This window comes from Trachinotus anak, unplaced genomic scaffold, assembly GCF_046630095.1.
Source record: "Trachinotus anak isolate AG129_WGS33_773 ecotype Australia unplaced genomic scaffold, CSIRO_AGI_Tana_v1 ptg000015l, whole genome shotgun sequence".
NCBI classification, from domain to species: Eukaryota; Metazoa; Chordata; class Actinopteri; order Carangiformes; family Carangidae; genus Trachinotus; species Trachinotus anak.
In genome coordinates this window covers 8,870,630-9,102,434 of record NW_027273866.1, presented here as the reverse complement: position 1 = coordinate 9,102,434, position 231,805 = coordinate 8,870,630, and the positions used below count along the sequence as shown (strand labels likewise).

The 231,805-nt window shown below is 41.0% G+C and overlaps 19 protein-coding genes across 28 annotated transcripts; 7 read left to right on the top strand and 12 right to left on the bottom strand.

The window, feature by feature from the left end:
- Positions 1-2,521: 2,521 nt before the first annotated feature.
- gng7 (guanine nucleotide binding protein (G protein), gamma 7) lies at positions 2,522-13,967 on the top strand. Of its 3 annotated transcripts, none has more exons than XM_071497954.1 (4): positions 2,522-2,638; positions 5,959-6,109; positions 7,772-7,887; positions 8,182-13,967. In XM_071497954.1, exons 3-4 carry the CDS (start codon positions 7,807-7,809, stop codon positions 8,305-8,307), a joined length of 207 nt encoding a protein of 68 aa, XP_071354055.1. In that variant the 5' UTR covers positions 2,522-2,638; positions 5,959-6,109; positions 7,772-7,806; the 3' UTR covers positions 8,308-13,967. The 3 variants fall into 3 exon arrangements, with proteins under 3 accessions (XP_071354055.1, XP_071354058.1, XP_071354057.1); XM_071497956.1 differs by lacking the exon at positions 2,522-2,638 and adding an exon at positions 2,654-2,825; XM_071497957.1 differs by lacking the exon at positions 5,959-6,109 and having other exon boundaries at positions 2,526-2,638.
- A 1,742-nt stretch (positions 13,968-15,709) lies between these two features.
- LOC139632767 (growth arrest and DNA damage-inducible protein GADD45 beta-like) lies at positions 15,710-18,193 on the bottom strand. The gene is made up of 4 exons (XM_071497953.1): positions 18,049-18,193; positions 17,403-17,504; positions 17,060-17,276; positions 15,710-16,793 (listed from the first exon to the last, which is right to left on the bottom strand). Exons 1-4 carry the CDS (start codon positions 18,084-18,086, stop codon positions 16,689-16,691), a joined length of 462 nt encoding a protein of 153 aa, XP_071354054.1. The 5' UTR covers positions 18,087-18,193; the 3' UTR covers positions 15,710-16,688.
- A 117-nt stretch (positions 18,194-18,310) lies between these two features.
- LOC139632766 (interferon-induced protein 44-like) lies at positions 18,311-23,234 on the bottom strand. Of its 2 annotated transcripts, XM_071497952.1 has the most exons (9): positions 23,077-23,234; positions 21,810-22,316; positions 21,494-21,545; positions 20,521-20,716; positions 20,115-20,267; positions 19,832-20,003; positions 19,526-19,626; positions 19,254-19,430; positions 18,311-19,026 (listed from the first exon to the last, which is right to left on the bottom strand). In XM_071497952.1, exons 2-9 carry the CDS (start codon positions 22,288-22,290, stop codon positions 19,012-19,014), a joined length of 1,347 nt encoding a protein of 448 aa, XP_071354053.1. In that variant the 5' UTR covers positions 22,291-22,316; positions 23,077-23,234; the 3' UTR covers positions 18,311-19,011. The 2 variants fall into 2 exon arrangements, with proteins under 2 accessions (XP_071354053.1, XP_071354052.1); XM_071497951.1 differs by having other exon boundaries at positions 18,311-19,430.
- A 293-nt stretch (positions 23,235-23,527) lies between these two features.
- Positions 23,528-35,606, bottom strand: LOC139633096 (microtubule-associated protein 1S-like). The gene is made up of 10 exons (XM_071498509.1): positions 35,424-35,606; positions 33,973-34,068; positions 32,498-32,580; positions 31,623-31,760; positions 30,677-31,178; positions 30,439-30,525; positions 27,342-29,845; positions 26,688-26,829; positions 26,339-26,556; positions 23,528-26,156 (listed from the first exon to the last, which is right to left on the bottom strand). The coding sequence occupies exons 1-10, from the start codon at positions 35,584-35,586 to the stop codon at positions 26,001-26,003; spliced, it is 4,089 nt and encodes a 1,362-aa protein (XP_071354610.1). The 5' UTR covers positions 35,587-35,606; the 3' UTR covers positions 23,528-26,000.
- A 373-nt stretch (positions 35,607-35,979) lies between these two features.
- LOC139633076 (cocaine- and amphetamine-regulated transcript protein-like) lies at positions 35,980-37,334 on the bottom strand. The gene is made up of 3 exons (XM_071498476.1): positions 37,118-37,334; positions 36,857-36,937; positions 35,980-36,499 (listed from the first exon to the last, which is right to left on the bottom strand). Exons 1-3 carry the CDS (start codon positions 37,250-37,252, stop codon positions 36,392-36,394), a joined length of 324 nt encoding a protein of 107 aa, XP_071354577.1. The 5' UTR covers positions 37,253-37,334; the 3' UTR covers positions 35,980-36,391.
- Positions 37,335-38,941: 1,607 nt separating this feature from the next.
- On the top strand, positions 38,942-43,882 carry yju2 (YJU2 splicing factor homolog). Its single transcript, XM_071498169.1, has 8 exons — positions 38,942-39,099; positions 39,371-39,471; positions 40,676-40,820; positions 40,984-41,118; positions 41,209-41,390; positions 41,589-41,748; positions 42,463-42,634; positions 42,902-43,882. Exons 1-8 carry the CDS (start codon positions 39,076-39,078, stop codon positions 43,024-43,026), a joined length of 1,044 nt encoding a protein of 347 aa, XP_071354270.1. The 5' UTR covers positions 38,942-39,075; the 3' UTR covers positions 43,027-43,882.
- A 218-nt stretch (positions 43,883-44,100) lies between these two features.
- LOC139632898 (SH2 domain-containing adapter protein F-like) lies at positions 44,101-51,518 on the top strand. Its single transcript, XM_071498168.1, has 8 exons — positions 44,101-44,533; positions 45,443-45,692; positions 45,897-45,998; positions 46,180-46,342; positions 46,638-46,895; positions 46,993-47,167; positions 48,247-48,366; positions 50,092-51,518. The coding sequence occupies exons 2-8, from the start codon at positions 45,447-45,449 to the stop codon at positions 50,276-50,278; spliced, it is 1,251 nt and encodes a 416-aa protein (XP_071354269.1). The 5' UTR covers positions 44,101-44,533; positions 45,443-45,446; the 3' UTR covers positions 50,279-51,518.
- A 741-nt stretch (positions 51,519-52,259) lies between these two features.
- spmap2 (sperm microtubule associated protein 2) lies at positions 52,260-57,268 on the top strand. 2 transcript variants are annotated; one of them, XM_071498721.1, is made up of 7 exons: positions 52,260-52,398; positions 53,560-53,635; positions 53,743-53,804; positions 53,891-53,948; positions 54,871-54,997; positions 55,683-55,842; positions 56,320-57,268. In XM_071498721.1, exons 2-7 carry the CDS (start codon positions 53,574-53,576, stop codon positions 56,559-56,561), a joined length of 711 nt encoding a protein of 236 aa, XP_071354822.1. In that variant the 5' UTR covers positions 52,260-52,398; positions 53,560-53,573; the 3' UTR covers positions 56,562-57,268. The 2 variants fall into 2 exon arrangements, with proteins under 2 accessions (XP_071354822.1, XP_071354823.1); XM_071498722.1 differs by having other exon boundaries at positions 52,331-52,371.
- A 170-nt stretch (positions 57,269-57,438) lies between these two features.
- LOC139633196 (interleukin-31 receptor subunit alpha-like) lies at positions 57,439-75,167 on the top strand. Of its 3 annotated transcripts, XM_071498718.1 has the most exons (15): positions 57,439-57,571; positions 59,381-59,501; positions 61,412-61,571; positions 63,910-64,091; positions 64,177-64,340; positions 64,733-64,898; positions 65,993-66,075; positions 66,430-66,661; positions 68,098-68,286; positions 68,443-68,547; positions 71,051-71,197; positions 71,569-71,700; positions 71,811-71,907; positions 72,041-72,122; positions 73,267-75,167. In XM_071498718.1, exons 2-15 carry the CDS (start codon positions 59,444-59,446, stop codon positions 73,996-73,998), a joined length of 2,529 nt encoding a protein of 842 aa, XP_071354819.1. In that variant the 5' UTR covers positions 57,439-57,571; positions 59,381-59,443; the 3' UTR covers positions 73,999-75,167. The 3 variants fall into 3 exon arrangements, with proteins under 3 accessions (XP_071354819.1, XP_071354821.1, XP_071354820.1); XM_071498719.1 differs by lacking the exon at positions 57,439-57,571 and having other exon boundaries at positions 59,458-59,569; XM_071498720.1 differs by lacking the exons at positions 65,993-66,075; positions 66,430-66,661.
- Positions 75,168-76,402: 1,235 nt separating this feature from the next.
- Positions 76,403-95,579, top strand: plpp2a (phospholipid phosphatase 2a). The gene is made up of 6 exons (XM_071497686.1): positions 76,403-76,807; positions 90,171-90,322; positions 90,413-90,675; positions 91,221-91,278; positions 92,026-92,202; positions 93,340-95,579. The coding sequence occupies exons 1-6, from the start codon at positions 76,747-76,749 to the stop codon at positions 93,487-93,489; spliced, it is 861 nt and encodes a 286-aa protein (XP_071353787.1). The 5' UTR covers positions 76,403-76,746; the 3' UTR covers positions 93,490-95,579.
- Positions 95,580-96,259: 680 nt separating this feature from the next.
- On the bottom strand, positions 96,260-105,088 carry LOC139632633 (TLE family member 5-like). Its single transcript, XM_071497687.1, has 7 exons — positions 104,658-105,088; positions 102,432-102,529; positions 102,087-102,150; positions 101,606-101,650; positions 101,445-101,507; positions 101,272-101,346; positions 96,260-100,301 (listed from the first exon to the last, which is right to left on the bottom strand). Exons 1-7 carry the CDS (start codon positions 104,682-104,684, stop codon positions 100,062-100,064), a joined length of 612 nt encoding a protein of 203 aa, XP_071353788.1. The 5' UTR covers positions 104,685-105,088; the 3' UTR covers positions 96,260-100,061.
- An 8,888-nt stretch (positions 105,089-113,976) lies between these two features.
- Positions 113,977-136,264, bottom strand: gna11b (guanine nucleotide binding protein (G protein), alpha 11b (Gq class)). 2 transcript variants are annotated; one of them, XM_071498729.1, is made up of 7 exons: positions 135,450-136,264; positions 125,092-125,276; positions 122,977-123,131; positions 120,027-120,155; positions 117,672-117,801; positions 117,410-117,563; positions 113,977-116,590 (listed from the first exon to the last, which is right to left on the bottom strand). In XM_071498729.1, exons 1-7 carry the CDS (start codon positions 135,583-135,585, stop codon positions 116,400-116,402), a joined length of 1,080 nt encoding a protein of 359 aa, XP_071354830.1. In that variant the 5' UTR covers positions 135,586-136,264; the 3' UTR covers positions 113,977-116,399. The 2 variants fall into 2 exon arrangements, with proteins under 2 accessions (XP_071354830.1, XP_071354831.1); XM_071498730.1 differs by lacking the exon at positions 120,027-120,155 and adding an exon at positions 121,160-121,288 and having other exon boundaries at positions 116,256-116,590; positions 135,450-135,730.
- An 881-nt stretch (positions 136,265-137,145) lies between these two features.
- LOC139633201 (uncharacterized) lies at positions 137,146-140,355 on the bottom strand. The gene is made up of 4 exons (XM_071498726.1): positions 140,045-140,355; positions 138,761-139,309; positions 138,497-138,657; positions 137,146-137,927 (listed from the first exon to the last, which is right to left on the bottom strand). Exons 1-4 carry the CDS (start codon positions 140,207-140,209, stop codon positions 137,495-137,497), a joined length of 1,308 nt encoding a protein of 435 aa, XP_071354827.1. The 5' UTR covers positions 140,210-140,355; the 3' UTR covers positions 137,146-137,494.
- Positions 140,356-141,447: 1,092 nt separating this feature from the next.
- Positions 141,448-143,952, bottom strand: tpgs1 (tubulin polyglutamylase complex subunit 1). Its single transcript, XM_071498728.1, has 2 exons — positions 143,546-143,952; positions 141,448-142,896 (listed from the first exon to the last, which is right to left on the bottom strand). The coding sequence occupies exons 1-2, from the start codon at positions 143,881-143,883 to the stop codon at positions 142,224-142,226; spliced, it is 1,011 nt and encodes a 336-aa protein (XP_071354829.1). The 5' UTR covers positions 143,884-143,952; the 3' UTR covers positions 141,448-142,223.
- A 979-nt stretch (positions 143,953-144,931) lies between these two features.
- On the bottom strand, positions 144,932-152,509 carry LOC139633198 (inositol-3-phosphate synthase 1-A-like). 2 transcript variants are annotated; one of them, XM_071498723.1, is made up of 11 exons: positions 152,369-152,509; positions 151,872-151,996; positions 151,611-151,772; positions 150,825-150,954; positions 149,783-149,976; positions 149,531-149,680; positions 148,655-148,873; positions 147,769-147,933; positions 147,568-147,681; positions 146,105-146,322; positions 144,932-145,926 (listed from the first exon to the last, which is right to left on the bottom strand). In XM_071498723.1, exons 2-11 carry the CDS (start codon positions 151,983-151,985, stop codon positions 145,731-145,733), a joined length of 1,662 nt encoding a protein of 553 aa, XP_071354824.1. In that variant the 5' UTR covers positions 151,986-151,996; positions 152,369-152,509; the 3' UTR covers positions 144,932-145,730. The 2 variants fall into 2 exon arrangements, with proteins under 2 accessions (XP_071354824.1, XP_071354825.1); XM_071498724.1 differs by having other exon boundaries at positions 152,333-152,508.
- Positions 152,510-155,963: 3,454 nt separating this feature from the next.
- LOC139633200 (programmed cell death protein 10) lies at positions 155,964-166,156 on the top strand. The gene is made up of 8 exons (XM_071498725.1): positions 155,964-156,102; positions 157,450-157,670; positions 158,371-158,424; positions 161,636-161,753; positions 162,356-162,482; positions 163,877-163,955; positions 164,078-164,160; positions 165,291-166,156. Exons 2-8 carry the CDS (start codon positions 157,581-157,583, stop codon positions 165,370-165,372), a joined length of 633 nt encoding a protein of 210 aa, XP_071354826.1. The 5' UTR covers positions 155,964-156,102; positions 157,450-157,580; the 3' UTR covers positions 165,373-166,156.
- A 1,923-nt stretch (positions 166,157-168,079) lies between these two features.
- LOC139633108 (uncharacterized) lies at positions 168,080-178,052 on the bottom strand. The gene is made up of 5 exons (XM_071498534.1): positions 177,772-178,052; positions 171,734-172,372; positions 170,665-170,986; positions 170,364-170,539; positions 168,080-170,048 (listed from the first exon to the last, which is right to left on the bottom strand). The coding sequence occupies exons 2-5, from the start codon at positions 172,342-172,344 to the stop codon at positions 169,817-169,819; spliced, it is 1,341 nt and encodes a 446-aa protein (XP_071354635.1). The 5' UTR covers positions 172,345-172,372; positions 177,772-178,052; the 3' UTR covers positions 168,080-169,816.
- Positions 178,053-180,700: 2,648 nt separating this feature from the next.
- Positions 180,701-185,992, bottom strand: LOC139633217 (uncharacterized). Of its 2 annotated transcripts, XM_071498752.1 has the most exons (7): positions 185,572-185,992; positions 185,116-185,365; positions 184,431-184,574; positions 183,140-183,778; positions 181,876-182,206; positions 181,588-181,757; positions 180,701-181,419 (listed from the first exon to the last, which is right to left on the bottom strand). In XM_071498752.1, the coding sequence occupies exons 4-7, from the start codon at positions 183,748-183,750 to the stop codon at positions 181,194-181,196; spliced, it is 1,338 nt and encodes a 445-aa protein (XP_071354853.1). In that variant the 5' UTR covers positions 183,751-183,778; positions 184,431-184,574; positions 185,116-185,365; positions 185,572-185,992; the 3' UTR covers positions 180,701-181,193. The 2 variants fall into 2 exon arrangements, with proteins under 2 accessions (XP_071354853.1, XP_071354854.1); XM_071498753.1 differs by lacking the exon at positions 185,572-185,992 and having other exon boundaries at positions 185,116-185,489.
- A 995-nt stretch (positions 185,993-186,987) lies between these two features.
- On the bottom strand, positions 186,988-191,659 carry LOC139633216 (beta-1,4-galactosyltransferase galt-1-like). Its single transcript, XM_071498750.1, has 6 exons — positions 191,502-191,659; positions 189,340-189,971; positions 188,366-188,696; positions 188,057-188,235; positions 187,699-187,961; positions 186,988-187,136 (listed from the first exon to the last, which is right to left on the bottom strand). The coding sequence occupies exons 2-5, from the start codon at positions 189,948-189,950 to the stop codon at positions 187,745-187,747; spliced, it is 1,338 nt and encodes a 445-aa protein (XP_071354851.1). The 5' UTR covers positions 189,951-189,971; positions 191,502-191,659; the 3' UTR covers positions 186,988-187,136; positions 187,699-187,744.
- Between the last annotated feature and the right edge of the window lie 40,146 nt (positions 191,660-231,805).

Below are 231,805 nucleotides of genomic sequence, written 5' to 3'. Positions count from 1 at the left end.
GCAGAGGTCTCCCCGGCTGCTGCTGCTGCTGCTGATGCTGATGCTGCTGGGGTGTATAAAGCAGAAAGAAGTAAAACTCCCACCCCCAAGGTCAGTGTGGCACCCCCTCAACTGGATCTTAATGAGACCCACACACACGCACAGGCATACAAGTGTCTCTAGACATCCAGGGAGAACTATGTATTAAGTCAAAGGGCAAGCATGGCCGGATTAACCTCTTGGGGGGGCAGTTAGAAATCAGTTGTTGGGGCCCTCCTGACCTCCAGGCAGCCAGAAATCCATCAGTAGGCTACTATAAAGCTGAAATTATTAGCTGGTCAATCAATTAGTCAACTGACAGAAAATTAACAGCAATAATTTTGACAATTGATTAATAATTTTTATTCACTGGTACCAGTTTTTCAAATATGACTATTTTCTAGTTTCTGTGTTTCCCATGATTTGGGAGGGTTTGATTGTTGGTCAAACAGACCTGGGGCATTTGGGACCCCCCTGAGGTGCGGGGCTTCTGGGTAGTTGCCCGCTTCGCCTGGTTAGTAATCCATCCTTCAGAGCAGGGAAACTAAAAACGTGCGTATGTGGATTCAGGCACCACCTTTTTTCAGCCTGGGAGCATCCTTAAAGTCGTGACTCATGGGGTTCCACCACTTATTTCTTCGAAAATGAAGAGCCCTGCTGTAATCCACTGTAACCCGCTGCCTCCTCAACAACACACACAAGAGGGAGGGAGGCAGAGGGAGGGGGGAGACACAGAGAGAAATGCAGGGAGGAAGTGAAGCAGATGAGGGAGGGAGAGAGAAAAACAGTGGAGGGAGATGGAGACAGAGGGAGCTAAAAGCTGAGGAAATGTAAGAGAAATGTATAGGCATCAGCATAATTTCACACGTCAGTGGAAATGAGGCCAATGCGGTGCTGTGTGTGAGTTATAAATAGCTCTCCTGTGGTTATAAAAAGCAGCTTGAAACGGTTCCCAAACAGAGGACATGGAAGTGTGTGTGCATGAAAGCAGCACTGTTTTAAGCCTGGACGTCCCCATATGTCTCCATCTCTGTCAGCATCACCTGGCGTTAAAGCCCCACACAAAGATTATACGTGCAAATAAGATTTTATCCTACACATCAGACCTTTGTCCCCTCCAGTGCAGAGCAAACAGTCCTAATCCAGCCAATAACCATGCAGCAGATGCAGCACTTTCAGCTCCGTGTGGAGGAGTGGACCTGCAGCTCGGTGGAGACGAACGACGCGTGTTTGCGCTGGGCCTGCCAGGAAGAGAAGGAGCGGCCCACACCTCCCTGGAGGAGACGGAGCCACGGCTGAGCCAATGGCGCCACCGTGTTGCAGAACAGCGCAATGGACTCGCAATGTTGGAAAGAGTCGTTTTCATCGTGTGGCACACAGATCCAGATGTGCATGTCAGAGGAAACAAATGACATCTCGCAGGTTGGACTGATAGGGAACAAAGGTCATAGCCGAGCTGTGATGTGGGTTGTTGATATGTCAAACTGGCATGGGTGAGAAATGGAGAGTCCAGAGCACTTTGTTTGAGCACTAACCCTCCTCCAGAAGTACAGTTAGTGCAGAAAATATATAAGGGTCAGTGCGCCACAGTCTTCAAGGGATATTGAGGTATTATTTTTGATTTCCACTAAAATCATGCACGAAAAGAGAATTATGAAGAGCAGCTTTGTGTTTAGGGTAGGCTATACTATACTATACTATGATCCCATGTTATAATTAGATTGGCAAATAGATATAACTTTGTGTATAGGCCTTTTTTCATATTTTGATTATGTTCAAATGTCTCTGACATATTATTTTCAATAGATTATACAGTATTTTGAATAAGGAAGGAAAAAAGGAAAGGAAAACGTTTGGTTTTTTTTTTTTTTTTGGTTTTTTTTTTGTAGTTGATTTTAATATGAAATGAAAATAATCAGGCAAATTTTGTGGTAGCCCGTCTGATAAGTTGCCTGGGATCTGAGCCAACAGCTACAGTTTACAATAGATTAAAAAAAAAATTAGAGATTAGATCTGTTGTTGGGAAGAAAATGTCATTCAGCCTCTAAGCCAGTGTCCCACAGATCAAGGCTCCAAAAAAAAAAAGGAGGAAAATGGGAGATTTATAGGAGATACAGCAAGATGTATTTTAAACATCTCAAATAAAATAATGTTAAATAAAGGTTTACACACGGATAGGACGTAGAGGATGACATTTTCTATATTTATTTTGAATGGGGTTGCCCTGTATACACTTTAAAAGGTCCAGATTTACAAGTCTGTAGGAGTTCTGACTCTAAGGATTTTTTCCCCCTTCTTTATTAGAATATAATTGCAACATGTACTCAGTCAAAATCATCTTGTTTGGAAGAAGCGTTTTAGATCTGTGTGAATGTCTGGAAATGTTTGTTTGGGAGCCCCTGGGTTAAAGCTGCTGCCACCGGATCGGATGGAGGGAGGGAGGGAGAAGGAGAGAGGGAGGAAGGGAGGAAGAGAGGAGGGGGTGTGTGTAGAGGAGTGGACAGACACTGGTATCGGAGGGGGAGGCGTTTGGCTCGGTGAAGACGGGGAGTGAACGAGCAGAGAGGGTGAGAAACCAGCGGATCTGGCCCTTTAAATCACCAATACAGCGCATTCGGAGGTGAGTTTGGAGATATTCGGGTATTTTTCTCCCCGTGTATGATAATCGTATCGCGTCCGTGCGCCTCTGCAACCCCGGCTTCCCGTCACCGAGGGCGGCTGCAGCGGAGAGGGGCTCCATCAGTGTCACGAATCCGGATTTCCCCAGCCCTTTGCCGGCAGAGAGGGTGGGGAGGACCGGGGACAGGGTCAGTGGAAGATTTCCTACAGCTCGGCTGGACTCTGAGGACGCACAAGCCACTGTATCCAAAAAAAAAAAAAAAAAACGAAAAAAAAAAAAAAAAACCTCTGGATGTAATATGCTGAAGTAGGCCGTATGGCGATCAATTTGCATAATAGCGGAACATAAAGGCGCTCCAGCCTTGTGCCCATTGTCGCTGGATGGGTTTATATTGGCTCCTGGAGCCTGCCTCCCTCAAAACATGTCACCACCCTGCTCCCACGGCTAACAATCAGGGCCTTTTTTTTTTTCTTTTTTTTTTTTTGCAGACCTGAAGCGGTCTAGTCTGGTCTTCACTTTGGAAAATATCTCTGGCTTTGATATGTGCACAAGGTCTGCCTGTGACTGCGCGCCTGTGCGTATGCGTGTGTATGTATGTATCCGTGTATGTGTGTGTGTGTGTGTGTGGATAGCCATGGGAGAGAGAGGACATGCTGTTCTATCCATCAAAATGCCCGCATTGTGTTTTCACACGGTGGAGCAGCGAGCGGGGCCTATAGTGGAGGACATGGCTTCGTACTGTAGGCCCGATCACCGCTCAGGAGCTGCTAGGATCAATAAGGATTGATGCATTTTTGCGCGTCTTGAGAGCGGCCGTGGGCTCGCTGCTGGCCGCGGCCTGTCCAGCTCTGGTGATGTTATTAGTCCAGGCCAAGACAAATGACCAGCTTACTGTATAGGCTTTGCTTCTGTGCTCCGGCTTTTCAAGATAACGTTTTCGATTTGGAGGCGCAGGAGAGGAGAGATGTGGCTATGGAGGGGCAAGGAATTCGTGTTTGTGCTGGTTTGGAGGCTACAGCTTCCCTCCCTCGGCACGGAATGCGCCATAGCAGAAAGTTTGAAAAATCAACAGGCTGAAGAAATCAAAGTACGAGGCTTATAATGTCTCGAAAGTGTTAAAAAAAAAAAAAAAAAAGAAAAGAATAGTGATCCAGGTCATTTACCTCTTAAAGGTGTGTCACTGCGACTTCCCACGTTTCTCGGTAATATGCACACTTAAAACCATCAGCTGCATTTGAATGCTCACTTTTAAAAACACAAAACCTCCTCATGTGAAAGTTGCAGCAGTTTGCAATCGAAGAGGAGGCGAGTGTTGTCACATCGTTTCAACATGATCCCAGTTTCTGTTTGTAGGAGATGGTGTCACTTTGAGCCTACAGCAGGTATAGACACTCCAAATAAGAGCATGTTGCAGCATATGGCACTGAACAACTAGCTTGTGGTGTTCACATTGTTCATCCCACTCTGTGTTGATTATGGAGGCTGTGGTGTGTGTGGTGTTGCTGGATGTTAAAGTAGTCGCTGTTATTTCTGTGTGTCTCTTCAGTAGATACTTTCATCTGTTGGCTGTCAGTGGTGCAGCTATGGGCTGATGTCAGGACACTCCTTAAACCCTGACAGAAACTGACCAGCATGCGGTTTATTGTGATGGGAAAAGTGCGTGAAACACATTTTAGGGGCATAAATCTGTTCACACAGTCACAATATGGGGACACATACCTCCCGTTAGGGGACAGGAGGCAAACCATTACCTTTTAGGGTTAAAACTTGCTTTATTTAATTATTATTTGGTTTTTCTTAGTGCTTTTTGTTACGATTAGGTTTATATTCAGCTCAGTGGTCAGGGACGCAGTGGTTAGGTTAAAGGTAGGGTAAATTTCCAACAGGGCTGGTGGATACATCCCTGAAAGGGCCCGAATCACCACTAACAAAACCAACAGCTAAACATTTCACCAGTGGAGTGACTAATGTAAGGAGAGCCACGTGCTATGTGTCACTATGATATGGTAACTACTTAACTGCATCCCTGCTAACAAAGAGCAACAAACGTCCATGTGCCCAGAACATGATGTAATCTAACACTAATTTGGAGGGGACTTCTTCCTCCTGTTGTTCTGTTTGTTCATGGGTTTTTTTGTTTTTTTGTATCAGTTATAGTGACGCTAGTATTGATCCTCAAAGCAAGACGTATCATCGGAATCCATACATCCACCCTTAACATTCAATGAAGTCATTTCATTCAATGTAATGTCCTCATAAGTATCAAAAACAAGTCAGCAAACAAAGTTCATGTGAAAAGACAAGGGCACAAAGAAAAGGGGAAACCCGCTGAAGGGCGTTTTGGCATTTTGCCACTAAGGGTCTTGTTGACATTAGAATTTGGACTCAGGGTTAAAGCCAGGATTAGGATACGAAGTAGGGGTAGGCTGCAGGACAGTCACTGAGTGTCCTCACAAGTATAATAATGCAAATGAGTGTGCAGAGATAGAAAGAGAGAGAATTATCAGCTGTTATAATACAAGTCTATTGACTCCCTCATTTCTTCCTCTCTCTCTCTCTCTCTCTCTCTCTCTCTCTCTGTCTTTCTCTCTCACACACACACATACACACACACACACACACGAAAAAAGCCTAATTACAGACATGAATCTCTGAGCTACTCCACAGTAGGAGTAATTAAAGCAGGACTCTCTCCCCGGGAAGGAGGGTGACAGACTGAGCGACAGACTGAGAGACACAGTCGTAACACACTCATAGTGATGTATGTGGAGAGCGAGGTGTGTTTTGATCGTATGTACTGGTTCTTTCAACTACGCTGTGTAGAGGAAAGAAACTGCAGGTTTTTAGGAGTCTTTAATAAGATTTGTCAACCAAAGGGTATGAAAAAACTTGAAAGGGAAAGCGGGAATGTCCCACCATCTGATCAGTGAAGTGCTATTACTGGCGCTTTTGTGAAGAAAGATGAAGTTGTGATGACGGATGTTGTTACATGGACGATAAAGCTGATGATGCCAGTTTGGCATTGGGGCAAATTCCACCCTCAGGATCTGAAAATGTTAGTGGTTCATTATTGAAAATGTGCAGTTTCATTCACCTCTGGTTGTATAACGTGGTTCCACCAGATCCTAAGTAAAATGAGGGATAGTTTGAGAGCTCTCTAACTGGTGTAATTGATGAACTTAATTCACCTCCCCAGGTATGCACAACAGCATATGGAAACTAACATTTTGAAATGTGTAAAATATAAGTTAGCTTTATCTTAGTTTTATAACCTTGAAGCCAGATCACCTGTTCATGTCACCTGTTCTCCTTCTACTCAGAGTCAAGCCAATGTGAGCTCAGCCATCCCCCGGCTCTGTCGTTTTGACTTGGCAACTGTTTTACGGCCGTCCCTGCGCCTCTCAGATCGAACCTCTCCATCCAGTCACAGTTAGTGTTCAGAGAGAGTCCTGTCTGCGAACCACCAGTCAGGTAATACTCTTATTTGTTCACTCAGTCCGTAAAATTAGTTCCACTGATCTTAATCCAGCTTCCTTGTGAATTAACACGGCCTGATCACAATTCCTGGAGACAGGGAAAACAATGAATGAGGGTTTATTTTAATGTTTCGTTCACAAAACAACAGCAGGTGTTTTTATCCAGAAGGTTCATCTCAGCCTGGATGTACTGTCCCTATTTCCACACGAGCTGTTAAATATTCACTGATCTGTGTGTTTTTGCCTGTATTTACAGTATGTGTTGTAAAGTCTCAGCATAAATGATGAACGTTGTTCCAATAATGCTTAAGTGCTTAAGGAAGAATCTGCCATGTTTCCATATTTTCTCAATTACTGGTGTTGCACCACCATGGATTCGCCTCACAGTGGTGCTATAAATCTACAACTGAGGCCCCACAGTCCCCTGGACGGAGCTATTGATGAGTTAAATGGTGATTCGCTTAATCAATCAATACGATATCGATGCAATGTTCAGAATGCTACTAAACACAGAGGCTACTGTAAATCATAATGTTATTGTTTCATTAATAAAAAATATATAGGTTGTTTGTTGCATAAAGAAACGTTTGGAGAAAACTCAAAATTAGCGTCACAATGTCAAAACAATCAATTACTAAGGTCCTATGTGGCGGCACAGTGATGCAGTGGTTAGCACTGTCACTGTCCTGCATTTAAAATCTTTCGTAACTAAAAGTACAGAAGTGTCATCACCAAAATCTAGTTAAAGTATCAAAAGTAGAAGTACTTGTAATGCAGAAGAAATGGCCCCTGTGAGAGTATTTCATAAAGAATTGCATTATTTGATCATTAATCCTGATGCAGCGACGGGTAAGCATCGTGTTAGTGTAGTTTAATCTATGACCATGGTTAATCCATGATATTTTATCATCTGATCATATGAAATAGTATAATCTGCACAGTAATTAGTTATCATATCTATCAGATAAATGTAATGTAGAAAAAGTACAATATATTCCTCTGAGATGTGGTGAAGTAGGAGTTACACCACCACTAGCATTATCTATAACATGAGTGGCCACAACAAATTTATCTTTTATGTGACATATTTTTACATGTACAGGTGTACGTATACATGTGCACGTATGTATGTTAGAAATTCCACCTATTCAGTATTCATAAGCATAAGTGCATAGACGGTTATAACACACTACAGTGTAGCTGTCAGCAGATATACGTGGAGGCTGGTGTATTAGCAGACAATAAATGACATAACATGGCAAAACATAGATGTAATAATAAAAAATATGTCTTCATCTTTGGAATTACCATTGAATATTGCTTACAGCTATATTAGTCACAAAGCATTTATTAAATGTTCAAATACTAAAAGGAACTTAAAGCAAAGTGTTTCTGTATGTTTGCAATTTCAATGTAAAACCACAACTCACCTATAGGTTACTGGGATAATCCACTGTTCTGGTTACATACGGATCAACACAAAGCGAGAGCACGTCAGGGTGTGCACATGCAAAACTATGATCCAAAGTGGAGTTTTTGTGATCTCCACCTAGGGCGTGCCATCATATTTGATGAAATTATCCATCATAGTCTGCATAGTGAACATTTTTTCAGCTCACTTTCTCTCTCTCTCTCTCTCTCTCTCGCCCTCATTCAGTTTTCTCCTGTGTTGGTGTATTCTGATGGATCAGTATGTCTACCACTAATAATATCGCCCAGGCCAGGAAACTGGTGGAACAGCTGAGGATTGAGGCAGGGATTGAACGCATCAAGGTAGGACGATTGTTTACTGCCACATGTGTGTTTGTTTGTGTGTACTCAGCCCATCACATCTGACCATACTCTTTACCCCCCTCCCTCTTTCCTCCCTCATTCTCCCGTTTCACCTTTTTATCCTCTTCTTCCTCCTGTTTCTTCTGTTTTATCCTCTGTTCTCAACTTCTTTTTCTACTGTCCTCAATCATCTGCCATCATCTTTTTCTTTTCCCCACACTCGCCCAATTTGTCCTCTCACCCTCTTCTCTCCTCCCCTCTGGCCTTCCCTCACCTCCTCCTCTTTCTCGTCAGGTGTCCAAAGCAGCAGCAGACCTAATGAGTTACTGTGAGCAGCACGCTCGTAGCGACCCTCTGCTGGTTGGGGTTCCCACCTCCGAAAACCCTTTCAAGGACAAGAAACCCTGCATCATCCTATAGCTGCGCTCCTCTCCTCCTGCCCTCACACACACACAGACACACACACACACACACACACACACACACATACATATACACTCATGCACACACACTCACACATAAATGTACACATTCAGTACCTAAATTGATCCCCAGACTTCCCCAGACACACACATGCAAATACACAACTTCAAGCAGCCCTGTCCAGTCTTATAGATACAGGGCTGTATCTAGTACACACAGACACACACTCACACACATAGGAACACAAACTCCCAAAATAGCCACTCTGGAAAAGCGCCATACCCCAAAGCCACAGCTAAGGGGCAGGTATCATGTGCTCACAGTGGCTGAGATCAGTATATCACTGAGTATGATCCAAGGTGCTTTGGTAATATTCATATATGCTGGTAAATTAACTACAAGTGTCAGCTTAACTTGAAAAGGGATTTGGACATTAATAATCAGTAGGAAAACGGGATTTTTTCTTTTTCCTTCTTTTGTCATGAAATGAGGGGCCGGGTGAAGGATGGACAGCTGTGCCATAGGCAGGGAGTGGGAGGATGCATGTGGGCAACAGAAACAGGAGGTAGGCGCTTCTGCAAACCGTGCCAAACACGACCTGGTGTCCCATTAAAAGCTCAATAAATGCTTCTTTTTTTAATGTGGGAGTTAAAAAGGTCCGAGAGCTTTGTCCTCAGACTTGCCTGAGCTAAATCATGGCGGGGCCTTTTTGGAGCAAGTGGCTAAAGCCTTTGCCTTTATCGGGCTATAGCATGTTCCCACCCAAACCTGTATCAGCAGACCTTCTCTGCCTGTGGCCTCAATATGGCCGTCTGCAGCCTTTAGCCAAACCTCCAGCTGTGCCAACCTGTACAGAAAGTCGTCTCTAGATGCTGATCTGCTGTCACGGATCCCACAGCAGTTTATGGTGGCTGCTGTTGGCTAAAATTGATGTCTAACCTGACCTCAGATCTGCACCTATGAGGGAAACACAGCTCGACACAGAACTCAAGCTATTAACCCCGGACGTTTACTGCATTTTTCTTAAGAAATACTTGTTTGTGAACTCAATGTAATGTTTGATATTTTGTTGAAGCATTACTTAACAGATAATACTGTACTTTTTTTTGATTGTTTTGCTTTTACATGGGTGTTGCCCCTGGCTGATCAGGTTTCTTTTCCTGCTAGTATTAGTGAAACAACAGGAGCTCTGATTGTAAGCCAGAGGTAACATCTAACCAGGTACCTGCTAGAATCTTAAACAAGGGTTTCTACTGTACATCAAGCCTCCCTGTGCTTTACCCTGAGAGAGGGCGAGGTCGCAGACTGACCACACTCGAGAATCAGTCTGGAAGGACTGCAAGGCTGGGGGAGAAAGTCCTAACTTAAAAACTAAAAATGAAGCTGTCCCAAAAAGTAAAAACAAAGCTTTCCATTTCCTACCTTGTCCGCTCATGTTGGATTCTTTTCACTGGCAGTTTTTTTTTTAAGATAAAAGGAAAGAAAAAGAAGAGATAGATTGCATTGGATAGTGCAAAGATGTGTCTTTTATTTGCCTCCCCTGTAGAGACGGGCGGTGTTGTTTTAATGCATAATAATCCTGGCTATAAATTAGGTAGAATAAATACTGCCTGGCTTTACCCGTCTTTTACCCGTCAGTTTCCAGTCTCCCCAGTATAACAGCTCGCTTTAATGTGAGCTCACACTGGTCAGGGTCTGGATCAGTAAGAGCCGGCGGTCCCCTCTTAGTTCCTCCTCTCCTCCACAACGCTCGTCCTCTCTGAAAAACCAAACTTGATTGTAAAAACTGAAGATGGAGTGGGAAAAAAATGAAGTTAAGAGAAACAAACTAAGTGTATAAACTTTCTTTCAGACATGTGCAGAAGTGATAAGTTGAAGAGTAGATGTTTTGGGTTTATGTTTGAGTTTTCTTCTTTCTATGGAGTCCATGGAACCTGGTCAGTTGAGTATTATCCTGTACAGTGTTTGTAAGATACAAAATCTAAACACAGAATCCCCCTCTGTGGATGTTGGATTTTTTTAGTACTACTTATTCTGTTCTGTCAGTCAGGATCTCGTCTGTCTTCATTTATTTTTTTATTTGTTTTTGTCATTCAGGGTTTAGAGGCTTGCGATAGCGGAGGTTGGTTTTAACCACAGATACAAATACAACCACCTGATGAGGCTTAAATAAATGTAAGCTAGAAACGCAAGCCCTGTTACGTTTAGGATTATGTCCTGTTAGAGGATGAATCAACATCGGACCTCATTCCAGTGGCAAAAACCAACCTCCTGATCTATCCTGTAACACCAGAGCAGCCCACAGATTTTATGTTTTTTCTCAAGTGTTGGTTATGGTGGGTGACCAGACAACGAGGACAACGCGCACATACACATAACACACACACCTACACCCTCTCTTGCAGTTGCTTGTTAGGCCTGTGGGATGATTGTCAGAGGTCAAAAGTTAAAGGAGCTGTGAGGGCTTGGCACCGAGAGGTTGTTTTTGACAGTTAATTGCTGAAAGAAGAGAGCTTTGTGCCATCCTATTTACACTTTAGCATTTGGCTTTTGTCAGGAGTTACATAGGCTACAGTGACAGAGCAGGGCGGGGTCACTTAAAGAGGACTTACCGCTGGTGATAGACTGTCATGGGGGTTGAGCCCACTGCTTTTCTGTTCTCTAATCACTAGGTCAATATGACCCACCTGTTCCACTTGCCTTTGGGAGTCAGGAGCTTTCCTGGAAGTGGTGAGAGGTGAGGAGTTGTTTATGTGTTAATGGGTCCGCACCTACTCATCTGAGAGGGTGCGTGTTAAAGGGACAACCACCAGGGACACCTTAAAAAGTAATTTAGTCTTGCATTTAGCCCTAAAGTGCTCTGAATCTTGAAATAAGGTACCTTTTGGCAAGCTTGTCTGTAGAGTAATAGTTCAATATTTTTGTATCTTTGCACGTATTTTGCCTTCTTGCTGAGCGTTAGAGAAGAAGATTGATGCCACTCTTGTGTGGGTAGGGTGAATATGAAGCTATCTTGAGCAGTCAGTTAGCATAGCTTAGCATAAAGACTTGAAACAGGGGGAAACAGCTGGCCTGTCTCTGTCCAAAGCTAATGTAATATGCCAGCCAACATCACTGAAACTTGCTAATTTAGGCACAATGTTAAATTCATGTAATTGGAAAAAAAATACATGTTTCACTTTTTCAGCTATAGGGGTGCTAGTAGGCTGATTTGATCACAGCCAAGCTAGCTGTTTTTCCCCTGTTTACAATCTTTATGCTAAGCTAAGCTAATCAGCTGCTGACTGTATCTTAGATTTTTAACGTACAGACATGAGAGTGGTATAAATTCTCTCATCTAAATCTCAGCAAAAAACATATTTCCCCCAAATGTTAAACTAATCCTTTAAAAAGTGCAACTTGATGAAACAATACAAGGTTGAATCTCTTATTAGCATCCCTGTTAATCAGATCCTGATATAAAGCCCTGCTTCATCCTTCATTTGCCTTTGTTCCTAACACAAAGAGCAGGTCGTTCCCAAAGTAGAGAGAGAGAGAGCAGGAGCTGGAGAAAGGCCATAGTGGAGGCTGTGGGTATCTGTGTTTGTGTGCAATTCTGTGTGTGTGGGGGGGTGTGTGTTGGATGCTAGTGTTTGGTAGCTGAAAAAATGATTTGGCAGAGCAGTAGGCAGAGAAGAGAAAATAGAGGTGTGTGTGTGTGTGTGTGTGTGTGTGCGTGCATTTGTTTATTTGCAAGCAAGACTCTTGTGCAAAGAACATGCAGGGCCTTTAGTGCTGCGCAGTGTCATCATAATGTTACAGTACTGCAGCCCTGCAATTCCAGGTCAGAGTGATTCTGACCAGAGGAGTGTGATCACGTGACCCTGTGTGAGTCAGAACAGCACGTACAGCCTCCACTTGCTCTTTTCATCGGCCAGTGCGCACATTTTGGAGCGGCTTTAAATTGGATGCTGTCACATGCTAAAATTATTCAGTTGACGTGTGGGAAGTAATTTTTTTATGTGATGACCAATAATAACTAGAATAATAGATGACAAATCCACTTATTTAAATACTTTATTTTTTACTGAAGCTATATTAAATTAGCTGCAGTCTATTTCACCACTTATTTAAGCCTTAGTAACTTTAAGGAATGGTATAACATTTTGGGAAGTTTGCTTATTTGATTTCTTGCAGAGAGTTAGGTTATAAGATTGATCCCATTTTCATGTGGGTTTGTTAAATATGATGCCACAGTAAGCAGCCTGTTAGCTTATCTTAGCATAAAGACTGGAAATGGGGAGGTGCAGCTAGTTTTGGCTCCGTCCAGAGGGAACAAAATCTGCCAGCCAGCACCTCTAAAGGTCACTAATTAACTTGTTGTATCTTATTGAGTCTTGTTGTAGTCATTAAGTTGTGGAGACTCCACTACATCATTGCACCCAACCAAGAAATAATCCAGCTCATAAAACCCTGTGAAAACCGCAGCATGACTTTTTACACTTTGTTTTCTTTACAAATTAAACAAATGAGATACAATGTGTTATATAGTGAGCTTTAGAGGTGTTGGTGGGCTGATTTTGTTAGCTTCATACAAAGCTAGGCTAGCTGTTTCCCCCTGGTCTCCTGTCTTTATGCTAAGCTAAGCTAACCAGCTGCTGGCTGTTGCTTTATATTTAGCAAATGCACACGGAAGAGTCTGTTCTTCGAGTCTAACCCTCAGCAAGACAGCAAACAAGTGTACTTCTCAAGATGTCAAACTGTTCATTTGAATTAAATAAATTCTTTTATCTTATCTGTGGAGATAATTAAAGAGGAAAAGGAACCAGCAGAAGAAATATAATAACTAAACAGGTAGGAAGTTACTCCAAATTACTAATCTAGGTTAAATTGATTTTCCCTGACCATGATCTATTGTAAGATTTAGGAGATGACAGAATCATTCTAAGTATTTCCGAAAGGAAATAAAGCTCCTCGTTATTTTTTTACATCTAAACTCAAAGAGAATTACAACTGCAGAGGACTTACATGATAAAACATGCATGCATATCGTATCAGCACACACACATACATACACTGATGTTGTCCTGATGGTGTCTGACAGATGCTGTTTTTTTTTTTTATCATCATTGTTTTTCAATCATTCCATTGCTGGTTGGGCTTACAATCAGAGATAGCCAGCCTAAACTGATGGTTCGGCTGACAGTTTTTACTGATTGGTTGGTTGTCAGTTTGCCTTATAGTGGCGTATATTGTGTTAATGCTGGTGTTGGGGTTATCAGATCAACAGAATGAACCGTCTTAAAGTAGAACACACGGCTCGAGATGGAAATCCACTGGTGCCGTGACACAAACCCAGAGCACGGTGAGATTTATAACTGGTCAGGTGGGGAGAGTTGAGGCTCCTCGCTGTTGGACTTTCATATCAAACATCACAGAATCAGCTCTGAGCCCTTCCCGAGACTCATCTTTTGTGTTCTGATCTCCTGTGTATGCATACAGTATATGTATCTTTTTGCCTTGATTGATTATGAAGAAAATATATCTATTTTTTGTAACTGTTCTCTGATGTGCCATAACTCATGTTTTCTTGCACACTGTTAATATTTTGTGGATATTGCTGTTAAAAAAGACGATATTGAGAAGTAGATAACATTAATAAAAAGATGATATAATAACACGTGCCTTTGTGTACGTTTTATTTTTAGCTAAGGGATGCTAATTTCAATCTCTCGGTTGATCGGTTCCCCACTTTGGTCCAGACTGAAACATCTCAACAACTACTGGAAATTTTGTACAAACATTTATGGTCCCCAGGGGATGAATCCTGATGACTTTGGAAATCCCCTATCTTTTCCTTTAACACCACCAGCAGTTCAGAGTACACCTGTCCTGTGAAATATCTCAGCATCTACTTGATTGATTGACACAAAATTTGTCACAGACATCTGGGACATTCAAGGTTCCCAGAAGATGCATTTGTCTCTCTTTGATGATCCCCCTGCTTTCCCTTTAGCACCACCATGAGGTTGACATTTGTGGTTGCAAGTGAAATGTCTCAACAACTATTGGCTGGATTGTCATAAAATGTAATGCTCCTTCAGAATTAATTTTATTAACTTAGTTATCAGCTAACTTTATCATGTCAAAATTTATGGCCAGTTGTCTGAGACTGCTGGCATTCCCATCAGCCTAAGCTGTATTTTGTCTTTAGTGCTAAAATTAGCAAATTTTAGCTTGCTAAGATGCTAAACTTAGATGGTGAACATTGCAAACATTACCCCTGCTAAACATCAGCATTTTAGTGCTGGTATTAGGCATCAGCATTTAGCTGAAAGCACAGGGCATTACAAAGTCTTGTTAATTATTAGCTGCAGTTTATTGAATTTCAGTTTTTTCCTTTTGCCCTGTGCAAGTAGGGGAGGTCTGACTTTTTCTCACACTGACTGTAAAGATACATAATTGCACATGCACACACATGCTCCTTGGCCCAGTGGCTACTTTGTGTGCAGAAAACTAAACACAGTCAACAAAGAGCCTGACTAGGTAAAGCCTCCCAGTTGGGTCATTTCACAGGAATGCATTGTAACAAGTCCTCTGTCTCAGGGCATCTGTGTACCCTTTGAAGCTGTGCTTCAACAGTCACGAGTCTCCTCCAAGTTTCAAACCATACTTCCCCCAGATCCCTCTGCAAGCCAAAGCCAATCGGATTGAGGGTGGATGAACCACAGCCAATCAGAAGTTAGTCCACCCTCGCCAGTCACTCCCCTGTCCAGCGGATAGTAAACAAATGGGAGTTCCATGTGCCTGAACGTTCCCTTTCCCCTCTGCTGTGCAGCCAGAGCTGTGACCAGACATGTGAGAGCGGAGGGTGGAGCAGGGGAGCACAACAGAGTGAAAGGAGGGCAGAGCAGAGGACAAACCACTAATGCTGTGTTGCAGGAACATCCTGATACCTGATCATGAGTAGATACTGTGGAATGGGTGGGGTTACACCAAAAGTAATTTGCACATGCTTTTGGCTTCAGCCCTTTGAAACGTGCGTCTGCATGTTTAGTCACTCATATGATGGAAAACATGCACACAAGCAGGGAAGACCGCAAATGACATCCAAGAAGTCAAATCTTAAGTCCTGACTGGCAACTTGCATATTTCCTGCAAATTCTTCTCCCCGCTTCTTGGCTTGTAGGCACAGTAGGTCTGCATCTGCTTGTTTTGTTTGTTCCAATACAATGAGTTTCTGCCTCCGCCCCAGTTTCTCTCTGTAACCGACAACAGGGAAGCCTGGCAGCAAATTTATACAAGTCTGTTAATGACAAAGACTTTGCCCCCCAGTGCACGTTTTTTTTCCCCATTACTTCAACTCAAATGTAAACTGTAGTTGCATGATGCACACTTTGTTATGAAAATTGATAAAGCATTGAATTATGAACATAATAATTTATTGACTTAGTTAACAAAGCAAAAAATCATACAATAAATAGCTACTCCAACAACTGATACAATCAATAAATTAATTATTAATAACAGTGTAGCTCTCCCTGTTGAAGGCACAAAGATATAGGCTGGTTTCTTTTTCTGTACAATTACAATTTGAAGCAAACTTGTTCATCAGCACAGTTCAATCTGTGTCCTCCTCTGACCAAAATTCATTATGTTCTGAGCCATTTTTTGCAGTTTTTTTTTTCAGTCCTGCAACACCAATAAATCCTGTGTGACTTTAACTCCAACATCATTTTCATCTCAGTTTCCATGGCGACGGTTCCTCCACAGGTTCAGCTGTTCATTTCAGGAACGCACACGCTGCACGCCCAGTCTTTTCTAAAGAAAGACTCAAGCATTTTACACGCATACCACACATTCACACACATTCACACACACACACACACACACACACACACACACCTTCTCTCCATGGACCTCTCCCATGTTAGAATACACAGGAATGCCGGGCATAGTTTCACCTCTACAGCATTCCTGTGCTGTCCATAGTAATACGCAGATGCTCCAGGAACAAGTTTGGGTGTGGAAGTTTTGTTTTCAAAGCTACTACTCCTCTGGTGATTAATGTCCCACCCTGTAAACAGAGTGCTACTCACGGTGTATGCAAAGCAGAAGCGCAAAGTAGAAGCTCAGATTTTGTTTTACTGCCAAGGTAAAAACAGTGTGGCCTGGGTGGGAATCTGCTTTTTCTTTCTGTATCTTTTGCACAAAACTGATCATAGACCCAGTCTCCACTCTGACTGTGTCACTGAGTCATTGGTTCCGGCTCGTCCTCATCCAGGACGGCCCGTCTCAGTCCCCCCCTGGACATCTCCGCTTGATGTGCATCAGTTCCTTCAGTTAATCAGTATCTGAACCCAGAAAGTGTTTCCTGGTGTATTTGGGTGCCAGACCCTTCAGCGTTCTTGCAGGACCAGTTCAGGCACCCACTGGTTGAGGCGTCGGCTCTCCTGGCAGTAGGTTCCCACCTCTTGTAGCCTGCAGTGGTCAGCCTGGGGGTTCTGCACAGGAAACATACAACATCAAATTCATGATCATACTTTCAGGAGAATGTGGTCTGAAGATGGCATTTGAAACTCACAAAGAGGAATAAAATCCCAAGGAAATGATAGATAAACAGCTGACAGATTCCAGAAAGTGCAATAACCTTTTGTTCACTTACTGGAAAGAGTATGAAGCAACATTTGAGCTACTACACGAAAGTGATCTGTGATACATTTCCACTTTCAGTTACATAAGAGCCAACTGTTGTGCTGAGTCAACGCACCGTAACCAGCATGCAGTGAAGGTCTCCGTGATCTTCCTGGTTTTGGTTGGCATCCACCGCTCCCAGCAGCTGCCGGAGCCTCTGAAGGCCGGAGACTCGCAGGATGGTGATGCCGCTGTCGCAGCAGAACGACTGCAGCAGGGTGAAGTGGATCTGCAGCGCCACATCGTCTTCATTGTCGGCTGCCAGGACACACAGGACCACACTGTCTGGATCTCTGAGGAGGAAGGAAAGAGAGAGAAACTCGTGAGTTTTGGGCAGACACTCACATGCCTGGGACGGTTAGGTTAAAAAGAAAGAGAAGCACATGCTTGTGAAGCCAAAGTAAATAGTTCCAACTCACGCATTAAGAAGTTTGGCTGATTCGTAGATGCCAATGGTAAGGCAGTCTTGTTTCTGAGCCGTTACCAGCAACTCCTCCAGAGCCAGACCGACTGACTGCATCCTGCAGGGGGGGGGGGGGGGGGGGGGGGTAATAGAGCAGTTAGCCTTTTGTATTCTGTATTCTGCAATAAAACAAAACTCTGGTCAACTCAATCACTTTTTGTAGTTCTTCTTTTCCAAATCGGACCCATCACTTCATCAGCGTAATTAACTGTTACTACTAAAAATCAATGACAAGTCATCTCGACTTCAGCAGCTATGCTGAACGCTGATGACCGGGACACATTACAGAGGTACTCACATTTTAAGTCTAAGTTGTACGGCGCACACATGCACCTAACTGAGCGTGGCGCAACATGCATGCACAAGACTTTATGAACTCAAATATTATTCATGCATCAAATTTTTAAGTGAAGCTTTTATGTTCTCAAACCTTAATAGGTTAAAAAAGATATATGGTGATATGGTCATAGTTCTGACACTGCGATATGTCCAGCCAGCCTCCGACGCAAGGGTCAAAGGACGATGACTGTCCGGCGCATGATTTCCATCCACATGGCTCAGACTGACGCTGAGCGCAGAGACCCCCGAGCAAAACACCTCACCTGTTCTCGATGGATCCAAAGCTTTCCTCGGGAATCATGTTTTTAAAGATCAAAGATTAATCCCAGTGAGGAAAAAGCGTGAAAGTAGTCCGGTTATTTGAATACTCCCTCGGTATGCCCGGTCCGCGTAAGAGGAGCGTTTGTTGTTGGCAACGTTGCGACACCCTCTTTATACCGGGGCTGAGAAGAGGGCGGCACCGACATTACCCGAGTTTTGCAATTGGCTCAAAAAAAAAACAAAAAAAAAAAAAAAAAACAAAACTTCTTTTTGTCATGCGGGTTTATTTGTTTGGTTACATGAGTGATGACTTTTCACAACACGCAAGTTCATTTGCTTTGTCATTCTGACTTCGTGGTGTGTGTGACATTACAGGGAAAAAAAAAAAACAAACAACACATGATTCTCACGAAATTCATCATTACAAATCAAATGATATAAAAAAAGACTTGTTGAATGTGTGGGAAACAGTTGTGCAACAAGATCCTCCTGTTTTCATAACGTCCCAAGTTTCCATAACTAAACACCAGTGATTATGAAACAATGACTGACATCTAGTGGCTAACTGAGGGAAAGAAAGGTCTGCGTAATCGTCCTACTGTAATACTAAAAGTCACAGGAATTTGAAGTCGTACAGTCCGGACCTTAAGTATTTTGACAGTTACATTGTTTCAAAATGAAAACAGTGTTCACATGTGATTAAAAAAAAAAAAAAACCTCCTTTGATCTTCTCCAAAGCAAAAAAAAAAAGACTGAAATCACATCAACACAAAAGGTTTTTAAGGTCCAGCTCACCCAAATACCCAAAAAAAAAAAAAACTGTTCAGTTTGCTAATGTCTCTGATATCTGAAATTGAAAGTTGACAAAATAATCTCACCCCAAGTCCATTTAACATCTTGTTTTCTTTTAATCTAAGTTGTCTTAGAAGTGGAGTCACTGTTGACTGTCACAATTCTTTTTTTCTTTAGTTGTTGTTATGCTGCAGGCAAAGAAAAACAAACACATAAAAATTGATTTCATTTTCACACAACCTTGCATTTGATTAAATATTATATGGAATTTGATAGACAGATTCATTAGCTTGAATGAATAAGGTGTGGATAAATGACAATACTCTGTGTTTCAGACGATATTTTGTTCAGTGCGTTGTGCAAAGACAGTGCGTGGATAATCGTTGGATCTGTAGAGCTCCATTCGATCATTCACCTCGTGATCGTCAATATCCTGGTTCTCAAAGAAGCTGTCTGCGAAGTTCAACATCTGCTCCACAGCAGAAAAGAGCAATATGTCGGTGTCCTGGTCCAGCTCCAGCTCCTCACTGTAGTTCTTCACCGGCAGCACGCAGGACAAGGGGATGCCCAGAGACTCACTCAGCTCCCGTGCCTGGGAGGCAGCCAGACAAATGCACATGGATTAAGTTACCAACACCAGAACAACGAGTTGCCACCTAATTCTATATTTGACTGTAAAAGTGTTACCTTCCTCTGGATGTAAACACTGCTATAAACATTCTTCAAGTCTTCTGCCACTAGTGGACAGGCCTCGTCTACTTTGGTCATCAGGAGGATCTGAGGAATACCTGCAAGAGATCAGGAGAGGAATCGAATCAGAACAAAATAATAGGTGAGGAGAAGATACATTCAAAATTTACTGACCCCTTAGAGCAAACAGCAAAGGAAATATACATGTGCAGGGTTAATACCAATAGATCACACAAATGAAACTATGGTTATAAATTGCATTTTGTTATAAAAATGTCTCATATTTATTATTCAACTGCTAACCCAGCTGGTTGGTCTTTTTACGGATGGTAGCAAACTTGTCCAGCATTTTCTGGGTAAGGAGAGAGACTTTGCAGGTGTCAACCACATAAACCACACAGTGAATCATGTCATTGATAGTGACATGCTTCTTGAAGCCAGGAGCGCTCTCCAGGAGAGGAGCAGAGGGACTAAACTGAAAGAGAAATAAAAAAAATAAAAAATCTGTTATTAATCACTCAATAGCCTGCAGTTTCAACATTAAATCAGTTACATAAAGCTGGAGGCAAGTAGTTATATGGGAGACCTGGTAGCGATCCTTCACATGCCCCTTGTAGATGTTGACTAAGTCCTCAATGTCCAGACCAACATCAGCATTTTCCTCCAGCCCCATTGTGTCGCACAGGATCAGAGGAACAACCTCACCACCTTTCCCTGCCTTGATGGTGTAGGTGCGAAACTACGGACGTGAAACATAATTCAATGGGACATGCTGTGCAGTTTAGAGCATGTGGAGACAGTTTTTGCATTCGTATTACAAGCAGTTCAGGAACTGAAACCCCTGATATGACCTACATTATGCAGCAGTTTTGCAGGTATTTTCATAATTCTTGATTCGTGAATTAATGGTCAGGTTCTTGTGAGCAAAAAGGAGAAATATCTGCTTTGATACATCAGCAGAGTAGTACAACAAATAAAACTCTTTCCAGTACCTGAGTGGTCACGCTCTGCCCTGCTGTACCAGCGATGGCCTGGGACGTCATGTTTCCTCGAAACGCCGAGTTGATGGAGTTGAAGAAGCTGGACTTGCCAGCCCCGACTGGACCCACCAACAACACCCGGGCTTCATGAACTGTCTTGATGCAAGACTTGTAGTTCTGGATGACCTTCATCAACTGCTGCCTTCTCCTAGAGGAAACAGAAATGATACAGACCACATTTACGGATCTAGGTCTACATCACTGCGGCAAGGTAAAAACTTTCAAGATTAAAATAAAATGTACTTTTCAAATTAAATTGAGGTAAAATGACGAACAAAATGGCATCAAGTTTAAAAGGCAACATTTGCGTTAACAGCTGTTTACTTACCAGTCTTGAGGAAACGTTGTGACATCAGCATCGAACTTCATTCCTTTACTCACCAAGTGTTGCCTCCAGTGATGGAGAGCAACCCCTTTGTTTTGCATCTATTTAAATCACTTATTTTCCTCTACTTAAGTCAGCACGCTAACTAGCTATCCCCGGCCCAGTTGGCCTGTGTCGTCACTCTCTGATACAGAGTCACTGTAGAGTCCAGTCTGCCCTGAAGAAGTAGCTGCTCAGAGGATGTACAGTGCATCCGGAGAGTATCCACAGCGCTTCACTTTTTCCACATTCTGTTATGTTACAGCCTTATTCTAAAATGGATTCATTTTTTACCTAAAAATTCTACACACAATACCCCATAATCTACCCCATAATCTACCCCACAAAATCTATTTGAGATTCAAGAAGAAAAAAATGCTTTTCAAATGTTTTATGATGGAAGGAAATGAATTCAACGTGTTTGTCAAAATTTAAGAATTAAGGATAAAGATAGTGTGTTTTGGTGTCAAACACTGAATTGATCACAACTTTGTATATTTTACAAAACACATCCACAGGATACCTCTCATAATGGCAAAGTTATCAAAGGTTTTTACATACTCTGCAGTCCACTGGATCTTCCTCCAGGGTTTAGGCAGGAGATCTCCCAAACCTGCAGGAAATCAATTCATTGTTGGCTTATTTCATTCAAATCATCAATATTCATTCACTCCAATTAACTTTACTGAGACAACGCAATTCTTATTCTGTATTTACTTTCATATTCTTCTCGTCTTTGTCTAATTCAATGTAAAAAGATCAATCATGTTCATTAGACTTGTGAAATAATTCAGGGGTCAAGTGTGAAAAGATTGTCTCTTTCTGAGAGTATAACCCTGTGTAACAAGGTCACCTTCCATATCTTATTGTCACCCACCTTCAACTCGATACACTTCAAACTCAGTCAGTGCTAAGTCATTTCCGTGCATCGCTGCTGCCTGAAAGACGAAGCCCGTCCCTGGGTTGGACTGGAGCACAGGTTTGTCCTCATGCAGGAACACCAAAGCACCATAATTTGGACCAGTGGGCACATCTGTGAAAGCACACTGTCCACTAATACCCGCCACCCTGAGCGGCTTTTTTCCCTCTCCCCTGAGGCTATAGAGGAAAGCCTGCTCGTCATTGATGCCCTGTCCACACTGGGTGTAGTCTTTAGAAGTGTAAGCTCCAAAAACGAACCCAGTGGCGTTGTAGGCGACAATGACAGTGGGTCCCTGTTTGTCACAGCGGCCGTGGAAATCAGCAGCTGTGAAGCCGTGGACGCTGGCTTTGTAGAGCAGGTGGAGTCTGACATGACCGAGGAGAGAGTGCAGCCTCTTCTGCTGATCCTTGGACAGGCCGGATGTGACCACAGACATGATGGAGGGTAGATGTCTAAACACAACTGAGGATGCAGCACAATGATTAGATCTGATGGTAGAGTTCTTTTACAGTAAAATCTTAAGTCATTTAACTAATTAAGCTTCGGCTTTGAGTTTATCCGACGCAGAATTTTTACCTCTGTTAACGTATTACAACTTATCAGTGAACAACTGAGAATTTTGAAAGTTAAATTAATTCAGTTATACTACACTCACCTGAATTTTTGGTTTATCAATGAGCACGGTTTCCCATTTTTAATGACTTAATGTGTCAAGCTTTATCTTTACACTGTTCTGCCATGTCCACAATATGCCTCAACTACTTTAAATGCTGATATTAAAAAAAAAATAATAATAAAATAAAATCTATGGCCAAAGAATCTAAGTTGCGGTTTTTACAGTGTGCACTTTCTGGGTGTAGTAGGCAGTAAATCACTGATAAAAGGTTTGCCTTGTCATCGTGTGACACAGTTAAGGTGGTAGATAAGGAGGTATTTGCAGTTTTACCTCGATTAATAAATGTTTCCAAAGCTAAAGGAGAAACTTTTTTTTCTTGCTGCAAACGAACTCACAGCCGTGTTAGGTGCCTGAAAACACACACGGGTGGCGTATCGTCGTGGAAAAAAACCAGAATCCTCAGACAGAAAGCGAAAGTAATAGCCTACGTGATTCCAAATGTCCAACAAAAAATCTAAACTGCAAATCGCTAAAGTGATTCAACAAATCCGAGCTGCGCCACAGCCCCGTCGTACCTGAGCGTTAGAGGTCAGAAGTCAAACTCACCTGCAGCAGGGGGGACTGGTGCGGGGAAGACGCGGCAGACCGCTGTGCTTCAGTAAACGTGTCTCAAGCAGAAGTGAAACTGGGTCTTGTCTCTGTGTGCTGGGAAACCTGTGGGGGTTTCCAGCCGGTGGAAATGTAGGATTCAGCCCATAAAGAAAAAATAAAAAATAAAAAAATAAAACCGAGGCCAGGACGATGCTTAAAGATCCTGTAAAGCGAATTCACAGATTTGTTTATAAAATCAATATATATGTTGGAGCAAGATTGCTTTAAGAATTGGTTTGTAAACTGATGATATGATTTAGGTTTTTTTTGTTTGTTTGTTTTGGGTTTTTTTTTCACATTTTTTATTGTGTCCAGCAGCAAATTTAACAGAAGTGCCCCCCCCCCCAAATTGCAGACATCTTTTGATTAATACCAAATCTTAAAAAACAAAACTAGCAATAATAAATAGACTGCAGTACATTCATATTTTATTCAATATCCACATGGCTGCACTGAAGAATCTGCATTTTCGTTTGACACTCAACAGACATTTTTGAACAGTGATGCACATTCTTTATTCATACATTACTCCCAGCCCCACAACCCCACACATTTTGACATTGTATGTACTTACAAACAATTACAAAGTGATTAATCCAACACCCCTCTTTGCCTCTGCCTTCCCACAGTGCTTTGCTCTCTGTCTTCATGAATATCATGAATGGAACAACATACAGTACATACAGGATTCTATACATGCGGGACACATACATATAGTTACAATTCACTTGGCTACAGTGGGGTCCAGGTAATTGTTGGCCATGATTACAGATCTGGTTCAACTTTCCGATCACAATAAATCATTGTTTCTGCATTAAAGTGGGCGTGTAAAATGTGTGGGGAATCAATAGAGTGGATTTGGGAACATAATGTGAAAAGCCATACACCAATTTTTTTTTTTTTTTTTTTTTAAAGTAAGTTGATTGCACAAAATAAAATTAATTTGTATTATTCTCAAGGATAATACAAGTTCATGATAAAAGTTAAACAGTGCATTTATATAATCACAAAATATCTTTCATACAATATTGAATGAAAATGAGATTTTTTGTATTTGGAGGCAGCATTCAGATGGAGAGGAAAATGGTCAGTGGTGTCTTTTTGATCTCATGCTTTGGTATTGAGGACACTCTGTATGCCACATTCACGTTTGTCTTATCCTTTCAAAGGCCAAAGACAACAGAGTTAATCGTAGTTTAAATAGTGATTCTTACACATCCAACCATTCTTGGACATCCAGACTGGGATGAAAGGATAGAGGAAGGCAATCAGACAGACAGGTCTAGAGAGGTTAACATGTAATCCACCACATTATAGATTTCCAATTACTCACTTGAAATTTTATTTAAAATATACTGGGTCTAAATCTATGAAATTTGGTACAAACTACAGAGAATGTAGAGTGTAGTTGGTTTAGTTTGTGTATAAGGAGTTATATATTTTCAGAGGAACTTCTTTTGCTCTACTTAAGCCCAAATGAATATTCATTTATTATTAAATAAAATACTCTTTATATCTGTTAAATTGTATGCCTGTGTGTACACAAATCTGACATTTTTGCATGTCGAAATTATGCTAACAATTAATTGGAACTGTATCAACTCAACAGTGTCTCTTGAGAATTTATTAGGAAATTATGTACAGATGAAATTAAGTGTTACGTGTCCAACTTTAAGTTTCACTTTCACGATTACCCCACCTCTAATTATAAATGTTTTTTTGTTTTTTGTTTATTCTTATATACAGACTACAACTTGGAAAGCTCTCATTACCACCCACTGTAACTAAACCTTGATTTAATGCTGTGCAAAACTTTTGTCTACAATATAATGCATGATCATATCCATTATATTCACAATCAATATACATGTCATTACTTTTAATGTTTTTTCTGAGTTAGATTATAAAAGCATTTGCAGTCTGATTCCTGATTAGTATGATTATAAGCACTTGTAATGGATCACAATTACAGTACCATTCTTAAGAAGACGTTTGCTGTAATGCTATTAAATTTAGTCTGGTGCTCTAATCCCTCCTGACAGATTTGTTTTTGCACATTCACACGATTATCACTCTGACAGCGCACGCATCAGCATCTGTTTTCACGGGCAGCTGCAGCCACAGTGGCGCAAAACGTTTTTAAAGCAGCTACGACACACAGCACAGCTCACCTCATGTCTGCTCACAGTGCTTACAACAAACACCTGGCCTGACACTGTGAATTTTAGTAAATAAACAACATAGAATGCAAACGCTTTACAACGAATAGAAGTTTGCACACTCTTGCCATTCGGGAACATCTTGAGCTGTTTGGTTAGCTGAACGATAGCATTAAAAGCAGCTAAATGGACCCAGACACATAGCACAGGCTGCTGTCACATGTCAGTGCTTCACACACAGAGGAAACAGTCCAAAACGTGGTGCCTTTAACCCCATGTGTGCTTACTATTTTGACTAATCTACAACATCAGCTTTCACGCGGATCTATACGTTTGCAGCCCGACATGCTTCTCTCGCTGCCAGCGTGATCTCCTCTCCTGTTTGGCACAGGGTCACTGGTTGAAAAAAATCATGCAGAACTCCCCACAGGTGTGTTCTCCACGGATGGAGAGAAATAAGGGCTCTTTGATGCAAAAGAAGCCCACAAAGAAGTGAAAACCTGGAGGGGGTCGGGTGAATGCTCCATTTAATTAACCTTTTAGTCATTTTCATTCAGTAAGAGGTCCCATAGTTCCTTTTTCTCCACATAATCTCTGTTTCTAATTCTTTATTTTATTTTCAGAACTTCTGTCACTCCAGACTCTTCCTATCTCTCTCACACACATTTCCATCCTTAAGCTCATATTCACCCTCCAACCTCTGCATCTGAAGTGCATGCCTCAGAACTCGATCTTGCAGGCAGGAAAGGTTTCGTCCTGCATGGCAACAGTGCTGTTGGATCCCAGCACGGTGATGCCCAGCTCCCTCTGTGTGTCCAGGGTCTGCTGGTACCACTCCTGCATCGACACAGACTCAAAGGTCGGGATCACTGTCACCTGGACAGACAGAGAAAAGGAAAGATGAATAAGCAGTTGCTCACATTTAACCTCCTGCCCTTCCAGTCATTCGTCGATATCTTTGGCTGCTGTTTCCGGGTCGCTGAGTTTGGATTTGCTTCATCTCATGCATGTCATATTTGTTGTAAAGGGCATGAATCTAATTGTATGTGTTTGTCTACCTGCATGGTGTCAGGCCAGGAGATCTTTGCATCCACCAGGGCATCCAGTGTTTGCCTCATGAGTTCCTCCCTCTCTGGACTGTCGCCGCTGATGATGTAGCAGGAGGAGCGAACACACCTGAAGAAGTCCACACTGACTGTTGTAGAGGAGGCTCCAGAGGGGATATAGGCCAGGTCCACGAACACGCTGACTTCACCAGTGGAGGTAGACTTAGAGCCTGTGACAGAGGGGAGAGGGGAAACTGCTGTATGACCATGGTGACACCAAATGGAAAGAGTCAGTGGACACACTGAGGTCTGCAAAGTTACTATTTGGGGACAGAAAAAAGAGAAGAAAGAGAAGAAGTACCTGGGTTGGGTGAGGATTTTGCTGGTGCTGAGCGGCTGCTGGAGGAAGGCATGCGAGTGGAAGAAACGCTGCCTTTTGTGATTCCACTTTGGCTCCCTGCCCTGCTTTTCCCTGAGCCTGATTTTTGGGAGCTCTCAATAATCTGGTAAAATATAAAAAAATAGCCACAGCCTGACACAGGGTTTTATGCTGATAATCATAATCATAATACCTTAGCAATTATGTGACTCCAAATTCTTTCTAAAGTATGCATTATATTAAAAAGTGTTCATGTAGAGGTGCTGTTTGTAGAGGAAAACTGTATTGAAATGCAAAAATCAATTCAATTCAATTCAAACATCAATTGAAAAGTGGTAACACACCATTATTTTCTTTTTAAATTTCTTTTGGAAAATAACAATGAAAGGAATAACATTACCTGCCTGGACCAGATGAAAACTGTTATGTGTCTTTAACTGTGTCAAAGTGTTGTAACGTCATACCCCTGATTATCATTAGCTTCATTAGTTTATTGGTTAGTTTAGCACAAAGGCTGGAAACAGGGGGAACATTCATCTAACCTACCTCTAAAACTTGCTAACATATTATATCATGTTTATTTAATCTGTAAAAAGAAAAAAAAAAAAGCTAAATATGCTAATAAGACAAACTCACCCCTGGCATTTTTTTCCCTCGCATGGTGCCAGCTTTAGCTCTCTTGCCTTGGGCATCAGAGTCAGACTGAGGAACAGGCATGGAGGCATCAGGATGTGGGGGCAGAGGCGGACTGTCCCTGAGAGGGGCTGGAAGAGGGTCTGAGGGCAGAGCCTGACTGGTGCAGAGGTCATGGGGGGAGTTAGTCGGCTCACTACACGACTCATCGTCATCTGAGTCCAGAGCTCCATCTGCTGTGGTGGACGGACAGTCCTCTGTACAAACAGGGGCGTTTGAATCGCTGGGTGACGTGTCCTTAGGGTTGTTGTTATTGTTGCCGTGATGATGTGGAACAAAGGCTCCTCTGGAGGGTTCACTGGCACCTGAGCTGGAGTCAGGAGGTTTGAAATGCTTGAACTCACAAGGAGAAACCAGACAAAGATCCACATCGTGAGGTGACGCCTCAAAATGAAGTGTGTTAGGAGCTGAAGGTCGCCCCATCTCTGAACCTTGACCTAAAGATCTGGGAGGCTTCTTCATTGGTAAAGACATCCCCACAAAATGCCCTCCGTTGGAGTGGGAGTGAAGAACACTGTCCTCCCCTTCTCTCTGGCTCACGTTGGTTGGTCCCTGCTCAAAGGACATGGACAGTGATTCATCTACTTCTGTGGACTGAGGTGAGCTCACCTCTGCTGGCATAGAGTGTGTAGTGGTGGTGGTGGCCACGGAGGGAGAGGGGTCGGAAGATCCCTCTTTAAATGTCCCCAAAGAAAGGAAACTTAGATGCTTCTCCCTGGGATTCGTGTGGCTCTCTGGAGTGTTTTTGGGCTGGCATAGCTGCCCCTCGCTTTGTCTGGAAGATCCACTTGGCTGGTTGACATCAGTGGACTCTAAGTTACCCATCTGGGCCTGTAACCTGCTGAGAGTGGCCCTGTTGCACCACACATCATCTGGGGAGAGACAGTAAGGGGTGTGGCCTGCACTGTTGGGACGTGAGTCAGGGGAGCCCGGCTCTACGGTCTCCTCGTCAGGGCTGACAGGGGCCTGGTTCTCTGGAGAGGATCTTGAGGGTGGGCTGTGTCTCAAAGCTCCATCTAGCAGAGTGTACTCAGTCGGGGTTAAGTCTAACTGGACTGTGCGCTCATTCTTTGGCGTCTTGTTCAAGGGAGATGGAAATCCAACAACCTTTGCTGGTTTGGTAGCATTTCCAGACTGGTCTTCTGACCCTTTTTGCATGTCTATGTCAGCTTTCTCTCCAGTCCCAGCCTTATCTTGCACTTCATTATCACCACTCTCTCCTCCCATTATCCCTGCGCCACCTGCTGCTTCTTCCCCTGGTCCATCAGCAGCTTCATTACTTGTCTCTTTGCTCAGACCTCCGAGGCTCTTTTCATTTCCTGACTCACTGCATTTCCGCTTTCCTTCATCTGCTGTTTCCACCTGCGCCTCTTCTCCTTCAGCTCCCTCCCGCAGCCTGAGGAAATCAGCAGTCATATCCTCAGGGGTAGACATTTTGGAGCCACAGGGTTTCTCTTCATGTTCTTTCTCCAGTTTTTGGTTCTGCTGCTCTGTTTCTAATGCAGTCCCAGCATCAGGTTTTGTTGAGTTCTTATTTGGCAGTTCGGAGTTTACATGTGTCTTCTTGCTATCATTTGCCTCCTTTCCTGATGGTTTTCTTGTTTTCTTTGCCCCTGTTTTAGAGTCATTTTTTGCTTCCTTTTTGAGCTTAGTTTTATTGTCATTCTTTGGTTTGGAAGGGAGACCATCCTTCTTCACCTGATCATTCTTCATAACACTGTTCTCCTCTTTATTGCCAGTCTTCTCCTCCTTTTTCCCATCCTTCCCTCCTCTCTTTGACAAATTCTTCTCTGATGATTTTTGCTTTACACCTACCTCTTTGATTTTGGTTTTATCATCATCTCTTGCTACAAGTCCATTTAATCCTTTTCCCTTTTCCTTCACTGAAGCCTCTTTAGTCTCTTCTTTCACCCCTCTTTCTTTTCCATGTTTTGATGTTGTTTCCTTCCCTTGAGACCTGCCACTATCCTGGCTTTCTGTCCTCTTGGTCTTCCTGTTTTCCCCCAGCTTCTCCAGGTCACCAGTTGTTACTGTGGGTTTTTGGAGGAAGGCCAGGCCCTTCATCTTCTCTAGCCCCTGCAGCAGTTTCGCTTGTGGGGTAATACCAGGGAACAGCACCCTGACCACCTTCTCTTGAGGGCATGCTGGATGCCACACAAGCAGGGCAGACACAGAGGCCAGGGCAGTGAGAGGGAGGGTTTGGGTTTTGGACGCTGATGACACTTCATCAGGCCAGTTTTGCATTAGTGTCTGGTACTCCTGGCTGTTTTTGCTAGGATTGAGGATGTACAAATCCAGCTGTCCCACTCCCATCTTCTGGAACAGGGTTAGTGGCTCAATGGGGACTCCTTGTGGTCGAAACATTGGCTGCGGTCTGATGTCTAACTTCTTTAACAACTGTAGGGTTAGGGCCGCCTGGTGTGTGCTCTTCAGCACATTGTCCACACCTGACAGGAGAAGAATGACATCTGTAAGCCCACTTAATAGTTGTTACTCACATTACTTTGTTTTGAATTTAGAAATCCAGTAGGGGTCCTTACATTGGTGATCATTTCCACGTGATGCTAATGGGTTAATGAATTGTAGGTACTCTGTTAAGTTTTTCTCCTCATATTTTATAGTATTTTGATAAGAAGGTCCCTGTTTTCTTTACATCTCATGTTCTACTGGAAAGGATGCACATGCATGCACGTAGGTATGTACATCACTGATGGTACATACACTCCTGCCAACTATGGAGTAAAGTAATGCATATTAATGGTTAGTTAGTGGTTATGCAGATGTTTGTTGGTAAATTGTGTACATATTTGACGACTGATTCAAGTAAACGCTCTCACTGAGGAAACATCACCCTGTCTCTCCAGTGATTCTCTGCGGTGTAACATACACACAATGTGTTTTGGTGAGAAACATTGACCATTTGTTTACAAGAACATTCTGAGGAGAACATTAACTCTGGAAAAGGCAACACTGAGTAGTTACATCTTATTCACGTCTACACTACTTTATATATTACAGTGGGTTTTAATTCATCACTCACAAAGCGGTTGCTCCACCTGCAACCTGCTGGGGGCGTTGAAGAACACAACTCCAAGCTCTGGGGAGATCAACCTCTTAGACAAGTCGTCTGTTCAAATAAAAGACAGAGAAACACACAAACACTGAGAAATTTGAACATGACACAGGCATAGAGGACAATAGAGAAATCTCAGTATCTAAGCAACATTTCCTCAGTGCGTCATCTTCCTTCAGGATCATAGACAACATTAATATCTTGCCTTTGACATCGGAGCTCAGCTCCAGTTCTGCCACCTTCCTCTCCAGGAAGGTGTTGACCCCTGGTAGGTTCTCTGTCCCAATGTGTGTCAACAGAACTGCATCAACACGGTCGAGGTGGCGGACCAGCTTCCAGAAACAGGCCTGAGTATCCGAGCCGCCATCCACCAGCACCGTAAACCCATTAACAGCAAAGAAGCCACAGTCACCACGGCCGGCAGGGAACACATAGCAGCAGGGACGGGACAGCTTGAGGAAACCGACAGTGGTGGGAGGAGGCAGGAGGTCAAAGGTGGATGGAGGGCATAGGGTACCAGAGATGAGGGAGGTGAATTCCCCCAGGGCATCCATGGCAGGCAGCACCTCTGGGGGATTGATGTGAAGCGTGAAAGGACCCTGCAGAGGCTGGTTCCCCAAGAGAGTCTTCCTCCACTCGCCGATGTTGGGACAACTTAGGGTCAGGCTGAGCTTGCAGGGGGAAGCAGAGCTCTCTTGATCTATGAACTGAAGACAGAGACAACATCCAATGTTTCATATTGCCAGGGACAGATATAATGGTATTGGGATTGGAAAATATTGGTCAGTTGATCAGTTGGCTGATGGACAAATAATCAAATAATTACAACAGTTTTTAAGTGATTTTCTAAGAAATTTTGCCAAATAATTGGTTTTTCAGCTTCTCACAATGTGAGATGTTGCTTCTTTTGTCTCTTTCAGATCACTGTAAATGAAATGTCTGTGGGTTGTGTACTGTTGGTCAGACAAAACAAGCAATCTGTCCCATTGGGCTCTGGGAAATGTGATGGACTTGTTTTGCTCTCTATTTTCATAGACCAAACCAGTGAAAAAGTAAACCGCAGATGAATTGATAGGGGAGATTTTATCAAACAACTGACTTGACAATATTATATAAAATATGTTTATAGTGTGTAAGGAATATGGTGTTACCTGCTCTGTTAGTATTTGTTTAAGTTGCTTTGGCGAGAACAGTCCTCTGTGAAACAGCAGGTCTCCACTCTCCTCCACGCTCTGGCCAGCCAAGATCAACAGCTTATAGGCGGATTCCCTCGACAGCAGAGCAAATACCTGACAAGGCCAGAGAGGTGGTAAGATGTGTCGTTTTGTAATGCTACTTCACCCACTTTCATAATCAAGAGTCAAAGAACAGCAGTAGAGCAAGATAAAAGAGTATAGGGGAGAAAAAAATCAAAGAGTAACAGAGTTTACCTCAAAACCTAACTGGCTTTTTTTTATATACAGCTCATGTATTTTAGAGCTGAAATGAGAAGAAACTATTTATTGAATACTCACATATTTGAATACATTGTCAAGCAAAAATACCAACAATCTGCTGGTGTCAGCTTCTTAAATGTCAGCATTTTCTGCTCTCACTGTTTTACACCACATTCATTTGAATCAATTTTGGTCAAACAAAATAAGCAATTTCAAGATGTCACCTTTGGCTTTGGCTCCGTAATTGTTTTTAGACAAACAGTTTTTTTTATCATTTAGGGAAAGAGTTGAAAGAATTAATTATAATGGTTTTAAGTAGTGCATCAATTACATCAAGTTCCTGTTTGAAATGCATTAAAACAGAAAGTACAAGAAACCTACCAACCAATAATAAATGTGCAAAAAGAATAATGTTCCCTGCTTTGTTTCAGATCCCATTGGAAAATGAGTTTTTATCATTTAAAAAAATGTTTCATAAATTAGTCAAAATCAGAATAATTGCACAGCTGTGTCATTATACTACATGTTTAACTTGGTCGACTATCTCCCAAGAAGCTGTTGTGATAAGGAGCCAGGATTTTTCCCCTCACCTCTGAATGAGCCTGTTCCTGAGGTGGACTGACCAGCACCTGAGTGTCCAACACCCTGGTGCTGTGGCGCAGACACTTTTGCCCTGAGGAGGCAGAGAGAAAAACAAAACATAAAAAGAGGACAGACTGGCAGACAACCCAGGGGGAGCAAACAAGGGTCACAGTGAAGGGGGTTCGCCAACAAGCTGAAGGATCTGAGCAGCGAGCAAGAGGCCATGAGCAGGGAGGGGGCTCAAAGGAGTCAAAAAGAAAGTGAAGTGGGATAACTGGGCGGGTGATCGACTCACTGACTGAAAAAAAGAGGAAGGAAGAAGAGTGGAACAGCTGAGTCAGAGGGTCTGAGGATGAGATGCCAAGTTTACTCTGTCTGCAGTGAACATCCAGTCTGAGAGGGACTGGAGGCGAACACAGCCAACTGGAAAGTAATGACCCAAATATGAACAAGAGTTTCTTTGTTTGTATTTCATGTTAGAAACAAAGAGAGGCAAAAACAAATGATTCTTGCACTGAGTAACTCTTTTCACACTTTTATGCCTCACAGTTTTAGCCTGGTGAAACTGAAAAAAACTTAAATGTGAAACATCTTTGTGATTCAATTTTTTTAAAAATAGCTTGAAATTTTGTCAAATACATTTGTTTTGTTGCTAAGACTTAGGTGAGAAGATCGATACCTCTCATGTCTGTGCATATCTAAATATGAAGGTACAGCACAAAGCCTGTAAACGGGGAAACGGTTAACCTCGCCTGTAACAAAATGAAAACTAGTATCTCTAAAGCTCATTAATGAAGACATTATACCTTGTTTATTTTTTTTATTTTTTCATGTTTCTCCCAGTCTTCATTTTAAGCTAAGCAAACAAGCTGATTGCTACAGTTACATGTCTACAATATTTTCTGTAACAGTATTGATTTCCTCATCTGTCTCTTAGCAAGAAAGCAAAGAAGCAAATTCACCCAAATGTCAAACTCTTCCCATAAGTCACTTCTCTTTTTCGCTCCTTCCATTTTACAAGACCCTAACACCAAAATATGCATGTAAACTGTAGCTCTACCCCACATCCACTACAGTAGTATTAACTACATACAGCAGAGGTAACCGTCTTGGCTTTTGTTGTGCCCTCCCTACAAAGAGATCTGTCCGTTCTTGTCTGTGTTTGTCACCGTACTCCGCAGCTCAGCTGTAACGTGACTGCCTGACTCTGATGTTTGTCTGCCTTTTCACTGTTTCCCTGTTTGTCCTTGGCTCTGCACAGGCTACTACAAGGCTGTAGAGAGAGAGAGAGGTGGCACAGCTTGGATGCAGTTCTCTATTGTTTTCTGTCCTAAGGTCCCACCCACGTTTAACAATCATGAGACTGCTCCTCCACTTTCCTTCCTTCCTTCCTGGTTGACCCCCAACCCGCCAAGCTGGCGGGTTACCACGGAGCTGGGGCTTTCTGTGAGCTTGGGCATCAAATTAACACAGAGTTTCTTACCTGCACCCTTGAATGATGCCGTGTGATGGGACAGGAATTCTTGGAGATAGAGGTTCAGATTACAGGACTTTAAGTCAATGTCCCATGACCGAATACCTGGACACACAAGGGGCATTTGGTCACATGTTGCAATTGGTTTTACTCTGTCATACATAGACATAATTGTCCAAATATTCACAAAACAGAAGTTGTAATATGCACATCTACTTGTTGTAGGTATTATTCAATATATATAAATACCAAATATACTCATCCAACTGTCTTAATCAACTGTCTTATATCAAATATATCACCTGCTGCCTGTCCATGTAGTTTATACGCATGATTTGTTGCTAAAAACTTCACACTATTAGTAATGTTTAACCATTTTAATGATTTTAGATGTCATATTCTTGAGTGGGTTCTTGTATTGTGATTTAAAAAAAAGTGTCATATTTTACGCTATTTTTTTTTATATTTTGCAAATACAGGTTTAAGTGTGTGTGTGTGTGTTTTTTTTCTTTGAATGCAGCATTAGCCATCTCTGCAAAGACAACTGTATGACACAACTTAAGAATAATGAAAATGACAATTAGAAACATGAACATTGTGAAATTTGATGATTTAGAATTTTACAGATAATCTGGAGAATTCAGTGTTTCTTTTATAAGAGAGTTAAGTCATTATTATATATATATATATATATATATATATATATATATATATATATATATATATAGTTAAATAAAACATTTAAAAGCCTATTTGATTACCTAAAAAGTGCACAGTGACAAAGCTGAAAACTGACTCTTAGCTCATGAAAAGTTGATGTTATCAGATGGTGATGAAATATTATTTTTTGGCCTGTGCTAATGATGAATATCTTCATGTCTCTCAGTATCTGCTCTCATGTTTCCGTTTCTGTCTTTCTATCTACAGCCTTTTTTACATAGTAAATTATGCACTCAAATGTCCCTGCCTGATACACGTTTATGGCTGTACTCACACAGTAAAACACAGACTGTATGGCTTTATTATAACTGCCAACTACACACAGTTCCTCTGTATCCACAGTGACTGCTGTACGTAAACACACGCAGGTTAATGGCACATCGTCTACAAGTGGCTATGTGTTGACTGAATACCCGCCCTGCATCATTTCCCCCCCGAAGCTTCTCCTTACATAACGACAAAGGCGAAAGACAAACCACCAGCTCCAGAATGATTTTAATTATAACCTGCCCAGAGGAATGAGGTGATGCTGATGGTGGAGCGTCGCCAGATGACGCATCCTCGGTCAGTAGGGTGTATGAAATTACATAAACACCGCAATAGGGTCAGTGTAACATCTCCGGCTATGATTTATGCGCCGAGAACTTGCAGGCATATGAATTTTTATCCGAATATAACGCATAGAGAAAAGCAAAAATGACATACAGTAGCTGTAAGGGGCGGGTGGGAAATACACGTACCTCGTTCAATCTCCCTGCTGATGTGTCCCGTGTGTTTGAGGTGAGCGGTCCCTCCGATAATGATGAGCAGGGAGTATTTGTGGGGGCAGAAGTCGAGGTTTGCGGTCGCGGCGCGCCTCGGCTCCTCCTGGACCTCCCTCTCCGGCACCCGGCTGGACGCCATGTTGGAAACTTGCGCTTGGATGTGATGTCATTGGGAAAAAAAAAAAAGCACTGACAGCGCCTTTTATTATGGAGATGCGACAGCTGATGCGCTGGAATGCAGCCGTGCATTAGTGAAAGTGTAGGAAGAGGCTGAATTATTGATGACACAGGGAGAAAGGAATCAATGTCTTTTTCTTTACTGGTGTCCTTTAAATGATTAAGAGTTATTATTTTTAATCAAAAGCAATTTGCCAACAAGTGGTGTTGTTGGGACATGAAAAAAATCAGCTTCCAACCATATGAAGTATAAGAAATACTGCGTAAAATCATCTTTTTCTTTTTTTTCCATAATACTGCTTATTTGCAATGTCTCTTTCTCATACACGGGCAAAGACACACACAGACTTTTGAATTCAAAAGTTAATTTATTGATCTCATCATCTTACAAATGTTTTCAGAAACAATTGACTATCTTCTTCCATAAACAGAAACGACCAAAACAAAAATCTGAAAATCTCACAAAAAGTAACTTCCCCTGATCATTAACACTGACAAAAAGAGAGACGCACACAGACCACAGAAACTATTCAAGACATATTCTAACATATTCCAGCCCGAGTTTGTAAAAGAAAAAATCTCTTCATTAATAACATATCACACTCCATTTTATTTTTTTATTTTTTTTATCACAAAGAGAATGACAACAGAAGCAGCCCTCCCTGCCATATCTCACATTAAGGAGAGGACATATTCTTGTCACTCCAAATCCCTGAACTCTCTCCTGCACCTTTCTCTCTCTCTCTCTCTCTTTTGTTTTTATTCTTTCACAAACATTTGAGAACATAAAAGTTACAGGAAGTCCCCCGTGGGCAGCTGCACAGCGTGCCAATTCGTGCGCCTTTACGCACGGCGCACGGCTCTCCTGCATCACACTGAAAAGATTAAAAAAAAAGAAAAAGAAAAGAAAGAAAACCATCAATTCATGAAATTGCAGGAATAGGCTGTAGACTTATTTTATTGATCAGACCTGACGAGAAGAATTAACGATGTTTCCAAGTCATGTTTACATAACTAAATCCAACATAGAACAAAGACATTTACGCGCATGCCTGGATTTCCAAAGACAAATTCCATCTCCAAAAATTGTTCTAGCCTGGCCTATTTCCAGATAACATGACTAATATTAAGAAAATCAGAGAAGGGGAAGAAGAAAATGTAGCCCATTCACTGATCTGCAAATGCAAATACCTTTTAGAGCTGTTCTATAATTTATAATTTTGTTCACTTACCGAAGGCAACCAGCCAAGCTTTTTCTCTAAGGGCATCTCTTTGCTCCTCAGCTTCTCCAGAACTTCTTGCAACGCGTCAATCTGCAAAGGGAAAAAAATGCTTTTAAATCAAAAGTAAAGCCTTTAAAGCTTGACGTGTCCATTATGGGGAAAAAATCATTAGACTGCTTGGAATTAAAAAAAAACTCGACATCTCACTGCATTTCATCCTTTCAAATCCTTTCAAATCCATTATATATATATAAAAAGAAAAGCTCTCACCAGGTCCTTCTCCTGTTGGCTTTTCAGCGGGAAGTCCAGGGAGCGCGCCTCCAGCGAGGACTCTTCTGCACGAGCGAGCCACAGGTGCGCGCAACAGCAGGTGGCCACGAGGAGCAGAGCCCGTGCGCTGACCATGGTGCTGAAATACAAACTGAGAGGGGGGGGGGGTCCTTTCCTTCAGCGGGTGGGATGTCTAGAGGGGTTTGGAGGTGTCCCGTACAGAGAACCCTCCTTCTTTATAGCCACATGACATCAGCCGGCCTCTGAAATATTCATGGGAACTTTGGCTTTGGGTGACACCGCTCAGCACCTTTGTATCTCTAGCAAAATGACATCAAGGATGGTTAAAGGTGAATTTACATTTCATAAAACCTATTTGATGAAGTAATCATCTTTTCGGGGTAAGCTCCTGGTCTATTTCAGTTGTGTCATAGGTCCCTTTGAAAGAAACATGAAGCATGAAAGGGGAAAGCTGCAAAATCTGCAAAACTTTCTTATGTTTTATCTATAGCCTGTTATATACAAAATAAGCCTTTCAGTTAAATATGTATAAAGACTCACCGGTGAATGGTATACAAAAATCATAATAAAACAGAGAATCTGAAACTGTCAGATCTTAAACATAATCTTAAACATACCCCCCCCCCCCCCCCACCCCCCCCACCCCCACCCCCCTTAATGTTTTGCTGCTAATCTCATCTGCCCATCTTCTTATGTCACCACTGTTCAATAAAGCTGAGATCACACCTCAGGTTAACCCTTGCTGACACCAATCTGCAATCAGGATCCAATTTCCTTGTGTTGAAATAACCTTAACCACCCCCTAAGGAACATGTGTGTGTGGCTGGCAAGCTTATGTTTACACACCAACAGACCAATTCACGTTACCCTTGAGCGGGCCAGTTCCTCCACCATGTTAATCATGATCGTCGAAGACCATCATCATCAAACATATTTCTACATATTCATCCACTTGAAGATATATGGATATTATGAAATGCATGTGTGTTTGTGTGACTTACAGCACAACACATCACACCGTGATAAGAGATGCATTTGGACCTCATCATAGCACTATAGTAGGCTGATCAATCATTCAGTCCTTTACATGGAGGTGTGACAATAAGAGGTAGACAACAAACAACTGTGATTGAGTAAACTGTAAAAAATCGTGTAGAGAAGTGATGTTATGAATGTGGATAATTGGTTTTTATAATTGTAGATTTAAATGTATAATTTGTTATTTCATTTTGAAGGTAGGTGAGCTTTTCAATTTTATAAAAGGAATATGAGGTTTCCAGTGGTTCATGGTTTAAAATTAGCAGTAACTGCCATTATCTGTCAGAATCAACATAAAGGAACAGTTACAAAGGTGACAGGCATAAGAATAACTAAAACAGTTCATATGTTCAACTACAAATGAATATAATGCAAATTTAAATGCATATTATCTGTAATGACTTTGAGAAAGCTGGTTAGATTATTCTCTTGGTTTAGGGAAGCACTAATTGATCAATATTAGCCTTTGATGTGTCAATCATCCTCCCAAATATTTATCAGAGAAGAGAAAATCAAAAGAGTAGCAAATCTGTATTGAATTAAACCTGCTGACGTAAAGATGCACGCAGAAAAACACATATTAATGATGATGATGATGATGATGATGATGGTGATGACACATAGGTTTGACTTATGCCCTCGGAATAATGCTATAACAAAGGGTAAAATGATGTTTTTATTTAAATCTTTGCAGTTGTTGCGAGTGATCGCCCATCCTACAGGGGCGCAACAGCGCACTTTAAAACACTTTGTAGACCGGAAGCGAAAAAGGGACAACCGGAAGTGAAAAAGGGACAACCGGAAGTTTACCTACAGTCCATTAGCTGTCCTGAACACATCCATATGAACTACTCCTAGACCCATTTCCTCGTTTCGTTGGATTTGCAGCTAAAGCAACAATGTCCGAAAGAAAAGTATTAAACGTAAGTACATGACCGCCGACGGTGTGCCTCTTTTTGGAAAGTTTTAGTCGTAGTTTAATAGTTAGCTATAGCGTATGAGCCGCTAATGTTAGCTCTGAGGCTAAATGCGGTGGGTGTAGCTAACAGTAATGCATATTGCTCATATCATACCAAAGTTCATTATGTGTTAATATAAAAGTTCATAAATCAAACTACATTGGCCAGCGGGTTGGGTTGTTGCTGATTTTGTCAGGCGTTTCAGTATTTCACATGTGTGCTTTGTTTTCCTCAGAAATACTACCCGCCGGATTTCGACCCGTCCAAAATCCCAAAGCTCAAGCTCCCCAAAGATCGACAGTATGTGGTGAGATTGATGGCTCCATTCAATATGAGGTATGTCTGTCTCAAACACGAGTGTGAGTGTGTGTATCCTATTGCTCATCTTTACAACATGCCAAACATGCCACAGCTGGTGTGGCAGAGGATGGAGTTTCAATAGAGGGTTAAAGATGACATAAACAGCACAATTGTAAGAAGCCAGTATAGTGAAGCTGTCACATTTACATTTGGGATCTCAGGGCAGGAGTCCAGCTGTCCGCTCTGCATGTTTAGCAGCATTTGGTAATTAAATATGAAAGGGAGAAAAGAAGAAGGGCACAGGGTTGAAGAGAAGAAAAATAAAATGGTCTCCTCCTCTCCCCAGGGGTCCGTCTTCTTCTCATAAAGCAGGTGTTAAGATGGTGAGCTGGATGGGGAAGTTGCTTGATATTTACAGTAATTGTGTACTTTCCAGTCTCCACCCATTTTTATTGTTAAAATCCCTCCTGGGAACATGACAAGCCACATCTCGAGGTTCTGAAAGTGTTTCCACGTGGAACGGTATAGACCCCTGCTAATACTTTATTACTGAGTTTTTAAGGCCAGTTCCATTATTTAAGAATTGTGTGTTTTTTAGAAAATCTGATACCAATATAGACACTGACAACCACATGATATAAACAAACATTTTTGATAAGGAATTCCTAAAACTTGTTTATTGAAAGATCTGTCACCAATAATAAATCAGTTCTTACCAGTGGACAAACTATGTGATGAGGGCACTACTTTTAAATCAGCTCCAACATGTTTTTTGCATTTTTGTACTGCAATTTCATCATCAGCCAACATGCACAGAGATGCTGGACATGGGTCACTAATATCTTCTATGCTAATATATTTTTCTGGCTGAATTCTGGATGTAGTTTTAAGAACCTAGTAGAGTGAAAGGAGGTTGCAACTGGTAATTTTTCTCCACTTCTTTTGACATTTTTTCTTACATATTTACATATACTCTATGTTTTGTTACTCCTATATATCACACTAGCGTGGACCCTTTTGAACTTTCTTTGTGAATGTAGACAATGTTTTTTATAGATATACAAAGACACACCAGTTCAAGAGCTAACATGTTAAAGTGAGAACATTTATTTCCAACATTGTCCCAGGATGTTAAAAGAATAATCCAGTCTCAATATTGCTTGCTAGGCACATGCTTTAAAGATGTTGCTGAGTCCTGTGACTGTAGTGTCATCAGCATTGCCTCTGTGGTTGTTTGCAGGTGTAAAACATGTGGCGAGTACATCTACAAGGGGAAGAAGTTCAATGCACGCAAAGAGACTGTTCAGAATGAGCTGTACATGGGACTGCCCATCTTCCGTTTCTACATCAAATGTACTCGGTGTCTTGCTGAGATTACATTTAAGGTGAGAGGATTTAATTATCACAGATTTATTTTCTGAAATGAGACAAACAAGTGCTCTTAAGGTAAATATGGAGCAGTGTCAGTAGTGTCTTCTGGCAGAAACATCTGCAGAATAATGAGTGAAATCATTTCTTGCATTTTCATATCTCACGTTGTGATCATAGACCGACCCAGAGAACACAGACTACGCAATGGAGCACGGTGCAACACGAAACTTCCAGGCAGAGAAACTAATTGAGGAGGAGGAGAAGAGAATCCAGCAGGAGAGAGAAGAGGAAGAACTGAACAACCCTATGAAGGTCAGTGTGTAAACGTCAGCCCTTGTTGTTATTAAGTGGTTTCTGGGCATTGGGCATGAGGTGTTAAATGATTTTCCAATCCTCTACCAGGTGTTGGAGAACCGCACAAAGGATTCTAAGATGGAGATGGAGGTTTTGGAGAACCTCCAGGAGCTGAAGGAGCTGAACCAGAGGCAGGCGCAGGTGGACTTCGAGGGAATGATCGAGCAGTACAGAGAGTTGGAGAAGAGAGAGAGGGAACGGGAGAAAGAAGAGGATGAGCGGGAAACAAAGTGAGTAAGGTTTAAATAGACAAAGGGCAGCAAAGCAAATGTAAAACTGTATTGCACCATTGACTAAAAATAATTAGTTTGCCAGCCTTCAAAGGACTGCATATCTACTACATGTGTCTTACTAAGCCTTGTCTTATAATCAGTGTAGACTCTGAGCAAAAAACCCAGTGAAAAGTGAATTTTGAAATTGTTTCACAGGGAGATGTTGGAGCGTGCCCTCGTGAAAAGACTAAGAGACTCGGACTCTGACTCTGACTCAGAGAAAGAGGAGGAGAGCAGCAGCTCACAGTCAGACAAGCCCATCACAGACAAACCAACAGACATCCTCACCACTAGCAAAGCCACAGAGACTCAACAGGTACGTCTGACCACTCACATTCAAGAAAGTGTGTGCTCTGAATTCAGTTATTTGAAACTGATGATGATGATGATGATGACTTGATACTGGTTTAAATGAATCTACCAATATTTGTAAATGTCATTTCACTTTACTTAAATGTCTGTGTTTGTTTTGACTGTTGGTTTTCTAGATAGAAATCTGTTAGCATCTCCAAAGCTGCACCGGATGTATGGATCAAATGTCTAAGAATAATGTTAAAGGAGTTGCTTTTAGTGACTAACTCACAGAATGTTTTCACCCAGTTCTCCTGCTCCTCAGGTCTGTGAAGCTTCTTTGTTTTTGCTTCTTTATCAGCTCATTGTTGTGTTTTTTATTTTCTGTTTTGGTTCACTCGCATCGCTCTTTTAAACCATGGCCACAGCAGCTAGTTTGTTGTTTCAAACTACCTGCGGTGTTGTCTTCATTGTTTCCAATGAAAGAGTTTGGATAAACCTACTGTATGCTACCTGCCAACAAAAATGACGGAGCAGTTAGCTCCATAGGGGAGCATTTAGCTGCTAAAAGCGTGTATGTTTCTTTAATAAGTTTTTCCTAAATGTAATTCAGTGTTTTAAAAAAAATGTCTTTAAAGCTGACAAATTGAAACTTGGAGATAGCCTGTACGTGTATGCAAAGGCAAATACAAATACTACACTGTAAAAGACTGGATTGGCTTTTGCTGTGTTTCTACAGGCAGCCACAGTCGGAGGAGGGAAGAGGGCCAAGATGGAGAGCTGGGAGAGGAGTGTGGGGACACTGGGTGGTGGAGGATTACTAGGGTCCCTGGTGGTACGAAAGAAACCAACAGCAGCTGTCAACAAACCCAGTCCAGTGGCAGCCACTGCTGCTCCCACTTCACAAACAGGTAACAGATCAGTATCTCCTACAGGTCATGACTTCATGGGTTTATGGTTGACCTGATTTGTCTGAAATCTTAGACATTAGTTTATTTATTTGATTTATTTCCTCACAAGACATTTTGCCAGTGGTGTTCCAATAAGCACAGACATGTATGTGATTTTTTGTATGTTTTGTTTTTTGTAGGTTTAGGGTTTCTAGTTTTTAAGACAAATGGTTATCTTTTGCTGCCTGTGATTTGGAAGGCATAGTCATTGTGCGTCTTGTTTTGCAGATTCAAAGACATCAGAGACAGCTGACTCCACAAATGCTGCGAAGCCACCCACTGCAAAAAATGTGTCATCGTCTCTCAGCCTGCTGGGGGCGTATTCAGACAGCGACAGCAATGACAGCGAATGAGAGGAAGACGCTTTCAGTGATGGAGACACAATTGTATGAATGATGCAAAAGGAATATATTGGTGTGGGCTTTTTTGTAATGCTTTGCTGAAAAATCGTCAAAAATCGTGTGTGAACCAGTTTGTGAGTCTACCCTATGAAAACCTTTCTGTAAAGAAATGACTGATAACAAGTCGTTGTATTGGTGGGCAGCTGTTAAGAGGAATTGTATTGTCTGCTGTTCAAATCCAAAAATAATCTCCCTCAGCAGATCCACTGGTTCATGGACCTGTTGTTTAACCCAGAAAAAATGTAATGTTTTCAGTTTTTGTGAGATAAATCTGCCCTGTTATAGTGTTTAATGACATCTGTTTAACTTTAACTCATTGTTTTTGAAATACAACGTCTTTCAACACGACTCAACATTCTTACTCTCCTACATGTTAATGTGAAATCATAATGTTAAGGTCTTAAGGTTCTGCACTTCCCAGTGTGTCTCTGCCCCTCAAAGATAAGAATTTATGTAGATCATAAAAGCAAGAATACGAGCTAGTGTTAACCACAAACTTATCTGGGTACTGAAAGGGGTGAAACAAGGTTATGTTAAAACGCTGGCAGTGTCATATTTTATATAGTTAATGCTAATTCATGTAATTCAACATTTGTTTGGACAATAAACATTGATGAGATTTGTAAGCCCTGAAGACAAGGTGTTTTTAATGAGATGATGCCCTGTTTATTTTAGAGTTGGAGAATATCCAGGTATTTTTGTAAAAGTCAAATCAAGTCAGCTTAATTTTTGTAGGCCTGAAATTTGCCTCAAGGTGCTTTACAATATGTGGATATGTGGGATTTTGGTGATTAAAATCTTTTGATCATGTTGCAGTCTTCATCAGATCAGTGCAGTCTGCTTTGTTGTCATGGAGCTGCAAGTGTTTGATTGGTGCATTAGTAATTTGAATATATTGAATTAAATTAAAGCAATTAAATATTGCTACTTAAGCAATCTGAATGTATGGGGTCTAATCGTGGAAATTCAGTACCCCCCCCCCCCTCTTTGACCACAAGAGGACGCTATAGTCTTCAAGGTAAGAGAAGAGCCCATAAAAAAGTAACTTCAACAGTGGGCATGGTTATGATAGTGTACAAATAATGGCATTGTTCACATTACTGCATGCGTGAGACAAAAGGCTTGCATCGGTGGATTTGGCAGCAGTCATTGGGCCTACCACATATCTGAAGCTTTAATGTCGACCCACCGCAAATAGCTCACTACTCCCCTTTAAGCCGCTCCGCCGTGTCAGCCAGTGCGGTGTTGTGTCGGAGACGGTCTGCCCCACGGTCTGCCCTGGTCTGGTCCGGCTAACGCTAGCTGACTGACCTGCCTGCCTGCCTGCCTGCCTCGAAAGCAGGACGGATTTCACGGGTATCATGTTTTATTATTAGGCCTAATAACGCTGAAGAGAGACGCCGGATGGTAGCCAGACGTACATAACTGGAACCGGGAACCGTCAATGCAAAGAAAGAGGGTGAGCTTTAAGAAGTAACGTTAGCGGGTAACGGTTAAGACGCTTCGACGTTAGCTGGACTTGGCTAACTTAGCTTTGGCATATTTACAGATTGGTGATAATCACTTATACGATTTATATGACTTGAAACGCTATTTCATCAGTTAATGGCATAACAGAAAGATTAGTGAACTGTCAAACGGACAGGTATGGACAATTTGGAAGTTAACGTTATCTTTAATTCACTGGTATGAATAAGTAATTGATTGAAACCTACTGATTTACCCCTAATGCTAACTAGCAATTGTCTGTGATTTGCTCACTTAGTTAGCTTAGCCGTGCAGTAGTTGTCAAAAATACACTCTCTGCTTTACCCCAGGGGAAGAGTTGTCAGAGGTGAGCATATGAGGGTATTTTCACTGGACCTGTTGATTATTTAACAACTCAGTCAGCAAATAAAAACGTCAAACTGACTACAGCTCCCGGGTAGAGTTGTACCAATAAGCTAGTGAACTACCTCAGAAAACTAGCTTATATATCTTAATAGCTTATAGCTTACATAGGACGCCAGTCTAGCTTTATGCCTTCCGATTGTCCTGATAGACCTTGCCTGTTAAGGATCTCGATTAATGTGGCATTTTATTGACTAAAATATCAAAATTGATCACAAATGGCAGTCACAAGTTACCAATTGCTGTCTTTGTCTGACTTAGTCCCATTATACCTGAGGTATACAATTTGAATGTGTCTTATTTTACCCTTATGAAGCTGAAACAGTAAATATTTAGCATTATATACCATAAATGGCTTTAATATTGATAAGTTATGATTGAATAAAAAATTAAATTAATTAGGCAGCTTTTTGTTGTTGTGTCCACAGTATGTTGTCCAAAATTATTCAGTGCAGTCTGTTTAACATATCATCTCCAGATCCATGGCAAAGTGGCTGAAGGACTACCTGAACTTTGGCAGCAGGCGTGACCCTCCACAGCCCCCGAGGCCAGATTACAGTGAGAGTGAGATATTGAGGGCTTACAGAGCTCAGAAAGAGCTAGATTTCGAGGACCCATACCAACACTCTGATAAAGAGCACCAGAATGGCGGATTCAGCTCCTGTAGTGCTACAGTGAGCCTTCCCTCTTTCCCTGCGTTTGGTTCAGTGCTGCCTACTGGTGTGGAGGTATGACAGGCTTTCACAGTCATTTGCATGACTTCAATGAGTTGTGTTCCTTTTACCATGTGGCCCTAGATAAATCTGCTTTTGGATTATAAATATTGAGTTTGCATTGACCTCTGCTAGGGCTCAGATGTTTCAGAAGATCAGCATTGAGTTGTTGATTGCATTATTATTGAAAGTGTTTTGTTTCCATATGTTACGTTACAGGTGAAAGTTGTGTCTCCCAAACACAGACTAATTAAAGTGGACTCTCAGGAGTTTGGCCGCTGTAAGATCCCCTTGAGTCCTGTGACTGTTCAAGAAGAACCAGTAAGCATTGTTTTTGTCTTCTGCTTAATTTTAGTTGCCCTTTTATTTTTTTCCTTGTATCATCTCATTCTCTGACCTGTTATTTAATTGTTATATTTCCAGCTCTTCCCCTGGGGAAAAAAAAATCTATCATATTGTCCCATTGAATTGTTAGATGCCATTTGTGTCTCTCCCTCCCAAGGTGGTTCCCTCTGCCCCAGCAGCGTCGGACACCGACACAGACTATTCTGACCCATTTGATGCCCGTCCAGACCCAAGAGCCAGACCAAGCTGGGAACCCAAACCTGCCCCTACAGACTGCTGCAGCTACATGGAGCCATTCGAGGCCCAGCGGATCATCTCAGGTTTATTATAAGATCTATGTCTCTCACTAGTCGGCTGTGCTGTAAATGTAAAGGTATTATAAAGAGTTAAACAGTAACATAATGTGCTCTGAACATTTATTGTTCTGTAAAAGTACTGTAATGAGAATGGCATTTCACTGCATGCAACAAAACAGATTACAGGATCTAAAACACTCATGCAGCATATTTTCATTGTTGGGCACATGTTTTCCAGGATAGTTGCAGTTGCACTGTTTTCCTGCTTGTGGCTTAAAATGGAACAGACAGCCATTTACTCTGTGTCTTTTCTTTGAAGAACTGCAGCACAGCATGATGGCTAACAGGTCTGGGAGTGGAGACCCCGGCCAATTATATGATAACCCGTACGAGGAAAGGACTCGTCACCACCACCGAACTGCTCCACCAGCACAACAGCAAACTCAAAAGGTTGAGGGCGCGCTTAGCCCAATTGACAGCAGAGAGAGCAGGCTCCCACAGGATGATGAGAGGCCAGCTGATGAATACGACCAGCCGTGGGAATGGAAGAAGGACAACATCTCCAAAGCTCTAGCAGGTAAATTGTCTGTCTTGATGTAAATGTTTTTGTACCAAATGTGTCTTAGACTCATTTTTTTTAAACTAACGCGCTGTGTATCATTATCCGCCCATAGTTCAGTTTGAAGGTGCAGAGAGAGAGCGCTCACGAGCACAGACAGAGCAGACCAGACTCACCAAGACAGGCACCACATCTACCACAGCGGATTCAACTACTCTGCGTTTGGTTGGCGACACTCCTCCTTTACTGGGAGAAAGAGTCGATCCATCTCTGCCTCTGGAGAGACAAGTGTAAGTGGACATCTGTGTTCCATATGGTGGTGGTCTTGATTTTTTTCCAGTGTGTTTTGGTTTTTTTGCTAGGCTGTGTGTGCAAACTAAGAAAATGTGGCAAGATGTTTTTCATCCCCATTGGGACACACTGGATTTTATTGGTTTTACCTGTTGACATTTGAGCGTGCAAAGGAAATGACATTATTGCGATATTGATCAAACCAAAGTATCAGGCTTGTTTTTATGGGATTGCTCTTATGAAGGCAGTGCCTCATTTGTTTTATTTCTTCTAACATCTAAATCTGTGTGTATCCTGGCTCTAGTCTGTTTTATTACAATGACTCCTCATGGTTTTGCTTAAAAGTAGAGATAAAGTGTTGGCAGTTAACATTTAGGCCACCACCCTTATTTACTGTTCATAAAGGTTATTAAACTGTTTCCATCACTATAGAAAATGACTTTAAGCATTATTGACATGAAAGTAAGCTGACTGTTTGCAATGACAGCAGTCTCAGATGAAAAACTTGCATCATAGAGGAAAAAGATAAAAAGATTTCATTATTTTACTAAATCCCCTCCACGCCTGGAGGGAATTTCATTACATCTGCCACAAACACCCACCTAGATGGCCAGTGTCACTGTGATCTTGCAAAACATGGTTTTGTCCATAACTCAGGAATTCAGACACTAGTTATGATAAAATACATTTAATATCTTGTATGAAATTCCTTCAAAGTCTTAACTTCCGTGTTGACTCAAATGCCACCATGTAAAGGTCAGCTTCTGCCATTAGCACTGTACACTTTAAAATGTTTATAAAAAAATTAACTTTATAGACGTTGTGTTTTGGTGATTAACACTGAGTTTAAACATAACACTTGTTTCTTTACAGGAAAACGGCACAGGGTAACTTCAATCATGTCGACTCACAGGTTCTAGTGTGTTTCAGCCACAAATGGTCACACCTGGCATGTAGAGTAAAGAAGCAACATGAAGCGATAAAAAGGGACTGTGTTGTTAGGATGGTGTGAAGAGAAGAAATGCCAGTCCAGGGTAATAGCCAATTATCTGCTATGTCTCCTCTTGGTCACCCGCAGATGGTACCATGGAGCCCTGAGCCGCTCGGAGGCAGAAACTCTACTGACTCTGTGCAAAGAGAGCTCCTACCTGGTGAGGAACAGCCAGACCTGCCGCAACGACTACTCGCTCTCACTCAGGTAGACCCTCCCCTTTACACTCTTGTTTAGAATAAAGGGCACTTGCAACAAATTCTGGGCCACTCAGATCCAGACTTTTCTCATCTCTGTACCAGTTGTAGCATTTTAGTGCTGGATTTGTGTCTATTTTTAACAGACGCATCAAAAAACATTCTCATCATTTTGTCTTGATTTGAAATATCATTGCAATCTCTTAAAGGGGAATTCTAAACTAGTGTACTGTGCTGTTGCTAAAATTATCTGATCCACTTTTTGCCTCTTTGGGTATGGTTGCAGTCTCTGTGTGGTTAGAGAATATTCTCAGATCTGAGCCCTGAGGCAGCTTTTAATTGTTCACCATTTTTCCATACACTTTCTTCCCATCCACCCACGTTATCTGTGTTGCTCTTTCCCTTCCCACCCCCCATCTTTCTCTCTGAAACAGTGTTTTCGGCCTGTATAAATAAAATCAGCATGAAAGCAGCTTTTTAGATCATCTGCATGCTGGGTATAGTTCCTAACCTCACATTTTTTTACTCTTTTGAAACTGAACTGAACTGAAATCCCTTGTGTGTAGCCAGACAAACTCAAATAAATAATCATTAAGTGCAGGAGTACACTGCATTTGTCTAGTTTTTACTGTCATAAAAAAATCAGATCAGTGGATCACCTACAATAGAATTATTAAAATCATGGTGTATTCACTTTGAGTCCAGGGCCCACATTTATCAGAGTTCTGAGAATTAGTTTTTTTGCTACCAGTGAAAAATAACAATAATAGCTAATCAATCTTTAATATCTCCTGTAGCATTTAACAAGTAGCCACCAAGCATATAAATACTGATGAAATCATACAAAATTGGCTAAAATGAAAATTATAAACTATAGCAGGAATGAAAGTTGGCAGCTGGTAAAGGAGGTTTTTATCTGGGTAAAAAAAAAACAACATGAAAAAACATAAAAGATGCATGGAAATCAAAACATTGCACTTGTGAGGACTCAAAAAAGAGCAGTTTAACACCTTGGAAGAAAGCAACGTCTGCAAGCTAATAAAACTGTTCTGAGTTATGCATATGGCCTCAGATAATGTATTTTGTTGAAAAACCTCTGAGCAGCAGAAATTACTTAATAATCAAAATTGAATATGTTCAGAAAGTATGAACACATAAACTGAAATGATTTCACCAAGTGAATGTTTGCATTTTAACAGTGAAATAATAACTTTGTCAACACATCTGTGTCACTGATGAAGACGAGGGACCAGTAGCAGTACTGGGTTTGCCTGCTTCATGTCCAGTCTAGTTCCCATTATATCACTTTCTTTTTAGTGTTTGTTGTTTTAGTGTTTTTCATTATATGTTTGAAACAGATTATTCAAACAGGAAACTTGAGTGGAGGCTGGTGTCTTGGAGCTCAGCATAGTTGTTACAATAAGGAAGAGAGCGTGCGTACAAATTTGTGGTGGCTACGAGGGACGGGATGTCCCCACTTTAGTCATTTTCTTGTGTATTCCCAGAATAGCGTGTGCGAATGACGCACCCTGCTTATATCAGAAAAGCTGTTTAACATGTTTCTTCCAGATGGGATTCGTTACTCACTGCCACATTTATCTGCAGGATACCAAGGATTTTTTGTCTTGTTGTGAACGTTTGGTCTGAAACAGCTTTACGATTCCCACAAATGCACTTTCATCTTCCAGCTTTGATCGAACCATAGACTCACCTGTCCCGTCCCTCTCTTTCTCAGGAGCTGCAAAGGCTTCATGCACATGAAGTTCACTCAGTCTGCAGACGGGCGTTATGTGCTTGGCGAGAACAGCCCCCCCTTCTCCACCATTCCTGAAGTCATCCACTACTACACTACACACAAGCTGCCAATCAGAGGCGCTGAGCACATGTCCCTGCTGTATCCTGTCATAGTGCAGACCCTCTGACACTGACAAACACAAACTCTTCCTCCAGGTGCTACTGAATACATTATATACTCAATAATTCCTGATTTCTGCCCCATTTTCCTACATGCCTTTTTCACTGCCATTCTACCTGCACTACTCACAAGAGATTGAACTGGTTAGTGCCATCTTTTTTCATCATAACCCCAGTAACTACACTGGCAGCTTAACAGCAGAGCTCAGTGCCTCATGAACCTATGCCTGTGAACTGGTATTGTCACTGAAATTCCTGTATTTTAATACCACGGACTCCTGAAAATCAGCGATCACTGCTACTAAGATTGATAGCTGAATACTTTTAGGTAAAAGAAAAAAACTATAGTGTTGCGATGTCTCAAGATGGTAGAATTTACAGAATATTGCATGGAGATTTGTCTCTGTTACTATAGTGCAGAGACAGACTGTACTACCAGGTGACTTAAAGGATAATAGTGGTGTTTCCTTTTGGCTTAAGCTTGTGCCAATAATCCAGGCTGTTTTTTTACAGCCAAGGCTGCAGTTATTGTTATGTGGATTTCATGTTTTTATGTGACACAAAGATCAAACAAAATAACAGAGGTGTTGCGTGGACAGTTAAACTAGAAATAGACAATAGAAAATGCAGTAAAAATGTGCTATAACTACAAGCAACACTGTTATTATCCTTTAATGTTAGTTACAATACCAACCAAACACTACATATTTAACCCTGGCTGTCTGTTGGCCCTGGGTTTCTCTGTGTGCTTCAGAGGCCTGTGAATGTTATATGATGCTGTAACTGCGAGCCCTGCAGTGTTCTCCTCAGTTTGTCATGTTAATGTGTGAAAGACAGAAAGTGACAGACATGACTTCTTAACTTCGCACAATAACAGTCTCCTGCAATACTAGTTTAGAGAATAGTAACTACAGTATTATATTGAAAGCTTGTGGCTTTGTGATCATGGTTATTAAAGAAGCTTTGGTAGGTTATTTTGTGCTGTTTTATAAGGTTTTAAATATCTGTTTAAAATAAAGGTGTTGCCTGTTTTTAAATTGTCTGTATGTTGTTGTTTTGTTTGTTTTCTATGTTAATTTGTGAATTTTAAGTGTAAAAGTTTTGACAATGGGGTTTCATCAAGAATGTCACATAACACCTTAAAAACTTAGTGCCAGATTGAAGAGTTAAGGTTCTTTTAAAATGATGTCTTGTTTTACTGTTAAAAAAAAAGACATTGAATTTAACTAAAGATAAGTGAAAGCTGCTGATCTTGCGTATTTTCTGTGGTTTGGAGTTAATTAGGGATTGCAAGCTTTAACGTGCCTGCATCATCCAGCCCTCTTTTATAGCACAGATGAAAACATTATGTAACTAGAATGGCACTCAGTAGAGCACATACTTGTACCAAGGCCAAACAATCCTACACACATCTGTCAGATCCAGATTATTACAAACTCATATGTCTCAACACCATTCATGTCTTAATCCCCCATCTCTCCACCAAGCTTGGTGTTAAGCAAGGTTCAGTATTTTTTGCATAATCCTGTTGACAATCAGACATGGCTCAAAACATAACCACCTTGACAGAGGTAATAAATAATGTTTTTATTTGATAGTACATTTTACACATTTAAAGATAGAATCAGTTGCTGCAAAACTTGTATTCGGATCACCTGATTTCTTTCCTGATTTTAAGAATTCAGTTCATTTTCCTGTGTGCACGCTGCCACACTTTATAAGATGAATAAGGCTTGAGGCGTGAATGAACATTTCAACCAACATCTAAAATCTCAAAATCAATGTCATTTTTATCTGAATCCATCTGAGAGAAGAGAGGTCACTATGCCACTGTTTCTGGACACAAAGCTGGAGCTTTTCTGGAGCAAAAACACCGACACAGAAAAGGAGACTTGGCCTGTGAGGTTTTCATTTCTTTTACGGTTAAATGACTGACTGAAGAAATACCTTATTGCAGGGTATTATATTATGACGGTGGAGTGGGAGAGTTGGCCATCTTGACCCGCTCTGCACATAGACGATCTTTGGTATACTGTGTACGTCATCTGACACCTTAGCAACCGGCAGGTGTCACAAAGATCGACTGCAGGTGCAGGAGAAGGTAAACATTGTCAAGCTAACAACAAAGGTACCGATAAGTCAAACGATTATCTGTGGTATTTGTGTGTTCAGCTGGTTGTAGGTTGTTAATGTTACTAGCCTGAATTAGAGAATAAACCAAACTTTTTTTTTTTTTTTTTTGATGGGAAAAAAAAAACCACTCACACGTTGTATTTCCAAGGGAGTGTAGTATGCTACATGGGACTATTTTAGACAGTATCAAGGCAGATGTTCTCACTATAAATACCTTTATTTAATATGTTTATAAAAGAAAAGTAGTAAAATAAGTTTCCCAGAGTCCAAAGTGAGTTCTTCAAATTGCTTTTTTTTTTTTGTCTGCCCAACAGTCCAAACCCCAAACATATTAAATTGATATTGACATAAATAAGAAAAGACGCAACAAGCCATAACATTTTGAGAGCCTGAAACCAGCTGATGTTTTTCATTTTTGCTTGACAAATGAATTAAATAATTGAAGTCATGTCTTAAAACACAGGAACATAACCTGCTTTGAATTAGAACTTATGTCTGATATGGATTTTCCACACTTGAAAATGATTTAAAAATGACTTCTACTAATCCACAATTATGCAAATACATGCTGTAACTTGACACAAGATGTTTCCTACTTCACTGAAAAGTTCAGTCTCCGTGAATGTGCGCCAAGTTTTCACATCACATTAGCAAATTGGACTCATGATTAGCTTCCAAACTAGTGGTCTCACCACAGGTCATGCTTGTATGCACACGCCTTAAACCCAGGCTCAGTGTGTGCACCGAGAAACTTTCACCCCTTCAGCAAATACATGTGAAAACAGCCTTGGTGTCAAAGTCTTCACATGCATGTATAAATCATTCTGCACAATAAAGGCAAAACATCCAAGTGAAGTAACAATAAGCAAAACACATTTTCTGAGAGGCGGATTACTTAAATCGATTATTTTCTGCCAATCACTTAATCGATTAATCAACTACTTGTTTATCTTCTAACTTGAATAGCAACCGTTATATTCTCTTTTGTTACATTGTAACCCACAATGTCCACAGATATGTACTTGTAAATTTCTCACTGAATGCGTGAAACAAAACATTTTTGTTCAGTCGTGCCTGTGAAGGTTAATGGCACTGTAATTAGTGATGTTTTATAATGGGATCGTTTCAGCTGCAATGCGCTCTGTTTCCCCCACAGTGCCAATTGTTTCCATGGCAACTCGGACGCATAAGCTTGCTCAACCCAAACCCAACCGGCTCAGATATCCGGACCGGTAGGCCTGCCTGACCCCCTCCTCCTCCTCCTCCTCCTCCTCCTCCTCTCTGTCTGTGTCTATCTATTGTCCTCTTTCTCTGATGAGGCCTCTTTCCTGTTGTGCAGTCGCTCTGTTTACTGGCTGGATGAGCTGCCACCTGAGAAGACTGGACCCACCACTAAAATTGGTACATCACACTCTCTCATTTTTCCTTTATTCACATCCCTCAGCTGCTTTTTTTGTGACACTATCCGTCCTTGTTTTTCTTCACAGAGTTAACCCCTCGCTGGTCGGAGCTGTGTAAAAGTAAAAAGCTCCACACTCAAATCACGTAAATACAAGTTCTACCGTTACTAATGCAGAATAATGCTGATGGCTAAATGCTAATGTATGTGTGGTTTCTTTTTTGGGTGTCTTATACTTCTTGCCTTGTCCTCTTTGAAAAAAATGTGTCGATAATATACACTGTAAGTGATTCAATTTTCCTCTTTATCCCGTGCTCTCCTATCTTGAGTGTAATATCCATTCCCGCAGCATTAATTCCATCACTACAGACAGAGTCACGTCAGATGTACCACGTTGCCTTTTTTGCCCAGTATTAAGCTACCAAGAACATCACATTCACATTTAATTTGTTTGTGCTAGCCACAAGCCTGGCCATTATTTGAATACTGGCTTTTATATGCAAATATGCGAAACATTTTTGAAGTCAGACACTGAATTTCAGACATTTCCATGGTTCTATTCCAGACAAAGCCTAATATGTTGTATTTTGTCGATACATCAGAATCAGTAACCTAAACAAAAGTTTTATCATAGAATTCGATAAAATTGTCATCTCATTAAAGGTACCCTGTGGAGTTTTTCACCACTAGTAGCAATCTGAAGCGGTGTTTTTATGTATGGGACCCCAAGCTGGCAAAACATGAATGTAAACAGAGTGGCATTTCAAATATTTCTCTGAAATCAGCTTTGCAGGTGTTTTTATGAGGAAGGAAATACATTCAACATGTTTTTTAGACCTCAAGGAGTAAACACAATGTGTTTTGATATTTTGAGTGACACACAGGGCACCTTTAAGATCTTACTAGATAATCATCTCTTTGCTGTTTTCTTGTGTCTTTTGCTCTTATCTGCCACCCTGCCTCCCTTCCTTCCTGTTTCCTTTGATCATGCTTTCATTTGCCCTCTTCCTCTCCTCATCCTTTCTTCTCCTCTACCTCCTGCTCTACCTTTTCTCTGTCTTTCCGCAGACTTTCTCCCGGATGGGAGGTGAGTGGATGGGCTCTGAGGGCCGAACCCTCTGAGCGGCTGTGTAGCCTGGCTCAACCTCAGGTTCCTGCGGCTGGCTGGCAGCCAGACCGCCCGCTGCCGGCCCCTGTGAGTAACACACGCCGTTTCCTGAGAAAGTGCTGTGTATGTGGTAGATCACAAGCTGCCACAAGGTGTTTAAAACTCCACAGCCAGCTGTGTTAGTAAGGCCCCAGTGTGCCCTCTGTAGTTTCTTTTTTTTGTATTGTCCTGAAAGCACAAGTGATAACAGCTGTTATGTTATCTTCAAGCTTGGTGATGTTGGTTTTGCACATGTCCCTTTAGCAATAAACATGCATCTTAAATGTTTTTGATATAATTTTCTGATATGTCTGAATGAAATCATGAGGTCAAAATTCAACTTTGAAGCAAGTTTAAGGATACATTATCTTTTTATTTTTGAATTAACACGTGGAATATATGAGTAACAAACTAGTTGCACCTTACTAAAGTATGATTAACTCTGAAAATTTGTGTAACTTTCTTGAAACTGCCCTGAATATGTACGTAACTTCCCACAGTCCAACAAGACTGCAGCCATAATGGTGGAGGGCTCTAGGAATGGCAAATTTAGCCCTCTGGCTAAACTATTTCGGTGTCCTGCTTGGCGTGTTATGCTCTGTGGTGTGGATAAGACTGAGTGGAATGAATCAAAGTTTCATTTGTTTGATTGAGTCCTAAGAGCTCATGTCTGATATTGTGCCCTTTTTTTTGTATCAAAAACAATCTCATTTGTTCGAAAATGTGATTGTAGTTGAGCAGAGCGACGCAGACAGCAGTCGCCACTTCACGGATTTGTCAGCTTGCCCTGCCAAAGAGAAGGCAGGTTCTGGGGGGCTCTGGCCACAAATCAAAACCTGTACCCATGACCCACTTGCCCTGCAAAGCGTCAGCACACATAGAGCTACTTTCTAGTAAGTTTGTCTGTCCATACTGCAATGTTTCTGATCATGTTTTTGCTCCATATCTCAGCATTTCTAAAGCAATAGTTTAAGTTGTTGGAAAATACACTTATTTGCTTTCTTGCAGAGATTTAGATCAGAAAAGCATCACCACGCTCCTGTCAATGTTAAATATGAAAGGCTGGAAACAGCTAGCCTGCCTCTGAAGTAACAAAATCTGCCTTCCAGCAGCTCTGAAGCTCAGTAATTAGTACGTTATATCTTGTTCTTCTAATCCAAACAAAACCTGAAGGCTAGCTGTTTCCCCCTCTTTCCAGTCATGAATGCTAAGCTAGGCTGACAGTCTCCTAGCTATTGATCTTCTGATTTAACTCTTGGCATCTAACTCTTTCCAAAATGTTTAACTATTCTTTTCATTCTTTTTTAGCCTGGCATCACCACACTTTTATTTTGCTGTTTGACCTCAGTTTGATTCCTTTTTCTTCACAGCCCCAAAGCACCATCACCCCAAGTTCGAAGCAGCGCGCTCAGTGTGCTGGCCTGTCTCCAGAGCAGCGAGAAGCTTTGTAGCCAGCCAGAGACTGCTTGAGCTGTCTACCCCTAAAGAGAGGAAGGCTCTGTTCGAGGGATACGACCCATACGTCGTCAGTCAGGCAGCTCGCTCTGCCAGCCCCTCTTCTCGGATACAGCAACTCTGTTTGCCTCTGCCTCGCAAGTGTAGCTCAAAGTAGGAGGGATGACACCATATGTCCGGTCCCCAGAGAAGTGTTGATTGTTCTCTTTTTCCTCATCCGAGAGTGTTACTGTGATAAAGTTTTTTTCCATGTAAAGTGATGACAAAGGCCTTTTATTTGCTGCAATGTGAATGTACAGCAGCACCCTATTGTATATGATCTTGTTTACTTGTCACCCTGGATTCACTGGAAACCACTGAAAACTACAGTTTCTGCGGGATGAAGAGCAACACTTCGATGCTTTAGTGTACTTTACAAAGTTCAGCTTGTCAAGACATGAGAGTGGCAGTGGTGTTGAGTTATCAATCAAAAGCTGCCAGTTGCCCTCACGAACATGTTACCCACACTTGTTTAAGGGTATAATGTATTTTTAATAGCTACCATTAGGCTCATGTGCGCCATTAGTAATAATGAACAAGGGGACTTGCCTGATTTGAAGAACGTCATAGTTAGATCATGGAATAAAACAAACAGCCAGGGAGATATTCTTGACTGCAGCTGAAATTGCTTTGAGACACCCTGCAGCACACATCCTGTATCCACATGCTTCAGTTTTTAATTGTTTTCCTTAGTTATTGTTAACATCAGGCAGACAGACAGGAAGTCAGCTCTACAGTGAAATGCTGAAATATGAACACTACTTAAAAAAATAAACAAATGAAACAAGGGGAAGACGACTGTATCAGGTGTTATTTTTGTTGTTGTTGTTGTTTTTAATTGACCCTTGAATCCAGAATTAAACCGTCATTTGACATTTTCTGTGTAACTGTGTGCAGAAGGCTTCCTTTTTTTTTTTATTGTGTAAATGTCAGTAAAAGTGAAATCAAACATGAGACATCGGAAGAAAGTTTTCCACGACCCTCCAGGGGGATCTCGATCGGGACCGGGGCGCTGAGCGACAGGGGGGCGGGACCGACGTGTTTACTGAAGCTGAGAGGTCGCCGCTCTCGCTCAGTCGCCGTCGGTGAAGTCGGTGAGACGCGGGTTGTCGCTACAAGCTCACACCGGTAAGTGGACCAGATATTACCTCTACTTTAAATATGTGTCTTCTTAATAACCTCAAACACGAAATGTCTGTCATTTCTAATCGTATGTTTGGTCTTTTCTCTTATAGAAAAGACGATAAAACAATAAACTCATGCAGCCAATAAACAATGCAGCCTTTTACCATTAGAATTGTATGCATATATTTTAGTCTTGAGTATATTATATAATATATATTGAGTTTCCTAGTCTATTAATCGATTCGTTGATTGATAGAAAATTAATCGACAACATCGATTGATCACCAGTTAGTAGTTTATGTCATAGTTGTTGTTTTTTAAGGAAGCCTGCAAGAGATTTCCTGGATCCAGCTTCTTTAATGTGAGGATGTCATTGCAAAGTGAATATATGTCTGTTTTGAACTGTTGGACAGAAAAAAAAAACAAGAGCTTAAAGCTTCCTGTGTGAAACTGGCTGGTACTTCGTTAACACTGTCTTAGGTGCACCTTTACAGTGTAATGCAATTGAATACAGTATAGCCCTGCTGGAAATTCGTTTTGGAAAGTACATTAACTGAATCACTGTACCATACGGATGTGAGGTACTATGCATTTTCATTTTATGCTTTATACTTCTGCTCCACTATGTTTCAGAGGGAAATATTGTACTTCTTACTTTTCTGTATTTATGTAATGGCTGTAGTTACTTTGATAACCAGCATTTCAATGACAATGCATATGATAGTTAAAATCAACATTACATCAACTAGCTGCCACATTATAATATTAATAATACTTGGATAGCACTTTTCAATACAAGTAACAAAACAAGTGCTTCACATGAGTCAAATATAAAACATCCAAACAAATGAAATAAAGCATCCAAAAAATCAAACAACCAGCAAATCATAATGAAGGAACTAACCAACTAATCATAATGAACCAACTAACCAACTAATCATAATGAACCAACTAACCAACTAATCAAACAGCAGCATTAGTAATAATAACACAACATTATTATCTGACAGATCCCACTCTTGTTTAAGGAATTTCACCTGCAAGAAATTGTGTTTTTGTGAAGCTTGAACTGTTCAGTTTATTGACAGTGTGTAAAATAGGCAATGATTATGACAATGGTTTTGATAATTGATTTACAGTTGCACAGGGTGACAGGGTATTGCCATTTGTAACACTGCTCTTGTAAAGACATGTTTCATATTAAGTGTATTTTAATAGATTATCATTCATCTCTTTATACACACCCTCGCACTCTCATAAAACGGCAACAGCAACCAATCAGCAGCAGTGCAAATGAGTTGAATCAACACCTCTTACTCAGGGTCATCACAATCGGGACATGATAAGCTTTACAAAGACAGGATTTAATTCAGAGCTTTCACTTTAGATTTTGCAGGTGAACTTAGAAAAACATCCATTGGTGGCACCAACATGATCATGATTACTGTAGGTAAGGTTTACCCTTAGGCCAGACCTGAAGCTCTGAACTTCAGTTTGACAAAATAACCAGAGTCCATCAAGCCATTTACACACTCACAAACACCACACCCCATTTGTCTGTGCTTGAACAAGCTGCTACTTTATATATTGGTTCGAATCGCTGTGTTGCAAGCGGAAAAGCAGTGGGTGCATGGCTCAAAGTGATGAAAATGTTGTAGTGAAACTTGTTTCACTAGCCTGGAAGCTGTTCTAATGAAATGATGAAATCTAACCGCTGAACTGAGTCATTCTTGAGCATCCTCCACTCATGCTCTGTGAATCTGTTTTTCATTTGACAGAGATGAATATACCACATGGTGCTCTGTTTTTCAGCGTGCAGAATCCTCGAGCTGAGCTGCCGGTAGTGTGATGGGAGGAAGTGAGTGAGTGGTGTTCATGGAGCAGAGCCCAGCTGTGGTGTGGACCTGCTTGCTGGGGGCTGGACTCACCCTGGGTAACGTTCAGTGTCCTCTCACTCTTAATCCAGACCAGAGTCAGGTGAAGTGAAGTGATGAAATTTGTGTGAGTGCTGGAGGATCGGGATGTCACCAAGATCACCATGATTAGTCTGTTAAGCTGTTTGCATGTAAACTACCATGCCCATATTTTTGTAATGCAGAAACCCAGTCACCCAGTGTAACAGTGCGGGTCACTGTAAGACTCCGTGGCAGAGACAAGTAAGCTAAATCAGGTTTTGGGGTACACAGACAATACCTGTGAGTAGGATACCTTCACTGCTGCTTTGGTGTTTTCATGGCATTTGCTGACAGTAAGAAAAATATAGAAAAATCACCAGCGTTATCCTTTAACAGTGGATCAAATGACTATATATAATGTGAAAGGGGTCGCCCACAGAGAATTATCACCCAAGCCTGCAGCTGTCTGTAGCTCTTATCAGGCAGCTTTATATTCTTCATTGACAACTCTCTCTCAACTCTGTCATAGCAGAAAAACCCAGATACACCAGCTCAGAACTACCTATCCAGCACCAAATGATGGATAGACAAAGTTAGCAAGTTTTTAGCAGCTAGAAAACCACATATTTTTTCTAGGAATACATGCTGAACAAAAGAGATCTTCAAAGAGTGACTTATATTCACCAAATGAATGCTAATTTTGCTGTGTGTTTGCTGGATGTGTAAACAGGCAACTGTTAGCTAACATGTATCAAAAGGCCATATATTGTATGTCAAAAGTATGTGTGATGTTCAGCTTTTTCGGAGTTCTGTCCCCATAGTGCCCGCAGATCTAATTAGTGCTGATTTAAAGAGACAATTAAACTCTGTGTGGCTATATTAATACATTATTTCTCAAACTTCAACAGCAAAAATCACGCGACATTTATATATCCTTTTTACCCGTAACTGTAAATGTTACAGTTTATTTCCCATATTCATGCCTGGAAGAATCTTTCAGTATGATTTCAGACACCCCTAAAGTGGGCCGTACCATTTCTTCACCTTGAAGTTGGTTGAGCATCTCATCCACCTGCCTCACTCCAGGAGTTAAATTGGGCATCTCCTTCAATATCATAACATCATATCACACTTGTATTTTTTCTAATCTCCAAGAAAATCTAATAGTATATGAGCCGCGTATACAGTCCCTAATGGCGCAAATAGCACCATTTGACACTCAGTAAAATCATTTTGCTCTGTGGTAAGTTTAAGGTCACTGTGCGATAAGACACTGACAGTGCACATACAGACAAACATGCAGAGCAGCAGCAAGTTCTTCAGACCATCAGAGCAAAATGAGAAACATCCACAAATCTGTTATTGTCATTTATACAATAAGGGGTTTGTATGCCTTTACAAAAATCATGAATGTAAGAGTGCTTCAGTTTTGTAAAATGGTTTCATTGAAATGTAGTGATCACATCAAAAATCACATTGATTAAACTAAAGACATGCACCACCTGGTTTAGACCTCAGGCCAAATAGCAATTGCAATAAAATACCAATAAAATATAAATATTTGAGAAGATAAATTGCATGCATCCAACATGATTAACTTGGTTTCAAATAATTCTTCTAAGGTTTTAATAAGTGCCAAAGGCAAAATGCAAATTCTCACAGTCAGCTTACAGAACAAACTTACTTATTTCCTTCCCACTAATTTCCCACATGTTCCTCTTTTTTTTTTTCATTAAATCCATTCCCTGCCAATTAAAATCATGGTCTGCACAAATCTTGCATCCCTGATGTTTTCAAACAACTGCTTGTGCATTTCAGAAAATATATAAAAAAATCTACTCTCAAATCACCTGTTTCTTCTCTAACCTGAAGTGACTATGTACTTCAATCTGTAACTAGCCAAAAACTCCTCTTCATGCTGTTAACTCCAGCCTCTCTCCATCCTCAGTCCTGCCTCCAGCCTCCTCCAGTACGACCTCCAAGGCCTTCCCCCGACCTCCGCAGTTAATTGACTGTGTGTTCCAGAATCGGGCCAACATCACCTGCCGCTGGGAGGCTGGAGACATGCCGACGACGCACTACACTCTGCAAATTCAGAGGAGGCATGGGTGAGACATAAACATTCCTGCGTTATGATAGAGGCCACACATGAACACGTACAACAAGTATTTTTTGGAGCACTTTGTATATTTCATTATATTATCACATAATATATATTTTGTAATGTTGTTGCAGTGATTTGGGTGTTTTCTGTCACAAAATGGGACTAAAAAGGCACGTTTTTGATTATTGCAGTTTGTGATTCAAGAGGATATTCAGGCGCACAGAGAGGTAGATTTACAGATGGTGACAGTTAAAGGGAAAAACAACACAGAGTGTCTTGTTGTCAGATTCTCCAAGTCTCTGAAACTATACTGGGGGGGGGGCGATCACCATTCTTCAAAAGTTATGAGTGTTTTACTGCTGGAGGCGGAGACGCCGTCATACACTTTGGTCAAAAATCTCAAATAGATGTTCAACTGGGATCTGGTGACTGATAAGATCAAAGCATATAATTTACATAATTTTCATACTCATTACTCAGTCAGTGGGCCCATATGCCATGTATGGGAGCATTTGCATTTGTTGTCTCTCCACTCACTTTTTTCTTCAAAGATTAAGGCTGGTGTTATCCCTTATTTTTCATCGTCAATGAATCACTTGAAAAGCCCACAACAACAGTGTGTTAGTTAGTTAGTTCCCTGTCTGTGGCATTCGGCCTCAAGCCAATTTTTCTTCCCAATAAAGATGTATTTCTTTAAAAGCATCTCAAATATCTAATTTTGTCAAATTCTCTAATTCTAATTTACAAAAACAATCGAATGTTACCTAAAGAAGAGTAAAACATGGATTTGATGGCAGCTATTTTTCAATCATGGATTAATTTGGGGTGCAAGTGCGCATTTAGAGCAGTATGGGGACTGACATAGAGTTCAGTTCAGTGTCAGTATATTTTTTCATAATAAAGGAACTTGCACCCAGTGTGAGGAGGTGTCGCATTGATGTGTTTTTAATAGTTTTTGGAAAACAATGGCACTGCATGGCACACAGGAATAAGCTCAAAGAGAAGTGGGCCTTGGTTACACAGAAAATACTTGTGCATAATCAAAGCCTGATACTTGTTAGTCATATAAATTAATTTGGTTGGTTTTGGTCTTTTCATCAGAAAAATATAGAATATGTGTGTATGTATACACACAAAGGAAAAATCAGTGATGAAAGTTCACTCTGTATACATGCAAACCTGTCAGCATAAGTCTTCAATTTTGCTCTATTCCTTAAGAAGTTCCTTAAAGCAGCTACAATCTATGTTATTGTAGTAGCAATGTATCAAATAGCAAGGTGAAAACAATATGAATGTGTCACCAGTAGTATTGAAACTTCAGAGAATTATCACCTGAATCTGCAGCTCCCCTTTGCAGAGCTTTATAGTTTCAGTTCATTGACAGGTTTCAAATCCCTTGTTATCAGCAGCGAGATATAGTTACTAGACAGAGGATGACAAACTGTTTTCATTTAGTCTTTTTATGGCAGTAAAATACAACAACAAAAAAAAGACAGCTTCCATTTTACTTGTCTGCAGCCTGTCTGAAAAATCAAATGTAACTATTATGCTGAATTAAGCATTTTCCGCTGAGTGGTTAGTATGCAGGATACAGATATTGTCTTGATATTTGATATGGCTTGTTCAGTTTGTTTCACACTTAGGTTAGGCACGACATGGATGTAATGTAACTACTTTTCTATCTTGCACCTACAATGGTTTCTTTCAAAATCTAGCGTGATTAAATTTCTTTTACCTCAAGAGTGACCTGAGGAAATGCAGTTAGGTTAACAACTTTTCATTCCAACACGCTGCATCCATTTTACAATCTGCAGTGTGATCCCGTCAAATTGGATTAGTCCAAGTTCCAGTTCAGCAAAAGCGAACCGTTGTATTTTTGCATGTAGATATGTTTGCAAGCATGTATGTGCCAGCATCATTGTCTGACAATGATTATTTTTATTTTTTGCTATATGCAAATGCTCGGCTTTGTAATCACCCTCCAATGTTCCCATGCGTGTGAAGCTTTGATGGTGTTTTGAATTTCAGAGATAAGAGTCACAATGTTGCCAACTCGCGATCTGTTTGACACAGTCTTGTCTCTTGTGATATCTGTGCTTTTGGGCAAGGGTGTGTTTGTGACTCCACATGCAAATGAGCACAGATGTCTGAAACATGCACATGCATATCCATCTGGATGGCAGAGCATGCATCTGTTTGGGTTTGTGCTTTTGTATCTGTTTGTGTGTTGTATGTGCCTGTTGACTGTTGTGCCCAGAGGTAAGAGAAGAGTAGGTTAACAGATAAGTGTGTGTATTTATGGGTATGTCTTCCTCTGTTTTCATGTACGTGGGGATGTGTAGAGCTGAGCAATCAAGGACAAACAGCTCTGTGAAGCTGTTCACCTGCACCACGTCTGGCACCAGCTGCATGGCGAGTATCGGCAAATCATCCGTGAGGTACATCTTTTGCATCACCATCACAGCACACGGTCACAGCCGCAACATATCGTCGGATCGTCCGTGTCAGTCTGGTAGGGTCGAAGGTGAGACTGTTGCACGTCTCCTACTCTTACCCTCGTTTTTCGTCTCTTACTTCCTCCAACGCTCCTCTCTCCCTGTCTCTCCAAGTGATGTTGCCTCCTGCGACTTTGAGCAGCGTGAACCCAGTCGTCGGGAAACCTCAGTGTCTGAACGTCATCTGGAGCCGCACCTTGGCTGTTTTCCCCGTGTCAGACTCTGAAATCAGAGGCGGAGTGCTGAATTCCCAAATCGAGGTCACAGAAGAAGGGCAGGTCTGCCACTCCCAAATATGCACAGAACCGCATGATAGCTGCATGAAGGAACACATTTATTCACAAAGGAAAGGTGCAAGACGTAGCATTTAAAGATATGAAAAACATCCCAGAGCAGTGGCGCTTTTGCCAAGTGAGGATAAAATTCCCAAGGTTAAAATTGTCTGGTCCCTTTTCACCTTTTTGTGAAGTTACACATATCTAACATGTCTCACCAAATATAAAAAGGCTGCTGGGCATCCTTGCAGTGTGATAACAAACCGCTGTAAAGATTTCTTGATATAAAAATGTTCCACTTAGTACAATATAGAGGACTGGATTATTTGAAAACATGTTGTTTCTGCGCAAGATAATTCTCACCTTACTTCCTTCTATTTCTCTGCCCCATGCAGCTCGATTTCCATGTCAGAAATGTAACAGTACAAAACTACAGCTTCTCGGATTGTCTCTTCAGCCCCGACACATCATACACTGTCAGGCTCCGTCACCGCTACAAGGGCCCACAGAGTCCCTGGAGCCCGTGGAGCAACGCACTCCAGGGAAGGACAGCCGAGGACGGTGAGAGGACACAGAGTTATGTTTGTTGAAGATCTCGATCACTTTAGTCCTAATTAATAATGAAACCAGCGCTGATTCATAGCAGTGATCATAGTGATGACTTAGATTTAAGCCACCATAGGTTAGAAATATGCTTTTTTAAAGAAAGGTAAGTCTAGTAGGTTCAAAACAGACAAGAAAAGACGTCATACTCAAAAATTCATACGGGTTTAAAAGAAACACCCATGCAAACATCTCCGAACAAACCACTGTGCGTGTTTGCCTATATGTGCAGATGGGTGCATAGCATCTGTTAGAAAGCAGCCCAACTGAGGTGTCCTTGAGCAAGACACAGAATCCTTCTGTGGAGGAGAGAAAGCGTGAAATGCAGCAGAACCAATGATCTTTCTCCATCCGTCCATGTACTGCCATGGATCTGGGTCCAGGTTGCGATAGCAGTAGGTTAAGAAAAGTAGGTAAGACATTCTTCTGTCCAGCTACGTCCTCCTCGGGGGGAAGGTCCCAAGGTATAATCCCTCGTTGGTCCACTCAGGGGTCTCTTCCCAGTTGGACGTGGCCTCCAAGGAGCGGCGTCCAGTAGACGTCCCGATCAAACGCCCAAACCACCTCAACTGTCGCTTTTAATGGGAAAGAAGCTCTGTTCTAGAGCCCTGTCCAGAGCTCAGAGTAGGAAAGCCTCTCTGCTTCTCAACATCGATATTACTGAAGTATCCCCAACAAGAAACCCAGGCGAACACAGTGATATGTCTGCCAGCCGTTAACACACATGTAGACTATATGGGCGAACTCCCATCATCCCCCCAGGATCCTTGCAAGAGTTAAGAGTCGCCAGTTCACAGGCACCGCCCCCGCCCGGCTTATTACTATCCTCTGGTGACATGAGTCACTAAATGGCATGGTGGTTTCTCTGGTCTCCTCCTGTGTTGTTCGTCACTCATCAACAACTAGTGACGCAAAAGGGAAAGAGATTCGGATTATGAACCCACAACCTACAGCATGTGGCAGAAACTGTGAACACCACACCTTTCTCTTTGTGCTGTATCACCTTTAGATGTTGTTTTTTTTTTATTTGTCCTGTCTCCTCTGTCTGCCAGCTCCATCTGCAGCGCCAGCGTTCTGGAGACAAGTGAAACAAACAGACAAGAACGGGTGGAGGCTCATCTCACTTCTTTGGAAGGTGTGTGTTGAATTGTTCGTGAATGTGTTCACGTAATATTTCCTGACTATCACTTTGAGCTTTGCAGTTTTACATTTTAATAACTTTAGGATCTGATTAGTTTTTAATCAGCGTCTACTCATGAACTGTCCCTAATTTGTTTTTATGTCTCCCTGAAATTACTCATTTATTGCACAACAGTCTGGTTGGAGTTGAGAGCGAAGCTTAGGTAGCTGGCGAACGAGAGAAATAAATGTCACGCAAGCTGTTTATATAACAGAGCAGTCTGATTAAAACGTCTCATCTCACAGAAACTCACTTTTACTTCCTGTCTCCTCTTTTCTCTCATGGTTTCTCATGGTTTACACTGGTCAGCCTTTGCCTCACTCTCTAGCCAATGGCAGAGTTCTGTTCTATAATGTGACTTGTCAGAAGGACAGCGCTCAAATTCTGAAGGATCATGGGAGCTGCAGAGATTTGCACCACACAAATATGTCCTGTACCCTGCTCCTCCCCGCTGAGCACTGCTCCTGCTCTCTGACAGCCTCCAACTCTGCAGGGACCTCTCCAGAATCCCAGATATGGCTCCTTGGAGCCTCTGAGACAGGTAGGGCCCGACTCATCCTCCTCATGCCTCATGACATCAAGGTGCAGTCACCTGAGACTCTTATCAAGTCTTAGAAATTCAACAACTGAAGTTTATCAAAATGTGTGTTACTTTGTTCAGATTAAACAGCTTTTCACCACAAATTGGCGACAAACGTGTTGTTCACCTTACGGAGACACTGTGGGCCATGTCTTACACCTGGCACAAAGTAAAACACAAGTGTCTTTGCTAGTTTCACACCAACACAGTTGCAAAGCACAGTTGGAAAGCAATTGACCAACAGTCAATGGTGCAGGATTTCACCGTTATTTTAAGGGGGCATTATCAAGAGAGTAATATTCGCTTATGTAGGCGGGTCTACAATGCACGTACACTCTGCCTTTTACACACAAGCAGAGTTTGCTGACAATGAGTTTCAGATGTTTGGATAAAACAGGAGGAACATTACATTACAGCCCTCAGGAGGTCGGAGGATGTGGCATATTGCATGTTGTGTAACATTGCCATGAGTCACGGAAGTCTCTTGGAATGAGGATCTGCAGAGAAGCGTTCATTCTCATTACCTGGTAAATCCACCACAGTGTTTCCCATTCATGAAGGTGCAGCTGCGCCTGGCTTTTAAAGGGAATGGAAGATGGCACTCTGATTGGTTTATTGCATGTTTCACCCAAAATGTTCCCACAAATAATTAAGAGACTAAGTAAAACAATTTTGAACCATGCGCCTGGAGGTCATGCCTGCTGTGTGCAGTAATTGGCCATGTGTGCAAAGGCAGGTTCCTTCAAGGTCTCTTTCATCTTCCTCCACACACATACCTGTCCCTTTTTTTGTGTGCACAATAATGTGTAACAATGCGAATGGCTTAAAGGAGAAACTGAATCAGACAGCGAGCAGTGTGTGTTGTCGCCGCCGTGACTTCCAGTCCTACCAGTCGGCTGCTGCTGCTATCCACAGTCACGCCTATTCATGCAGCACAGCAGAGCTGGATGTTGCTTCAAAGAGGGTGTGCCAAAAAAAGCACAGACAAATGCCAACTAATAATTTCAACAGTACAGCTATATTTAAAATTCACAACCATCCAGTAAATCCATGACAGGAAAGTGTGCATATTCAGTTTCAAGTCTGGCCACTTTTGCCTTTAGATCCTGTTGGATGACTCTTGCAAAGTAGAAACTGGTTTGTCACCTGTTATTATACTGTTTTCTTGTTATGCTTTCTACCTATTTTTATTTTCTATTTGCTTCCTTCATTTTCTGTTAAGCACATTGAATGACCTGTGCATATGATAATGTGCTATACAAATACATCTGCCTTGCCTTGCCAAATACAGAGATCAGAATATTAGACTTCTCAAATCAACCATTTGTTTTTACTGCTCAGAATGTTTGCTTACAAAAGTACTTGTCTCCGTTACCTTCTCCCTTGTTTCTATTCAGAGCCGCCCCCCCCGAGCCAAATCACTGCAAGTCCACTGGACGACAACACCTTAGACGTTAGCTGGACTGCTCCAGTCGATCGATCAGTGAGTGGCTTCGTCGTGGAGTGGTTTGCTGTCAGAGAGAAAAGCAGCAGCATCCTACACTGGGAGAGGTTGAATAGTTCCTTAACAACGCTCATTATCACAGGTAATACAACAGCTTAATGCGTAAATCATGACGCTCTTTTTGCAACAGAGAATGTGTTTTTTTGTTTTTTTTTTGTCATTTGCCATGAATCAAGTGCAGTTGATAAACTTACGTGAACAGTCACTGATAAATGCCTTTTATCTTTGTGTCATTTAGAGGGAGTAAAGCCGATGGAGTGTTACGCTGTTTCCGTCAAAGCGCTGTATGGTGAGCGAGGGGCAGGGAAGAATGGGACGCTTTACATTTATACACGGCAAGGAGGTACGTGATCTGTTTGTCTCATACCAAGCTCTAAAAGCAGCCCGATGTTTGTTTGAGAACAACTGGGAGTGTGATTGCTGTGTGAAGCATGTGTGCTTCTCGACCTATATTTTTCTTATTGTCAACGAACATCATGTTAGTCCATCTCTTCATGCTTTCTGCCTTCCCTACCTTATCAGTAGCCCTCAGCCCCAAGTGCATTTGTTCCTGCCGAGGATAAAATCTAGAAAAAAACTGGTCTGAAAAAAAGAAGATCTGTAATTTCCTAAAACAGATGGGCACTGTAGTTATTATCAAATGTTACTCAAATAAAAGTTAATAGTGCATTTATTGGGGTCAGTCAAAATAAACTACAGTGCCCATGTCCATAGTAATGAAGGAGCAACAATGGAGGACTATGGCTCAATGAAATATGGTTTTGGTTACACAGGCTATAGTTTTGGTCTTTTTATGGGATTTGTTGGGAACAAGGGTCATACATTGTGAAATAAACTGTATATATGTGATGAGATGTACAACCAACGAGATGTGACGTAAGAGGTTATTGAGAACTTAAACTTAAAAAGCTATATCAGCAAATTAATATAGGAAGTCTGCTTGGCTGCTTATACAGAAAGGCTGTTTGTAGGTTATCAGCACAAAGTCAGTTTGTTTCATAAAGATTGTCTAATGTCATTTATTTCTGTTTAAAGAGTAAAAGACAAACAGTGCGTTAGGGTTAGGGTGGAGCAATAAAGACCATGCACCGCAGACAAGTTGCTGAATGTAACTAAAACCATCCTCCATCCTGTTACATTGAAAAACCATCGACCAGATGTGTTTATCAACAGCGATAGTAACACACTGGTTTATATTTAACCTGTGTATCAGTGATAGTGTGATTTAATCAATGTGTTTTACTTGTGTGGAGATGCAAGTGATCAGCTTCTGTATCAAAGATTTGAGCATGGCACGCAGAGGATACAGAACAAGCAAACAGCTATCGCGTTCGCTGTTGCTGGTCGACATGTAAACCACCGTGAAACACATTTTGGAGTCGGCCTTACACTGGACACGGACGGGAACAAACAGCCTTGTGTGTGGAATTTTGCATATATCGTTTACTGGAGGAGATGTGACGTCCTGTGCCCGACGCTGACCACGTACTTGGTTGACAAAGAGAAGAAGATAAAACATCACAACATCTAAAATTAAAAGAAAATTTTTGACAATTCAACAACGACAAAAATATTATTGTTCATATCAATGTTCATAACATTTTTTTACCATACATGTGACATAAAAAAGGGAAAAGGGAAGGATGCAATTGTAAAGTAGTATTAACTCTCTTATATTTCTGCTATAACTCGTGTCCTTGCAGTTCTTCTTTCTAGAGAGGGAAAATGTTCGCTTGTGTGGAGGGAACCATCGGAGGATTTTTTATATATTATTTACATGATAAATAGAAGTCAATTATACGTGGCGCAATCAGTTGGAGGATGTTAGTCCGGTGTAAAAGCCAATATCTTCATCAGCTCATGATCACCTCGTCACCACCTGGTGAGGTTGAGTCTCCTCCTGAGAGAGGAGGCTGCCAAGTGTGGCTGACTTTTGTTTGTCTAATTGTAACATCTACGTGCTGATGACATGCAGTGATCCGGAGTAGACTGTTGATGATGTGACGGGTCTGGATTTTTTATTTTGTATCTTCAGAACTGGTTAAAAAGTCACCTGGAACTGTTGTCATAGCAACAAGCCCTTCAGCCCAAACCTGCAAAAGTGCATAGTACGTAAACTTGTTTCCAGATACAGAGGTGTGGATGTTATTATGATTTTAGATGAGATATCATTAGGAACGGCTGGTGTAATTATCACAGTTTAATTACCTGCACTTGTTTTAATGCTATAACTTCTAAAATGATTCCTGTATGATTCATTTAAAGCTGCCTTTGAAGAGATTTTAGTAAGGTTTCATTTTCATCGCAAGCTCATGATTATCACTTAGAAACCTCTTGCTTGTCCATCAGGGAGAGCGTCACCATTTATACATCAACATCAGTCGTGATATCAAAGTGTGGAAAGCACTTATCCAATCATATGAGTGCTGATCACAGCTTCCACTCTGTACTCATTTTTCCTTCATTTAAAATGTGAGCGAAGGACACTGTCATCCAGGATTAATAAATCAGCCCTCGAACTGAACCAAATTAGACTTAACAGGATTATTTTAGCCTGACAACAGCATGTTAGCCTGAACAGAGCCCAGGGTGGCTTGTTTGTGAGAAAACAATAATAATTATGTCTAATTGTAAAAGAGGAATTCACTTGATAAATGCCATCCGAAGATTGTCTCTGTCTTCATTTATCAGACGAGACAGCGTGCTTCAGCATGCCAAAGCAAACACTACTTTATCAGATCAGTTGCGGTTAAATATAGATATATATCGTGCCTTGTTTTTCTGTGACTCACCATCATCATCTTTCATCATCATCACTGTTCCTGATCTTCTCTCTGCCTGTGCAGTGCCCTCAGCTGGTCCTAATGTGGAGGTGCAGAAGATCTCCAGCGGGCGAGTGGAGCTCAGGTGGAGTCCTGTGCCTGTGGAGCAGCGTCATGGTTTCATCCGCAACTACACACTCCACTACGCGGCTGCAAACCAAACGGCCAGGAGTGAGTGACACGCACACATATGAGCAGCACACACACACAGACACACACAGCCAAATAGGCTTTAAAGCATAAGTAGGATAGGAAGTAGGATAAGTGAAGAGAAGGTGATGTATGATTGATTCCACTGATTATGTCACTAAGTCTGTAGTTTGCTTCCTGTCCCTAGGCATAGTGTTTTGGTTACATTAAATATATTTCAGTGCACAACAGAATTTAAATTTCACTAGCAATTTCAGGGTGCAAAAGATATAAAAAGGAATTTTGTTTTTGTTTTTTTCCTTTGTTTATTGTTATGTTTTGATCCAATTTCTTTGTCACATTTAGTCCATCAAATACTAATTCTGATAATGTACCTGTTCTTGTTTATTCAGGCAAGTTTGTGTCTGGCCATGTGCACCATTACTCCCTGGGGAACCTGTCGCCTGGTAACTACGACATCTTCATTCGGGCCAACACTGATGCTGGCACTGGAGCAGCTGGGCCCAACATTAATGTGCACATAGGTGAAGAAGTGACACACAAGCGTCATATCCTCAACACAAACCATTACATTTTGCTGTATCTTTAACTTCACTTTGTGTGTGTGTGTGTGTGTGTGTGTGTGTGTGTGAAGGTTCTGAGGAAATCTTGATGGTGATGTACGCCATCCTTCCGGTCATGCTGACTTTTCTGGCGCTGGTACTGATGGCCTGCCTGGCACAGAGTAAGATGTAAGATCTCTCACAACACATACCTTTTGTCCTCAGAGCTCAGTGTCCCACTTCTGTTTGGGATGAGCCGATCATTTAATGAAATATATTTGTTCTCAGTCTGCACTGTTTGTCCGCACAAATAACTTTGCAGGGTGAAACAGAAGCTGTGTCAATTCGTTCCTGATCCGTCCAACAGCAGTCTGGCCCACTGGACCCCAGTCACCACCTTGGAGGTAACGTGAGACCTTTCCCGTCAGCCCATCTGTCCCTGAATCCTTACATCGCATTAAACTTTAAGGAGCCTGGTCTTAAAATCTGGAAATATTCCATTTTTTATCATCAACAAACCCAAGAAAACCAGCAATGAATTGATCCTACTGACTAAGTATTGCTGGTGTATCCAAAGCCTAATATATATTCTTTATGAAGGGCACAGTATTTTGAATCAGTATTTTTAAATCTTTTTAAAAGATTTCTTAGGTAGGAACCAGCAGCCTTGTGGCTGTGTGACAAAGTCTTAAAATACTGAGCAACACACTAATGAATTATTGGTTTTGGTCTTTTGGAATTTGTTGACAATACCAAAAACATTGACACTAACCATAACTGTGACACTTATCATCGAAACAACTAAACAATCTGTAAAATAAAAGCTACACTAGTTATAAAAACACAATTCTTTTGTCAGCCATAATGAAAATATATAGGGAGGGATCTTATCCCAGCATGTTGACAACATGTACATTTACTTTAGTTGCCTAAATTCATTTTTGGTCTGATTTGTCGGTTACAGCCACATGTTTAATAAAATTAACATTTTAACCACTAGATGGCAGCAACAAGCATGAGTTACCCCACAGCAGCAACAGTTTGCAACATATTTATACCAAGTGTACCTGCCTCTATTTAACGCTGAATCACTTCCAATGTAAACAGCACAGAACCATGGGTAAATACTGTAATTGAAGAAGACGCTTGTACCATTAATTTCATGAGCATTTATTAATCTCCATGAAAATATAGGTCACTGAATACATAACTAAACATTTTTGTTGTTGTTGTTGTTTTTGTATTACAGAGAACCTAAAAAAATATCAATCATACACTTTCAGTTTCACATTTCCTGGTTCCACAAATGTACTCGTTTTCAGATTCACAAGTAAAAGTACTTAAGTTTTACAGAGCAACTACTAAGCAGTGTACCAAGGTCTCATTTTTTGTGCCAAACGTATCCAAAACTTCTCCGAAACGGCTAAAATGTCCTTTTCAATACTTCAAGACGTAATGTTTTGTTTATGAAGAAACTGAAGAAATTAACCATTTAAAAACATTCTCAAACACTAAAGTGAATGATGGCTTTTGTTTTTGTCTCCTCAGCATATGGAATGGACTTCAGTACTAGAGCAGCCCCAAATTAGACACCCTGAAGTTATTTTGCTTGGTGAAAGTGAGCTGCAGAACTCCGACCTGGATCAGGCCTGTGATCTTCAAACATATTCCTCTTATCAGTTCTGTCCGCTCCCAGTGGAGAGACAGACACCTCAAAGCACCAGAATTTCAGAGAAGAAGTTCATCAGGAGCCCAGTCGGAGCCAAGACAACCTCTGACCCTGATCTCTCCTCCTGCTCCTCCATCTACTCCAACGTCGTCCTCTCTCAGACTCTCAAAAATCCTCCGTCACCAATCCCGTTCACTACTTATCGCCAGCACAGCACTGATATCGGGCAGCCAGGCGGAGACAGTGCGGGCAGGAGGGCAGGAGCACCACAAGAGGGCAGCAGTGCCACAGCATTGGATTCACCTCTTTCTCCAACAGATGAACAGAAAACCTTTCATCTTCTTCTGAAACAACATCAAAGCCTTGTTTCCCTCTCTGACTTCAGCAGTATCTCTCCATCCTCTGTCTTACCTCCTCACCTTGCTGACGTCTGTTCACCCAAACACCTTTCTCTTCAAAGCAACTTTAACTCAGTCCTGTCGCCCCAGCCCGACACCTTCACTCACCCCAATGCTCCATCTGACAGTTTTATGTCTTTTCTTCCTCCTATTTTTGTAGATTTCTCCTACTGTCCTGTGGAGTGTGACCCTTACATCTCCCCTGCTGTTTAGTTTCATGTCAGGGATTGTTGAATGATTGATTGATTAATTGATTGATTTTTCTTTAAAATAAATACGCACACCCCCTTTGACTCGTGAAAACTTTCATAATGTTTTTCACAGTTCTGAATCACAGTGGATTGTTCATCAGAAACATAACCGTTTTATATTTTTATTAAAGGAATAGTTTGCTATTTTAGGAAATACACTTATTTGCTTTTTTGGTTTACACCTACACTATAGGCATGCTGTTTTGAGTCGTTATGATAAGCTGGTTGAAGCCAAATATTCACAATGCAGACATGAGAGTGGTATCAACCTTCCTTTTCTCAGCAAGAAAGCCAAAAATAAGTGTATGTCTCAAAGTGTGAAACTATTCTTTAAATAACATCTGCTTTGTTTCAATTTGACAAAATGAAAAAGACCAGGGAAGGATGACTATTTATAGACACTGTATAATATGTGATTGAGCTGTTATATTTTTGTAGTCTATGTGTTTGATTCATTATGAAGGTTTCATAATGAATGATATGTAGTCTATGGTTGAGCCATAGACTTGAATGCTGAGGAATGTAAATACCACGAAACGCAGGCCACAACATTTTCTTCTGTACATACTGCACACACAGATGTTTGCGATGCCTGTTTTATTTGTCTTTATTCAGGGCACCTTTATTTATGAATGTGCTATTGTACAGATAAAAGCTTGGTCGAAAAGAAAAAAAACCTTTTATGAAAAGAGGACTTTAACTTTGATGTTACTAAATCAACACTGCAAACAAAGACTGACTAGACTGCATCTCGGTTAACAGCATTTCTCATCTTCATGTATACACTATAACCGTTATTTACCTTTTGGTCATGGCAGCTGCCTCTCTTCACGGATGTAGTTTATTATGAATCTTGCCCTCGACATGGTACATATTTTTTCCGTTACGTATTTGCAGTTTGGACGGGGACTTTCTAGCCTTTCAGAGGTCTGTTAGTTCGCTCATGTTCCTTTGAGAACTCACATACCTCAGATTCAGGCTTCTTTTATAGCTAAAATGCTGCTAACTGAAATTCAGTCTGACAATGAGCCGCCTTTGTAGCAGTGCTTTTAACTGCGATTACTTCAGAACTGAAGCGCTTTTCAGTTTACATTATGTATATATCTGAGCATTAAAATATATGAGCAATGATTTAATGTCTGGACTAATTTCTCAGTGTGTTTGTAAAAGCTTTTCACAGGAGGGCATTTTGACTTGTCATAACAGAGAAAGTAAAGTGTTATTAATAACATTAGCAATGTCTCAGTTCTGTTCAAGTGTCCAACTGAGCCATGATGACGGTTTGAAAGTACAGTATCAGGCGCCTGAACCTGAGGCAGCTGCATGGAATTCAGCCATCATCCATTTTAATATTTACACCTGTGTCTTTTCCACTGTGACATGTCAAAATGTGTGAAAAAAGACCTAGGGAAGCTCATTTCTGACACCCATAAAAAAGAAATTATAAAAATTAAAATATTTACCTTAAGTCAAAATTATTAGATGTCAAACCTGTTTTGATGAAGGCTATTTTGGCACAACCCATCTCCATAACAAATATGCAGTATGTGCGAGCTAGTGGTGGAGGAAAGAAACATTAAAGAGTTCAAATAAAGAGTTTAATTAACAGGAACTGAGGGAAGTATTTGAAGGGTACTCACAGTGTTGATTATGCCTTATGGACAGAGAGCCATAATTCTGTCCATATTATGGAAGCTAATATCGGCCAAGAAAAGACAAAAAACACAGATAAAGTTAGGAATGACATACATTAATTCACTCAAGGCAAGTCAAAGTTATGACATGTCAAGTCAAGGTTTTGACTTTTTATGACTTTTTTTGACTTAAAGTAAGTGAGACATTGAGCAGAATCATGAGATTTACCAGATTTCTTACATTTTAGATCCATATTATGAGTTTGGGACTGTGCTTGAAAATGCATACTGTTCATTATTGGGGGGGAAATATAATCTTAAACAGGCCTGTGTCGGTTCCCAATGGGAACTAGAGATCTCTGTTGTTAAAGGTCCCTTCAGTAGGTTATATTTGAGGTGAGATGGGCTGCGCCGAGCCTCTACCAGAAGAGTTTTATCACCATGTGCCAGAGCCCGGGATTTTTTCACTCTGCTCGGCTGCGCGCACCGCGCTGCCTGTCAGTGATTAACCAAACCCAGGGGGCGAAGCAGAGAAAGAGAAAGTGGAAAGAAAGGGTGTGTGGTGGGTGGTGCTGGTGCTGGTGCTGGTGGTGGTGGGGGGGGGGTGTTTACATCAATGATCTCGGGAAGCCATCCTCTATCAGTGCTGAGCAACCCCCCCCCCCCCCCCCCCCCTTTCACGCCATCCCTCCCCTTCGTGCGTAAAAGACAAAGAGGCAGGCCTACCGGACGCAGCTCCGCTTTCCCTGCCGCTCACCTGGAGCAGCGCGGCGCACACCGACAGACAGACAGACAGACAGACAGGCAGACAGACAGGCAGACAGGCAGGCAGACAGACAGGCAGACAGGCAGGCAGACAGGCAGGCAGGCAGGCAGGAGAGCGGACAGGTACATAGAGGAGCCGGAAGAACGAGCAGGTCGACTTGTCTCGAAAGTATTTTTTCCCATAGTTACTCCAGGTGTGACCTACGTTACAGCTCTGCCCACTGCTCTCTCTCTCTCTCTCTCTCTCTCTCTTTTTTTTTTTTTTGTAAACGCGATTTATTTATGAAAGTGGAGCGGGCACCGGAGGAAGCATGACCGAGCAAGGAAAGAAGCTGATTCTGGTCGTGGTGGATATTCTTTGTGTCTTCGTTGGTGAGTTGCCACCCTCCTCCTCACAATATGGCTGAGAATATGATTAGTTTCAGACTCTACAGCTCATCTTGTGTGTGTGTGTGTGTGTGGTTTTTTTTTTTTTTTTTTTTTGTGCGACTGAAACAGACATAAAACTCCAAACTTACATTTTAAAAAAAACAACTTGTATTGGAAAGTTTTCAAGGTGACGCATGGGATTGGCCAACACTGACACACATGATTTATAGATCTGTCACTGATAATCCACATGTTGCTTCACGGATCTTTATGCAAAATCAGAGCAAGGGACTAGCTCCTGTTAGAAAAATTCATGACCTACATTCAAAATATATCACTTGCACGACACTCTCTTGCACAGAAGCATAGTAGACACATTAATTAGCAGTGATTGTATATTCAGCACAGCAGTAGTCTACAATTAAACTTTGGTAGTCATCATTTGTCTCTATCTTGTTCAAACAGGCCAAACTGAGTCGTTCCCAGCATTGAGTAAGAACACATTTGCTGATCTCTGGTTGTCCCTAAAGTGATTTCTCCACTGAAATCACTCAGGTTAAAACAGGACACGTAGTATCTTATCTCACTGTCAGGGTTTCCAAATGCTGATTTGCTGAGGCCATGATACACTCACAGTTTGGTTTCAGAGTGTTTTAACTGCTCATTGGTTAAGTTAGTTGAGTGTCAGGAAGCACAAAGTGCAGTTTGGTTGTGTGTATGAATCTCTACCTGCCTCTTCATATCTTTGTTGAATAATTTCCAGTCGCTGTGAATGCATTCAAGTTTTTTGTACATTTTTCCTCCTGCCCCCTGTGGCCTCTTTCTTTTTTAAACATAGGGTGAGGAGGAAGAGCAAAGGATCACGGACAATGAATCTCTCTGTGACAGTAAAAATCCTGTTTTGGAAATAGTAGACCAGGTTTGTGTGTGTGTTTGTGTGTCTGTGTGTGTGTGTGTGTGTGTGTGTGTGTGTGTGTGTGTGTGTGTGTGTGTGTGTGTGTGTGTGTGTGTGTATTGAGGGTGGGCTCTCTGGTGGTGTATGTGTGAGTACAGTGCAGGGAACAAATTGGCTTGTTGCGACCTGCTCTGCTCTCTGAGGACGACACAAAGCCATTAACAGAACTGACGTCTTCCGGCTTTTTGTGTCACGTCTGCACACATTTTTTGGCCCCATGACGCTGACAGAGGTTGTCGTTCAGATGATGAGAAACAGGAGGTTGACGGCAATGTTGATTTCCCTTATTTTCTGGAGATGTTTTTAGGAGTGAAATATGGGGTCATAGCTAGAACTTGCCTGCAGTGGAATGCCTGTGTAGGCAGCAAAAAGCATTGAAGGTTATAGCATCTGTGTGTGTGTGTGTGTGTGTGTGTGTGTGTGTGTGTCCAGTTGTGGACCCATCTGGTGACTGACGGGGAGGAATGATAATGACTGTTCTTCTGTTCAGCCCCCTCTGCACCCATGATGTATGTTCATGTATGTGTGCACACCTGACGAGGAGTCCAATGTCAACGCCCTTTCCACAAGTTTTTGTGGAAAGAAAAAAAAAAAAGTCAAAAACTTTTTAACGGCTGTAAATGAAATAATATCTCAGTTAAAAATCTTAGGAGGTCAAAACTCCAGCGATGCTGGCAGTTTATTTTTATTGTTCAGCTTAGGCCGCAAACCCTGATGAAGGCCACAAGCCGAAACGCATTGGATGAGGAGCGATAAGGACTTCTCAAATATGTTGTTTGGCTGATTTTACTTTAAAAAAATGAGTCAAGATATTTCTTAGGAAACTGAATAATGTGTTGAGAAAAGAGCCTTTCCTTCTTTGGATGAGTCCAGTCATGCAAAAAGAACTCTCAAAATGAAGTGCTTGTTTAATAGTAAAGCATACTCAAGTGATGATTAATGACGAGTCAACTAGATATTTCTCAGCTTACAAAGTCTTTGGCTGACTAAGCTTGAAGTTTATGCATTTATCATTTCACAATCTGTGGTGTGAAAGTGTGGCGTGAGAGTTTAGTCAGGTGGAAGTCAGTCACACACCTTTTTTAAAAAGTGAGAATATTTTCTTTAAGAGTTGTGCTCTGACGACGGTGGCATTCGGTATCTATATGTTTCTGTGTATAGATAAAATAACCAGATGAAGATCAGCATGTCAAACTCAAATATAGTGATATTTGAAAACAAATATGAGCTCTGTGCATTAGGAAACACTTTAAAGAGAAGCTGTAATGTAAGTGCAATGATCAAGCTAAAACTGTAACAACTAGTCGATTAATCAGTTGGTCGAGCAAAAGAAAATGAATCATTTAAGTAAATTTTCAAGCAAAAATATCAAGTGTTTGATGGTTTCAGCCTCTCACATGTTAGAATTTGCTGGTTTTCCTTGTCTAACAGACAAAACAAGACATTTGATGACACCCTAAGCTCTAGGAGATTGTGATTTTAGTTTTCACATTTTTCTGTTGTTGATGGACCAATTGATAAATTGAGTCAGTTGCTGTCCTAGACCAAACAAGTAGAGTGATGCAGAGTTTGTTTTTTTGAGCTAGAACTCAAAATGCTGTACCAAAAAAAGAAAACAAAAAGAAGATATAGTGTAAAATATCACATATCAAATTGCTTTTTTGTCCAATCAACTTTCCTTAAACCCAAAGACATTCAGTGTACTCTAATTATAGACGAAGAAAACCATCAAATCTAAACGTCTAAGAAGCTGAAGCCATCTAATATTTGGTTAAAAGTGAGTAAAACAGCTAATCGATGATCAAAATATCTGCAGACCAATCAATTAGTTTACCATTTATCACTTCAGCTCCACAAATAAGCTCAGAAAACTGAACTGTAACACAGCTTCAAAGACCTGGAAACATTTAACATGTACGTTGATACAACAATAAACTAATTAACCATATATCATGATGTGATGTATTTCAAATCTGTAGTGCTTCCCTGGATGTGCATTTATTATCAGATTAAATTTTATCTTTTTTTGATTTCTGTTTTTAAATCATAACCTACTGTGGTTTTTTGGGCTTGAAAAACAGTGGAAGCTAAACCATCATCAGGTTTGATCCCCCTTATTAGGAAGTTTTTAAGTCTGTAGAGGTCTATGTGTGTGTGTGTGTGTGTGTGTGTGTGTGTGTGAGTGATACGGTAGGAATGTGCTGAATGTTCAGATTGTAACTGATCTCTGAATCTGTTCAGTGTTTTATTTCTCCCTCTTCCCCTCTGCAGTCAAACCTCCATCCTGCCATTATTTGTTACCACTGCATCAGTAGATACCACACAACTTCCAAGAGTGCACACACACACACGCACACACACACACGCACATGCACACACACACACGCACACGCACGCACACACATGCACACACCCACGCACCCACGCACTACTGCACACCCACATCTCCCTTTGACACTGTCAGAACATCTGTTGTTACAATAAATATTTATCAGTCATGAAATGAAGTTACATTTTGCATCACAGTAAAATTAACAACATTGTAAAAATGAACCTTTATGAGAACAGGCTGTTCTGTCCTTTTTTCGTTTCCCTGGTCTCCATCTCGTCTTTACATGCAGAGTATCTGGACTCTATCAAAAGGCAAAAACAATATAAGTGAAAACCAGATCCTTTTGTGATACTGGTCTTGTCGTTTTATGTTTTCTTTTAAAAGATTTGATTTTTTTTTTAAATTTTTTTATTTTTTGCTAAATGCTTTGCACTAAACATGAAGCTGCAGTCGGTTAGCATAGCTTAGCACAAAGCCTGATAGAAGCAGAAACAGCTAGCCTGGCTCTGTCCAAAACTAACAAAATACGCCTACCAGCACCTCTGCAGGTCAATAATTAACATTTTATATTCAGCAATTTGTTGTAAGTATAAAAATAAGTGGTTTTTCACGGGGTTATGAGCTGGACTATTTCATGGTTGTAGGCAAAGCATGAAGACTGGAAACGGGGGAAACAGCTAATCTGGCAAGAAATAGCGCAGCACATGACACCCTGAAAACACTACAGTGCGTTGCTTCTGCACTTCAGTTTTTGTCCACATTAAGCAAAAATAGATATAAGGTGTTAAGTAGCGAGCTTTGGAGGTGCTGCTGAGAAGATTCTTCTTCCTTTGAACAGAGCCAGGCTATAGCCGTTTCCCACCTCATGCCAGTTTTTGTGGCAAAAAGAGTCTGACCCTCTTTAGCTTTTAGCTTCGTGTTTAGCTAACAGACAGGAGAATATGTGTTGGCAAGGAAGTGAATAAGTGTATTTCACAAAATGTCAAACTACCCTTTGAATCATTTTTTGTCTACAGTTGTTCAGGTCACAAAGTTGAGCAAATGCACCTGCACACAACTGCCCGAACGCTTTGCTTTACGTTTGAAAGTGTTTTGATGTTCTCAGTTATTGCATTTGTGCATTAAGAGACACTGAAGAGCTTGACTGGCTGCATGCCATCAAGAGCAAGCCCAGCTGTTGCTGCACTTTTGCTTTACACAAGTAATCATCAAGTAATCAATAGTTTCACTATCACTGTTTAATTACTTTTATGGCAACTCCTTTTTGTTTCTGTTCTGGTACTTTGACCTAATCCAGGGTCAAAAGAACATTTAGTTAATGAAGCCAATACTTTTCATATGAGGCCGCAGGTTCAAACAAATCAGATTTATAGTTGAAATTTTTAATTGAGAGTAATTTCACTTCATTTGAGGCACTCATTATCTGCACTGTACCCATCTGGCAGGATGAAAGGAGCCATAGTATGCATCCACAAGCAGATATTATCCTAACTTTGGCATCCAGGAGCCAAACTTGCAGGTCAGCAACCCCTAAAACTTAAAAGCAAATACCAGCCATTCTGAAAATTCACGTATCAGTCTGAGCTTTGGGCCTTTTTTTTTTTTTTACCATTTAATTTTCTGGATTATAAAAGTACTTAATATGTTGACACTATGGTGAAACATTTGGAAAGTAACTTGCTTGTTTAATTTCACACATGTCTTACTAACACAGGATGTTTGTGTTGGGTAAGACAATAAGAAGCTGTTTGTGTAAACCAGTGCAAACAAATGGAGGAAAAGTGGTGTGTAAATAGTAAATTATGTTGCGTGTACTCTAAAAGACAGATGAACAGTTTTAGGGTTGCATCACTTAATATACTGATTGTTATCAGCAAATAGCAAACAGCCTCTCAAGTTCCCAGATTCCAAGATTACAACAGTTCATAATCCCAATATAATGAAAACAGTGCTCAAACCATTACTCAAACATCGAAATAGTTACGGATTCATTTTTTATCATTTAACTACTAATCGACCAGTCATTTCAGCTCGACATGTTGAGAGCAACGTGGAAATGATCAGTGACACAATGTGTGCCGTTGAGGCCTCACCTCAACGGCACACAATCTGCGGTGTGGAAGTGAAACTGGACCCTGCTTGTGTAGGTGTATTAATACAGTTCCACCCTTTACTACCCATCATCACAAGCTCATGATTTAACTTAAGCGTTGCAGAAGTGTTGTGATTGAGAGGCAACGCGGTGCTTGACTGACAACGGCTGCAGATTTGAACATTTTGCCGACATGTTTGAGATGCTCCTTTTTAACAGTTTTATTGACACACATGCACACACATGCACACACAGTATCTGCCGCTGCCAAATATGTGTCAAAGTCAAGCAGACAGTGTTGACTTGTGCTGCCTGACATTCCTGTGTGAAAATTAGAGATGTTGAAGAGAACCTGTGTATGTGTGGTAAAATTTGGGGTCCCCAGTGGTTTCAGAAGGTCCTCTCAGTGCTGCTGTGGTTTATTGTTAGAGGAAGAATTATTTCTGTTTTCTGTGTCTTTGATTAAAGGTCAACGTCAGTTTTTCAACCTTACTTCACACACTTCAGCGAGGTATGAGCTTCAAAACCCTGCAGGATCAGCTGCTTCAGAAAATGTAATTATTGAAAGTCTTTAGAGAGCAGATCTTATCACTATAACCTGCATCAAATGCACAATGAATAATAATAATCAAGGTGCTGATTTATACATATTTTTTCTAATTCATAATCACCCTCCATGAGAGGGAGTTAAGAAACCATTGGAAAGAGACTTGGGTGAAACAGTAACTGAGTAGTACACAGTACATATGCTCCATGGCAGTAAGGCAGCGCTTAATTCCGTTTAAGTTGTTCCACAAGTTACTGACAAATGTAATTCAGCATTTTAATGCATACTTCATTCATCTTCTAAGATGGTTAAGCTGCTGCTGTGAATTTATGTAATTTGGCAACTTCCAACTGATATTGATACATGTCAGTAAATGTTCTGATGACATTGTTTTCCACAGAAATATCAGATTGTAGTGACTAAAGCATAGTTCATAGTCTGAATTAGAGGAGTGTGGTAAATTTTGCTTTTGCTAAATAGCCAACACTAGGATAAACAGCTGTTTACTTACCAGTCTTGCCAAGAGCTTTTACCATCACTGCTTTTACAAGAAAAGGTTATAATACACCCTCTGAGCAGGGTTACTTCTTAAGGGCAGCCTGGACTAATGTAGGCTATGTACAAATACTTTTAACACAAAGTTCACAGTGAGTTCAGACACATTTATTTATGTTTAACCAAAACCAAATTTTTTTCCCTGAACTTAACCAAAGTGTTTTGTTGCCTAACTGCAGACGAACCCTGATTTCTGGCGTAACAGTTGTTTCATTCGACGTTCCCTCTGAACGTAACACAGCCACAGATTTAGTTTCCTGCTAAATGCATTTGCTGTTGCAGTGTAGTTGTATATGAACATAATTTCAAGGAAACAGGTTTGATGTGGCACAATAACTACTGTAGGGCAACCAGACCCCTTACTGGTCATTTCTGGCACATCGGAGACACCGACTACATTAAAGGTGCCTCAAAACACAAACATACACACAAAAAAAATAGCATGAAAGGATCAAGTTGGTCAGAGGGACAAACACAAAGATGTCAGGAAAACTATGGTCCCCTTCATTGCTCTCCTGGAGGAAGTCCAAACCAAGTCAAATGACTTCTTTTCATCCTTTTTTTGCTTTTATACTCTTCACTGATTTAACTACAGCTTTCAGTTCAGTACCAGCTTAATGAAAAATAAATTTGACAATTCACAATGCTTATGAACATCTAAAAAAAATCGAAAGCATTCTGATCTACACCTTTCTGAACCAGTTTTTGAGATAAACTAAGTAGCAGAGGATCTCTGTTGCAGGCGCCAACAATGCATTCCAGAGCTCAGGGTGTTATTGTTCAAAATCGTGACACTCAACCTTTTCATACAAAAGTTTTTTGACTCCAAATCAGCGGATATACCAAGAAAAAGCTTTTGATCACCCAGTGTTGTGTAGGACTTTCCCAAGAAAAATCCCCACTCTCACAGGAAGTGATGCACTTTCTCTCCAACAACAGTTTGCTGAGAATCAGTAGATTAGCTCCTCAAAAAACTAATGAACAATGATGAGCTGTTTGCCAAGTGATAGAATTTTTTTTTTTTTTTAGAAAGCAGTACAGAACAAACACGGCATGCTTTACCCAGGACTAAAAAAGGCTGCCAAAATAAAAAAAAGAGAAGGATCGTCAAGATAAATATTGGTTTTCTGAGCACCTCAGTGTGATGTGGTACACCAGTTGCGAATCCCGGTTAGCTAACAAACTGCGAGGTTGCCAAGCAGACCCACAAAACTCACAGTCGCCTGTTTGAGATTTGACATGCAGACCTCAGACAGATGTTTACATGCAACACTGTTACCCATTTATGTCTCTGTTTTTTCCAGTAAATGTCTCAATTATTCGGCTCTCAAGATGAGTCACAGCAGACTCCGGCCACTCATCTTAAGAGCTGAATAACAGGAACACTTCCCACTTCCCGATGGGTCGGAGGTCAAGGGGAAGTTGTACTTGCGTCTGATCCCAGATTCCATCATGTTTATTTTCTCAAAGAGGAATCAGGGGTTCGCTCTTTCCAGAGAAGATTGGGAAAGCGTAACACAATACTTTCCCTTCTTCCCTTTTTATCTCTCCTGCAGACTGAAGACACAAACTCAGCAGAAACTCTGTGTGTGTGTGTTTAGAGAGAGAGATTGGAAGCTGTCTCTTCATTGTCTGCAGCTGTAAAAGTTCACTGAGCTGGTATTTGTCAGCAGTAAAAGTAACAATGCCACATGATAAATATACCCCATTATACAAGCAAATGTTCTCCGGTCAATGTTAATGGTAGTAAAACAAGTATTAGGAGGAAAATATAGTCAAAAGTGAAAGTATTGATGATGAAGAAAACTAGAGTTTAGATTTGCTTTCTGGTTGGTTTAAAAAAAAAAAAAAAAAGTTTTGGGAATAGTTGGATAAAGAGAGAAAGAGGGATGAGGAGGAAAGACGGAAAGTGAGAATATTCCTTAAAACTGCTTTAGATCCTTTTTAAAATACATCATATCACTAAGATGAAATAAAGTTTTTAAGATTTCCTAGAAGCTGACATTTTGTTCATACAAGACTTACTCTTTTAAAACTCACGTTTAGAGTAAAATCTCAACCCACAAATTAACTAGGCGCTGACAGTCGATAGCATTAACTAAATTACTGAGCACAATTATCTCAAAATTGTACCTGAAGGAATGGTTAAACATTGAAGGAAAAACACTCATTCACTTTCGTTCTGAGCCTTAGAGAGGATGATTACAGTTTCCCATGTGTAAATATGATTCACTTAAACTTCCAAGTCATAATTACGACTGGGAAAGTCGAATTTTTGTGAAAACGCCAATATATCAGAAGTTCCTGCAAAAGCAAACGTGGATGTCTCATGTCAGACAAAGTCTGTTTTTAAAAGTGAACATGTCCAACTCAGCAGTGAAACAGCTATCATCATGGCCATTAACAGAAATAGGTTTGCTTCCCAGGTAGTACCTTCTTTGATGAACTGTCAAACAAATTGAAGTCAGTTGTACTTGCTGATATTTTTAAGCATATTTGTGACTTTGGTCATCTGTGTAGGCCTGGCTGATGACCACTTTGTGCTGAGTTGTTGCATTACTAAAAGTAAAGTGTGTTCAAAAGGAATGCCATGAGTAGTCATTATTTATCAATTGTATTTTCAAAATAAGTGCAGTATACAGGAGAAAAAAAACCTAAATGAAATCAGAATTTGGTGTGATCACCTTTAATGTAATATACATTAAACGTAAGTGAAAGTAACTAGTTGCTGATGACAACTAAATCAAGTCAAACTCAAAATTAGACAAAGACGAAGGGGAATTCTGGAAGTGTATAAAAACAAAGAAGAATTTGGGGAATGAATCTGTCTGTCCTCAGCTTGACCCAGCCTGGGATAGGGGAGGCTGCCCCACCAGGACAGGCCTACAAAAACATACCAGGCCTTCTGGAATAATAGAACAGATTAAAAACAGCCAGTTCTGCTCAGATAATAGGGACTCTCTATGGGCTCAGCTCCCAGAGGCTGTTGGAGCATGTTTGATACGAAGGGGGATCGACTTCCTCACTGAGTCTGTTGTTAAATAAGCTTAGCAGCGCTTACGTGTGTGTGTGTGTGTGTGTGTGTGTGTGTGTGTGTGTGTGTGTGTGTGTGTGTGTGTGTGTGTGTGTGTGTGTTTTTGAGGCCATTGCCCAACTCTGTCCACTCACATCACCACCCTGGCAGTGTGTAGCCACTAGAGACTTGACAAACATGCAGCCTCTTATCTAAATGTTATCCCTGCACCCTGCAGAGTAAACAATGGTTGGGCAGCACTTCAAAGAGGGGCTGAGAGTATGCTTGACCTGCTAGAATAATGAACTCTGAGATGTGAAGAGCAAAGGAGGGGATGTGAGGGGGGGGTCCTTTAATGAAAATAAATTATCTTAAAGGAGGAAACTGCTTGTCATCAAAGATCATTAGTGGCACTTTTTCAGAGATGGCCACAGATATCACATCCAGCATTTAGGCCTGTTCACGTCTTCCTCAGGCAGTGTTCTTATATTGTACAGTAACATAAACTATGGGCAGGGCAGACTGATGAGGCGCTTATTGAGACATTCACATGCATATGGAAAGGAATGTACACAGTAGCATGTCCAGTTTTTAATGCAGTGCAGTACAACAAAGCTACTCAACATGAAATGGTGTCGCTTTTATTGTACAAACAGTATAATCGAGAGAGCACTCTAGTACACACACTAGAAAAGTAATATAGTAATATTCTGATTGGTTAAAGAAGGTGAATGGGAGTTTCCCATATTTTAATTTCACAAACATCTAAACATATATATTGTTAAAAATGTAATATGTTTGCTTGTGATTCCTGTACGTGCCTCACAGATTAAATAACCGCTGCTTTGTAAATATGCACAGAACTTTGTTGTGAATTAGTTTATAGATTTAGTTTTTCAGGCCCACCTAGTGCTTCGTTCATGTCATTATGTGTCTGTCTTTGTATCAATCTATTAATAGAATTGTAGATTAAGGGTGTTTTTCAACTTGTATTCGTTGAGTTTGTAATTTGGCTGTCGCCATCTTGTTTTGTTTTGTTTTTTTAAAGCCAGAAGAAACCATATTTTGATGAGAAGGTGGAGCTGAGGAGGAGTGAGGGGTGGATCTGACCTGTTCTCTCTGAGCTCCACTGGATCCAGAAACTAATAAAAATCTGTTACTGAGCCACAGCAATAAACTGGGTGACATGTTGCTTCATCACCATGAACATGGGCACTGTAGTTAGTTTTGAGTTGAACCCACATACACGTCCTCCTTTAGTCCCCTACAATAGTAGAAAATAGTCTTCTACAAATTCACTATTTACTCCTGTTTGAGTAAAGTTTCCTAAAAACTACAGTTCCCAGTTGTTTTAGAACAATATTAAGCCTTTAAAAAAATGTCTTCGGCAGGAACCCATTGGCTTGGGGCAGAGAGGCAAAGCAAGTTTATTTGTGTTTGTGAAACACATTTTATACTAAAAGGCTACTCAAAGGGATTTACATTAAAAAAAACACACACCATAAAAACATCAAAATGCAAAACATTTTAAAAGACATCAGAAAGATAAGATAAGAGAAATAAACAGGTGTGCTGCAGCTCTGTGGTGCACAGTAACTAAATGCTGCTTCTCCATGTTTAGTTAGCAAACAGCAGCAAAGAGATGCAAAGAGGGTTCATATAGTAGAAGACAGTCAGAGATGTGATTTGGTCCTAAAACATTAAGAGATTTATAGACAAGCAGCAGAGCTTTAAACTCTGTTCTCTGACACGCCGGAAGCCACAGACTGGGTAGGTCAGAAAGTATTGTGAGAGGGATTAACACGATGTTGGTTTTGGTCTTACAATATCACCCACTGCCGCCTTCTTTTTACTCTCCTGAACCCACAGTGCACCATTAAAAATCATATTGTATTAACAAGCATTATTTACACCCACAGAGCCTTATTTTACATTTTTGTAGACATCTGTTTCCAAAGATGTCAAATCTATCAGGCTGAGTTGTGGTGAAATGTGTATAAATGGTGTACAAGACGTCTAGTTTATGTACCACGCAGAATATATTGTATACTATATATACATACTATATGTGACACTGTCATTGAGTATGGAAATGTTATTAATGCAACTTAATGTGAACTTGATGTGGAAAATAGAGACTTTTTGCCATGTGTGTCTTCTACCAGCCCATTTTTATCCTTCCACCTTTTCATTTTTAAACTTCCTGCTTAGATACAGCCCACATTCACCCCACCAACCTCGTTCCTGCCGGATATGTTTAGTGTATTTTATATTCTTGTGAAGAGGAAACACTGGGTATAAATGTTCACGCCTGGCAGACTGCCACAGTGTGTATGACCTCAGACTTAATTCACACTCTTCCTCATATGTACACATGACATCACGCCAGAATTACCGCCACAAAATTACCTGTCAGGGACATGTTTTTCCTTTTTGTATTTGCGTGTCCTCGTGTGGTTTCGTTTAGTGCTGCCAGTCAGAGCGACGGCAAAGACACACTTAGGAGGAAGGAAGCAATCTGTTAGTAGAGAGCCGCTCTACCCAATAAATACACCTCTCCCGCTTACAAAAACAAACTCCATCCATTCCCTTACTCTTATTGGCTTCAGCAGTTCAGCATAGAGTTCTGGAAAACAGGAAAACTGTTTAAATGTTGTGGTGTACAAAGGTCCTGACATCATTCTTGGAGATTAGACTATTGTGCTGCACAGATTTAAGAGACAGCTTTATGTGCCTCTGCTGCTGCTGTGCCAATCCTAACTCTTTTGTTTGCACTGTTAAACCCAATGTTTGCTGTCTGTCTTCCACAAAAGCACACAGAAACAAACCATTGCTCATTACAGGCCTATAAATATATGCATTTTCTAAAACCTCTGCAGGTTGTAGCCCACATTTTGTGTATATGTGCACGTCTTTGTACCTACAGTATATGAGTGTGTGTCCTGGTTCAATCCTCAGCTCCCAGGCCCTTCACTGTGTAAACGGTGCCCTGAGGTCAAAGGTCACGGTTGTCCTGTCCCGCGTGTTTCCATAGTGACAGGCAGTTCCTCCATAGAGAGTTAAATGCGACCTGCAGAGGTGAAGGTGTTGCCATCAAACTCTGTTGGTGACAAATTCATTTACTTGGCAGAGTCGAGGCTTCTGGCCAAAGCCAAAGGATTAGTCCATCAGTGTGTTCTTAGCTGTTTCCTGAGCTGCACCTCATTGTGTTGTAGTTCATGTTTGACTTGTCAGTGCAAAACTGAGGGGTCTTAACTGCTCTCAGGATGGACCTCCACCTCTTAACAGTACAGTGTGGTTCCCAAAGACTACGCTGTAACTGCTGCAATGCCTGTATTCACATCCTTGATAGCAGTTGGCTTGTCCTCATTTTAAACATGCATTAAGTGAGGTTTTTTATTTTATTTTATTTTATTATTGGGGCTTTTGCGCCTTTTATTTGATAGGACAGTGGAGCCTGACAGGTAAAGGGGAATGACATGCAGGAAGGAGTCGAACCCGCAACTCACCTGCTAAGAGCATTTGTGCTCATGTGGTATGCGCCCTAACCATTCAGCTACTGGGTTCCCCCGACTCTATAGAAAAACATTTGTTTTGTTTATGTGGTTCCATCACACTTTTAAAGCAACAGGGTATTGTTGACACTGTTTTCTCTCATGAAAAGTTGCATCTACGGTAGCTGGAACAAGGAAATTGTTGAAATACATCCTTTCTAGTCCATGGTTTATTTTATTTTTTTTCATATGTCCATCATCATGGTTTGACTCGGGCGTTGTATTACTCTAGTTTCAAACCTATTTTTTTTAGCAGTGCAGTGATTTTTGTGCACACTCATAATGCTGAGGTCAGACTGTCATCTCTTCTTTCCCCAGCGGCTCTGCCCTCAGCCATCCTGACACTGATGTTCAGCCCTTACCAGAGAGCGATCTACTGCAATGACGAGAGCATCAGCCATCCGTACAGGAGAGACACCATCTCCCATGGGGCCATGGCTGCCGTCACAATCACCTGCTCCATAGTCATTGTGAGTCCCCAAGTCGCGAGCCCATAACAATGTGTTTACACCAAAATAAAAAATAAATCAAATCCTTTTTTGTATCTCTTTCCGTCACAGATCACCACAGGAGAGGCCTATCTGGTGCACACCAAACGTCTCCACTCCAACTCCCAGTTCAACCAGTACCTGTCTGCTCTCTACAAGGTCGTGGGCACCTTCCTGTTTGGAGGAGCCGTCAGCCAATCACTGACCGACCTGGCAAAGTTCACCATAGGTCGTCCCCGTCCAAACTTCTTAGCCGTGTGCGCCCCGGTCAGCTGTAACGGATACATGCTGCATATCAACTGTACCGGAAATTCTCGCAATGTGACTGAATCCAGGTGGGCTACACCTCCGCTACACCTCCCTCACTGTCTTCATCATGTAGTGAAGTTTGACACAGTGACTCCAGTACCTGTGGGATTCAAGTTGCTGACAGCTCATATTTGAACTGATTTAAAATGTTTGACCATTTACCATTTAAGATCAGATTGAGTAAATTTGATCTGAAAAATTCTTGCTCTTTGCAGGGTAAAAAAAAAAAACTCTGCATGTTTGATTAATTTAAGATTTACTTGAATTTAACTAAACTAAAGAAAGTGTGGCTCAGTTTGCAGCATTAAATCCAGGACAATAATAATCTTAATGGTACAGTTAATGCAAAAGTTCAATCACATCAAAATGTATTGTTTGAATTGGTGCATTGGTTCCATCATCAGTGTGTAATTCAATTAAAAGGTATTACATGTATCAAACTGCAGCTGGACAATAAACTGATTCTAATCATATTGCTCTTTATCATTTCATCATATCATTTGAAAATCACTGGAAAAAATGTGTGAATTTTGTACGTTAATGGTTTGCCGTCGCTGTCTTTGCTCCTCAGGTTATCGTTCTACTCCGGCCACTCGTCCTTTGGGATGTACTGCATGCTCTTTCTGTCGGTGAGTGTGTCTGTCTTCGCGTGAGACTTTCTGTGGCTGTGAAATGTCTGTTTACCAAAAACAGCCACAAGTGACTCAAAAACAGGAGAAGGTGGTCGACAAGGACGCACAGCTCAAGAGTAAAAACATCATTGTTGTAATTACACACTGTACAATGGACGGAAGATGAGGGACTTGGTGGTTTAATCCCTGCTGGGGTTTGAAGGACTGGAAGTCTGCTCAAGCTGCTGAAGCATCTGTTACATTAGCAGCTCCTTCAGGAATTAGTAAAATATAACACATGAAAAGAAGATTGAATATTTTCATCACATTATGCAGAACTGGACATTAAAAGAAACCTCTTACTAACACTTTCGGATATTTGTTAAATAATTGTAATACATATTTTAAATTAAAGTTAAAAGTTAGATTGGTCATAATTTTATGTGGCTTTAAACCTTTTCAGCTGGAAGTTGTTTTGTTTTTCATTCATGGGTAAATAACTTTTTGGCTACTCTTAGGGTCAGGTTTTCACTACAATTGCATAAATGTAAATGAAAAACAAACCTTGTTGGTTTCATAGTTTTTTTTTGTACATACTTAGACTGATATTTAATAAAGATGATTTCCAGTGAAAACGTCTCTCCAATCAAATGCCGTATCCATATATGTAAATGCAGGTTACCAATAGACAGGTTTAGATTTAGTTACCAGTCGATTTAAAATGTTTAACTTTGTGTGTGTGTGTGTGTGTGTGTGTGTGTACAGCTCTATGTTCAGGCCCGGATGCAGGGGAAGTGGACGCGACTGGTACGACCAACCATCCAGTTCTTCCTGGTGGCGTTTGCTCTGTTTGTTGGATATACACGTGTTTCTGACTACAAACACCACTGGAGCGATGTCCTGGTGGGGCTGCTGCAGGGAGCTCTCATCGCTGTGCTCACTGTGAGTTTTACAGTGTCTCTCTTTGTCATTATACAAAAACAGACAATGTGAATATTTAGATTGTTTTAAAGTTCGTATGTGTGGGATCTTTTTTTTATAGGATTACGACACCAAAAGGTGACAAAACTTTATCTCAATGCTTTGAAGTGTGAATAAGTTATTAGTTGTTACTGACCTCCTAATTCAAAACCTGAAGGCCTGGTTGAGCCTGCTCCTGCTTCCCGAAGGTCAAACTTGTGATACATTTAGGTGATTTTTGTCTTGTTAAGTCCAAAATGTTCCTGTTCGTCAGCTATTTGGGCCAACTTCCTGCTGATAAAGTGGTAAATACCCATGGAAAATGGTATGTGGGAATTCCGTGATTCACGAGTTACCAGGAATGGAAGAAGGCTCCCTATCTCTGCAACATTTGGAAGGCCCTTTAAATTGTACAGGCCTTGAAACTTTATGTTAACAAAAGTAAAAGATAAAAGTAAAGACAAAACATCTCAATCGCCCCCTGGTGGCTGGCCGCAGTATAGGTTATAAGCCCCACCCCTCCATGTTAGTACATTGGACAGGGGCCAAAGTTCAAATAAATTTTTCCCAAAGATGGCCTCAGTCATTTTAAGTGTTCAAGTGTTAAGTTTTCTGATAAATTTGGTTTATTTAGTTATTTGATGGTATAAAAAGGGGGCATGACATCATGATTGACAGCTGTGATTGACTTGTGGTTGAGATGGATGCGATGGATATAGCAGCTCCACCCCCCTGAGACTGTGTTGTATTGAAGAAATATTAGCAACAACTGTTAGTGCAATCCAACAACACTGCAGACTAAAGCCTCAAAGATTACAACAGAGTTGAATCCAGACCCACCAACCTTCAAAAATGACAGGTTTCAGGGGCATAACATGTAATCGCGATGTCCCTGGTTAGATTGTGGCAGGGGACCTTTTATTATGTGTTGTCCTCCAGTCTGACCCCAGTCTGGAAAACAATCTTAACAGTAATGTATAAAAAAAGATTAGTTTTATAAAGGTAGAATTTACACTCTACTGAACTTGTGAGTAACGAGTAACCAGTGCAGCAGATGTAAAAGCTTTCAGCACCAGTGTGTTGTTTTTACCTTAAATGCCCGTATCTCTCTTCTTTCAGGTTCGGTATGTGTCAGACTTCTTTAAGCAGCGACCCCCACTCTGCACACGACCAGACACGGCAGAGATTGAACACCTTGAACGTAAACCGAGCCCGCAGCCGGCCGACTCGCAGCACGGGAACCACTACAGCTACTCTGGACCTGTATGAGCACATGACTGAGCTCGCCACAGCTACTCTTACTAACCCAGGCATACACTTTATAACAGCAGCACCGTTACCAAAGGACATGTGACTTGCCAAAAAAAAAAAAAAAACAACCAAAACAAAAGAAGACGCACTGCAGTAACCACTAGCTGGAAATTCAGACTAGACCTGCTCCACTGTGGGACTTCCCAACAATTTTACAGCAACAACAACTCCAGAGATTCCCAAACCCTGTTGGCATAGAGGCTCCATCGTCTGTGTGTCTTTCGGTTTGGGTGTGTTTGTTCAATCACACTTGATTTGTGGTGTGGTTTTGTGTACATGTGAAGCGTGTTGTTCTGTTCGAAAGTGTGCAATGATTATATATATATATATATACATATATTTTTGTGATATTTTTTTTTTTTTTTTTCTTTATTCTGTGTTGAGAAAGTTTCAGATTTGTGTGGGAGAATTTATGCTGTGAGTTTGACTGAAAAGTGAGCAAAGACTGCAAAAGAAAGCGGTAAAAATTTCAAAAACCAACCAAACACCGACCAAAGATGTTTCTGTCCTGCAGGGAGTGATAAAACCTTGGAGGCTGAATGTTTTCTACTTTATTACAGTCAGATAAGACTGTTGATATTTTACCTACACTGGAGCTAGATTCTATCTGCCTGTCCTGCACACTTTTATCTATATTTTACTGTCGTTAGATTTTATGCATGTGGCTTTAAGTGCCATTTACAGACACCATGTATAGTCCTAACATTTTTATTGTGTTTTATACTACTCTAATAAATTGTGTAGCTTTTAAGAATGTATTACCACTACTTCATAGTGACATCAGTGAAACTTTGAGCTGGCAACGCTGTTTCCTTCTTTTATAGAGATAAACGATTTAAAACCGAGAGTCAAGGACAAATGGAGACATGACTGGGATGTATTCATCCTATTTTTTTTTTTTTTTTTTTTCAGTTGTCTTGAACCTCAAGTGCTTTTTAGTTCAAGTCCGACACAGACTAAATACACTTTCATGGACCTCTTCCTCCCCTCTTATGTATAACGTATACGTAACACAACGAAACATATGTATAATGTATTTTTGTTTTCATAGAGCTATACTCTGCTATGTTGGTCAAAACAACTTTGCACAACACACTGACGTGTTGGTTCGTGTCTGGACCTGCACTTGATAGTTGTGAGATTCCAGAGGAATTGAGCTGTTGAGTCACTTCCAGCGGTGGTTTAAAAAAAAAAAGGCTCTGTTCACACACAAGTTTGATCAGAGTGCTGTCAATATATTATTTTCTTCTCCTGGCATAGATATGATCCCTGCTGGGGGGATTTTTGATACAGAGCCATGCTAAGACCTGCTTTCAAAGAGTTTATCAAAATGACAAATGTTTTGTAATTTGGCTCTTGGTGTAATCATGCAAATAGTTTTAGTTTTATTTGCCCCAGTTTTGCAATATCGACTTCTGAGATTTCAGCCTCCACCCCAATACAGTGGAGGTTAATTAAATTGCTCACATCAATTAAAAATTTGACATCTTTTTCCAGAGAAAGTGTTGGGTAATTCTGGATAATCCTCAGTGTCAGCCATTGGGCAAAATGAAATTAGTACAAAAATTACATTTACAAGTGTAAATAGTACAGATTAATTAGGAAACAATGTCACTGTTCAATAAACTGCTCACAGTTTTAAGGATTCTTATCAAAAATCAAATATTAGACTTTTGTAAGTGTCAAATAACAATGATGGTATCTGACTCAAGAGTTTTGGTCAGTGTGGGCAGAACTACTTTCACTTCTTTCTACCAAAGAAATACTCCCTCCGAAAATTGTTTACACTGTGTTCAAGTAACAAGGACACTGAAAAGAGAGCTGGTTAGGTTTTGTAATGTTTCAGTGCTGTGAACACCACAAACAAATTCTTATTCGTCATGTTGTGGCGTGGCAGCAGAAATCTCAGAATGTCAGAAAACATTGTAAATTGTCTTCGTAATTTAGGTGAGCCAGTTATTTAAACCTGCTTTGTTTTTTGTGTTTTTTTTTTTGCAACACGCTGTAAACAACACTGATAAACTTGCCTTATAAAGTGGATATCGTGATTTTGAAAGCAGTTGTTTAGTCCCACATCCAGCATACACGTTGCTTCATGTCTGCTGATGAATATCAGTCCAACATTCAATTTCATCTTAACTCCTAAGGGAAATATATGGTTCTTCAACTGCTAAATGCTCCACTATTTCCACCAACTAGGTGCCTACTGTGTGGGTATGCTGGTTGTTGCTGGGCAAGTAGTTTTTGTTTTTTACATCTTTTTTTTGCTAGAAACGGGGATGAAAGTGTTTATAGAGAGAGAGAGAGAGAGAGACGGAGCGCCAAAACAAAACTTGAGGGTCGTAAACCAAAACAAAGAGCTGAAAGACACACTCTCTAAAACTGACAAGGTCATGGTTATGTGGTGACTCATCCTGAGAGCTGTTACTAATCTGAAGGGAGTTCTTTATGATTTTTTTAAATTACACTGTGACTCCCGTAATCAAATTCATTCCTCAAAAGCTAACTTGTATCTGAGTCAGCAAGGAGTACCAAACCTCATACCACAAATTATTTCACAAAGCGGCAGGAGTCGACCATCAGACTGAACATTTTAATCAGGCTCCCAAATGCTACATTTCATGACTCTAAGCTTCAGTAAACCAGCGCTGAAGAGATTTTGATGTCCTTTAATGTTGCCTTTTTGTCCTTCAGATTGTTTTTTTTTCCACATGCACAGACAAATGACCACTCTCAATCACGTCTTTTATTTGTAAGGCACCAGAGAAGCTTCCTTACTGCTAAAAGGTTGATTCATTCTCATTAGAGTACACAGTTGCTTGTTTACTTTTTTTTTTTTTTTTTTTTTTTTTGCCCCAGGTATTTTTAAAATGAGACTGTGTTCATAAACACATTAAACTGGATTTTGTTTGCACAAAAAAAGGATAAAACATTTACAAACCTAGAAAACAATGTTAAGTGTTACTGCCTACTGAGAGAATGGGAGAGAAAAAACAGGAAAAAACAACATGGTATACAACATTGTGCCTCTCTTACTGTAGGCTTATAATGCACACATACAACACTTAAGTCTTTCATGATACACACACATTAAAAAGCAGCTTTGAAACATACAAAAATGCTTTAAAAAATATGTATATTGATATATTCATATGTATACAAATTGGCCCTTCACAGCAAAATCAAACACACATACCATTCATATGTCTGAGTTTTGCCAAAGGAGGTTTTCTACAGAGACCGACGTCAGTATAAAGAGTGCAAATGACAAACTGATCTGTTCTGACACTCAATATAGTAAAGTCAGTTCTCCAGGGAGGGTAACAATACAGCTCCCCAACACTAGCACAGACAAGAAGAAGAAGAAGAAGAAACAAAAGAGCACTGAGCCACAACTTAAGTGCTTTTCAAATTAAAATACAGAGAGAAAAGGTTTAAGCGACAACGTCGGACGTGCTCGGACATTAAAAGGTGGGTTGTCAAAGCTCTGGAAAGCGCTCACATCACAGGGGAATAACAGCGAACACCTGCAGTGTACCAGTGCTTGGCCCACACTCAGAAAATGAAGAGAAAAAGAGAACAGCGGTGAAACACAACAGACTGTCCCGGACCTTAGAGGATGTCAGGCTTGTGAGCGTCTTTGTACCAATGACCAGTGAGAGAGCACTGCTGCCCTCTTCTGCCAAAAACAGGAACATTTCTATTTCTCTGTGTCCCAATTCCACACTACATGCTAACTGCATACAGTTTGTACTACATACTTAGAGTATAGCGTTTTTACAGCCAGTTTACAAGAAATCAGTACACGTAGCAGTTTGATACTGACAAGAAGGGATACAACACTTGCTTTGTCAGATGTCACTTAGACTGCGACTTTAGAAAACCACTGCAAATTGAACTTAAACACTACAAAATGTTCCTCTGTTCCTCCAAAAACAGCATTAATTATTTTTTGGTTTTCTGATGTTTTCCTTAAGCTATTTCACCACATCAACAACTAGTTTTACTTTATTTATTCCTTTTTTTGTTTGTTTTTTTGTGTTTGTTTTTTTTACAGCTATAACCAAAAACCTCATTTACTTTGTGCAGTGCATTATGGGACATCAGTGTCCATCAGCAGTACAATCACAACTGAGGAGTTTTTTACATGCATACCAGCTGTCTTGTGTATATTTTATTTTGTCACATTTCCAGCGTGAACACACTACATACTCAAAACCTGCTTAGAATAACTGTTGGGTTATGCTGACATAACGTATGTATGTATGTATGTACATGTTGTCCGACCATGACTCAAAAAGCTGGCCATCATAGAAAGGGCTGAGATGCGATAATCATTTAAAATATGGAGATAACAGCGTATATTTCCTGACAGTCTCTCCTGGAAAGAATTCATAGTGTTGCGCTCATTCGCTCACACAAAAAGAGTCAAAAATAGTTATGTAAAGATTAAAAAAGAGGAGGTAGAGGTATAAAGGTGTGAAGTGGGTGTTAATGACTGATTTTTGAAATTTGGTGATTCTCAAGCTGCAGACACTTTGAGAAAATGAGAAAATTCTACCCGAATAGGGCTGGGCAATATGGTCAAAACTGTTACCACAATATTTATATATGCATCTTGACACCGCAAATGTATATTATGCAAAATCACAGTTGAAACAAGCAAACTGAGGTTCACAGCAATAACCTCTGTTGGCTATTAGGCATGCATCCAGTGAAATTCTTTATATGCATCAAACAAAAAACTTGAATTTTGTTAGTTTCATAATAAGTGGAAACAAATTGTGGACAGTGGTAATTATACAAGTAAGAAACATGTAGATAGAAAATGTTGCTCTTACTATGATGATAAGTTTAACTGGCAGTGGCTGTCCTGCGCTGCACACATCTAATATTATGTCCTGTCAGTACAAAACTGCATTTCGAGTCTTGTACATCAACTATATGATAAGTATATTATCCAGATAAGTAGCAAGTATATGCTTTATGGAGTTGGGACCCAGCTTTTGTTTGAAAATATTCTGAATATAAAAACCAGCCTGTCACCAGCACAAATTCTGGTTGTAATAACTTTGTAAAAATGCGTGTGTTTTTTTCTGAGGGAACACATGTTTGCTGTTGCTTACAGAGCTTTAGCAACTCACCCAGGAGACATTCTTCATCAAAACAATGGGAAAACAAAAGAAAGCAGGAATACCCCCCCACCCCACCCCCCATGGTCACACACAAGATTGGAAAAGACAGGTGCTTGATACAGTCTCAGTTTTAACTGAAGTGCTCTGCTAACTTACAGAAATACAGTACTCATCTGTTGGTTGTGACCATCTGGTTCTGAAGTGTAGACCCTGTTCAAGTTTGTTAAAGAGTGGACCAGCAAGGGGAAAGGGCTGAGGCAGGGGGGCTGAGGAACATACAAAAGGTGCTTAAAAAAAAAAAAAAAAAAAAAATTAAATTAAGCAAGTGTTTTCTTCTTTCCAAATCACATTCACTCGAGCACACACAGACAATTATAGACTAATTATAGCCTGTCTTTTACTTCACGAAAACAACATGTCAAAATAAAGTCAATTTTTTTTCAGAGCGTAAATTCTTGTCATCTAAAGACGAGTCATGGTCCATGCCATGTAGCGCATGTAGCAGCAGCAGTAGCTAGGCCTATGAAACACAAATTAACCCCAAAGGTGGGCATACTACCATTTGTACAAACTATAGGGTTTTTTCATGGAATAAAATCCCATTTATTTGGGATTGAGGTACACAGCTAAGGTAATGCATCCAGTGGTTGGTCATATGAAAACGGGTGGTTTAGGTTTTGAAGGGTTTGAATGCACCTGACTAGTGAAATGTCCCTTTAAAACATCCCATTTAACATCTGGTTTAGAGATTTAATTTGGCTCCAAGTACATAAATGCACAATATCACTGTCCAAACAGCTCCAGTCATCATTTTGGAAAAAAAGGTGATTCGAGCTACAGGGAAATGAGATGTTGTTAAAACTGCTTACTGTGACTGGCAGACAGGGGCCAGTAAGAAACAATCAGAGGGACTTAAAAAAAAAAAAACCCCAAAAAAAACATAGTATACAGATCTGATAACAACAAGAAGTAGGAAAGATAAACCTGTGAGAGGCAGATCCATGTAAGGGAGACTGCTGTTAGCTTTCACCCTTAGCTCTCTCCCCAAATGGGAAAACATTTATCTTGGTTAAGCCCAACAACAGTGGCTTACACTAAAAAAAAAAAAAAAAAGCAATATATTTAAAGTCTAGAAGCCTGAACTGAGTCTATTACCACTAAATAATAAGAACTCTCACTCACAGCCACTCAGCAGTTTCATTCTCTACACATCCAAAAGCTTCAACTCCATCCTCTCTGCTTGTCATCATCCCTGCAGTTACTCTTCTACATCAACACTCAGCAGACAGGCAGCCAGACTTACATCAATCTCCATTTACAGTTACAGTTTCACCTTCCTTTTTTTTCGACACTTCACCCAATACTCCCCCTCCGCACCTCCTCACTGTGTCGGCACTAGTCTGACTTATCTCCATCCTCTCCTCTGGGTGCCCTCTCTGCGGCCTCCCGGGCTTTGTCCTCCTTCACCACCTGGGCTTGACCGTGGGAGTAGTTGGCCAGGATGGAGGAGAGGGAGAGCAGGCCGGAGCTGGAGGAGACAGCGGGCAGGGTGGGAGGGGTGAGGCCCAGGGGCAGCGGGGTCACAGGCAAGGCCAGGCCCTGGAGCTGGGACAGGTGTTGCACCTGGAGCTGTTGCTGCAAACACACAGATGGACAAGATACAATCAGTTCACAAGTTATCAGACTTAAAAGCGATTATAAGAGATTTATATTTACACATAAACCAATGTCACATGACGTCGGGGTAGCATGGAACATGGACTGTGGCATGTGATTGCTTTGTGATGACTCCTATGATTTTATCAAGACTTTTGAAGGGATCAATCATCTCTACATTGTTTCAGCATGTTTGGTCTGACAGGGGGTTTGTCACGTCTCCACTGCAGCTCAAATGTCCATTGGAAGCGTTTCAGAAATGAAGCTATTCATCGGGTGACATATTTCCAACATTATTTACAGTTGTTTTTATTTGATGTTTTACAAGCATATCAGCTTAGGCTGGGTTAAAAAAGGAAAAAAAAAAAAAAATCAATTCTCTGATTCAAACTGAACATCATTTAAATAATCTGATACGGATTCATAAAATCCAGAGATCAATCTCTTGATATGTCCTTTCTACATATCTCCCGTAGATGTGTGAAGCTATAACCCCGTTAGTCTTGTGTGACCACCCTTCTCGTGCAATGAGGTCTGTTCACGTGAGAGTCAAAAACATGGTAGAATCGATTCAGGAAATCAGTGACAGTTCCCAGCCCTAATATCAACTACACGTTTTCAACTAATTAATGACTGGCTGTGGTCCTGTACGGCGGCACAAACAGCGGCTCTTGGCTCTATTTAGTGCCTTTTCATATGGCACTATATGGAGTAGTACTTTAAATTTTGTTGTATTTTTTGCAATACTATGGCAATAAAGGCTTTCTATTTCTATTTCTATTCCTGCTCTATTCTTTTCACGTCTTACTGGCTCTATTTTTTATTTTGTATTTCTGCAATAGTGTAAATTAGCAGAAGGAAAACTACATTCCTTCTCCTACTTCATGGACTCAAAAGAAGTGGCATAATTAACAAAGACAAAGTCAGTAGCAAGTGAAAGAATACTCACCCGTATGATAGAGTTCATCTCTGGTGGTGTGACCTGCTTGGCTCTCTCTATGGCGCCCATCACTTGCTGCTGATGCTGGAAGAAAGACACAACATAGTCACACACGACTAGCTCGATATCTATATGATTAAAAGAAGAAAGAAGCTGAGTGATCTCTGTGAAGATGTCATTACCTCCTGTGACAGGTAAGGCAGGACCTGAGCACAAATCCCATTCAGTCTCTTCACTATTTCAGCCTGCAAAGAAAAAATGAATTAAAAAAAAAACAGTTAGACCAGATAACTACAAGAGCTTGGCTCTTAAAAGAAAAATGCATTCTAGGGGAAATAATTACCTGTTTGTGCATTTCAATGTTCAGCCCATAGGACATTTCATAGTACTACAATAAACAGAGAAAGAAAGAGATAAAAGTTAGAATACACTACTGAAGCATAACCTTCAGAACTGTTATAAACACACTCACAAACTGCTTTTCTGTATGCATGAACAATTCATGTCCAATATAGAAAGAAGAGAATACATACATTTCAGTTGAATACAAACAGAGTCGTCATTTTTACAGTGTTGATAAAATATCCAAATCAGTGTGGTTAGTGAAGTGTGTTAGTAAACTAAACAGGCATACACAAAACCAAAGGCTACTGATAGCTATGCACATGTGCTTTCACCCAAACACAGCGTACGCAGGAAAAGATGTAGGAAATAAGGAACTGAAAACAGCATCGGTAAAGACAATACAGAGTACCTTGGTATATTCCAGGATTCAACTAATAACAAGCCATATCGCACTGAAAAAGGGACGATAACAGACTTACCATGATATAGTGGCGTTGCATCTCTGACTTTTCAGAGGCCAGTTTATCACACTCCAACTTCAAACTGTTCAGAGAGAATATACAGACGCATTAGTGAACAGCTTGAGCACAAATATCTGAGTGAAAATATTCATCTGAATTTCATCAGCTGGATTCTAAACAGCATTAACGGAGAAATGTGCACAATTTTTTTGTTTTTTTTTTAACTGTTAACCTGTAATGATAAACTCATCTTGGGATGGTTTGAACAGACACAGCTCTACTTCTTTGTAACGTCCTATAACGATGATGTGCGTTATATTGGGACGTTCCTCATTTTAAGTGTGTGTGTTACTGTGTATCTACCTGTGGTATTGTGCTTGGAGGAACTGGAACTCATCCTTGATGCGGTCACAGGAGTCAGAAGTGGTAAACTTGAGAGGTTGACCGGACTGAGAGGACGCCTGGTAAAAACAACACAACATGAGCAACTCCCACAGAGGCCTGAAATACACTCCCAGAGATCCCTGCATCCAAATGAGAAATGCACTCGCTCTACCATAGTTCATGCTTTGCTGAAACATAAACTGTCCAACAAGAGGAAAAGGGGCATAACTCTTCTCCAGCTGCTGAGACACCTGATGATGAGTGTGCGTTTTAAATAAAGTGTCTTTGGGTTTGTTTGGAAACAACAGTTTGACCTCTGAGATTAACACTTTGAGAGGATAGTTAAAATGAAGGTAAGCTTTAACTGAGCCTTGCGTCTGAGTACGAGAGTGTGAAATGAGATCAAGGAGGAGACAGTATGTTTGACTTGTATGCTACAACCGGGAGAGGGAGATCACCTAGCACTCAATTATGTCTTTATTATCTGTCTTTGACAAATTGCTATGCATCACTCCTCTTTAACTGGCCCCAGCTCTTTTAGGAACACACAGTGTGTTGACTGAGGAAATGTGTTTACAGAAGGCGAGATTAAAGTGTGCCCATGCTGCACATATGTGAGGGGTATTTAGTGGCTGCATTAGAAGTCTGGTTATGTATAGACTACGCTTAGACCATCAGTCCAAAGCTGTAATCCAGGGTTTATCCAGTGCCCTAAACCTCATTACTCTCTAAATAAGTGGCACAAGGGCAAGAGCTTTCCAGTGGGATTATGGGAATGAACAGAGAGGGTGGAGTCACTTGGTTACACAGTTGAGCATCCAAAATGTAAACTTTAATTACTTGCAATGATTTAACAGTACAAAATCATTTCTGAAACTACTCGATTCACTGAAGTTGTTGAATAAATTGTGGGCGTCAATGAGTTGTCGAAGCCAGGAAAAAAATTCAAAACAACTGCTGAGATTTTGGACTTAGGAAAAGTTTAGATACATTTTAGATAGTTTACAATTAACTGAGTCATGAAAAACATAATAGGTTATCTGAATAAGTTATCACCTGTGGTTCCGGGGGATTTTTCCCAACAGGAATGTATATGGACATTTTAACCAACACTTCACGTGTATGTCTTATCCTTGTTTAACCGTGAGACAGCACTGTGGGAAGTGTTTGTTGTGGTGCTTCGGTTAACGGTCTGTGTTATTTTGTGTACACTGCTCTGGCACTTCCCTCATTTGTGGTTTTCTGGTCTGTGTGGTGCTCAATACAGTTTGTCTGACATTTGTTGCTGACGAAATTATGACGCTGTTCTGTTGAACAAAACAGAATAGGAAGAGTCAACAATGAAATTCCTTACTGATCAATCTGTGGGTTATTCACTTCACTTAATTCACTGGTCAAAAGGAATGTCAGAAAGCAGAAAGAAATTCCCATCTGATCTGAGTGTGAAAGTTGACATACAAGAGTCCAAACATGTCCAAAACCCAAAGATATTCAGTTCACTGTCATAGTCAGTTATGAAAACCAACATATATTCACATTTGACTGTTGACAGTGAATCCTTACGGTTAATTTAGCATTTGCTGGTCATAAATTTAATATTTAGTCACTTAATTTGGCCTTTAAGAGCATTTACTTGTCTCATTTTGTTTTTAATTAACACATTACATCGCTCATTACGAGATTACAAATGCTAACTGACAGTCTACCCAATATTTGTAGCAGGATCTGTAGGATTTGATTAAATAATATTTAAGTCTCTTTGCACCATGTGTTCAAATTGCAGCTGTTGTTCATTCGTGTGCTCTGTATCCTCACATTTGATCTGGTTTGTTGACAGTAGAGGAAAACGAGATCATCGAAGCACAATAACACACTAACTTGCTCTCCCAGATGCAACCATCAACTTCGGTTAGCTGTTCTGAGTAACGCTAGCTAACGACGGGCTGCATTTGAAGGCAGATACGGGCAAGTTAGCGACAAACCTACTCACTAAATTTATTTTAATATCTTAAGCTGACGCCTCTGCTGTATTATAACGGAACAAAGGTCGTGAGGAGACGCAGAGAGGTCTGGCATTGCGAGACAAGCTGACAGCTACCTGGAGCCAGCAGTGCTAGTTATCAGCTGTCGGTTGCTAGCTAGCGTTAGCTCAGCTTGCTTCGTTGCTTAGTTTCCAACTGGGACAAGTTCAAGCAGTCAACTTACCGAGTGCCTAGATTGAGGAAACATCATGTCAGCAGTGTGTTTCAGTATATTTCCTTGCTCGAATCGAATTACCAGGCTAGCTGGCTAAGCTAACAGGTCCCCAGATATTATTAAATGATCGGAGACGCTATTTGCACTTTGTACTCTGTCATCGTTTACAATAACGTTAGCTAACGTCAAAGCAGCAGGAGCCGAAGATCGTCTTCTGGTCCTTCAGGTCAGAAACACCGCGGCCTCCGAGGATGAACAGGCTAACAGAAATGAAAAAAAAAGGGTCCTCGCAGGAACGTCAGGGGTTTTTTTTTTTTTTTTTTTTTTGGAATAACGTTAACGTTACGCCTCCCGGGGGAAACCCTGGATGTTGACACATGAGCCCCCGACTTTCCTCTGCTTTGAAGAGAAGAGCAGCATCACCCGGAACACAAACCGAGCAGCGGAGGAGCGGGCGCCCCGTGTGACACAGAGCTGAACTGACCCGCCCGTCACCGCAGCCAGGGCCGCAGAGCGACGGCATGGGGCCCCGCAGCACAGGGTACCGACACCAAGGGCCACATTGACCCAGGACAAAAACATTTCATTGAATTCTTCTGTGTGTAATAATGGGCAATTTGCACAACTAAAGTATACTATCTGCAAAGCTGGCAGATTATTATTAGACATGTAACGTAATGACCCACCCCCCCACCCCACCCACCCTTCCCACCCACCCTTCCCACATATGAGAAAGAAACCCAGACTGAAATCATGTAGTCATTTTGTAGTGGTTTTGAGTGTCTTTGTGTTTGCTTTGACTCTTTTGTTGTTATTTTTATTCTTTGTAATGATCTGATTGACTTTCTACGGAAGTGCATTGCTGCCATGCCACAAAAAAAAGTGGTCAGTATCACGTAATGTGAAAAGTTTGTTATAACAAGATGTTTGTCATGTTATAACAATATATTTACAATTTTGTATGACATACAAACATGTTATAACTTTATTGCACATTAAAAACCATTCATTTCACAAATTTACAACACTGAAATTACGTATATAAGAATCTTATAACTGAACCAATTAAATACTGGGGCTATTAATGTTGATGTGATTAATATATATATATGTGTGTGTGTGTGTGTGTGTGTTGCTTCATTATTATGATTAAAATACTTGTTTGGAAACTTGCCCTGTTTGATTTGTTGTGAAGGAACTCATTGTGATACAATGACATAATGAGGAAGTACTCCCTAACAACTCTGTTTGATGTATCACTTTACTGACCATAGCTATACAACTGTAAAAACAACCACAACATGATGATGGATTTCACTTCAGTTTACGATACAGTTCTCCTGTGATGTGTTGTAAATTACCCTCTGAGGAAGTCCAACAGGAGTCTAACAGTGGGAAATAAAGATCTCATGTCCTGGCAGCTAAGCTAGCCTAATGTTTGTGACATATGGCAGTAGAAACTATCACTAACTACAACCCCCATGTGACCCAATCCGCTTTATCAGACTGCTTTCTTCTAATGAGCAACACATGACCAGTAAGAAAGTGAAACTATGTTAAATAAAAGCCAAATAACACATGCCCAACATTATAGCATTACATTCCTTTGATTCCATCCTGTGTTGTTTAATGAAGCTATTGTATATCCATGATGGAGATATTCAACAGCATAAACTGTAGAATAGCAACTTACTCCCCCCTGACCCTATATAGGCTCAAAATGGTTTTTGAACTTGTTACAAATAATTCCAAAGTACGTAGTTGTAAATCAATCTTTGTAAACCTGTAAAATACATCTGCATAAGAAATTCAATCAAAACTGAACAAATGATCAGTGGTGAGGTTAAACAAGGACACAGTGAAATGAGAAAGGCTTTGGAGATGTCTGTGTACAGACAGTTTCAGCTTCCACTCTGCATCAGTACATGGATGTTGACAAAACCATTTTTTCTTTAACAGTCTCTTTGTTTAACCTCACTTTTTTTTATTAAAGACCAATCATTTTGAAACCAGCACAATTTTTCACATGAAGAAACTGAATTTCTCATGCAGTTTTTACAGGTTTGCAAAGTTTGATTTACAACTATAAAACTTTGGAATGATGAGTAAACATTACTTTACAAGCTCAAAATCATTCGAGCACTAATTTGAGCCTATACCAGTATGGGGTGTATTCATGTGCATGACTTACCATTTGAGGAACATAAGGTGTGGTCATGGCTTGAGTTGGATTCTGCAACCTCTCTGAAAACACAATGGGAATTGTATTAAATACTATGACTTTCCATTGGCGGGCAAACAAAGACATTTTAAGCAGCTCTTCTTTAGACTATGAAATGTTTTATAAGTGCTGTAAGAACTAAAGAACATAGTATTTATCAATCATCCATTTCAACATCATTTAGCATACACTGTAATTGCAAAAGTATGAAATTTGACCATTATACATTTTCTGGTTCAAGCACAACCATCAAAGGTGACATTTAGTAGTAGCTACAGCTAACAACAGTTAGAGTTTTTGTGTTTGTGTTTTTTGTGTGTCACAGTGTGTGACAAGGAAGTTACAAGTAGGAGTTTGAGCTTGCTTTTACACCTGAATCTGACTAAACAATGACAGTTAAATCCCAGAGAGGCGTCCAATCAAAGGGCAGGTGGTTCTGGCGCCTTCATCTCCACTGTAGATCCTGAAACATGCAGTAGAGTTTCAAGATGGACGACGGCACAGAGTTGATAATCTACAACTTTCGCGCCGAGTTTTACACACAGTTTTCTGCTCTGCATTTGCACATGTTAACAAAAGCGCGTAGTATCTAGTAAAAAAAACCAAAACACTAAAATGTCATTTGTTTATGTATCTAAAACACTCTTTGAAAAAATTCTCATGCAGATTTATTAGGAGTGTGGGCATGCCCATGACTTACCATTCCTGGGCGTTTGTGGGGGACCATGAGATATGATTCTGGCCTGTTTGGAGTCTGGCATTTAACACACAGGCTAAAGGTTATTGTATTGAATAAAATGACTTCACACTGCAGGGCAAACAAGGACATTTTAAGCAGCTCTTCACAATACAATATTGAGAAACATTTATTTTTTACCTAAAAAGTGTTAAAGCACAACCACCAAAGGTGACATTTAATAGTCTTTAAAGACGTCTGCTTTGGCAGCAGAACTTTGCACTAAATTTCTCAGTGTCCGACAGACGCCGCTGAAGGGGTACGAATTACAACTTCGGGTCATGATTTTCATAATAAAATCAGAGTGGAAATTGGATAATCATGTTAAGATCTTGGATTGCATTCTACCTAAAAAAGACTTGTCATATTTTAGCTAACTCTCACACCCCTTCTCAGTTTCACATTTTACTTGCTTTTACAGCAATTACTAAGGTACCCTAAGAATATAAAACACAATCATGGTTTCCCGCATATTTAATTTGCAGTATACAAACATTTGTATTTGCCTGTTTTACACTCTGTCCAGTAGCGGTCATACTATTATATTAAGCATCAAGAACCGTAAACCATTTCTTGAACCACTCTGCTGATAAAATAAACTCAAATGATGATGCTGATGAAGAGGAGGAGGAGGAGATATTTTTACTCACTGATCGTGGACTGTACACAGACTTAGGCAGTTTCAGTTCACTGCCATCATGGTTTTTGTCATCTGTATGTAAAGTTATGATGGCGGGATTTCTGCCCAGTTCCCGTATGTGGACCGCCTATAAATGCAGATGGCTTTCCTTTGCTCTGGTTCTTCCCTGCACGCCCCATTTCCTGTTCACTTCCAAAATTGTTACAGGTACGAGCCATGTCCGTGTTTGTTTGTCCCCCATTTTAATTATTCTATACTGTTGTTTTTCATATTACTCTGGTAAATACTGGGGCCGAGGGATTCAGCTTAAGTCTGACTGGTGTCTGACAGTTCTGATGGTGGGCCAGAGCGTTTAATTTCACCATGCTAACCCTTCCCTTAGACGCAGAATAGAATAAGGTTACATAGAGAAATTACTATTTTTATTTTATTAAATGACACGTTTACACATTTTCATGGACACACAGAGTAAACCAGCAAACAAGAAGTTAGAGTCCAGAAAAAACATCAGCTGCAAGTGAAATAAAATCCATAAACTTCAGCTGCTGGAGAAGGAAAGTTAAAAGTTTATAAACTGCAGCTGTAAGTGAAGGTAAAAGAGCAACAGCAGCTGTGGCTGAAGTTCAACTTAGTAATCGATTATAATCATACAGTTCGTTCATTTGAAAGCAATTTTGACAAAATAAAAGGCTTAAATGTCACTAATGTTATTCCTGGGCCCAAGGACAGTTGTAGTCTATATTTAGTAACATGCACCACTCTGTCCTAAAGCCAGAAATCAAGAGAATCCTCACATGAGGGCACACTGACTAAGTATCAACACTTTGAGATCCCCCCGTATAATGGGTTTAAACAATGTTTGACCACACACCAGGGATTTGTTAAAAAAAAAAAAAGGTATATGACTTCATTTTATATGTGTAACAACAGGGGAAATGCCTTGTTGCATTGTGTTTAGCAGCTTCCTGATGATCTTCAATAGGGGTGGGGAAAAGAGAAAAGTTGAGAAATTTTGAGAAGAAAATTAACAATATTTGCAACACTTTAAATCTGCTGTGTGATTCATGGTACACCGATAAACTGAGATCTGCATGTTAGAGTTACTTTCTAAAATACTAATCAAGTTTCATTAGTAAAGTATTGAACCTGCCAGAATTCTCACATGGGTCTGGTAAAACCCAGATAAGGGTCAGCAAGTCTACATTGGAGTTGTGCAGTGACAGTGTAACCAATATACAGGATTATGCAAAACCAGTTTCAGAAACATTAGCTTTACATTTAAGGCTGTAGATTATGTTTCCTGTTTAAAACTCCTGAGATTTTATACAGTTATGTCAGGATATTATCCTTTGCCACTATGTATGGGATGGTGAAATGACAAAATACAAGACAAAGTAATCACTGTTAAATGAGAATTGAATTGCTTGACATATTGACACTGCTGGAGAAATGTGTGAACAACAGTTTTGACAACAAAAACAGAATATTGCTTTTGTTTATTTTTTTATTTTTTTGAATGGCGCAGGGATTATGACCAAAAAAAAAAAAAACAAGATGAAGAATGAATATGTTTATACATTGACTGTACATGGATAAACCTCTCTGGTTATTCAGTAAATTAAAAGACAGTGTTTAAATCTAAATCAAAGTATTAAAAATTACAATCTGTACATGAAAAATTATATTTAAATGAAACAAAATTAAAGGCCTTTTTTTTGTTATCATCAGGACTCAAAGTGCCTTGGATGTTTTTACTTCCTGTTGATCTCTGCCAGGGTCATATGAAACAATTGTTTGTATTGACATTGTCAAACTTTGATAAAACATTTGGTGTTATATTGTATGAGACATCGCGATTGCTGCCATCACTGATCACTGCTAATTCTACGATAATTTAGTGTTAATTTTTTTTCGGTAACAACTTGGAATGTAAAATCCTAGCATCATTTACGTTTTAGTCCTTTGCGCTTATGAGCAAACCACGTTTTTTTGTCAAAGCCAGATTCAAAATGGCTTCATTACTGGCTCCAGTCTGTCATATGATAATTTGACTGATAACAAGATATTGAGACAATATGGACATATTCTACTCTATGGCAGTATTACTGTAACCTGTTCTTTTTGGAACTAAATGAGTTGCAACATGATGACTTTATTAATGATTCATATTTGATCATGTGGCCGGTTATAGTTATGTAAACTTGCCACTGTAGGGATAGTAGTTACATAACCTTAATAAATTAGAAAAGCATGCATCATATATGCACTCCTGTACTTCAACAAATAGCACTACGCCCCTCGTTGTTAATGTATGTTAATGGTCTTCCAACACAAACACAATGACGAAGCAAAATTATTGTGTGTACAATTTGGTCAACTTTTTTGTGCAATTAACAAAAATCTCTGAAAATATGGTGTAGGATTTGTAATTGTAAATTTTAGCGCTATCCAAACAAAAAATCAGCCATATGAGAGGAGGTTTTTTTTTTTCTGTTTGTTTTTTGTTTGGTTCAATTTAAGACTTAAAATTTGTTCCTGAAATTTGCAATGATTCAATGATTGATGAGTCCTCAAGATAATGAACTTTTGCTACCTGTGGTTCTGTATTGAGCATAAAAACTGCTTGTCATCATATCTTAACAGACCTCAGACTTCTACAACATACAGAAGCATGAAACCCACTCAACGCACACACCATCAGCAAGTATAGGAACAAATTTATTTCAATTTAAAACAGATACCTTGTCATTATGTTTCTCTCTTAGAAGGCGGCAATGATCATAAGTCATGTTCATGTTTGAATGAGGATCAGGCAACAGTGGTTGAAACAAATACATGAAACACATAAAAAAATATGGCAAGAGTTATGTAAATCAATAATCGATAATAACCAACTGATTGAACCCCCTTCATTAAGGGCTCTGCTTCAATGAAAACATACAAGCCCTCACTTCCAACACAAAATAAACAGCACATGCAATTATAATTACAGTTTCTTAAAAAACAGCAGATTATCTTTTAAATCTTCAATCTTAAATACAGAATAAAGTCTTTGTGTGTACTTAATCATCTATCCTTTTAGTCTCTGGTTTGTTTCATTTAAAAAGGGGGACCATCTCAGGTGGTGGTCCTTTTGATGATGACCACAGCGTTGGCACTTAGAGAGAGCCTGGCTCTAGATAGAGTGGGGTTGGCACACTCAGTATAATACATAATTTACATTTGGTTTACATACAAAATAAAGAGGAAAAAAAAAACAACAGCATTTTATACACCACTACACAACTGACCTTCAGGTTTCATTGGAGTGAGGAAAAAAAATAAATCAAGTGGTCCTAAATAATAGTGTTCTGGTAATGTCTTCTTATACACAGAAAAAAATGAAAAACAACCAAAAAAAAACAAAAAAAGGGAACAAGTTTACGTTTTTGAATATGCACTGACTCCATACTGATGTCTGAAAGATAAGTTTGATTCCACTCATTCCAACAGGCCCACAGGAAGGGACATCACACAGCCCCGGCCACTGAAAGGTCACAAGAGCATGTTCTCCGAAACCATAACGGGCCAGCAACACCATCCGTCATTATTCAAGGCAATGAAAGGCAATAAATAAGAGTGTCGTAGTGAAAAACCCAGTCAGTCTTTTCACTGGTTAATGCTCAAAGCGGACAAGAATAAAAGAAGGAGAAGGAGATTGAAGTGTCACACAGACTGCCTTCCCTCTTTCCAGCTCATATATGTTGAGATAAAATGTGTCAAAAACACACTGCGCCAATAGGCTGCTAACAAACTACCAAACCCACACTAAAAGCCAGTCAGCCCTTCACCATGTGCCAGAGTTGTAGTGTCAAGTTTAAAAATACAACATTGGTTCATCACTATGAAAGTGAGCTGCACTCAACACACAGTAAATCTTAACACAGCTACTGATAAATACTTGGGTATTCATACTGGTATAATCATTCCACTCAAATACTGGCATCCAGACCCTCTTTATGACAGCTGTTTCAACGGTTGGCTGTCTGCTTCCTCTGTACAAGGTTAGTGTTATTTTTCAGCAGACAAAATGGCAGTTAAGGACCACACTGGCATTTTCAAAATATGTTTTAACCCCATTCACTTAGTGTTCAAACTTTACATTACCACCTACCAGTTTCTGAATCTTTAGTTTCTAGAATGATTGGGTATCTTTTCAGCAGCTTTTGATTGGTTTCATCCATTTCTGACATGAGACTGGTTTGAGATAGGTGAACTGTTAGAGTGAGCATTCAGTCCTCTTCGTTTTTCTGTACTGTTTATTGGTGCCTATATTAACCTTATTTTGCAATCAGGTATTGGCCAGACATTATCGATCCACATAAATACTTTGTAAGTGTCACTATAAAACTTAGTGTTTCCTTAATCAGTTCTGACATGGCTCTGACTCGGTTTTTAATGCCACAGCATGTTATGTAACAATAAAATGATTCCAATAAAGCTCCACAGGGTGAGGTATACACATTTTAAATTTGGGGGAAAAAAAGTACTGGTATTGCACTGGTACTCTGAGTGGAGATATCAGGAGAGTTGGATTGGTGCATCCCTGCTTAGCTGAACTGGTACTTGGTGCGTTCATGTTCTTCTGAGAAATTAAAAAAAAAAAAAAAAAAAAAAAAGTAATTTAAACACCCAATATGCTTCACCTTACACATTACATTGTCTTCTTACTTTGACTTTGGCAGCCGATTATTAAAACTCTGATGTCAGAGGTTCCTTGAAAGCACCAACAAAGGAGATTTGAAATAGCACTGGACACTGCAGCTACCACACAATAATGCAAGTGTGAAATTAGAGGAGCCTGAATGTCTTTCACAATCACGTTTCAATGCTCTGCAAGTTACTTTCCAACATTACTGCCGTTAACAGAAACCAGCAGCTGCCTGGAAGCTAGGAAACCAATCTATACACTGACAGATGGTCAATAATACAGTGTAAGATTTGTGGTGAATGGGTTAAAACATGCAAAACCACCAGTATAGTCATTAAGATTTCTTGGCTATCAGGTACAAGTCAAATACTTGGGGAAACATGCAATACTTTTTCTGGTAGTAGTTTCTTTAGTGATAAGGGTCTCTACACTGCATGAGGTGTAACAGGTAACACTGTGATACCAATGCAAATAAACATGTAAGTTGCAAGTAGTGAAGGTCAGAGAGCCAGATACTGGGTCCACCTAATTCACCAAAGGGCCGGATACATAAAGAAATACATAAAGAAAACTGCTTAGTGTTGGTAAACTCTCTACACACACACTTAATGTTTGCATTAACACCCTGCCTATACTTCTTATAGCGCATACTGCGAGTAAATCTCCATTTATAAACAAGAATTAGTAGTGGATGACTTGGTTCACTGTGGTCCTGTACTCCACTCCCCACTGTCTGATGCCTGATGCACTGTGATAGCCCTTAATGAGGATGAAGGATAAGTCACCTGTAGAAAAGGTCAAAGACCAAAAAAGTATCTGCACTTCACTGGCACTATCAAAGCAAGCCTCAAAAAACTTGAAATTAACAATGCAAAAACCGACAACAGAATTTTTTCGTGTTAAATTACAAATAGCAAGCATGGACCGCATAGGTCTTCAATCACTGATAAAAAAGTCCACCTACGTTCATACTGTACATTTTTCTAGGTATGCATTACAGCGCTGCGTCTATAAACTGAGAGGAAATACGAGTTTCTTGTATTTCTTTCTTTTTTTCTTTCCTTTTTTTTTTTTTTTTTTTAAAATCAAACAAAACATATGTGAGGGCTCCTAAAGAAACCAAACAGTTATTATAAATGGATGGAGATGTGATGGCAAGTACAACTGGAAATGTCTCAATAAGAAATAGAAAGCAGAGATAAAGTCCTTACTATACCAGACATTCGTTTTTACAGCAGTTCAGACTCAAGTAGGCTCCACCATGAGAGAAGGAGCACTTCAACATGACAGAATCAAAAGCAGTCAAATTATCAACACCTTCAAACCTGGTCCATAAATTAGATAAATAAAAAAAATCTTTAATTACTCTTAAAATCATCTTGTCTCCATACTGTGAAGATTTTTTTACCAGCCCTAGTTAGTATTACTCTGGAGCCAGAGCTGTTGCAGTAGTGTGGAGTTGTGAGGCTGGTTGGGAGGAACCTCTTTTCTCTGACTATTGCTCCTTGCTGATCATTTTCCTCAGCACCACTCAGCTCTGCGTAGTCCTATTAATCAAGTGAACAAAATCCATAATCACAGTATCAATACTACCATAAATTCATAGGAAAAACTGTATGCTAATGAAAGAAGTTTAGGTTTACTTTTTTTTGAGTTTTTTTTTTAAGTTTTTTTTTGTCATTTTTTTTTTTGCCAAAGATGGTGTACCACAGAGCATTTTTGTACAGGAGTGTTTTGTGTATATGTATTTACAAACAAATATACACAAACAACATTTGCAGACTTTAGAGTGCGTTTTCTGTGAAAGGTTCATAACCCCCTCCCCCCCTTCCTCTCACCACTCAACAGCAAGCAATCTTTTTATAAACAAAGTGACTATACAGTAAAAAAAAAAAAAAAAAAAAGGAAAAGTAAACAGAAGCACCTCCTGACATAATGGATGACTATGTCACCATCAGGAAGTGAGTCTGATTGTACGGCTGAGCGACGCAGGTATGACGCCATCAGAGATGTTACCGCATGGATTCTACTCGTACACCACCCCCAGGGGGGCGTGGGTGTGTTTTAATTTACAGCTTTTTATTTTGTTGAATAAGCTACTTGCAGCCCGAGCTGCAGATGTGCTCCGTGGGCTAATTAACACTGATGATGACATCACACTCCCCTCAACATCTGCTTCCACTCCATCGGAGCAGAGCCTGTGTTAAAAAGCAGGGTCCTCTCACCTGCTTACTGATGTTTTGTATTAAGGGTGTGGGGGGGGGGGGGGGTGTTATCAGTGGAGCCAGATACTGTCAAGGTCACATGGAAGATTGTCCCTGTGAATCCATACAGAAAACATCTGGAGGAGGGAAGCGATGTGATTATCTTAAAACATAAAAATACACAAGTCTTTAAAGGATACTTATGTCAAGTAAATTTCTGGTTGCTTCCTTTTTTTTAGATGTCTTTGTTTAAAAGGTTTTTATAGATTTTCTTACCGTTTCTTATCACCATTCCATTTAGCCATTATCTGTTAAATAGAAGTAGACGTAGCAACAAATTTCTATCATTAAAAACATTTAAAAAATCTCAGCAATGAACAGATTTTGATTAGCTATGTCTTGTCCTCTCGTGCTTTTTGTCTTAAGTGTGTTTACATATGCATTTACTTTGTAATATATATATCTATTTTTTGCGATTGCGATGCTCACACTGGTGGGTACATTCATAGATGCGAGGTGGAGACAGAATCCTCGGCCCCATCCCCTCGTGTCCTGTGTGCAACCTCACATCACTCTGAAGTATCTCTCCTTTAGCATCGAGCCGCTGGTCCTTGGGTGTTTTCAGCAGATACAGTATTCACTTCCTTCCACACTGGCAGAGAGGAGATGACGGAGAATCCAGTCTCACACCAATGAGGGTCAACTCCGGAGGGCCAAAATGGTTTGGTGCTGCTATTCACCAAAACACAGCTCCTTGCTAGTCAATGCTGCCCCAAATACACACACACACGCGCGCACACACACACGTACCACACACACACAAACATCAAAGTCCCCTTCAGTCACTGTACAGCCCGTGTGAAAGGTTTGTGTGCCAGATGAAATGTGCCAGAGCCAGCAGCCGGGGGCCAGATCTGGCACACGGAGCAGCTTTGGGAGGAGCGAGGATTCTGACACAAGCTGCCGAGCGAAGGAGGAAGAGGGCGAGCTTTGGTGAAAGAGCAGGGGCGGCGTTTGCAGGTGGGAGGATCTGTGAATGTACTGTACTGGAGGGGTGGGTGGGGGGGGAGTGGGACGGGACAGGGAAGGGTTCTGTTGAGGGGTGGGGGGTGTTTGCTTGCGTCTGTGTGTGTTTGTGTGTGTGTGGTTGTGTGTGAGCCGGCATGGTGTGCTGTGTGATGCATGTGGGGCTGAGTGCACACTCCCAAAGAGGTGTGCATTTTGTGCAATGGGAAGGAGATGTGCGTCGTACTTGAGCCCTCACACCAGGTTGTACTCTTTGAGATTGAGCTGTAGGATGGTGTCTTTGACAGCTGCAAACACAAAGCGGATGTTCTCAGTGTCCGTGGCACAAGTGAAGTGAGAGTAGATGATCTTGTCGCTGTCTGGGTTTAAGTCCACAAACATCTTGAGGATGAACTCCCGTGCTGCCTGTGCATCCCTCTGGGGACCTGCAATTTAGAGAGGGAGACAGTTTTGGTCTATTTCCTGTTCACGCTGACTTATGACCAACTAACCCAGAGGTGGTGTAAACATGAAGTCATATGGGCTAGCTTATCCATTGGACAGTTCTTGTGACATCATCATCACCATGGGAAAAATCTAATTCCAGTAGTGACAGAAAGAAAGTATTGAAGTGTGTTACTGCACCTTGTGTATACTTATCTTTTCTGGTGTCACAAAGACCTTGCAAAAAAAAAAAAAAAAATGTAACAACGTGCTTTATTGTTCATGCCTGACTGGTTGAAAGAGGACAACAACGCACCGTATTTTAAACAGGAACTGTGAAACTGCACTTCACTTATTTCGACTGCTAAAATGCAGGGAGTGGAACAGCAGCTCAACACACCTGGGTTTTAACTTCTTTTCACTTTCTGTTGCGCCAGAGAAAATTTTGTTGATTTTAAAGCACAAATTGGCACAAATATATAGTATAGTAGATTCAAAACCGTGTGAAACAAACAGGCAAACGTTCTGGAGTTTGACTGAGCTGCACAGGTCAGGTGTGAATACAGCCTAAATATCACATGATCATTTTTGTAGGTGGACAAATAAATTTATAGGATGCATAACCAACAGGACACATCTATACTCTCAGTCAAAAGTGATAACGTCTAATGCAAAGACTATGGTCAAAACCAATTTCATTACTCATTCATGTAATCTATCAGACAGCATGATTGCAAACTTTGACCATCTAGAGGGAACCACACAAAAAGTTGTGTCAGATTAGTCAACACACAGACACAGACACACACACATGATCTCACCATCGAACTCGGGGAAATAGTCCACCAAGTGAGAGTAGGAGATCTTTTCCTCTAGCAGGTCCTTCTTGTTGAGGAAGAGGATGACGGAGGAGTTTTGAAACCAAGGGTAGGTAATGATAGTCCTGAATAGGGCTTTACTCTCCTCCATGCGGTTCTGGTGTAGGGGAACAGAAGTGTGAGAAAACTCAGTGTGATGTTTTTTTAAATCATTGGTTAAGGTGCTACAGATGCTATGTGACAAACGTAGCACTGGTCAACCCACCTCGTTGTCCGACTCCACCAGGACCTGGTCGTACTCACTCAGTGCCACAAGAAACATAATGGAGGTGACGTTCTCAAAGCAGTGAATCCACTTCCTCCTCTCTGACCTCTGACCCCCTACATCCACCATCCTGATGGTAAGATGTAGGTGAAGAGAGGTATAATAAAATGAGGAAGCAAGACAGAAAAAAAAAAACATATCATCATATAAATCCTGGTGTATGTTAAGTGATCTAACTCTAGATTAGTAGCCACAATGAGCACTCAGTGTTTAACAAGACAGAAGTTCAAACTCACTGTGAGGACAGTGCTTCATTTTCACTAAGGTTTTGAATCCATCAAGACAGATTTAGTGACAGAAACAAATTATGAACCCTGTATATTCTACGATATCACAAATACACTGGATTATGACTCACTTTGCATTTACAGGAAATGAACTTTACAGCAGAATGTTTTGGTCCAGATCAGTTTCAGGTCCAGCAGCCCTGAATATATTTTGTGGCGTATGTCTTTCTTAAACATTTTCAGCACATGACCCAAATGAAAATATAGTCTTTCATCCGGGGACGCATGAAAGCATCAGAAGTAGGCCTAACATTTATTTAGGATCCTGACCATTTGTTAAAAAAAATAATAATAATAATAATATTGCAGTTTTATTAGCTTTTCAATTATCTTTGAACAATCAGCAGTTAACTGAACACCTGATGGATTCAACACCGTAAGAAGAGGATTAGCCAGAATTCACAACTTCAGTTTTTTTTTTTCCCCTTCCAAATGTGTACAGTCATCTCTATTTGGCAAAAAACTACACAAACTACAAATAAACTAGAAAGAAATGTGAACTGTGAATATGCTTTTGTCCTTCACTGTGAGTGAGTCATGCAAGCCACCAGAAAGATGAAAGATTCCCAATTAAGACAGATCAAGAATCAGGAAAACCACTCAGTTTAGGAAATCTTATTATAATCAGTCTGTTGAGGATCAATTCAACATTTCTGGACATGGGAAACTGTGTATCTTACTGGGATTCTTAAACTGAGTGGCATTCATCTGCTGATTACACCTGATGCTACATCAGTAAGTACTCCTGTTTATGTGATACAGTGAAAGCTTTCTGGACCTACCCTGGTGCATGTGTGTGTGATAACGCACCACAAAAGAACAATCGTAAAGTTCTGAAAAAACGCACTTGAGGAAGACAAATGGGGGAGGCGCATAAAAAGAAGGATAAAAGAAGAGATGGAGAGGGGTACAGCCACAAAGGATAGAGGACAGACAGAGGGCAGGAGGTAGAATGAAATGTTGAAAGATACAGGGGGCACCTCTGATGGCGGGATCCTTTTCTTGGCAGAAGGACGCCTCCTACATCACCTAATGGGAGGCTACAAAGCTGAAGAAGTATGGCGTTTAGAATCCGTGCGAGATAAACTAACACAACTAACTAAGCAAAAACTGGCATGTGCCTGCAGGTAGATAGGCTGGCATTCACTGAGGCCATTCATGAACAGCAATCCTGACTGATGACATGTGCGAATCCTCAAAGGGTTTCAGTTTTCCCGAGCTTCTCCTTGACAAGGTCACCCTTCGCTCATTGGGGAGTTTAGGGTCCCAGTTTCATTAAGCTTTCATCTGTGACAGCAGATTCAATAAAATCTTTCACGTCAAGAACCTTTTTCTGTCGAAGCCGGTGTATAAATGGCACTGGTGCTATTTAATGCCTCGTAGTGCGTATTTCGGTGCACCTCTGGATGCACAGGTGCAAGCCTCCAGACCAGGTGCAATGTGGTCTCTGAGAGAGCTGCACAATTCACAATGCAAGGGTGCCCCCTGGTGGTGGCCCAGTCCACTGTGTTCCACAGAGACCCGGGGCCAATATAGGCCCTGCAGGACCTGCTGCCCAAAATAACATTCCTCCACCGCGGAGAGGACGACCTCGTTTCTTCTGCCAGCCGGAGAGGGAAGGAGGAGAGGAGGAGGAAGAGAGGAGGTGACCCATTTACAGAGACCGGGCACCAGAATGTAGGACTTTGTGTTCATTAGGGGGTTGTGTTACGTGTGGTGTGATTGCTGTTGGTGGCAGGAGGTAAAAGAAAGTGTGGGTCTACGGGGACACAAAAAAATGCTAATGACTTAATTTTTATGATCGGCGCATTAAAGAGTAGGGTTGGGAAACGTACACTCAAGTCAAATTTGTAAATCAAAAGTCACAGCATACGTTCTTTCCATTGATGGAGAGGACAGACAACATGGTTTAATTGGGGATTTGAACAAAAACACATCAGATGATGTACGTGTCAATGATGTCACGGCATAACACGGAGGGACCCGGCCAAAAGTGGCGTGTTTCTACCTGAAAATGATGCTTTGCAAGTCGAAGGGGTACTCTATGATTCCTGTAGTGGGGATGCGCACCCTGAGCACATCCTGCTGAGTGGGAAGATAGTTGGAATCTGCAATACGATCCAGATCGGACAGATAACTACAGGCAGGCCCACGGCGAAGAAGAGAGAGATAAAGAGAAAAAAAAAAAGACAGGAAAACAGTTATATAAAGCGTGACAGGCAATTACCGCAACCCCCCCCCCCCCCCCCCCCCCTTGCCATTCCAGGAAGTGTGGATCAGTCCTGTTGATGAAGCTTCACAGAAAACGCCACATCTCAGAAACAAAGGGGTGTTAGTTAGTGTCACTGCTCCACCAACACTCTCTATCCATAAATCAGCATAAGACCTTTGAGATAAGCTGTTAACTGTAGCTTTGAGTTTACTTGACTCTCTTTTTATATTGACAACAATTTGCAGTGATGACAAGTAGTTGGTGGATTATGTTGCAGACAGTGAAGGGCATCAGTGACGGTAGTAGCAGTGACTTGAGCAGCAGAAACAGCAGAACCTGGAATTAGATAAAGAAGGTTTGGACAAGTGTGATATCAAAGACAGCAGGAAACAGATTCCCTACTTTCTTTTTCCAAAGGCACGTTAAGTTTAAAATCTACTAGATTTCAAATCGTGCTGTCTCACAGATTTTATAACAACTTCCTGCAGAATCTTTGACATTGCTGTCTAATCCTTCTTCATGTGGTATTTGGTGGCGGTTCCCCACACGCTACAGTGCAGCATGTCTGGCCCTAGTTTTTATCCTGGGGTCAGAACCTCAGCACAACTCTGGACACAAACCACTGTTCTAATCAGGTTAACCAACCTGGCCCTCAGGCTCATTTCATCTAAACGCAGCATCATTTTTATTTTCCTCTGAAAAACAACTGGGTCTTTTTACCCTGATAATGTGGTGGCATTTGCATGTTTGTAAGTGCATTGTTATTGCACAGACAGGATACAAATCATCTGGGAATTTTTCCCTTTTTTTTTTAGTTCAATTTATAAGAACTAACACCCTCTGAGCTAATGTGTTAGTATCCTGACAGTCATCAGTGGTTTATGTCCTTTCGCTGTGGTGATGCTGCAGTCCTGGTGCCTTGGGGGTACCTGAAGATGACGTTCTCCAGGTCAAATGGGTACTCTATTATACCCGTGGTGGGAACACGGACCCTCAGCACATCCTGCTGGGTGGGAACATATCCCTCCGCAGTCACACGGTCTATATCGCTAAGGTAACTGGAGATATACATGAACAGTGTAGATAACGCTGAAATAAAGACATATTCAATTTTGTCTTTCTCACATTCAGAACCATGCAGGACAAACAAATAGCTTAAACGCTGACCAACACATTGCAAACACAGCAAGCACATCTGCACACACGCTGAGTTGAAGCAGCATTTAACTGTAGTACAGACATTACACAACCAGGGGGCACTATAAAGTGAGTGAACTACCTTCAGCAATTGAGCATCCTGTCACAAATCATTACAATGTAATTGTTGCAGACACACACAACTATAGAACAGGAGGCTTACACATTTGGCTGCAAATAAAGTGCAAACACAATACACCTTGCCAGTTTTCAAAAGAAATCTGGGGTTAGTGGCTACTATTTTTATACTATTATATTAGCTATAGCATGTGAGCTAATATGTGCATAAAGATAAGGGTGCCACTGGAGAGTGCAGAGAGACAATATTAGAACGGACTGTGTGTATTCTGTGTTTAATTCTGTCTGGATGGATGGATGGATGGCAGCATGTTGTTTATTAACATGTTAAAAGACAGACAGGATCCTGGCATTACAGTCAGTGTTCTGCTCTCTGGATGAGACAGCATGAACTCTGGGTCAGGCCACCCAGTCGTCTCTCAGGTCTAAGGAACCCCACTAACGCATTGCACCGCTATCAAATTATCATGCAATCATCATACACTGGAAATGTACAACAATGGTGGAAAACAACCAACAATTAAAAGCCAAATTGTGTAAATAAGCTGGTGAATGTTGAAATCTGCCAACCAATACTGCACGTGGATAAAAGGCTAATGTGCTGCCCTGCCCAGCATACATTACACAACCAACAGGGTAATTATATGCAGGTATTTACAACAGAACATATATACCCAACCTGCCATCAGGCACACATCCAAATACACCCTAATTACTCTGAAACAGCTGTCTTGATCTCTGGAGACAATTCTGTCTCCTTGTTACACATAAAATCAAAGGGTCAGTTCCCCAGAAATCATACAAAATATATTTTTCACCTTAAAATTTGGTTGATATGTAGATATGCAGATAGTTTCAGTAATCATAAATGATCATTTAAATATGCTTCTCAAAGCAACAGCAACAGATATCTATAAGCAGATATGGCTACAGAATCAATGTGAGCTAGTGGGGGTGGCAGGCATTATTTTTTGATTTTAGCGAAGTGACCCTTGAAATTTTATCTGCATGCAAACACAAGTTCACTGTCACATTAATTTAAATACAGACACACCAGCAGCATTTCAGTACACACCTATTTCACACATTTATTGTGTGACTCCTGGGTGTAAAGTCTGGGAACTGAGACATTTGTTATTATCATTAGGTATCAGTTACCTTTCTTTAATTTTTGTTATTCAGATTTGCAAAAGGATCCCAATAAAATCACTGGGCTATCATCAAATTCTACAAAAGCTAATATGTATAATAAAGCACACAATAGTTTGAGAATTAATATTTAAATTAACAAATCTGATAAAACTGCATCAGTTCCCAGATCAACATCACAGGCACACACTCACAAAATTACATAAGCACACACACAGATTGTGTTGCAGACATTCACACAAATACCATTCTTAAATCCTAGACAGACATCATAACAGTTGTCTACACAGAGACACACAAACAGACACACACACAAACATACTATTTAGTGGAGTCAGACAGCTGGTACTCTCTGCGGCGGTCGTAGGCCTCCTGGATCCCCGGGTCGGCCCACAAGGTTTTGATAGCTGTAATGTAGGGCTGGTCAAACCCGGCGATCTTCTCAATGTCTACCTCCTTCACGAGCATGGCATTAGACTGGGAAGACACAGGTGAGAGGATGAGACAGGAAAACAATAGGACAAACAGAAAAAGAAAAAAGAAAAACGCAGCCAGATGTATTAAGTCACATATTCCCTAAGATTTCCAGCTGAAGATATTTTGCATATCTGTCGATAAGTCTGTTTGGACCTGTTGGCTGATCCTAACCACCCACTTATTTTACTTATCCCAAAGATAATGTTTCTGCTAGACAAACTAAACACATCAGTTCCTGTGCACCAGAGGATGTAAAACATACAGTTGGAATAACAGATGAAGAGGAAGTAGACTGACTGGCAGACTTTATATGAAAATATCAGATAATCATTGTGAAGAATTTCATAAAGGTCTTAAAAAGAAATCCCCAAATAACAAATGGCAATGGGCAAAGGTCAGAAATGTATAATGTCCATAGTATGCCATAGTTGCCTTCACACAGTTCATCTAAAGGGATCTCCAGTCCTTTGCTATTCAGTATTACTCATAGAACTTGATAGTAGATGTGTGGGACTAAAATTTTAGTTTTCTAAGCTTTATGGTGTTTTTTTTTTTTAATTTTATTTTATTTTATTTTTTTTAAATCAACAAAGAATTGTCTTTAGAGCAGCTCTTAAAATATCACTGCCATCTGCTTATATGGGGCCAGTGTGGTGCATTTTATGTCTGGTTTTAATGTCTGGTGCACTGAAGATGGCTGCCTTGACCAAAATGTTTCTATCCTTTCTCTCTGCATTTAATGAGTAACTCCTGAGGCTTTTTTCCTTTTCTTGAGGGTGACAAAGTATTGAAACTGCCTACATTTTAAGGCCATCTGCAAAAAAAATCCTCCACTGCTACCCTGTTAATTACAGTATTACCTTATGTGATCTAGCAACCCTGCTTCAGTTAAAGATGACTTTAAACTTGTCAACTGAGTAAGACAAAATAAAGGTCTGGTTGATGTGTACATATACATACTATATCAAACAAAAGTAACTATAAATAACAGTAAATATGCCTCTTTACCAAAATGAATATATTTCAATTCAAAGAAATTGTGATTTCAGTTCAGGACTTTTATTTTGAAAAAGGAAACAACAGTTTGATATAATCACGATCCGTCCTGATTACACAAACCACAAAGGTTACAAAAATATAGAAGCAACTAACACACATTTCACAGATGAACTAGTGCAAGAATGCAACACACTAACTTCTAAGATGAAGAAGAAGAAGAAGACTGTATTGTATCCTGAAGATGGCTTGTCAACACTACCCGGGACTATCTGTAAATCTTGTTGATCTATCTCCATTCCTTCTTGTGGCACATAATGAGTGTTTCAAATTTCAAACATTAAATTAAACATATTTCCTTTGACAACATCAACTAAGTGACATCTGTTTTGTAACCAAATTATCTGTGGAGGCCAGAAGTCGCAATCATATGATGTTGTTACGGAATGCATCATCTGCTTCACAATATTTAGGTGACGATGCTGTTAATTTATTATGTAGATACTGATTCTGAATCCTTATGAAGGACCATACTGGAGGTTTTCTGTCCTAGCAGACCACATTCATCTTGTACCCCAAGAGTAAATCACTCCTCAGTTAGAGGTTCACAATAAAAGACCAGCAGGGCTCTGAGGACTGGAATTGAGAACCACTGTAGCATACAGTAATAGACTAGACTATAATTATGTTGTTGTATTGTGTCCACAATGTCGGTAAATATTTCATTTTCAGTCTTTTCAATGTATCAAAAGGATGCCTATGTACAAATACTCAAACATTATATCTGGAGTTTGGTTTGGATGTGTTGCGTGTCCTGGGGCTTGCTTAAAATATAGCCTATTTCTGATTGCGCAGATACCCTGTGGCGTTTCACAAAATCCAACTAAATGGCATACAAATTCAGCACTCACACCTTTAAAATAATCAAACAGGAGTGTGGAATGGATGACAGGATAGCCCTTACCCGATTCTGTTCAAATTTGTAGGGGATCTTGAGGGTCTCAGTGGCGCGGATCATGGCCTGCATGGAGGTGAAGATGTTTTGGTAAACAAGCCGGATGAAGCCTCTCTTATCTTCATCTGAGTATCCGGCTCCATGGATGATCCTCATCTGCTTGATGAAGGTGCTTTTGCCACTTTCTCCCGTACCTGGACAGGACAGAGAACACAGAGTTAGAGACAGAGTGCAGCAAAGTTACACCGTGGGCAAAGTGGAACAGTGTCGCAAAGCTCTGTAAGGACTGGTCTGTCATCACATCCAGAATACCAAAAGAAAGCAGGAAAAGAAAGACCGAGTAAGAGAAGGCGAGATAAGAAACTCTCTGCTCCATAGAATGAGACAAAATTTGGCAAAAAGCCTGGAAAGTAAAATAACATTCCTCATAAACTCAGTCTCAGGTCCCTGGCCACTTTGGAAATCAACAGGTGTCAGTACATGAAAAGGTTTACTTAACTGAGATCATATGTTTTCATAATGAAGTGAAGACAGAAAAAAATAACATTTTTAAAAGTCAATATTTTCCACTGAAATGACTCTCAGTCTTTGAGATTCTCATGTAAAGCATTAACAGCACCTGAGAAAGATGAAAGATAAGTAAGAACAGAATATTTTCTTCTTCTTCAGCTACTTTTTGGGGTTTCCTTGCCCAATAACTATAAACAGTCTGTCACGAAGCAGCCCAAGTACTGTATATGTGGCACTGTCAAGTCATTAGTGGAGTAGTTTTCAGCTCTAATGACACAAAATGACAAAATATATTATGAGACAAAATGAGTTTGTCCTCTTAGCGTAGCACAATGCAATTCAACAGCTCCACAAGCTACAACCTAACCAAACCAAAATGACTGTTAAAGAACTGAGCATTATAACCTTCATGTAAGTGTGTCTTATTTCAGGACTGTTGTGTTATATTATAGTTTTAGCTAGGTGAAAATAAAAACTGGTCTCTGTGTATCAACACTGATTTAAAATGACTGCGATAGAAGAATTTATATTATCCAGCGCTATTCTGTGCTAGTCCCATTCCCCTCCAACTCGCTGATACCTCATTATGAAATCAGGCTCCTCATTTGTGCCAAGATGACTAAAAGCCAAATCTGTGACCAAAGACAGATGCAAAACTCACCAAAAACTTTGATGCCAGTCAAAGAGATCCAAGAATACACTGCAGTCTGTTTGCGTATCTGATGTTTAATTTGTATTAATTTCTGTTAATCAATAAGCCAAGCAATTCAGCACAACCTGATACAAATGATGCCAAAGTAATGGTCTGATACTTCTCTCTAAACTCGATTAATGCGAGATGCCCATTTAAGTCAGTTTCACACGTTACGAAATCCCTCTACTAGGATTCCAAGTTGATTAACTAAACTGGTTACGACTGCTAACATGTCAAAGCGTCTTTGTGCGACGTCAGGATGTTATCAAACTGTTGTGGAAATCAAAAATATTTCCAGGAAGAAGGGGAGAGAAGAGCGGCGGAGGATATGAGCTAATTTAATGAGGATGATTAAACAACTTGCCCTACATTTAGGAACGAACACTGAACTGCCGCTGCCAAAAGGTGACAGTAGGGGTCGTCATCTAAAGGCTGCATTCCTTCAGTGATCCTCCTCTGCCCTCCTGAGTCCATATCTGGATGTAAGATCATTGTAATATTTCAAGGGGTGTCAGGTTTCCAGGTTTACACATGGTAAATGTGCCCAAGAAAAAACACATGGATTACAAAATACATTCTTTATTCAGGCCAAAACATTCTTGATTTGTCAAAAATCTCTGCATTCAGTAAAACACTCGTTTTTAAGCTTTTCAAAATCTACAGTGATTGCCAAATAAACCCCCAACATGCTGGGGGGTCTGTTGGGCCTAACCCACATTTCACACTAGTTCTCTATGTTCTATATGCCCAGAATCACCACCCTCAGGCCATCCAAAAATAAAATAATAATAATTAAAAAATAAATAAATAAAAAAAAACAGCTGATGGCATCTCAGCGCTCAGTGAAATCAAAAGGGATCCTGCACATCCATAATATCTGGCAAACTGAAAGGGAAAGACGAGGAGGAAAAACACACACACACACACACACACACACACTCATCTCACCACCACCTACATTCAAGGTTTTTGAAGAGCAGCCATATTTCCGTTACCATGGCAACCCCATCCTCTGTCTCCCTCTCTTTTTCGTTCCTGTGTGTTTTTTTTTTTCTTCCTTCTTTTTTTTTTTTTTTTTTCTCAATTTAAACCCCTCCCACCCGCCCCTTCTCTCTACACTCTTTCGTAGCAGACAGTAAATATAACTGTGAGCCCCTCAGGCTTGCTCTGTGCTCTTCATCTTTTGGTGCACAACAGAGAAGAAGGGCCTCAGCTCCACAGAGACTCTGGGAGGAGGGGGGGTGAAAAGCAGGTCTGAGGTCAGCAGTAAGGGGTTCCTAACACCAAGGAGCGTAAAGACAGTTGGCAGAAGTAGCTGCTTCTCTGCTGATGTGGGGAAGAAATACCTTAATCCCAGAAACAAAATTTGGGTTTCATCACTGTGTCCATAAGGGGAAATGACCCTCCTTCATCGGAGGAAATGCCCAATTTTGGAAAACAGGGGCTAGTTAGAGTCTATGATTCAGTGTTAAAGCTCTTATCTTCATCATGTCTCCTGGAAGAATCAATGCACTGCAGTGAACGCTGCACACTGGTGCCTACAAGGTAGTCGCTCTAATAAAAACTTTGATTGTCTAGCTAACAAAAGGAGTCAAGTATACAGAGCGTATTCTTTGTACTGGGGTAGTGTCCTGGTAGTGACTGCAGACAGCTTCAGCAAAGGAGCAAGAGGATCACTCTCCAGCTTAATGTCTGATTTATTTCTCGTGACCCCGTCACAAGATCTCCCTCCACTATGTTCTCTTAACTGTCGTGTCCCTCTTTCACCAGACAACACACTGCGGGCCTCTGTCTTCCCTTTTTTCCTCCCCAGATTGTACCAGCGCCAGCCACAACCATTTCCATGCCCTCACCAGCTCTTCCCCCACAAATACACTACACACTCTGCCCCCCTCCATCACAACCCCTCCTAACCTCCCTTAGGCTAGAAATATGCCTCTCCATTCTCATCCCTCTCTGTCAAGAATTTTGGATATTCATAACTAGAATCCATCCATTCTTTTTTAGTAATGACCTAGAAAAAGGAGGTCACCTTTTAATAGCTCACACACTACTTGGGCTTGATAACGCTTTATGTTCTAGGTAGCGACGAGTGTGAGAGAAAAAGAGAGAGAGCTTAGATTATGCCCCAATGCAACAGTGCAAGGTACACTACGCAGCCCACACACCAACACTGGTCTTTTGTGGAGCTGATGTGTTTCTTGGAACAGAGCTAAGTCTCAATCAAGGGTAACCCGACGACAATGAACAGAAAATTAAGACTTGCTCTGAACAGCCAAATTAAGAAGAGCCAGTGCAACAAAAACAGTATGTAAATAGTAACAGCTATTTGTCATGTAAAGACACCAAACACTTCACCTGTATCCTCTGTTGCCAGGCTAGCTTTCATAAGCCTTTACATAACGCGACTGATGTCAGCTCGTGACACAACACCTGATGGACTTGACACACCACTGTCTTAGTGCAGCAGTTTTGGTTGAGCCCAGGTTGCCTCACTGTCATTTTATCTGGCTGTGTGTGTGTGTGTGCGTGTGCGCAAGGCCTGCTTTGTTTATACAGTGTGCTCATATCCTATAATTCTTCTGTCATGCTTCATATGCAGGCATGGCCGGCCATTAGAGACCTCATGCACCAGTAGGGCCGTGCCTGCTAAACCCGGCTTCCCTCTGCAATGCCTGCTGCTGCTTTCGATGAATAGGAGAAGGGGATTATCAGCATTGTGGTAAACTTATATGCAAATACACATGAAAATATAATGGTCCATTGGTATGAACAGTGTTGGCTTATCTGGGTATATTAACTGTCAGGGCATTGCAATCCAATCTCAGCAGACAGGGAAAAATTTGCATGGACACAGCAGAGGTTAAAGCTTCATCAAAACCTCCAAAATTGGCATCACATAGGTGTTAGCCTTTTTATTAGAGACCTGGAAAGATACTACATGAATCAGACAGTCACAAGGCCAATTGAAATGAAGCGTGGGTCTCAATCTTTCACTAAATTCATCTTGGAAACTGGCCTCTTTCAGACGTACAAAGGCAAGGGATTGAGCCAAGGCAGCCTGGAGCTACACAACACACACACCAGCTGCCTAACCAACTGTGGACACACACGGATCCTGTGGTCAACCTCAAGGCATGGATGTTACCTCCACTGTGATGGCCCATTTCTTCCCTTTTTTCCTGCAATGACCTAGGCCATGCAGACATTACAGGACTCCAGCAAACAGACACACACACACACACACACAAGCAGAAACACAAAGCTAAAGAGGAAGATTTCTCTCTCAGCTGTATTGCAGCTTTCCAGCATGTGCTGCTTGCTGTCAGGATCTGCTGCTTTGTGCCGACGTCTCTGCATCTGCCGAGTGCTCAATGCGCGTGGGTGTCAGAGCTGTAAATTGAACATACATGCTAAAGCATGCACTGCACATAACAGACACACACACACACACACACACGTTCATTTGACCAACTTAGGACAGCTTTGTCTGTTCACCAGTGAGTATGCGCTGAGTGCTGTTCTGGTCGAGTGGGTGTGGGTGAGCAAAGGAAAAAAAAAAGAAAAAAGAAAAATCAAATACTGGCTTTACAAAAGATTTGGAGTGAGCAGCAGTATTTCAGTCTGCAATACACACACTGTGCTCCGCTGCTTCTCACTAAAAACAGCAAAATCCTAGATGTTGACATTATTTCTTAAGCCACAGCACTTATTTTAGGGGATCTCATAACAAGAGATTCTATGAGATATCATTGCTCCATGTCCACACATGGGCAGAAAACAAACATTGTGCATCTCTGCTACACAGATTTAAATGTACCCAACACTAGAAATCACAACCGCATTGAACACCCGACATCCTCCAAAAAAAATGACAAGGTCTCTCATTCCAAATCCAACATGAATCTGAGAGATGATGTGACGGAAGTCGAAACGGTACATCCAGAGAGAAGTGTGGGCTTTACTGTACACAGCAGCTGGTGGGAGTAAACAGGAATGAACATGCCACCCTGTCAGCAGAGAGGGCTGAGGAAACTGGCAGTGAACAGAAAGGCAGGCTACGTCCCCGTCCCGTCTGGGGAGCAGGGGTAGCAGCACTATGTGGGACAGTCACCATCTAGCCTCATTCACCCCCATATCTCCAGAGAACCTGCCATGACCCCATTTAAGAGTGTGTGTGTGTCTGTGTGTCTGTGTGTGCTTCAACTATGCACTAGTGAGCTATATGAGCAACTGTGTAAAAGACACCATGGCACAGAGAGAGACAAAGAGTGTGTACAAGGCTGGCTGAGGCAGGGCGACTGCCTGAGCATTTACTGCAAACAAGCAGAGACGCAGAGGGAGTCTGGATGGAGACACCGGATATGTTCTGTAATGGAGAACATGCGCTGTGTGCTTACTTCACTGTGACTTCAAGATTACTGAAGTTAGGGGTGACCCTTTGACTTCCAGTGACTTGAAGTGATACTTGAATTACGCACTTTGACTTGATAAATACTCCTGTGTGGCTACAGGTACTGCTCTGAGTGAAAACTGTAAGATAGTCCAGACAACCACACACAATTAAATTCTATTGTGTGGTCATACATACAGTCACTCACCAATTCATTACCCCACATTGTGAGTCCATTAAAAAAAAAAAAAACATTCTAAAAAACACTGAAATATCACGCAAAGAAGCTGCAGATTTACCAAGGCCTCACACTCACAATCTCAAACCTGGGTGAAAACAAAAGCAAGTCACACAAAGACTATCTTCGGGGTGCCCTTGTGGTCTAGAGGTTCAGGTGCTGACCATGAACCAATCATGTCAGTCTCCATTGTTTTCATCCATTATTTTTTGTCCTCTCCATGCAACTTTCTGATAAAAGGTGTTCGGTGACCCCAAAAATACAAAACACGCCTGCCCTTAAGGATAAAAAAACTGAACAAGCTTCAGGCAACAGTGGTTCATAGTAGTATCAGAAGTTTAACCATTATGTCCTGCAAGTAAGGAGATAAAAACCAAACATTTCTACCAAAACATTTTACTTTCTCCACATTAATGTCAATATAAAATCTCAACTTATCCAAGCATCTTTCTGAATGATGACTGTTCATTTGTAGCAATGATGCCACCACATTCACAATCACGTGTTCAGGAACAATATGTTTGCAGAAGTGTGTCAAAGAGGAAGGATTTAGAATCTCAGATCTGTTTTTTGAAGATATTCTGGTCTATCTTTCATTAAAATACACTGAGAGTAAGTGACAGCTAAGTGTACTAGAGATTGGGTCAATTTACTGGCTGATATTAGGTTGTTGTGGGTACATGTCGACTGATAAGTGAAAAGAAACTGCAGAGTAGAAAGGCCAAAAATATATCTGAGGTAATTAGGAAACAGTGCTTCTATTAAATAGTTTGTCCACAAGAGAGGAGTTTATTTTTCAACTGCAAAAAATCCAGTACATAGCTTGGTCACAATTCCTTAATAATCATATTTAAGAAATCCTTATCAAAAGTTCATGTTTATGTGAAAAAATGTATATCAGCCAATGTATTGCAAATCCTGTCTCATAATGATTTCCATATTTAAAAGCATTGGATCTGGGTTTCAGTAATAACTGACTGTCCACACAGCTCCACATTCACTGGCATTCAAAGTACTGTATTCACAGACAGACAGACAGACAGACAGACAGACACACACACACACACACACAACCACTGAGGAGTAGAGCTAGAGGATCCCTATTGCCATATATGATCAAAATAAGACGGCTTGGCAAGAGAAGGAAGGTCAGCAATAAACATCTGAGCCTAACCCCTGATCCTCTTCTTGGTTCAATCAGACTGTTCCTCTGAAGGATGTCTTAACCTGGAAACAAGACGTTCTGCTGAGACGGGGAGGATCAACAAGAACAAGTCAATCAATGAGGATTTGGCAAAAGACTGTACATTAAACCCACGCCTGGGATGATGTGCTACCAGGGAGCCAACTTTTACCCCAGTCAGACCTTTTTCTTAAATACAGAGCTTGATGACCAAAACTGTGTTGCTGACGTCATCCTAGGGATGTTTTACTGATCACAACACATTCTGTTACTCGGATTTCATTTGAAGCCCACATCTTTACAAAAAACACGAATGCCAACTGGTTCACTGACAGCTTGAATGGAAGCTCACAGTTTACCTCGGTCAGCACTTTGAGAAACCCTAAAGTGTTTGCCCTTCCATCTCACTTTACTGACCGTTCGCTCACTCCAGCGGTTCATTTACCCTATGCAGCAAAGGCCACAGCTCCTGGCCCACTGTGTTTTGACCAAGTAGAGGCAAACCACTGGTCTGTGGAGCAGGAAGCTGCTGGTATGGCCTGATATGGCCCTCAGTGACAGGCAGCCAGACTGTGGGCACTGCTGCAGGCCTGGCAGAGCTGTTATTTTCTGACCAAGTGGCTAAGCTTGAAGTTGCAATAACTTTTACCTACAAAACTAACCCTAACATTCACCCTTGCGGTATTCTTAGTCTGAAAACCTCATGCCTGTGTCTGGCATAGCCTCATAACTGCTTTGCTGAGAAATGGCTATTATGGCGATGCACCCTGGCCATATAGTAAACTCTGCCAGGAAGGGAGAGGGACACAGAGGGAGGGTGGACCTGAACTAATGCGAGAAAAACTTTGTTGTTAGGGGAATGCTGCAAGCAGAAATGGTAGCAGCTGTTACATAAATCTAGAGCTGAAAAGATTTCTCAGTCAGTCTGCAACTATTTGATAATCGATTAATTGTTTAAATCCTTTTTCAAGCAAAAACAAAAAAACATTCTCTGGGTCCAGGTTCTTAAACATGCTTTGCTTTCCATCACTGTTAAATTGTTTTCATTTTGGGCCTCTGGCTTTAGGAAATTGTATTGATTGTATTTGAATTTTTTGAATTTCTTGTTTTTGTCCCAACCCCCAAAAAACATTTGAATTTAAATGATATAAAAACACAGAATAGTTGCAACTCTTCAAACGGAAGTTCTGTCTACCCTAAATTAATCATTCTATACTAAATCCAGACACACAGCATCAGATGTGAGCTGGATTTTGATACCTTAAAAAGGATCGCATGTCTCCACACTAAAATATTTGAGTACTAAATCTACAGCAGTCTGCAGTGACACGTTATGTTCAACTAAAAATGTGCATACTGTGCCTGAAGAAGCTATTGGGCACATTGCTGCAAGCCCAGCTGAAATGTACAACCAATCTCCAGCACATGCACTGAACTGCAGGGTAGCTAATGACAGAACAACTCCCACAATATTCTACCGAGATGGCTAAACGGACAGAGCTTATTATGCATCGCAGTATCACTTTCCCTTTTCTGTAAAACACACTTGATGGAACATGGCGGGTAAATGTTCAGAAGCAGCGATCGTCTTCAACCTTCAGTGAGGTGAGGAGAGGCCGGCAGCTAACTGAGGGCTGTGGGCCTTAGAATAATGTCAGGGGATAATAGGAGTCAGTGACATCTCAAAGTCTGAGCAGCGGATGTGTTTAACCAAGCCTATTAAAACCTGGACTAATCCTGCCTTACACGTCCTTATCCAGGCATCCACTGACAGCATTAACTCACACAGGATGGGCCACTTACAGCATGACTGATTCTACTGTCATTCTTGCTTGCTTTCAGCCTTTCAAACTGGCACTTTGATAAGTTTTTTTTTGTCTGCTGACAAAATCAGGCATAGACTGTAAACACTAAGAGAACAACTAAAACAATGAGCACACTTGATGAAAAAGCCAGTGTCGAGACAGCGTGTAAATGATTGCCTGAATCCTGAAATCTCTTAAAATCACTTAGTCTAGCCAACCCTTCATTGATCACCTGACAAGAGAAATACAACTGCAGCACACACGCAACCCATTTCAAAACTGCCATGCAAAATCAAACACCCTTTCCATCTGTTCACCTTGGCCGCCAGGTAGAATAGAGTGCAATAGCGATTAAAATGTATGACACAGATTAGAATATGTCCCATCGACGGTATGACTCTAGTGTGGCCTACTTCTCCAAGCTGAGGTATTCAGCAGGGAAATGAAAGGAGACACACATGTCAAATAACCAGGGCTGCTTTTGATGGGCGAGAAATGGGAGCAAACGTTTTGAAACTAAGGATGCAACCTAGATAATTTTAATTGTCCTAAAAATGGACACCTGCTTTTCTTTTTTTTTTCCCCCCCAAGAAGCTTTAACAATTGAAATCTGTTGTTTTAAGTGGCTGACGGGTCACATCATGCACATGCGGTTCAGAGTTAGCCTAGCCACACTGAATACATTTTTCCTGAAAGCAATGCAAGTACATTTTGTGGTAAAGCATAGCCTATTGTTCCTCTTTGTGTCCACAGAACTATGAATCAATGCAGTACAGAGCAACTTATTCAACAGCAGCTCCCACCTGCCCACACACCAGCTATAAAAATAGCTAACCTACTCAGCTAGACTCCAGGATGAGGGGGCAAATCCCTCAGTATCCTTGTCCACTGGAAGGGTAGATTTGTGACAGTGGGTGCATACTAATAAATAAGAGAAAGATAAATGAATGAAAGAGCACCAAGCAAGGTCTAGCTGAAGCACCTCAGGTTGTACAAATGTTATGCAACCTGGTGAGCAACAGTGTAAAGCAACCCAAAGCTTCTTCTATTATCAATTGACCATCTTCACCTTTACACACCAGCAGCTAAAAAAAAAACAAAAAAAAAAACAGAGTCTTAAAGCTGGCCAACTGATTAGCTCGGGGGCTAGTCTGTAAAGCCAAATTGGCCCACTGACTAGCATGTGGTAGCATGTAAACGGTGACATCTTAGTAACTTCGATGGCAAATGAGCTGTTGTCTGCACACCAATGCAATACACGCACACTCGAATATAGAGGCAGTCTCGGTGGCTAGCTTGGTCTTGCAGTTATGCACCTGAACAGACGAGCTAACTGGTTTTAACTCAACAAGCTACAAGACAAGCCACGCATTTCGGAAATCATGCCATAACGTTACTCACACTGAAACCAGGCTCCCAGCTAGCAACCTTAACTAGCAGCGAATTTGCTAGCTTTGCCAAGAAGGCCCAAGGAGGTTAGTTTTGTATGTAACGACACAAGACAGTACAATAAAAGGGTATCTAAGAAATAGCATGCCACATACCGAGAAGAAGTAATTTTAGCTCTCTCCTGGAGTCTCGCTTGTCTCGGCGGAGTTGTTTGTCAATTTCTGCATTGATTCGTTTCGACTCCTTCGCCTCTTCGCTCAGGCAGCAAGCCATCATGGACTCCAGAGTCATCCCCTCTGGTTTTGGCAGCCCGGTTTTAGACGGGACCCGACAAACACTTGCCCACGGTTTCGGCTTATCCCGAATCCCCGGTCCTCGCTTCGATCTCAGGCGAGGAGGAGGCGGTCTGTCGGGGCTGGACGGATGGATGGACGGGACTGGGGGAGGGGAGACTAAAGCTAGGGGCCTCGCTGTCAAGTTGTCCCCCCAGCCGAGAACAACTGCGACTTCACCCGGGTGTTCTCGGCAAATCACGGGAGATTCGGACAGGGGAGGGGAGTCAGGAGACGGTGGGGCCTCCCCGGGATGCTCTGCCTTAATACAGCTAGTGTTAAAATTACCGCAACTGCCACAGATTAGCCACTCAACACCTGGTTTATATCATTAACCCGCTCGGTCGCTTGGTGGTCCAATTCTATCTTTTCGGCTGTCAATGTGGTCCAATTCTGTCTTCACAATCCGGCAAAAGTGGTTCAAAACTGCAGTGTCGCGACATCCAAACCCGTAACAGATGATATCTGTGCAGTCTCTTCAACGTTAAGCGAGCTAGTTCACCCTAGAAGAAGTAGCAGTCCTGGCTAACATTAGTGACCACCGTTATTGCACTATCCACGCCGCAGCTCTGCGTCCGTTTCTCTGAGTAACTACATTAGCTAACGTTAGCTAAAACAGACGTAACGGCTATGAAAAAGCTGCCTTGCTAGCCCGCTAGCTCACCCAACAGCGCCTCAGCTAGTGTTGTGTCAACCCGCAGTGATTGAAACAGCAGGCTGGTTGAAGGAATTTGTCCGCCTAGCTAGCGATAGCAGGACAGCACCCCATCACATCCTGACTCATTTTGACGGTAAAACTGAAGGCAAACGACCACGGCCTCAAAAGAGAGGAGACTGGGGCTGGGGGGGGGTGGGGGGGTGGGAGGGAGTAAAGTGCGTGCCGAGCCGGCGGCTTTTGCCAGAAATATATTCACAGCGAACAGCTGGCTTTCGGATGGCTCGTCGCGGGAACAAGGTGGGCACACACACACACACACACACACACATGCACACACACGCACGATGCCAAGTAAGGAGGAGGAGAGATTGTGGTGTTGAGTGGCAGACGGAGGTTTGCGTGAAACAGGTTTGTGACAGACCAATTGAATGGACGAGGCGGGTCTCAGGGTGGGATGTGACCGTGGGCACTGGGAGAATCAGTTTTTCCAGTTTTTATATACGTGTCCACTCTTAAATCAAGTCCAACACCTGCTGCATGTGTGCGGCGCTGCTGAAAAAGGTCTGTACAGTATGGTGTAACATGAAGATCATCAATACAGAAGACTTTTTTTTATTTTTTATTTTTTTTTATCAAGACAGAAGACATTTCTACAAGCCCTCCCCGTCATCCCATCAATGACCTGTGGTATAAAGCAAGCCGCATCAGACAAGTCAAATTATCAGTGAGGATCGTGGTGGCCATATTCTGTGAAAGCAGTGACACCTTGTGGCCTTAGAGTAGATTTGCATGCAACATGTTAAAAGAATACATTCAGTCTGTCCATCTATCTAATTTAGCATTAAACCTGAGACTTTGCACTTTAATGGAGTATCCTTTATTCTATTTCAAACTGAGAGCCTGAAGAAAAACACATATTTAATTCTCCAAATACCTTAACTCTGGACTGTACATCAAACTTACTTTAAATCATACAGGAATCTTTATGCAATGATGCACTACACAAAAATGTATTATATAAATGAGGACATGGCTGCAATAAATAGAACAAGTTTTATTACAAGATAGAAGACAAGATTGTTTGATAGATTTAAAAATATAATGGAGACAGAAAGACAGTTTCGCTGTTCAAAAATCCTTATTGGAAGTCAAACAAAACGTGAAGCTAGGACAGATAATATTAATATTATTAGATAATATTAGTCCTTTATCAATTATTTTGCTGCAGAAAATAGTCACAGAAGAGCTGCCGGACCTCCTCAGCATGACTTTGGTCCATACTGTTTGAAAGGAGCTGTTTGTGGCTGGGCTGAGGGCTCTCTGCCTCGACCACCTCCACCTGCCACTCTGCCTTGAAGGCGTCACCGTGGGACTCGCACATGTTGTGCAGAATGCAGCAAGCCAGGATCATGGTGGGTACCACGTCCAGTCCGCAGTCGTTCCTCTTGCTCAGGCACTGCCAGCGTGCCCTCAGCCTCAGCAGCGCCTCCTGGGACACGCAGAGCGCCCTGGTGAGTCGCCGATTAAAGAGCCGCTGTGGCTCCGTCAGTGCTGCGTGACTTGCCCTCCTGCCTTTTTCCTCAGGATAAGCCTTCATTAGCCAGGTCTGGAGCGGGTAGCAGGCCTCCCCCAGTAGCACATACCTGGACATGACAGATGGTTTTCAGTCAGTTATGGCCTGAAAACAAAAACACACCGGGAGACTTTTATACTTAAATTTGACAAAACTGTGACAACCTCCACTGTTACAGGGCAGAGATGTAAATCCTAACCCCCTGTCCACGAAAGTCTAAAGGATTTTGATAAACAGTTACTATAAACAGAACAGGCTTACAACTGTATAATATGCTAATGGTTCAAATGTATAATTGAACAGACAGGAATATATGAGGTTTGTCAAGTTTTTGCATTTTTATAATTAAATTTAAAGAGATGTGTGCCCTCCCCCCTCCACCTCCAACCTTTGAACTTATGTTATCACACTCAGGCATGTTAAGTTTTTTTAGTTGACTTCGCTCAACTGCCGGAAGATTTATTCTGTGTCAAACTCATTGCTTTTACACAGACTTTACATTTTGGAAAACAGAAAATAGTGCAGCTACACCAAACGCATCCAACTTTTAATTAAAATAGTAAATAAATTGGACATATCAGAAGCCTGTGTCTGAATTGGATCTTGATTCAATTCTCATGCTGCTGGCGTTAACTGAACCTAAGTGGTTTTCCGATGAACACGGGGAGCTGTGCAGGAGACAGTCCGCCCTCTGCAGCTGTGGCCCACAGCGATGAGTTCTGTAAGATGTCAGCTGGGTCCGTCCCACCTGGGAAACTGGCACATACATCCCAGAATTGTCCCCGGCCACTGACAGCCACCTGAAACAGCAGGGAGACAGGAGGAGGCAAGAAGTCATAATCTGATGTAGGACAACTTGTGAGGGCGTATTTGCGGCAGCACAGATGCAGGTGTCTTATCTACCTGAGACAGCACTGACAGCCAGCCGGCAGGGTTAGCATAGTCAGACGCGTTGTTTGATGGAGTGATGATGGCTGTGTGGAGTGTTGCGATGGCAGCGACACAGTGAGGGAAGCCCAGGTGGGACAGGAAGAGCTGAGCTGAATCCTCCAGCTCCTGCTCATTGGGGGGCCGTAGGTAGATGGAGCTGAGGAGCGCCACGATGGCGTGACACATGTCTCTAACGCACCTGCACACAGTGGACTTCCCCACACCGAACAGGGTGCTGATGGTGCGGTACTCAATGTTTGATGCCAAACGCCACAAAGCCACGGCTACGCGTTTCTCCACCGGCAGCGCCAGGCGGAAGCTGGTGTCCTGGCGAGCCAGACGGGGCCTCAGTTTGTCACAGAGGTAGAAGAACGTCTCCCGGCTCATACGGAACTTATCCAGCCAATCAGAGGGCTGGAATTCTGTCATCACCACCCGCTCCCACCAATCAGTGCTTGGAGTTGTGGTCCAGGGGCGTGTGCGGATGCGGATGTTGGAGCGGATACTTCCTGCTATCATCATCTGGGGAGAAAAAGTTAAGACATAAAATAAAAGACGTTTTCTTTACATTAATTCCGAGATTTTCCAACATTTGTCTACTTGTTTTTTTTTAAAGGGGTCTATTGAGACCATCGTGCTTTTTCTCTGAAAAGAGAAAATGTTTAGCTTAGTTTCTTTGACCACTGCAAGAATTATAATTACCAATTCTACCTGACACATTTTTGTCATATTTATGGTCAGATTTTATATTCAAAAATGAAGATATTCCAACAAAGAACTTTTGCTCTGTTTCAAGAGAAATCCAGAGAAAATTTTAATAAGAATTTTAATACTCATTTTATTTTCATTTCACACCATTTTCAACAACACCAGGTTTCAGCCTCGAAATTAAGTTTTTCTGTTTTATATGACTGTAAATTTCAAATTTTGCGGGGTTTTGTACTGTTGGTCAGACAAAACAAGACAGTTTATTGATGACTGAGAAAATAATTGGCACATGCTGCCAAGGGGGCTTCTCCAAAGAACTTAATTAAGGGTCTGAATACTTTTGTAAATGAGAATGTCGGGTTTTTTGTTTGTTTTTTTTTTTTAATAAATTTGCTAACTTTTCTGAAAACATTTTCCAAAAATGCAGCTGAAAAAAATGTGCAAAAAGTGAAAGGTTCTGAATACTTTCTGAAGCTACTGTATAAGATCAGAGCTGGGGCTCAGTGGGAAATAAAATGAGACGGGGGGGGGGGGGGGGGGGGCACTGACCATGAGCATCCTCCTCTGTCTCTGGAAGAAGTACTGTCGGTGTCGGATGCGTCTTTGGATCTCATTGCGCCTCTGGGTGTCTGCGTTGTTTAAGTCTCTCCTGCGCTTCAGCAGCAGGTAGGTCATCAGGAACATGAACGACCGCAGCTGCTCCTCCTCCTCCATGCTCACAACCTCCGCCGGGTGACAGCGCGCAGGGCACGGAGAAACGGCAGCAGAGGAAACACCGCGGCCCAGGTGCCGGCGCGCCCACCGTCACTTCACCACACAGGCCGCTGTGAGCCTGTGTACATCCGCTTTCTTCCTTTGTGTCCGACGCTGAGCGGCACAAAGGTGCTGCCACCTAGTGTCTGAAAATAAGCAGTGGTTGCGAGGGTGTTTCTTATCTGAGAAACCATCAAAATCATTTACCTAAGAAGTAGCAACACAATAAATGTCCCGCATTGTAAAACTTAAAAAGTAAAAGTACAGAATAATTCAGAAGCAAAATAGACCCCTGTAGTGTTATATTATATGTATTACTGTAGGATCATCATTACTGATTCATTAACATGCAAGCAGAACTTACATGTTGTCACTCATTTAAACTCTTTATATGGTCAAATGTTGAGTTGTTTCATCTATAACAATGCACCATATTTTATACAATGATCACTTCTTACCTGGCTAAAATCTTTTACAATATTAGCCTCTAAAATGTAGCAGCAAAAGCTAAATCAGTTGGTACAAACAGAATATTAGTGTGTATAAATTGCAAAACAAATGTGTATAGCCTTCATTGTGGATGACTATTAGTACATGTCATTTATTTGTAATAACAGTTAAAACTGCTGAGTGTTTGTGTTTGTTTTGCAGGGCTGACTATCAAAGCCTGTGTATCCTAGAATACAGTGATGGTAGTTTGTTTCAGTGGCTTCACTGGATTCTCTGTCTGCCGTGTAATTTGCTCTGAGACGTTTAAATACCACCAACCTATATAATCTGAAGTTATGCCAATATGCTATTTTCTCAGTGAACCTGTGTTTTGTAATTGTGTATCTTGCATACAGAGCTTTCTGTGACACATTTCTGTAGGATGCCTTTACTTGTCTTTGTTTTAATTGTGTCTGCAGTCTGGGTATTGTGGTTCATTTCTAAGAGCTTTCTCCTTTGATAAACTATGGTTTTGATTATAGTTTCTTTTATTTTGTCTAACTGTGAAACCTTCTGTTCCTTCTCTTGCTGAAGACAGGTCTATTCGTGGTCTTTGAGTGGCTGTGAGTCAAGGGTGAAGAGAAGGGAAGTTAAAAGCTCTTTCACTCTTTCTTGTCACTCTCATCTTTGTTTCTCCCTCCTACAACTCTGCCCATGAATGTCTGTCTTTGCACCAGTTTGTTAGTGTTTAAAAATGTGTGATGAGAGTATTTCTTTTGCATTCTCTTTAATGGCAGACTCCAGACAAGCATATAAATGAAAAACATTTTGCACAACTCTTCTCTTGTTTTCTATGATTATTCCCCCAAATGTTTCCTGCTACAGTCATTTCATCAGGATATGAGACTGGCTCCTCTTTCTACAACAAATCGTTAGAACTGCTTAAATATATTGCAATACAATTCAACAGCGTCACAAACGACAGCCTCCAAATTTACACACACCAGTTTAATCCTCATCTCACTGATGGTCTCAGCAAAACATGGACATGGTAAGTTAAAAAAGAAGGATTTATTCCAGGGTTGTTGAAGTGAATTGCATTAGATGTAGCTCAGCACAGAGTGCTACTTTCTAAACTGAGCATTTCTAGAAACGGCTGATCAACAGCGGAACCTGTCAGGATAAATACTGATTTCAAGGAATATATTTAGTCTACCCAAGGAACTCTCTGTCCTCCACACAGCGCAGCGGCTGCTTGTTGAGACACAGCAGACGTCATTGACACAGATAAGCTTAGAGAACAGACAAACAATGTGTTTTATCACGAGTGTTATCCACCAGACAGTGGAATTATTTGGTTTAGTGTCAGTCAGGAGAGGAGGTAATATCTGTGAGTGGCTTTTTTAAAATTAGGTGTTATGTAGACATTTGCCGTTTAGGCAGCAGTAGGTTAGAGTTTAGAGTCGGGAGACAGGGTAATTATTTACTCTATAACAGAATGTACACAGCTGTAGATTCATAAATTATGAGAAAACAGATAAGAAACCTAGGACACAACTTTGACTCGAGTGATAAACAGCTCTGCTGCTGCATTCTCAAACTCCTTTGCGTCCATGTTGCCGCCTGGACCCCGTGCCTGTGCTCCAGACATAGAATGAGCTAGCTTGCAGGGAGAGAGCTTGGCACTGGCCTCCAGGTAGCGGATAGCCTTCACATTAACTTCCAGGCAGGAATTAGCTTTAGTATTAGCATTGACACAGCAGTTTGCATCACAGCCCTGGGAAGTCTCCAGGGCTTCCTTTAGGGTCCCCAGCACGGCCAGGCCCAGCCCCCGCGAGGCAGGCCCTTCGTCTGGGCAGCACACCTCGGCGTAAAGTCTCTGAGCCTGCCGGATGTAGTCTGAGAAAACAGCACATGTGAGCACGCCGTGACGGAAGACATCATACGGGACGGCCTCGTGGTCTTGGCAATGGAGACGCCGGAGGAGTGGGGCGGAGGTGGAGGCAGGGACTCCACCTTCACTGCATAGACACTGCAGAGTCTGTGTGTAGAGGCCTCCTCTCACCCCTCCTCCTCCTCCTCCTCCCTCTCCACCTCCTCCCGTAGGGCTGTTGGTGCAGGAGCCATCAGGGCCCTCAGGAGCCTCACCTGGATTTCTATGGGGCCCAGTGAGGTTTAGGAGGTCGTAGGCCACACGGACGTTGTTGCTGAAGGCAGATCTGGGTTTAGAATGAAAAATGGAATGAAAGTAAATCATTGGTTTGTCTGTGGCAGCTCAAAGGAAAAGCTTGAGATACTAGATTTGGCACCAGGGATCTACTAAGTCCTTTACAAAGGTTTTAGAAGGTGTAACTAATGATGGTTAACCATCTTTTATTGTTATGAGCCACCAATAAGATCAAATTTAGGACAGGAAGGTTGTGGAAAAATCTCACATGCATTTGAGACTCTAACAATAAAATCAGGTCATTTATAGTCATTAATAAAAGGTAAAGAGTTTCTCACTTGTGAATGGGATGTTGAGTGTTGAATCTGTTGAGTGAACATGCTGCAGGTTGTTATGATTGTCACTGCCTATACGCAGTATACAGTGTATTGTGCATCACAGAATTGTCTGCATAGTGCAACACATTGATTAAACCTGTACACACTGTCGTCGTCACAGTGACACAAGGCCAAGCAAAATCATGCCTAACTGAATTAATAACTGCCCACCACAGTTGAAAGCCTGTTTGTCAGAATAGCATTTGGTTCATGTCAAATGGTCTGTGCTGAACCGCCTTATATCTATTTGGTAGTTCCATAAAAAAAACAACAGAACAATCCACACTATAATCACACTATAATCACACTGTTTCGACCACAGACCTCTGGGAGTGGTGCGCCAGCCGCAGGTGCCACAGTGCCCGGTTGAGATGCTGCTGCTCCTGCGCGCCTGCGCTCAGGGGGCCGTTGTTCAGCTGATCCCCGTCGCCGCATCCAGCTGTGCCGGTCTCCGTCACGGAGGCGAGGTTGCAGAAGTGGTCGGCCAGGAACCCGATGGGATCGTCCGATCTGGCCTCCACCATCTTCAGGATAGCCCCGCGGAGCAGCTCCCCTACCCCCGCCTGCGATAAAAACTCCCTGTCGCTGTCCGATTTGGTGGCTTTGCCCTCGGGCACCCCAGGAGGAATAACCCCGGACCGGCGTTTCTCTTTGTCCGCCATTACTGTTGACGTCCCGTGTCGCAGCAACGGCAGCGGAAATGATGGAAGTCTGGTCGGGAAACAGGAAACGGACCAGTTCATATTAGTCATGATAGGTCATGATCAATAAAATTCTTGTGTCAAAATGTTGGCTTAAGAAATTAAAATTATTTAATAAAAAAAAGTCAAGATTTTTGACTAACTGAGTCGGAGTAATGCAATAAAGAGATAAAAAAGATTTTGATTTACTGTTAAAATTATGAGATAAAAATTGTAATGTGTCGAAGTTTGGTCTTTTATGTAACATGTTGTCTTTTATCTTATAATTTCAACTTGTTCTCATAAATTACTTTTTAAATAAAAAAAAAGGCTTTTTATCTCAATTTTAACAGTAAATCAAAACTGTGACCTTTTTTCTTTTTCTTCAGAAATCAGCTTCCACAGAAATATCTTTTTATATCTTAATTTTTCTCTTTAGCAAAACATATTAATATAAGAATATGGCATAAGAAAAAAAACTTAAACAAAAGTTGACCTATGTTTTAGTGGTGTTCTATTCTTTCTTTGTTTTTATTTATCTTTTTCTTTAAAATAGAGAAATCCATCTGGATGATTTGTAGGCTTTTGTAGGTGTGCGTGTTCTGTGCATCATTTGTAATATTTGATACTAGTGCAGGCTCACCTGAGACTTCAGTAAAGCCAACCCAACCCTACTTTTTAATCTCTTAATTTCAGGTTGAGCATTGTAATGAAAAGTTCTAAAATATCCAGTACTGTCGAAACACAAGCAGCTGTTTAATAACTTTGGCTAACTATAGTACCAAACTGAGTGTTTGTGTGTATGCACACATAAAGGAGACTCATTTGACTAATATCAGTCACTGATTAAATGACATTTGTTTTATGTGTTCCTTTTACTCATTACCATGTTTTTATATGATGTGTAACATACTTGATTTTGCAACAATAGCTTTTACCCATTTATACATACAGCATCTGAACTTGACAGCTGCATAGGAGGAAAGGTGACTAAAAGAAGGCAAACACAATAATCAATGCTTCAGATGTATTAAGTTCAAACAGAAATATTTAAACATTTATTATATATAAATAGCCCAAGTTATAGTTAAAATGAGATCCATATTTTCTGTCATTTAGTTTCACACAAAAAAGGAAGAAACTACAAAAATGGCAGTGACTGACGACAACACAAAATACAGTAGGTTAAGAATATGGTCAAACATCAAGCCCATGTACATACCATCCAACGTTAGCACTCACCTATTGCATTTTCACAGCTGCATGATCAATATCACATTGGCTCGTAAAACATACAGTGTTAAACATATCACCTACAGTATTTCTACGAACTATCCTGTACAGTTGTATTTTACATTTACACATTGAAAACTACTTGAATAAAGTTAAAAGCCACATGGAAAAAAAAAAGTTTCAAAAACAATTGTATTAACAAAACAATTCATCAGTATTTCTGCATAAAAACTGTAAAATACTTGAACAAAATAGTCTGCCTTGAACAACGTTATGTCATACATAGTTTTAGGTGACTGCAGTCTCTGTCAAAGCAGGAAATATAGTACATCTTTTAATACGCTCCTTTCCTGATTGCATGTATACGGTGGAAATACAGCTGCAACATGACTTTCTTCAACAGAACAAGACTGGCAGAATGCCTACAATTTTAAATGCATTTTACATAAATGCCAACTTGACTCTGAAAAGTTGTTGTTTTTTTTTTTCTTTTTGCGATGACAGCTTGAGGGCTTTTGATCTTTTTATATAAGGTGTTAAGTTTTAAACTGTATTGAGTTTCAGTTCTATTTTGGGCTGTAGTGTTGTATTTGCAATCATAATGCACATGCTGCATCATTAACATGTGCACAGATGCCATTTGTTAGACCTATGTGGTTCCCGTTGGTGAGAACAGCTTTCTTCATAGCAGCTACTTCACCGTTGCTGTAGGTGGTTTGTGGAGGCAGGAAGTTTCTCTGCAGCTTGTGCTCCAGGAGCATGTGGTTCTGAGGAGAAAGGCCGAGGCACGCTCTGAAAAAAGACAAGGAGACTCTTGTCAATTTCTGCCACAAAAATAAACACCAAACTTTCACACATTTTCACTGGCCTGGGTCCTTTAAAGTGTCTTTCTACTACTGAACGTAAATTTTAACTTGCTAAGCAAGTTCAGGTAAAGAAACCCATGTCTGGAACTGAAACTGATCCGCACCTCATTATGTTTTCTATGCAGGCTCTCTGGCGGAAGAAGGCGTTGACAACTGGGGTCCCTGATGGGACCAGGGGGGCCTTGCACAGGAAGGAGAGCAGTGCTAAGACACTGTGGAAGGACTGGAAGTCCTCCTCCCCCTGGGGCCGGACAGTCACACGCTGACAAAGCTCTGTCAGGATCACCAGGTCCAGGATGATTGGGCTGGCTAGTAGAGAGTCCTGTTGCAAAGAAAGAAAGATGAGGTGAGTTTAATGGTAGGAGAAAGGAATGGTTTTAAGACATTTATGAAGACATGGAACTCTTACACAATACTACCACTTAATACTACCAAATTTCTTATGGGATTTAGCAGTCATAGAAGTAGTTAAATTGTTTCATTTCACCGTAAATTCTGCATTTAATTGCTAAAGGGCACAGCATATCTGGAACGCACAGGCTCTTACGCTTTAATTTGAATATTATAGCTTTATCTTGCCGTCAAACAGCCCATTCCTTTGGAACTACATTTCCTCAACTGTTCAACTACTGTATTACTACACACAAGCGCAACTACGGTGCACAGTGTATTATGACTCAGATCAGCTGTTTGAGTCAGAGAGAGCTAAGCTTAAGTGTGCTTGTGCTTAGGGATATGTAGTTCAATGATCCAGAAAATGAATTTTTTCTGCTGACCCCGTCCACAGCAGCACGTCACTCAGCTTCTGTGCTGGTGCTTATGTCTACTTCTCCGAACTGGGAGCGCACTGATCCAAATCTACTGCAGGTAGATTAGATAGATAGTGTGGTACCTCACGCTACCCCCCCCCCCCCAATCAAATAACTCAAACTATCACTTTAAAGTCACTATATTAAGAATATTTGTGTTATGATCGGCTCTTTAACAAGTATTTTGATAGCATGTTTTTGTTTGGAGGACAATCCCAGTAGAAATCAGTGCAGTCTATGTGCCGTTTTCAGCTTATTGATCACAGCAGTGATCAATACACAGCAGTAAACTCCCACTGTCAGTCAGAAATGTTCAAATTCAACACATAATGGCTTAAATGAATAGTATTCAATTCACCACATTAAAAATCATTTGTGATAATTACATATTACAAATTTCTACATTAATCCAAATTGATTTTATTTACCATACACATTCAGTGCTTGAACGTAACCTGAACAGATGTTATTTTGTGTGATGGAACAAATGGTAGTGGGCTAAAGCAGGTATGCCAGTGAAACATGAAATAACTATGTCAATGACCTGCATATGTATCTTTAAATTAGCTCCAAGACTTGTTAAGAAGGATTAACAGTAAGCTCTGGCGGCTGTGAGCCTCATCCTCAGCTCCTCGGCTGAATGTTGTGTTTAGCCAGCAATTAGCAGTTTGGACTGTTACATAAGAAACCGTTCTGATGTGGTATGGTGTGGTTTTGCTTGTTTATGACAGGTTTTACAAAATTTTGAGACCACTGACCTCGCAGGTGTTGTGCAGAGCGATAGTACTGATCCCGCCCATCATTATTTCAGAGGTGTACTCATCCATGGCACGCTTGCTGTCTCCCACGCAAGGGACGTACTTAATCACCACCTGAAATGACACAGAGACGGTTAATACACCTGATGGGTTGTTTTCTGTAATCTCCCACATTCTTTCCTCTGTGTGTGAGTCACTCACACAGTGGTCAGGTTTCTCTCCGGGCTGGTACAGGATGGGGTTTGACTGGACCATGTCATCCACCACGTTGCTCTTGGAGATCTCTTTGGAGCGGAACTGCTGCGGAGCTGACAGGTTTTTCCCATCGTTGTTGCCAAGGTGATTGTAGCTGACAATGGAGGTTGGCTGTTAAGGGCAGAGAAACTAGTGGTTAGCAGTGTTGTTGTATTCCCGTCACAAGGAAGTACAATGAAATTGTTGAATACATAACTAGTTTTCAAATGTAAAATAATCTGTAGCAGTAGTTCCCCTTTTTTTTTTTTTGTCCAACACTCTGTCAGAGGAGCTCAAGTTCCCTCCACCACATCACCTTCATGTTTCAAACATGATGCTATTTAACTCTGTTATAGAGGTGGATATAGTTACAATATTTTGTTCCCTACAGGACATAATAAACCTGGAATTGTTTTTGTTCGGGCTTGGTCTTTTGTGTCAGGTTCTGGAGCAGCAGAAGCTGCATGTTTCAATGATTTATCCAGCACCTTTAACCATCTGTTTCAATTTCTCTGCTCACTCCCTCACCTGTTTTTATGCACTTTCAACAGAAGCAAGTGGTGTTAATGTGTTTCAGCTAACTCTGGTTTTCTGGAGGGGCATACTGTGCATTAGGCCTCATAATGGCTGGTAGTTAACTGCTTATCAGGACAATTACTGCAATGAAGATCAGATAGTAATCCTATTTGGGTTATTTCCTCAGGTACAGTTACCCCCCGGCCAGGAATCAGTGCTCCGCAGTACTTCACAAACACAAGCTCATCTTCAAACCCAGGGGTGCCTCAGTCTGATTACTATCATTTCATTACTATGACAATCCACCCTCCTTCTATGCACGCGTCCTTTCTCTCACCTTGATCCCTGAGCTGACCAGAAAGTCCACCAGCACTGACTTGATCTTGGTCTGACCGGATTTGAAGTCATCTCCTCCAATGAACACGCCTCTCTGCTCGGCCAGCTCTATGGCGCCTGGGACAAAAGTGTTCTGTGGGGAGCCGTTGATGTAGGCGCAACCCTCCAGTATGCTGGCCACTGCAAACAGAGTGGAGGGAGAAACCTCCTTCGCTCCAGCCTGATGGGTATAGAGAAAAAAAAAAAAAAAGATAATGGCTGTTACAAATTATATCATCATATTACACAGAGGAACAAAGCTTGACTCAGAGGGCTACATTTCCCCTGAGACTCTCTTTTACATCATCTCTGTAGTACAGCTCTATTGTTGGCTTCATGCTTATCTAAAATTGAGCTATTTGCTGAAGATCATAAGTCTGTGAAATAGACTATTATCATTGCTGACTGCGGTACAAGTACGCTGAAGACAGGAGATAAAATGTTTTTTAAAAATCAACCGAGATGCGCAAATCCGAATTTTTCTTCCTCTGATCTGATATGAAAGGAATAGCTGACCCTTTCAGATACATTAAGGCATTTCATTTACAAATACACAGTGAAGTGTTGGGAGAGCTAATCTCTTCATCCTCTAAACTCGAATAATCACTGAATGTGATGGAGGATTACTGTTTGGTCCTCAGCATTAGGAGGAAATTAAAGTTGAATGGGTGATTACTACTGGCCACCAACACAATTTAGTTTGGTTTCATGGACAATTAAAGCCTCTCTCCTGAAACCAGCTTAAGGATTTGTGCCTTTAGATCTTGTGTCTTGTAGAGTATGTTTTATGAATCAGGAAGTTTCTGAACCAAACTATCTTCATGCCTCCTGCGCTCACCTGGATTGCAGCAAGCAGGTTCTTGGCGCTGTCATTGACCCCTGGTATGATTTCACAGAAGCGCTCAGTGTTCGCCGTCCACAGAACAATGACTTTGTCCACACCACTCGATTGACGGAAGTCCCTTATGTCAGCTCTGATCTGCTCCACCTGGAAGATCAAGTTAAAAATGACAACAGAAACGACACATTATAAAGTGGAATAAACGGATGAAGACGACATAACGCTGCTTGTGAGCTGACCATGTATTACCTGCTCTGCCAGGGTCCCAGTGAGGACATTGTCAGCTCGGCTCTCTTGGTTTGCAGCAATGAATTCTGGGATATAGATGGATGGCCTGGGTTTCATGGCGCTCATGTGTTGTCGGAGCTGCTCTTGTAATGACCAATCGAGCACCTGAGCTCGCTCCATAGCACTGCCCAGATCCATTGCAGAGATATCCCAGCCTGAAAACACGAACACACCTCAAGTTAAAAAAGACAATTCCTTAGACATCTCGTATTTTCCAGAACAAAAGGACAGAGGCTGACCTGCATGAGTCATCACTTTCATCTTATAATAGACTGAAGAGGATTTATTAATAGGTTGCCAATTAGAGCTATTCCCTTATGAAGCAGCAGACTAGATTGCGTTAGATGATACTGTAAGAGCACATCTCTGACCATCTTCACCTTGTGGAAGGACTGTCTGGCCTCCAGAGCTAGATTTTCACTCCTGTCCCATCCCATTCCCATTTTATGGTTTTTTTTTTTAGTGATCACCAAATCCATTGGTGAAAAGTCTTTTTTTTTTTTTTTACAGTGTTTCCCTCAGGTGGAGAACTTACTTTTGATGTTGGTGGCTGTATGCAAAGACTCAGTTTATAGGGGGACACTGCACCCCCAAATTACCCATGTGCCATAACTATTGGTAGATGTCAACGAGGCATCTCTGAATTTTTTGTGGCTGCAGCATGTGCCAAAAACACCAAAGAATCCTTAGCATTGTGTTCGAAATAAAGAAAAACGCTTTTGTTCATGTTAGAACTGCATATTTATGTATAGATGTAATTGACCTGTTGTTATTATGAATCCCATACTGCCTGCTCCCATTGACTTCTTTTTCTGTCCCATCCTACTCACGTGATGACTACCTGCGGGAATCCCACAGGATTTCTGGAAAACTGTGAGCCTCTACTGCCCTGGGGTCAGATCTCCCTACCGTTGACACTGCTCTCACCTCACTTGCCCTCTTACACACAAATACACTTCTCAGTTTCTGCCCCCTTGAGCAGACTCTCTGCAATTGTCCGTACCGTCAAAGACAATATCATTAGGATGCACCATGGGCAGGAGGTCACAGAAGGGCACGTTGACCTCGCCCTCGAAGCTTGATCCCAGACAAACAGTAGACGTCTGCAGGAGGGAGCCGTAGTAATTTGCTTTCTAAAAAAATGAGGAAGAGAGGAGAGAAAAAAAAACACTGTGAGTCCTTCTAAGAATTATATTTTTACTGGTTTTAAGGTTTATTACAAATGTATAATCCTATGAGCCACAGAGAGAAATTACCAAAATGGAAATCTCAAGAACCAGCTTGTAGAAGTAAAAATGCATGCCCATACAAAGAGAAATCCCCAAGACCAGCGTCAGATAAGCTCTTAACACTCTACTGAACATGTCAGTATAATCAGCTTTTAATGAGTCTCTACCACTCCATCAGGTCACATACAGGAGGCTATAATAGGACAAGAAGCTTCTCTATTAGCTTCCAAGTGTTAGCCTCAGGTTTTCACATCCTAGTTTAGTCTGGTTGTAAAGGGTGAATTCATCAAAACACATTAAATTTCCTATCTTTTAGACAGCTATTGATTTTGCATCCATTTCAATACAGCTTGGAAATGAACTTGCACAGATTTGAAAGTTGCTTGAGATACTGTAGCTAATTCCACACTGTGAAGATCATGTTTACCAAGTTACATTGTTATGTGGATTCCCCAGTTAAAAATATCGCAGACTTCAAGTCTGTGCAGGAAATGAATGTCAACAAGCAGCTGATTCTCTGTTTGTATGTGTACAAAACAGGTTTGTGTCACTCCACTCACCTTCTCTCCAGTCTTGGTCCTCCAGGTGAGGCCCAGCTTATTAGCCAGTACAGCTGCTGTGACTGTGGTCCCGTTGTTGCCTCCCCAGCCCACCAGCATCACACCCAGCCGGGGCACACGCCTCTCAGTGCGAAATGTCATCTTAGTGGTGTGGGGGGTCACCTGTTCCCCATATGGAGCATGGAGTTAGTGAGAAACTGTGCAGATAGCACATACAGATGGAAAAAAAAAAAAAAACATGTGACAAGATGTGAGACTCACCATGAATTTGTTCCCTTCTCTTCCCACCGATGTGGTCTGATAGGCATACTGAGCCTCAATGTGTTGATCGGTGTACTTTACATTAGGGCTGTTGACATAGATGTTCACAGACATGGCTGCAGAGTCTGCAAATAAACAGGACACAAACAATTCATTCAATGTGTCTCTCTCTCTCTCTCTCTCTCTTACTGTGGAAACTGTTCAACCCATAATTCTCCATTTCCTTAACACGTCATAAGTAATTCACGCTGGCCCGCATGGCGTGTTGAAAAGGGAAGAGATAAGTTATCTCTGGCATTTAACGCTCTCCCTCCACTTGACAAAACCGTAAAATTATCTGACAAATCCATTTTTCAGACTGTTTTATGTCACTGCTGACCATTGAAGACGGAGATACAGATAAGTTCATAAATGAATGACTCGCACAGACGCGCCAACCCTTAACCCGGAAACTGCCTCACCTTTTCCCGCTTACACAAGAGTAAAGATGTCCGTACCTTCTTCGGGTAAAGGAGGATAGTCCGGGTGCTTCTCGCTGACAGTTCTTCTTCTGTGTGATTGGAAATTTCCAGTCCTTTTCAACTGTAAATGCCGGTCAGCGCCTGCCTCCACCTTGCTCGTCCGACAGTGTACAAGTGATTATCCTCCCTCGCCGATGGAACAAACCAATCAGATTGCTCCGTCGCCTGTTGCGCAACAGGCGTGGATGAAAGCGGAGGCCGCGTTGCCACAGCGGAAAGTGGACGTTTTTCTCCTCCAGTCAGGTTTCTTGTGGGCGGGACGGTATGAGCAAAACACTCCTTTCTAGAGACTTCTGTTGGATGGAGATAAAAGTAAAGAGCTCTGGCTGTTTCATATCTTTCCAGATTGATGCAGGGTGTCTGTCTTTGCTCAACCGATCGCCCTGCAGTTCAAATTAAGTGAAGACATACATTGCTAATCCATCACATATTTGTTCAGTGATCAATAATTGATTGATCGGTGTGCTTGTCTGATGTGATAGCTAATAATGGCATCTTGTGTGTGAGTGATCATCATATGGTTGTTTGCAAAAGTTTGGAGTCATATAACTTTGTTGATTTTTGCAGTGAAAAGTAGTCAGTATAATAGACCGCAGCAAACAAACATTAAAAAGCAGCCTGTTGGAACTCGAATTAGAAAATGAACAGTGATTGTTCGGGTACCCAACTGAGTCAATCCTTAGTAAAACCCCCTTTGGTAGACATGCACACTCTGCATATATAAGATCCACACACAGATTTTCAGTGATGGTCAAGTTAAGCTTCAACTTGCTTTTCTTGAATGAGTTCATGCTCGATTCTGGGGTCTGCTGTCTTGACTGACTGTAAGGCATTTGCATGCAAAATGTAATGGTATTCAGTAGAACCCATTCTTCCCCCTATTCATTGTGCCCTGTGCCACTGGTTGCCACACAACCTCAAAGGAAAATATTTCTACCTCTTGCGTAATATTTGGCAAAGTGGGGGGTTACTACGTACTCACATAACACAGGCCACAATTACTTTTTTTCTTCTATTTTTTAAGGGCATGAAATAAAAAAGTAACAGCGCATTAATGTTTGAAGAAAGGTTTGTTTGTCAGTGCCTGTGTGCCTCTAATGTTTCTTAATGTTTAACTTCTTTTCACCTCAAAACCATTAAAATATGTAAATTGCCCAAACCCTTTTCTTTACCTTTTATATTTAGCAGCCATTCAACATGTTTATTCATCAAATATGTGTTATTTCACCTTACCATGTAAAGACATTTTATGCAAAGGCCCAGATGATCTCAGATTTACATGTATTGATATAAATAAAATATCCATGCACCATGCAAATATGACGGACGGGATTTTTGTTGTTTAGGCTGTACTCTGGCACACTGAATTAGAAATCAAACAGTAACAAAGGTTAAAGTGATGACTTTCAGCTCAATGAGACTGTGATTCACATAATAAAGAATGCAAAATGCCAACCAAGCCAACTAAAGGTAAAGAGGATGCAGCAACCAGCCAGACAGAGGAAGGGTCTCGAATTTGACTTTATTTAGGTTTATGTTTTATTTGAGTTAATTTTGGTCTCCTTAAATTGCTTTTGTAGTGTGTACTTACAGACGGCAGGAAAAATAAATACACTGCCTACTGCATTTCATTCTTCAACCTCAATGCAGAAGCCAAATTTTTAACTAATATACAAACGCACAGCACGTTATGTAAATGTAACATAGTTATCATGTAAATGTAATAGACCTACAATGTTTATGTGTGCAGCTCTGGAGCTGGATTGTTTCAGTTGTTAGTCACTGGCTTTCAAGTATATATTTTTTCACCATATACAGTTTACTGTAATTCCCTTTTAAGACCTGAGCAACAGTTTTTGAATTTCATCGTTTTCTTTACTTTGACATAGGCAATGTAGAACGGATATGCACATTTCCTTTTCATCTTATCCTTTATAGGGTGTATATTCCAACTATACTCAACGTTTGGAAAGCAAGGCGTGTGACCAGACATAGGAGTCAAGACAGATGTAATAAAAGGTGATTTACTCTTGATATGAATGTTGCAATATGCTCAGTATACACCAGAAGGAGCTGATTGGTATATGGGTGTGTGAGATATGGCGACTGGAATGGTAGGAAAACCTCACTGGTGGACAGGGGAGGTATGACATGGTCTGAAATGACAACATAACGAACGGAAGGGCGTATTTCCTGGAACAATTTCATGGTTAGTAAGCACAAGATGCAGACTGATATGAAGGTAAACTGGAAATAACAGGAGAGGAGGAGGAACTGGAGCAACCATTGCCATGACAACTATATTTACAGTGTAATCAGAATATATTGCATCAAAAACACGTTATAGTTTATGAATGAAAAACACACGAAGCTCAGTAATTGCAACACATACAGTATTCTGTCATCAGAGCATCAATGTGACAAACTTAATCATTCATCATTTTTGTTGTGTTGATGAATCAAAAGATGAAAAATGATGTTCTTTACTTACGACCAATGAATAAACTAAAAGTGTTTTGCTCTAATAGGATGAACAGGGTAAACATGTATTCGGAAAAAAATGATCATTGAATTATCATTTTATCATCCAAGGGCATAGATTACCCACATTCCTCCTTAAAAACAACGTAATTTGTTTCACATAAACATTTTGCTTTCAGTGCCAGTTTATCACAATTTAGTCGTATCAGGGAAATAACCTTGGGCATTCATGTGGATATCAACACCATGGACACATTCATTTAGATTTACTAAATCTCTTTTTAGTGTGTCCTAGGTGAGATCATACTTAACATAAATTTTACTATATTGAAAACTTAATATTCTACCCCCTGTGCAAGATTTGCATACCACCTATCTGCTGTTAGAAATGTGCCAGAGGGCTTCATCCGCCTGGAGCTTGCACCCCTCTGACCCACTGGAGTGAAACTAAGCAGATAACTGAACCAACAGTCTGTCAGGTGACCCCTACATTCCTCCACAATAAGATAGAAAATTAGACCCTTGACCTCTTGACATAAGTAGAATGTAACGGGGAGATATGAAGATGGCCATGAGGCAATTCTCAGCAAAGAAACCTTAATACTCACCCATCAGTTTTCTGTCAAATCTGGACTTTTCGACCTGGTCCAATGTGGTCTAGTCTGACAAAAAAATAAAAAATAAACAAACAAACAAACGAACAAGTTTAAAGTATAAATGTGTGTATTGGTGTCGTCTGGATGAAAAAAAGACTGTGAGAGCCCTATTTCTGATTTCATGAACAAAATTACATTTACGCTAATCTTAAAGTGGATTTTTAACAGCGTTGAGGCTTTAACTGGGATATTTGGTTCCTTTTCACAAAAAAAGTGGTACAATTGTAAATTAGGTTTCTCTTAACTGCCTAATCGGAAGCTGTGCATCGAAAGCTAAATTTAACGTCGTGTTTTGTTTTTTCTTTAAATACCGTACAAAAAACAACTTCCTCAAAACAACTAAAAAAAAAAAGCAACAATAACAGAAATATATCTATCCCTCTATCGCACATGACGTCACAGATGCTCCATCCAACCCCCCTCTGATTGGAGGAGTTGTGTTTACGTAGCAACCGTCCGGAAGATGTCGCTGAGGCCAGTCCTAAAAAACTTCCGCCTTAAGTTGTAAAGAAAACATAGCAGCTAAAAGGCAATCGACGGCGTAACCAGCCCATTTAAGAAGTCAGACCAAAGGTAGATACAAGTACACATTTGACACGCATATACCGTCTTACACATCTGATCTAAAGCAGTTTGTTGACGTGTTTTAGCTCCTAATCAAGTACAAATCTACAATTTACTCTAGCTAGCACGTAAGCTACGCTGTTCCCTGCTAGCAGTTCGCTACCATCGATCTGCCCGGCCATAGGCCTCATTTGGGAATCTTTACGGCTAGATCTCGATAATTTTGTCACTTTAGCCAGTCGATTGTCGTCCCGACACTAGATTTTGACATTCTGTTCCCTTAAATAAGACAGCAAACCTTATTTAACGGTACATTAACTACTTTGTGGCTATACCCAGTTAGCCGAGTAGCTGGTCAGTTTAGCCTTTCAGTTAGGCAGCCGTCGCGTCTGACACTGTGGTTGACAAACTGTAATGTTACTGTATATCTCAGAAAGTAACTGAACTCTTGGACAGGTCATGAATGGCACAAGTACTTGATAAGACTAGCCGATTACCCAAATGCTCACCATTTAGTTAGCTTAGAACTGAGCTACACTGCCGGGCATTACTTTGTCAGTCATGTCTTCTTGCCCCTTATAAACCAGATTCTCTCAATATAACAGAACAGGTAGGAGACGGTGGGTGGAGGTCTTGCTTGTAATGAGTGTTCCATGTTTCCTTATTTTTGAAATTATAAGACATTTAAATTGTTGTTTGGTTACATTGGCCTTGCTGTGAGGAGCCAGGTAACATGTAACTGTGCCACTCCCTCCCTCAGGTGAAACAAACCAATACGTCACCTCAGCCTGCCTGGTTAGCTTTCTAACAAGCAGAGTTTAGATGTACAGTATTATATATGTGTTAGTTTATATGTTGACAATATCATTAATCTGACAAAACATTAATCTGCAGTTCTTTGGATAATGGAATGCAAAAATGTGAAACATTTTATCTGTCTCAGATGTGGGGATGTGATGCTTTTCTTTGTCACACATCAGAGTAAACCGGATACCTTTGGATTTTGGACTGACAAAACGAGACATATGTAAATGTCACCATTGTCTGTGGCAAATGATAACAGGCATTTGTCACTATTTATTTTCATTCTATAGACAAAACAACAAATTGATCAATCAAAAAATAATGTGCAGATTAATCAGTAATGAAATTAGTAATAAGTAGCAGCCACTGTGGCTGAGCAAATGCAACTTATAGCTGTAACACTGAACTTTATAACAATACTGACCAAGAAACAGCATTTGAAGTGGATCCGTCTCATCATAGCCTGTACCTGAAGCACTTCATCATACGTTGATACTCAGTGTCTTAAAAATAAAAATAACTTGCTGTTGTCTTTTCTTTTTTTCCCTCCAGGCTCTTGTCACTCTGGAGCTTGTGTGGTTTTCAGAGTGTGTGTGAGTGTGAGTGGGTGAGTGTATGTGTGAGTGTGTGTGATCTGCAGTTTCCTCCCCACAGTTTCACCAAGAGCTGCTCCTCCCTGGAGGATGACAATGGAGGAGATGAAGAATGAAGCGGAGACAAACTCCATGGTATCCATGACGCTGTACGCCGTGATGTACCCAGTTTTCAACGAGGTAAGACACACATTGCGGACAGAAGCAGGCTTTAGGAAATTGTTTGTCTTAGCGTTCCTGACTGATTCGTCAGTGTTCTGTTAAATACTATTCATACCTAGAGGATTAGTTTGACCTTTGAGTCGCCAAAGGGTGACTGTGTTTTTATCCACACTGAATCTGTTACGAGGAGATCAGTCCATAGCTATCACATAATAATTAATGCACAATTAAGGAGGGCATGAGGTCAGTTTGTGTGTATTTTAAGGAGTCACCTCATGCTACAATTCGTGGAGAAATCTAAATATATAGGAAAACTGCAGTTTTAATGTATGTGACAGATTGTTGACACTGCAGCAGAGTAGGTGACAACCTAACCCGCAGCTAGATTAAATGCTAAAATACACACTGTGTAATGTACATTTATACAAAGGTTGTTGAGCAAGAAAGTCAAAAAACCGACACCAATGTAAATCCCTGTTCCTGCACTGACCCTTTGAATCCTCCGGGTGGGGTTGACTTTGTAAGTAGCTTAAACATACATCCTGTTTTGTGCCTGTTTTGACAGAGCAGTCAAGTGTAACTTACCACACGGCTGCATTTGAAACCCCGGCAACCTCTAGTCAGATGCTCGGTGACACAGCAAAAGCCCCAGCGTGTCCAGATTTGTCAGTGATGTTCTGTCTCCTTCCTTTTTTGTCCTTTTTTTTCCCCCCATTAGCTGGAGAGGATCAACCTATCAGCAGCTCAGACGCTCAGAGCAGCCTTCATAAAGGTAGGATCAGATGAGATGAAACATAATATCTCTGCAACTGTGTTTATATTTTATCTGATACTAATAATCTGCCAGCAGAACACTACAGCAGGGAACAGTTATACACATTGGCTGTGACTGTGGTCGAAACCATAACTTTCCAGTTTCAGGATGACATAACAACAAGACCACTCCAGATGTTCCCAGGTGTGAATTTCAGTTCGTAAAAATGAAACAAAATGAAACCAAATGATACACTGCAGCAACTGAAGTAAATGATGCCAGCAAACAATAGCTTCAGTGTTGTTGTGTAAAACTGGAGTTATCATCAGATGCACTGCTGCATTTAGGGAAAACTACAGTTTATCACAACTGGGGATTTATTTTCATAGCTAAGGCCATCTGTTCTTTTGCATATGATAAGATTTTACTCGGCAGATTAAGTGCCCAGATTTTGCAACACAGCCAAGTCTCTAAAATAGCTTTCACAGGCAGAGCAGCAATGAACAATTATTTGTTAATTTGCTGATTTTTTTCTCATTGTTTTGTCTTTAAAAGGGCACAAAATAGTGAGAAATATTTGTTGTTATTTCCCAGAACCCCAGGTAACCCCATCAGATATCTAACTTTGTCCAACCAATAGTTCTATACCAAATGACCTTTAGTTTACTATCATACATGAAAAGGAAAGTATCAAATCCTCAACATTTGAGGAAGTGGAACACCATCACTTTCTGCTTAATTTATTTTCACAGCAGTTTCTGAAAAGCCCCCAGACCAGTCTCATTTATTTGAAAGACAAAACAAAGGCAACCTGTAAAATTACTACCCAGACTGTACTTTGTTAACAAGCCACCATAGCTTCAGCCCAACATCCTGGTTCAGCTTTGACCTCCTGCTGTTGCCATTTCTGTGGTTTCTTTGGGTTATTAGCCACATAATGATCCGCTCACTTTTTGTTTTCGCCTCGAAGGGGTTTAGATAATCTGGTATGACTGATTAACTCTATGGCTGGTTTCTTGCCATGTTGGACCTATTTTTGGTGATGCTTTCATAGCACTTCCTTTGATGAGGACAGGGCTGATATAACTGATAGGACCAATGGCCACACGTAAGAAAATAAAACCAAAATTGGAAAAAAAGTGCAGATTTTTAATGTCCTAATAGTTTCTCTTGTAGTCTCTTGTCGTGCATTTATAAGCGCTCTTTGTTGGCCTTCTTCATATCACCTCCGTGCCAGCGACAGCTGTGGCCAGAGGCATTATGTTTTCGGGTAGTCCGTCTGTCCGTCTGTCCGTCTGCCTGGAACAAATTTCTTTTTTGGCACAAACATTCACTTGGACACAGCAATGGACTGATTAGATTTTGGTGGTGAGGTCAAATGTCACTGTAACTACATCCGTCCCATTTTTTTCTTAGCACAATGTATCAGGTAAAAACCTCCCCTTGGACTCAAGGACGAACTGATCAGAATTTGGTGTTCAGAGGTCAAAGGTTATAGCCACTGTGACCGTGGTTTTGGCCATAACTCAAGAATTCATATGCTAATTATGACAAAATTGTACACAAATGTCTAGTAAACAGTATGTAGTAATAGTAAATGCAATCCCAAAGTCCTGTTGGACACCACCAGCAACATTGTCACCACTACACCTCCTGACTTTCCTGTTTTTGTTTTTGTTTTTTTTTGTTTTTTTTCAAATAAGGACTGCGTTTGGATAGTCCGCGCTTTTATATCATCCTGACTAGATTATTGCAACTACTTTTTCACCTGCCTCCGCAACCTGTCTCTGGACCATCGATAAATGGTTCCGAATGCTTCTCCAAGACTGTTGACCAGGTCCAGCGGGACTTCTTACATCACACCCATCCTACCATCTTTACATTTGCCTCCCATCGAGTCTAGGATTCATTTTAAGGTTGTTTTCACATGTAGAGCCCTACATGGTCAGGAACCTGCATACATCTCTGACCTGCTCAATCCTTATATCATCAGTAGGTGCAAGTATAAAAGAAATGAATAAAGAAATAAACATGTTGACGCCAACAGAAACCAGCTGCTGTGATGTACAAAGTAAAGGAACTGATGTAGAGACAACCTGAAAACGTAATGCCTCAGGCCATGACTGTTGCTGGTATGGAGGCCCAAAAAATTTTAAAGTAAAGGGAAAGAAGAATGAGGTGGGAGTGGAGGGGCCCCATCAGGCCAATATCCCAAAGGCCCTCAGTCGGAAACCTGAGCAGCAGAGGGAGCTCCTGAGGAGGGCCCCTGAGACACAAATGTAATTAACTTTCACCAGAGAAATCAGAGACCTGTTGGTCTTGTGCTTCCGATGCCACTTGAATACAGTAAAGCTACGGCAGAGAACAGAGAGCTCTCCTTTTTCTGAAGGGGCAGACGAGAAGCAGAATCTCTTACGTTGTCTCCATGTGCATTTCACTGCAACTCAAGTACTCAGTGGCGTTATAAATGAATAATGTTTGAGGCCCTATAAAGTGTTTTGATGAGTTTATCCATCTGACCCTTGTTATGATAGTGTCATGTAGACACCATCAGCTTCAGTTCACATGGTGTTCATTATACTGAAGCACCTCCATTTACATGATAGATGTTCAAATGAATCAGCTCGGCTGCTGTCAATATAACATCAAAGGTTCTGATTTCACAAGTGATACCCGACTGCGCCTCATCAGATGAGACTTTGTCACTGTCTAGATCTTGTGTGTTTTTTTTTTTTTAAATTTATCTACACTCTATGCGATTGCACTGGAACAACAAAAGACAGTGATCATATATTTCCTCTGTGCTGCTGCTGATGAGCAGTGGTGTTCATCTTGTGCACAGCTGAAATATTAATGAAGACGAAGCAGCTTTGTTGTTATCATATCCCCCAAAGTGGGATGTGATCACGTTAAGGCTGTTTTACTATGACATTTGTGGGTTTTTTGTCCACTTGTCTGACTGATTGGTGTCTCTGCTGCCCCTTCTGCTTCCTGGCTGGTTGCAATTCAAGGTTAAATTATTCAGGAGGAGAGCTTTTGTACATTCACCTGAACTGCTCACAGCTGACATCTGACATTCAATAAAGCTCCAGCTTTGTTCTCTGCAGCTCTTAGCCTCCTCTGTCTTTTGTTGCAGAGGACAGACCGTGCTATACCTGATTATTCCCTCTCATAAATGATTGCTTCTCTTCCTCACTCCGAATGCCTAATTCAACTCCTCCCTTGTCAGGCGGAGAGGGAGAACCCTGGTCTGACTCAGGACATCATAATGAAGATCTTGGAGAAGAAGAACGTCCAAATCAACTTCACCGAATCCCTACTGCGCATGGCAGCTGATGATGTGGAAGGTGAGTATATGAGGAAAAGAGCGACTTGTGATTCAGGTTTGCAGGTGGCGCACACCTAACCTCCAGTTTACTGAAATACACCAGCGTTCACCTTGTTTCTTTGTGTATCTGCCTGTTCAGACTGTTCAGCATTAACATCCATCTCGGGTGATCTAATCACAAGTGGTTAGCTCTAAGTACAAGTGTGAACACACCCACGATGCATTCAGGACGCATTTGAGGGCCGATCACTCCACATGCCACATTCTTTTAGCAGTGTGAACGTGAATGTGTGCTGGGCCACGTTGAAGGACAGAAAATATTTTATTATTTCTAATGGCTAAACCCTTATTTCACTGTAGAGCTCAACGCCTCTGTATCACTCTCTCTCGCTCGCTCGATCTCTCTAAAAACGACACTGCATACCTGTTAATTTGCATATGAAGCAGGGAAATGAGATCCGATCAAGTGGTCACTCAAGATGCATTTTAAAACGGGGCGTGAACAGAACGTAGAGCTGAACACTCGTGGTGGGATCACTGAAGACACATGTTAACTCCAGGTCTGAACAGGGCCTGAATGATGTGGTCTCTGAAAATGTGCTGCCGACCGTTATCCTGCAGATTTCATGATTGACCGGCCTGAGCAGGAGTTCCAGGATCTAAATGAGAAGGCCAGAGCTCTGAAACACATCCTCAGCAAAATCCCTGACGAGATCAATGACAGAGTACGCTTCCTACAGACTATCAAGTGAGTACGAGCACACACACACACACACACACACACGCTGACGAGCACATCATTTCTGTTTTAAAACACAAGTGTGCACTGGGTTAGAAATAAATAGAAATAAATACAGCACATTTACACATCACCGACGAATGCCAGTAATTTAAACATTAAAAATGAATGCTGATCTGCTCCACTGTGTGTGCGCAGTGCTCAGGCCTTCTCTGCAGGGGCGTCAGTACTGAGCTGCACCACATTCTGCTAAGTAATCTATAGCCTGATCTAAAATCTGAAATCAAAAATTTGGCACTGAGTGATGTTCAGCTCTGACTCAGCTGTTCGAAAACAATGAGAACATCTTTAGCCCAATGACTGATGCTGTTCTAAACTACCACACCCTGTCTCACCCCTCCACTATAAGACTCTGCTTTTTCAGTGGTCTTGTATTTCAGGAACAAGGAAGTGCTCCGACTCCATTGTTTTGTTTTTTCACTTTTCTGTCTGCTCCAGAAATGGGAAAGCGAGATGTGTGGAATGACATCACACACACACACACACACACACACACACACACACACACACACACACTCTGGAGGCTCATTTCACTATTATCACTGTCCATCATACGTTTCCAAGGTAACATATTCAGATCTGGCTATTCAGTTTGCAATGATATTAAACAGAGAAAAGCAAAAAGCAGCAAATTTTTGGTGTGGAGAGAATAATCAGTTTTTCAACTGACTCATTATTTTCAGGTTTAAAAATACATTCTATCTATCTATCTATCTATCTATATATATATATATATATATATATTAGATATTTGTGTAAGGACTAGTACATTTCTAAATAAGCCTCCAGACCAACACAACAAAAATCAGTCAGTTTAGTCATTGTTTGTGGCAAATACAAATAAGGTAATAACCAGCATCACTGTACTGATAAGCCTGAGTGCTTTTAAAAATTTTCACCATAAAAAAACATCAAGCTCCTGCTGCCGCACAGTGTCAGCTAGCTTAGCTTGTTGTCAGCGAGTTCATACTGTAGGTACCTCTGCAACAAATATCCTTTTAATCTTACATCTGTGGTGTCAGCTAACATGACCTCCTCCCAAGTGTGAACATGTGTTCCCAACTTCAAGAAAATTTAAAAGTTGGCCATGTGAACAAGTCAGGACCAGGACTTTTGATGCCAGGCCAATATAATTGGCAATAGCAGGAGGTAAAAGGCAAAACAGGAAATGGAACAAATGCAGAATATGTGGTCAGCAAAAGCTTGTTAGGCAACATCTCATGTTAGATTTTAACCAAATATTGATGTTGATAGTTGAATTATTACAGTGGTTAATTCACTATTAATTGGGTTTTGTGTTGTGGAAGCATCTCACAGTCTTCTTACTTTTTTGTTTCTGACAGAGACATAGCCAGCGCCATAAAAGAGCTCCTGGACACAGTCAACAATGTCATTAAGAAGTATCAGTACCAGAACCGCAGAGTGAGTACTACACAAGACACAAACACACACATACACACACATACACACACACACCCCTGCACACGTTCCACATCATTTTCTTGTTTCTAAACGCACTTTCTGTTTGTTTTCTGCTTGCGAAGGCCCTGGAGCACCAGAAAAAGGAGTTTGTGAAATACTCCAAAAGTTTCAGCGACACCCTCAAAACATACTTCAAAGACGGAAAGTGAGTATAACCATTAACACTGTGTACAATGCTTCAGCTCGTACTGTTGCTGTTGACTTTTTATATGTTGAATTTTTCAGTGTTTTCAAACTCTTTGCAACTTTATTGTGTTGAAGAGATGGAAGTGACCAGATGAGTTCATTTGATGAATATTTACATTATTTTAGATTTAGGTTTTAGATTGTTATTTATTTATTTATTTATTTTTTTTTAGAGAAATTGTTCAACATTGTGGGAGGCTGGCAACCTCACAGTAAGACTGTCTAAATCACTGCCAAGAAATAAGCCCGCACTTAGGCTTATGATCTGTGTAAACAAGCAAGATACAGCAAGTGAGCTTTAGAGGTGCTGATATGATAAATAGTTTGATCCTTCGACAGATCCAGGCTTGATGTTTCCAGCGCTGTGCTAAGCTGACGTGCTGCTGGTTATAGCTTCGTATTTAGTGTACACTCAACAGCTGGTATCATTCCTCTCACCTGACTCGCGGCAAGAAAGCAAATGTGCATTTCCCATTTTGTAAACTACATACTATACACATATTATACCAACTATATGCCGGTCGCAAATTCTCAAATATAAGGGCGTGTTCACTTTTCTCTGAATTTGGTTGCAGACAAAATGAACAATAAGAAGACACCACTTTGGGTTCTGGTAAATTCTAGGACGAAGGGTTAAATAAACATATAGATAAATTGATAATTGAATTTATTGTTAGTTGCAGCTGATGTTGATGGTTATGAAGGTCAACTGACAGCTGAGTGAGCAAATAATGAATCATACAATGCATTGATTTACACCGACAGCTGAGTGTTAGTACTGTAAAAAAAGATCTTCAGGGTATCGTGACATTGTTTTCAAATCATCCAGCTCTTCATGTTTCACCCTTTGTGTCAAGAATGGTGGAGGTTTCTAAGAAGGGAGGATATGAGGACAGGAAAGTTCACAGTGACTCAGCTGATCATTTGTTAACCAAACCTGCTGTTAGACTTTGAATGTCCTGTTTGTCCCCATTTCCATTCATTCTGCTTCCCAACTAATAGTTTGCCATTTGTTTTAACAGTGTCTGGGAGCTTTTCCAGTCTGTTTTCTCAAGTTGTCTTTTTTTTTTTTTTTTTTTTTGTTCCCAGGGCAATAAATGTCTTCATCAGTGCAAACCGGCTCATCCACCAAACCAACCTCATACTGCAGACCTTCAAAACTGTGGCCTAGCCCTCACAGACCACAGAGTCCCCGGGTCCTGTGGGGAGCAACTGCTAGAGTGGTGGAAGCTTGAAGAGCGCCTGACCCATATATGTAAATTAGAAAGAGTTGATTTTAGGGTTGGGGGGTCGATTCCATCGGAGTCGAGATTCTAGATTCCAGTTCAAGAGACTGAAAAGTGCCATTTGTTTTTTCAATGAGGATTTTCCAGTCTTGAAATGGAACTGAATGGGCCCAAAGTCTTGGTTGATTGATTTTATTTGGACAGTTTTAATTTATAACCCTGGTCTTGTTGGGAGTAGGTGAGGCGAGGTGTTTATTAAAGACTAATTGCCATTTTTTTCTAATATATTCATGTTGATCATTTTACTTTTAACTTTTCAATCATGGCTACACATGTGAGAGACCACATTCAGTAGGGGTGTGCGTCTCAACCGTCTACACTGGTTTTCTCTTCTTCGCCTCATGTTTGTGTCATTTCGCCATGGTCTGTACACGCAGGGTTGACAAAAGCAGCCGACCGCAGGTGAAATGGCTGCGAGGACAGGGGAGGAAACAGTGTTGGACATTTAAGAGGCAGACTCAGATTTCTTTTCTCTTTACTATCAGAAGACAGAAAGCCAAATGACTTCCAGCACAGTGTGCGCCTTACCAAGTCCTGTAACATTCCCTCCTCTCAGAGTGTAATGAAGTGGAGCCAGTCCCTGCTGTTGGGGGATGTAGAGAGAGAAATGAACGTTCTGTATTTAACTGATATCTGGTTGCAAATGTTCAATAAATAGTTTCCAAATGATGATGCTTTTTTAAATGTGTCGGAGTCCAATATGTGTGGGGGTGACTTCTTTATTTTCCGGTGAGGGGATGGAGTTTCGGCTTTAGACGTCCTTCCAACAGGCGAAGAAACACACTCTCATCAGTCACCCTCTATACACACATGAACTGTACCCTCCAAAATGATCATACACGTGAATCAAACCTCTCTAAAACAGTTTACACTTTCATGAAGTTTGGATTTATTGCAGGACTGTTGTAGTAGACTGCCTTAGTTTTAGCTAGATGTATCTACAGACTGGCAACTCCATTGATTTAGCATTGTACTTCAGTAACAATGGAATCACACTGGACAGTTGCATTCTTCTGGCACCTACATTATCCACAATACAAAGCCACTAATGGCAACTCAGCCGGAGGTTGAGGTGTGTTACGCAAATAGCTCCAAATGAAGCCTTGAGCAATAAGCATCTAGCAGAGATGGGAAGGAGGCTGCAGAGGAGGCTGGTTACTGCACTTCTTTTTAACTCCAAACCCTCAGATTAGTTTCATATTCAAACTTGTATTCTTCAAGTTTTCTGTCTGCTCCAGAAATGGGAAAGTGAGATGTGTGGAATGACATCACACACACACACACACACACACACACACACACACACACACACACACACACTCTGGAGGCTCATTTCACTATTATCACTGTCCATCATACGTTTCCAAGGTAACATATTCAGATCTGGCTATTCAGTTTGCAATGATATTAAACAGAGAAAAGCAAAAAGCAGCAAATTTTTGGTGTGGAGAGAATAATCAGTTTTTCAACTGACTCATTATTTTCAGGTTTAAAAATACATTCTATCTATCTATCTATCTATCTTGTTGTATCACTTAAGGCAGTATATCAAATTTCAAGCAGACCCCTCTAGCCACAAAAGCATTTATCCAGCTTTTTGTGCAGTAAAAAGGAAGTGAGTTTGAGCCTTATTCTATATAAGGATCAAGAGCTGAAAATCATCTTATGTTATTTACACTGACCTGGTAAAGTGACCTTATAAAACATCTCGCTTGAGCAGTCTTTATCAAGTTTTCTTGCGTTAAGACTGCATGTTATCTTCAAGGTCAGATGCCTCTAGCTTCTAACTGTTGCAGGTCATTTCTTTGACGGTGCCCTTGTCAGCTGAAATACCGCTGTTTATTTCCAGGAGCAATGAGACAATAACATTTCCAGCGTTGCCTGGAAACAATGGTAGCAGCAAACCATGATATTGCCCAGGGACTGAAAGACTCCATAATAGCACTGTAGTATTGTTGCAAGGGGTCTTCATTCCCATTTCCTGCTGCTTGGTAATTGGACCTTTTTTTTTTTTGGTGTGCAGCTTGTTTGATTTCACCAGCAGATGAGAAATATGATAGGAGAACCTACTACTCATCTGTCTGAATGCTGTCAGGCTCACTGATACCTGAGCGGGTAATAAAAGCAGGGCTGTGGCAGAAATGCTACTTGCAAACATATAAAGTCCTTAATCATCTGGGAGAACCCCCATGTGTTTGGGTCCTACAAAAACCAGCCGAGCCCTCCACCTTCTGTAATGAAAACGTGCAAGGTGGTAAAAAATAAATAAATATGAACAATGGATTGTCAAATAGTTCCTAAAAGAGGATAAAACTTTGCTTTGGTGTGGCTGGCTTACATGAGAAATTTCTGGCTGGTGTCCATGAGACAACTGCACTTTAGTTGTTCCCTTTCACTGTGTGCTGTTTAATCCAATAATCACAGTCATCGTGGCGTGATCGAGATCCCCCTTTTTTTTTTTTCTTAGAAGCAACTGTGAAAAGGAAAAAGGAAAGTGAACAGATTTAACAGGCAAATCACTTCTTCTTCTGAATGTTCCCACTGCCTGAAGATGTTTCAAAATCCAGCATTCATTCTGAAGAAGCGAAATTATTTTTTTATAAATTTTTTCAATATTTTATTTTTCTCACATTCGGCGGTAAAAAGAAAACACCATAGAGCTGCCTGACAGGATGGTCACACGAACAAATACCTATTAACAGCCTCGTTTGATTAGTGTAAAGCTACACTGCTCACAGACTCATAAGAAATCACAAGGTTTTCATGACTCTCCTCTGCCTGACAAAACCTCTCAGTCAGTTCCTTTATGTATACTATATGTCAGAGTTAAAAATACACAGAATTGATCATAAACTCAGTAAAAAAACAAAAAAAACAGGTAGTATGGCTTTTCAAGAAAATCAGGTTAATAACCATAATTATTTATAGCAATTCAAGAAGCTGCGATGAGGGATCCAACCTGAGCGGGTTACAATTCATAAGTAAAGAAATTATTATCACTGACCTTCATTAATTAAAAGATTTTGATTTATGTCTTTTTTATTTATAAAAAAACACTTTATGTCACACACAACAAAAACTACAGCACTAACCAGTCTTCTTACTGTAACCAGCAGCCTGAGACAGTACAGTGCTAATAATTCCCTGATCGTGTGTTAGATTGCTCAAATGGCAGCAGGATCCAGATCTACCACAACAACACTCATTACTATTATTACCACTGTTCTTAACTATTATTATTTATAACACCATTACCTAGAATATTATCAGCTGTTCCTGGTCTCTCTCTCTCTCTCGCTCTCTTTTCCCCTCTCTCATCCCCCCACCCCCTCTTTCTCCTCTTGAACCCAACCACAGTTTTTCCTCCCTCCTGTTGCCAAGTGCTTCCTCTTTGTTGGGTTTTTCTCTATAATGAAGTAACGTCTTGACCTTACCCTGTAAAGTGCCTTGAGATAATGTATATTATGATTTGGCGCTACATAAATAAAATAAAATTAAATTGAAATGAAAGAGATTTTACAGTTATAGATGGATTTATGGTGATTTATGACAGGGGTTGGGCCAATTTTTTCCTAACCCATTACATGGCGGGCCAGAACATACTCAAAGGCTAATTTTCAGAAACTGATTGATAAAAATGCAACTTAAATGTATTCTATTTATATGTATATATCACAATCAAATATATACATTTGACTGATTCATTGAAATACTGTTATTTTTCATATTACATCATTACATCACCATTACATTTTTTCATATTACATCATATCCTCCTCCTGGTGTTACATGGTTGTGTCCGTCATTCACTCTCAACGTGGATTTAAGTGTAATAACCATCTTCAGGTGGGAGGAGATTCTCTATTTCAACATTAGCTAAAGCTTAATGTGAGACTGTCAGTCTGATATTGTAAGATTTAAAAAAATCAGATTATCAAAATAATCTGGCAGACCAGATATTACCACTGGCAGGCCAGTTTTGGCCTGCGGGCCGCCAATTGATGATGATATGGTTGGATTAATTTAGTACAAACATTCACGTCCCCGTCAGGATAAATTTGCAGTAAATTTTGTGATCCCTTAACTCCCAATCAGGCGACTGATTTCAATGTGCCCAACACACAAAATAAACAAAAAACTAACATTCTCACTTGCTCTTTGTCTTAATTGCTTATTAGCAAATGCTGGCAAATTAAAACACTAAACTGAGGCAGTAACCACAGCAAACATTTTACCAGCAAAACATCAGCTGTTCGCATTTTCACTGTGAGCACAGCTCTGCCATGTCAGGTGCTCACCACACTGCCTCCATCTGTCCAATCCCACCCATCAGCTCTTGCCCTCTGAGCTCAGTAGTCCCACTCTTTTCAGCACCTTGTCCACCCTGGGAATCAGTTTTTCCTGGAAGTCCCACAGCCGTTTGTCCACATGGAGTTGCTCCAGCTTTAACGCCCCCTGCAGGGGCGTGCGGACATGAATTATCCGACAAACCGATGGTTGAATCTTGGAACGTTGTCCAGAATTCTTGATCAACTCGTGTACGGACGTCTGCTCCACCAACCTGTGAGCCACAGAGACATAGATGAGTCAAGCACGATTCTTTGTCTCTACCTTTATTGTCCTATTTGTGGAGTTTTATTGTACTTTGCATGAACTGTCTTTGTTCATACGCGCCTATTGGGACTCCAGTATACTCTATGGGATGTCACCATTTACATATATACATATACAAACTACAAACTACATATATAAACTATGTTTTACTATGATATAAAAACTGATATACTGTCTTACAAAACCACCTCTAGCCAAATGTGTTTACCCATTCAAAACATCGAGTTTGGGTTCTGAGTGAGTCAATTTCAGTCTGACCCACCTTGGCTGAACTATCATCTTGTGGGGGTGATATATATTTCTGTTAGGCTCCTCCCTGTAGATGTGCTCCAGAATATTAATTCCTGGCACCCCCTCCCACTGGGGCAGGTGAAACTTCTTACTTGGCTCAAATTGGTTCTTGGGGAAGATATGGTTCTCAATGAGGTACACCGCTGTCTACAGGATGTGATACAGCATGGAAGATGGAAAGACAATAATAACAAGTTTAAAATATGATATAAATTAGTCAGAATATTAATGTAATATTTATCTCTCTCAAGTGCACATCCAAAATACCCCACATTTGTCTGCTGTTGCTTCATCACAGACATCAGATCGTTGTGCTGGTATGGCATTATAATCTCATCGATGTCGTTCAACAGGACGTAGCGTGACCGCTCCATGGATCTGTAAATGCACTCATTAAGCGTGGTCAGCTGGCCGAAGTAGTGCAGGTCCCCTCCGTGCTCTGAGAAGTGCCAGCCATGAGATGGCTTCAGATACTTGTTGATGGGCCAGGGCACCATCTCCACGAAGCCCTCCTGGCTGTAGCTCTGCAACAGGCGCTCGAGGTCGGGGCCACAGCTGGTGTTGTAGATCACCACTCTGTCCACACCCAGCAACCTGGAGCAAGGTGGGGCAAAGGTTAAATGATTAGCTTGTACATTGCAATTACAAATAAACAAAACATATTTCATCATCTAACACTAGCGATATGCAGCCAAAACGTTTTGGTTTCATATGCTCATAATTTAAGATATTTATCTGGGGATTCGTCTCCATTTGAGTAAAGGTGAAAAACTTTTTGCTTGCAGTACTCGTTCCACTGCCAAACTGCATTCAAATCAGCGGCAACTGATTTCACTGGAAGCAAGCTGTAAACACGACACTGATATATTGTCATATTACCTTTGAAGAGGACATGGCAAAGCTGTTAGCTAACAGTTCATCATCATCAAGCGAAGGTGGAGCAACACTGGCATTCATTTGGACATGGCAAATGTTTCTCCAACTCACTCCTAAATAACTCACAAAGAAAATACCTGACTCTTAAGCAACTAAATGCTCCACTGTGTTAACTACACAGTTGCTAACTTTAAATGTCAGCTGTTTGGCACCTAGCATACAGTAGATTTTCATTTCTTTTGCTGAAAATAGTTATCTGCTGCATCTGGGAACTAAGCTCTAAAAGTTGTAAAAAAAAAACCCAAAAAACCCCCAAAAACAAACAAACAAAAAAAAAAATTAATCATTTAGCACTAATGATACCCAGCCAAAAAGTTTTTGGCTGAAAGTTTAGAGTGTGACAGTTTTTTGACAGTGTCAGAGAGAAGGTGATTCTGTGGTTTGTGGTGTGGTCGCTGCGCTGACCTGTACATCTCCAGGGTCTGTGCAAACTGAAGCACATTGTTGTAGTCATCAAACAGGTTGGAGATGCAGACTGTGAAGTTAAACTGCAACTTCTCCTCCTCCTTCTCGTTGGTCTTTTTATTTCTTATGGGGAGCCATTTCTGGTTAGGCTCAGTCGCACCCTCTGGCTGCGTCAGAAGGGTAACATGTGTAGCGTTGCAGTTTTCAGGAATCTGACACATGACATCTGTAGTGACGAAGGGAAAACCAAAGTTGTCCGAGTGTGGTAAAATGGTTGCTGGAGTTGTTGCGCTTGATATGTAGCCTGCACAGCAGAAAAGACAGTGAAGGGGTTGGATGGAGTCTCTCCTAAATATGCTGATGATGCGTATATCCAACCCTTTCACTCTCTGGTCCATGTAGGCTGACACCTGTAAGTGCTTGGTGTTGTTGAGGGGGGTGATGGTCTCCTTAGAGACCTGAGAGGGGCAAGTTTTTCGAGGCCCAAGCGGGATTGGGATCGACTTGTATGTCCTGGGTTCCCTCGGAGTGTAGATCCAGATGCAAATCCAAATTGAGGTAATAATGAAGAGGAGGCATAATTTCCCTCTAATTGTTTTTGGCTTTTCCATCCAGCCACAGTTGAGACAGATTCACAACCTGAGGCAGAATTAGAAACGACAGTTAGAGACATTCAATATTTTAGGGACAGAGGAAATACGCTGATGGCTAAAGCTGCACTGTGTTGCTTCTGCAATATCATTAAACTCAAATTTTATTTCAGTCAGCCAACTGATGTTGAAGAGATTATTATGTAAATGTAAAACATGTACAAACTTAGGAAGCAATTTCAGGTTAGTTTCAACATCAAATCTGCTTGCTCCCTCACAGCAGGTGAAATCACATCCTGTTTACCCACAACTTCAGACAAAATCCCTTCTTCCGCCAGCTCATTTTTCAGAAATATCACACATTTTTACACATAATTACATTTTCTTTCAACAATTATCAGTCACATCAATATTGAAGTGCTCAGCAATCTTCAACAAATGGTCCTTAGTGCACGGATCCAATAACTCCATGGAAGGAGTCTGTACAAAATCCCCAACCTACCTCACTAAATACCGCTTAACTCAACCCTAGTCTTCGAGAGGCTAATTGTGGGTCGTACTTGTATACTCTAAATCAGTGGGGTGGGAAGGCTATTGGTTAATCCAGCGACACCCTCAGGGGCCCCTGAGGTGTTCCAACGTACACCGCCACATTATGGTTGAAACAACTGATTCCCTAAACAGAACCTGCTGTCTAAAACCTAGCAGGGGGAAAACACTCCAAAAAAATTCTAAGTCATTAATTTACATTTACATTTACTCATTTGGCAGACACTTTTATCCAAAGCATCTTATAAGCGAAGGACAATAGTAAAGCCACAGTGCAGTGGGAAACCTTCATGTAAGTTTTACATATTACATCTATTTAATAAGTGCTGGGAGATTGTATAAGGAAGTGCATCAACAAGTGCTAGTTAGACACGTTCAGGTTTTTACAAAAGAAGGTGCTCTCGGAAGAGATACGTTTTCAAGAGATTCTTGAAAATAGAGAGGGATGCCCCTCCTTTGATAGAACTTTGTAGCTCGTTCTACCATCTCGGAACCACAAATGAGAACAATCTGGACTGAGATTGCCTTGCATGCAGGGATGGCAATGCTATATGACTGAGTTCAAGTAGATGTGTGCAGACCCAGAAGTCACTCTGAAGGCAAGTGTTAGTGACTTGAGTTTGATTGGGGCGGCCATGGGTAGCCAGTGTTGGTGGATGAGTAGGGGAATGACTTGCCCTTTTGGGCTGATCGAAGACCAGCCGGGCTGCCGCGTTCTGGACCATCTGTAATTGTTTCACTGAGCACAGAGCAAGGCCCGCCAGAAGACTATTGCAGTAGTTGAGGCGAGAGATAATCATGGTCTGGACCAAGAGCTGGGTGGCATACTGAGTCAGGTAAAGCCTGATTTTCTTGACGTTTTATAGAGCAAATCAGCAGGACTGAGAGAAGGATGCAACATGGTCGGAGAAGGTTTCTTGCAACCCTCAGATGGGGTAAGGGATGAAGAGGCAATTTAAGACTTGCTGGTCTTTACCGGAGAAGGTCTTCACATGAGTAGGGCTGCACACAAGGGCTGACGCTTCAGCGGCAGCTTGTTACTCAAATAGTATGAGGTTGATTGAACAAGCTGTGCGCACATCAGGTTTGATTGAAAGCACCCGAGAACCTGAGCATGCCCTCTGAATTAGCAGCACAAAACGATTGGTTTCTGGGACAACTTACACAGGAATATCTGTGAATTAAGAAAGTAAGAAGTAGCACTTACATTACAATTGCAGCCTCCACACACACTGTGAGCTTGTTTAACTTAGAGCAAGCACTGCACAAAAACAAAAGGAGTTACTAAGGACCAATGAATGAATCTGTGAATAAAAATGAATGTATCAAATGTCATACTTGACAAGATTTAAAAACCAAAAGGATCAACCACAACCCCTGATATTTCAGTCTGGATTAAAGTAATGGACCAACTAGCTGACCAACAATGAAATCCCTGTAGCCACACTGTTATCATTGCTAAAAATACAATACAATACAATAAAATACGATAAAAATACAAACAAAAGTAAGCAAACTAGATATGTCATACAACTGAATTCAACTATGGTCTTCAAACAAAGCAGTGATGATTTAGTGGTGTGAACAAAACTGAATCTACAGCAAACACTTATCAACAGACAACATGGAATATATTTGTTTTTTGAAAGGTGCAGCGCACCTGCTCAGGTGTTTTCACTGATGCTGGCCGATTACACCTTTGCTAAGGCTGAAGGTGGGCGAGGCTTTGCTGCGGGGTATTAGGTAAGGTCACCAGACTCCATACAAAGGTAAGAATAATAAATGTTTGATTTGTCAGGTGCAACAAAGCTAAGAGGAGAGTGAGAAGGACATCGATCAAACACAGTCTGCATTCTTCCGCAGACTCGCTCTAAATCACCTGTGTTGATGCACAGGCCCTTAAAAGGTAGAGTATATCGACAGCTGCAACGTGAGCAAAAAAAAAGATAGCATAAGTTGTTTCAGCAAATGCTGCAAATACACATGTTTATGCTCAAGTCAAGTAATCAGTACGTGTTCGTCCGGAGCAAAGGAGACAGTTGGGTAGCCTAAACTAAACCATGGTCTTTCCCTGGAAAACAGGGACATCTGGTCACCCTGTGAAACCTAACCAAACCAAACCAAATCTTAAGAGAGCTATTTGTAAGTTTTGCTATTGGCACATTGCCAATATGTCTTGTTTCTTCAGACTTCAATCATCCAGTCCGCCAAACAACACCAAACAAGAGTCAACAGCAAAAAAAAAGCTGTTTGGCATTGGGCGCAACCCACATACTCAGCTCTGCTGCTCACCCCACAAATGCATGTTCCTTACAAATGTGGCACCAATTTAAAGGGAAATAAACAGGCTTTCTAACGGTATAAGATTTATTGATATTAATTTCCTTACTTTTTGTGCTTAGTTAAATAAGAAACAATTTCATTTTTGAATAGGGGTGGGACATTTTGAGTCAGGGTCAAGGCTGGAGTTACACTTTAGGTTGAAAGAAATCAATCAAAGAGATGTAAACAGTATATTTATTTTTATTTTAAGTTTAGTATTTGTGTTAGATATGTTTATATGCTTGTCTGGATATGTACTCTTTGATGCAATAACACACTTAAGATACAACGGGAAACTTTTAAAAAAATGTTTATTTCATTTTTTATTCATTTTACTTTTAGTGTTTTTTTTCTTAATTTTTTGATGGTTTTTTGTATTGTTATTCTAATTTTATATGTACCCCATTGACCTTTGTGTAAAAATAATAATTTTAAAAAAGTAAACCGCTTTCAATGCTAACATTGGCTAAGTAGCAATAGCAAAACTTACAAATAGGTTCTTTAACCAGAGCATTGTCAGATTATAAAAGAGACCAATTTTATTAACTGTGATTTCTAACTGTCTTGGAAGGCACATGCACCCGACATCGTCCTGCGCGTCAGAACAGAAAATGCTTCTGTGCTGTTTTGGAGGTTGGTTAAGAACAACCCATTTTTTATATCAGTTTGGAGCACTTGGTTTAAGATCCTCTAATCATAAAAATATCCAAATCAATATTGTTATATAAATATTACATTTATGTAACATAACAAGTGACTTAAAATCAGTAATTTCTTAATTTTCTATCTCTGCTCACCAGATTAATTATAATACTTATTCTATACAATACAATATACAGATATATGTAAAATTGAGTACAATTTTCCGTTTCTGTCTAGTCTGCCGTGAGAAGTGAGCTGGAAGTGTGCAAAAAAGATACGCGTATTTTCCTTGGGGGTGGGCTAGTTCGCTTTGCTTTCCTTATTTTTGTTGGTTTGTTTCGTTCTTTTGTTAATATGGTTGCTTACCCCACCAATCAGTAACAGGCAGCATGCTGGTGCAGAGACTAGCAACGTCACCTGACGGAAAGAGGGTTATAGGTTTGAAGCCCAGTTCGGCTGGGGCTGGTTAAGCAGTGCACGTCAATGGTCGTTTGTCTATATATTTCAGCGCCGTGATAGAATGGTGACCGGTCCAAGGTGTACCCCCTCCCCCTCGCCAAATGTCATTTGGGATAAGCAGTATAGCTAATGGTATAGTATGGTAAAGGTACGTTGTAACCATTGGAATGTAACTCGCTTACTGTGCACAACTTCTTGCTTACAATGTGTAGTGGGGTGAAGTAGACTTCAGCCCCAGCCCTATTGATGATGGCTGCGAAGTAACTGTGAGGAGGTTAATGCTCACAGATCTTTGTCCCTCAAAGGGGAAGCTTGATTTACAGTGAACAGTGGGACATTACGCACAGCAGTCCCTGCTTGTTAAAGATGTCAGTTACAGTAAATAATTATGGAACGGTAGCCATAATAAAGAGCTGCAGAGCAGTGCAGTTAAGGTTTACTGCAAATTAAGCGCATTTATGACACAAAGGACAACTCAATATTTAAACCTAACCTTTTAACCCTGGGGGACTTGAATCTCCCCCCAGAGGGGAAAAGTACAAATTCCTCCTTGAGCGGGTGGTGAGCTGCCTCCCTCAAAATTTGTTAAAGATAGATATCAGCTAAAGTAAGCTGCTGAATGTGAGTCACTTTGCTGGCTGCTCGTACAATGTTATACTCTGGATGTCTGTTTTGCACTGTAAGCTTCCCATAACAGGAAATCAAACAGAAGGATAAAATGGACTCAATAAATGATGTATGAAATAAAGCGGTTAGAAAGGTTGAGTGAGAGGTTCTCCTGAAGTTGAGATGGGTAAATGTAAATCTTAATGCTGAACTCATGATAGGCCTCTTTACCTTCTACTCCACCATTCTATCGACCTGCTGGTGGGGTGTAATATTTATACAATTCACAGAGTCATTTTGGTGCATGAATATGGCAAAACCATGTCAAAGAAGTGAGTAACAACTGGGATAAGATAAATCACGTCAGAAATATTTCTGTACATAAAGGGAAGAGTACAGAGAAATTGAAAAGTTGCGACTAACCTTTCCCTGACTTTGTGATCAGAGGGTAAAAACGGGAGACTTGTTACATTATTACATCAGTAGGTCACCGTGGACGGATAAACTGTTACTTCCCTTCAAGAGAACATCAAGGGGGCTAACATGAAGTAGCCCACATAATCATTATAAACTCACTATTCAGCGCCGAAACTGTTAAACAGAGAAATCAGCAATCAGCAAAAAGTGTAGCCATGTCTGCATGTTATCATGTCGCACATATTAAGGACATTTCATAGCTGGAAAAGTACATGAACGTCCCTGAATATCACAGCGTTTTATCGTGAGCAGGAAGGCCTACTTAGAGGAATAAGCGCACAAGTCTCAGTAGTGCTCAGGAGAGAAGGCAAAAAAATAAGAAAATAAATAAAAAAACACGTCTTTGCGTTAGTTTTGATATTAATATTCACTGTTTAATGTACAGTAACTCACTCAGAGCTGGATGCGCTCCTCTTGTCGTGGCTGGTGACGGCTGACAAAACACACACACACACACACACACACACACACACACACACACACACACACACACACTCACTCACGAAGCGAGCTCATGTTAGTTTCTTTTTGGTTTTTTTTATCCTGCATGTTTCAGTTTATCTGTATGAGCCACCCCCCCACCCCACCCCCCCCCATGTGCTGCCTTCGCTGTGCCGCCCTTCCTCCCTGCAGCTCTCTTCCACTATCGCTGTTTGTTCCTCTCAGGGCGTATCCAGCTCTCTTTAAGCTGGCGCGACTAATGGGGGGGGGGCAGTACTGAAAGAAAAACTTAAAAAAAATAAAATAAAATAAATAATGATAATAACAGCAAAAAAACAAACAAACAAAAACAAAAACAAACTTATAAATAAATGTATAAACATGCGATGAATAGATGCGTAAATGGTGCAGGTAGTTTTGAGGTGTAAAATATATTGAGACCGTCCGAGCAAATGAATGAATGAAGAAAGAAAGTCACGAAATTAGCCTACAAATGCTTTTGTTTCATTTAGCCTTTAGGTATAATCTAGCAAATTATGATTCCATAGTTGATCATTTTTTCCATAACAGTGTAAAAATACAAATAAAAAGCCACACAGATGATGCATTATAATACACTAATTGAATAATTACCCATAATTTCCCATTTCCAAGTTTTGATAAATATTGTTATTGTGTTATGATAAACAATGTTTGACAAAAACCTCCATTTCAAAAGTCAGCCATGAGCCTTTAAACTACAATGATTCAAAATCTATCTTCACTTCACAAGTTTGAAAAATATTTTTTCACCTACCCTTGAGGCAAGAGATTTATGTTTTGAAGTGGTTTGTTTTTTTTTTTTGTAGTACACATCTTAGCCACAGGAGGCTGACGTGTACCACTGCCCCAGTCTAAATGGGACAAAAAGCATTCCTATTCCTAAAGCATTCTCTTCTTGTAATGTATTTTAATCAGCAAACGCTTTCTGCTGCCAGAAACGCTTTAGGTAGTCTGCTGAGATAGTACAAGGAGCACAGAGTCCACACATGGAAAAAGCTGTAATGGCAGAAAGCCTTCAAGGCACACTATCTCACTATAATAACAGTGGTGTAGTGTCTGTTGTAGTCATGTCTCTGAAAATTTCCTGTCATGTTTGCTTCTCTCTCTGTTATTGGGGGGTCTTGCAGCAGCTCTTTAAGATGCTTTAAAAAAAATAAAATAAAAAATCATAGCTTGGCCTCAGGTGTCCTGGACTGTGTCTTTGGTCTTATGGTCATACACTAGCCTCACCGGGGCCCAACACCTGATTACCATCTAATCTAGGCTGCAATCCTGAATGTGACAGCAACAATCAGGTTGACACAGAACATTTTGGGCCATCATTGTATCAATTTCTTTTTTTTTGTCCCGCTGTCTAAATTCTCCAGAGAAGCCAAGAATTGTGTTATTTGTCCAGTCGGCAGATTTAAAATGTCTAAAAATATATTAAACAAAGGTATAAAGTGAAACGTAATACAAATTGTTAGATGTGTTTTCCTTTTTTATATGCATTATTTTATATTTAAATGAAAAACAAATGTTAAAACTTCATGTCACAATTAAGCAATTCATTCACTTATTTAGCACAACACGCTATCTGTTCCTTAAGCAACAGGTCTATGTGGAGTGTGGTTTTATTTGCCGTTGAAATTTCAGAAGGGAAAGAAGAGGAAATTTGCACATTTCCTAAAAGTGAACTGAAAAATCATCTGTGAACAGGGCCCTATCACATCTGTTCCCAACAGAAACATGGAACTGAAGATTCCTTTAACCAAGTTAAATCAAATGGCTCCATCAGGATAAAAGACACACATTTTAAAGAAAAAGAATTAAAGGATTAAAGATACATGTAAATATTTAATTTGCTCACAGCTTAAAGAAAGACTACGGACATGTAGTGGACTTCTTATGCTTCGTCTTCCTCTTCTTGTTATGTATCTGTACCTATTTGATTTTGAAGACAATAATCAATCTTGTGCTTGTCCTTATATACTACCAGTAATTGTCTTAGAACACCACCCTTTTTTCAGATATTGAAATTGACATAGTTAAAGTCCCAGTGTGCTCTGAAATCACTGTAAAGTGCAGAACAACTAACAAAAGGAATCATGGAATCTTTTTGTTTTGGTTAAATTTGTTTAGCTAATTTCAATCTAAATTTTGGACTCATTCAGCAGCCGAACAAGCTCATGGTGTTCTTCCTACAACTGAAATCAAATATTGTTTAGAAAGTTCGTCTCAACCCTGCTGTAGAAGTTCCCTCAAATGTGTTCCCCTTTCAGGTTGATTTGCTTTCACCTTGTGCCCAATTCATGTCAAAGTGCCTCCATGGGGTTTAAGTCTGGAGACTGTGCTGGTCCTCAATCACTTGAAACCACCGTCTGGGTCTTTTCCTCTAAGGTAGTTCTGACATAACCTGGAGTCTGTGGCTGCACAGGCAGAGGGTTTGAAGGTTTACTTCCATTGCTGCATAAAAGCTGTTAAAGTTAACCAATTTCCCTGAAAAAGGCCTCTGATCTATTTTTTTCACCTCAGACAGTTTACTACTTTACCATTTAAGGTTGTTCACTGGACTTGAACTGCTGAAACCTCAGTAAAATTTGAAAAACTGGGGGTACTTTAAAACTTTGACCAAAAGTGCATATAGGCTGATTGTTTGACATGGTATGTTTATCATTGTTTATTATGATCCTTTTTTTCTATGTATTTTTGAAATCATATCCCAACTTTTACAACTCTGCAAGAGCATTATAAACCCAAAGTTTATGTTGAGGGTGAAGGTTAGTATTGGCAGTTGTAGCAATAGCCAATAGCCAATAGCCAATAGCATTGCCTTTGTCTTTGTGGCCTCTGTGCAGTTGCAATACATTTATGCTCAAATCAGATAAAAGCAGTGAAAAGAAGTAACATGTAGGCCTAATTACATTATGATCGAATAAACACGTCCTAATACTATTGGTAAAGAGTGCAAAATGCATGAGCTCACACCTCTCTAATAATCAGCAGGTAGCCTACTGAATAATTCAATACAATAAATACAATTACTATTTATAGACACCAGTCTATGTGCAGTAATTGTATTGTCACATGTCAAAAATCTGAAACCACATTTTCCAGAGTGTGGCGGTGTGAAATTATCAGTCTGTATAAATACAGACGCACCAGTTGAATGGACACGGATGCCGTTGCATCCTGCTACAGTCACATTCACTCGATACAGTGCCACAAACTGCCACTAAGCAGCAAAAGGTGAGAGCTCATTGTCTTTTCTTTCCTTTTTCTGCATGTACCTGCTGCTGGTGAGAGTGTGCTTTCATGGCCAGAATCAGCCTGTCCAGCCATTTCTGTCAGCTCTACCGATCTAAACTCAGCAGCCCGGCTCTGCTCAGCACCTTGGTCACACTGGGCAACAGTCTGTCTTTGAAGTCCCACAGTCGGGTGTCCACGCGGAGCTGCTCCACCGGTCGTTGTATCGGTGTTCTGAGTGGGCTGTGAATGATCCGACAGACGTCCATCGGAACCTTGAACTTTTCTCCAAATAACTTCAGCACTTCATGAACTGAGGTCTGCTCCACCGCCCTGTGTGTACAGACACATTCACACACAGTCAACCACACATTCACAAGGGATCATATGAATATCATATTTAATACTTTTAAACAGTTTCTCTCAGGATATATTCATCCACATTATTGTGGGTGAGCTTTGAGGAAAAGTAGAACATCACAGTCTGAGAAGTCCTCCTACCTTGGCCTAACTATCATCTTGTGGGGGTGGTATACTTTTCTGTTAACCTCCTCCTTGTGGATGCGCTCCAGAATATTAACGCCTGGCACCCCTCTCCATAGAGGCAGGGTAAGATTTTTACTTTTCTCAAAGGGGGGAAAGATGTGGTTCTCTATGAAGAACACCCCAGCCTGCAGAACATGGATTCAGGTTTGACAGGTGCAGCATGGGAGTTCGAAAGAAATTAGAATATAAATAAATACTAAATACAAGAAATAATGTTATGTTATTCTTAAATAAATACCCCACATTTGGGTGCTGTTGTTGCAGCATGCTCATCACAGACATCAGATCGTTGTGCTGGTATGGCATTATAATCTCATCGATGTCGTTCAACAGGACGTAGCGTGACCGCTCCATGTATCTGTAAATGCACTCATTAAGCGTGGTCAGCTGGCCGAAGTAGTGCAGGTCCCCTCCGTGCTCTGAGAAGAGCCAGCCATGAGATGGCTTCAGATACTTGTGGATGGGCCAGGGCACCATCTCCACGAAGCCCTCCTGGCTGTAGCTCTGCAACAGGCGCTCGAGGTCGGGGCCACAGCTGGTGTTGTAGATCACCACTCTGTCCACACCCAGCAACCTGGAGCAAGGTGGGGCAAAGGTTAAAATGAATTGAATTTTGTTACATTCATTTTGACTCTTTTGTCCAAAGCAGCAAACAATAAGCGCATTCAAACCACACATGAGGAAGAGCTGTTTCCTTTAGAGCAACTATCTAATAGCATGTTCCACATGCTGTACAAGTGCTTAGAGGTATTTTGTTGTTTTGTTTGTTTTTAATAAGCAAGATATAAGTACGTGCTAGCTAAGAGTTGTTGCGATGTAGTCTCAATACACTAGAATGTCCATCAAGTTTTGGACGCACAAAGGTGTAGTACAGGCTCTTATCCCCCTCTTCCACAGATGTCTGCCACCTCAATACAAATATACTTATGACAAAAAGGAAAGATTTGAATACTCCAATGGTGTTACCCTGCCTCCACACACACACACACACACGGACAAAAACTCTCTCCAGGAGAGACCGACAGTACCTTTTGAAGCTCACAGGTGTTGGAATAAATATTTGACATTTTGTAAAAAAAACGAAACAAAAAGGAAAACCATCATATTTCTTTCTGAACGTTAGATGAGAAGACTCTTGTGTACTGTGGTGTTAAGGTGGCTTATGTACTGGAGAAGTTTAACTGTTTCAGTTTTTACACACATGTTTTATATGGGTAAAATAAGCAAGATATAACATGTTAAGTAGTGCGTCATACAGATGCTTTTAGGAGAAACTGTTTCCTTTGTGTCCATACTATGTCTATATTTGCTGACCTGGGTCTAGTGTACATAGGCTCACCGCAGCACGCTGTCATGAGATGTCAAAACAAGTCTTTGTATAGCAAAGATTTGCTCACACTATGATGACACATGATGACACCATCCAACCAATCTTACAATATTTTATTTTGGTGGTCATCCAGCTCATTTTTAACACAGTGGTTTGTGGTGTGGTCGCTGTGCTGACCTGTACATCTCCAGGGTCTGTGCAAACTGAAGCACATTGTTGTAGTCATCAAACAGGTTGGAGATGCAGACTGTGAAGTTAAACTGCAACTTCTCCTCCTCCTTCTCTTTGGTCTTTTTATTTCTTATGGGGAGCCATTTCTGGTTAGGCTCAGTCGCACCCTCTGGCTGCGTCAGAAGGGTAACATGTGTAGCGTTGCAGTTTTCAGGAATCTGACACATGACATCTGTAGTGACGAAGGGAAAACCAAAGTTGTCCGAGTGTGGTAAAATGGTTGCTGGAGTTGTTGCGCTTGATATGTAGCCTGCACAGCAGAAAAGACAGTGAAGGGGTTGGATGGAGTCTCTCCTAAATATGCTGATGATGCGTATATCCAACCCTTTCACTCTCTGGTCCATGTAGGCTGACACCTGTAAGTGCTTGGTGTTGTTGAGGGGGGTGATGGTCTCCTTAGAGACCTGAGAGGGGCAAGTTTTTCGAGGCCCACGCGGGGTTGGGATCGACTTGTATGTCCTGGGTTCCCTCGGAGTGTAGATCCAGATGCAAATCCAAATTGAGGTAATAATGAAGAGGAGGCATAATTTCCCTCTAATTGTTTTTGGCTTTTCCATCCAGCCACAGTTGAGACAGATTCACAACCTGAGGCAGAATTAGAAACGACAGTTAGAGACATTCAATATTTTAGGGACAGAGGAAATACGCTGATGGCTAAAGCTGCACTGTGTTGCTTCTGCAATATCATTAAACTCAAATTTTATTTCAGTCAGCCAACTGATGTTGAAGAGATTATTATGTAAATGTAAAACATGTACAAACTTAGGAAGCAATTTCAGGCTAGTTCCAACATTAACTTAAACTTCCAACTTAACGGGCACTTCCAACTTAAAAAGTGGGAGGCACATATACAAACTGTTGTAATTCCTACACCGTTCACCTGATTTGGATGTAAATACCTTCAAATTAAAGCTGAAATTCTGCAGTTAAAGCACATCTTGTTCGTTTCATTTCAAATCCATTGTGGTGGTGTTTAGAGCCAAAAAGATGAGAATTGTGTTGATGTCCCAATATTTATGGACCTGACTGTACATGAAAGTGAACTGTCCCCTTTTTTTCCTTAGATAAAAACATTGGATATTTTAATGATATATAATAATAATAATAATAATAATAATAATAAAGAAATTAATGAAAAGGGATTACATTCATTATGCAGTTCATTTTTAAATATTTATTGAAATAAAAATGATTTTTGTGTGTGCATGTGTGTACGAAAGATCAAACAAAGTCCCACCTGAAGTCACTGCGCTTCTTGATGAGTGTAAACATGCAGGTTCACTGATGCTGTCTTCTCTTTGACCATGTTCCTGCTCTTCTTGGTCTGCACCTTCTCATGGCTTTGCTTCTGTGCCACCGAGGATTAATATCAGTGCAGGTTCTGAAAAACAATGTCGAACAAAATAAATATTTGTCTTGAAACGTCTCTCACAAAACATTTTTTGAGTTCTTGATAAATGGGATGAAAATGTGGACACCGCAAGGAACGTTTTGTCACAGTTTCTAAATGGAGAAGAAACTCTCAGACCCTCTATAATCTGCACAAACAACAAAACAGTGAACTTAGAGGGTGGTTCTAGGAATGTCTGAATAAAGTCTTGTATGACTCTTTCTGCCAGCTGGGAAACAAAGCATTAAGTTAGACTTACCACCTCACTACACTACTTCAGTTAAATTATCTTTCAGCAAAAACAACAGTGTTGTTTAATGGTATTGTAAACTGAGACAAAATACTGACATGTTAATTTTAGCTAAAAAAAAAAACTGCATGAAGCTTTTCAATGACTAAGAACTGTCCTAAATGGCAGAAAATTCAACTGGAGAAAGTCTCACGCTGATGTTTTAACTTCCTTGACAGGGATGATGTTCTGACATTCACTAACATCCTGACACTTTGAGCAAGAGTGAAAATGGTGACATACCTTACTCAATCGAGGTTGCCTTATCAATGCAACTCTGGACGTCTGTGACAAAAGGCTGAGCAGGTTGTGGTGAGGCTGTGTCTTTGTGGTGACAGAGACTGGTCGGTGAATGTGCTCCATGGGTGAAATCCAGAAAAATAAATGCAAGCTGCAGAAACAGCCCAGACTCTTTTGCAAGATCTTGTTTTGTTGGTTAATTGTTAAATCTTAGCACCACCTTTTTTTTGTTCCACCTTCCAAAGATGCTCAGCTGTTTAAAGTGAAGTTTACAATAAATTACTGGCATTCTTTTTCTCCCAGATTGCATTGCAGTTCACAGTATGGCACTGTACGACACTGATACAGCAGAATACTTCAGATTTCACTGTACATTTACATCAAAGGTTTACAGTGTATTGACAAGCGTTCTGGAAATTTTCATTTCAGAAATCTGGAAACTTTAATGCTATAACCTACCGCAGACTGAAGTGAATCTTTTCTCTCTGGGCAGTCGGGGACTGAGGCACACGAACAGTGGAGGAAGAAGTTAGATTGAGCAGCCTCACTCTTGATCCGTGTGATGCCTGCGCCTCTCAGCTGATGGATTCTCAGGGCGTTGCCTTTCTGCAGGGCGGAGCGAAGCAGGACGCACAGTGCATGACTGAAACGGGAGAAACAGCTCTCATATCAGGACATCACAGTAGCTTAGACTTTGCTAAGGTAAAGGCCACTGACTGTGTGCGACTGTCTGCAGCCAATGGTGGAAGGATAACTCAGATCATATACTTCAGCAAGAGTGGGAGCACCAGGCCTATAATATACAAGAAAAAAAATCTCCACTACAAGTAAAAATGAATTCAAGTAATAGTACTCCTAGTATCATACACTCAAGTATCAAAAGTAAAATGATTAATAGTGATCGTCTTCTGAATTATTTTTATTGTTATTCTCACGGATGCCTGAATTTAAGCATCTTATTTTCGAGGTGGAGCAACGTACATACACATACAGCACTCTTTATTCTACAACATAATCACCTTATTCTCATGTTATTCTCATATAGCCAACTATAGCTGTCAGATAAATGTAATGGAGAACTACTAAAGCAGCGTGAAATGGTCATACTCAAGTACCACACAGTTGTACTTACCAGTAAGTCCACTAATTAAGTAACAGTATGGTTATCCTCTTCTCACCATTAAAAAAAAAAACAAACAAAAAAAAACAACTAATATTTTCATCTAAATATATATATATATATATATATATATATATATATATTTGTATTATTTCAGTATACTCCTTACATATGCAACATGGCGAGCAGCAAAGAGTACTATCCCTAATAAAAAAAAACTAGCTAACTCCTATGGACTTGGGTACTGCAAGAAATTCTTTTTTTCATAATTGACTATTTAAAGCCAAACACTACAATCCTGAAAAAGAAGAAAGTATCGGAGGGCAGTCACAGATGGACCACTGGGAATATCCTACCTATCTGTAAATGGAAACATGAAAAAAAAAATTATGCATAAGGGTTTTTAGGACCCTTAAAGCCATTTCATTAGCATCTGTACAAGTTATTGAAGTGAACTGCAGTGTGAAAGCAGCTTTTTAAAAGTGTATAGCAGATTCTTCATCCCTTTGGGGCACTTAAATACCATTTTGCCCTTTTCAGAACCGGTAGACCAATGGTCTCAGCTGCTTAAGAAAAAAAAAAAGTTTTGCATATATCAAGACAAAGACGTACGACAATGAACCTCTGAAACATTTCTCGTTTTACTATATTTAAAGTAATTCCAGAAAACAAGTGAGAACATACGTATGTCACTAGTACTTAGGTCAATGAAAATAACATGCATAACAAACAATCTTCATAACAAAGGCTCTCTCGCAGTAGACATACAGGTTTATTTTGTTATAGCAATATCAAAAACTTCACCCAATTTATTGGGATAGATACAATGAGCAGCAGCCAGTCATAGATCCCTGAGGGCATTGGCACTGGTGGTGGTAGTGCTGGTGGAGTGAAGCAGCAATGACTGCAATGACAGCAGAGAGAAAAACAGGTACTTTCAGCCAAGATGGCAACTTGGTGGAATAAAAGCCAACAAACTGGATCCAGTGAATGCTCTATACCCATGTTTCAGGCTCGGTTAGGTTGTACTTTGGCACAGCTTTACTTTAAGGCTAAATGGTAATGTCAGCATGCTAACATTAAAACAATGACAATGCTAAGATGCTTATGCCAAGAAGGCATTTCCACTATGTTCATCATTTAGTTAGAGTTTTGACATGCTACCATATACAGCACTAAAAGTACACATGATTAATAAAGAGTTAGACCTGCTAGTAGTGCTGCAGAAAGTCATAGGATAAATAATCAGAACTGATCCAGTACAGAACCTGAATATTTGTGGTGAGATTCACGGTAATCTATACAGTTGTCAAGATATTTCACTGTGACACACTAATGTCCACCTTGTGGTGGCACTAGATGAAGAGTGAGGGGATCAAAGTCAGGCTTCCTTCCTCTGAACTGCCATCCATAGAACCATGCTTCTAACATGTCTAAAGATGTAGATATAGTTGATAAGTATTTACATGCAATTATAAATATTTTCATCCCCGTTTGTTCCCTCTGCCCCTCTTAGTGCAGCAGCCCCGCTCTCTTCAGCACTTTGTTCACATTTGGGATCAGCTGGTCTTTGAAGTCCCACAGTCGGGTGTCCACATGAATCTTCTCCACTGGCTGAACAGAAGGTGTGCTCAGTGGACAGTGAATAATATGACACAGCTCGGGTGGAATCTTGAACTCCTCTCCAAACTTCTTAAGCACTAAATGCACTGAAGTCTGCTCTACCATCCTGTGAAGCACAGACATTCACAGATCATCATCTGAATGCTGCTAGGGATACCTACTGTGCCAGAGATTTAAAACACCATAATCAAGTCTGTTTACCTTGGCTGAATGATCAACTTGTATGGGTGGTACTCTGCCGTTCTGTCAGGCTCCCACTTATAGATGTGCTCCAGAATATTAAAGCCTGGCACCCCTCTCCATCGAGGCATTGGACCCCTTTTACTTTCTTCAAAGGGTGTCTTGGGATAGATATGGTTTTCTACGAGAAACACCCCAGCCTGCAGAACGTGAAAGTTTAACAGATACAGTACAAGGTGGAAAGACAGAACATACCGTGAACACCAAATATGATCATTAAGTATGCCTATCAATATAATATATTGAGTGTCTTTCTCAGATACACCCTACTTTTGGATGCTGCTGTTGGACAATGTCCATGAGAGGTTTTAGGCTGTTGTGTTGGTATGGCATTATAATTTCATCAATGTCATGCAGCAGGACGTAGCGTGACCGGTCCATGGATCTGTAAATGCATTCATTGAGCGTGGCTAACTGGCCGAAGTAGTGCATGTCCCCTCCATACTTTGAGAAGAGCCAACCACGAGATGGATTCAGATACTTGTTGATGGGCCAGGGCACCATCTCCACGAAGCCCTCCTGGCTGTAGCTCTGCAACAGGCGGTCGAGGTCAGGGCCACAGCTAGTGTTGTAGATCACCACTCTGTCCACACCCAGCAACCTGGAGCAAGGTGAAGCATGAAAGTACAATGATCACAAAGTGTATTAATTGCGTTGGTTGGGGGGTGGGGTACGTGCCAGACTATTTTTTGGTCCTGAGCAGCAACTTCCCTAAATCTCATCACCATAATGTTGCCAGGCAGACTTCAGGTAATTAAGCTAAACTAACTTAAGTGGGTGTTGACAGTAGCTCAGTATCATCCAACTCTGTTCAAGTGTCAAATTTCTCTTCAAGGGATCACCAACGTTATTATAATTCATCCTGAGGGAAATATGAATGTTTGTACCAGAATTTATGTAAATCCATCCCAAAAATTGTCAAGCCACTCCATGGTGGTGCTAAAGGAAAAGTCTGAGGGAATCACCAAAGTAATATTAATTCTCTGGGGGACCACGAATATCTCAGTGCAAAGTTTAATTACAATCCATCCAACAATCCCTCAGTCTGGGCCAAAGTGGCGGACTGGGCGACCAACACCAACACCTGTACAGTGTAGCATATTCTACAAGCCCTGTTGTGAATAGTACCTTATTGAACCTAGTGATGCCAGGGTTAATTTAGCTCACTTGAGGCCATGCTTTGGGGTGGTGTTGGTGTTATTATGTCTACCCTCTGTATTCTTTGTGTTGTGTCAAGTGCTGACCTGTACATCTCCAGGGTCTGTGCATACTGAAGTGCATTGTTGAATTCAAACAAGTTGGCGATGCAGACTGTAAAGTCAAACTGCAACTTTTCCTCCTCTATCCCATTGGTCTTCTGGTTTCTTATGGGGAGCCAGATCTGCTCAGACACCTTTACACTATCTGGCTGAGTCACAAGACTGACATGTGTAGCTCTGCAGTTTTGAGGAATCTGACACATGACATCTGTAGTGGCGAAGGGAAAACCAAAGTTGTCAGAGTGTTCTTCGATATTTGCTTGAGTTGTGGTATTTGATAACCGGCCTGCACAGCAGAAAACACAGTGGAGGGGCTGAATGGAGTCTCTTCTGAATATGCTAATGATGCGTATATCAAAATCTTTCACCCTCTGATCCATGAAGGCTGACACCAGCAAGTGTTTGGTATTGTTGAGTGGGGTGATCATCTGGTCAGAGACCCGTAGAGGGCAAGAGTTTGGAAGCCGTCGCCGGTTTCGGATTGGGCTTGGGATGGTCCTGTATGTCCTGGGGAATCTCACAACCACAACTGTGAAGATGACGATGACAATGGCGAGGAAGAAAAACTTTCCTCTGAGTATCTTCCACTTGTCCATTCAGCCAAAGATTGAAGAATCCTGTGGCAGATGTTACAGAGTCACCATTATAAATTGACATTTGACAAACTAAGCTTAAAAAGACACGTTTGAATCCATGAAGTCAAGCTCTATATATTAAGACCATTGCTTTTCCTCATTGTATCGGGTCCCATTGACAACAATTTTAAATTTTCTTGAGTTTGCTCGTAACACTCAGATTTCTATTCCTATTTTGTCTGGTTACAAATCTGAGTATCACTATTGCTTTGACAGATGATGATTTCAGACTTGCAAACTCAAGTGGGATGTAAAAGGTCACAATTCTGAACCTCGACCCTTGTAGGGTTGTCTGGTTGTCCAGTAATGTTTTGTAATTTTAACATAAAAAAAATCTTGTGCATTGAGATTAAAATGAAATGGAAAAGATATGTTGTTTGGTTCTTAATTATGCCTACTGTGGGTTTCTTGCAAATGGTTAAAGAATAAACCCCTGCCAACCACTCCATCCAACTGAGCAGACACAGACCGAGTAATTCCGCTCCACTGTATCTTCAAGTGCATTATTTTAACCATGCCCTCGTCTTACTGTGAAATTTCAGTCACCACTATATCGCTAAGCTGTCCAGAGCACAGAAACAGTCAAGAAATAGGGAGGGCATTCATAATTTATAATGCCCCCCACAATATGTAGGTACAGCACTAAACCAAATGTGCAGATTCACATTCACTGACACCAAGTCAACACACCGGAGCAACCGAGAGGAGCTGCTGCTGCTGCATGTGGAGGAAAGTCAGAGCTGACTTTCCTTTTAGCCGGAACTGAGTCAGTAATGAATGGAACTACTGTATATTACACGGATTCCACAGTTAGACCATGTCCAATATCATAACATCTAAATGTTTATATATATATATAAAATAAAATAAAAAAAAATTAACTTTTGCAGTTTAAGGATCGTTGATCTCAGCATCAGTGATGACTTCTCGTAAAAACAATCATTTTACTACGTAGCAAATAAATGTGTATTTTATTTCATTTTCTCATTTGCCAGAGTGGGGATATTTTAGTTATGATTGGATTAGTTTAAATGTCACTCATTGCTTGATCTCGGTCAACGTGATGAAACTGAATTTAACCAGGTGAGAGATACATTTGTACCAGTCCATCTGGGAAACAAAGCATTAGGTTGGAGATATTTGTTCAAGAGTAAGCAAACCACACTATGAGGGGAGGCAAAGCTACCACAAATAAAGACAGAACCACCAAAATTAACATAGAAAAACGCAAAAAAAAAAAAAAAAAAAAAAATTAATAAAAAATATTATTCGAGTAACTGAATTGAGAATTGGACGCCACCGCTGGTGTGGGGTTTTCCACGGGATAAAAACACAAGCCTTGCGTGTTTTCACACACGCTACAAGGCCCCTAAAAACCAATCGCTCGCATCCCATGAAAAATGAATACAGGCGAACTTCAAAACCTTCACGCAAAATTAGACTTTGGAACAAGCTAATGTTACTTAAACGGCGACATTGCAAGTAATAACAACCTAAAATAAAGAGGCTTACTTCAATTTGCATTAAACATGTGGACAAACAGCAGGCCACGGTCTCGCATCAACTGCAGGTGTGTCTGCGTGATTTGGCCCAGGCGGAGAGAGAGGACCACTCTGGGGCATGAGGGGCCCCTATAGAGCAAGACAGCCAATCAGAATGGAGTATTACGGTCGTGTCCAGATGAAGCTGGCTGCTGGGCGCACTTCAGCTTACCGTGGTGGAAGAGGTAGCTTAAGTGACAGGGAAAGTACCACTACCACAATGAAAAAAAATAGTCCAATGAGAGCGCTGCACCCTCAATCTCACTCCAAAGAGAAACCACTGATTTAATCTTTAACAATGTGCTTCACTGTTGAGATGTATATTTTGCAAGATTATCATATCTTTTGCATATATTTTGCAAAATAACCGGCAACCACTGCTGCCTCATAAATTAAGTGCAGTAAAAGTTTCCCCTCTCAGCTGTAGTGGAATAAAAGTATACATCTGCAGAAATTAAAAAAATGGAAATATAGAAAATTGAAAAATGCAGTAGTGCATACTTACTTTCCATCCGTTACTACTAACAATAATGATGGTAAAAATCCATGTTTGACCACCTGAAACACAAAAAACAACTATATAATATCAACAGCAAACACAATGGGAAACATATAGTGTGTGCTCTTTGGGGACAGCTCATGAACGCACCCAGTGTCATTTTGTTGTAAAGCAGACATTTAATTTCCTGTATTACACAATATGCCACTGACATTTAAGGCAAAACAAATATTCACACAAACAGCTATCATGCTTTTTGTAGCAGAGCGCCTCTTATAACACTACTAATGCACTACCATTATGTAGTGCAGATTAATCATGTGTTGTTTCTTTTATAGTACAGTGCATGAGCGGTGCATCAATTTTAACCACTTTCTCTTCTCTGTGTGATTTGTAATTGTTATTCTAATCTTAACATGTTGTCCCATGTACTGTTTATGTACATGGTCACAATCGGTACTGGTGGTTATGGTATCAGCAGTAGTAGTAGGTAGTAGGTAGTAGGTAATAGCGGTAATCTTACTTCAAGTCTTCAAGTCAAACTTTTTCAGAGAGTACATGTTGTTTTCTACCAGCAGATGTCACCAAAGAGCAAACATTAACCATGATTCCCTGTTGTTGCATCAGTCGGGTCCTGGCTGCAATGCATTTGTTGGGCTCTTATCATGACAGATGGCACTTAAAAACAGCCATCTTTGATAAAGGAAAGATAAAAAAAACATACCATCCCATGAAAGTCACACCAGATTGTAACATAAATATCCTGAACTGCTATTGAACATTCCATGTAGGCCTGCTGTAAACATATGCACAGAGGAAATGTGAAATATATAAATATATACATACATATACATAAATATATGTGTAGGGGAAACTGGGAATCCTAATTTGTTAGATTAACCTCTAATTCATTCATTTAAATCGCAAATAATTTCCCTACAGAATTCAATCTAGAGCAATCCAGAGCACACAGCAGACTTCATTATTTGCACAGATACGAACCGGTTCTCCTATCCTGGAATATTACCTGCTCCCAGGTTTGCTGTGTGTTAGGCTGTGGTAATATGATTAAACACAACCACTGTACCGCAGCCACAATATTAAGGTCTTAAAACTAGATTTTGAAACAGGGCCCACAAGACAGGGCCACATCATAAAGTAATAATGCAGGACCTACTTTAGCTGATGCTAGCCTACTTTAGAGGCACCCATTCTCCAACTATTTGCAATAAATCATGTTATCAGAAAACAAGATTAGTTTGGCACAACGATGCTTTCAGCTAAATGCTAATCTGCATGCTCATATGCTGACAGTGACGATGCTAACAAGCTGTACAGTTGAAGCTGGTGGGGATGTACTTCATTTTGCAGGTAGTCAATGAAGAAATTAAAATTTTGACCTGATAGAACCACAAGGTTACAAGTCCTCCGGGGACATTGAATGTCTGCACCAGATTTCAGGGCAATACACCCAATAGTTGTTAAAAGAATTTTCATTCTGGACTGAAGAGCTGGACCAATTGACTGATATTTTCAGTCTGTCTGCAGGTAGTTTACAGTGGATTTTACAGCTGACTGCTGCTGAAACAATGTGGATGAGAGCAGTGAGAGTGAGCTTAAACAGTTTAGCTTCAGGCCAGTAAACCAAAACAATAAGCGGAAAGATTCTAAAGAGCTCTGCAGAGCTGAGTCCAGTGATAATTCTTTACGGGTTTGTTACTACAGGTGACCCCTTTCACACTTGATCCATTGTTAATATGAAAATATTGATTTTGGAGCAGTAGTGAATGTGACCCTCTTTGGGTGTAGCTTTACCAAGATGGGAACAAATTGTATGGGCCAAAGGTACAAGTTTTCTTCTTTTATTTAAAGAGTTTATGTGCCTCTTCATTTTATGAAATAAAAACAAAAATGCAAACCCATTCTTTGTCCTCTATCAAGAACACTGTGACACCTAGACCCATCCTTACATCCTTGCCAATACCTCTGACTGTTTCAAGTCATTTTCTGTTGCTTCTCTTTCCAGAGGGAACACTGTTGTTACACAGGGCATAGTCACAGTGGCATTTCTATTGTTTTCTATTGTTCCATTTGGTTTCTGTAACTGTTTTACCTGTGCCTTTACCTGTGCATTGCCTAACCCAGCACACATTGGGCAAGAGGCTGAGTACACAGTTTTCTCAGTATAAAGGTTTGTTACACAAAGTTCATTTCTTGGAGAGTTAAAAAAAAAAAAAAAAAAAAAAATTTTATCGTCATATTCAAACTTCAAACCAGCAGAGAAGTCACAGGGATTTACCAGGGGACACCAAACCTGCAGGCTATTCAGATGTCATATTAGTGTCTGTGCAGATTATTTAAAGTGACTGCTGTGTGCAGCAGCTTTGCATGTGTTAAAGTTCGGCAGGTCTCCAGCCCTTTGTGGTAACTAAACACCTCTTTGCCCTGCACAAAAACAATTGACCAATGTCTCCACCTGCTGTAAGAAATCAGATCAGACAGCAACATGTGGCACATATATGATGAATAATATGAACTTCTGCTACACTTTTAACTGTTATTATATTATAATGTAATGGCAGTTTCTGAAAAGCTTGTTAATCTGCATATTATACAACCTGCCATGCTGAGTAGGTTGAACAACTTACTGTTCGATATATTTCTGATAGGTTTCTGGTTGTTACATGTCCCTGTTGTTACTGCTTGGTGTATCCTGCCAAAGTAGAACAGAGAGAACATGCACATCCCCATTAATATTTTCACTTACTCTCTCTACAGAGGAAAAACACTAAACACCCAATTAGAACCCAGGTACACCTGGAAACGTACCGCTCGCAAATAGCTATCATCCCTATGCCATCTGGTTTTCCATCTTCATCATCACCATTACCGCTCTCTTTTCACAGCTTAACAGATCTTCACCATCATCATCGTCATTATCAGAGCCATTATCTACTCTACTCCCTGGATTTCCACTATCTTCAGCATCTTCGTTGCTTCTGGAAAGCAGGATGCACAGTCTCTCTTGCGGTGGCAGGAACTCAAGTAAACTCATAATATGATGTAACAGACTAAAGACAAATTTTTATACTCCGGTGGTTGTTTCTATGTTATTTTTTCTTTTTTTTAAAGTCCATTCTTTATATATTATTAAATCAACAGGACTCGTGTTATGTATTTAACTTAGAGATCAATAGCAATGCTGCAATGCTCAAAAGTAATGGTGTAATGTACAGGGTTTGAAACTGCTTGACACACACTAAACTTAGTTGGCATCTCAGAAATCTGAGGAGGTCATGTTGTAGATATTGTCAAATTTGGCTATAATTTCTCAGCGATATAAGTTTGTATTATGTTTCAGTTTCTTATTACTCCTCTGTTGTGGGGGGCGATTTGGTTTCATGGCCAAACTTTGGATCCATTATCCATGTAAGAAATTAAAGGTGTAGTATTGTAAATGAAAGAACGATAACAAAAAGGAAATAAAACATAAAAAAGAAAGAGTACTGCAGTAAAATTGATATAAACATGAGCATGAGTTACAGTGAGCTGAAGTATTTATCTGAACACTGTGTCCTTGCTGCTAGAAGGTACAGTGATTAAAGCAGTGAGAGGCATCTGAACCATAAATTTATTGGCTGTAAAACCAAAACAATGAGCTAAAAGTTGCAAAAGGTTCTTTAAAGCTGAGGGAAACTGTGGAGTCTGATGTTAATTCTGTGGGTTCATCACTAGAAGCAACTCCATTGTCATTATGAGTTATATTTACTGATTGTTAATATGAAAATAATGATCAGTGCAGCTTTAATAATAGCAAAAAGAATATTCAATCAAAAGGGGGACCCACTCTTAAAAACATTGCTCCATAGCCTCACTAGTGATCAAAAACTTTATAGCGTACCTTGAAAATAGAGAATGTCAATGACTACAGCACGTTGTCCTGTAAGCCTGTTGAAACTTTGTGATTACCAAGTAATTTAAACCTGCAGTTTTGTTGCCTCAGTGCTGTTGGATCTGATATGTAGCCTTCTGCTGCTCTATAATCTCTTTCTCCAGCTGACACTCACTGCATGTATCATATTGCAGTGTACATCAAACCTGACATTGATTTATGCTGACAAGCATATTTTATACCACATCTTTAATGTATCTGGGACGTTAAAGGACAAACGTCTCTGGTCCTTCTAGTCCATCAGATACCATCCGGTGAATTTGTTTTTCCTCACATCCCCTTACGCCGGGCACACACAAACACACAGATTCTCCCTGCTGTGTTTATTAAACCTGAACACAAACGCTCATACACACTAATCACCCCACATTTTGTCTGAAATGTTCTCACACTTTCTCAGTGGAGTAATTCCCAAGTATGATCAATGATTTTCATGGGAGTGCTGCCTTCAGACCATCCTGGTGGTGTTTTGAGCTGGAGGCCACAAAGACATTACGGTGCGTGATGCAAAGGAGGCTTTAGAGAGCCTGCTTTGCATTTGATCGACCTCTTCGTCTTTCATCAGCAGCGATGAGAACTTCTCCTCAGCCACGATTAGAGGGGCATGTTGAGAGATGTAAATTTAGACAAGATCATAGAGAAAGCTGCAAGGCTTAGCCAGCCAGAATTTAGACAGATAAATCAGGTCAAACAGAACGGGGGACAGAAGCCGCAGGAAGCATTCGTGTAGAGTTTCAATTCAAAATGAAAGATCCATCCTTTCAAAAGATGCCACAAACACATTTGACCTTGAAGTTTTCCTGTAATGCCCAGAGGACAAAACACATACTAGAGGCAAAATCATGCGAATTCACAGTGTTGCATGGTTAATGATCTTTTTCACCTTGTGCTCTCTCTGTATTATTACGTTGGTTTACAGTGTCTTTCTAGAGCCTGTGCTGATTTTAAAGATTAGTTAATCAAGACTTGCATTAGTCATTAGAGGAAAAATGTAGCAAGAATTGCTCTATTTAACTGATACAAAAAGTAGTTTCAACAAAAACAAATCATAGCAAAGTGTGTTTTATCTACAATAACTGAATAATTTGTTTCTAGAAGGAACTATGTAATTCTGCACTAATTATAACTCAAATCAAGAATCAAATAGAGACAGTGTTCAACTGATATGCTTTCAGTTTAATCATTTCAGTTAATTGCAAGACCTAAAGTCAGTGCACAGCGAAGCAACTGAACATGCAAACGTGTTAATTTTAAATCTAAAATATACAAATGTAAATCAATAATGTTACAGTAGTAATTCAATGATCATTTCCTTGGTTTAAATGGAGGAGAAACCAACAGCTGCTTAAAAACTCAACACATCTGACTAAACTTAAATACCTGTCTTTATTTTCTCCACACCAATTTACACAGTACTTTACAGAAGTTTTTGAAAGAAATTACCAGAAATTAATGGACCTGTAAAATAAAAAATACAAAAATTAAATAATATAAATTACATTCATCTCCATTGTATTGGGGTAAAGGCACCGGTTTCAGAAGTCAGTATCCCAAAAAAATCGAAACTCTTTGTGAGGCGAGATACAATTAGAGTCAAGATTCGCTATTCGTGATTTACCTTAACTGACGCTTTAACCTGCCATGTGTAAGCGCACCCATCTTGATCTTCTAAACAGACAGACCTTAAGCTGCAGAGGCTCTGCCGTACCCTGATGTTGCACAAGTTCAGTTGCGTTTCTGGAGTATTGCTGCTTTTACAAACACTCACACCTGGGAGTTGAACTGACTGCCTGCTACTGTTGAGTACTGAGCAGCTCCACTGGAGCATGTGAGTGCTAACTGCCTTTCTCATTCATTTTTCCAGAGCACACTTTTCCATGAGCTGACCTGGGGAGCTGAACCAGAATTTTCAGTCTCAGGCTTTTACCTTGAGGTTACCTTGAGGCAATGTTTTGAGTTACATAAGCTCACAATTTCCTTTTGGATGGATGTAGAGATAAGATAACACTAATAAAATACCTCTCTGGATTGCTAACATGTTCGCGTGTGAGGTACAGTAAAAGTGTTCGCCCACTCTCCCGGGGAAAGGGAAAATTGACAGATTTGGGTTTTGAACTCCAGAGCTGTTTGTGAATGTGGTGCAGTAAAAATCAGACTTGGAAAAAAAAAAAACCAAAAAAACAACCAAACAAACTGGATTAGCTGCAGCCACAGTTAATCCCATTTTATTGCAGATACCTCTGTGAGTGTGATCCATGTGATCTCTGTGTGTTTGTGTGTGTGTGTGTGTGTGTGCATCAGAACATTCGGATGTGTGTGCTGCTTCTACTCGGGTGTGTTCATGTGTATGTTAAGGTTTGAAGGCGTTGTGTTGATGGAGGGATTTAGAAGCTATCTCCTTTTTTTTTTTTTTTTTAGATTGAATAAATTATTGTGTTGGCAAGCATCTGTATCTTGTACGTGTGTGTGTGTGTGTGTGTGTGTGTGTGCCTTAAAATGAAAGACACTCCTGCTCTGTAAATCAGTTCCCGAAGGTATCACCACCTCTCAGCTCTCCTCACGTTCAGTAGCCTCATCACAGAACGTTTGCATGTCAGTAAAGAGACACGTCATACAGTAAGTGGGTGTGTGGTGTGTGCACATATGTTTCTATGTAGGTGTACACAAAGACAGAGTAGAAAAAAAAAGAATAACAAACACAGTGAGTTGAAAAATGTGTTTGATGAGGAGAAATGTGTAAGTGAATTACTGTATCGTTGCCTGTTGTTATACCCTTATGTGCTAATTGACTTGATGTCTCCGAGCCATTAGACTGTGTATTTCCATTGGCCAAGGGGCAATTAGCTTATCAGGCGAGAGCACACACACTCGACGCCACACAGACACACACACACGCTCAAACACATACACACAAACATAGATACTTGACAGTTTGATCAATGGATGTCTCACTGACCATAATGACTCGGCGCGGCCCCCTTTCAAAGCAGCACAGCTTGAGTCCGAATACAATAAGCCTTTATCACAATCTCACACACGCGCGCACATACACACACAAACACTAAATAAAAGGCACATCAATCATAATCATAGGCACCTTTAAAGACAATACAGCCGAGAAGAGAAGGGAAATGGCATATCCCTAATTACTGTCTCACTGTTGTTTACACTCAATTATCACACATGAACACACACATATACTGTATGAGTGCACACACACACACACACACACACACACACACACACACACACACACACACACACACACAGAGGCACAGAGGGAGGATGATGAAGTTTCTCTAAAGAGAACGACCCAGAAGAGCTCTTCTAGAGACACAGTGTACAGTAATATCAAAAATCTCTCCTCTCCTCTCCTCTCCTCTCCTCTCCTCTCCTCTCCTCTCCTCCCTCCACTACTCTCACACACATAACTCAACAGATTCATGGATCGGTTTTGCTTCTCTCTTTCCCCTCCGAGTGTGAGTGATCTATTGATCCGCTGGATCTCTCCCAGTGACCCACCACTGAGTTGGGAGAGCCGGCCGTCCCCAGAGATTGAAGCAGCTAGACCGTCTCCCATCGATTAAAATGAGTCATCAACGCACCTTAAGACTGCACTTATTTTTCTGTGCAGCTTGTCGATGCGTCTATGTTGGCATTGTGTGTGTGTGTTTAGCCTGTGGGGGGTGTCTGATTGATTGTGCAGTATGTTTCTGTATGTGAATGTACGTGTGTGTGTGTGTGTGTTCAGGTTTAGCTATACCTCCGCTGGAGTTCTTGTGAGGAAATTCTGGCTGGTCCTCACTGTTGTACATAGTATTATTTTTTTGGGAAATGTAGGCTTATTTGCTTTCCTTCCTAGACTTAAATGAGCCGACTGATTCCACTCTAGTAGGGAGCTAGAGCAAGGAGGTGGATTTGCCAAGCATAAAGACTAGACGCATGGTGAAACAGCTAGCCTGGATTGCTCCATATTAAAGAATAGGGCTAACAGCACATCTAAAGCTCACCAATTAACAAGTTCTATCTCCTCAGTTTAATCCAAACTGAAATGTTTTGCTTTTTCTTTTTTATAGCTTATGTAGGGATTCAGAGCAGAAATACCCTTGTTTTAAACCAGCGCGAGAGGCTGTCTTTGTAGGGATGTGTTGTTTTACCGGTAGGACAGTGAAATACGACCCAAGAAGATCAGTTTGAGTAACAGATTCATGTACTTAAGGGTTATCAGACAGCAAAACACTCTACAGCAGTTTGTAATACTGACAGACAGGAGTTCACAACTCTGGGAATTTATCATGGTGGTGAGTATTTTATGTTTCGTGGGCACGATTGCAATGTAAACATCGCAACACGATACACTGGGAATGTGTGCTTGCTTGAATTTGATCGAATGACGTCATTGCTGCATTGCTGCAAAAGTTGGGCCTGGTTCAGCTTCTTTTTTTTTTTTTTTTTTTGCTGGATGACCCCTACATTGTTTTATTTTCATTGATCTTCTCATTAACTCTCAGCAGGACAGTGAGCAAGTGTATTTACCAAAATTCCCCTGTGAGAGATAGTTTGTGGGCAAAATGGTTGTGCAGTGCTATCCACTTTGGATCTATCAGTTTAGCCATAGATCCATGGCAAAATCAAAATCATGGCAGATCTGATTGCTGTAAACTATGTATTGGTGTATGACTGGATTTGTGATGAATGATACACCACAACTGCCCAAGCATTGATTCTCAACTTAAACCGCAACATGAAAAACATGCAAATCTGGCAGATTTAGCAGCGGCTGCATGGGATATCTTTATTCTCTCCATGCCCTGAATTTAAAATGGCTCAGCTACAGCAGGTGGTGTGTTGTGTTTAAAGGGTTACATTATGAGTACAGTCATTTTGTTTTCATTTTGTGAGTCAGATTTTAATGTGACGACAGAATCATTTCTTCTTGTTGGTTTATGTGCTTGTTCATCATGCATGAGTGAAACAGGAATTTACTCATTTTTACCCTAAAAACACAGATGAAATCATGACCAAGGAGCTTCTCATCTGACACGGCTGTAGGGTCCGAGTTAAAGCCACATTAGGGTTAGCCATGAGGCGTTTAGGTGTAAGGGTTAGTTAAGCCTTCGGCAAATGAGTGGTAAGTCAATGCAGTGTCCCCGCAGGTGTAGCATAACCAACATGTGTGGTGAAAATCTTCATGCAGAGTGGATCTTTTCTCTTTGGCCTGTGGGGACTCAGCTACAGTCTGCATCGATTTTCTTGGAGGAAGTCAGCTGCTGTAAGTGGAGGGTCTGTATTGGATTTATTTACCCCCCCTTTCCTTTTTTTCTCCACATCTCTTGTCATTTTCTCATTCATTGACAGCATCCTTCCCCCCTTTTCCCCCTTGTATTGTCTTTATCTTTCACTCTTTCACTTTCCCTCCCTCCTTTTGTTCTGTCCTCTCATTTTCTTTCTTTCTGGGTCTCATTTCCATTCTGCTACTGTCTCTCTCTCTCCCTCCCTCCCTCTGTATCTCTATGTGTGTCTCCCTCTCTCCTGTGTCTTGTGTTTTTGTCTTCTGCAGCTGGTGCCGCTAGACAAACAGGACAGTAAATTTGCATTGCAACACAGAGTTTCACCATCACATTCTGCACTGCAAGTGGATGCCTGCTGAAATGGAAGGCACCTTCCCTCGCACTGACGCTTCCTCCACCGCCTCTTCCTCCCTTCTTCACTCCCCTCTTCATCTCCTCGAGAGCTGCCGTCGACAGGCTGCAGTAAGATAATTGAGAGTTCTATAGATCGCATGGGGAACATCGATTCCCTCCACTCCTCTATTCTCCTCTTACTTTCAACAACACCTCTTCCCCCTCCCCTCTCCTCACCTGTTTTCGCTTCTCTCTCTCTCGCTCTCTCTCTCTCCATGCCTGTCACTCTCCTTCTGTCTCCCTGCTCCTTCTGTGATCACAAGTTGTAACTGCTGTGATTCGCTGCATAGATAATTCAACCACCTCCTGATCTCTCTGTCTGGTAATCTGCCCGTGTATCTCTCTCTCTCTCTGTCTGCCTGCCTGCTCTATAGCACATCACCCTCTATTGTGGCCAAAGGAGAGAGAGGGATGGCGAAATGGCCTCTGAGGCTGACAAAAGAAATGAAGCAACACAGAAGGAAGAAGCAAAACAGAAAGCAAAGGTGCAATTTCACAAATATTGAGTTGCACTCCCTTTTGCACTTAACAGTTTCTTCAAGATTAAGAATCTTCTTCAACCCGAATCCGCCACCTTATTTACACTGGCTTGTCAAAATGTGACATCGGTAAGGGATTGTTGCTTTTACCTGGATTTATTTGGTATATTTTAAAGAGGAAGCTGCCCTATCCCGTAGACATTTAAGTAAAAATATAATCCCCATCCTTCTAGCCATCCAGTAATGATAATCCTTCACCTCTGTGTGCAAATAAATGCCGGTTTTTATACTTCCTTTTGGCAATTAAAACAGCACAATAGTGGTTTCAGCTCAACAGCAGCAGGAGTTTGAGCGGAAGAACTGAATAATTTGCATGAGCAACAATAACATCTATAGCTGAACACACAAACAAGATAGCTCTTCCCACAGAAACTTCAACTATAACAACATAAAACCCAAGGAGAAAGACTATTCTTATCTGAATGACGAGCGCTCCCCTCAGAGTAAAGTGCATTAACACCAAAACGATGATGCACCAAAGACAGAGACATTAAACAAAAGCTGCTTCTTACAGATTATGACTTTAACATTTCAAGGCCCACCCTTATAGAAACTCAACATTTCACAGAGAGATGATGCATTTTTCATCTCTGACCCAACATAAGGGTGCAAAATGAGAAAAAAAAAAGTCTTTTTGGCCAGAGCAGACAGCTGTGTTTTCTTTGCTGTTCTAAGGCTGGGTTGTTTGCACATTGATTTGCCTTTCCCTACCCTGCTTCACTCCTGATGTGGTTTCTTTGGCTTGGCCTTGACTAGCTCGCTTGTCCTCAGTCATCTTGATCTGCTGCCGACACCGAGCAACAAACACAAACAGCCGACCCTCATCTCATCATCTCTTCTGCCTCTATCGGGTTTGCAAACACTCAGCAAACACTCATTGTTTCACCTTCGAGCAATTACCCTGGTGAGTTGGTATCACGGTCATCACTGGAGGTGCGTTATTTGAATGTCCACTTCAGTTATAATACAAAATATAAAGTGTCTTCATGCATTTCTTATGTAAAAGTCCAATTGTGGTGACTCATGCAGTAGGTTATATTTTCCCCATGTCTCTGGCTCATGAATACTTCTCAGAAACCCACTGGATATGGTAAAAAATGCACTGTCACCCAGCCAGAAATAAAATAGTTTTTCTTAGCCTGTGAAAAGTTGACATTGTGGAGATAAAGGGTTTTTACCCAGAGCAGGACGAGCCATAGAACATGTCAAGGATTATAGATATTGTGTCAGAGCTGCTGTTGAGTTGTTGTCAGAGGGCCCACAGTTTCGAGCCCATAACATGTCTCTCATTTGTAGAACACAGAGGACAAAACAGAGTCCAGAAGGTATTAAATAGCCTGAATCTAATTTCATCATTTTTATTTTCACATTTACTTTACCATCTCTTTTTATTTCCCAATGAGACTTTTATTTAATGTCACTTTTCATTTTCATGGCACATTTTACTTCCCAATGTCACTTTTCATGACTCTACTGTCATGAAAAGTGACATTATGAAATTTTTAGCCAATCAATGTCCCAAGCACACCTGTCATTAGTGGGCTCACCTACACCCACTCGCTCAGAATGACAGTGACAGTATCTCTTCCAAAAATATATGCCTTAACAAAGGACGGTGAGATATTACTGGGCAGATATAACTTTCTATCTTCAGTCTATTATCTTCAGTTTATTATAAAGATGCTTGTAACAGTTGCATTTTAACATTAGGTGTGGAAAGAAAACAATACATTGATGCTGATATTAAACATTTGTCAGATGATATGCTGTTAAAGATTAAAGATAAACTGACATCAGATTCTCATGAATGCGATATCAGGAACACACTCATTACATCTGGCACAAACATTCACTTGGAGTGGACAGATTTTGGTGGACAAAGGTTGAAGGTCAAGGTCACAGTGACCTCAAAAAATGTTTTTGGCCATAACTCCCAAATTCATACACTAATTATGACACAACACAAATATCTAATAGGATGAAGTGATGAAGTGATGACATTTTATATCCAAATGGTCAGAGGTCAACTTCACTGTGACATCATAATGTTCCGCAAAATAACTTCGACCATATATCCTATAATGTGGCTGGTTAGCCGAGGCATACAACTGTGAAGTGATAATTCTAGTTTCAAGTAATTTAGGACATTATTTCTTTCATAACAAGTAACACACCTAAAAGCATTGTGTTATGCTCCTTAAAGTCTGGAGCAGAGAAATGTCAGATGTACAGAGTTTTATGTCTTTGTCTGAGGAACATCTTTAGAATCTCTAAATGAACAATTAGCTGCTTCATACATCATGTGTACTGTGTTGTACTAAAAAACTAGCAACTAAACTAATTAAGTGACGCACTACACCATTATGTTACCTTTTATTCAATGTATTGGTCGACTATCTTCAGTCACATAGAGAAATATCAGTGGCAGGCAGAAACAAACTAACTTTATTTGAAAAGACACCATATAAGAAGAAAGAGGTGAGTTATGAAACTATATGTTTTTAGCTATTGTATACCACATTTAATATTTACTAAAAGCATTGATGGATATATTTACTAGCATCTTTTTCATGAGCATGCATACTTTTAAATAATACCAACTCATGAACTCATTTAGATTGTTTTCATTCATTTCATTTAGACTCTTTTAGACATCTTGAAGACTTAGGAGAGGAAAGGCAAGGGGTATTCCAAAGAAGGCAGGGAAAGACGAGAGAGTGAGCCAGATAACAGGTCCTGATTAATGCTCTACAACTAATAATAAATTAATTAATAAAGCCTATTTAGGTGTGATGAGAACTTTTCGGTACGCTCTATGCGCGTGCATTCCTATCTACAACCATGGGGGCTAATCCCCCCCCGTCTTTCAAGCCTAGTGACGTCCCTGTTGAGCCTGCCTCAGTTGGGACTGAAGACAACAAAAAAATTTTTTATTTTTTATTTACGTCAGAGACAAGTAATCTTACCAGACCTCTTTAGCCCACTCCTATTCACTGCTGGAAGCTAATGGCTCAAGGCAATGTTAGCCACTACTAGCATAACACACCCAAATCTCCAGCAGAACTGTTGATGGGAGTCAAGTTGCATTGTGGGCAATGTAGGTGCCAGGTTTCGATTTTTAATCTAGGTTTAATAATTTATCAAATGATCCCACAATTTATTGTTTTTTTTTATATTCCACTTGGATTATTATTATTATGTTTTTTTATATCATAATGTTTAATGCTTTTATTTAAAGATCCTCCTCCCAGATTTATTTTAATAATAACGTCTATCTCATTGAAATATCCAGATCTATGAATATGCAGATATGTTTTCTTTTCAAAGGTCTAACTGCAGTACTCAAGATCTCTCCCATGGATCACACCCGTGGAAGTGATGTTACCTTAAACTCAGATTTAAGGTGAACATAGAGAAACTTTCCCCCTTCAGTAGATGAATGTGAAAACAGTCTTCTGAAGTCAAACTCTGCACATAAATCATTTTGCACAGTGAAGCTCAAACATCTGAGTGAAGCAAAACACATTTCTGAGAAGAGGAACTTTAATGTTTAACACTATGGCATTCCATAGTAAGAGCACTGTCAGTCTGCAGAAAACATTACCTTGTATGCTTTGAAATCTATATTAATATGCTCTCATTATATTTCCGCATTTTAGTGAAGAATAGCTTATCTCATTTTTGTGGAAGCCTGGCGTTCTTAAAACATATTTCTGACTTACATTGTCTCTTCCTGACGGCGGAAGGAAAAATCCTTGGTGTTTTTAAAAATGAATTTCACTTATTTTCAGTCAAGGTGTTGTTTATCTATTGCACCGTGCTGTTACAAGCCATTATCACTTAGCATAGCTTTGTAGTTGTAAAGCACGACCTGTTGCAGGGGCGCCAACCCAGTCTAACCATCTGTTTCAACTTGAAATGCGCTGCAGTTGAAGGAGCTATTTTTAATTATTATTTTTTGATGTTTCCATCTACAGTAGGAATACAGAACCAAATTTCTCTTTGAAATTGATCAGAATTTTAACACGCTCTGTATTCACAGGGTGTGTGCTGACGAGGGGCATTTACAGTATTGAACAATGGCAATTAACAACAGGCAGTAAGGAAGCAGAGCGGGCTGAGGAGGGAACGTCTTAAGGAGAGATGAGAGACCCTTTTCTCCTCATCAGTAAATCCTTGCTGACGGGCACGGAGGATTTCTCTCTCTCCCTCTCTCTCCCTCTCTCTCTCTCTCTCTCTCTCTCTCTCTCCCCCTTCTTTCTGTTTTAATGAGCACACACACTTTCACACACCCCCACATGCATACACACATACTCTCTATCTCCATTCCTTTCCCCATGTTTGTGACTTTCTTTCTCTTCTGACTCTCAAACACACACACACACACACACACACACACACACACACACACACACACTCACACACACACACACACACACCCTAAAGAGCAGAGATTGCCTCATTCTATCATCATTGGCCTTATTTTGAGCAAAGTGTGCATGGGCATATACTGCAGAAAAGCCTAAGTCAGGAGGAGAGCAGCGTCTGGTTTCTATCAACAAAGCATTACATTACATTCGAAACCAGCTCTTCTGGTTGGTGTTAATCTAATGGCCCATTACCCCACCTGTCATCACGAGAAAATATGGAGGAAAAAAAAATTCTACCTGACGCCCGTCTCCCACGCCTGAATGGGGATGAGCATCTTCCTGTCATTGATGTGTGTCTGCATAGGTGTGTGTGTTTATGCATGCATATGTGGTGTGTGTGTGTGTGTGTTTCTGTTTTGGTGTGTTTCTGTGTGTGCATAGGGAAGGGGATTGTTGATTCCCTGGCAAGCAGAACTATCTAAACAGTCTAAACAATGCCACTTTAAAAATCCCCCTCACACACACACACACATGCACACACACACACACACAGGCAGACACACACACACACATGCTCACACTCGCACACTGTTTGTGATCTGGCATGTGATCTGTGAGAACAAACCCCAGAGTGGACACTGTGACGGGGGTGATAGCTCTTGTTTATCTTCCGCTAGAGCCAAATGTTTACCACAGTAACATGCAGGTGTGTGCGTTCATATGCAAGTGTGTGTGCCAGTGCACGTGTGTGTGTGCGTGTGTGCGTGTGTTCATCTGGATGTACGTGCACGCACATGCCTTTCGTGGACTAACTCAAGGCTTTTGGTTGCCTGGCAACGAGATGGAGAAACTTGTACCTACAGTAAAAATGATTTCACTTTCACGTTGACATCACCCAAAATAACCAAACCTGAGCAAACACACCCACCTCCACCTTAACATACACATTCACCCACGCTCTCCCACACACACACACTCACACACACACACACACACTGTACAAAGCACACCCATTACGAAAACCAGGATTAACTGCATTGTGACCTTTGTTTTGATCATGTGTAAATTGTGCATGTTAGCATCCTCAGCAAGATCCAAAATAACCAAAGCTGTGCAAATACAGAGACACACACACATAACACGCAAATGTAAATGAAGACATCTCGATTAAGTCTGCAAATTGTGAATTACGTTTTACTACAAGCTTTTCGTGGACTTAAATGTGTGTGGCCATGCACAGTAAGTGTTTCCTTTATTGTGCATCTGAATGCTGGTAAGTGAGCTACAATGTTTTCAGTGTTTTTCACCTCCTGGTACACTGCCTTGCTGCTTTGAGACCCATTGAAAGAAAACAAAAACACACACAAACACACACACACACACACACACACACACACACACACACGCACACACGCACACAAAATACAACACTAACAAAATATGAAGGCTCATTTCTGCAGCCTTCCTTGCAATCTCCTGTCACTGTGTCTGTCGCTTCGCCCGCCACCTTTTGATCCCCCGACTTCCATCAAGAAAATAAATGCAATCTATTATCATTATAGACAAGAAGAGATACAAGGACAAAGAGAATGAAATGCCTCGCATCGCTTCTTTTGACACATTCATCACAGTTGTGACGAGCAGGATAGGCAGGCAGTGTGCCTCACTTCAGTGGCTGAAACAAGGCCGGGTAAGACTTGGGGACGGGAGAGGCTCGAAGTGACGCCCACGCTAATGTTCTAATCTTATTCCTGGGCCTATATTTGGAACCCACCCATGTAAATTTAGCTTCACGGATGCCTCGACACACCCAAGGCGCTCCGGTTTCTATCTCACATTTGAATAAGTCTGTTTTTCATGAGCAAATCTATTCCACGATTACACAGCGAATAATTACCTACAGCTGAATATGGAGGATGAAATCATTATTCACCGTCAGATTATTAATCACTACTCCAGACCTGATCTGGCTCCTCAGCTGTGAAATTATAGTTCTACTTTAGCAAACAACAATAATGGACTGTACTGAGTTGAACAGGGTGAGAAGGAGGGAGAAAAAGAGAGAAAGAGAAAGAGGGAGGGACTGAAAGAGAAGCTGAGAAAGACTGAGGAGGAGGAGGACAGGGATGGCGGAGAGAAATGCTAGCGCGAGAGGGAGAGAAACTCAGGTGGAAAACGACAGCTAGACAGGAAGGGAGAAAGGAAGAGCGTCGGGAGAATGAATATGCTGAACAGTGTGCTGGAATCCAGAGTAATAATTACAGCACCGCTCTTTCCATTGTGTGTCCAGGGAAGCTGAATCCAGCCACAGCCAATTTCAATTCATCTTTATTGAAGCTATTGTCAGCACACTGGTTGGCGGAGAGCAAGGAGAGAGAGAGAGAGAGAGAGAGAGAGAGACAGAGAGAAAATGAGAGAGAGAGAGAGAGAGATGGGGAAATGGGACAGAGGGAGGTGCTCGGGGAGAGGAGACAGAAAGGGACAGAAGGCATGATGCAGGAAAGGATGAGAGGCTCCTACACCTGTCAAGCTTCCTGTTTTCACAACAACCATATGCAGTTTACGACCACAGTGGCAGGTTTACTACCTGTAAATTTTTTTTAAAGTTTTTTTTTTTTTTGGGCTTTTTATGCCTTTATTATAGTTAAGTGGAGACTGACAGGAAAGGGGGTAGAGAGGGGAATGACATGCAAGAAAGAGTCAGAACGATCGGGAGTCGAACCGGTGCCCGCCTGCTAAGAGCGTCTTTGCGCCCAAATGGTATGTGCCCTAACCACTTGACTACCGGGCCTCCTCTGTAAATGTTTTTTAAACAGTGGGTCCTTGATTTTACACAGAAATAAACAAAAGCAGGGTGAGACAATTATTTTGGGGGGGCCTGCTATCCAACATAAGCTGGAGGGACTGGAGAGTAGACGTCCCAAAACCACATAAACGACAGGGCAGAGCAGCCCAACTTTAGCCGTAATGTAAGCCCACAGCAGACCGGTTAGCTGATGACATGGTCGTTGCATTTGGATATAATGCTAGGTTACTAGTGGAGGCCGTGAGCTTGAGAGCTGGGCGTGTTGGTATGCGTTCAGACAGAGAGCGGTGAGAACGTCAAAATGAACAGTAGTCATTCAGTTTCTGTGTGAGCCAGCATCGATTGGCGGCGTGTCTTGAGCAGTCCTTGTCCAGCTAAACACCACCAAAAAAGTTCAAGTCCAGGGCAACTTTATGGTAATGACCTATGACACGGTTAAGTGGCAACCATTTGGAATGAAAAGGTGCTCCGCTATACAGAGCATTAGAGAAAACAGCCATGTAAACCTTTGTTCCCGTCAAACATTTGTTCCCATGCACAACGGAGGAGATGTAGATAATTGCGGTGGTGGGTTTCCCCATCTTTTACAACTAGTCTCTGCTCGCTTACAGGAACTTAAACAAAAAGACGATGCATGGACAAAGCTGTCTGGCATTGTAGTTGTTCCAGGTGAGTTGGTGTGTAGTGTAGCCTGCAATATATTTGTGTGAAAATGGGAGGGAACTGCATGCTTACTAGCGGCGTAGCCTGCAGAACAGCTTTCTGAACAAACTTGCTAGGTGTGTCTACATCAGAGCGCCCATGTTAACACTAGCACAGAAAAACACATTGTCTGATCTTTTCCTTACACATTTGCTTTCATGTTTTTTTGGTTCTGGAAAAAGAGTAGAAAAAGATAACACCCTTTAAACTCTTTCAATGTGTAGTTACAGTTGCTAAGCTATAATTGGACAATTCCTGCACTCAGTGAGCTTTAGCAAAGGGGCTGTTGGTGCATGGCAGCTTGTTACTGACTGTATGTGAGTGTGCATGTGTGTGCCTCTGAGTATTACCGCTCTGAGTGTGAGCATTATACATGTATCCGTCTGCATCTGTGTCTCCATGTGTGTTTGCATTGTTGTTGCTCGTGTTATTTCTGGGAGGCTTGCTGGAAGCCAAGACGAGCGATGCGTCCCAGAGCAATAATATTCAGGGGGTAGTATTTTACAACATCCCCTCTCTGTTGGTATTGAAGCCCTTGGAACATTGCTCTGCTCATTTTCATACATATTGCCTCTTCTGTCTCCTTTGGATGCACCTCTACCAAGATCCATCACAGAAAGAAAGTGTTTTCTTTAAGACGTATCTTACCGTAGTCAACACTGCTGAAATGCCCCTTTGAAGAGATTTTTCACAGCGGCAGAATGTTTTCTGTGCTTTTTTAAACACACACACCTCCAGAGGAACTCAGGAGCAGTCAACCTACAACACTGGCAGTCTTGGGAATCGGCTGTAACCACCAGCATTCGGGCTCTCAGTTCTTTTCTTCCCTAGGCTCAGTATAACTTGTTGCAACAAACGCAGGACTAAAAACATGCCGGATTGTTATAAATGACCGTATACTGAAGAATTTAATTCTTTATTCCTAGAAATTTATGTTTTTTTTTAATATGAATATATTACAATTATAAATGATATTACTTCAAAGTAAAAGCAATTGAGTGGTGCTAATACCGTTCTGCTGTTCATGACCTCCTGTGGAGATGTATGTGCTAAAACATGCAAATGGAAGCAACTGGCACCAACTTGCACAAAAATAATTGCTGGCATGGGAGCAAATTCTATTATCATCAAAAGTGAAAGTCACACCTAAGACCTCTGCTTCGATGAAATAGATAAAAAATGTTAAAGAGGAGGTTGATTGACTGGGTTTTGGTGTTATTAGCTGATACATTTCAGGTCACACAGAGAAGTTTTCCTGAATGAGTGTATCGTGTTTTGGAGAAGTGCGGGAAAGCAAAGAAAAAAATGTTCCTTTAAAAGATCGTACTGTTGAGATTAAGAGCAGAAGGGTTACTGACTATATTTCTTAGTGTAATCCACTGTAAAGCCTCAAAGTTAAGCATTGTAGAAGACACCATACAGGGATGCTTGTGTGAAGGATTACAAGGTGTCATCAGATAACCAACTCAGGCAAACCATGAGCTGAACCACAGGAGAAGACAACATCCCAGCCGTCGACTCTCAACCCCCCGGGCCAAATCTGCAGCTGCAGATAACAGCATTGCCTCCACAGCCTGCAGAGGGTAAAGGCGGGCTTCACTTTTCTCGTATGAATTTGACCACTTAAAGTGACCGTACTGTGAGGAGATCCTTATCCCTAAATGCTCGCTCCACTGGATGACATTCATCTGTTGGCTCAGAGCCCAGCACTTGAGCTGTGAGCGTGTGGACTGGACATCATCCAGCCTGACCTGTCATGACACTGCAGTAACACTGTTTCAACGGGAAATAACAGAAGGTGGGTGGAAGTCCTTGTCCAGCTAAACACCACCTTGCAGTCTGCTTGACACCTTGGCAGTCCCCAGCATGTTTTATTTAGATGCAGCAGTTTGTGCAGCACAGCTAAAACAAAGGAAAAGGTATCGCACTGTTGGGAGCACACTAAAATTAGACAGAAACAAAAACCAGAAAAACTCAAAGTACTTGAGATCAGACCTCTAACAACCACAGACAGGAGGAAATTAACAAAGCCATTCTGTCTCTGAAAGTTGGTACACTACCAACAATAGACTCCAGGACAGGCTCTTATATCAATCAAACAATGTGAATTTACAGGTCCTTTGTTGATTCAAAGATGAATGAATGATCCTGACAATGCTGCTGTTCATTAACTCCTGGTAACAATGAAGCAAAATGTTTTATAACATATTTCTCATAATTTAAAGCATATATGATAAATATTTTTTATAATAACAAAATCAACTGAAAGTGTGAATGGAGTCACTTTTGGTGATGAGCCCACAGGGAATAAGGGGCTGAATCTGCCGCTCCATTCAGCTTAATGGAGCTGTATAGCAAGTTCCCACTCATTTTTTAGCTCTGTGAACCTGAGCTTTACACTTTACTCTGAAAGTGTAATTTTTAGTTGTAGCAGGCAGCTGTTTTCAGCCAAAAAGCTCTAAAAACCCACTGTACACCACCTACTTGACACCAAACTGCCGACAGACACAGTTAGCAACTAGGTGATAAACATAACAGAGCATTTAGAAGAGACAGATATTTCCCTCAAGAGTTGGTAGCGACCGAACACAAAGCTGAATGAGGGTGAATATCTGTCGCCACTCCAAATGAATGATACCTGCTGAATATCTAAATAAGCTATTGTTTGCTAATAAGTTTGCCACATCAACTTAAAAGGTGGTAATATGTCAATGTTGTGTTCACAGCTGGTTTCCACTGCTGTCATTCGTCATGTTTTGTGTTCTCTATTCTCTGAAGTGTGTGTCCACACTGTAGCGTTAAAGCCCAAGACAAGACATAATTCAAGCTACATCACTTATATAACCAAAATCAAATGTTATCTGCTCTCACATCCTGCTATAAATATAATATTGATACAGCATATCTCCTGGCTCTCGTATAAAGCAATGAAGCAGAAGAGAAAGAGGAATTACAAACTGTGTAGCTCAGATAAAAATGGGACTTCTAAAAACATTTCACCCTCTGCTAGTCTTGACTCCTGGCTCCCTGCTTCCTACGCTCTCCAAAATATACCTTCCTTCCAATCATATGACTTAAAATTGACAAATGGACAAAAGAATATTTTTGGAGCCACAGACACTGAAAAAAGTCAATAGCAGAAACCAAGAAAAAAAAAGGGAAGAGGAAGAGGAAGAATAAATCTTGCAAATTTTTGTGCTTTAGGCGAAAATACAAGACTCCCCAATCAATTTTTTCTGATACAAATTGTGAGTTACGTGGAAAGATTTTAATGACATATTTCATGGTATTTTTGCACCATTACAGATGATGTGCAGTGCAAAGAGGCAGAATAGGTGTGAGGAAAGGCAGTAAAGGTAGAAGCAGAGAGAGGATAACTTGCAGCAAAGGTCAGGAAACAGATTTAAACCCACAAAATTATAGGGGCACAAGGTTTACTCCTGCTGAGCCCTCCTGATCCACCAAATTGACCTTCCATCAGTTTTGAACAACAGGCAGCTATTTGTAAGTTGGCAGCCATCGAGGCTGAAAAATGTCTCGCGGTTCCCCGACAATCAGCCCAGCAGAGCTCTGACCAGAAGCAGAGCAGCATGATGGGCTCGTCCGGCTGTGCTGCCGCCACCGGGCTGTCAGGCTGTTTGGTAATCAGTGAACTGTTACAAACATTACGATGTTTTGTCAAGTGGCCTGTGAACACGGGAGAGTACAGCAACTCCGGAAATGAAGATGATTTAAAATACACGAGAAAAGCGGTGTCACTAATCCCTCCAGAGCAGGAAACACAACGAGGACTGTCAGCAGAGCGACAGAAGTACACGATGAGATCACACTGGTACTGAAAAGACAAAAAAGGTATCACATGAACCTTTTCCCGTAACCACTGATTAATTAATGCCCACAAAAAAAGAGACTTATTAGCAGCTCTTACATGCTTCGTATTTACTGTTTGTCCTTAATCTGGAGGAAAATAAAGTGGAATATTTAACTAGCTTTCATGAACAAGTCTATAATCCTCATCTAAGTACCTGTAATTCTGGACTGTGAAGCGCATAGAGTTCCTCCAGCAGCCCTGAAATGAATTTAGACATGCAAGAGTAAAATAAAAACCAATTAATCTCCAACTAATCAAAGAGGTAATAGAAAACAGAGAATTGAAACAAAATGTGAATCTTACCAAGCTTTCAGATTTTTGAGCCTTGTTCCTTTTGTGTGTTGTCGAAACTGTAATTACTGACAACAGTGCAATAAAATTTGTTATTCTCAGGATGACAAAATGCTTCATTATGCTGTCTTTATATTGACAAATTTTCTTGATGAGCAAGTGCTTAAGATAAAGAAAAGACTATTTCACAATACAAAAAGAAAAAACAAAACAAAACCAATTACATCTGTATTACGGAAACTGAGGTTCGACTTTGTGCCGCTGAATGACATATTCTCTACCAGGCTTTGTCTTCTGTTGAAAATGTTACTCACAGATGACATTTGTAGATTGCTCTGAAAACATCAAGCTCAATCTGTATTTATCATTTGTGACTTGAAGACCGTCTTTTTACTTAAGAAAGAAGGATCACTGCAAACTAGTAAAGCAAAGGGACATGAAGTCAGATCTGCTCAAATCTCATCTGTTGCGTTACTTTAAGTAAATTTAAAGTGATTTCCACAATTAGTTCCAAAAGCGGCCTCTCCTCCATTTATGAACTGCTTGTCAAATTAGACCTGTTTAATTTCTAACCATGTCTGAATTTTGACTAAAAGGAAACCATGAATTTTAAACAGGTACTACAGGAGGCATGTTCAGCTATATAGGCAGTGACATAACATGACATCTATGTTTTATACCGAAAAAGACACACAGAGACAGAAACACTGAAGGACAGCATTTAATCTGATGGGTTCCAGACCAACGTCAAACCAACCTCCATCATATTAAAATGTTTTTTTTACTGAGTATGACATTATACACAGTATGATAGCGGGGGTCACAGCTTTATTCATTGTCATCTACAGTGAACTACACGGCAAGAGTCTACAGGATTTTCACCACATTTTCAAGTATGTTGCACGTTCATGCATGCACACATGTGCGGGCTTATGCACGCACCATTAATCTGGATGGGCGACAATTATTTCAGTGCTTAGCACCACCAAGGATGCCAGATACCTTTTGAAGGAAGGAGTAAGCCTCCTGGAGCTCTTACAAAAAGACTTACTGTCTCTTCAGCATGACAGCTAATCATTAGAGTACTGTACAGGTTCTGTCAGAGAGAGCCGCAAGTGTCATAGCTTGCCTGGCGCTCGCCCATGACACATAGGCTCGGAACAGTCTTGACAATGACTGACTGATTGACACAGAGACCAGAATATTGGGTTAGATAATGAATGGAACAGAGCATGTAAGTGCTGTATAAGTGCTGAAAGGAAGTTCAATTTTTTATTTTAATGGTGGTGAAAACTGGGATATTGTAATGTTTTACAGTTAGCTGTGGGGACTCAGGACAACCAGCTTGAAAACGGAGCGTCTGGTCACCATAGTCTACAGTGCAGTTACAGCTAGTTGCTCTGTTTGACTGTATTTGTATTTCCTCTTGACGTTAAATCAGCATGCTAACATGTTCACAATGACAACGCTAACATGCTGATGTTCAGCAGTTTACCATGTTCACCAGCTTAGCTTAGTTTGTTAGCATGCCAATGCTAATTAGCATTAAACACAATTTAGAGTCGAAGCCAATGAGAGCGTCATTAGTTTTTGGTCAGAAATCAAACCTGATTAGATATAAAATCAGGTGAACACCAAAGTGATTGCAATTCATCTCGAGGAGAACATGACTGTACGCACCAAATGAGAATCCATCCAACAGCTATTAAGACATTTACATCGTCTGGAGACAATGAGCATGTTCCTATAGTGTAAAGCTCCCTTATTACATATTACACCAATTTCACTAAGTGAAAAATGAGTGCAGCTAACACGGTCAGTCAATATGTCACTTAAATGAGGAGGTCAGATCGATTTTACAAGCTGATACAATACAGCACGTCCAGAAATCACACAGTTGGTTTATTCAGCTCAGCAGAAGCAACTGACTGCTGATACTCTGAAGGTTTTGCAGCATTTATTGTTGTTCACTCCACATGAAATCTCAGTGTTGGTTGACTCAATTATCATTCTGCTTGGACCCCTCTGTTTGCTTTAATTGATCTAAATCATTTTAATCACTTTTGAGGTCTTATTCAGTGGGACTGGGTGAAATGGTTGGAATCATTATCAGGACCTTGAGTAGTATTCTTCTGATAGTGATCGATATCACAGCATGGCAAATGTATTCAGAATGTCAAACAATATTATCAGAGTAATGTTCATAGCAACTGCCTGTCCTTAGGTCAACAGCAAGGGCTGCAATGGAAGTAATGTAGCTATTTTAAACAGTCAATCACTCTCGATTATTGATTTCCAGGTCCTACTGTTGTGTGTATGTTATTGTGCCATGTATGTTTTATATATGAATATTGCTAAATAATATTTGGCCAAGCTATGGCGGCTCTATGTCAGATTGAAACATCTCGACAACTATTGAACGGATCAACGTGAAATTTTCTACAGACATTCATGGTCCCCAGAAGCTGAATCCTACTGATTTGGGTGATTCTTTAATGCCAACTTGAGGTCGACATTTGTAGTTTAGAGGGAAATGTCACAAGAACTGCTGAATGGATTGCCATGAAAATTGGTGTAGACATTTATTTTCCAAACAGAATGAACTGTAATAACTTTTCCTGTTGCACCTTAATCAAGTCAAAATGTTAATAGGCTACTGTTAATGACCACCTGTAAAACTAATGGCATTCCCATCAGCCTCATTTGTACTGCTTATCAGCATGCTAGCATTGTCAGTGTGTGAGCGTATTAGCATCCTGACATTTAGCATTTAGCTCAAAGCATCGCCCACGATGGAAAAAGTGTAGGTCTATCTTGTGTCATCCCTGACAATTTTTAAGTTGTGTGTGATTTAACGTTTCCCTTCTCAAAATGTCAACTAAACTACAAACGTTTGTTCCATGATTATGCATAACTTTAGATTAAACTTCAGTAACCAATTCTGTTAATCGCATTTTAATGACAGCTGTCCCGGTCATTCATTTGTAGAACGACAACAGGATACAATCATACAATCCCAATACAATGATTATTGAACATCAATCAAAATAGCAGACTACAAATCGTAAACAAGTTAAGAGCTGTCAAACCCAATTGTTAATATTTATTGCTATTAATATTTGTGAGTATAAAAACTGCAAACTGTGTCAAATCTGCCCTCAGGCATGGAAGAGAAAAATGATTTTAATGAGCACCTCTGACAGCTGGTAGAGTTTTGTTTTTTGTCGTTTTTTTTTTTTAATTATGTCATTTATACAGTTTGCCTGGAGTTATCAAACTCATTGGACACAGAGGAGAATGCCTCCTGTCTAAAATGATAAACATTAAAGAGCATAAGTAGAGATATGTCTCTGTTATCATTTCCCTGCTCTAGCAAGTGAGATCACTGCCCAGGTTTGGATCCCACTTGCAAAGCAACCACCAACTCCTCTTTTCTGTTTTATGTTTCGGTTCAGCAACAGCCCACCAGAGCACCTCCTGGCACCCCAGCTGGCTGCTCAGCTATTGTGCAGGAGTAATGGCCACGAGGCTCCTGTTAGCTGCGCAGTACACCCTGAGTTTCTTTCCGATCAGTGGACTCCCCGTGTGGCCACTGAGCCGTTTTAAATCATGGCCTCTGATACTGGAGAGGTATCAGGGAATACAGAAGCCGACTGATGCTGAGGCAGGCAGACAGCGACAGGGAGAGGCAGATGGACACAAACACACTGTCAGATACTCACATATATGCAAACACACACACACACACACACACACACACACACAGAGACTGTGTCCACACTGCTGTGAGTTTGAGTGAAAGCATGACTGTGACAGTTCTGCTGTGGGGTTATCAGTGGCCAGCAGAGCAATCACAGACACACACACAGACACACACACACACACACACACACACACACACACACACACACACACACACACACACACACACACACACACACAATCCTGAGGGCTTTCCAGTCACTGTTATGTACAGCTGGAGCCTGATAGGAGCAGAATTTGCCTTTTCCTTGCCTGCCATCATCTCCCCTCAACCTCTCTTATTCACCGTCTTGTACCACTTTGCCCCCCTCCTTTCTCTTCTCATCCACACATCTGCTTCTTATCTCTCACCCGCCTCCACCCTTAAACCCCTCCACCTCCTCCTCTGCCTCCTCTACCTCTCCTTCCCCCCCCAGGCCATATTATCCTCTTAAGTAAAACACCCCAATCATTCTTCCCCATCATCTGCAACTTTATTGCTGAGGTCACACAGACAGACAGACGAGCCCCGTGAGCGCGTGCTTGAGCGTAGGTGCCCCTGCGGATGCTAGTGAGGCAAGTATGGGTGTCATCATCTGAGAGATCATACCGCATAAGCAGGAGTGTCTGTCTGGCTCCCTCCCTTAGATTTTTCTCCCCCTCTCTCTCTCTCTCTGCAATAACAGTTTCACACTCCCCTCTCCTCTCCACTGGGAGACAAACATTAAAGAGCTTTCTCATAATGAGGGAAACTACAGAGAGAAGACCTAAACTACACACAAACACACACGCGCGCCCTATCCATACGCACGCACACACATGCACGGAGCATGCACACACACGTAGAAACCTGTCCACATGTCCCATAGTTACGTAAAGGTTACGTAAAGCACATGAATATTAAAAGGAATGCTAGTGCCACATACAGTTGTGTGTGGTTGTGTGTGTGCACGTGCATATATTCATGTGTCTGACCATTATTAAAATACCTAATATTTCATGAAGGAGCTGGACAGAGGAGATCCTAGTGCAATTAAATTAGAGCTGGTAATGCAGGGGTGGGAACTCCTGTCAGGCAGTGAAGTTATAGACCATCCTCCAGTCAGTGATGCACTTAAATTGAGTTTGCAATAGTAATAATAACAATACATTTTATTTAGATGGCACTTAAAGGTATAAAGGCGCGATAGTTTGTCTTTCAAGAAGGTCAGTTCCTCAACTAAGGTGCAAGGGACCAACGTCAGTGGTCTACCTGACGGCACTAACAATAAATGTAACCTATGAACCTTGAACCATTCATCATGACCCCGTGTTGAAGGTGGGCTCGATCTTTAATCCTTCCCATTTGGAACAAAGCAGGGGAGTGTATGTGTTAAGAAGCTGATGTATGGATTTATTTAGTATCACACCCATTAACCCATGGGTGAGAGCCAAGGGGTTACAGGTTCACTGGGTAAAACTGGAGGCCTGTCTTTTCAAGTAGATTTTTTAAAAGTTATTTTTTGGGGATTTAATTTTTTGATCTGATAGAACAGTGTAGAAGTACAGGAAATGTGGGCTATCAGGTCACCCCCAGGTAGATCTTTATGACGTGAATTCAAGCTACACTGTTCTAAAAAGTTTTAGAATGAGTTAGTTAATAAGCTTATATTCTGTGAATTTCATTTATGTAATTTCCAAATATTTATGATATTTATTAATTTTTACTACACACTGTAATAAGTATCGGCCTAATGTAAGCTGCAAGGAACCCATGCCTTCAATAAAACATGAGCTCATCGTATTCTGAAAGGTATGATAGTATAATATTTACAGTTATTACAGTGGTGCTTGCTCTCTTTAGCTATGCAGAGTGCAGTCAGGGGACAGATTTCTCTTTGCCTTTTGGGAACCACGCCGACTTGTAAGATGTAATACAAACAGACACTTTGGCTGTAATACAAACACACGCTTTTTTTTTTTCAGTAGGTGTTTTTCCCACAGCTCATATAGTGTTCTCTCTCACCAGACTCCTCTTACTGCTGACACTGACCAAGAGAAGATATATATACAATATAAAAAAAAAACCAGGGGGTTAATGAGGTTCAGGTGCCGCTCCTCGTCTCCCTCCACCTCCCAGCCACAGCTCCAGCCCGCCCCCGCCTGCTGCCTGCTGCATCCACCATGATGCCGACCAAAGTTCACCCTGCCTGCAACAGCGGAGAGCAGGGAGTTTGAGTTTTGAAAGTGAAACGAAGAGACGTCTGCATTTATCTCCTGCCTCGAAAAGAAGTATCTCTGCTACAGAAGTTGGTGTAATATTTTAAGGGTAGACATCTAAAGCTCGCCGTTACTGCCTATATCCTGTCACTTCAGTCCTTGCAGTCAAATTTAGTACACTGCAGTACAGTCTGACATTAAATGGATCTATTTGTTGGTTATGTTTAAGAGTATTGTTTGCTTTTAGGTTACAATCTAACACATCGCAGTCACGCTTGCAGCTCTGTGGGGCTGTGTGGCACAAGGAATACCTTTGTAACAGTTTGTGATAATCCAACCAATAACTGTTGGGATAATGGACAAAAATGATGGACTGACATTGCAGTCCTTAAAGCCACACTGCTAGCATGGCTAAAAATATCAGTCCCAGAAATCAGAAATAATCATCTTGAAATTGAAATCTAGCCATGCTGTTGTAGAGCACAATCATGTCACTTCAGTTTTTCACTTAAATTGTCTTCTTATCATGCTGTCTTAACATTAGAATTTGGTTTCCAGGAATGATGATTATTTTATTGTTGACATCCTAGATATGAATTGCCACCAAAATCCAATCGGTTGTTTTTCACCCAAGGCCTATCTGTCCTCCAAATTGAATGAAAATCCTTTCATAATTTTTTAAAGATGTTCGGCTTTGGCGCAGGTAACAAAAAGATGATTCTATTAAAGAACCAGCAAAGATGATACAAATGATACAAAAACACGTTGTGATTCTTTTATCAGTTGCCAGGCAGGTCATGTGACAGATCAGCCGGCGTTATTCGTCAAACGAAGCAGCACTGCTACCATTCATTGCCAAGGGAGTGTGCATCAGATGCAGTGATCTACTAAAGCTCTATTGAGACTGACGAGTTGCTATAAGCAGATTGGTTGTTGTTTAATATGAACAGGATGTATCCAACAGCTGCTGCTTATCATTACCACATATATCATTAAACCATCAAGAGTTATTGATAGGGAACCATGACTGCTAAATTTTGAGGCGATCCATTCGACAGTTGCTGAGAAAATTCAGTCTGGACCAAAGTGTTGAAGACTAACAGACCGACCTTTCCATCCCTGTAAGTGAAAATGTTCATGAATCATTAATTGAGGGTTTTTTTCCAAAGTAATATTGATGAATTACAGTGAGAAATGATTTTTTTCATAATATACCATAACTGATATATAAGGTTTTAGTGAATAATTTACCATTAGTAAAGCCATGAGTTACAACTTTTGTATAAACCTGGCCCTAAAAGAGATCAAATAAAAAGAGAGAAATACATGTTTTAAAGTGAGGAAGGGGCCAGTTAGGGGAGCAAATCACAGCTCATTATTTTTTATTTTTATACATTCCCTGTATAAAAAACAACTAATGGTTTTCCCACAGTTTTAAAATATTAACGTTGTTTAATGTCTTTTTGTTTCATATCAAGATTTTATAATTGTGGTTCTCATACACCCTTATTAATTATTAGCATGATACATTCTCCTGCAGGGAATATTGTTGTTGAACCCGACCCACTGTGAAAACTTCTTTGCTTTGGACAGATGTTGTACATGAACCAAACCAGGAAAACTGCTGTACATTCTCCCACGTACTATGTGACTCCTCAAAAGAGGCAGCTGCCTGGTTGAGCTACACACTGAATAACTACAAGGATTCCAACATATTCCAGCGACCGTGAATGTCAGAGGTCACGAATTTATGAAGTCTTGCCAAAACAGAGGACACAGTAAAATGAAAATGTTGCTTCAGGTGAAATACCACGTTATTGCTTCCATTCATTCAAAAAGCAAAATGGCAAAAGTATAATTTCAGTGGAGCGAGAGATAGAGAGATATTAAATGCAAAGATGCTCTCTGGAAACTGAGCCTATAGGCCTGAGCAAACAAGAAGTTGTGTTGCTAAGTGGATTCACACAGTCAGTTAAAGGAAATGAAAACCCAGTCCAGTGTGGACGGACCGAGCTCAACCCTAAGATCGAGTGTAAACAGGTCCTCAGTGTCCTTTTTTGACACAGTGTTTGATCTCGAGCGAAAGGGAGCAAGAGAACAACTTCAAATGCGCACCTTTAAAGAGAAGTGAGGTAACTAGGGTGAGGCGGATGGAAAGAGGGAGAAGGAGCGAGTGCACGGTTCAGTGTTCCTATGAGGCTGAAATGAGAGAGGGAGAGAGAGAACTCGGAGGCAGTCAGGTGTAATAAAGCAATAATCGAGTGAAGAGAAATGCAGGTTTGACAGGTAAAACTGTGAGATCAGGGAAGCAGAGCAAAAGCAGCTTCTGGCCTTACCTTTCCTCTCACACGACAACTGGTAAAACTCAATGTTGTGTATGTGAGTTGTGTGTGTGTGTGTGTGTGTGTGTGTGTGTGTGTGCTGTTTTGTTACCAGCCCATTATTCGAATAACAGACGGCGCAGATTTGGTCTACATGCAGAGCTGTGGACGTGCTAATGCTGCATTTACATTGCAACATTTAAAAAGCCCTTCTGGGTTGGAATGAGTTGAACAGAGCAGCACATTCTGCTCTGCTGAGTCTGCTCAGCTGTGCAGTTTTCAGGCGGTTTGCTGCGTACTTATTTGATTCAACAATTGGGTATCTGCAGCCTCCTAACCACTTGTGAAGACGCGGGGTAATCTTACTTATAATTGCAAATTCCCCGTCATGAGAAGTTTTGTCAAACCTGGAAAAATGCAGAATAGAGACCGCTGCAGCATTTGGTTGGGATCTGGATGGCTTAATATATTTTCAAATGATTTACTGCAGCATCTTCAACTGCTGCAGCCAACATCAGCAGAGCCCCGGTCTCCCATCGTCTTTCATCATTGTGGGAATGAGTGAAATTCATTTTACCATCAGCTGTCCACATGCGGCTGAAGTAGACGAGAGCAGTTTCTACAGAGGCAGAAACAGCGGGGGCAGAGGCACAAGAAGAAAGTCCTGTGGAGTGATGAAATGAAAGAGGAAAATAAAAATGAGGGCAACTACAGTTGACTCCAAAAAAGCATTTTCAAACAGGTTTTACACCTTTCAAAAAAAACCAATGGAGTTACTCTAATTCTTCTTCTTCTTCTTCTTTTTTTTCATCAGAACAACTGGTGGATTTACATAATCTGTCACATCCTTAAGTGCTCTGTAGTGCTGAAACAAGAAATGTTAGTTTAAAAGAATATAAATTGCTAACAATTGTAATAATAAATGTATTGTTAATCTCATTTATTGTGCAGAAATGCCAGATGTTCGCTGGTGTCAGCTTCTCATTCTGAGCATTTCCTGATTTTCTCTGTTTGAAAAATGGGCGAATATTAAATCAAACAAACTATCTGAAAATGTCACTTTGGGCTTAGGAAAATTGTGACGTTATTTTTTGACATCTTATAAACTAAACCAGTGGTTCTAAAACTGAGGGACCTGGGGCAAGAGGAGTGGAACTTCAGTTGGATGAATCTGTTTCGCCAGGGAGAAACAAACAGGGTGCTTCAGGACAGGAAAACAACACATAAAAAGCACAAGATGAATGGTTCACTGGTTCACTGTTAATGTACTGGGGGGCAGAGGAGAGACCTTCGAGGCAGCGGATAGTGTGAGACCCGATAAACTCCACTCAAAAGACAACACATAGAGACATTAAACCTCAGTTACGCCATTAAGACCCTCAAACATGTTCTTGTTCATGTTCATGATCCTACAGCTGGAGCAGCTGCTTTTTCACAAATACAGGTGTTGTCTGTTGACAGCGCAGCCAAACAAACTCGAGCTAAACTCTTGGACAAACACGTTGCATTTCCAGTGGCTGCTTCACAATAAAAGCCACCGTGTATTTTCACCAGTTGCAGTCCTGTTGTTTTAAATGTGAAGCCTCAGCAGTGGGGGGTTTGATTTGCATTAGCAGTAACTTAACACAACTCCGACCCAGTGTAAAGAAAGTGAACAGTAAACAGTGAGGCTGTTATGTTGTGTGAGGTAGGCCGTCCGAGTCCAGTGCAGTTATCACTATGTAGAGAGCTAATTGCTGAATGTAAATATAATGAATGGCTGGTGCAAAAAAAAAAAAAAAAAAGCCAACTATAAATAACTTAAACTTGTTTGATGCTAATTTGAAGGGGGTTGAAGGCAATGAATTTTTTCATCTTCCAAAGACAGGAATGACAGAAAACATTTAACATTCACCAGACTAAACAATGACTGCATTGATTGAAGAATAATTAACAGAATAATCGATACTAAAAATAATGGTTTTGTTGCAGTGCCATGCCCGATCATTAGGAAAACAACAAAGAGAGTGCTCAATTTCAAGATTTCAATATTCACATTCGGGATTAATTGAAGTCATCAAATTGAATCAGTCACATATTTGCAAAGGGAACTGTCAGGGAAGAGTTAGTAGCCTGAGGAGGGAATCTGCCCCGACAGCAGCAGCAGCTGCAGCAGCAATGAGTCGCACAGCATCCAGCTCATGAACTGTGAACACTCCCAGCTTCTGGGTTGTGTTTGCTATTGTGGCCCCCGATCTCATTGTCCCACCATTGTTAATGATAATGTCAGCAGTGATGGGTGTGTGAGGTGTGTGTGTGTGTTTTGTGTGTGTGTGTGTGTGTGTGTGTGTGTGTGCGTGTGTGTGGACGCTTTACAGTGTGTTTGCAGAGCAAGTTAGCTCTTGTGTGCACTGTGTCGGTGTGTATCAGAGCAGAGTGCATCAGAGCAGTGCGTCTGAGTGTGTGTGTGTGTGTGTGTGTGTGTGTGTGTGTGTGTGACCAGAGGTGACCCAATGGTGTCCCTGCTGGTCCGGAGCAGGGATAACACCCTCTGGAGGCGACGCTCATTAATCATCCCATTCAAATGCACCGAACGCAATCCATCCTCCCATCCTCTCCTCCTCCTGCTCCTCCTTCCCTCTCCTCCTCTTCCTCCTCCTCCAACGCATCGTAATGGGGTCACTGCTCCCATTTAACAGAGACAGACAGAGGAGAGAGGAGAAAGGAAAAAGGGGAAGGCGATGAAGTGAGGGGGTGGAGGAGCGGGGGGGGGGTGAAGTGAGATTAAATAAGAAGTAACGAAGGGGGGAGGATAGTGAGGGAGTCAGAAATAATAAAAAGAGGGGGAGGAAGGTGGGGTAGAGAGGGGAAGGAAATAATTACAGAGGGAGGTGTTTGAAAGTAGGAGCGATTAAGAGGAGAGGGAGGGGTAACAGTGAGCGAGAGTAAGTATAGAGGGTGGACGGGGGGGTTAAAATAATGTGCTGAAAAACAGTAGAAGTCTTTCCCCCTGATTAATGTCGCACAAGAGAGAAGGAAAACACTGTGTTCTTTGGAAACGTGGAGAACAATCTGTGGAATATGCCGCTGTGGGGACTCAGCACTAATTATGTGACTGTGTGTGTGTGTGTGCGTGTGTGTGTGATTCACTCTAGTGCTGGAGGACAAGCATGTGTACATAACCAGCACACACATAGATGCACAAATGCTGGTAGAGAGGCACATAGGCTCTCACGAACACACGCTAGCTGGCGAGCAACGCCAGGGGACCTTGGTAGAAGTAGGTTCCTCCTCCTGCTGCATTATTCTCTTTGGAATGTTGTTTTTATTTCCTGGTTCGAAACTGTGGCGCATCGCCCCCGGTTATGCACCATCTCACACACACACACACACACACACACACACACACACACACACAGAGACTGGAGGGTTTCACTCATCCTCGTCCCATAACCACTTTTGAGAAAACAGCTCTCTGACAGATGCCCCGAACAAAAAGAGAAACCGGAGTCCAAAAAAACATCTGAGCCTGACAAAAAAAAAAAAAAAAGTGTCACTTTCTTTCCCTTCCCTATGCGTGCCCTCAAAATAACAAGTTCACTCTGTTTCCTGGTGGACCCTGGCCCCTGGAGACGTTGTCTTCCCTCAGCACTTGGAGCAAAAAAAAGTTTGACATTTTGGGAAACAAATGAAAACATTGATACCTCTCGCTCATATCTGCATGGTATATGTAATCAAGTGAGGCAAAGATACTGCAGGGAGGTGAAAGGCAGAGGTGCATGCTGGTATTCTAAAAACAACATAAAGTTAGTTATTGTAGTCTGGCCCCCTGATATGGCTCTGTAATCACCAAGAGCTGCAGGAGTGGCTATGACACATGTGCTTAGGGAGGCAGTTAAGGTACTTTAAAAAGCCTTCCTCAACACCTGAGTGCCAGAGAAAAATAGCTCACCTTCTCAGAGTCGTAACTCAAACTGAAATCTGAACACACAGATATGACAGAGATATCTGCATCACCGTGACTTACACTAACACGGGGATACTATCTCTTGATGTCAGACACAAATAAATCCATGATACTGCGAAGAAATCTTTAAAAAAAGGCAAAACTTACAACTCCAGAACTTGATAGGAAATCATCACAAGTTCTCTTCAACATCAAAGTAGTCCAGTGATAGCTGTCTGTGCATCCATGGGTACACTGAAAACAGGGAACGCTATCAGCTAATTCAGCACACTTTTAATGGGGGCCTGTTTGCCCACATGTAAACAAACATAGGCAAAAAAAAAAAAAAAAAAAAAAAAAGGGGGGGCTGAAATTGTATTGAATTATTGCATCATTTCGGATGCACTCAAAGTTTGAAAACCTCTGGTCAAAGCTGTACAAAAATCTAACAAAATATGATTTAAAACCACAATTTGTGGTTATGTGCCCGACCATTTCTTGGCTCTGAGGAGTGAGCAGCCAAGCTACTGTGTCTGTCCAAGAAAAAGTCTGGCATGTAACAACCCAGAAATTAGGTAAACTGTCATTTTTAGCCTTGTGTTTTGTATAAATCAAACAAATGAGATGCAACATGTTAATTACCGATGTGTAGGTAGACCCATTTTGTCAATGTTGGACGGTGCCAGGCTAGCAGTTTCCCCCTGTTTCCAGTCTTTTTGCGAAGCTAAGCTAAACTAACCAGTTACCTTATATTTATCGAACAGATATGAGAGAGGTTCCAATCTTCTCATCTAATAAATGCATTTGCCCAAATGTCTAACAGCAGCCCAGGAAAAGATAACTGCTGTTTGTTATAGTTGCTGTGAATCCACCCAACTCCGAGCGCAGAGGTCTGGGCATTTGGTGTCGACTCAGAAAGCTCTGTCTGCCAGAGAGGAGGAAGCTAATTTATATAAGAATGGGATGGAGATTAAGACCTCTGTGGGTATTATGGATTTAGGGAATTAAGCATAATGGATTTCATGTTGGGCTTTCTTTTACGAGTACCCCATTGGAAGGAGGTACGCAGTCTTGAGAGTAGATCTGATTCATTCCACGGTTGCAGAACTGGCACGTGCACGTATACCGGCCGGCTCTCATCCAGCAAAAACAGCCTTTCTTCTCCCCGCATTCATACAAACAGCAGCTCCATGGGACGAGCCATTCCTCCCAAACTGTCTGAACTAAAATGCCTTTTTGTCAACCCCAAGTGTATATTTATGAAGATTACACTTCTATTTCACACTTGTTCTAGTTTTTGAAACAGGGATGGGTGGGAATCATCAAAACCGCAAACAAATCAAATGCACAATACAGCAGGCGTCGTGTTATGTGAGACTTGAGATGTAGAACCGCCAGGAATAAAATCAGGCAAAACCTTTTGTAAACAGCCTTAAAATGGTCTCCTCTAGACATATTTTGAAGAATAACTGTTCAAAGTACAAATGCAATGGGGATGCAACAACATCTGTACAGTGTCGTGCTATCCAGGGCAACAACATCACAAAGCACTGCTTTAGAAATCACCATAGAAATGAATTAACTGCATACTGCAGGTTCAGGTCGAGGACAGGTGTAAAATATAAATATTACTATTAAACACAAAATGTTACTATTAATTATGACTATAAACTTGCATTAAAATTGCAATGATACGGCGTGCACAGGCACACTGATGATTTTGTTTCACTTCATCTCACACACACACACACACACACACACACACACATTCTGCTCTGTAGAGTAACAGAGATAAGGGAGAACATGTTCTGGATATTCTGTTCTTTCTGAGTTTATCTGTTTGGACTCTTTGCTTGTAACCTTGAATTGTTTTTTCATCAGATTCTTGTCGAATCAAGGCTAACTCATGAGTTAGTTTTGATTTATTAAACTATTTATCGCCGGTTTCTTGTTCTGTTTGTTTTAAAGTGTGCTTCCAAGAATTAAAGCAGTATTAATTGGGCTTTTTTTTTTTGGGTCACTTGGTGGCAGCGGAACAGGCTGTTCAACCTTATAACGTGAATAAGGCTTTTCTGTATTTAAACATCCAGCAGACACAAAGCAATCTGACGTGTTTCTGGCCACCTGTTCACTGGAAGTCTGATATTCAGTCTATGTGCTGATCTATAAACTCCTGAAGGGAATATCTGGCTCTTCAGCTGTGAAACGCTTCACCACGTCCACCAGCTCGTTGCTAACTTTGTCTCTCTGCCGTATGGTGCTGGGCAGGCAGCATACAGTGGGGTTTTTTTTTAGCTGGAAACAGTGCCAATAAGATCTGCGAGAGGGAATCAAAACATTGAAGCTGCAGGCCACGAAACTAAAGCTGAAACATGCTAAACGTTATACATGGTGAGTGGAATTCTGTCACCTCCTTTCATATTACACACAGCAATTTGATTCATTGTCAATATAAAAATATTGATTAGCGCCGCTTTAAGGATGCTTGGTGCGAGCTGCTTAACAGGTGTTGATGTCAATATTTGCAGTTGATTCCCTTGTTCCGACATTATGATTGATAGGTTGATTAAGAAGCACCAGACTAGACCATATCCATATTGCATTATTGCACTGAATGCATTTTCAGTCTGTCACCAGTTTAACCAGAGTCTGCTGTGTCTGCGTTTGCATATGCAAGAGTGAGGGAGAGACGCTTTTTCATATTAAATTACAGACTGTGACTTTTGTCATGGAAGCCTACGACTCTGAGATGTCCACATAACCAGAACATCCCAGAATCCTGCATGTTATCTCCCTCTCTCTCTGAATACATTTCCTGTTCTGGATGCTATTAAAGGCGAAAGGCCCCACAAAAAAATCTTGAAACATTAGAAGCTTCTCCTATGTTTAAATTTTCATGTGTTCCGCCACCTCTATAATCTGAACAGAAGTGTCATCTGGGTTTTCGCTGCACTGAAAACTTTTCTGTAACTGATCAGGAAATCAAAATGTGTGAACTTTGCGTCATGGCTGGGTGAATTTAGATATTTGATGCAATAACTCTGGCGATGAAAAAGTTAAGATATGGGACCAGCGCTCCCCTTTGTGCACAGCACCCATAAATCACAGTTACGCCCCTGCATCCAGCCACATAAACACAATCACACTTGCAGTTGCACAGCGGCACTTGGAAGGAGGGAAGATATTCTGGGTTATCTCTGTGAACGGGTGCCTTCCCCTGGCTCCCACTCCACTCGCCTTCCCCGCCAGATAAACATGTTGTTCCAAACACTGGTTCAACACACGGCAACGGGCGGAGATTAAGGCCGACTTAAGTTTATCATAAATGAAGTGCAAAGTCGACAGTTGTGTGGCCCACTGCTTCTCAATACTGAAACCACCAGCTGGGGTATTTAGCATGTGATGGGAGCTGTGCAATAGCAGCCACCAGGCATTCCAGTGCTGAGGTAGGCTTTAATCCTCTGCTCCTGGCTGGCTCCTGACAGGGGAGGAAACAAGTGGAAACAGCAGGGAGACATGTTCACAAATCAGAGTTTATGGAGCGATCAACTGCTGTCTTATGTTTCAGTGAGACACTGATCCCGAGGCTTTGTAATTTATTTTTTGTTTTTTTGTTGTTGTAGCTCTCAATCCAGCGAATAATCGGTATAAAGTGAAAATTAAAAAAGTGGAAAATTGGATTTAAAAAAAAAAAAATCAATGATGCCGATATCTGAGTGAAATCAGATCTCAAAATTTCCAGCATTGATCTCGTTTGTTTTACTATTAGGAATGCACAATCAGCAGGACATCTACATTTCCCCACTAATTTTCTCCTCACTTTCCATTAGTGGAAGCATTTTCCGAATGCTGCAAGAAGCCTGAGGTGAAGAGTGTCTTCTTGCAGCAGGAAACTCAACACCTTTCCGATGTGTAGGGGCTACTGTTAAAAGTGATCTACTTCTATCAAAGGCTTTTTTTTTTTTCTGTACAAATCTTAAAATCCATATTCTCCTGATTCTGTCTGTTTCCGATCTTTCACACACACAAAAGAAAGCTTAAAACTCACACATAAGCGTGCACAATGATTTTCAACCACACAGACACACACTTTGGAAAGGGCTGCACAAGGGCTGTAAAACTCATGTGATGTTTTCAAACGTCAGCCGGGCCCGGTCCCTGCCATCTTAGTGTCTCCACACCAGCTTACTGAAACGGCAGAATGACACAGTAACAGACACATATCAGCTTACTATAATAACACCTAGCCAACGTGCCGAGTAATCCGCCATTTTGCTTCACCGCACTGTAAATAAGTATTGTCATGTTACACTAGGAGGCACGGAAACCTTCATCTTCTGACCGTAACTGTTTGGCAGACACGTAATTGAGCTCGGAGTCTTTGCAGAGATCATGTGGGTGGCGTTGTGCGCCGGAGAGCAGACACAAAGCAAAGGCGGCCGGCAATGTGTGGATTCACCACGGCAAATACAGTATCCGTGACTCTTTCACACATCTACCGTGAATACTTTTTTTCTTCCCTCTGTCTCGCTGCCTACTGTAACTCTCCACTCGCGCACAAATTAACAAGTCCTCCAGCAGCCTTAAGCCTGGAAACACCCGCTCGCTGATCTTTCTCCCCTTCTTTTCATCTCCTCCCATCCTCCCTCAAATCTCCCTCTGTCCTCTTTAGTCCCTCTTTCCCTCCCTACCTTCTCATCATCGTCTTCCTTCCAGCATCCTCCTTACCCTCCCCTCTCTCTCTCTCTCTCTCTCTCTCCCTTTCCCTCTGTCTCTCTATGCCTCTCGCTCTCACTGTAGGTATTTCCCTTGCTGATATTGTCCATTGAGAGCCAGTGATTGTCTGTGGGTGAGAGCAGAGGAGAAGAGTGGAGCCGATTACTGCAATGCAGAGCAACCAAACAACATCACGGTGCTGCAGCAGACGCTGTGTGTTTGCATGTGCGCTTGTATGTACAGTTTGTGTACATATTTAAGTGGACTTTGTTTACTTGTGCGTTTGTATTTGGATGTAGGGGGAGTGTGCACACACTTGCGGCACTGATGCTATGATGTAAATGTTTATGTGTGTGCATCTGTGAGCGATGACCAGCTCAACCACAACTATTTGTCATGCCCAAACACCAAAGCTTCTGCAGCTATGCACCATGACTTTTAAATAGATCTCTTTTCACTGACATCAAGCCATGCTCAACTGTGCATTTTTAATACCCTGCATGTTTATGCAGAGAAGAATATGGTTTCATGCCTTCACACACACACACGCACGCACGCACGCACACACACACACACACACACACACACACACACACACACACACACACACACAAGCTCACTCAGAAAGGATCTGCCTATTGCAGCTCAGGCTAAATCTA

What these genes read in the sequence shown, in the direction of transcription:
- gng7 (XM_071497954.1), top strand. Translation starts at nt 7,807, where the DNA reads ATGTCTACCACTAATAATATCGCCCAGGCCAGGAAACTGGTGGAACAG. An exon ending in CAGGGATTGAACGCATCAAG is followed by an intron (nt 7,888 to 8,181) that starts GTAGGACGATTG and finishes CTTTCTCGTCAG; the next exon opens with GTGTCCAAAGCAGCAGCAGA.
- LOC139632767 (XM_071497953.1), bottom strand. Translation starts at nt 18,086, where the DNA reads ATGATTCCCGAGGAAAGCTTTGGATCCATCGAGAACAG. An exon ending in TTTGGATCCATCGAGAACAG is followed by an intron (nt 17,505 to 18,048) that starts GTGAGGTGTTTT and finishes CCCCCCCTGCAG; the next exon opens with GATGCAGTCAGTCGGTCTGG. An exon ending in TCAGCCAAACTTCTTAATGC is followed by an intron (nt 17,277 to 17,402) that starts GTGAGTTGGAAC and finishes CTTCCTCCTCAG; the next exon opens with AGATCCAGACAGTGTGGTCC.
- LOC139632766 (XM_071497951.1), bottom strand. Translation starts at nt 22,290, where the DNA reads ATGTCTGTGGTCACATCCGGCCTGTCCAAGGATCAGCAGAAGAGGCTG. An exon ending in AAGATCCAGTGGACTGCAGA is followed by an intron (nt 20,717 to 21,493) that starts GTATGTAAAAAC and finishes TGTTTCCTCTAG; the next exon opens with GAGAAGGCAGCAGTTGATGA. An exon ending in GGCAGAGCGTGACCACTCAG is followed by an intron (nt 20,268 to 20,520) that starts GTACTGGAAAGA and finishes TCACGTCCGTAG; the next exon opens with TTTCGCACCTACACCATCAA.
- LOC139633096 (XM_071498509.1), bottom strand. Translation starts at nt 35,586, where the DNA reads ATGGCGTCCAGCCGGGTGCCGGAGAGGGAGGTCCAGGAGGAGCCGAGG. An exon ending in GGCATCATTCAAGGGTGCAG is followed by an intron (nt 32,581 to 33,972) that starts GTAAGAAACTCT and finishes CTGCCTCCTCAG; the next exon opens with GGCAAAAGTGTCTGCGCCAC. An exon ending in GCAGGTGGAGCAACCGCTTT is followed by an intron (nt 29,846 to 30,438) that starts GTGAGTGATGAA and finishes TTCTCCTGTCAG; the next exon opens with GTGTGGACAATGTGCTGAAG.
- LOC139633076 (XM_071498476.1), bottom strand. Translation starts at nt 37,252, where the DNA reads ATGGTCAGCGCACGGGCTCTGCTCCTCGTGGCCACCTGCTGTTGCGCG. An exon ending in GCCAACAGGAGAAGGACCTG is followed by an intron (nt 36,938 to 37,117) that starts GTGAGAGCTTTT and finishes TTCCCTTTGCAG; the next exon opens with ATTGACGCGTTGCAAGAAGT. An exon ending in AGCTTGGCTGGTTGCCTTCG is followed by an intron (nt 36,500 to 36,856) that starts GTAAGTGAACAA and finishes TAATCTTTTCAG; the next exon opens with TGTGATGCAGGAGAGCCGTG.
- yju2 (XM_071498169.1), top strand. Translation starts at nt 39,076, where the DNA reads ATGTCCGAAAGAAAAGTATTAAAC. An exon ending in AACTGAACAACCCTATGAAG is followed by an intron (nt 41,119 to 41,208) that starts GTCAGTGTGTAA and finishes ATCCTCTACCAG; the next exon opens with GTGTTGGAGAACCGCACAAA. An exon ending in GAGGATGAGCGGGAAACAAA is followed by an intron (nt 41,391 to 41,588) that starts GTGAGTAAGGTT and finishes ATTGTTTCACAG; the next exon opens with GGAGATGTTGGAGCGTGCCC.
- LOC139632898 (XM_071498168.1), top strand. Translation starts at nt 45,447, where the DNA reads ATGGCAAAGTGGCTGAAGGACTACCTGAACTTTGGCAGCAGGCGTGAC. An exon ending in GGCCCAGCGGATCATCTCAG is followed by an intron (nt 46,343 to 46,637) that starts GTTTATTATAAG and finishes TTTTCTTTGAAG; the next exon opens with AACTGCAGCACAGCATGATG. An exon ending in CTGCCTCTGGAGAGACAAGT is followed by an intron (nt 47,168 to 48,246) that starts GTAAGTGGACAT and finishes GGTCACCCGCAG; the next exon opens with ATGGTACCATGGAGCCCTGA.
- spmap2 (XM_071498721.1), top strand. Translation starts at nt 53,574, where the DNA reads ATGGCAACTCGGACGCATAAGCTTGCTCAACCCAAACCCAACCGGCTC. An exon ending in TGGACCCACCACTAAAATTG is followed by an intron (nt 53,805 to 53,890) that starts GTACATCACACT and finishes TTTTCTTCACAG; the next exon opens with AGTTAACCCCTCGCTGGTCG. An exon ending in ACACATAGAGCTACTTTCTA is followed by an intron (nt 55,843 to 56,319) that starts GTAAGTTTGTCT and finishes TTTTCTTCACAG; the next exon opens with CCCCAAAGCACCATCACCCC.
- LOC139633196 (XM_071498718.1), top strand. Translation starts at nt 59,444, where the DNA reads ATGGAGCAGAGCCCAGCTGTGGTGTGGACCTGCTTGCTGGGGGCTGGA. An exon ending in CCTTGGAGCCTCTGAGACAG is followed by an intron (nt 66,662 to 68,097) that starts GTAGGGCCCGAC and finishes GTTTCTATTCAG; the next exon opens with AGCCGCCCCCCCCGAGCCAA. An exon ending in CCCCAGTCACCACCTTGGAG is followed by an intron (nt 72,123 to 73,266) that starts GTAACGTGAGAC and finishes TTGTCTCCTCAG; the next exon opens with CATATGGAATGGACTTCAGT.
- plpp2a (XM_071497686.1), top strand. Translation starts at nt 76,747, where the DNA reads ATGACCGAGCAAGGAAAGAAGCTGATTCTGGTCGTGGTGGATATTCTT. An exon ending in TCACCTGCTCCATAGTCATT is followed by an intron (nt 90,323 to 90,412) that starts GTGAGTCCCCAA and finishes TTTCCGTCACAG; the next exon opens with ATCACCACAGGAGAGGCCTA. An exon ending in CTCTCATCGCTGTGCTCACT is followed by an intron (nt 92,203 to 93,339) that starts GTGAGTTTTACA and finishes CTCTTCTTTCAG; the next exon opens with GTTCGGTATGTGTCAGACTT.
- LOC139632633 (XM_071497687.1), bottom strand. Translation starts at nt 104,684, where the DNA reads ATGATGTTTCCTCAATCTAGGCACTCG. An exon ending in TGCAACGCCACTATATCATG is followed by an intron (nt 101,651 to 102,086) that starts GTAAGTCTGTTA and finishes TGTTTATTGTAG; the next exon opens with TACTATGAAATGTCCTATGG. An exon ending in ACATTGAAATGCACAAACAG is followed by an intron (nt 101,508 to 101,605) that starts GTAATTATTTCC and finishes TTTTCTTTGCAG; the next exon opens with GCTGAAATAGTGAAGAGACT.
- gna11b (XM_071498729.1), bottom strand. Translation starts at nt 135,585, where the DNA reads ATGACTCTGGAGTCCATGATGGCTTGCTGCCTGAGCGAAGAGGCGAAG. An exon ending in ACAAATTTGAACAGAATCGG is followed by an intron (nt 123,132 to 125,091) that starts GTAAGGGCTATC and finishes GTGTCTTCCCAG; the next exon opens with TCTAATGCCATGCTCGTGAA. An exon ending in TTGCAAAGCATCATTTTCAG is followed by an intron (nt 117,802 to 120,026) that starts GTAGAAACACGC and finishes TCTTACCATCAG; the next exon opens with GATGGTGGATGTAGGGGGTC.
- LOC139633201 (XM_071498726.1), bottom strand. Translation starts at nt 140,209, where the DNA reads ATGGAGGAGGAGGAGCAGCTGCGGTCGTTCATGTTCCTGATGACCTAC. An exon ending in GACAGAGGAGGATGCTCATG is followed by an intron (nt 139,310 to 140,044) that starts GTCAGTGCCCCC and finishes TTTTCTCCCCAG; the next exon opens with ATGATGATAGCAGGAAGTAT. An exon ending in TTCATCGGAAAACCACTTAG is followed by an intron (nt 137,928 to 138,496) that starts GTTCAGTTAACG and finishes TGTCATGTCCAG; the next exon opens with GTATGTGCTACTGGGGGAGG.
- tpgs1 (XM_071498728.1), bottom strand. Translation starts at nt 143,883, where the DNA reads ATGGCGGACAAAGAGAAACGCCGGTCCGGGGTTATTCCTCCTGGGGTG. An exon ending in CTGGCGCACCACTCCCAGAG is followed by an intron (nt 142,897 to 143,545) that starts GTCTGTGGTCGA and finishes TTCTAAACCCAG; the next exon opens with ATCTGCCTTCAGCAACAACG.
- LOC139633198 (XM_071498723.1), bottom strand. Translation starts at nt 151,985, where the DNA reads ATGTCTGTGAACATCTATGTCAACAGCCCTAATGTAAAGTACACCGAT. An exon ending in GAGAAGGGAACAAATTCATG is followed by an intron (nt 151,773 to 151,871) that starts GTGAGTCTCACA and finishes TATGGGGAACAG; the next exon opens with GTGACCCCCCACACCACTAA. An exon ending in TGCATAGAAAACATAATGAG is followed by an intron (nt 145,927 to 146,104) that starts GTGCGGATCAGT and finishes GTCTTTTTTCAG; the next exon opens with AGCGTGCCTCGGCCTTTCTC.
- LOC139633200 (XM_071498725.1), top strand. Translation starts at nt 157,581, where the DNA reads ATGACAATGGAGGAGATGAAGAATGAAGCGGAGACAAACTCCATGGTA. An exon ending in TGTACCCAGTTTTCAACGAG is followed by an intron (nt 157,671 to 158,370) that starts GTAAGACACACA and finishes TCCCCCCATTAG; the next exon opens with CTGGAGAGGATCAACCTATC. An exon ending in CGCTTCCTACAGACTATCAA is followed by an intron (nt 162,483 to 163,876) that starts GTGAGTACGAGC and finishes TGTTTCTGACAG; the next exon opens with AGACATAGCCAGCGCCATAA.
- LOC139633108 (XM_071498534.1), bottom strand. Translation starts at nt 172,344, where the DNA reads ATGGAAAAGCCAAAAACAATTAGAGGGAAATTATGCCTCCTCTTCATT. An exon ending in CAGACCCTGGAGATGTACAG is followed by an intron (nt 170,987 to 171,733) that starts GTCAGCGCAGCG and finishes ACCTTGCTCCAG; the next exon opens with GTTGCTGGGTGTGGACAGAG. An exon ending in AAGATGATAGTTCAGCCAAG is followed by an intron (nt 170,049 to 170,363) that starts GTGGGTCAGACT and finishes TGTGGCTCACAG; the next exon opens with GTTGGTGGAGCAGACGTCCG.
- LOC139633217 (XM_071498752.1), bottom strand. Translation starts at nt 183,750, where the DNA reads ATGGAAAAGCCAAAAACAATTAGAGGGAAATTATGCCTCCTCTTCATT. An exon ending in CAGACCCTGGAGATGTACAG is followed by an intron (nt 182,207 to 183,139) that starts GTCAGCACAGCG and finishes ACCTTGCTCCAG; the next exon opens with GTTGCTGGGTGTGGACAGAG. An exon ending in AAGATGATAGTTAGGCCAAG is followed by an intron (nt 181,420 to 181,587) that starts GTAGGAGGACTT and finishes CTGTACACACAG; the next exon opens with GGCGGTGGAGCAGACCTCAG.
- LOC139633216 (XM_071498750.1), bottom strand. Translation starts at nt 189,950, where the DNA reads ATGGACAAGTGGAAGATACTCAGAGGAAAGTTTTTCTTCCTCGCCATT. An exon ending in CAGACCCTGGAGATGTACAG is followed by an intron (nt 188,697 to 189,339) that starts GTCAGCACTTGA and finishes ACCTTGCTCCAG; the next exon opens with GTTGCTGGGTGTGGACAGAG. An exon ending in AAGTTGATCATTCAGCCAAG is followed by an intron (nt 187,962 to 188,056) that starts GTAAACAGACTT and finishes TGTGCTTCACAG; the next exon opens with GATGGTAGAGCAGACTTCAG.